At 33.4% G+C, this 288,358-nt stretch overlaps 1 long non-coding RNA gene across 1 annotated transcript; it reads right to left on the reverse strand.

Moving 5' to 3' along the window:
• Positions 1-5,171: 5,171 nt before the first annotated feature.
• LOC146997090 (uncharacterized) lies at positions 5,172-152,559 on the reverse strand. The gene is made up of 2 exons (XR_015040994.1): positions 152,451-152,559; positions 5,172-5,597 (listed from the first exon to the last, which is right to left on the reverse strand). It is a non-coding gene; the product is annotated as an uncharacterized LOC146997090 (long non-coding RNA).
• Between the last annotated feature and the right edge of the window lie 135,799 nt (positions 152,560-288,358).

A 288,358-nucleotide genomic window follows, 5' to 3' on the forward strand; every position in this document is an offset into this window, starting at 1 on the left:
TGACTTAATTCACTGTTCTACTGAGTTTCAAATGTAAGCAAATGGCGGTTCGCTAGGCTTAACTGGCCACTTAAACTTTTAAATTGTTGATAATTCTACAAGTATTGCATGTCGATTAACTAAAGGCATAAAACATTAACCGGAACATAAAAAACACACAAATCAATAATTTTTAAAGCAAAAAAGCACAATTTACCAACATATAAGAATAGAAAAAAACTGAGCTCACTCAGCCGAGTAACATCAAAAGTATATGTATATGTTATATATAATAATTTGTTTACTAAATAATATTGATTATATTATCTCCTAAGATTAATTATAGTAGAATTATCTGAAAAGAGTGAATCCATCAATACTTCTTTTACTTCGTATACAAGGTATAGTAAAAACTCATTATCATTTCTTTGACTCCTGCTTTTTTGTTAATAAAATTGTTTAAATAAGTTTGTTCTTCATAGTGTACTATTAATACATTTGTCTTTGATCAACGAACCTTACATGCAATAATTACGACAGATTGTATATTTTTATTCATAAAGGTAAGTTAAGCTATAAAAACAATTTTACGTGCTATCCTCAGAGATATAATTAAATTGTATATAATTATTAATATTGGAATGATCTTCGAATTGTTTTATTTTTCTCTTGAAATGTAGATCACTTCATGAGCTTTTAGTAACGAATTCTTCCTACAAGGGAGCCTATATATATTTCGAAAGGCTGCATTTATTTTAAAGAACTATTCACCTGAGAAAAAAAATTCTTAGAACAAGAAAATTTTTATTGACTGGAAGAAAACAAAGCTGTCTTTGCAAAGGCAAGATTCTGTTTCAAAGCATATTTTCCGCCTTGTATCTCTTTATCTTTTACGCTGTTTGTATCGCTTGTCGATAAAATCCAGACTGTCATTTGTTTCAGCTGTACAGTTAGTTGGTTACCGTGCTGACCTCAGGATATTTGCAGAAGTCGGTTGTATTGATTTATTGGACTATGTCAGCTGGAGGCGAAAGGAAACAAGTAAAAAGAATTCCGTTAAACTGTTCTTTCTGAAGAATTTATGCTTCATTCCCTGCAGTATTTCAACAAAAAGAGACTTTTCTTACACAATCGATTCCGATTAATAGGGATACCGTTGATTTGCGATAGTTGCTTATTCGGAGCAAACCTTAAATAATAAATTCCAGTCTAAATTGCTCAGGATTATTCGTACGGGATATATATAACAAAATGCAAGATTCTTGATGATGCAAATGTTGATGAACATTTAACATATTTCAAAGAAACTCAAAACAAACATATTTTAAAGTAAGTCAATATTTGGCTTCACATGGTAATTTTAAAAAGTATTTAAAGCGATTTAGAATTGCTTCAAGTGCTTTGTGCAGCTGCAGTAGCGGCGAAGAAGATGCTAAGCACAATCTTCTTGAATGCTTACATCATGTCCAACAGAGGAGGGCATTTCAGGCAACTTTGAGGCACTTGTCTGTATCTTGGCCATCAATTTTTTCCGATTTTTTCATTTCTTTTTTTTTTTTTAAATATTATTATTATTTATAACTTTTTCTCCATCTGCAGTGCTATTGTACATTTGTTTATGTATTTTGTTACTTTAATAAGCCCCGTAGTATACTTTATGGAACAGGAGCCATTGAAATTAGATATAACTAAAAAATAAATAAGTAAATTCTAAAAAATAAAGCAAGAATAAATTTGATAATCGTGCAAATAAAATAAAAAGCAGTCACTGCATATTTAAATATTTATTTTTATATTAATTGGTATTTGAGATCTCAAACATGTTGCGACACTAACTGTGCCTATTCAAAACCATAAATTTTACATTTTTTATTATTATTGCGCTAAGAAGAAAGCAGCAGAGCAAATTGCCTTAGTAAGCAAGAGAAGCTGGAAGACAGTACGATGCGTTAGAGATGATGTCTTAATACAGAGTAGAATAGTTTCGATTTCAGCACCATTTTGATTGGCTAATTAGGTGAAAGAGTAATACCTATCTAAAATTATTATTTGTTGTTTTGAGTTTCACTTCTCAGAACTATTTACGTCTCAGCGTGATATAAAATCATATGATACAGATGTTAATTTTGACATGGTGCTACTAGAGAGATTTGTTATTAGCAGTTACTAGTTTTTGAATAGATGTGGAAAATATACAAATTAAAATGAAGAGTTAAGGGGTTATCGCAAATTTAAGTTAGAATTTTAATTTAAGTATTTTTTATCTTACATATATGTATGCACATATAAATGATCATATCCATATGTGCACATATAAATGAATATATAAAGTAAAAAAGCAGTTCAAAACCTAATCCAGTAGAGCGATGAAAGAAGCACTAAGTAGTGGTAATAATTCAAGGTAAATTAAAATAAATAATGTCTTTGAAATCCATCCCATATTCATTTCGGAATAAGCTATACTGGGAAAAAAAGGCACCGTAACAAACTGCACGAGAGAGAGGGACAAATGTCAAAACCAGGAAGGGAAAGCGGAATTTACATCTTTCACTGTTTTGTCATCAGGGGGATTGGTGCAAAGAAAGAAGTAAATAAATTATCTTATCTTTGAAACAGCAAAGATACAAATTAAAGTTTAATGCTTAAAATAATTTCAGAAAATCAATCAAAGTAATCTGTGTCTTTATCAATCCAGCCCCTACAGGCCGTAATAAAAATGCAAAAAATTATAAATTCAAAACCATAAACAAGCTTAATTATTTTGAGGAGACCGAATCAAAAAAAAAAAAAAAAAGTGAATACAAGCAATCCAATGCATGAAAAAAATTAACAACATATAAAAAATTTGAAACCATACAGGCCGGAGAAAATAAAAAAAAAATTAAACAATAGCATCAAAACAATAAAGAAGCAAAAAAAAACTTAAAAATAATAATTAATAATTATTTTCACAAAAAGCTTAATAATTATTTCATAGTTGAATAATAATTTTCACTTTAAGTGGACCGAGGTTAAAAAACAAAAGACGCAAAACATAAGCTATCCAACATATCAACAAATAATAACAAATGATAATTTGATTTAAATATACAAAATATGAATAAAGTAAAAAATAATTAGTTCTTAAAATCTGCCATATTAGAGCAACAAAATTTTTGAAATTAAAAAATACCCATTCGGCTTACCCATTAGCAAAATACTGATGCTAAATCTAAGATATGCTAAGTAATGAATTTAAATAAATTGCGAATTCTAAACTGGTTAATAATAACAATAATTACAAAAAAAAAAAAAAAAAAAAAAAATTCTGAAAGCGTTCAGATTTTATATTACTCCCGAACGGGAGTGTTTTTCATTTACAGACACATACGTTTTTGGAGTATTTGAGCTAACGCCACTTTGGGCTAAAAATATTTAAAAATTAATATATAATTTTTAATAATATTAATAAATATTTAAAAACAGTATATATTTAAAATTTCCGATAGGCAGTCTCGCACGCAGAAGATTAAAAAGTTTTATTCGGTGCGATGTTGCCACTGCTTGCTTTGAAACTGATGAGTTTTTCTAATCAAAAATTCGTTCGAGTTTTACAAAATATAAAATAGACAATAAAACAAATTCTTAATTCCAGATTAGGACTCCAGGTGTCCATGTTCGGGTGAGGATTATGGATTATGTTATTCAAAATTTGATGGCTCTAGGTACCGTTGTTTTTTCCCAATGCCAGAAACACAGATACATTTATGCAGATTCTTCATTATTTAGTTTCTTTAAACATAACACTGGATGATAGTATTTGGTGGCAAAAATTTGAAAAGTGATACATCGCATTTAAATGATTCAACGCAAAATGCCATTTCTAGACTAATAGCCCTTCTGGGCTAACGGCCCTTTTACCAAAATAAATAATTCAGCGTCAAAAAAATTGTGGTATTTAGTGTAAAAATGTTTTCGATTAAGATAAAAAATCGTGACGAACAAATAAATAAATTAGAAGAAGCTAAACATACGTGAGGAAGTTAAGACAGTGTCTGGTAAACTACGAGCAAATTTGTGAGCAAACTTAGAGAATGCAGATCAGGAAATTAGGAAATACCTGGTAGAGATATTTTGGATATTTGGAAGCTGGAGATCTGAAAAATGAGGAATGCCTTCTCCGAAACTCGAAACATCGACTTCTCGAATACGCGCCGAGCGTGCTGACCACTAACACCACGAAGGCATGCTAAGGAAGGTGGGAGAAATACCTCATTTTAAAGGGCGACTGGGGATTAGGAGACCCAATTGCCAAATCCTGATAGTGGAGAATCATCATCCACCAACCTTTTAATTTGGGGCCACTGTAGAGTTATTAGGGTTTTTTTTTTTTTTTTTTTTTTTTTTTTTTTTTTTTTAAGCAGAAGTCGTGAAAAATGAGCAATACCTTTGCAAGGACTCGAATCACGGACATCTCGGATACGCGCCGAGCGTGCTGACCACTTCACCACGAAGGCATGCGAAGAAGGCGGGAGAAATACCTCATAACGTTGTAAATTATAGGTAACTTAAAAGAGAAAAAAGGCAGAGCAGTGGATAGGTAAATTTAAAAAGTTCTGGTTTGTGGTTATTGTTGATAAAATTATATTCCTTGACAAACAGGGACAGATTACAGATAGCAGTCGAATAGTTGGTTCCCATAAGAATTAAATAGTGTTAATTTCCAGAAAATGTTTTTTGATGTTTAATAAAATTGTGAAAAATTGTACAATCGCATAACGCTTATAATGCAGATTTTTACATAATGCTTCAGCCGATAATGATTTCAAATTTAGAAACCGAAATATAATTATTCAGTGTGACAAAATCTTAAACTAATGATTCTAAACCAAACTTTCTTTTCGGACGCGTCACATTTGCTCTCTGCTTCTCTGGTCAGCTAAATAGGTCTTATCGTCATAGATCGCTGTTTTTCTTTCGGCAGCGTCTTAAAAATGTCATAGTAAGAAAAGATATGCTTACTGCGCAATTTATTAGTGATGCATCAAGAATGTTCATCTACAAGAAGTAAAAGAATTTTTCTACTGATGGTTATATTTTTAAGCAACTCATTCTTGTTTTAAAAATTATTATTATTATTGTTATTATGTATGGTTTCGACATCTACTTTTAATTCAAGTTCAGTCAAAGAATTAATATTTTCTTAGATAGTAAAGCATTTTAATGGAAGAAAATACATACACACTACAAACATTAACGCGTTTAAGTCGTTTAAGCGCGTTTAAAACACACAGTGGACGCCTTATACCTTTAGATTGAACAAATTCTAAACCGTCGTTGTCAGTTTAAAAAAGACATTCTTTAAAAATAAACAGTCATGGTGTTTATTGGCAGATGATTAGTTAAAAATAATTCTTCTGCGCCAAAAGGTTCAGTTTCTTTTTTTTTTAATCTGGCATTTCTTAACGTCTTTATTATTTATTGTTGCCGTTATTACCATCATCGTCTTCATCCATTTAAGACTTCGTCATCAATATGGATTCGTCATCAAGTTCATCATCCTTACAGAAATCTAACTGAAGATGACCATTCATCCAACAAGAACACGGGGCGTCCTTGTTGGCTTCTTCGTCATATACCTGAAAATAAAAAAAGAAAGGGCAGAATATATATAATCAATATTATTTAGTAAATATATATATATATATATACTTTGGCACTTAATGAAAGGGGAATATGTCTGTTGCAGGCTTGCAGACTATGACCTTTATACAGTCAGCTGTCGTCGAAGCAGCGTTAGGTCAAGGATCTCAACCAGGAGACAGTCCCCCCTCCCCGTGGGGAGCCACGGGGAAGAAAAATTTAATAGTTTCAGAGAAAGAATGCGGTTGCCCTCTTGTATACCTCTTAATCATTTAATTTTATTTTACGAATATAAAAACACTTCTTTAATTCAAGTTTTGGCATTTATCAATAATTTCTGCACTTTTCTTTTTAAAATTTAGAAAGCTCATTAAAATAATTTAAATTTAAATACTAAATGTGCATGTATTTTTCGAGTTTTGGAAAAGTCGGGGGGTCATGATCGTCTAGCAATGGTGAAAGCGCAGCATGGGGCAAAAAAAGGTTGAGAATCGCTTGATTAGATCTTTCATGATTTCCAGTCTTCAGAATAATAATGTCATAATTGATTTTCGACTTCGCTACTTTAACACAGCAGGATACGGAAAACTTCGGTCGTAATTTTTGTGCTCAGCCAAATTGAATCCTTTCAGTTGTTATTAAATCATCAACTTTGTGCGATTAAAGCTTCTTCATCTTTCGGTTGAACTGTGGCTGATTTTCTTCCTGTAATATCTTGTACTTTTCCTCTGCTTTTATGGCACTGCATTCTAAAAATACAAACAATAATTTTCGCTTTGGCAAGTCAGCATCTACAATAACTGAAGACAAAGCTTTGATTCTTTCTTTGATAGCATTAAGTAAATCTCTTAGATAACGGATTCTAACACACTTTTCTCTCTCCCCCTTTTTTTTAAATCACCAAGCGCCTCCTGTGAAAAATTCTTTTTAACTATGGAACCTTCCCTATCATCGAAGATTTTTCTGATTTCTTTTCTTTACGTTCATATTTACCGAGCGTTTTTCCTTTTACTTGTACTTACATTCTTTTGTAAATTTCATTTTAACTGGTTCGGTGTCTTTTTCACAGATGAGGAAGAAATATTCTTCTTCAAACACGGAACTCTGTGTAAGTTCATCATTTTTATCCTCTCGCAATTCAAAGTATCAACAGGCGGCATGTTAATTCGGATTGCTGTCAAAAGGCTTAGTTTGTTTCTTACGTTTATTATCTATTACGCTTCCTTAAACATGCATTCTAAGTTCCATTATATTAGAGATATATAGCGTATTACTCATATCAATTCCAATAACTACATAATTGCCTAAATTACTCAAAATATAAACATCAGTGGAGACTGTTCATTCATTAATTATTATCTTGCAAGAGAAGGAACTTACAAGAGCAACTTCTTTTCCAATACCCACTAAGTTTACATTATTAGAATTAGAGAGGGAGATTCAGTTTCAGCATAAGATTTACAACTTATCATACTGACATCACTTCCTCTGTTCAATAATACCTTTATTCATTTTTGCAATATTTTAATATTCTTAAGAATTTTCTGTGGATACCTTGGGGAATTGTAAATAAGAGTTCTGTTTACTTCTTTCTGAAAGCATTTACATTTGCTTTATGGCCGAGACATTGGCCTTTATAATATCATTTTATTTTACAGTCAGCCGGTTTATGACCATGTTCATTGCAATTAAAACTCTTGATATTATGATTCTTTACTGATTGAGTAGAGCAGCTTGATTGAATCTTACTTCTAGTTGAAGCTCTGATGAGATTAATTCTATCAAATATTTTCATTTTTATTTACCGTATATTCCGGAATATAACGCGTACCGGTGTATAACTAGCATGCATAATTTCAAACTACATTTATTAATTTTTAGCTATAGTTACCGAATAACAATCACTCTTTTTAGTCCAAAGGGGCTTTGTCCCTGAAGACTATTGTTTTCATTTTGCGATTTTGCTTTGAATCACTACAAACGGCGAATCACTTTTCAAACTGTTGCCACCAAATGTTAGAGTCCTGCATTATATTTGAAGAAATTAAATAATGAAAAAAAATCTGCATAAATGTATGTATATTTCTTGCATTCTGATAAAACAACCGAACATAGAAACATCGAATATTGAATGACGTAATCCAATTACGAATATGGGCATGTGGAAGACCAAATTTGAATGCCAGAATTTGTTTTATTATCCATTTCATATTTTGTAAAACTTTAACGAATTTTTGAGTGACAAACTCAACGATTTAAAAGAGAGCCATGGCAACACTCTAAGGGGGAGGGGAACCTTTTTATGTTCAGCGCGCGGAACTGTGTATCGGAAATTCTAAAGATAGGCTCATTTTAAAATTATTTTGCGACATTGCTGTTGAACTGAATTTTATGGTGTAAGTGCAAAGAACATGATATTTAATAAATAAAAGTAACACACAAAACGTTAAAAAAATGCCACTTTGGACGTAATTTAAAATCTGAAACCTTTCAGTTTTTTTTTTTTTTTATTTTATTTTTTTTTAAATGAAGACATCTGAAAGATACATGTGCTATACTCTTATCTTTTGTAGCCATTCTTTTGAAGATTTTCCCGAGGCGTTGTTCCAACAATGGTATACTGAACTGACAACAATAAGTTGTCACCTAATTACGTGTACCGCCAACATTGGATTATAGCACAACACGGACTGTTGCCCTCTTGAGAACTCTCCATATTTGGCAGGAAACGGGTCCTCCATTCGGAGTTCCCCTTAAGAGAGGAGATTTGAGTGTCACACTTGCCCCCCCCACACACACACACACAAACCAAGGCAGAAAAAAATGTTTGTATTTAAAAACTCCCTCAAAACCCAGTGCTACCGCGCGGGCACGCGGTAGCACTGGTTCTCCATTCCCGGTTTCTAGGTTTAGCAGTAGTGGGAACACGCACGTTTGGAGATCTGACTGGTGGTTAGAAATGCTAGCTGCCAGTACTACACGGAATTCCCGAAGCCCATCACTAGGTCTAACATAGGGCTTTTACACCTCACCCTTTGGGCCACCTAGAAAGGAATCCGGGGGCAGTTTCCTGCGAACACCCACAGGTCACGGGGAACCGCCAAGTTGAATGATTTTATACCCTCTTGGCCAAGAATGCCTAGGTACAGATACTAGCCAGCAGTTTCACAGAGTTCTCTGTGTCGATCCTTTGGAGGGTCTGACAAGAGATAAGGGGAACAATACGTGTGGGAGGGGAATGCTTGATGAAGTAAATAATTCAGCAAAGAGAGTGGATTGCATTCAATACAAGTGTGAATAAGAATGTTATTCTAGGGTTTTCACAAAAGGGGGATAGAATTTCGAGTGAGAATGAATTCGGGAAATTAGGAGATGTCTTTTGAAGCCGTTATTTTGCAGTTAGAATCGGAGGCTTTAGTAAATTGTATTTAATTTAGTCGAAATACAGTTGATATAGTGTTCCTTTTAATAGTTAATATGACTCCTTCGAAACGAAACAACACAGTACTGGTTTCAAATGCAGTCATTCAATTTGTGAAAGAAAATGGAAATCGTGCTTCAGCAAGGATGTTTGGAAAGATGGAACGGATGACCATTTTTTATTTATGGATCAGGGTAACAGTGATGGTAAAGATGAAACAGAATTCGATGATGAGCTTGAAGACGTAACGGAGGACGAAAATGACGAACATTTTATGTTATCTAATAATGAAAATTTTCAAATTCATAAGGTATGTCACTTATTTTAAATAAACACGATTTAGGTACATGTAAAAAATCTAATTTCTGTATGTTGTTTTTTTCCTTATTTTTATTCTATCATTTTTATATCCCGCATATAACGCTCACTTGTAAATTTCAAACATATTTTTTGTATTAAAAGTGAGCGTTATATTCTGGAATATCCGATACTTCTTTTTTCAAATAGCTTTTACTTTTGTAATGAACTGCTTAATAGTCATCTATTTTGTTTATAAGCTCATCTATTTTTTTTTAAATTTTGGGTAGCGTCTACGAAGTGTTCATATATCTCATTCGTAAATTTTCGTTTTACATCTACAGTATCTAAAAGTTGTTTTGTGCTGTCTAAAGAGCTTTTACTTCTAGACCTTGTAGGGTTATTATTATTTTAATTAACCATTTATTATGATTTAGACATTTACAACAACTTTTTTTTCCATTTCCTTACCAGAAATATATATGAATTAGATGGTGTTTAAGTTGGAGGCTTTGGATTGTAAAACAGAGCGTGTTTCTACTTCTCGAGGCCCCATTACTAGGTTTATCCAGCTCTGATAAGATTGCAATTCTTCAGCTTTGCGTTATTGCTGCCGAGATTTAATGGTTACGCCGGTGAAATGTTCTGAACCAAATCAGAGTTTGAAATCATTTGTGTAGTCTTTGAGTACTAGGCTTAGTTTTAATTTGAAGTTGACTGTTAGGCGCACGCCGGAATCCAGGGAAATGAAGCAGCAGACGCTCTTGCCAAGAAGGCTGCCCAAAATGAGGAAACGGAGCAGATTCAGGTGCCCCTGCCCCGGTCATGCCTAAAGAGGCAAATAGAGGAGTCCGCCATTGGAAACTGGCAGAATGAATGGGACCAAATCCCGCAAGGCCGCAGAGCATATGAGTTCCTGCCCAAGGTAGAGGTGGACCGGCTCATCTCATCGCCCTACCTCACGCGATATATAACAGGTCACGGCCCCTTTCCGACGTACTTTGCAGAAAGGGGTCTAGCAACAACTGATATGTGTGTTTGTGGCAACGTGGGCTCACCAGACCATTATGTCACGGAGTGCCCCTTAACAGCAGAATGGCACATAAAATTCCCAACTACCAATGTTCTGCCTTTCAAACGCCTTCTCATAAAACATCGAGGCACGCGGCAAAAGCTTAAATGCATAATGGCCAAACTAGAAAAAATGGGCATAGACCTCTGCAGGCCGGAATAGGGCACCTGCAATAAACATAAAAGCATCTTACAACTGTGAAGACTCAAGATGGTTGCAGGGCCAGGGTAATACCCGAGTAGTCATAGAAAGCCGTCCGGGTGCCCTGTCCTGCTGTCACCTGTCACCTGTTATTTTAAGTCTTCTCAGCCCCTTTTCTTTCCCTTTTCATTACATGCCACGGACCATTTCCCAATATTTCTATCAAAGGGGAATATCAACAACTGATCATTGTGTCTGTAATGAAGTAGGTACACCTGATCATTACGTTACATCTTGCCCTCTCACGGAAGAATGGCACATGAGGCTTCCTGATACTGACATTGCTTATAAACGCTTCTTCATTAAGTAGCCGGTCTATCTCAAGAAGCTCAAAAGCATTATGAACAAACTTGAAGCACTAGGACTAGAATTATGCAGCCCACAATAACAGACTTAAATTTCGCAGATTCAAAGCATCAATGCACACTGGTTTCCAGTGGCCTCTGCAAGAAGCCCATCTTGAGTCAATACGCAGAGTAACATTAGGCTGTGAACACGAAAAACAAATGTAAATATGATTTAATATTATCCAAATGTAAATAGTTCAAGTATGTATATTTGTAATGAGCATATTAATGCATGGGTGCAATATTGTAAGCATGTGCATTTTATAAATAGAATATTGTGCAGCGTATAGTGAATAATGTATTGCACAACACACTGTGTATAGTACCTTGGTAAAATGTGTAAGTGCTCGTAGCATGCAGAGCTATGCTTTGAGCCGAAAGAAGCATAATAATTATAACTGTAGTACTACAACTTAATGTATTCAAGAGCACAGAATGTAAATATTATAGTAGTAATTATTATAGTAATGATATGTATGTAAATATTTTTGCATTCTGTAAATTTTAGTGCATTGAGTTATTTATATATAGCAATGTGTTAACGTGCATATTATGAAATGTATAGTGCATGGTAAATACGGTATTTAATGTATCTAGCACATGTAATTTTTTAACTGCAATTAATTTAATCTATAATTTTTTTCCCTCAATGTGTATTTCTAACAGTGTTTTTTATAAGCTTTTTGTATTAAGAATTATGTTGTATATAACAAAGAGTTACTACCACTGCCTATATTATTTAATCAAGAGTAATGTTCAATGTAATATGTAGCCACTACACACAGTGCATTAAGTGTAGAAATGAGTTTTGTAAGGTGTCCTAAATATAGTGCAGTGTTAAATGTAATATGTATTATAAAAATTTTAGTGTATTGAGTGTTTTATATATAGCAGTATGTTAAGGTGCAATGTAACCAGTAGAATGTTTAATTACAAAGTTATTTTTGGTATGTTTTAAGAATACAGCAAAATATATGCCACAGTTAACAACTTTTAACATGTTATTTAATCAAAAGTAATATGGGCTGTACTGTGTTCTTAAATCTGTATTTTGTATATTATAAGTACAGCACAAAGTAAACAAAGATGATTTCTGTGTGAAAAATGTGTAATCTGTTTGTAATGTGCAATTTTGCTCTGTATTTAAGAGCTTTTAATTTATTTATCTGTTGTATCAAGTTATTTATTTAAGTCTGCCTTATATAACGAAGTTATGTACTATATAATCCAGTTATGTCTTATTTAAGCAATTGCATTGTTCAGAATCTATGTTGAATTGTCAAGAATAATGTTCAGCGCAATATGTTGCAAAGAATATATAGTGTATTAAGTGTATCATTGAGTTGTAAATGTGCCTTAAGTACAGTGCAATGATCAACGCAATGCATATTATGAAATGTATATTGTAACGAGTATATGTAGCAATGTGTTAGCATGCGATGTAGCCAGGAAATGTTTAATTTCGCACTCAGAAAAATCTATATTTTGCCCTTGTATTGTTTTCGGAGTGTAGCTTCAGATAGTTGCGGGATCCGGACGATACCCGACTAGTCTATGTAAGCCGTCCGGGTGTCCGGACCTGCTCTCACCTGTCACCTGTTATTTTAAGTTGCTTTGCCAGAAGTAATGGTTTATACCGTGATGCGCAAGAAGTGCATTTATATTTAAGTTCTGCTTTAATAAAAAGTTTGCTTTAAACCTTTTCGAGACTCTGTTGTTATTTCAGGCACAGCGATAATTCGTTACAAGTCTGTTAGAAGATTGACATTAGTTCATGCTACTAAAGAAAGCCAACTCTTTAATTGTTTATCCATTCTTTAAAAAAGATGTTCAGTTCAAAAGCGAAACATATTATGTAAATATGATTGAACAAACAATAACATGAGTTAAATTTTGTTTTCTCAGACTTCCTGCCACATAAATTTTTGAAACATTGCAAAAAGTTTTTGAGGTAATGCTTCTCCCAAATAAGAGCTTTTGAATGGAGAAGGATATTTAAGGGAGGCAGAGAATGCATTGAATATGAGTCATATTTTCACTGACCACCCAATTCAACTACCGAGTAGCATATCATAAAAATCAGTCAACTGCCGTTAGCTATCATCATTTAATAATTAGGAATATTATCGAGAAGGTTCCTATGTAATTTAGACCTTCCAAGCAATATTGGAAAATTATTTAAACTTGTAAGAGCTAGTTCACTTCTTGAGTAGTTGCAAAAACTTTGAAATTTTTTCGAAAATTACACAGGAGGAGATTCTTTCACAAGAATAATTACTTAGGAGATTCTTTCTCCTGAAGATTTCTTCCTAATAGAAATTATCACTGGTGATAAAACATTATCTTTGCTTTAAATACAGAAACAGCTCACCTGACAAGTGAAACCCACTCAAACGCAAACAGGACTGAAAATATTTACATCACAGTCACAAATCAAGATAAAAAAAGAAAGAAAAAATCAAAAAAGCTTTGAGATTTTACATTACGCCAAATGGACTTTTTTTTAATGTTTTGTGCTTTACTTTTATTTATTAAATATTATGTTGTTCGCACTTAAACCATAAAATTCAATTCAACAGATATATCGCAAAATAATTTTTAAATGAGCATAGCTTTAGAATTTCCGATATACAGTCTCGCGCGATGGAGATAAAAATGCTTTTTTTCTTTTTTTCGTACAGTGTTGCCATTGCTCGTTTTGAAATCGTAGAGTGTCTTAATAAAAAATTCGTTAAAGTTTTAAAAATATGAAATAGATAATAAAAATAAATTCCAAATATCCAAGTTCGGGCTTCCAGATGCCCAAATTCTAGTGCAGGACAAATTATTGAAAATTTTATGTCTCTAGGTCCCTTTGTTTTTTCGCAGCCCGAAAGCTATCATACATACATTCATACATATTATTAATTGTTTAATAGCTTTAAATATAATGTAGGGCTGTAACATTTGGTGGCAACAATTTGAAAAGCGAATCGACATTCATAGTGAACCAACGGAAAATGTTAAAACGAAATTAACAGCCCTTCTGGGCTAACGGCCTTTGAGCTAATCGACTAACTTTTTCCTTTGTTGTGATGTTAACAAAAAATATCGTGATATTTTGCTGAATTTGCGCGAGGCGTTCATAGAAAATTATCTGAATTTTCAGGCGAAAATTCATGAATTTTCCCTCCTCGGTAAAGTATCAACTCATAATGCTTCTGTTGCTTATGAATTTTTTGGCCAAAGAGCCAAGAAGTGCGGCTATCAATGAGTGATTCTTTTCATAGTTTGAAATTTAAAATTACCGTTGTTTGGTCACGAGGTTTGAGTCTATTAATGTAATAAATAAAAGGAAAAATCACTACTTCTCTTTTTTTTTTTTTTTTTTTTTTTTTTTTTTTTTTTTTTTTCCCAGGAAAACGACTTTAAAATGTACTGGAGAAAAACATTGATGTAAGTGCATTGCAGTCGGAGGGGATTAGTTTGAAAACGATGTAATAAATATTGATCAACAAATTGAAATCTTGTGTTTTATAAAAGCATTTCTGATACCTTTTGACTATAGCAACATCTAAACAAGAAAAACTGCGATACACATATAAAGTTTAAGATACAAAATGTTTTCTCGATGAACTTCTTATTTTCATTGAGGAAAAACAATGCGTACTTAAATATAAATAATTCCTTAAAAAAGAATAAGGTCTGAAATTTTCTTACACTCGTTAGACAGCTCAGGATATTGCGATATTCAGTTCCTGTTTCCGAAGAATGAACAGCATCGGATCAATAAGAAAGCGTATAAAACTGGCGGTCAGGAGGTGATGAAAGAGAAGGTGCCACTCTTGTAGGTAAAACTAAAGTTGTTTCAATGTCCTTGCACACATGCGAATTTTAAAAGGTTACCTTTCACCGAAACCTTTTAAGGGGATTGAATGAAATGTCAGTCGTAATCGGACACATGCCCCGAAGGAGAAAGGTGTAGAACGCTTATCATTTCTGACTTGTTATCTACCCTCTGTCGGGTGGAGGAACTTCCCAAGCAACCAATGGCGAACTAAAGTAACCGACCCTCTCTATAAGCAAGATAAATAGGAACCCCATTCATCATTCTGTTGAAGGGAAGAGAGCTTCTCACTTGTCTTCTACGACTGATGTATTCTATTTTGGAGGTCTTTTTTTCTTAAAAATTTCTGTTTGGGATGTTTCGAATTCCGCAATGAGCACTCCATGAGGTAATTTCATAGAGCAAACTTTCACCGCACAAAGTAGTTTTATCAAATTTATTTCTTGTTCTTTGTAAAGCAAAATAAGTCAGATACAAAATATTTAGCAATTCTAAAATTCGCTGAGTTTTTGAAAATACTGTTCATTTTCGTTTTCTGCTTAAAATGTGCAAATAATAAATAATAATAAAAAAAAACTGATCGGGCAGGATATCTTCTCCAAGCCGGATTACCTGTCCCTCTCTCTTTTTTTTTTTTTTTTTTTTTTTCCCAGTTTTGTTGGATCAAGGGCCAAGGCTTTTGGTTACGGAGTACCTTTGCAAAAAATTGCAATTACTTCCATATCGTCGTTAATAAAATTTGAAACAAATAAGAGAAAGCAATAATAAATAAGAGTGTTTGAAATAAATAAGAGCAGTTTCGTTGCCGGGGGGGGGAGATTTTATTTGAAACGTTAGCATTTTCTGTGGTATTTTTCATACATAAAATTATCTGACTAAAAGTTATACTTAGGTTTTACATAAAAAGATTTTTAAAGATGTCTTTCCAGAATTTTCGGTTATTATTTGGATAACGACAAAGCACGCAAAAATTACTTGCATAAGGGGGGAAAGGGTCCAGTTGTGCTTTTTAAAGGTCTTGAATCGTATTTACATAACATATGGAAAAAATTTCATGAAACTTCACTGAACAGTGGTAGTTTGAACAGAATTTAAATATCGGCAACAATCCCGTTCGCCGATATTTAAATCCTGGTCAAACTACCCCTGTTCAGTGATTATACTGCTCGACAGCTGGTGACCAAGAATTCCTATTCCTTTACATTACACTGCAATTCACTACTACGCATTTATCATCCAAGCAACTTGGTAAATGTTACGACGCAGCGAACTATAAAATACCTCTAAAGCAGCTTGGAAAATAGACAGTATGTGTAATGTTGACATACGATGGGACAAAATATCTGTAATTAATATTTCAAATTACAGCCAATCAGCAAAATAAGTGATTTAAAAGATGTAAATGGACTTCAGGTTAGTTTAAATCTTTACTTTATATTTTCAGTCTGCTTAACTGATATAATTGAAAGCACAGTTTCTGAAACTTTTTCTAGCTCACCACCATTTTTTCGAAATCGTTTTCGCTCAGCGCCCTCCTCCGTTAAATTTTCAAATCCACATAAATTTGCAATCGCTGTTTGATGCTCTTTGAATGTAATCTGTGTGCACTAATTGAGTGCATATAGAAACTTTTAGGTTATTTTCTGTAATTATACTGGGTGTCTTCCTGTTTCCGCCGTTGTCAAAAACGTTCCTGTTTCCGCGATTTCATCAGTCTTCATTAATCACTTCCCAAAGGCGTTACATAGGGGGGGGGGCTGACTGGACATTAGCCTCTCCCGAAATGTAGGAAAGCAAAAGATTTTTAGATTAAAAAAAAAAAAAAAAAAAAAAAAAAAAAAAAAAAAAAAAATTAAAAGAAATAACCTAAAATTATTTACGCATTAATTAAAAGTTGTCGCGCAGTTTGGAAACAGAGTTAAAATAACTAAATATTTCTCAATTATTAATAATTTATTTCCTAAAGCGTATTGATTAATTGATTATATTATCTCCTAAGTTTAATTAAAGTAGAATTATTTTAAAAGTGTGCATCCATACTGGTAAGTTATATTTTGAAAGATGTTTTGAAGTAATTTGAAAGCAAAATGTTAATAATGTTTTAACGGGGACTGGAGTTAAATCATCACGAAGAATAATATTACAATTGTAAAAGTAAAAATTAAAACATGTAATTATTGTCATTGATCGGAAATTAGTTGACTTTTCAAGGGGAACAAACCAACTCCCGTTCAATGATCAATAATTGATAGAAATACGTAAATATGAAAGTGTTTCGTCTTTACTCGAGTTATAAATTAAAGCCAAACCGGCAATTCTAGTCAGGCCAAATATTTCCGCGAATAGTTGTTACTCAAAGAACTGATTCTCATGAAGCATTTTAGTCAATTCAATTTGGAGTAAAAATCAATTACTGTAGAGAAATCTTGTAAAACTCGAGTAATCGTCCCCGACACTATCATCTTTATGTATTTGAGTACTATATTATTTGTAGAAATTAAACATTGGAAATTGTCATTATGAAATCAAAATCAAAGTAAAGTTGAAATAAACATGGAAGATTATAAAAAAGATAAATAATGCAAACTTTGCAAAAACAAATCAAAGAGAACATAAAAATAATATAAAAATAATATAAAAATAAAATAGAAAATAATATAAATAAGATCAGTGAATGTACATGAAGATATAAAGGCCAGAAAGGTATTAAGTAACTTACATTCTTTCTAGTGGGGGAGTTGGCAGTGTGTTCTCTTCGTGTCTGACTCAGAAGTGTAGGGTGTCCGAAAATTCTTAGCGCAGTAGGGGCTTTGAATTATATCAGTCGGCAAGACTTGGGTGAAGAAATTTATGGTAGTGGGTGGGACTTGGAATTCTTGAGGGATGTATTTTATGGAGTTCTTATCTGAGAGAGACCGTCTGTTAAGATTTTTTTAAAAATACTAGTGAATGGAAATTAATTAATTTCTGGCTAATTGCCGTGTCGCAATGATTAAGACTTTAAGAAAGGAAAAAGGCATTTTCGCTATCCAAGAGCTAGTAGACAGTCTAAAGGCAGGAAATAGGCCCATTTTTTTAGTAACAGTATAGTAACAGTATATGTCTGAAGACAATTAGCTTTTTACAATATATACAATTGAGTAATTACACTATATACAAATCTTTCAACTGACAGTCATCCAACTTATACCGCCTTCTCAGGTTTAGGAATAAATTATCATATCCCTATCATTTAAATGATTTAGAGTGAGTATTTAACGCCTGCTCTTTTAAGGCAATGGTTGATAAATTGAAAGGGAATTAGATTATTTTTGAGAATTTTGATAAGGATCAAAATTTCGCGTTGTAAATCTATTGTATCTGTGCATATAGTTTTAATTCGTTGTATTTGATTAATTATAGTATTGTTAATTACTTTTTTGGATATGTTGGAGTTCCAATTTATTAATTTGTTTCTCAAGTTTTACATCTTTACGCATTCGTTTGCCAAATAAGTTTAACTTATTATCAACAATAGCAGAAGTATTGTTATTCTGTTTGAGTAAATACGTAAATATAGCACATTTTTTCTTCTTTGTTTCGACCGTCTCACCTTATATGAAGCATGATGCTATCAGAATTGCGGAAGCCTGTTGTTTCGTTCAATTGCATTTACATATGTATTTCTTCCACTCCAACTCAGCCATCCGTGGCCACAGGATTACACGCTACCGTATTCCTTTCTAGCAACAGAGGAGCAAATAAGGTGATAAATATCATCATGGTCTACTTGATACGACATCAGTCTCGGGAACAAAAGTCGGTTTCTATGTGTCAAAGGATACAAGGATAAATTACGGCCAATAGATTATTCAGATTTGCTTCGGAGGATGCAGTTGCGATTGCAAATTTCATCCACCAATGGTCATAAATTCTTGGAATCTTGGCCGATTCAAAGACTGAGCGCCGCCTGAGATAACCACTGACCTGACTTTGTTGTAAAAGTCTTACAGTGTTAATAGTCATCCAGGCAGAAGGGATTATTTCTTCCGTATAAAAATATAAATATAAATATTACATGGGCATACAAGGCCTGTGTATAAGCATAGATATGTTAATTACAAACATTGTCTTGTACAAGTTATATGTGATAGTTAGATAAAATCATGACAGTTATGTGCACATTTAAACATTATCTGAACTCATATTTGCAATACTTTTACTCAGATAATCAAGTTTACTCAGATAAGTTAACTTGAAATTCATTGATACATCCCCTCCGTAACGACTGTAAGATTATGCGACAACTTTAAGAATTGCGACAGCCATGTGGCGAAAGATCGCTGTGCCGTGAAGGGAACAACAATGAGTGAAGAAACAGAGCAGACCTTTCATAAAAATTCAGTTAAAAACACGGACACTGGATGACCCGACTGAGAAGACTCCATGACCTGACTGCATCCCTGCGTCAGTCATATGCACTGCTGGTTGATCTGCTCTTCAACTTCTGGAAAGTCCTATCACAACCCTATTATCCCGATCACTCAATTACTGGAACGAACGAAGAGACAAGAAATATTTGTATGATTTTGGGGATTTTTTTAATTTTTAACTTATGTGTATATTTGTGTGATAAACCATCATTGCAATATCAAACTCTACTGCGGTGGCCAACCTTTATGTTATCTTTCAACTGACATCAATGACATTCAATGTGAGCCGCATGCTCAAAGTTAGTGAAACAGGTTTCAAATGAAAAGGAATTTCTGATTCTAAATAACCATTCAGTGACAGTTTGCTAAAAAGAGCAGAGATTGTATTAAATTTATGAAACTTGCATAATCAAGAAATGCTAGCGACTGTTTGTAATGAAAGATTAACAGGAACTGAGTAATATTTTTATCTTATTATAATGTATTTTTGAAGTGTAATTGGAAGCACACTCGACGAGTATTTCGGTAGGTCGGCATTCAAATCCGAGGGCTTTACGGATTTCTTTAACTTCCTAACATAAAAAAGTGCTAATGACTCTACAATATTTTCATAAATAAATTAAATAAAAAAAAGTCAAATTTCAGTTTGAAAAACCACTTGTGGAATCCTGACTGTTAACTCTCGGATCTTCAATTTAAGATCTTCAATTTAATTCCAACTGAATTGATGACATATATTTGTTACCTAATAATTTCTTCAATCAATGTTTTTAAATTTAAAAATTTAAATTATTTGTTTTATATAATCCGAAGCGTATAACAAATAGGAAGCGGAAGTAATAATTTCGTCAGCTGATTATAGCTTTAAAGATTATTTATTTTATGTAGTGAAAAATATAGTTCAGAACATTAAGATCAAATTTTCATGTTGAGTCGGCAAAGCAGATTCATTGAAATCGTCATTGTTCAGAATAGAAGACCCTTTGACATATTTGATTTCAAAGACATTTAAAAACTGATGGCTGAATACATTTTGTCACAGAGATTCTAAATGGTAAACGATGTAACATAGTTGCTATTAGAACTTGTATCAGAAGTATAAAAAATGTATTTCTGAAGTTTCTTTTCCTACTTTTCCCTCCTCTTCTTTTTTCTTCATTATTTCCTCTTTTTTTTTTTTTTTTTTTTGGTTTAATCAAAGTAGTATGTCAGTGGTGTCTTACTTCTGTCTTTAGCAAGCTTCAAATTGCTTCCCAGCACGCAAATCTCGACCGCGATGTTTAATCTTGGAATTGGAAACTGACGATATCCGTCTTATAATCGACTTTTCGCAGTTTGTATTATTTTTATTTTCATCGATTACATTATCATCATCGATTAGGTGACATACTATCTACTTTGATTACATTATCATCATCGATTGAAACAGACTTCGCGAGCAGTCGCTGAGAATGAATGAAACCAATAATCTTAATTTTCATTAAAGCACTATAAAAGCTGCTGCATTTGTCTGCTTACGTTTGGAACAGAGAGGAGGTGCCCATGAAATATGCAAATATTTCAGGAATTGTGAAATACGAATTATAAGAGTATATTAGAAAAACTGTTTAAATATTCACTAATGACACATTTATTTAAATGTTTACTAACCGATAGATCTTATAATCCACAAGTCGTCGAGTGGCTATAGCCATAAAATACTGATAGTTGTTTATTAATTAACAATCAGTGAAATTTCACATTATAATAATTTATAACTGTGCGAAACATGGTACCGTCTACAGTCTAAGTAGAGTATAGATTATTCTTATTTAACTGAAACTACTGATTTTACTTTCCAGTGAAACAACATTTCGTAACTTAATATTATTCTGTTTTTAAAAATTTGTTTAGCTATGTTCTTCTCTAGAAAAAAAAAAAAAAAAAAAAAAAAAAAAAAAATATTTTTGATGGTAGTTCTTGTACAATTTATGTCGTCATAAAATTCTATGTATGAAATTTTCTAAGTTTTTCCTGAGAAAGTCCGTTTTCCCCAATGAATACTGATGCTACTTAAAGTTTAATTCTCAAAGTTTAGCAACCGCAAAAGAACCGCAAATTGTTATTAGAAAGAAAGAAAGAAAAAAAAAAAAAAATTCATTCGTATTCTGCTTTGGAGATAACCCAAGTGTAATATGATATTTTCTGATGCTGATAATTTCTGGGAAAAAAAAAAAAAAAAAAAAAGAGCGGCGTTTTTTTAACGTTTTGTGTCTTACTTGTATTTATTAAATACTTATTCTTCGCACTTAAACCACATAAAATTCAATTCAACAACAATATCACAAAATATTTAAAAATAACATATCTTTAGAATTTCCGATAGACAGTCGCACGGAAATTTTTTTTTCCCCTTTTTTTGGCTCTACTCTTATATGCGCCCTAAGATTGCCAAATGCTGCGATATGTGTTCTGCACAGGTTTTTAGCGCGATTACGTGTTCTGCTCTGAGATGGTTTTGGGGACGATGTTGGTTTCTATGGTAACCCTTTTTAAGTGGAAACTTGGATTTGCTGGTTGGTTCGTGTGGTAATTAAGGGATTTATGACGTGTTGGCAAAATTTTAGTCGCATGCCTGGTACAACTATTTTTTCGGGTGGCTGGAAATTCCACAAGTATTTAGGAGAAGAAGGTTTTGAGCATTTATTTGTGAAACATAATATCAATTTTGTGGATAGTGAGTCTGGCTGTCATATAAATACGATAGAGATTACGTGGCGGCGTGTTAAAGCGACGTTGCCGACTTATAATCGGAAATGCAATTTTGTGTTTTATTTGGTGGTTTATATATTTTTCCATCGTTGTTCTGAAATGGGAGAAGATGCTTTTTACAAATTTGTAGTGAAATTGTTTTGGTGATGTTTGAAAGTGGTATTTACGCTGTTCGAAGAAGCATTTATTTATGGTAACTGCATTTTGTTTTATTCTTGTTCTTATTTAGTAGAATGTTATGTTCGTTGTTTTTTTAGTATGAATTTCTGTCGTTGTTGCTGTTTTTTTTAATTGTTTGAAATTTAGTTTAGTTATTTTAGTTTATTTTGTTGATTAGTGCGCAATGTCTAGATTGTGCAATTCGTACATGTTTTTAAAATTTAAACAGAACGCTGTGTACACGGTATTCTTGAAATTTATTGCTGTTATGTTAATTTATTAAAGCGAGGTGTGCGTAGTTCGTAGATTCCTTCGCTACCTAGATTGTGTAATTCGTAGATGTTTTTTAAGTTTAAACAGAAAGCTGTGTACATGATATTCTTTGAAATTTATTGTTGTTGTGTTAATTTATTTAAGCTAGGTGTGTGTAGTTCATAGATTCCTTATTGATTGTGCAATTCTGTGATTTTTTTTTAAAGTTAAAACATATCACTGCGTACATGGATTCTTGTCGAATATTTTTGATTAGAAACTTTACTTTTTGCTATCTAAATTTTTTGTTTTTGTTTCAGATTTTTAGCGTAAATTGTGTGTTCAAAACGTGGTTTTCGCACGTGCCAAAATCGCGTTTTTACAGACATTTTAGGCTAAAAGTTCGAAATGTAGACAAAAAATTTAGGTAGTAATATCCCGCCAAAAATGTTTGGCAAGAAATTTGTCGCCGCATTTGGCGACCTGAGGGCGCATATAAGAGTAGTTCCTTTTTTTTTTTTTTTTCTCCGTACAGCATTGTCAGTGCTCGCTTCGAAATCGTTCAGTTTATTTATTAAAAATTCGTTTAAGTTTTACAAAATATGAAATAGACAGTAAAGCAAATTCGAAATTCCAAATCCGATAACTCAGTCCAATTCCAAATGCAAATTTTACAGTGCGAAAAACATACATACATTCATGCAATCTCTTCATTATTTAATTTCTTTAAATATAAAGCAGAACGATAATAGTTGGTGGCAACAATTTGAACAGTGTAAGCCGTTTATAGTGAAACGTCACAAAATGTTGTTTTGAGAATAATAGCCCTTCTGGGCTACTGATATCTGAAAGTTTTTAGATTTTATATGAACGCCCAAAGAGGCGTTTTTTTCATGGGACATTCAAAACGGGATTTGAAAAGTGATACAAACATTCAAAGTCTTTCAACGCAAAATACCGTTAGACATTGTAACGTCTTTTCGTCGCTAAGCTGCCAACATAAACCATGCTTAAATATCCGTGCTTAAAATATCCGTGCTTAAAGATGCACTCGATGTTAACGTTAATGGAACGCTTTAAATTTGTTAGTTCATTAATAAAAAATTCGTTAAAGTTTTACAAAATATGAAATACATAATAAAACATATTACAAACTCCAAATTTTTGCTTCCAGATGCCCACATTCGAGGGGAGGTTTACGTTATTCAAAATTTGATGTCTCTAGGTACCGTTATTTTCTAACAATGCGAGAAATAGACATACATACATACATTCATCCATAAATGCACGGCTCTAATATTTAGAGGCAACAATTTGAAAAGTGATTCAGACTTTTATAGTGAACCAATGCAAAATGCCGATAGGAAATTAACAGCCCTTTGGACTATTTATTACAGCCGAGATTGCCCCTTCGGGATAAAAAACGATCATAGTTTTGTAAAAAGAAATTGTTTGTCTTAAGATACTATGGCACTTATTTTAATACTGAAATAAACTCTTTATATGCTCAAAATATTTGTATTATGATTTTATCTTTTTCAGATGGGGCATTTCTTTCCTACACTATCAAGGGTTTATCGCACGAATTTCATTGGTCGGGGAGTTAAAAAGTAGTTCTTGTGGCAACATGTAAATGTAACAAAGAAGTGTAACCTTTACAGTTAACTTTATTTACTTTGAAACATAAAAGATAGAATGTCAGCTATAAATTAAGACAAAGCTTTATTTAATTGCATAATGAGGGTACGACGGACTAATAAGGAAGTCATATCTATCTGGTTACGTTCTGATACATCGTAACACGGGCATTCGCTTTATAGAAGGATCATAAATGAGGCTAATTTTTAAAATCCGATTCAACTATTAAATTTACATGATTCTAATTGGAAGTTGAACCTCCACCATTTCGTTTTGCATAGTTTCACTTTGAATCATACTTTGAATATTCTTTGGTCGATAATAAATAAGGCAGTAACTTACCACGTCCTTATTTATAATCTACTTTACTTAATTACGCCTTGGTGTTAACTTATGACAGTTACTACTGTTGTAACTTAATAGCCGCGAATTTTTGATAAATTTCCGGTTGTAATCTGCGAATTTCGGTTCTTTTCCTATTATAACCTATTTTTACGTTTAAATAATTTCCTATTTTTACGTTTAAATAATTTTTTATGTTATTTCCTTTCGAGATTACGCTAAAATATCCTGAAAAGGGATCCTAATCAAAACTCCAAAACAAAATTGCGACTAATTTTATAATTTTTTCTGGAATACAGGTGTCTCCTAACGTAGTTCTCCATTTCATCTTAACGTCGAGAAATAATTTCGATGCTGAAGAATCATTTTTTAAAAACGTACTACTCAACGAAGAAAATTTCTCTATTTTTATCTATAAAATTTCTGGTTAAGAAGAAGAATGATTCTGGAGTAAAATTTATGCATCTGGTTTTCTCTTAGGAAGAAAAAATTCTGTATGTATAACTCTTGGCAATGTATAAAAATGACATCTAATTAAATGATAATAATAGAGGGTTTTGGTATTTGACTGGTTTATGAATGTAAAATGTCAGTTAAAAGATGTACAATAAAATGTTTGTTTAACTTCGTATTAATTGTGTGGATATTGTCTTATTGCTGTTAGATATCTACTCCTCCAAAATTTTATTACATAAAGCATCTACTTTGAAGTTTTTTGTCAAATGTTAGTGTAAATACCACGCCGCGAAAATTTTGCGTTTTTTTTTTTTTTTTTTTTTTTGTCTGTTACTTTTTCGAAATTTTGTCAGATACCAAAAAAATATTTTGTCAGTTATCCCTTGACCGCTCGACGAATTTTCCGTTTCCTTCCCGAGATAAAATTATTGCCTTAATGAAAAATGTTATAGAAAATGTAGCATAATGTTTACATTTTGCAGGTGGTAAGGCTGAAACATTTTTGTCTTCTAAAATCTAATACATTTTCCTCATAAACTAACAAATAAAAATTAACCGATGAAAAACTTATGTCCCCCCCCAAAAAAAAAACCCACCGGAAAGGTTTTAGATTTTAAATTACGTCCAAAGGTTTTTTTTTTTTTTTTTTTTTTTTTAGTCCAAAGGGATTTGAATCCCGAAGGACTATTAGTTTCGTTTTGGCATTTTGCGTCGGACTCATAAATGTCGGTTCACTTTTCAAACTGTTGCCACAAAATGTTAGAGTCCTGCATTATATTTGAAGAAATTAAATAATGAAAAATCTGCATAAATGTATGTATATTTCTCGTATTGTGATAAAACAACGGTACATAGAGTCATCGAATTTTGAATAACGTAATCCTCCAACGAATATGAGCATGTGGAAGACCAAATTTGAAATTTGAAATTTGTTTTATGATCGATTTCCTATTTTTTAAAACTTTGACAAATTTTTGATTAACAAACTCAAGGATTTCAAAGCGAGCAATGGCAACGTTGTGCAGAAAAAACATTTTTATCTCCAGCGCGTGAGTCTCTGTATCGGAAAAAGATATGCTCGTTTTAAAACTATTTTGCGATATTGCTGTTGCACTGGATCTTATGGTTTATGTGCGAGGAACATGATATTTAATAAAGAAAGGTAACACACAAAATGTTAAAAAACGCCCCTTTGGACGTAATTTAAAATCTGAAACATTTCAGATTTTTTTTTTTTTTTAGCATTTTGTGTGTTACCTTAATTTATTAAATATCGTATTCTTCGCACCCAAACCATAAAATTCAGTTCAAGAGCAATATCGCAAAATAATTTTAAATCGAGCATATCTTCAGAATTTCCGATACACAGTCTCACGCGCTGGAGATTTTTTTTTTTTCCCTGTACAACGTTGCCATTACACGCTTTGAAATCCTTGAGTTTGTTAATCAGAAATTCGTTAAAGTTTTACAAAATATGAAATCGATAATAAAACAAATTTCAAATTTGGGCTTCCAAATGCCCATATTCGTAGAAGGATTACGTCATTCAAAATTCGATGTTTCTATGTAACACGCATCGTTAAATAATGCGTGTAAAGCAGATGGTCATTGCCAAAACTTTTTCAATTCTATTGATTACATTTTGTATTGAAAGAACAAAAATAAAGAAGTAATGCATACACATATAAAGTTATGCTATCTTAAATAAAAAATTTCGTTAAAGGTTATTTGGAGAAATTTTCTTTCTTTTTTATCATATCTGATAGCAACAGATGGAATTTTTAATATCCTGAACTACTTTCATCCTCCATGGATTAGGATCGCTGTTCAAGAATTTTTCCTCAAAAATTTCAGCAATTCTAAATATTTAATCCATTTTTTCGAAAGTAAATTTCCACGAGAATTTTTTCGTCATTATCATCGATTTGAGCATCTTTAAACTCAAGTCAAATTTCAAACTTCTTTTCTCAAGGTTAATTCAATCATCATCATCAGGTTCTGAACAATACCTTTTTTTTTTCAATTTCGTTTAATCTTAAATCGTGTCACTGATAACACGGATTACTTCAAGTTCTTTAATGTTATTTATACGAAAGAAAAAGTAAAATCGTTTGTCAATCGTTCAAGTTACTAGAAGTTACTCCATGTCTTCTTGATATTCTCAGGGCAGGTTTTTGATACTGAAATTCTAGAAATCTGTCATAAACTGTCTTGTTAGTTGCTTATGAAAAAAAATTTTTTATGGGTAAATATGCTTCAAAAAGCTCGATGATTCTCAATCATTTAAATGGTATTAAGTGGTAAAGTTGCAGAGACACTAGGATTTTTTTGAAGTAGAAGATGAGAAAAATGGGCAATGTTTTCGCCGGGACTCGAACCACGGACTTCTCGAATACGCCTCAAGCGTGCTGACCACCACAACGAAACATGCTAAGAAGGCCTTATATACCTTATATACTCCCCCTTTTAAAGAAAGAATTACCTTATATACTCCCCCTTTTAAAGGGCGACTGGAGTTTAGGGAACCCAGTCGCCAAATCCTGGCGGTGGAGAATCACCATCCACCACCTTCTTTAGTTCGGGCGCCACTGTAGAGACATTAGATTTTTTCGAAGCAGCAGATGTGAAAAATGAGCAATGCCCTCCCCGGGGCTCGAACCACGGACCTCTCGAATACGCGCCGAGTGTGTTGACCACTACACCACGAAGGCATGCTAAGAAGGCTGAAGAAATACCTTATAAAATTGATCATTTAGGGGGTTAAGAAAGAGATACTAGGTATTAAATTAAAAACGTTTATATTTTGTAGCCAATAAATGTAATTTTGGTTACATGTGCAGTGGCCCTCACAGCCACAATAATTCCAACTTGGAGCACAATAATCTGAATTTTGATATGAAATTATAAAAATATTCGCAGTAATCGAAATATTTTTGTGTTTTCATTTTTATAATGGTTGACATACAAATACCTATGAAACTCATTATTGTTACATATCATCTCTGAAAATTTCTTCAAAGATTTCAGGAAATGCACCATCATTGGGTATAGTTCTTTTTAAAAAGTGGAAAAACAAACATGGAAGTTTTTAGGTTGCATATTCAAAAACAAATGCGAGAAATTATCTCCAACTACATTCACCGAATAACTAAATCGTGAAATACCGAAATCCCATCTTGCGTTCGATTTTCCGATAATAGAGCTACTCGCTGCAATGGTTGCTTCCGTGGCTTTTCCCAAATGTATCGTAGAAAGGATTCATTTCCCATTCGGAAGGTTTCCTCAGAAGAAGCAAATATCCCTCCTGGGCTTTGTCACAACTAATTAGCTTAACACAAAAGAGGGAGAAAGTGCTGATTTTTTCCAGTATTTAGAAACGTAAAGAAATTGTATTTTACAGCATAGCAGTAGGATTATTGTAAAATATAATTTGTTTATGTTCCTCAAATACTAGAAAACACCACACAGAGGATTTTACACAGGCTTGTATTTTAGACTATAGCAGCATAGCAAAATGATTAAGGTATAGCAGTATAACAGTTTGATTTACAATACAGCAGATATTTTAGACTGTAAATCAAAAACAATTTAGTAAGAATTTAACAGAAAGAAATTATATCTTACAGTATAGCAGTACGATTACTGTAAAATATAATTCTTTTATATTTCTCAAACAGTAGAAACCTGTATTTTTGCACTACGCAGATACTTTAACGAAGACTTATATTTTATAGTATAGCAGCACAGCAAAATGATTACAATATAGCAATATGCCAGTTTGATTTACAATGTAGAAAATATGTTGTACTATAAATCAAAATTAATTTATGAGGTTATTTCAGTCAGTCTCTTTTATTCATTCCTCCTTTACACTATTGGCTGAGATATATTATATAACAGTAAAAAAAAAAAAAAAAAAAAAAAAAAAAAAAAATACCAGTTAGACATCGTTAAAGTAATTATATATTTGAAGTAGTGAAGTAATTAGACATTTAATTTTAATTACGGTTTTAATCCTACTTTGTGTATTTCTCCTCCAATCCGATAGTTAGATACGAAATCGGAGACCTCACTTAGTACCAAAGAGAACAGGGTTGATTTATGTAAATGAATTAGTATTAAAAGATTTGCGTTAATAAATTTTAAAAATAAATCTCGTGTGGTCACCACATGACTTTCTTGTACAGCCTAATAAATTAAATATATTTTTGGCTGCATTTCCTTTCAACATATTTCCTAGAATTTCATTAGAAATATATTTCTCATTCAATTAATTCAGTTCTCACTTCGCAGCAAAGCAAAAATACATAAAAACTCAAAACTCCTCATTAAAAATTGTAAAATACAGAAAAACATAAAACACCACATAGAGTTAAAAAGAAGAAAAAAAATTTTTTTTTTTTTTTTTTTTTTTTTTTTCTCAATTAAAAGTGGAGTTGCTAAGAAAAAACAAGCAATTCGGCCACCTGGCAAGAAGGCAAACTTTCCGGTACAGAAAACTGAATTTTTTGCTTTTGATCCCACTCGGCAAAAAGACGTTGAAGATGCAGAAACTGAATTCACATTTTATCGAGTTTCAAATGTAATAAAATGGCGGTTCTTTAGGCTCAACTCGCTATTTAAACTTTTAAATTGTTGATAATTCTACAACTACTGCATGCAGATTAACTAAAAGCATAAAAACCTTAACCGGAACATAAAAACAACATAATTCAGTCACTTTTAAAGCCAAAAAAAAAAAAAATGCAGATTAACAACGTAAGATTAAAAAACTAAGCTCACCGAGCCAGGTAACAGAGTGGGAATATATGTAATACAATTTTTTAAAATCTAATATAATCATGCCTCATTTTCGAGCATTTCAAATTTTGGTCTTTTTAAAATTAGTTCTAGATTTCTTACTTTATGTCTTTATATAAATATACATATACGATTGGTGTAGCTGACTGTAATGAAAAAGGGAGGTTTACAACAACATGTTATAGCAGTCCCATACAAAATTTCAACGTTCTACGGCTAATCGTTCTTGAATTATGCGAGGTACATACATACGTACGTACAGACGTCAAGAAAAAATGTCTTGTGAATCCATTTTAAATCCATTTTACAATCCGTTTTAACAAAAACAGTCCGTTATTCTGTCCTTACTCACCGATGTCACTCAAAAACATCGTTCAAATGGTTTCAAGAGCGATCAAAATGGATATTTTCGATGAAATATGACACCCGAAGTTTTTCGCGATTGCAATACTTCTTTTACTTCGTACAAGGAAGTAAAAAAAAAAAGGCATGTAAAAAGAATTCTATTTGTAAAAAAGTGTAAAACTTTCTGATTATACTTGCAGCGACTTCTGTTATAATCCCATGCGTAATAACAAGAATGAAACCAAGGAAGCCACATCAGCAAAAGCAACGTTGCGTAACTTTATACCTTGTTAGTCCATATTGTGTGTTTGTGAGTTTCTTTCCTTTTTTTCCTCCCGCTTTTCAGAGTAATGTGTAAAATGCAGTCTACAACTAGCAGTTTAAAATTTTTCACATAATCTCCCAACTCATAACAGCCGTGATAACTCAGCACAAGCAAGAAGCATATACTTTTTCAGCTTAAGGTTTACATTTTCATTGGCTGTAGAAGAATCTAGCATGTTCTGTGAATTTCATCATTATAAATGTACAGTCAACTCTCATTTTACTGGGGTAATACTGAAGACGATGACTATGGTTAATTCAAAATCATTGTTAATCCTAGATCAGTAAAAAAAAAAAAAAAAAAAAAAAAAAAGTAAAGCAGAATATTTAGCAGAAAACTAACATTAACAAGTTGCAAGTTACAGTTTAATATTGTTGCGTGCGTACGGGTTCGTTACGAAATGAATGCACAAGTCCGATGAAAAATGAACAAAAATTTATTATTATCACAACAAAAATGCTTAAATTTTCTCAAATTATCATGCAGTATTACAATATCTCACAGTAGTTATCTTTTAACTACTCAAATGTCCAATAGAACGTAATTCAAAACAGCTAAAGAACGCTAATCCGCGAATTCGCTACAATCAACAAGAGCAGTTTTCTAAATAACAACAAACTAAGCAACTACTACAAACTGAGATGTTTTCCTCCTTTTATAAGATTTTAAAATCACGCGCTAGAATTTTCCAGTACTTTCTCGAAATCAAAAAGAGATATTTATTTATTTAACGCACGCGCTCTTGTATTTTTAATTTTCTGGCTTAGCTTTCTTCTTTTAATATTCGTCACGCGCTGCACTGCGCGGGAAATAAAACCATTTAATTTATAATTGAACTAACATTAGCTTTTTAAATACCAAATTCGTAACACTGCCCCCTTCCCAAGGACTGCACGTCCCGGGCAGTACATCCCTGGACAGGAAGCTAAACTTACAACTGTGGCATAAATGAATTAATAAGCATTACATTACAATAATAAACATGAACAATAAATGCAATAACTAACTTAAACAAATCAGATGCTATCAAATACTAAATACAAAACAAATGCTAAATACAAATCAAATACTAAATACAAATCAAATCAAATACACATTTATAAACAAAAAGGACCATGGTCTGATACTATTTACAATGATTTACATTACGTACTATGGCCATAGTAATGTGCTAACCTGTCGTAATGAACGACTCTAGGTTTAGAGTTCGAAGACTTACGAATCCGAACCACGACGTCATTCAGCCTGTTTAGGACTGTGTACGGGCCATCTCAAGGTGACTGTAATTTCGGACAAAGTCCCTTCCGTCGAGTCGGATTCCACAACCACACCTTGTCTCCTTCGTGGAATTGATGTTCAGTAGCTCTTGTGTCGTATCGGGTCTTCATCTTCTCCGTCGCCAAGTTGACTCGCTCTCGTGCAAAGTTGTGCATCACTTCAAACCGGGCCTGGAGATCTTGAATATATACCTCAGACGATGAAGGAGCATCCGGAGGACGGCCAAACAATAGATCACAAGGCAGACGAAGATCACGACCGAAGAGCATCTGTGATGGAGAATAGCCGGTAGTCTCGTGGACAGCACTGCGGTAAGCCAGTAAAAAGAGTGGTAATTTCTTGTCCCAGTCCTGTTGGTTTCTGGAAACCACTAATGAGAGGTTATTAAGGATGGTTCGATTGAACCTCTCTACCATGCCGTCCGACTGGGGATGCAATGGCGTCGTTTGAGTTTTGTCAACGCCGAGTAGTTTGCATAGTTCTTTGATTACTGCCGAGGCAAAATTCCTTCCCTGATCGGAATGTAACTGAAGAGGCATGGGGTTCGTTATGAAATGAATGCACAAGTCCGATGAAAAATGAACAAAAATTTATTATTATCACAACAAAAATGCTTAAATTTTCTCAAATTATCATGCAGTATTACAATATCTCACAGTAGTTATCTTTTAACTACTCAAATGTCCAATAGAACGTAATTCAAAACAGCTAAAGAACGCTAATCCGCGAATTCGCTACAATCAATAAGAGCAGTTTTCTAAATAACAACAAACTAAGCAACTACTACAAACTGAGATGTTTTCCTCCTTTTATAAGATTTTAAAATCACGCGCTAGAATTTTCCAGTACTTTCTCGAAATCAAAAAGAGATATTTATTAATTTAACGCACGCGCTCTTGTATTTTTAATTTTCCGGCTTAGCTTTCTTTTAATATTCGTCACGCGCTGCACTGCGCGGGAAATAAAACCATTTAATTTATAATTGAACTAACATTAGCTTTTTAAATACCAAATTCATAACAATATGGATCATTTTCTCCACATTGATTTTTTAAGTAGCTTAATCTAGATAATAAATTTATTTATTTAATTAAAATAAATTAATATTCAAAAGAAAGAGGACACGTTGTAAATAACGGAAGAATAAGCGCTGTCTGGAAATGAAGAAATTAAGTTAGAAATGGCATTAAAAAATAACATTTACAAAAGAACTTGAACAACTTCATTGAATCAATTTTATTCGATTTCGTTGACTCGCTTAGGAAAATCGGTCAGAAATTTTCGTTTGTTGAGAGAATTTTCTTTTCTAAAAATCGATGATAAAATTTTGCAAATGGTCATATTGTAGTTCAGACTCTATTACACTTCCTGTATTCTGTTTTGCTTTCCTTTAATATGTATATTGTAACTGAGAAGGCACTGAACACGATAAAGATAGGACCGGATTAATCCATGATTTGTAAATTTGGAGTTGATAACTGTAAATATGAAACAAGACATAAATCAAGACTATACCTAAAATACGAGATAAATTTGAATTAATATTCGATCCCAGGTAAATAAAATAATGTACACATAAAAGAGTATTCTCTTAGTGCCTATAGATTTCATTTAAAGGATATCTAAAACATCACTGTTCAAAGGGAAGACATTTACAAATCTGAAAGGATTCTTTAATTTTTTTTTTTTTTTTTTTTTTTTTTTAAATCTGGAAGTCTTCAGATTTTATATTACGCCCAAAGGGGCGTTCATTTAACGTTTTGCGTGCTACTTTTATTTATTAAGTATCATGTTCTTCGCACTTAAAACATAAAATTCAATTCAACAGTAATACCACAAAATAATTTAAAAAGAGAGTATTTTTAGATTTTCCGATGCACAGTCTCGTGTGCTGGAGATAAAAATGTCCTTCACCTCCCCTGCAGCGTTGCCATTGCTGGCTTTGAAATCGTTGAGTTTTTTAATCAGAAATTCGATAAAATTTTACAAAATATGAAAAAGATAATAAAAAAATTCCAAATTCCAAAATTGGGCTGCCCGTATTCGAGTGGAGGACTACGCTATTCATAATATGATGTCTCTAGGTACCATCGTTTTGTCACAATGCGGGAAACACGCATACATTCGTGTAGATTCTTCATTATTTAATTTCTTTAAATATAATTTTTGGTGGCAACAATTTGAAAAGTGAAACGCCGTTTATAGTGAACCAACGCAAAATGCTGAACCGAAATTAATAGCCCTTCTGGGCAGATTGTCCCTTTGGGCTAAAAAAAAAAAGCTCAACGATCGGGGCTAGGGATCCGTTAATACTGTGCAGTAGTTCCCGTTTATTTGAGTAAAATGCACGTGGGCGAAACAGCATATATTCTGGATCATATATCAGGAAAAAATGCTTTTTCTCAAAAGCCTATTTTGAGCTGCCCACCAGCGGCCGAGCGGTAAAGACGCTGAACACTGGTAGTTCGGTCCGAGGTTTGAATCCCGCGAACGGGCTGGCTGCATGGGTGTTTTCGTGGTTTTCCCTGTGTGTAACGTGTATACGAGCCAGTTTCCCTTAGAAAGTCCTCCGCGAAGGCACTCCTCCCTTTAGGCAGATAGCCCTCGTGTGCTTTGCCATAATAGAATAATCTCAATCCCTATTTTGAGCTACAATCAGCAACGGAATACTTCATACATAATCTAGGTAATATATTATGATAGAGGATTAGAGGGTTAATTGCCTAATCTGTCGTGAGAGACCTGAAGGAAACTTACTCGAATTCCATTTAAATGTAAAGAAATCCACAGAACATCAATGCTCGCCCATTCGGTCAATGAAATTATTATTATTATTATTTATGTTTTCCTTCCTTAAGGCACTCCACGGAAGGGAGGAATGCCTTCGTGGAGGACTTTTTAAGGGAAACTGGCTCGTCTTAACACGTCGTGCATGAGGAAAACCACGATTCGCCCCAGCCATTTCGCGGGATTCGTACCCCGGACCGAATTACCAGTGTTCAGGGACTTTACCGCTCGGCCGCTGGTAGGCCGGTCGATGAGATTTTTTATTTTAGCTTATTACATGCTCCGCCCTTAGGCACTACACGGAAAGGGAGGGATGCTCCTTGGAGGTCTTTTTTTTAAGGGAAACTGGCTCGTATCCACGTTACATATTGGGAAAACCACGAAAACGCCCACGCAGCCAGCCCGGTCCATGAGACTGGAGTAAAAAAAAATTTAAGTTGCCAATACTGCATATAACTTCTCCCAATGACCGAACATTTGTCTTTGAGAAAAGTGAATACAATGTAGAAAACATCTGAACCAGCAGATGCTTTCTGTGGGGGATAATGGAGAAAAATTAGTTACGAAAAAATTAGAACATTTCGATAGAAGAATTCAGTATTTTTGGAAAATGAAACTCGAAAACAGGATCAAACGTACACCAGAAAGTATAAAATTTGCAAGATAAGAGTAACTGCGGGCCACTTAAGCCATTCTAGCATCCTGTTTTTTTTTTTTTTTTTTTTTTTTTTTTTCCCCTTAAAAAGTACACGGCCTAAATGGTAGACTGAATTAGATTACTTATATAAATATCTTTTGAATATTTACCTTATTAATTCATTTTAAATATTTCCGAAGTTTCCAGCTTATTTTGTTCTACTTGAGTAATATTTCTTTTTTTTTTTTTTTTAATAGGATTCATGTGTATCATAAATTGTAATTCTTTCTAACTTTGTTGGAGAAATTTGCTCAGTACCTTAGTAGTGTGTTTGAAGTTAAATTGCTTATTCAGCTCATTTACAGCTAAAACTACTAATAATAAGCAGCAAGAATTGGCGTAAAGTAAAGAAATTTGTCGGACTTATTTTGAAGGTTAAGTAAATTTTTTCTTCTCTGTTGGGCTGCAAAAGAAGAAAAAAAAAAAATTTACAGTGAGTCAAGAAATAAATGAAACAGTTCTGTATCTCCCGTTTTAACTGGTCAACTTTTAAATTCCATTTTTCATGTGTTGAAAGGGCGACGTAGGATGCGTATTAGATTAATGTACAAAGCATTACATGTGTATTTTGACACAAAGCTCGAACGTTCTCTGAAATAACATGCTGAGTTTTCTTCACATACTTCGCTTCTATGTTTACAATTACGCATACATACCAAATTTTGCAAAAACTGTACTGAATCAGAGATATTCACATTTAAATCTTGATTTTTAATATTCAACCTAGTGTCAAAAATAAATAAATAAAATAAAATAAATATCTTGGAGAATTTCTAGTTTATATTAACCCTCACGCTGTTCTTTTTCTTTTTTCTTTTTAGTCCAAAGGGGATTCGTCCCTGAAGGACTATTGTTTTCGTTTTGCGATTTTGCGTTGAAAACTTTTAAAAGGCTGTATCACTTTTCAAATCGTTGCCACCAAATACTATCGCCCTGTATTATATTTGAAGAAATTAAATAATGAAGAATCTGTATAAATGTATGTATGTTTCTCCAATTGTGGTAAACAACGGTACCTAGAGCCATCCAGTTTTGAATGACGTGTAATCCTACTGCGAATATATGCATCTGAAAGCCCAAATTTGAAATTTGGAATTTGTTTTATTATAGATTTCATATTTTGTAACACTTAAACGAATTTTTGATTAACAAACTCAACAATTTAAAAGCGAGCAATGGCATCACTCCCGGCCGGGGGGGGGAACTTTTTATCTCCAGGGCGCGGAGCTGTGTTATTGGAAATTCTAAAGATAGGCTCATTTTAAAATTATTTTGCGACATTGCTGTTGAACTGAATTTTATGGTTTAAGTGCAAATAACATGATAGTTAATAAATAAAGGTAACACACAAAACTTTAAAAAAACGCCCCTTTGGAGGTAATTTAAAATCTGAAACCTTTCAGATGTTTTTAATTAATAATGTTGGTCAAATCTTATGATTTACATTTCTCTTCATTTGCTACTGGTTTCAAGTTTTTTGTCTTTTTTATTCTCTGCCTATAACTTTAAAATTTTCTTTCTAACTGAAATGAAATGTTAAAGCTACGATTTGTTAATATTCACAATGCTGATTTGGTGATGAAGATTGATAAATATTGAAAGATGATCACATTCTCAAATTTTGTGCTTATTTTAAATGTTTCTGCAAAAGGAACTTTTATTTACTTCCGGCTAAGCAATTCAGCTTTTGCAAACTTTATGCAGTAGTTTCCTTTAATCTAATCTAATTCGTTTAATTAATTAAATGCTTTTTTTAAAATTTCTTCAATGAATAAAAAAAAATTCGGAAATTTTCGGTTATTAATTCTGCGTTTTAAATAAATTTTTTAGAAGTTAAAAAAAATGGTTGACATTTTTAACTGCATATTTTAAGATATTAGAAATATATTTAAAGAATATTCCAGAAAAGAAGTTTTCTCTAAGCTTTCATTCATCTGCGGGTAAAATGTTCGGCGCTCGCTGCGACTTTAAAAATGTACTTTCAGTAATTTGTAAGGCTTTAACTTTCTTCCATATTACAAGATAGCTTTTGGAAATACTCAAATTATATTAAAAAAAATCTTATTATTTAAAATTTTATGAATTTTTTTATTTTTTATTATTTACTTATTAGTCCAAAGGGGCTTTGTCCCTGAAGGACTATTGTTTTCGTTTTGAGATTTTACGTTGAATCACTATAAATGTCCGTTTTACTTTTCAAACTGTTGCCACCAGATGTTAGAGTCCTGCATTATATTTGACGAAATTAAATAATGAAAAAAAATCTGCATAAATGTATGTATATTTCTTGCATTCTGATAAAACAACCGTACATAGAGCAATCGAATATTGAATGACGTAATCCTCCTACGAATATGGGCATGTAGAAGACCAAATTTGAAATTTGGAATTTGTTTTATTATCGATTTCATATTTTGTAAAACGTTAACGAAGTTTTGAGTAACAAACTCAACGATTTAAAAGCGAGCAATAGCAACGCTCTACGGGAGGAAAAAAAACCTTTTTATCTCCAGGATGTAATGTATATCCGAAAGTTCTAAAGATATGCTCATTTTAAAATTATTTTGCGACATTGCTATTGAACTGAATTTTATGGTTTAAGTGCAAAGGGCATGATATTTAATAAATAAAGGTAACACATAAAGTGTTAAAAAATGCCCCTGTGGACGTAATTTAAAATCTGAAACCTTTCAGATTTTTTTTTTTTTTTGTACAATTTATTACTATTTTTATTTTTATTTATTTATTTATTTATTTATTTTTTTTTTTTTAAATCATATCTATGTTTGCAGGTTCCTACCAGGATGCAAATTAGTTGACGTATATAAGAACAGAGCCGCCTAATTGGTATAGTGGTTAACGTCGCTGATTGGCGTGCCGAAGGGCCCAGGATCGAATTCCGGAGAAAGCATGGTTGTTAGTAAATGTTATAGTATAAGCAAAGAATGTCTATGTACAATACATATTCTTTGGTATAAGTGCAGCATGGCGGCACTCTAATGCGGCTAGCCGAAAGTCTTCTCGTGCGGTTTGGTGGAAAGGGAGAGGGGTGGGAGACCCTCGGACCCTTCTTCCCGGTGTGCTGTCCATCAAAAGTGTGGATAAATCGTACTGTCACGTGAATGGTGCTCAAGGCTGTAGCCAAAGGCAGGTGTATTGTTAGCGTTCCTTGCCACGAGGAATTTAGTGGGCTTGGGCTGACTTTGTCAGACAAATGAGTTTAAGCAACAACAACAATATATAAGAAGTTAACAGAAAGTTTTTGGCAGGGACTGCTGACCTTCTCTGAACTATTATTCACCAAGCTTTATGATTTTACCTGAATCGGCTCTCATCTTTGCCAGCAATATTTACTCTCACAATTATGGGGCTCGAGCGAAAGTTTGCTTGCAGAACCTTTGAATTTATACTTTAATTACTTAAGCGTGACCTTGACTTTCATGTTTTGTTAAATTCCGCAATATGCGATTCCGTAGTTACACAAGCTGAAGTTCAAATAAAGCGCTTTAAATTGTAGACTTACTATACGAAATCACTAAGCCTACTAGAATTTGACTTAGAATTGTTTCAAATGTTTAACTGAAATCTGCGTTCTAAGATCAAAGAGCAATTCTTTTTAACCTTATGATTTTGATATTTTATTGCACTCTGTTTATTATGAATAGTTTATTTACTAATTGCACTTTTTAACACATTCTGTTTTAGGGAAAAACTTCAATATATCTAAATAATGTGCGATAATAATCAGTTAATACAAATTTGTATTAGCTCATGTTATTTTTATTAGCTATTCCGGAAGTTAGACCAGAAAAGCTGTTACTCTTAAAACGGGATTTTGCTTTGAATCACTATAAAAGTGGGAATCGCTTTTCAAACTATTGCCACCAAATATTATCGTCCTGTATTATATTTAAGAAAATTAAATAATGAAGAATTTGCATGAATGTAGGCATGTTTTTCGCATTATGAAGAAACAACGGTACCTAGAGCCGAAATGTGTATGTGTATGTAAATGAAAAAAATGCAATCTGAAAGCTTTTTTTTTTTTTTTTTTTTTCTTTAACGCCAATCTTTGAATCTTAACCTTCTTAGTTTATTTCTTTATTTTAATTTTGTACTCTTTCATTCTTTTCCCGTGTGTAAGAATTTTACGTAAATTATCATTTACATGTTTTCAGTAAGAATGATGCATTACTCTAGGTATTATTATTTGATCCATTTTTTCCTACATAATTAAAGCATTAATACATGCTACATAATTAAATTATTCGATTCACGGAAAAAATATTTCGAAAGGGCCTTTCACTTAGTCAAATTATTAATTTTGTCTTTACAAAGACCTTCCCAATCAAAAATCCACACAAGCCAAGACCTAATTCATCGACGTAACCTCTTTTCGCAAACCATGGCTTTGAAGGTCTCTCTCTTGATCTGTCAGAAAGACTACGAAATGGAGAAATAGCGTTTGGAAATAGGGTCGGCGCTGTCAACTCAACGACACACTCGAATCAGATAATTAAAACTTCCTCAGTCTCAACCGAGCGGTTATTAAAGCAGCAATAGCAGAATAGGAAAAAGAACCTAAAACCTCTTCCTATCTCCGGCCAATTACAGGGGATTAGTTCTGCGGGGCGAATCTCTAATTAAATGCGCCCATTTCTCCCGCCCAGGACTGCAAATTTATTCCCGGGGTTGGTTATGCGAGTCAAAGTTGCAAAGCGAGAGGGGCTGAGGAAAATGGGAGAAGCTCTTTTTCTCCCAGCGGTTGGTGGTTGGAATGACATTCGGCGGCTTGATAAGAGAAAGCTGTTTCAGCGGAGAGAGTACTCACTTTCCTCCTGAAGAAAAGAAAAACTCTTGAGTTAGCTTATAAGCTGTTGAGGGGTCATTCGTATATTATGTATTAATCGCTAAAAGAAAGAATTGCTTGTGATATCAGTATCTCTGTCAACATTACTTTAATATGATTTGGTATGATCTCATTTGAATAAGCAATGTCCTTGTGAGCAAGTGTATTTTCTGCGCATCATTGGGTGGTTTTTTTTTTTTTTTTTTTTTTAAAATTCTGTAACTACTGTGTCCGAGGTTTATTAAACTCATTTGTTAGTAAAATTAACTGCTTATTACATTCAAATTTCCAGCCTCGGAAACAAACATGTATTAATCAATAGAGAAACTATCATTAACTGAACTCATCTTAGCCGCTTAGAAAAGCCTACCTAAGGTATTTGTGCTGTACTTTATTCATTTAACTTAATGAAGAATGTGGTTTATTTACGGTTTTGGTATGCAGTTCTACAAGGATTTCAATAAGCTAGTTCCTGTCAGTGTATTTCGATACCCCGCCGCGCCCGGTTATTGTGTCTGCAAAGCCTTTTGTTCGAACTGGAACTAAAAGGGGCAGAATTTCATTCTTTTAAGATTAACAAAGCACTGTAATTGAGTTACTATTTCTTCTCGAATGACAATTCATAAGCGCTAGGCCTAGAACCACTGATACTTTTTTTAAAAAAATTTTCCACTTTCAAAATCTTTCCTTTGGGGTAAATACACTATATTCATTCACAGTGAGTTTTTCAGAAAATTTCATAAGAGTTTTTCTAGCACTATCGAACATTATCGTGCACACATATCTAGCACTACCGTACGTGTGAAAGTTAAGTGATTACAGTAGGCTGAAGAACGTACAGAGGAAACATTGGCCATGCTTGTAACCCCCTGATGTAAGAAATTAGATTAACAGTCGAAGCGCAATCTTTCTTTTGTCTAGAAACATGAGTTTCCGAATCGAACAAATCATTGGAAGAAGTATTTTTTAATTTGCTGTTGATCTCGTTTGCCTGATATCAGAGCAAGCCCCCGAAATTCATCATGGCAAGAAGGCAAGGTTGCTCCTGTCGTTGGCAACAGCCGTGGGCATCATACAAGTGACAGCATGACTTTGCTCAGTTCCACCCCCAATTTTGAAGGAGAGCACTTCGAAGGGAACGGGTTTGAGATTCTTCCACCTCTCTTCCCGTACCGCCAATCGCTCGAGAGGGCTTTCGACTCGCTTTATATTTAGAGTGCTCCCATGCCGCACAGACACTATATACTCATAAATATCTATCCTTTTTCCGGGATTCGAATCCGGGCCTTTCAGTACGGTAGTCAGAGTCACTAACCACTGTGCCGGTCGGGCGGCAAAAACGTTTTGTTGCCTCTTTAAACACACTTTAAAACTATTGTAGACTTTTTTAGCTCTGTGCATTGGATTCTCTCTAATATAACGGAATGCAAGACATTTTAAATCTAGAAGCGGATTGTGAACAATCTGTCTGCTTTTTCAAACGGGGTCGGGTGATGCTATTTAATTCCACAATCATCGTAACTTGTACAAGCCGAAAGGACCTAAGAGGAAGGATTTAAGCTTGGAAAAAAAAAAAAAAAAAAGGACATACCGTATTTATGCGAATCTAATGCGCCATCGAATCTAATGCGCATCCCCATTTTAAAATTTTAAATAATAAAAAAATTGTTTGTCGGCGAATGTAATGCGCATCAATGGTATGAGGAATTTATTGAATCTTATTTTATACAACAATGGATTTGTATATAAACTATCAATCAATGGTATGATAATTTTATTTAAATTTAGATACCATATTTTATACAACAATGGATTTATACATAAAGTAACAGAACATAGAATTAACCTATTAGTGGGCTATTGTTATGTGAAACAATCATTGTTAATTACCACTACCGTATATACGGTACATATCGTAAAGTATGAACATGAAATAAATGGTAACATTTCTATCTAGCTAACAGTTTCTACAATCAGTGATTAATAGTAAACGTCTTTATTCACTATTTTGATGATAACTTTTTTAGTCCCCTTCTCCGTAATGGTGTAGTTACGAGGCATATCAAACCAAATTGGCGTCTCGTCAGCGTTGCCAATTTGCCCCATTGAAAAATTCTTTTCCTTCCGAAGTGTGATGACATACCGCTAAAATGTTAGTAGTTTTTCCTCAAAATCTGCAGGAAGTTTTTGGCATATTGTTGTACGGCGTCTTAGAAATAAGCCCATCCGCTTCATAAACCGATCCACCCATCGACGGCTAGCTTTAAACTCTCGTTTCGGTATTCCAAGAACTTCAGCCTCCTCTTTTGCTTTATTTCTTATAGTGTCGCTAGTCACAGGTTGTCCATTCTTCCTCCTTTCACGTACAAATTCCAAAACTTTTTCTTCAATTTTAGGGTGTCTTCCTTTGCGAGGGCCAGTGAATTTCTTTCTACTAGTTTTAGTTGCAAACAGTGCCAATTTCTGTTGCCGCCACAAGCGAACATTGCTCTCAGCTACGTTGAACTCTTTCCCAGCCTTTCTATTGCCATTTCTTTCAGGATAAAGAATTACTTTACGTTTGAAAGTAGCGTCATATGACATTCTTCTCTGCTTGCCCTCCATTTCGTGACTACGTACTCTGCAGTATGCAATAATGTGTCAACGATAAATGTAACGGTAAATGTAGTCGAGAAATACAGTAATCCATTGTTACGATTTAAATTCGGTTGACGTCATCAGCGAACTGCTGACGTCATCGGCGAACTTTGCACTCGAATCTAATGCGCCATCGAATCTAATGCGCACCCCAATTTTGAGTACTACATTTGGCCAAAAACGATGCGCATTAGATTCGCGTAAATACGGTACTTTTAAAGGATCGTGATGCTCTTCGTAAGTGTAGCTACGGAGAAGCTACATTTAAACTGGTAATTCACCCAAAAGCATTGTGAAAATTATCTAAATTAAGAGCTACAGTTAATGAATCGATAAAAAGTTTCAAATGCCTTAAGAAAACGCACAAAGGATTAAAATCGAAAGACATTGAAACTGCTCTTCTAGAGTGGTTTCAAGTTATGATGGCAAATAAAATAAAATAACCTCTCTAGTTTGGGGTTTTTTGACAGCAAGTGCTAGGAAAGAATTTTATTCAACTAATCAATTACAAACTGAAAATAGAGAAATAACATTCTCGAGAAACAAGACGCATATAACCACGCAGCTGATACTTGGATAAAAGACGGTTCACTTGGAATGCTAAAGAAATACAAATCATTCGAAATTTACTGATCTTATATACTGAGCATTCCCACAACACACATTCATATTTTAAACGAAAGATCCTCAGCTTTATAGAAAGTGAAGGAAGGAGTTAATGTGTTATTAACGTGCAAAATACCTGCTACATTTGCTTAAACCACGCCGGAGTCCTGCTCCGGTTTCTTCAGATAAATGCTGGAGCGCTGACAGTCCTTAAATTGAGAGGGCGCGGGTACTTCTTTTATGTAACTGAACCACAATTTCAATAGAAAATTCTTTGGATTTCGGAAAATTTATATTAACAGTAAGTCTGCTTTGAAAATTGTTCCTAAATCTACAATGTATGGCTGTCTGAAACAAGCACACCGATGATAGTTGAGATGGCAGAATAGCCCCCCCCCCTGCGCATGTCAGTTGCTTAGGTAGTGCAATGAATTTTTCTTTTCCTGTCCGCAGGGTCGTGGCCAGAAAGTATTTGGACTTTCTCTTAGATTTTTCACCTACAAATCTCCTTTAAATTATCGCTTGTTTCGTCCAAAAATTCCTTCCCCCATTGCCGGAAACCCATTGCTCGGTCCCCATCGACCTCCCTCCCCTGATTTTCTCTCCTTCCGGATACCCCGTTTCCCACATCATTTCTAACTGCACGTGATTCTTAGTTCGGACTGCTCCATGTTTTTCTGTAGGTTAAGATGTTCCGTCCTTGAATTTTTCTTATTTTTTTGCGCAAAAGAAAAAAACTAATAGCCTAATTTTTCTTACTTTTTGCGCAAAAGTAAAAACTAATAAACTAATTTTTCTTCTTCTATTATTTTTATTTTATTTTATTTATTTTTTCTGATTTATTGCATAGTATTCATCTAGTAAAAAGATTTTTTTTTCTACTACATAACAATATAGCGTGAATAACAATATTTCACATTGTATTATTACGCATTTATTGTATGATTACTACTGCACTCAATACACACGTGCAATATTCTAAGATTTTAAGTTATTTGATAACTACCTACCTATTTAAAGCATTTGTATGACTTTACGAAATAAATTACAACTCGACGATGCGAGTTTAATTTACTCATTATATTATAACGGTGAATACTTTTAAAATGTCAAAAACTTAACTTTCTGTTGAGGTAAAAAAATTAAATAGATTCTACAATTTAAGCGATATTCTTAAAGACAACACTTTGAACTTGTGTATTTGAGGAAATCTTCCATGATACAGCTGAACAGTTTTCCCGTTCTGGATAATTGCAGATACAGCTTAATAGTTCCAGTTTTAAGGCAATTTTAAGTTTATATTGCTACAACGGTATTCAACACATGACTTACGAATTATGATTTGAGTTTATTATACAAATATATATTTATTATATTGGTTCTTAATGTTAGCTTGAAAAGAAAATATTTTCCCGTGACTTCGGACTAATAAATAAAAAATCTGAAGGCTTTCAAATTTTATATTACGCCCAAAGGATCATTTTTTAAGGTTTTCTGTGTTACCTTTATTTATTAAATATCATGTTCTTCGCACTTAAACCATAAAATTCAATTCATCAGCAGTATTACAAAAAATTTATAAAGAGCATTATCTTTATTTTTTTCGCATAGTGTTGCCATTGCTCGCTTTGAGATCGTTGAGTTTGTTAATCAAAAATTCGTTAAAGTTTTACAAAATATGAAATCTCTACATATAATAAAAGAAAGTGTCTGTGCGCCTTTCCTTCGTGCTCCTCGTAAGCTAATAGACCCAGGGCTACGAAATTTGGTACGTAGGTGCATCTAGACAAGAGCCAGTGCATCTCAAAGCGATTTTTTCATAATTTCGAATCAGATTTTTTTTTAAATTTAATCTTTTCGATTTTATTGCATCATTTTGAATAGCATCATTTTATACAAATGGGGTTTGGGCAACAGTTTTTCATTCAATGCTTTGTATACTGGACGGTTGAAAATCTGAGATAAAATGCTGCTTTTTTACTTCCTTGTACAAAGTAAAAAGGAAGTATTGTAATCGCGAAAAGTTTCAGGCAGCATATTTCAACGAAAATATCCATTTTGACCGCTATGGAATGCAATTTTTAACGATGTCTTTGCGTAATATCTGTACGTAAGGACAGAGTAAAAGACTCTTTTCTTCCAAAAAAATGATAAAACTGCTTTAAATGAATTCTGAAGAGAATTTCTCGTGGCGTCTACATGAACGTATGTATGTACGTGCGTACGTACGTATCTCGCATAACTCAAAAACGAGCTGTCTCAGAACGTTGAAATTTTGTATATAAGACTGCTATAAAATGTAGATGTGCACCTCGTATTTTCGTTGCAATCGGCAGCACCAAACGTATGTAAATATATTTATATATATATCCACTCTGTTACCCGGCTTAGTGATCTCAGTTTCTTTACTCTTATATGTTTGTATATTGTACATTTTTCGCTTTAAAAATGATTGAATTATGTTGTTTTTATCTTCCGGTTAAGCTTTTTATGCCTTTAGTAAATCTGTGTGCAATATTTTTAGAATTTTCAACAATTTTAAAGTTGTTTAAGTGCCGCTAAGCCTTTTTTTATGGCTTCCATTGATTGCTTACATTTGAAACAGCAGACTAGTGGATTTGTTGCCAATCTAAAGAAACTTAGCTTCGCAACAGCAAAGATAACGCCTTCATTTATTATTGCCAATTAAATAATGCTTAATCCTTTTTAGAATTTTTTCGAGGAAATAAGTGTTTAAGATTTACTTCGTAATTTTTAATACAGATATTTTGAGTTTTTATGTATTTTTGCCTTGTCGCTAAGTGATAATTGAATTAATTGAATGAGAAATACTCAATCGTCTGTAAAAAACTGTTCCTTTTTTTGTTTTGTTTGCTTAATTTCTTTTATACATCATTCTAGCTTTATTATAGTATTTGAATAGAACATGTGGCAACGATTAGATAATTCTTTAAATGATATCAATTTTGTGCATTCTGAGTTATAATATGAACGAAATATAATACTGTTAAGTGAACCTAGCACCAGAGTGTCGCTATGGTAAACAAATAGAGTGAATTTTAAAGAATGCATTTATTCTATTGTGGTTTATGCTCTGCCGGCGAAGTAGATTTAATTCAATCCAAGAAGTTTAAATGAAATGCAAGAAAAAATGCGTATAATTTAATATTCCGCACAAGGAAGTCATGTGGTGTATACATCAGATTTTTTCTTTTGATTTTTGGACGCGCAACACGCACATCGCAATATTCTTATTCTTACGCGCATGTGTCTCCAAGAATTTCCGTCTTTTTTTCCCTCTTTCTCTTTATTAGCTAATAGCAAAGAGGTTTGTATATTTTCAATTATGGCATCCACAAAGCACAATTTTGATTGGTTATTGCTTTCTGATGATAGTTTCATTTTTTCAGAAATGTGGTTTTGGCGACAGTTTTTCACTCATCGCTTTGGATACTAGACTGCTAACTGTTTTCTCTCGAGAATAAGAGATTTATTGCTTACTTCATTGCAAATTTTTTGTATGATGTTTTAATTATATTTAATTTTAATTGTATAAAAAGTTTTGCATGATATTTTTAGGAAACAAAGTTCTTAACTTCCTTTATACCAAGGATGTCAAACTCGCGGCCCGCAGGCCGCATGCGACCCACGATAAATATTTTTGCGGCCCGGCCAATATATGGGCAAATAATAATATATAATAACAAATTAACATATCGACGAAGAAAAAAATGAAATGTTTACTGCTAAGTAATTAACGATAATTTATTCAGTGTTGTTAGATTACTCACAGCGAGCTGACACACACACTACTTAAATTACAAATGCGTGTGAGTAGCTTGCGTTCAGCTACCTTCGGCTTTTGGGAAACACGTGCACTCAGAACTTGTACGCAACCCCCGATAGCCGAATGTGGCCGAACTCATGGTCTCAGTTTTCCAATCATCGTTTTGTACGATATATTGGTGCATGCACGTGCATGCACTTTGCTTTATTATTAACGATTACTTAATTCATATTGTTACGGATTTCATAGTTATTTATTTAGTTAGTTTTTTTATTTAGAATTGTAATTAGATTTGCTTCATGTTGCCTTAGCAACGCAGACGATTTTTGAAAAGACAGCTGCGTTGGAAGGTTAAAAATAGAACAGCGCGTGCATTTAATACCTAATAAATAAATATCTCGTAATTGCTGTTGCCTTCCTCAAAAATCCAGATATTTATAGATGTTTCCAGTATATTCGAGAAATTAATTATAAAGCTTATAAAAGCCGAGAACAAACAACTCATCTCAGTAGTAGCTGTAGTTCTAGCGAACTGTTTGTTTACTTAATGCTGTGATTGATTTGTAGCGATTTCGCTGTGAGATAGAATTAGTTTCTCTGTTTTGAATTGATTTTTGCTAAACGTTTGACATTTTGTGATATTGTTAGAATATTTTTGAAGAAATATTTCAGCATTTTGATTTATCTCTTGTGGAAAGAATAAATTTTTGTTAACTTTTTAAGGTTAACCGTGTTTATTCCAGCCCTTTGTATTCAGTATGTCTATATCAAAACCAAGTGGTAGTAAAATTAAACGAAAAATCGCTGACGAACATAGAATATTTCAAGTAAAATGGGAATTAGAATATTTTTGCTGTGAAATAAAAGATAAAATAATCTGCTTGATATGTAATAATACTATTAATGTACCAAAGTTATATAATATTAAACGGCATTACGAACAACACAAATCAAAATATAACAATTACGAAGGATTAATGAGAGAAGAAAAGTTGAAAGAGCTCAAGTTAGGAGTTAAAAAGCAACAGTCCATGTTTAGTAAAGTATTGCAAGAAAGTGAAGCGGCGGTACATGCAAGCTACGTCTTGTCCGAGTTGATAGCTAAACATTCGAAGCCTTTTACTGACGGTGATTTCATTAAGGAATCCCTAATGAAAGCTGGAGAAATTGTTTGTCCTGGAAATGTGAAGGCTTTTCAATCAATTTCATTGTCTCGAAATACAGTTGCGGAAAGAGTTACTGATTTAGCCGCGAATTTAAATGATCAGATCAAAGCAAAATCATCTAGTTTCGAAAGTTTCTCCATTGCCTGTGACTAGAGCACGGACATTAGTGGCAAAGCTCAATTAGCACTGTTTCTTCGTTCTTGTGACAAGAATTTTAACATGTTTGAGGAATTACTGGAACTAATACCGATGCCTGGTACTACCACAGGAGAAGATATATTTACTCGTGTTTTTGAACTTCTGCAGAAATACAATCTACCTTTGGCAAAATTAAATTCTGTAGCTACAGATGGCGCTCCATCAATGACCGGGAAAAACAAGGGCTTCGTAGCATTACTAAGAAAAAAACTTAGTGAAATTCACGGTTCAAACATTCATCATATGCATTGTATTATACATCAAGAAGTTCTATGCACGAAAGTAATAAATATGGAGAATGTTTTGTCATATATAAAAAAAGTTATAAATTTTATAAGATCTCGAGGTTTAAATCAGCGTCAATTCACTGCTTTCTTAAGTGAGTTAGATAGTGAATATTCGGGTTTGTCCTACTATATTGAGGTACGTTGCTTATCTTGCTCCAAGATTCTCAAACAATTCTGGGATTTGAAAGAAGAAATATGTCAGTTTTTAAAAACGAAAAACCAAGACGTAAGTTTGTTTTACGATCCAACCTGGATACAAGATTTATCTTTCTTGGTTGATATATATATATATATATGTTTCATACTGATGATATCGAAGCTCATAAATTAAATAAGCTACTTCGAAAGAAAAATTCAAAATGTCTAAGTGTTTGCTAATTTATATTAAATTTTAATATTTGGTTTTCATTAAGAAAATGTTTTATTGGTTAATTATATTTATGTCACGCATGCCTTTGGTCCTCTTTTTCAGCCTTTTGGGGGTCACATGATTTTTAAACTTTGCCATAAACTGCATTTTTTCTGAATGTTAGAAAATACATATTTTAAAAATACGATTAAACAAATATGTTATCGCACAGTTAAATAATTTAATACAGGGGCGTTTTTTTCTTCAGCATTTTGTGTGTTACCTTTATTTATTAAATATCATGTTCTTCACACTTAAACCATAAAATTCAGTTTAAGAGTAATAATTTTAAATTAAGCATATTTTTAGAATTTCCGATACGCAGTCTCGCGCGCTGCAGATATTTTTTCCCCCATACAGTGTTGCCATTGCTCGCTTTGAAATCGTTGAGTCTGTTAATAAAAATTCTTTAATGTTTGACAAAATATGGAATCGATAATAAAAGAAAATTCCAAATTCCAAATTATGGCTTTCAGATGTCCGTATTCGCAGTAGGATTACGTCGTTCAAAATTGGATGACTCTAGATACCGTTGTTTTATCACAATGCGAGAAACATACATACATTTATGGAGATTTTTCATTATTCAATTTCTTCAAATATTATACAAGGCGATAATGGTGGCAACAGTTTGAAAAGTGCAAAGGACATTCAGAGATATTCGTTGCAAATTGAAAACAATAGTCCCTCAGGGACAAAGCCCCAATGAACTAATAATTAAATTTTAATAGGAAAAGATTAATCTTTTTTAAATCATTTTTAATCCAGTATTTCGAAGCTAAATTAGTATATGTTAGACATTATTATATTTTTGTTTTTTAAAAAACCGTAAAAGTACCTTGGAAAAACGTAAGATATTTGATAATAATTAACGAAATAAACACTAAAAAATGGCGCTCATTCTAAAAGAAGTTGCTCTGCTACAAAATAACAATTAGGTATCCGTCAATTAATACCATTATACGGTTGATGAGCAACCTAAATATATAACAATGTTTTGAAACAGTACCGGAAAGTCGGTTCAGAGATTTCCTTAATTGTATTTCCTCTCTAATGAGTTTGAATGCCATTCAATCAGTCAGTATCTCGAAATCTAAAATAATCATTAGGACCGTAGCAAATAGATGCAGTTTTTAATCTTTTTTTGTATTTAAAAAAACCTAGGGACAAGACACATGTGAGGAAATACAGTTCATCACGTCTTATACTTTTTAAGCCTAAAGGGCAGAATCCTTGTGAAAGTTTGTTCATTGTTAATAACGGTGAATAAAGTTAAAAATGAACAGCAATAAATAATAAGCAATTAAAATTAGTACAATAGTAATAAATTAAATCATGATAAATCAATAACAAAATTAATAAAATAATTCTGAAAGCTTTCAGATTTTATATTACGCCCCAAAGGGGCATTTTTTCAACGTTTTGTGGGTTACCTTTATTTATTAAATATCATGTTTTTTGCATTTAAACCACCTAAAATTCAATTCAACAGCAACATCACAAAATATTTTAAAACAGCATATCTTTAGAATTTCCAACAGAAATTAAATAAGTCTCTGTCTAAATTAATCAGTCTCACGTGCTGGAGATAAAAATGTTTTTTTTCCGTACAGTCTTGCCATTTCTCGCTTTGAAATCTTTGAGTTTGTCAATCAAAAATTCCCTAACGTTTTAAAAAATGTGAAATAGATAATAAATCCAATTCGAAACTCAAAATTCGGGCTTCGATGTGCCCATGTTCGGGCGGAGGATTGCGTTATTCAAAATTTGATGGCTGTAGGTCCGTCGTCATTTCACAATGCGAGAAACATGCCTATATTCATACGCATTGTCCTTTATTCAATTTCTTTTAAAACAACACAAGACGGTGATATTTGGTGGCAACAGTTTGAAAAGTGATTCAGCCTTTTACAGTGATTTAATGTAAAATCCAGTTTATAATTATGAATATATGTTTTACCCATAAAGATTTAGAAAACGTAAAAAATAGCGATTAATTAGATATCAACAAATTCACACACAATTTTATTTCAGTACCAAAAAATTCCCAGATGATAGAGTTATAATATAATGGCGTTTGAAATGGAAACTTCGCTGATGTAATGTCTGATTACAGAAAATATATTTGGATTCTGTATGCGTTGTCATTGCATAAATTTACTCATAAATTTTAAACAATTCTTGACTGAGCGAGTCATCTATACCTGCTTCGAAAACCGGAACAGTTTCATGATGATATCTTTTACACAAGGTGCATAAAGGCACTGGCACGTCCAAAGATTCTGGCACTTTCGCGAAGTCTTCTTGTAGAAAACTGAGTGTTAAATTTATTTTTATTTTATTTTATTATTTATAATTATTTTCAGTATAACTTCACGTTTATCGTTTGTAACTTTGGGATTCAGAATCTGGCAACTAAAAAGTGCATTCTAATGCTTTTTGAGTTTAATGAGAGAGTTGTTTTCATATTCGCAGTTTGTTTTATAATATAAACGTTGCAATTATTAATATTACAAAGAATAAAAAAGAGTTCTGCGTTAAAACTTTGTACGCTCTTTTAATTTTTAGTTCTAGGAATATCGATTTATAGCTCAGTTTTGATATCGGTATCCGACACTCCTATTATTTTAGTAGAAAGTCGGCAAGCTGCCTATTGTTCGAAAAGCCGAAGAACTTCTAAAGGCTACTTGGCATAAAGATGCTTGCATCTTAACAATAATTGAAGTGAGAACAATAAAAGTGAGAACAATAATTTGCAATAAAGTGCAAGAATTTTTATGCCGGGACACACCTGTGCAAGTAGATTTTCAATTTCTTTTGCTAATCAGACAAGAGAGATAACATCCAAACTAAAATTAATTTAACTTTAGTCATATATAAGAAAGAACATTACAAATAACTGAATTTTTATTTATTTATTTATTTATTTTTTAATTTTTATTACATTTGACTGAAACTGTTTAAATTAAAAAGTTTTCTTTTTCATTAAATTTTATTTTATAAGAAATGAAAAATAATGAAAAATTTGCATGGATCTATGTATGTTTCTCCCATTGTGAAAAAACAAAGGTACCCAGAGCCATGAAATTTTGAATAATGTATACTCCTCCACCCGAACAGGAACACCCGGAAGCTCGAATTTTGAATTTCGAAATTGTTTTATTGTCTATTTCATATTTTTAAAACTTTAATGACTTTTTTAGTAACAAACTTATTGATTTCAAAGCGAGCAGTGGCAACACTGAACGGAATAAAACGTTGTTATCTCTAGCGCACGAGACTGTCTATGGGAAATTCTGAAGATATGCTGTTTTTAAATATTTTGTAATTTTCCTGTTGAATCGAATTTTATGTGGGGGTAAGCACCAAAAACGTGATGGTTAATAAAGTAAAAACACACAAAACGTTAATAATGAAAAGAAAACAAAATAGTTTTTTAAAGCCCTCTTAGTAAGAAAACCGATATTCATATGATGAAGATAAAAGACTGAAAAAACAGAAAAATATATGCCAACACTTAACGCCGCATCAGGAATTTTTAATGTGTTCTACTATGCTGCTGTTAAAATTTTTGTAATTTTGCTGTTGAATTATATATGGCGTAAGAGCTAAGAAAATGATGCTTGATAAAGTTTAAAAGCGAGAGCGTAAAGAAACCTTAACAAACTCTTTTGGGAGACCGTTAAAATCTGAAACCTTTCAGATTTATGTGCATTTTTTTAATGAGTTCAGCTAATGTCATTTCATAACAATACTTAATATTTTTAATTTGACACTTTATGATTTAAATCCATCTTTATTTAAATCAATCAGATTAAAAAGTAGAATAAAGTATTTATAAGAACTACTTTTATTGCTTTTCAGTCACTTTGTTAGCCATTCAGTATAGCAGAACGTTTAAGTCTGAAAGTTAAATGTTTTACGCTTCACTGAATGGCAACACGCTGGCACGTGGAGATAATAAATATTCTGTTTGTGGCAGTGGCACCACATTGCTTTCAAATAGCCGAATTTGTCGATTAAAATTGAAAGATAAATATCTTTTGCCGAATGACAATAGTCTAGCGCGCTGAATATAAAAAATACTTTTTTTCGTCTTGTGTTGCCACTTCTCGCTATCAAGTCGCGGAATATGTTAAACATAAATACGTTAAATTTACATAAAATATGAAATAGATCAAAAACAAATTCGAAATTCAAAATTCTGGCTTCAAGGTGTCCATATTCGAGTGAAGGATTTTAATGAATAAGTCAGAGTAAAAAATGACACATTCTGCAGATGCTTGATGTAAATGAAATATTTTACTATTAACACGAATTACGGCTGAGTTGAAACGAAATATGAAGTTGTACAGCGAAGTATAAATGTGAAAGAGGTATAAATGAGAAATATATAAACAGTGCTTCAGTGTATGTTAATACAAATAAAGGTTGTCGGGCTGGTTTTATCTAACTGCTTATTTTATATTGCGCATCTTTACTGTCATTCTCCCTTTTCGTTTTCCTGCCAGAATGCTGATTTTTAGTTGGCGCGTATTCAAGTGACGTAGGAAGAGAGGGTATATAAACTGTTCAATTACAGCGTGTTCCGTCTGATGAAAGCCACGTTGCCTAGTTGCCCCACGCCTAGTTGCAGGTTTTTCGATAGGCTTCGTCTTTGCGTTATTATTGCCAATAATGCTTGTCACACAAGTATAGGTTTGAGCTAACTTTCTCATTAATCAGTTCTGCGTAGCGTTTAGCTAAATGAGTTTTAATTTGAATTCATATTTTTGGAGTTACGCCATAAACGCTGGCTGTTTTTGTAAGCGCAAGAACTGCCATGAGTTAAATTACTATATAAGGTATTTCTCTCGCCTTCTTAGCATGCCTTCATAGTGTAGTGGTCTGCACGCTGGGCGCGTATTCCAGAGGTCCGTGGTTTGATTCCCGGCGAGGGCGTTGCTCATTTTTCATCACTCCTGCTTCCGAACTACATAATGTCTCTACAACTGAGTTCTTGATAAGGGGGTCTTTTACATCCTTCTTAAGTTCTGTTTTGTCTTAGCTATGGCGATATTTCGCTTATACCTCTACATAAGACTTTGCCACAAGTTACAGTTAGTTACAGTACAAACCGTATGACTTCGAACCTAATATCAACGCATCGGGCTTCACATGTAATTAATTATATGTCAATCGTACATGCTTAAAGCGTAAAAATAAAGCGTTAGACTCAAGACTAAGGAATGATTCAGTGTGTCAAGACATTTTAGAAAAAGTTTCCGGTAGTGCGAGTCGAGAAGAATAAATTACATTATTATGAGTATTAGCAATATCATAATAGAATTAGAAGAAAATACTTTTTTTTTACTTTATTCCGATTATTATTTTTTACTTTTATGCCATTCTTTAGTTATTATGAAGGAAGAAGAGGAAAATTATGTTCAAGAAGAAGTACTGAACTTCTAGAGACAATAGTTAGTATCAACGAAGTCTGTTAACTCTAAAACTACTGTAACTTTTTTCACACAAAAAATTGCCGGTTACCGGTAGTTCTAGTGTTAGCTTGTAAGTGTTTTTAAATTGAATTAATTTTTGAAAGAAATTATGTGATCTCCTATACCCGACAATCTGCTGGGCGTCCGTAAGTATAGGTATCCAAAAATGTCCGTAAACCTACTGTTAAATATTTATTTGTTTTCTACTTTAAAAGTGTTCGGCATTACTGTTGACATCATCAATTAATTTTATATCTCCTTCCATAATCAAACAAGATAATCTGTTAACGTTTTTTTTTATTATAAATTCTGGAACAAATATCTTTGTATATCTTGTTGCGACGAAGAGATAATAATGAATAAAATTATGAGATAATAATGAAAAATAGCAAATCACGAAACTCTCCAAAAGATGAAAGAATAATGTTTCCCATTAAGATAAAACAGGATTTAAGATAAACACTGTTAGATAACACAAGAATTATCTCATTGGATTTGTTCCATTGCGTGGTTACAAGTGTTGATATAAAAAAAGATGTTATTTTTATAGCTATAAATTCTCTTATCGTTCTCAGAATGCCATTATATTTTAATCGCTTTTATGTCAAAACTCATGATATGGATTGGATTGCAGATTTGAAGTGCCTGTTTCATCTACCAAAAATTATTTATGCTTGAAAGAGAAATTTTTTATTTATTATTTAATAGTGATACTTAACATAAACACTCATTTATCACTATTTCTTTCGTTTCGTTATATATATATATATATTATATACCTTCAGCTTAATACTTATTATACGTAATATAGTTCGACGTCTTTTCAATAACTTTAACCTTCTTTTCAAAATTATTTAAATTTATAGATTTTTCGAGCTCAGAATTGAGAAGAAAAAAATTACTGTTAATTTTGTTTTATTTTTAAAGCAGAGACATTTAAAAATTCAGCGTTTAAATTTAAACACCATCGAATTTCACTTATATTTTCTGCAAAAAAAAGATAAAAAGATGCATCAGAATTACAGATTTTATTTTCATATTCATTTGTTGTACTTTATAACTAGAGTGTAGAATTTCATGTTTAGTTGATGGTGTTTTATTATTTGACAGATTATTTTCATATTCACTTGCTGGATTTTATCACCACCCGATGGCTTTTTTTTTTTTTTTTTTTTTTTTTTTTTTTTTTTTTTTTTTTACACTCAACTGTTGAATTTTATATTGAAATCAAAAGTCCGTGATCAAAGTGTGTTTTATAACCAGACTGTAAGTTTTTATTTTATAGTACTTAGAAGGTTTTTTTTTTTAATTAACTGCAAACAAAAACTTAATTTTAAACAGTATTTCTTTCATAATAATTTATAAATACTTAAACGTAGTCTGTTACTTTAACTCTTTCGCATCGAGAGAGGGCAAAATCTCAATTCCCCAAACATCGAAAACGCCCGTATCTAAGAATTTCTCTTGGAATGCTTTTTCCTCCCTCATGACAAGTTGAATACTACAACGCTAACAATAGCCTTACTTAAGTAAAGCGAGAACTTCTTTCTTCGACGCTTTGACACTGTGTGAAGTTCCCCCTTGGGACGGGATTGCAACTTCGGGCATCAAAAGCTAAACACTGGCAGTAAACAAAGGAAAGGAATGAACAAAGGAAACAAGGAAGTTACTTTTAGTAGCTTCAAAAGAATGATTGACACGTGATTTAACAACACCTGAAAGCAATAAGTAATGCAGTAACGTGATGGGGAAAAGCACTGGGTAGGAAATTATTCAGGCGTTTCGGGCGTCCAGCCGGGGCGTTTGGGGCGACTTCGATGCGAAAGAGTTAAAACAGGCACTTCAAGGCCGTTGCCCCCCTCCCCATTCGCCATCATAACTCGTGTCGTCCTCACCACACGGCGTTTGTTTTCGCCACGTCATCTCATACTGCAGTTCAAGTCAACCTTCATTCATTTGTTTTTCATGACGTGTTAATTTGTGTCATTTTTTGCCTTCGAACATCAGAAGAATTAGTAATGGAAATGAGTGTAATCAGTTATTCAATGAAACATCTCGTTACAACACAAACAGTTTATTTTCAAATCTAATAATTGATAACTGTAGTTTCAACATCTCAAATAACACTCAATATATAAATGGCGCAAGATAAATACTCATTAATTATCTGCTACTCGAAGCCATTTTTCTCCCTTTCTCACAAAAAAAAAAAAAAAAAAAAAAAAAAAAAAAAAAAAATCTGAAATGTTTCAGATTTTAAATTACGTCCAAAGGGGCGTTTTTTAACATTTTGTGTGTTACCTTTCTTTATTAAATATCATGTTCCTCGCAATTAAACCATAAGATCCAGTGCAACAGCAATATCGCAAAATAGTTTTAAAACGAGCATATCTTTAGAATTTCCGATACAGAGACTCACGCGCTGGAGATAAAAATGTTTTTTCTGCACAACGTTGCCATTGCTCGCTTTGAAATCCTTGAGTTTGTTAATCAAAAATTCGTCAAAGTTTTAAAAAATAGGAAATCGATCATAAAACAAATTTCAAATTTCAAATTTGGTCTTCCACATGCTCATATTCGTTGGAGGATTACGTTATTCAAAATTCGATGACTCTATGTACCGTTGTTTTATCACAATACGAGAAATATATATACATTTATGCAGATTTTAATTTCTTCAAATATAATGCAGGACTCTAACATTTTATGGCAACAGTTTGAAAAGTGAACCGACATGTATGAGTCCGACGCAAAATGCCAAAACGAAACTAATAGTCCTTCGGGATTCAAATCCCTTTGGACTAAAAAAAAAACGAACTCAAAAACGAAAATGTAAACATCCTCCACTGCTGCCATATGTAATTTTCTAAATTACATTAAACAAAGATAATATTAGGTAGAGGTTCAATTTGACAATTTGCTTTGCTGTCTTTCTCACTTTCCTTTTTCTGTCAGAATGCAAATTTTTTGTTCGCGTATATTCAAATGAGGGAGAAAGGAGGTAGTATTTGAAAGAAGGTCTTAAAGGGTAGAATTAGAGCATGTCCAGCCTCTGTTTGCTAATTGATTCTGAGAACAATATATCTGTGGCGTTGAGTTGTTCTCGCCATTGATCTTGTCATTTCGACTTTAGGTCAGAGCCAACTTGCGTGTTTTGTGTCCGTGTAGCCTTTCGTTTGACTTGAGTTAACTTAGTCATAATTTAAAATTCATTGCTCTTGATTTCAGCCCACAAATGCTGCTCTTCTGTAATCACAAGCAGTGCTTTCTGTTAAACTTAATTCTGAGTTAAATAAAAGGGTGTTTTACATCCTTTGTATCTTTCTATCGTAATTCCAAAGTCACTTTAGGTCTTAGATTTCTCGTCTATGTTACCAAAGATGATAAAACTCCATAATATAATGCTTGCATACCATCATGTATAATTTCAAGGGAAGACATGCAAATAAAAACTCGTTTTCCAGTAAAGCTCCATTTAAGCAATGAAAGGTTGTTCCAAATTGCGCATGCGTATTGTACGCATGGTCGAGATAACCTGAGAAAAGAATGCTGAGTACACTTGAGTTCTCTCGCCTGCGTTTTACAGTTTAAATCGTTTATTTCGTTAATTTTCTCTCCTCCTCCCCCACTTTAAAGAACAGATCCGGAATCATTTTACTATTAAGTTTCTTGTAAAAACAAGTAATATTTTTAAAAAAATCTGATGTGTACACCACATGATTTCCTTGTACGGAATATTAAATTATACGCATTTTTTCTTGCATTTTATTTAAACTTATTAGATTGAATTAAACCTACTTCGCCGACAGCGCATAAACCACAATAGAATAAATGCATTCTTTAAAATTCACTTTGTTTACCATAGCGACACTCAGGTTTACTTAACAGCATTATATTTCGTTCATATTATAACTCAGAATGCACAAAAGTTATATCATTTAAAGAATTATCTAATCGTTGCCACATGTTCTATTCAAATACTATAATACAGCTAGAACTATGTATAAAAGAAATTAAGCAAACAAAACAAAAAAGAAACAGTTTTTCACAGACGATTGAGTATTTCTCATTTAATTAATTCAGTTTTCACTTCGCGAGAAGGCAAAATTACATAAAAACTCAGAATATCTTTATTAAAAATTACGAAGTAAATCTCAAACGCTTATTTCCTCGAAAACATTCCAGAAAGAATTAAGCATGATTTAATTGGCAATAATAAATGAATGCGTTATCTTTGTTGTTGCGAAGCTAAGTTTGTCTAGATTGGCAGCAAATCCACTAGTCTCCTGTTTCAAATGTAAACATCAATGGCCGCCATTAAAAACAGGCTTAGCGGCAATTAAACAACTTTAAAATTGTTGATAATTCTCAAAATATTGCATACAGATTTACTAAAGGCATAAAAACTTTAACCGGAAGATAAAAACAACATAATTCAATCATTTTTAAAGCAAAAAATGTACAATTTACAAACATATAAGAGTAAAGAAACTGAGATCACTGAGCCGTGGATATATATATATAAATATTTATATACGTTTGGCGCGGCCGATTGCAACCAAAATACGAGGTGCACATCTACATGTTATAGCAGTCCTATATACAAAATTTCAACGTTCTGAGGCTACTTGTTTTTGAGTTATGCGAGATACGTACGTACGTACATACGTTCGTACAGACGCCACGAAAAATTCTCTTCAGAATTAATTTTAAAGCACTTTTATAATTTTTTTGAAGGAAAAGAGTATTTTATTCTGTCCTTACGTACAGATATCACGCAAAAACATCGTTAAATTGTATTCGATAGCGGTCAAAATGGATATTTTCGTTGAAATATGCTGCCTGAAACTTTTCGCGATTACAATACCTCCTTTTTACTTCGTACAAGGAAGTAAAAATAATTAAAAAAAATTTAAAAGTCAATTCCTACTTACGTCAACGAAGGAAAAAAAAGTAATAATAATAATAATAATAATAACAATAATAGTAAAAAGAATAATTTTTAAAATAAAAATAATTAAATAATTAAAATAAAAGAATTAAAAAGAATTTAAAGAAAAATTTTAAAATAAAAAGAACAAATGTAAATTAAAAATTTAAAGGAATTTAATGTGTGAAAAACTGTATTAACATCAAGTGTCATCCACAAGTTTAAAAAAATGCATTTGAACTTAAGTGGATGAATAAAAAGTATTTTATTAACGCTTGAAAATTTGAACAAGGTATAGGAAGAGTGTGAGCTAACAGTAGGAATTTAATAAGATAACTTCCTCAAACAAAGCCGCGATATTTTTCATTAAAAAATTTTTATTGTTGTAAATTGCAGCCGCTTGCATTTTCTTTAAATCCTAAAAATACTGTGCATCCAAAGCCTGCTGCTTAATTTATGTGAATTGATTACTATGAACATGAGTATCGCAGTAAAAACTTACTCACACATGCGAATCATCTCACACGTGGTTTATAACAAACAGAGAACATTCAAATGCTCCATTCCATTGAAGTTTGTAAAAGATTCTTAAATCGAAAATCTCGAATATTTAGATTTTTTGACTTCCCGTAGAAACTTTTATTAAAAGGAACGAAATTGTTGCAATTCCAGGGAACTGGATCGCCAATATCGTAATAAGGTGCACCTAATTGTGGTCTTAATGTAATACCGTTAATTTTCTAGACAGATTTGGTGTATTATAACGCTGTGTTTATCTTTCTTAAGTCTTCAGATAAGTCTGGTTCTTCTGTACTTCATTTGGTTTCGAAAAGATTGTGCGAAAATTTAAAATGCTTGAATTGTTGATTAAATATTTTTTGCTAAATTGCTTTGAGAAAATGTATCACAAGAGATTTAAGCATTTTAATTATTTATATCATTTTTAGAGGTATTAGGAATTTTTTAAAAGAGAGATGAAAAATGTGCAGTGCTCTCGCTGGGACTCGAAACTCGGACCGTTCGAATACGCGTCGAGTATGCTGACCATTACACCACGAAGGCAAGCTAAGAAGGCGGGAGAAATACCTTATACATTTACTTAATTTAATTTATATTTTCTTAACAAATATAAACGCATTTTTGAAAACTGTGTTCTTAATTATATTTTTATTAAACACAAATTTATAAACTTGCTTAAATTTTTTTTTAATACTAAGTTAAGTTTTTGACTCTTTTTTTTTTTTTTTTTCTTTTCCTTCATCTTATTTTTGTATGAAAGATATGAGACATTGGAGATTCCAAGAGATTAGAAAAATTTTCAGCATTCGGAATCGAGAAAGTTTAGAATTCACCTCCCCTCTCATTTATGATTAAGAAAATTACTCATAAATTTTTCTACGTCAGATATTTTTTTAAATGCGATACATCGCTTTGATTCCCTCACAACTTTCTTTGACTATTGCGATACTAATCAGAAAATTTCTTTAAGAAATGAATTTGATTTAAACGCTTAAGGTTCAGAATCAAACAGTATGCCACACGACAGCAGCAGAACTTTTCATTAAAAAAAAAAAACCAACTTAAAGCTTTCAGATTTTATATTACACAAAAAAGGGATTTTTTTAACGTTTCATGTGTTGCCTTTATTTATTAAATATCATGTTCTTCGCAATTATACCAACTAAAATTCAATTTAAGAGCAATATCACAAAAATTTCAAAACAGCGTATCTTTAGAATTTCCGATAGACAGTCTCTCGCGCTGGTGATAATTTCCCTCCCCCCTGAACAGTGTTCCATTACTCGCTTTGAAATCGTCTACTTTGTTAATCAAAAATTCATTAAAGTTTTACAAAATGTGAAATAGTAAAACAAATTTGAAATTCAAACTTCGGGCTTCCAGGCGTCCATGTTCGTGTGGAGGATAACATTATTCAAATTTTGATGGCTCGAGGTACCGTCGTTTTCTCACAATGCGAGAAACATACATTCATGCAGACTCTTCATTATTTAATTTCTTTAAATATAATACAGGGCGATAATATTTGGTGACAAAAATTTGAAAAGTGATTCAGCCTTTAACAGTGATTCAGCGCAAAATCCCGTTCGAGACTGATTTAACGCTCCTTTGGTTTAAAAAGAAATACATGTCAATAAGTTCCGCTTTCGTGTAGCTCTGCTTCGTGTATGGCTGGCTTATTAAGAATGAACTGCGCATTAGGTCAGAAAAAATTAATAAGTATATAACAGTATTTACAACTAATCAGTATTAACAGTATACAACAGCTCAGTTTCATAAAATTTGAAGCAATTAAATTTAAATTTAAATATTATAATTATTGTATATCGAAAAATTTTCCATAGATTTTCAGAGACCGTGTTGATATGAATAATTAATAAATGTAGCAGATTCATGTAATATAATATAAAGTGTAATATAGAAGATAAAAACTGTAGTCAAATTTTGAAATTTCAAAAATTCCTAAATATCTCAGAGGCTGTGTAACGTAAAATATAGCAAATAATGCAAAAATAAATGTTAAAAATGGATATTTAATAATTCACATATATAATTTAGTGAACTTGCACCGTTAGTACAATTTCGCCCAATTTAGCGAACTCGTAACGAAGAATTTTGTGCGAAAAATTTATCGAGTGTATAAAACATTCGCTACTTTTTTTCAAATAGAATTCTCCGTTTAGCATTTTTGATAAATTTTTGTATATTTCGAGCTTTGACCAGCACCAGCCAGCAGTTTCCTGAAGTGAACATTCTTCGGATTTTAGCCCTAACATATAAACCAGACACATGTATCTGGAAAGTTAATGAAGTTTAAGTAAATCATATCAAATTACTTTAGCCTTTTGATTTCAAAATGGGCAGAATGATTACATGTAAAAAACAACTTTCTTTTTTGAAAAATAAATTATCTATCTAGATATCTTACCTAAAAGAAAAATAACCGATTTAAATTCAAAATGACGTAGAAAGCAGACATTTTGCTTGAATACAAACAGAGCAATCGAGAATTTATATTGAATAACTGAGATATTTCAGCATTTCATAAGAATGACGTCATAAATGAGTAAGGTTTAATTTAGATTAAACCGTTATCTAATTATTTGGCTTTTCTGTACTTCTACTTTCGTCGAAATCCACCAGAATGCAAATTAGTTTAAAATATAAACATGCGTCGAGTTTAAAAGTTTATCAGGAAGCGTTTCGCAGCGTTAGTCTGGCCGTTCTCTTCTTTCTATCCCCTTTCTTTTCTTTTCAATATCTGCTATTACATTTAGTTTGCCGTAAAATATCTTTTTGGTGCGATTTCTCCGCAAGCTTTACTTGAGAGGGAGCCAAGGTTTAAGCTAGGGTGTGTTAATTTTGTGTGATACCCTCTATTAAACTTGAAATTGTGTTGCAAACTTCGATTTCTTCCAGGAATCTAGGTGATTTCCGCTCTTGTTAAGTTTTAGTTTGTGAAACCGTCAGGTTAATGACTGTTTTAATTTAAATTCTTACCTTAATTGAGCTATTAATTAGATATCAGATGGCCATCCGACAATACGAGTTTAGTTGGTACGATTAATAATGAAATGTACAAATAGAATGACATATCATACGTTTTTATACATGTACGGACATACTGTAGAGTTCTTGACATAACGGGAAATAAAAATTAAAGGCAGTGGTAAAAACAATTAAGGTCAACTCCATACTTTATCAGAAACATATTTTATATCCGATTATCAAATATGAAATACCTTTTTTTTAACCAAAGTGCCATCAATGAGTAGGACCGCATCAAGACCAAACAAGTAGCCGCATGTCAAAATCTACAGTTAATTTCCCGGATAAAATGGAACAAGAAACGGGTATCGAGGCCATACATTTCACTATATCCTTCATAAATCTGCTTATGTATGATCTACGGATGCATGCACTTTTGGACTTTTAGAAAGCGAATTGTCAAAACGTCAACCTACAATCATCCTTGGACTCTGGAAAACTCTTCAAGAGGAATGGGATAAAATACCTCTTTAGATACTAAAAAAATCTTTATTGTCTTGAAAATTTCGGTATAGAAAGATCGTGAGGATTGAGAGTTATCAAATAAAACATTTAAAACACAAAAAGTATAGGTAAAATATTCCTGCAAATACAATGAAAATCGTCTGAAAAATGTGCGAACAGCTCCTGTAGACCAGCAGGGGAACGTTCGTTAAATTTGTTTACACTTCCATCTAGCGTTCTCTTTTCTGTCATTTTAACCGTATTACTATTTTCGTTGCTATACTGGGGGGGGAGGGGAAGAAGGGGATTTTTATTTAGATCATCCCCTTGAATAGAATATTCTAGTGCATTTTATTTTCCTTTCATATTTTACAGATACAGTGGTACCTCGAGATACAACGACCTCTGGATACAAGAAATTCAATATACGAGCAAAGTCTGAGCGAAAAATTCGTCTCCAAATACGAGCATTGACTCAAGTTACGAGCAAGGAGCCAGGCTGTGGGTATGAGGGTCGCGTTTCCCGATCCGGCTGGACACGAGAAATCTCCTTCTCAGATTATTCAGTATTCTTTTATCTACGTGTTTGTGCGCTTGTGAGTTAATTTTTACATTTGACGTGAAAATAATTATTTTACGATGCCGCCCAAGAAGGTAGTGCTGAAAGAAGAAGGAGGAAGCCATGACGTTGAAATTAAGAAACAAATCATATATAAACAAAATAAATAACTAAAAATCTTAAAGGTTTCAGATTTTAAATTACGAGTACGTCCAAAGGAGAGTGTTTTTTTTTTTTTTTTTTTTTTTTTTTTTTTTTTAACATTTTGTTTGTTACCTGCATTTATTAAATATCACGTTCTTTGCACTTAAACTGTTTGAGTAATACCAGCTACAACTCAACTCTGTTTTAAGTTTTATGTTTTAAAAATAAGTTCTATCGTTTCTGTAAGAATAACTGCTTCTAAATTTTTTGAAAATATCTGCAATTAAAGTGTTTTTTCATATTAAATCCATAGTTATTTTCGAATCCTTTAAAAACACAATTACGGCGACATTTCACAACTTTTTTGAAAGAAGTGGACACTGTTCTGAAAGATGAAGCAGTAAGTAAGATTGATTTGATATCTGTATTTAATATATTTAACGATAAAGCTGACAGATTATTTCAGTTAGATGAAAAAGTTAAAATAAAATGGCTAGAAATTGAAAATTTTAATGAAGATGAATTTTCTAATGATATGGATTTAACGGAAAGCTATCGAAATCAGTGGGTTGCTATGAAAACGAAAGTGGATTTAATGTTATCAACTACTGAAAGAAAGGGCGATATTTCCAGTATAGTAAATGAAACCAAGCGAAATTTCCCTCTTCCCAAGTTAGAATTGAAACGTTTTGATGGTAATATTAAAAACTGTCTAGGATTCTGGGGACACTTTAAAAAGATTCTTGATGATGATAGCATTGATGCAGATGACAAATTTCAGTATCTTTTACAAGCAACTGAAGAAGGTTCATCGGCCAGAGATTTAGTTGCAAGTTTTCCACCATTTGGCGAAAACTATTATCACGCTATTGAATAGCTGAAATCCCGTTTTGCTAAAGATTAACTATTAATTCAAATTTATGTTCCGGAACTTTTAAATCTAGTTTTAAAGTGGCGAAAATTTTACTTTGCGGATTCTTTATGATAAATTGGAGACTCAGCTGCGAGCATTAGAGACTTTAGGGGTAATGTCTGAAAAATATGAAGCAATGTTATATCCTTTAGTAGAATCAGCTCTGCCAGAAGTTCTTATCAAGGAGTGGGAACGCACGCATAACCGTGTAGAAAATAAAGACAAGATGAACATGTTAGGAAATTTCTTAGAATTTCTTCGGGTGCTACTTTGGTAGACGGTTGCACGGATTTTTGGCGATTTACGTTGGCGCAATTGTTGGCGCGATTTCTACAAACGTCAGCCATCTTGAAAAACGCTGTTTTTACGCATAGTAAAGTATTCGAAACTTAAAAAAAAAAAAATAAAATAAATATCGTTAGAAATAATGGATTAATTTTTTTGTTGAAAATGTCGTTTTTTAAGATGGCAGGCAAGTGTAAATAAATACATTTACTATGAGTATAAAATACTAAAGTAAGGTTATTATTACTTTCATATAGCAGAGAATAAAAACACCGCTATAAAAACATTGTGCCAACGTTTAATTAGATTAAAATATTACTGAAATTGAATATTGAAATAAAAAACATCATCCAACATTTAAAAGAATTAGAATATTATTAAATTTAAATACTTTAAAATACGTTATATATAATATAATATATATATATATATATATTATATAGAATAAATACATTTACTACGAGTATAAAATACTAAAGAAAGGTTTAAATTATTACTTTCATATAGCATAGAAATAGAATAAAAATACCACTATAAAAACGTTGTGCCAACGTTTAATTGGATTAAAATATTATATAAATTGAATATCGAATTAAAAACCATCATACCAACGTTTAAAAGAATTAAAATATTACTTAAATTAAATACTTTAAAATAAGTAAATAAGAACGCTTCGTACACTAGAGCTAAAATGACAGCAATTAGTTTATTGTCGGTAAAAAAGGAGGAATGTCTAATAATTTTCTTACCGTTACAGCGGTTATTTCTTCCAACATGACCACAATATCATATACGGCCGTCTCAGAATCGGCTCTTCTAACGGTCTTCATCTGTGATCTACATTTTCGCACTTCATTGAAAAAACAATTAGTGACGTTTCCTCCAAACTTTAAAATAAATTTCCTCTGACCCTTGTAAGAATTTATAAATAAATCTTTGATTAGGAAAGCCAGGCTGGCGAAAATAAGGTCTCAAAGGACAATTTTTTGATTCCGAAACCAAAAATTCTTGGTACTTATCAAAAACAACATTCATCTTTGAAGGAGACATTTTTGAAGGAATTCGAAGGTATGAATTAAATTTTAAAATGGCGCGGTAATGCACAAATTTTCAGCAACCTATCAGGGAGCTGATTACAGCTCATTGATGCACAAATATTCTATAACCAATCAGAGAGCTGATTACATCACGCCTAGAATTAAAATTATTTAAATAATCATACATAATAAAATCATTTTAAAAAAGAAATGCAAAATTAAATTGTATTTTAATATTTAACAGACATAAATAATGTTTAAAACATTAGATTAAATTTATAGATATTAAAACCAATTACTTTTAAAGTAAGGTGACGTCACTGATTACATCATCCACAGCATAAAATTTCATAAAATATGATAAAGAATAAAATTTTTATTTCAAATAAAAATGCAAAATTAAATTTATTTTTAATATTTAGAAGCCATAAATAATATTTAAAACACGGAATTTAAGCATAATAACACGCATTATTTTTTAAATAAAATGTCAACAAAGTATCGGTTACCATAAATAACTTATCCAGCAATGGGTTTACCATAAGTCGTATTACTCGCCAAAAGAAAAATTGCCAAAAACTCGCCAAAATCCGTGCAACCGTCTACCAAAGTAGCACCTTTCTTCGTTTGGAAGTCGAAAGTGAAGAGCGGTTACAACTTGCTCGATCAGAGTTTGCGAATGATCAATTTGAAAAATTTAAAACGAAAGAAAAAATTCCCACTGCAGCTTGTATTGTATCTAATGAAAAGCAAAAAGCTGAGAAAAATGACAAACATTGTTTATTTTGTAATAAGTCGTTTCATAATACCTCAGAATGTTTTAAGGCTGCCGAGATGTCATTGGAGGCGAAAAGGGAAACATTGAAGAAAAGGGGAGCTTGTTTCGTCTGTATGAAATCAGGACACAATTCTAAGATCTGCAAAGCTTATTTAAAGTGTATTATATGCAAGAAAAAACACCATAGGATTATGTGCCCAAATATAAATTAATCAAAACAAGACAAAAAAAAATAATAAAAAAATCTGAAATGTTTCAGATTTTAAATTACGTCCAAAGGGGCGTTTTTTAACATTTTGTGTGTTACCTTTCTTTATTAAATATCATGTTCCTCGCACTTAAACCGTAAGATCCAGTGCAACAGCAATATCGCAAAATAGTTTTAAAACGAGCATATCTTTAGAATTTCCGATACAGAGACTCACGCGCTGGAGATAAAAATGTTTTTTCTGCACAACGTTGCCATTGCTCGCTTTGAAATCCTTGAGTTTGTTAATCAAAAATTCGTCAAAGTTTTAAAAAATAGGAAATCGATCATAAAACAAATTTCAAATTTCAAATTTGGTCTTCCACATGCTCATATTCGTTGGAGGATTACGTTATTCAAAATTCGATGACTCTATGTACCGTTGTTTTATCACAATACGAGAAATATACATACATTTATGCAGATTTTAATTTCTTCAAATATAATGCAGGACTCTAACATTTTATGGCAACAGTTTGAAAAGTGAACCGACATTTATGAGTCCGACGCAAAATGCCAAAACGAAACTAATAGTCCTTCGGGATTCAAATCCCTTTGGACTAACAATCTGAATCGGATGCACAGGTTCTTTTGTCACCAAAAAATTCTTCAACGTTATTGTTAACTGTATTGGTGAAAATCATCAATGGTGACAAGTCCGGAATCGTTCGCGGATTATTTGATACTGGTGCTCAGAGATCTTTCATACGAAAAGATATTGCGGAGAAACTAGGATTGAAATTTGTAGATCAAGAAATGATGAGTCATGGACTTTTTGAGGGCAGTGAAACTAAACGAGAGTCCCACAATGTCTACAATATTACATTACAAAGCTTGTGTTCAAATTTCAAGAACACTATTTCACTTTCGGACGAAAAGAAGATATGTGGTGCAATTTCACGTGTAGAGAGGATCCTGAAATTTATCCAATTTTGAAAAGGAAAAATATACTCTTAAGTGATACAGGAGAATATGTGCCTGAAATAGTTTTATTAATAGGAGCTGATTATCTTGGCGCATTATTAACTGGGAGAATTGAGTCCATTGATAATAATTTGGTAGCTATTAAAACAAAACTTGGACGGACGCTTCAAGGTAAACAAAGAAACTACTCCAAATGTTTGGAGAGTATTGTATATGCTAATAATTTAGATTTGACGGAATTATGGAGCCTAGATGCCATCGGTATAAGATGTCCTGCAGAAGTAAAGTCAAGGCAGGTAACCGTTAAAGAAACGGTAGATTTTTTCCGTAAAACTATGAAAAGAAACGAAGACAAAAGATATGAAGTATGTTTGCCATGGAAAAGTGGACGTCCAGAATTAGAAACAAAGAATTAGCCACTAAACGGTTAATGTCAACTACCAAAAACCAAATTTATTAGAATTGGTACCCAAATTGGCCAAATTTATTAGAATTGGTACCCAAATTGATAATGCAGTTTTGGAAAAGTTACCATTCATTTCCCAAGGTGCTCGAAGGGATGAAAGTGCCTCTACGAATATGCCTCTACGCCTTGCAGCTAATGATTCAGATTCCAGCGAAGATGATGATTTCACCCAAAGTCCCAGATTTTGTTACTAGAGCTGGTCGACGTGTTAAAATTCCCAATAGACTTATTTAATAATTTTTGTTGCAATTTATAGGTAGCCTACAAATTGCAAGGGTGTATACGAGTCAGTTTCCCTTAGAAAGTCCTCCACGAAGGCATCCCTTCCCTTAGGCAGATAGCCCTAGTGTGCTTTGCCATAATTAAATACACCAAACACCAAACACCAAATTGCAAGGTGGGAGGTTGTTTGAGTAATACCAGCTACAACTCAACTCTGTTTTAACTTTTATGTTTTAAAAATAAGTTCTATCGTTTCTGTAAGAGTAACTGCTTCTAAATTTTTTGGAAATATCTGCAATTAAAGTGTTTTTTCATATTAAATCCGTAGTTATTTTCGAATCCATTAAAATTAACCATAAAATTCAGTTCAAGAGCAATATCGCAAAATAGTTTTAAATTGAGCATATTGTTAGAATTTCCGATACAGAGCCTCGCGCGCTGGAGATAAAAATGTTTTTTCTGTACAACGTTGTTATTGCTCGCTTTGAAATCCTTGAGTTTGTTAACCAAAAATTTGTTAAAGTTTTACAAAATATGAAATCGATAATAAAACAAATTCCAAATTGCAAATTTGGGCTTCCACATACCCATATTCGCAGTAGGATTACGTCATTCAAAATTCGATGGCTCTAGGTACCGTTGTTTTATCAAAGTGCGAGAAATATACACACGTTTATGCAGATTTTTCATTATTTAATATCTTCAAATATAATGCAGGACTCTTAACATTTTTTTTGGCAACACTTTAAAAAGTGAAACGGAAATTTGCAGTGAATCAACGCAAAATTGCAAAACGAAAGCAATATTCCTTCAGGGACGAAGCCCGTTTAGACTAATAAGCGTGGTGTAAGAGTGACGGAATTGGCAAAGACTTACGGTTGTTCGACATCGACCCGATCTGCACTATTCTTAAGAAGAAGGGAAAAATTAAGAAACTTGATATAGCCAAAGGAGTTACCGTTACTTCCAAACACCTTCCAAAACGCCTAGAAGATGTTGAGAAGCTGTTGTTAATGTTGGTTAACGAAAAGCAGTTAAAAGACGATTCGGTGTCGAAAGTTATCATTTGCACTAAGGCTAAGTATCTGTACTTGGACTTTCTGCGAAAAACAATAGGTGTGTCGACTGAAGATGAGATGACAATGAGATTTTTGGGAGTGCGGAACGGATTAACTAGATTTCCATTATTTTCAATGGGGAAGTTTGTTTCTATAGATACGAGAAATTCGCTATACGAGCTCAGTGCTGGAACCAATTAAACTCGTATCTCGAGGTTCTACTTTAAAGCTAAAGTATCCGAATTTTGCATTCAGTAAAATAAAGAAATGTAGGTACTTTTCCGTTTTGCCGGTGCAAGCGATAAAGTCGCCAATAATGGTACAACCGATGCCAAACGAATATTCTCGCTGGTAACCTTTTAGGCCTCATTTTCAAAACAAGTCGCAGCTTTTTCTTATCAGATTGATTGTTTCTTTCAATACTGGCATATAATTACATAGAATTTTTATCAGATAGTTCAGTTTTATGCCTAAGGCCATTTTCGGTAATTATGTCAATTAGGATGCAATCACAGCGCTTACCCGAAGCCGAAAATATAGAAAAGGTAAAGTCAAAGATTAAATTCATCAATTCTAATGAGAATGCATTAGCAAAGTAAAGCACTGCAGTTTTACATAACTTCTGAGTAAGCTATTCGTACGAATTGAAATATTGCTTGCATTTAAACTTGTGTTCGAAATTAAGATTTAACTTGAAATTAATGTAGATAATTACTGAGAGCATTAGATTTTTGTAGAATAGTTTGTGTGAGATGAGATCGCTTGGGGTCACGTGATATGAACCGGCGAATCAGGATGTTGAACCATGAAAGCATAGTAAATTCTTAAATTAATGTCTTTTTACAAATTTATTGTCTTTATTTATTGGCTTTTTATAAAATTTTAAGCGATATTAAAATGCTTATGCCTTCAAAATAAAAAATTCTTAGAACTAAAATTTTTTAAATATTTTTTATGTGTATACTGTATGTTGTCGCCAATAAAGTCTGCTTGGCGAGATTTGCGTCGGCGAAACGGAAAAGTACCGAAATGGTAGTATGGTGTACAATATACTTTATTAATGCTTTATTTATTGCTGATAATCTCTTGATGAGCACAATTTATTGATTAACCGTCATTCCGTATGCTACGCGAATATCCGTAGCGTTATTTGTTATCCGCAATCACACCGATTTTCCATTTGAACATGGAACATATCATCCGCGTATACATGGAGCATTTTTGTGCTTTCTTTTCATATTTATAAAAATGAATTCTATGTTTTTATCTGTTAAAAAAATATTTTGCTTTTATTTCGTACGAAATTTAATTGAAAACAAATAGCGGTCAAAAGCCCGATTTAATGATCCCCAAGACATTATTAAAAACTAAAATCGACGAGTTGTTTAAATTACAGGAATAATAAGCATTATTATAAAATACTAAAATTTTTGTTTTTATTCATTAATAATTTTTATTTTAAGCACACAAATACTATTTTTAAAAAGTTCTTTCACGCAGGACTTTTTTTCCGTTGAATTTAAAATTTTTCAGTCCTGATTTACGAACGCATTCGTTAAATTAAGATCTCGTTAAATTTAGGTTTGATTATGTAAAAAAAAATTCGCATTTTAACCAGAAATCGTGTGATCTGAGCAAAAGCAAACCTGTTAGAATATTATTTTTTTTTATTCTAGAAACATGCAGAGGGTTTTGGTAAGTTAGGTATGTTGTTTAAAACGTGAAAAGGATAAAATATTTGAAAAATGTAAGGCAACTTTTTCGAACAGTAAAAGCAAACAGTTAAACAATGTAATGAAGGTAAATAAAACGAATAAGTATTGCAACAAAAGGCATTCCAACATTTGGAATAAAAAACCTTGAACTCGAAATCTAAGTTTTATTTGTTTTCCTTCTTTTTTCGCACAATATTTAATGCCTTACCGTTTTCCATTTTTAGCTTAAGAGATAGTAGCCAGTTTTTGTAAAGAATTTTATTTGAAGCTGGGAGGGAAGTCAGAAAAGGAAAGAAATTTATTTTTATGCATGACTCGTTCTTTGAAAGAAGAGAAAAACCATTATCTTTTCCGGGTATTTTACTTTGTTGCGCTTTATGCTTGTTCTATTGGTAGTCACATTTTTTTCTCCCCCGAAAGGAGAAAAACCAGATGTTCTATAAACTCCTTTATCTCATCTTTTCTTCAAGTCTTATAAAAAGAATGTAGTCAAAATGTTTCTATGCGCAATCATTGTACACGGAAATGCAAAACGCTTCAGGGGTGTGATTTTTTGAATTAATAAATAATAAAAATTATTTCAAGATTTTGAGTATGATGTAAAAAATTTTGGATGCGGTTATAAAGAACATATGTCGTGTAATAGACGTATCAACAATAAACCACCAAAAGGAATTGCCGCACTTTTACATAACTATAACTATATGTTTAACCTAGCTATATGTCTTTAGATACCTTTAGACATAACCAGCTATATGTCTTTAGATACCTTTAGACATAACTAGCTATATGTCTTTAGATACTTTTAGACATAACTAGCTATACGTCTTTAGATACTTTTAGACATAACTAGCTATATGTCTTTAGATACTTTTAGACATAACTAGCTGTACGTCTTTAGATACTTTTAGACATAACTAGCTATATGTCTTTAGATACTTTTAGACATAACTAGCTATATACAACAGACGTATCAACAATAAACCACCAAAAGGAACTGCCTCACTTTTAGACATAACTAGCTATATGTTCGCGCAACTAAGAGGGTAGCTAGATAGTTAGTCTATAGTCACTTGAAGTTTCACATTTATTTTCGCAAATTTTAGGAAACATTTTTCAGCTTTTATTAATGTTTGTTATATCTGGAAATTTCAGATTTTTCTCTTTCACTATCTAATTATAATTGATATGTTGTTTATTATATTTAAATAATATAAATTATACCTGAATTAGAACTTACATCGAAAAATATACTGTAACTAAAAACCAAACCAGGAACATTAAATTATTCCTCAGCATTCCAAGTTACTTTCTAAATACAGTGGGGTCTGGCAAAACAAACTTAACCAGTTCCACTGACGTATGCGAAATGGTGGGTGTTCCTCGCACGTTAATAGGAATAATCTGAATATGTTTCTCAAGCACAATTCAGAACCAATGAAACAAGATTAAATTAAACCAATGATTTAAAAATTCCAATGGATATTAAAATACTCATCAACGTTGGAAATGATTTGGATTTACTAATTTATTAACAACTAGCTGAAATACCCAACATTGTCCAGGCTTTAAGCAAAGCCAATAGGTTTCATTTAAAGGGATGGAAGTACTTTATAACGTTTTCGAAGTATTCTGGACAGTCTGATAGAGAGGGCGTTTAAATTCTGCTCTAAAGTTCTACTCTGTTCTAAAGAGATAATTAACAATCCGCCATCTAACGATACTTGATTTGTTATCAATTATTTCTTTTTTCAGAAAATCATCATCCACTTTGGCCGATTTCTTCACCGTTTTCCAAATATTGAAAAAAAAGCAGACAGAACATAGTAAAAAGTTTTTTAGCATTAAAACTAACACTTTATGAGAACTCTGATATCGTGTGTAGATAGAGAGCGAACTTAAATTTTACTTTAAAGGCACTCTTCTGCAAAATTCTAAATCTTCTCAAGAAGAAACGAACATGCCGCCATCTAGCGGTTTTAGTAAAACCTTCTAGCGGGAACGCAACAACGGCGACGTTAAGCTGAGATGGGTGATATGGCTTTAATATCGAACTATGTTTAAATACTAATATCTGCAAGGTGTGGCGATTAATTTCCAGGACTGCTCTAATAACACCAGAACAGATGATGTCAAAAATGTAACCTTTTAATATGTTTCGAAGTAATCCCCATCTGCCGTAATACACTTCTGTGCTCAGCTGTATAAGTTGTGGAAACAACTTGTAAAATCCTCTTTCGGAAGGCTCTTCAATGTCGACGTCATGTTCTTCTTGATGTCTTCAACATCCACAAAGCGTGTTCCTTTGATCGCAGTTTTGAGTTTCGGCTGTATAAGTTGTGGAAACAACTTCTAAAATCCTCTTTCGGAAGGCTCTTCAATGCCGACGTCATGGTCTTCTTGATGTCTTCAACATCCACAAAGTGTGTTCCTTTGATCGCAGTTTTGAGTCTGGGAATGTTCGGTCATACTCTCTTGACTTGGTCCCCGCAGACTTCCTTTTGGTTTCCAAACTCAAAACTGTGATCAAAGGAACACGCTTTGTGGATGTTGAAGACATCAAGAAGAACGTGACGTCGACATTGAAGAGCCTTCCGAAAGAGGGCTTACAAGTTTTTCCCACAACTTATACAGCCGAGCACAAAAGTGTGTTACGGCCCATGGGGATTACTTCGAAACATATTAAAAGGTTAAGTTTTTCTCATCATCTGTTCTGGTGTTATTACAGCAGGCCTAAAAATTAATAGCCACACCTTGTATCTTGCTTAGCATCTTACCTCTTGCTTACCATGTGGGTCTGCCACTGATAGCGGGAACGCACCTGCGGCAACGTGAACCCCAGATGGGCAGTTGTAAGCAAGATGGGTGTTTCGAGTACACCATTCTAATAAAAACGTCCTGAGGCTCAAACCCATGGGGTAGTTTTCTGAAATCGTATATATACAGTGACCTTCCTCTTGTTTTTAAGGCCAAGTGAGAAAAGTTCAATCAAGATTGGAATAATATTATTATTTGTTTGAATTACAAACACTCACAAACAAAACAAAAAACGGACAACCTTTATTATACAATGGTTTTCAAAAGTTAAGCAGTAAACTGAAAAATCCAGATAAATCGATAAAAAGTGGTTTGACATACTTGAAATTTGGATATGTTTCGAATAAAAGCAAACTGAGTTGAGTAGCATTGTGCAAAAGAGTGGCGCTGCATCGCTTTACATAAATATGATGCAGCTAAAATCAGTTGTTTAGGAGGGAATCGTTATTCAATGAACGACGGTATATTAAGAAGTTTCGAAACGTCCAAAGTGTAAAAATGAGTTCGAGGCGATATTTGCTATTAGAAGAGTTGCGTTATCGAACAACAGTCCGATTAGAAGCATGTCAACGAGAGTCTGACACTGCAAGATGGTTAAATGTCGATCGTTTCGTGGTAAGCTGGTTGTGAAACCATTTTCTAACTACTGTTCAGCCTCTCAAAGACCTTAAGCCAAGAGTCACCACTTCTGCAGATGACCAGTACTTGCGACTTAGGACCTGTCGCAACAGAATTTAACTCATTCTCAGCTTGGATCTGTGCTTATTTATGCTACAGGAAGGACACTATCAGCCATGACAGTGCACAGAAGTCTGGATAAAAAGGTCTGTATGTTAGGGGACAGGCACTGCGCACCCTGCTTATCTCCTGCCACCAGAGGAAGTGTTTGAATTGGGCAAGTAGTCGTGTAAACTGGTCTGAAAAATCAGTGGAGGTCTGTTCACTGTCGAGGCTCGCTTTGCTTTACAGAGTGATTCTCGACGTGTTTACGTAAGGAAAGCAGCAAATACTCGGTATCTTCCATCTAAGAAATGGTAAAGGGATACCTGTTTATGCTTGTTTTCTTTATTTATATGCATGGCGAAATTTTTATATTTTTGTGCTTTAAAAAAAAGAGGCGGGGATTTTTAACTCCGCTTTAAGTATGTGGTTAAAATTAACGTGCGGGATCGAGTTCATTACATGAAATATTTTTCGCCCATGCACGCACTTTATGCAGGATATTCGCTATGCCAAATGCCATCAGCGATGGTTCGAAAGACTTATGGGATAAAATAGATGTAATTTTTTCAGCAGCATAAAAGTGCCTTCCTTTAATAATGATATATCAAACAACATTTCGATTTAAGAAAGCCTTTTTTCTTTCATTCTTTTTATATTAAAATTTCTAAATTTAAGAACCTGTTACAGAACAATAAAACTACATTAGAAAAGAAAAATCTATGTATGTTAAAATGCATTGCATCAAACTCCATTCACTAAACTGAAAAACTTGCGTAATTGGGGTGCCAGTATTATTAGAATTTGACAGATTTATAAACACAAATACCGGCTTAAAAATGCACAATATATGGCTTGATTTAATTTTGTGTAGTTATTTTTATTACTAATATGCATTTGGTGGAATATATATTTTGTATTTTTTATTTCTTATTTTTACTTTATTTTTACTTCATTTACAAAATTTGCGAAATGTTCTAGACTACATCTTTTGCAATCTCGCGGCAAGTTTTGCTCTCCCAACCTCCGATAAAATTTTGTATTTAATTATGAAACTATACACTAAAACTATTTTCAGAAATTTGAGTTGTTACCACTCTAGTTAAACATAATCACAGCTTCAGACTAACCAATGCACTGAAATCACTAGTTTTTATTGGAAAATCGTGGTTTCTACAGCGAAGTTGGGAAAATTTTCTTCCTCCCCCGATTTTTTTTTTTAATGTTGTAAGGTTAATGTTAGTTTACAAAACCACTTATTTTATGATTTATATCATTTAGATCTTTATTGTTATTTCCCCTTTCCGTTTCCCAACCAGAACGCAAATTTCGTTCGAGAGTATTTAAGTTCAGGGTAAGATTTTATAAAGTAAAGTTGAGGTGAGATATATTGTAAAACAGAGCATGTTTCTGCCTCTCGAAGCCACGTTACAAGGTACCTCCAGCTCTGATAAAGTTGTAATCCTTCGGTGTCGCGTTATAGTTGCCGATATTAAAATTTTTACGGCGATGATAAGTTTGAGCCAACTTCGCGTTAAATATATTGTGTAGTCTTCGACTGCTAGACTTAGTTTAAATTCCGAAATTTGGCCGTAAAAGGTGGTTGACCTTGTCAAGCACGAGAAGTGAGGTTTATGTCGAAATTCTGATTTAATAAAAAGGTTGTTTTAAAACCTTTTCGAGACTCTGTAGTTCTATTTGCGATGATTCCTTTAACTTCTGTTAGGAGTTTGATGCTAGTTTATGCTACCAAAGAAGGTCAAACTCAATAATGTAATTATGAATATTTATTTGTAGTTTTTAATTAATTTATAAATAATAACTAATTATTAATGATTATGTTATACATCTAATTCTTTTTATTTCTTTACTGCATTATTTTCTTCTAAGACTTCTCTTTCTTTTCCTTCCCCTCTCCATATACCACACCTTTGGAGCATATAACCTTTTAGGATGTGTGCCAGGAAAATCCACGACCACTTCTCCCTACCTCCCATCACCGCGGAGCAAATTTCAATATATGAAGATGAGTTTTGATAATTCTCAGCCTTATGGAGAATCTAAAATTCGAAATTTTTTGGCCGAATATGCTTTTGAAAGAAATATAGAAAAATGGAGTTCTTTATTTGTAAATATAATTTTCTTATATGTCGACACACTTTTAGCATTTTGCGGGCATGTGAAATTAAAAATAATGTGGATTGAACAAATTTTTCGCAACTGATATCACCATTTCTTCAGGATAAATCTCCTGAAATCAACATTTCTTGACTGTCTCTTCGGCAACAACAACTGCATGGAAGATAAAGAAGATTAACTCTTACTTTCAGTCGATATTCCACGCCTTTTCTTTTTATTTCATTGTACAGATCATGCAAAAAATTTGCATAATATTTTCCATTCAAAGTCCTGTTCTTTCTTTAAAGTGTATCGTGAACGTACATGTACAATCTCAAACAATTAGGGCCATAATCTTTTTCATTGATGGCTGCACTTTAACTTTTCTTGGTGGAGCTGCTTCTCCCGGCTTTTTCAGCTCAATGGTTTCTCTCTTTGATAAGGAATCATCGTATAGAACTATGCTTTCATTTTTTTTTTTTTTCCACATAAAAAAGTTTCCTAATTTGCAATGAAACAACAGAAACGTTTGAGACGATGTTTCTGATTTGTTGACAGATGTCGAAGAACTCATCTTTCAGAGACCTTGTTCATGTCAAAGTACTCATGTATATCTCTCAAAATAATTGTTTTGGAGAGCCCGTAGTAGTGCTGTCTTCATGATTCCTAACCACCTGTCTCTCGACATTTCTTCCTTGACAAGAGTAATGCTTTGTGATGTCAGCTCTTTTAGTGTCCTCCCTTGACAAGGATCATCTTCAATGGATTCTCATCCCATATGGAATTATTCCGCCCATTCTGTCAATGTAGAACCTGAACGAGAGGAGTCACATAAGCACCTTTGAAACATTGTTTATTTCATGAGCATTTAGACCTTCCTCAGCCACAAATTTAGTTGTTATGCGTTATTTAGTCTCCAACAGCTTAAGTAAACTTGCAAAGCATTTTATTTCAATAATTCTTTTAAAAGAACTAGATGATAAAATGATAATTCGGTTACGTTAACGGAACTTCCAGGTTTACTCGTACCCAGGTAGCTTTCAGTTGTATAAGTAGTTTTCAGATAGACGGGCAGTCGTACATAAGTAGTGAATCGCGAGATCAAAAGTTTGTTAAACACTGTCGTAAAATATGTACTTATATATTTATTTCTAAAAAATGAAACAACGAAAAAATGTTAAATTAAAAAAGTTTAGAAATGATATTGGCTTGATTAATTTAATTACGTACCACCGTTTCGGTTTAGAGAGGTTTTACCATATATGCAAGACAAGAATAACAATATTTTATATTATTTAGTCTTGTATCTGAGATAATGTGTATACCGTTGCTGCCTCAGGTAACTAAATACACGAATAAAAACGAAAGGTTGGAGGCTTTAGGGATGTATTTTATGAAAAGATTCTATAATCTGTATAGTCTCTAAATTACATTTTACATCTTTAATAAATTTAATGAATCATAATAGGCACGGCCATACTGCGCTTAGCTAGCCTCATGCGGTCTATATTGCCCCGTATGTTTATTTTTGAATTTTAATCGCATTTTCTGAAAAAAATTTTAATTTGCTTCTTAAAGGCTGGGAAATTTGCATTCTCCCTTGTGCTGAAGAAGCGTAAACTTCAACGCTATACAGCAGGGATGTCAAACTAATAGGTACACTTGGGCCAAACAAAAAAGGTTTAACTTTAGGCGGGCCGGGAAAAAAAAAAAAAAAAAAAAAAAAAAATCAATATTCATAAAAACGTAGATTTATTTCGAATAATACAATAATAAACATATATATATATTTATATAGAAAAGAACAAAAAAAAAATTTAACGTTTACGTCCTGATACTTGACATCTCTTCTCTGCTATTATCTTTCCTATTTCGGGAGAAATTTTGTTTGCAGTGACAACTTTCAACGCTGATCCAAGGTGAGCATCATTAATACGGTTTCTAATAGGAGACTTATTACCTTTCATGACTGAAAATAACTGCTCGCACCGATAAGTGCTACCAAACATGGAAATAATTTCATATGCGAATTTTCGAGTATTTTCAAACCTGGCTGGTAAATATTTGTAAAATTCAGGCATGCCCACTTCAATGAATTTTGCTTTCAAATTTGAGTTGCATTGAATCTCGATCACCTCCATTTGCATATGGCTGGGTACTGAGTCAATACTTATTGAAAAAAAATCGAAGGAAAAAAAAAAAAATTGTTTTTGAGGGAACTAAAATCATTAAACCTCGTTTCAAATTCAGTTGTTAAATTTGCAATTTTTTCTGCGTATTTTTTATACGAACAAGTACCATCTAAACTTGATTTATTCATGCTGCACGTCAGGAAGTGAGTCAAATCTTCATTTAAGTTGTTTTTCCCAAAGAACTAGTTGACATTTGAATGCTTTAATTATGTCAAACATGTTCGTAATGATATGATCTTTTTCTTGTAACGATAACGCAGCTGTCTTTTCAAAAATCGTTGCTAAGGCAACATGAAGCAAATCTAATTACAATTCTAAATAAAAAAACTAACTAAATAAATAACTATGAAATCCGTAACAATATGAATTAAGTAATAATTAATAATAAAGCAAAGTGCATGCAGGTGCATGCATTATTATTATATCGTATAAAACTATGATTGGAAAACTGAGACCATGAGTTCGGCCACATTCGGCTATCGGGGATGCGTACAAGTTTTGAGTGCACGTGTCCCCCAAAAGCCGAAGGTAGCTGAACGCAAGCTACTCACACTCATTTGTAATTTAAGTAGTGTGTGTGTCAGCTCACTGTGAGTAATCTAACAACACTGAATAAATTATCGTTAATTACTTAGCAGTAAACATTTCATTTTTTTCTTCGTCGATATGTTATTTTATTATTATATATTATTATTTGCCGATATATTGGCCGGGCCGCAAAAACATTTGTTGTGGGCCTCATGCGGCCCGCGGGCCGCAAGTTTGACATCCTTGCTATACAGTCTCGCGGATGAAGACAAGAGAGGTGTGTGAAGACTGTGTCTTCCTGCCGTGCTAACCGGGGTTACGCATCGTACCTGGTTATATATGTAGCCAGTAATTGTCATTCTCTCCAGCGTGGTGCGGCGATCTGATGCACGGAATCCTGACATGGAATAGAACTGTCGAAGACTAGAATGGGAATAGGAATCTGGCAGAGTGTTATGGACAGCATTTCATGTATTGCATGTAATTGCAATCAAGTGCCTGCCGACGTACCAGTCAAGTTAATCATCAGTTATCCATCTTCATCATATGTTTCTTTCTTCGCGAGCCATAGGTTGAGATAGCCTATTCATTGGTTTTAGACTACCACGTTTTAGACCACGTTTTAGGCAACCACGTTTTAGACTACGCAACTCTCAGCATCACCCAAAACTAAATCAACATTAACAATTGATAATTATTTTTTTTTAAAATTATGTTACTTGCAAAACAATTATAAAACAACTTCAAACTTCTAATCGCATGTTAGTTGTTAAAATAATAAATAACTCTCTAAAAATCCCATTTTGCAATTTGTTGCTGTGGCTCTGCTAAGTGTGTTATAGATAGCGGCTATCGAAGCAACAGCAGGCGTAAATACATCAACAACGTACTGTGTTATAATGGCATGCATCAAATCGAACCAAACGGAACTACGAATATGTATAGTTAAAACATCCGTTTGAAAAGAAAACAAAACCGGACTTGAAGATCCATTTCACATTCAATGAATCTATTAAATGATTTAAGAAAGACTATGATTCCCGCAAGTCAATCTTCATGTTACTTGTAGGTAAACCGCAAGTCGATCTTCATGTTACTTGTAGGTAAACAAATTATATCTCATTTTCAGAGTTTTTTGCAAAAAGTTTTATAGTTTATACAATTTTTCCGCAATGTACCATCTTGAATTTACTTGTTTTTATTCTTGCGGATTCATGGATATTCTGGAAACGGCAGGGCTGATGCTTTAGCGAAGTTAGCCGCGTAATCTTAATGTTTATTTAAATCTCAGCATTCTTGTTTCTCACTGGAAGTGTATTTACAAGATGGAAGCTATCTATATATGGATCAGGGAATATATTGCGTCACCAAAAATACAATATATGTAAAAGCTTTTCCCCAGATAAAAGATTAGTAAATTTAAAAAAAAAAAGTTAATTTACTCAAATTCTGCCCGGCTATGATAATTTTAAGAGCTACTTAAAGGGTATGCACTTGTTTCAAATGCGATGTATAGCTACGGTATTGTCGATGCAGATATACCAACAATATTCTTCTAGAATGTATTCCTCACGTCTAGCAAAGGAAGCTATTTCAGGCACTTTAAAAAATTATTATTATTGTGGCCACCAATTTAATTTTTTCCAAATATTTGCTGTCTATAGAGATAATTTCTGCTTTTCAGAATTTTGTTCTCAATTTAGTTTTTAAAATACGTTAAATTTTCGTTAATCGGTTTTTAAGTTTTTCAGTTCTTTTTTTAATTCAAGTACTGTTGTTTCTTTCTTTTATATTAATTAATATTGTAGTTTACTTTAGCCAGCCTCGCGGAACACGAGACGGTAGTGTTAACGAAGTTATTTCGGGGGGGGGCGAGGGTACCTCCCTTCCTCGCAGAAAAAAAGAATGTGTGGGGGCTAAGAATAAAGCAAAATCACTGTTTTATTATTATTATTATTTTGATTAGTGTTACAGAGTATTTTTTTAATTTTCGATTTAAAAACTTTTTATTTTATTCTGAACCCTTTAGTTTAGTTTTTCATTTTCAGCTTATTGCTGTTAAAAATCGGTAAATCAGTAACACTTTTGAATTTTTTTTTTAGTCCCAGAAAAATACTTGCTTTTTAGCTGGAATAAGTAGAAGAATGTGCTTCATTCATTTTACAAAAGCTTAAAATTTGTATAGCATACGAGCATACTTTTACGAATTCAGGACAAGACAAAATGAGTTATAGAATCAGAGGACAATAACACAGGAGCAAAATAGTTTTTTTTTTTTTTAAACATAATAAAGGTACGATCAGTTGCAGTTTTTTACTTCCTTGTACGAAGTAAAAAGAAGTATTGTAATCGCGAAAAGTTTCAGGCAGCATATTTCAACGAAAATATCCACTTTGACAGCTTTCGAATGCAATTTAACGATGTTTTTGCGTGATATCTGTACGTAAGGACAGAATAAAAGACTCTTTCCCTCCAAAAAAATTAAAAAACTGCTTTAAAATGAATTCTGAAGAGAATTTTTTGTGGCGTCTGTACGAACGTATGTACGTACGTATCTCGCATAACTCAAAAACGAGTAGCCTCAGAACGTTGAAATTTTGTATATAAGACAACTATAACATGTAGATGTGCGCCTCGTATTTTGGTTGCAATCGGCCGCGCCAAGCGTATATAAATATATTTATAAATATATCCACTCTGTTACCCGGCTCAGTGATCTCAGTTTCTTTACTCTTATATGTTTGTAAATTGTACATTTTTTCCTTTAAAAATGATTGAATTATGTTGTTTTTATCTTCCGATTAAAGTTTTTATGCCTTTCGTAATTCTGGAAGCGATATTTGTACAATTATCAACAATTTAAAAGCTGTTTAAGTGCGGTTAAGTTTTAAATAACATGGCTGAGATGGCGGACATATTTGTTTACATTTGAAACAGCAGAATTGTAGATTTGTTGCCAATCTAGAGAGACTAAGCTTCGCAACACAAAAATAACGCCTTCATTTATTATTGCGAATTAAATCATGCTTAATCCTTTCTGGAATTTTTTCGAGGTAATAAGTGTTTAACATTTACTTAGTAATTTTTAATACAGATATTTTGAGTTTTTATGTTTTTTTGCCTTGTCGCGAAGTGGAAACTGAATTAATTGAATGAGAAATAATCGTCTGTGAAAAACTGTTTCTTTTTCGTTTTGTTTGCTTAATTTCTTTTATACATCGTTCTAGCTATACTATAGTATTTGAATAGAACATGTGGCAACGATTAGATAATTCTTTAAATGATATAAATTTTGTGCATTCTGAGTTATAATATGAACAAAATATAATACTGTTAAGTAAACCTAGCGCCAGAGTGTCGCTATGGTAAACAAAGTGAATTTTAAAGAATGCATTTATTCTATTGTGGTTTATGCGCTGTCGGCGAAGTAGGTTTAATTCAATCTAATAAGTTAAATGAAATGCAAGAAAAAATGCGTATAATTTAATATTCCGTACAAGGAAGTCATGTGGTGTACACATGAGATTTTTTTAACTGCGATAATACCGTAAATGTTCACAATAGATCGAACTGACTATTCTATAAATTAAATTATACATCAGTTTGAGATAGCATTAAAAAGGAGGTAAAGATATAATTTAACAGTAAATATTTTCTTTATGGGAAAATGTTTCCATCTGCTAAGAAATATATAGTTTAATTTGGAATAAAAATTAAAGACCTTACTGCGAGTAAAATGGCAATACTTCTTACATTAAAAAGTTCACCAAGTCCATGCATATTATAAATTAAAGTTCTCACGCTCTGTGGGAAGACTTTTGAGAAATGGCAGTTTTAAAGACCGCATTAATGACAAATACCATGGTGAACAGTGTATAGGACAGACACGGTGTAAAACCGACTCTGCACAAAAGGATTAATGTAAATTTACCACCTTCACAGAGTTATTACAGATAAATCGACATTATGTAGGGTCGACACAAGCACGCCGGATCGATACCGCTTTCTACATGGACACGGTATAGGAACGAAGGACACCGGCATGCAATGGACGTTGTAAAATGAGCCAAGCAATTATAATGTAACCAATAATTGTTATTAGCGATTATATTTTAGTTGCTTTGTCGATTTAGTGCAAGCAGAGAAAGTGCCGGTCCTGTGTTGCGTTCCCGGTGAAGTAACGTGACGCAGTAGGTTAGAAACTGAAACAGTAAAATATAGACTAAAATTAAGACACAGTAAGTTATAGACTAAGATAAATGGCAAGAAATCTCGACATATTAAGTTATAGACTAAGATAAATGGCAAGAAATCTCGACATATTAAGTTATAGACTAAGATAAATGGCAAGAAATCTCGACATATTAAGTAAAGAAATTGACATATTAAGTTAGGGACTAAGATAAGTAAGTCATAGAAATTGACACAGTAAGTTATGGACTACTATAAGTAAGTTGACACAGTAAGTTATACACTAAGAAAAGTAAGTTATATAAATTGACATAGATAAGTTTTAGACTAAGGGTGGCCAAAATTCATGTCCGTAGGAGCCACGTTTTAGAATTCAAGACTATTCAAAAGTCGCAACTAGATAGTGGTACCGTTTTAAAAAGTGTAAAATATTTAAAATATTAATATCATTTTGGAAAAAAGAAACATTTGAAGAAATTTAACAAAGACTTCACAATTTTCAGTTGCTTAGGTTACTGACAAACGTAAATAAATAAAAATTTATTCCCTCGCTTAAGGGATTCGTACAATATGCAAATTTTAAACTTTTATATGTTGAACTGAATATACTCTCATTTTCAGATCCTGCCGTCTTCAGGTAGTAAGCCAAATACTTTTTTCCATGGTGAATTTTTCTCTCTCGTTATAATAGACAATTGATTTAATAGGAGTAAACCAGGAAAAGGACTAGTTTTTGTGGTTTTTACAATAATATAAAAATCTTGTCTTTCATTCGAATAAAGAACAATGCATTCATGTGAAACAACAACTTTTCTTTACTTTCAACTTACACTCACTCCTCTGAAAGAAAAGCTAACAAGTAAGAAGAAACACCGCTGTCTGTAAAGAAATTACAGTTCGAGCATAGATAGGATGATTACAGTACAGCTCCAATTATCCGAACTCCAACTATCCGAATCGCTGATTATCCGAATCACTTTCAGAATTTAAGAAAAAATTTAAGACTAAAAAAGTTAAGAGTGTGGCCACTTGCAACTTCTCATTATGAAGCGGATGCGCGACTTGGCTGCGCCCAAACGGATGAAAACAGTCAAACAGCTTAGTTTGGCCAAGATGTTCAGCAAGCAATGACTTTCAGCACTTACAAGAAGAGTTTACAGATTTTTTTCCAAAAGTCTGCTGGCTTCTAAAATCTGGCTCGTCTCACTTCACTCAGTATCTAACAGGACATGGTCCCTTCATGACTGCATCGCTTCAGACGACGCGAAAACGAGCATTGCTCATGCGGGATGGTAGGAGATCCGGACCACTATCTGTTCGCTTGCAGAGAGACCGCCAAATATCATCTTAGACAACCAGTAGCAAACCACATCCATGCATGGGCCGAAGCTACTTCAAAAAATCGCAATGCATTGAAACGCATATGCGATTGCATAAACATTGCACGCAAAATCTCAGACAGGCTGGAGTAATTCTCAGCCACCATCCTCGTCACCAGCACAGCCCTGTATGCTCTGTACCTGTAGTGAACTAATTTTATCTTAAGTTTGCTTATTCGGCTTTTCTTGTTCCCTGTATATATTTTCATCTGTATATATATATATTTTCATCTGTATATATATATCTCCTTGAACTGTAAACCTTGAATTATGAACCTTGAACTATGTATTTTGCCTTATTTTATGTATTGTTTCCACTGTTTTGCCTTTTTTTTATTTTATGTATTATTTTACTTTCTAGTATTTTACTTCTTATTACTTTTAGTATTTGTAACCACCTATCCATAACTCTGTAAATATGTAACTGAAATTGTTCTTCACGCCCGCAATGTACCCTTCTTCCATCATGCACTATCGTCTTCGTCCAGCATTTGTTTGCACTGCCCCCAGCAGTCGTCATGAGCACAATGTGTATTTATAAGTGTGTTATTTTGTTCAAGTTATTTCCGTCAGCGGGGCTACCTGGCCAATATGCTAACTACCCAGTGGACCGGCTGCCTCGCTGTCGGTGGAAAGAAAGAAAGCACTTACAAGTACTGTGCAGTACGCTATATAACATGTACGTAAAAGTGTTGCCTTTCCATTTTAATTAATTAAAACCCCTCTCTTTTAAAAAAATGGTTTCTTCCCCCATTTTCAACATACCAGTACATACAGTAATTATTTATGTAGTATACGTAGACCCTTTCTTCGAAAAATTCATAGATAAGAAGGTTTCAACGTGGAAAGAAGTAAGTACAACTGTACTAAAAGTAAAAGGTAAAAAATAGCGCAAATTGCGGCTAATTGTAAATGATATTAAAAAGAAAGTGTCATCCTACTCGTTAGCAAGAAAATATGAATTTTTCCAATTAATGCAATATAGAAAATACATGAAATACAGTGGAGCAAAAAATTAATTTATAAACTAAGACATATATCTGAATGTAGTAAAAAAAAAAAAGGCACAGATTACCTAATCTTCCTTATTTGGAGCTTCATAACAGAATTTGTGAAGGGAAAAGTGTTTTGAAGCTTCATAACAGAACTTGTCAAGGGAAAAGTGTTTTGAAACTTCATAACAGAACTTGTCAAGGGAAAAGTGTTTTGAAACTTCATAACAGAACTTGTCAAGGGAAAAGTGTTTTGAAACTTCATATCCGGTCGAATTCAATTATCCGAATTTTTGATTATCAGAATGGGGTCCAGTCCCAATTACTTTGGATAACTGGAGTACTACTGTACTTTGAAATAGCTTCAGATTAGAAAGATTTTTGCATCCTAAATAATAGTTCAATTTTTCCCATACAACTAACATGAGAATTAACATACGGAGGTCAAACTTAGACCTGAATATTCCCTACATATTCATTACATACAAATTGAATTATAGATACTCCTCCCCCCACATACAGTGCAAGTGCACATATTACATACACATACATAGTGTTGATTAATAAGATTTTAAATATAGAAGCAACGCATTATGCCAATGTATTCTTTCTTCCTGTTGTTCCAATATCTATTATCTATTCTAAAATTAGAATCGGCAATAACAGAAGCAGGACGGTTAGCTTCTGACTCCGAGTTCAGACACTGTTTAAATTTTTCACATGCATAATATATCTTTAGGAAAAAAATAATAAATTACTAATGCTTAAAAAAAGCATTCATAGAGCAAGTTCTATTTTAAATAGTAAATATAGTTCATAAAAAGAGCTACTGTTTGTTACAAGGCGAGCCGCAGTTTGTTCAAGCTTGCTACAGCCACAGATTATTAAAAACAAAGCTTCAGATTTATCCGAAATAATACTTTGCAAACATTTCGTTGCCTTTCTAAAGCCCCAAAGGAAAGGAACTTTCTAATATTTCCTTTTTCCAATATTGCTAGATTAAAAAGTTAAAAAAAAGAAATACCCCAAAAAATGCATCCAATTTATTCGAAATTCTGCTCCGAGTATTGAAGAACGGTATGTCTACTAGCGAACGCATTCCGGAAACCGATCGATTCCAACCCTGGGATCCCTGCCCGCATGCATTTACTTAGCCGTCCTCCCCAAGAGCACGCATTCGCTGGAGGGTACAACCGTGGCCTTCGAGATAACATGGCCTGGTTAGCTACGAGTGACGTCACGAAAGGCGTCCGATCCTTCAGTGACTTTCTTTGCTTCAAATTTGAATGCGAGCGTTTCGTTCGATGTTTAGAGTGTTTTGTTTTTAATAATGCATAATAACTAAATTTTCAGAGACTTGAAAACGTATATAAAAGGTCGTATATTCATTTGCAGTTAAGATTAATAACTTAATAAATATTATTTTTTAAGAAATATTCACGAAATTTTCTATGCCATGTTTTAGGTTATCTTGTGCATTTTTTTTACACTGTATTGTAATAATTTGTTAGGATACACTCAAAAAAGAAAGTTTTGAAATAAGTAAATAAAAAGGCTGTTATTTATTAACATAAAAATTAGTTTGAGAAGGAGAGGAATGAAAGGAATGAAAAGATTTAGAAATATAAATAATTCACTAACAAAAGTAAATATAATTTAGCAAATTAAAAGACATAAAAATTAATTTTTCCTTAAAACTATAAATATTTCAGAGCTTACAAACATTATGCAAATGTATTTTTAATTCATTTAAATTACTATCTCATAAAATGAACAGAAAAGCCACAGAAAAAATTTAAATCTCAAAACTTTGAAAATTAAATAAATTACAATTTTGCTGCAACCTTACAGAAAACGAATAATTTTCACATATTTATATGTTATCTATAGCAATAATTATAATAATATTTACATCATTTAATAATATTTACATTATTAGTTAGATGTAGATGCATAATAAATAATATATTTACAAATAAAAGCCATCCATATAATGTTTCACAAAAGCGTAAAATCAATAAATTTGCCAACGAAAAACTCAAAACAACTATACATAGAACAAACCATCATTTCTGTCTAATTATCAAATACTGTACAAGTTGTACTAGTATACTGAAGCAATAATTAATCGCAATTGATAATTTATTTTGAAAAATTATGAAGTATTATCAAATAATAAGGAAACAGCAAAAGGATTAACAAATTTAAAGGTCAAAGATACATTATTGAAAATATATTTGAACTGCATCATATTTAGTACACTATTTTTAAAAAATAAAACAATGTCATTTACATACTCATATTTTTTCATCACGTATTCTTGACTTTTTTAAGTTTCCTTTCATCGATTTTTGTATGCATATTATTTTGAAGAACTTTAGTATGATTGTTTAAACAAATATTTGAAATGGTGCTCATTATTTTTTTTAATCTGCTAGAAAAGAGAATTCCACACATTAAACAAGTTTCATGAACATCAAACATGTTAATGTTTTGTACATATATCTCAGTAAGTTTGACAAGCAAAGAATGCTGTTCAACTTACTGGTTCTTCTTTACTTTCAACTGGAACAACTTCATCTCCTAGATAAACTGCTATATCTATATGAAGCGATGCAAAGATACTTTTCTCAATTTTAGGATATGGATGAAAACTGAGCAATAAAATATAAATACCAGCAACAGATTTATGTAAAATAATATTTGAAGTATCTGAAATATTTAATTTATTTGGTAACATAGAAAAAAAATCCTCAAATGATGCTATTTTGTCCTTTCTCAAAAATTCATTAAAAATATGCTTCTCCATCTTAGCTCTTTTTTCCTCCCTGCTCATCCTCTGAGGGGTTGGACTTTCAGATAAGTATTTTGGACAACCAGAAAAAAATGCATGGGTAAGCATCGTTATTTAATTGCCCTCTACACATCTGAATAAAAGTACCTTCGTTTGTTGGTAAATAATCATAGCGAATAATATCATCTTTTCGAAATGTTTTTCACACACAACGCTGCGAGCACTTAAAATAAAATTTTTCCTTGGAAATTTTTTGATCCATAAATCCCGTTTTACTGTATCTTTTGGAAATTTGAATACTGATACATATTCATTAGTGCCATCGTAATTGGATTTGCATGCTGGAACGCAACATCGTGCAGGCATGATGAAGACAGCTCTACGTAGACGTCGATCGTTATTCTTGTTAACAAATAAGTTAACTAGTAATCTCAATTTAAAAACGAAAATATCCTTAACAACATTACTTAAATTTAGCAATAAAAAACACACGAATAATAAAAATATACAGCACGCAATCAACGTAATAAGAAGTCTTCGCTTGCAGTGTCCACACAATGCAGTGCGAAGGGTGAAAGTTCAGACGTCAAACCACGTGATTCTGCAGCTGACCAGGCCATCTAATCTCGAAGGCCACGGTACAACCTTGGACTGCTACGTAAACGTGAAGGGGTAGGAAAACCTCACTCCCCTCCACCCACTCCCGAATAATTAATGGATCGGGATGGGTGATATTCGTGCCCCGATGTCCGGTCTACGTTGGGAGGATCTCTCCAAACTTGCGCCTCCATTAAAAGGGGATGACTCTGTCTGTAAAAGTGGATGAACGCCGAAGAGGTTACGCCTTGAACAGGTGGCTTTTTTTTTTTTTTTTTTTTTTTTTTTTTAAATTCGAAAATAGTAATATCCGCTTTCCTTCTTCACTCAAACATAAATAACTTTTAAAGTTCTAGAATATAGGTTCTTAACATTTTTTAGGTCGCTACCCTTTTTCTAGATTTCATTTGCTGAAAGGTTCAGCCTCCCCTTTAAAATTCTAACAACGAAGCATTAAATACTCTTCTAAACATGATCTATAGCCAATAGCTGCAAATGCATAAAAGTTTGTAGATATTTATTGCATTGTGTCAAACTATTAATCAAAACTCATTCCTCAATATGGAAACACAAAGGTAACGATTAAAGCTTTCTCAAAGCAATTATAGTACTGAATTTCTGTAAAATATGCACAGATTCCTGTCTCAGTACATCCAGTGATATATACCAGGATGGCTGCGAGACGCATGCGACTCTCAGGTCCCTAAGTTGCGGCTCGCGAGTCCTATGGCGCTCTTTGACTCTTTAAATGCGACTCACTTTCAACAAAAATTGATTTTATTTTTTGAAATACATTTGCATTCTGAAACAGAAATCGTGTAATGACACATTTCTTTATCAGTTAGTAGTTCATTTTCTTAAACAAGTTTATGTGTGTTGTAAGACTTTTACAGTGTAAATCTCAGTTACTGTAGAAAGTCTTAAGAACTAGATAGCGAATAATCGCTTAAGTTCGGGTGACAAGAAACAACAAGATGGAAGGGTAACTAACCCTTTATTATTCCAATAAGATTTAACAAAACTCCCCCTGGGAGTGTACAAACAAAGCCGACACTTAGGCTTGAACTTAAAAGACTAAGAATTAAACTAAAACTAAGATTAACTAAAGAAATATAGCCGAAGCTATCGAGATTCAAATCGAGTTGGCCCCTTAACTTATTTGACTACCAAGCTTAGCAAGGGCCTGAGTACGGCCGAGCGTAATAACAGCTTTGAGAGAGAGAGAGAGTGGCCAAAAGGGCGGTCGCGCGTAAATCAGAAACTCTGATTCTCTCTAACTCTGTAAGTAACTTCGTGGTTTAAATACCGCTTCTCCTCATTAAATATTCAGCAAGATTCCAAAACTACGTTCTGGCTGGAAGTAATAAGTTAAGAATTTGACAGGAAAGGAACTTATAATTTAACTGTTAATAAAATTAACATAATCCTTGCAGTGTAATAATTTAATCGATTTCAAATTATCCATCGTGCCCTAATCATTAGAGTCTAAGCAAAATAGCAAAAATAATTTGGTTTTTGAGCATTATACTATATCGAATATGTTACTAGAGTAGGTAATGGACATCGAAGCAGCACAAAATAAATAAATAAATAAATAAATAAAAAATAAAAAAATAAATAAATGTGAAAGTCATTTAAATTCCCTCCTCCCCCTCAGGTTTCATTTCGCGCGATTTCTCTTCGCAATGCTTCTTGTCCCCCTGTTTCCCACTAACCGCGATAATTTAGTGTTTCGGAAGATTTGCTGTTTTTTTGTAAGGTATTGCTTTTTTTTACTCTTCGAAAGTCGTGGGCAGTTGTTGAGGAAACCTCTTTCAGAGAGGAGAAACATTATCTACACAAGAGCTCTTTCAAATTAGAGATGTATCTTGAGGAGATTTTGGATGAGGTTTGGATGAGGATGAGGTAAAACTTTTCATTCCCATTTGGTTACAAACTTTTCATGTACATCCAAAAGCAAATCAGCTGGTTTTTATGCATTTGTCTACAATATGTCCCAACCACCAGAAATAACATAGTGTAATCAGACTTTTTCCAGCTGAAAGTATCTTTCGTAATGACTTCTTGGTATTCTCGTCAGAGATTCTCATTTACTTCATCTGCCATTACACACGCCAAGGTATGGATGTTTTGAGCTCGGTAGAAGAATGGTCTATTTTAATGGATTTATTACAATTTAAACACTGATACAAAATAATTAAAAGACGATTAGTCAAATTATTCGAGACGAAAATCTTTCACCTTGATCATTCAACTTTCTTCTCAATAAAGTCGTATCAAGTGATAAAGAACCCATCGCGCACAAGCTGTTATTTCTATAAAGCTTTTCACAAAGTATGATGTACTAATGTTGGTGAAATCATTGTAGTTTGAGGTATTTCTTCCCACATTACTCGGCGATATTCTTCTTTTTTAGAATATTGACATATATCTGTTTTTTTCTGTTGATATTTTTTCGTCTTTCTGGTTCAGGCACGTTTAACATCTGACACGTTCTTCACGAAAGCTTAATGGAAGACTGTATTACGATTTACCACCTGTCTTACCATAAACTTCACGCGATACACTGTCAAATTTAATTGGAATTTCGCCACTCAATTTTCAAATTCGATACCTAATTTCCTACAGTCATAGAACCCCAGACACCTGCATATTTCAAACAGTGATCTCTTCAAAATGTCGTACGCTAGAAAAACTCAGCTGGACATTTGCTTTTCTGATTTATGCTGCAATTAACAAATATATGCAACTCTTCCTGCCGTACAGTGTTACTAGGAATTAATATAAAATTTTTTATGCCGAAGAATAATTGTCCAAACTGATTAGAAGAACTGGCGGCTCTCTCAATGTGAAACCCAGCTGATCTAACCACAAACAAGCTTACATCGAAAGAATATGATATAACTTATGAAAAGAGAGAAATAGAAGAGAAAAAAAAATGGAAATATAGAAAACAATTATATTCGTTATGTGCAAAAAGCAAAACTCTTCATTTTTCAACTAATATGTAACATTCGCGACATTTAATTATACTCGACATCCTCCGGAATGGACTCCAGAAGTAACATCGTCATTCAACTTAGAATACAGGCATGTAAAATAGTTTACATTAATTCTTTCATTATATATCGGTGTTGGTGTATGCGATTATGGCACAGCCTCGAGGGTTATCTGCCTAAGGAAAGGGATGCCTTCGTGAAGGACTTTCTAAGAGAAACTGGTTCGTATACACGTTACGCATGGGAAAAGTCACGAAAGCGCCCATGCAACCAGCTCGTTCTCGGGATTCGAACTCGGACAACTAACTAATGTTCAGCGATTTTACCGCTCGGCTCATAATATATCTGAAAAAGTCCATATTTAATAGAAGCTTCATTCAGATACCTATCTAAAACACACTTTCTGTAAGAAAATTTTGGCGGAAATTTTATAGCAAATCTTCCTTAGCTGATCATCCCATTTGTGTTACTCTTCATTTAAACTTAGGTTATACAAAACTTCATTTTCGTTGCCATAATCGAGGTTTTCGTGACGAAATCGATATTGGAGAAAGGAGAATTTCTTTCCGATTGCACTTTCCAGATTGCAGTGTTGACATCTTTTGCTTATTTTTTTTTTTTAATGAACTTGCAGACATTGACACTGATGATATATCACAAGCCTTGTAGAGTAATATTATGCATAATTTTTAATTTGCATCAAAAGAATTTAAAAATAGGTCATATCCTGAATATCTTCGAATTTGAATCCAAATCCTGAAAAGTTTTGTACTTTTTCAATATCAGAACGCTTGAATTCATCAAATAAAAATAAGAATAAGGAAAACAAATTATGTAATATTACCGTTTTTAAATAAAGTAAAATTTAAAATCTGCGTTTAATGGAAAACTAAAATAAAAGAAACGAAAATAAGTAATATTTTTTAAATACACTTAGGTTTAAGATACAATAACACGCTGAACAATTACCAATTTAGAAGTCAAACAACAAAAATCAGCGTTATATTTCCAAATTTTCACAGGACTAGTTTTTGTTATTTGACTTCTAAATTGGTACACTTAGGTTTATTAAAAGCGCGAATTAAATTTAGTAAATGAAATACGTAATTAAACTCTTGAATCTTCACTTTCCTTTTTTCAGTGTAATTTTAATAGACACATTACATTAATATCTCAAATTTCAGTAACCATAACCGAATAGTTCAACAGTTTAATAGCTTGAATCACATTCATGTCGCAGAATTCATATACCGTAAGTTTACATAAACTTCTAAGAGCTATTTGTAATAAGTTATCTACGACCAAAATTATCAAAATGATTTCGAGAATTTTCCAAAAAAGAGAAGCTCACCTATAATAGAGTGAGAATTGTGGCAGAATTTTTTGATGCCCGATTGATATAGTGTGCACGCAAGGATGAGAGTGAATTTAGTGATTCAGACACCACTGAAATCGTAGTAGTTTCATTCGTTATTTAGTGAATCAATAAAACTAATTTTTTCAAAAATTAAGTTAAACACGTTCGATGATTTCTTAGGTTAGGATTCGGAGGACGAGGATGATAATGATAGCAGTAATAACGCTAAGATTCGTATTTAGAAAATTAAAATGTTTTTGAAGTTCCACAGATTCTGAGGATTTGAATGTCTCAACCTAAAAAAATAAATAAATAAATAAAATAAAATGTAACTGATAATCTAATTCACACGTAAATAATTAAATCAATTATCTAATGCTAGGGTTTGATTTAAGTACACATTCTTTTTTAACTGACACTACTCAGAGCCATCTGTAGTTCGATCTACCAGTTGGATTGCTACCAGATTTGGTAGGGGGACAAATGACGACTTAAGGAAAAAGATTCCGTGAAAAAAAATTTGCAGTTATAGGAAAATGTGGCGCTGTTTTAGTTTACACAACTGAAAATTTGCATGAAAGGCGGGTAAGATTTGAAAATGGAAATGCTCGGTCACATGAACGACAGCAGCGTCAGTAATTCAGTTCTCATTTTATCTCAGCTCGCGTTACTTGTGAAGTTGTTTTATCTCATCAATCGAGCGCAATCGCCGCTCTTCGTGATAGATCGTAACAACTTACGTAGAGGCCCTCTATGAATTAATATATTAAAAGGCATGATTCAGAAGTTTGAAGAAACAAGATTACTTATTAGCAGTTGAGTTTGGTGGAAGGCGGAATCCGGTGTTAGGACAGACAGCTACCGATGTCATGACTGCTGTTGTTGAAAACACTCATGGAATCATTGCTGGTAGTAGCAGCGCGCGGAGAATAACGCGAAAATTGGGATTTGAATTTTTCAGTCGTATGGCAGATCTTGAGGAAAGTTCTTCACTTCCGCCTATTCAAGTTAAGTCGCGTACAGGAATTAAAACACGCCGATTATGATAAACGGGCGGTATTTGTTGTGATGTTTACTTGCCAGCGTGGAGGTCGAAGTTGCTTTGTCGTGGGAATTCTGCGGGGAGATGAGGCTTATTTTCACTTAAATGGAGCTGTAAATACTCCTAGCTCTCAATCTGGGCATCCAAACAATTCCATAGAATTCAGAAAATCCCATTGTATTCACCAAAAGTCATTGTTTGATGCGGCTTCGTAACAAATTTCGTCAGCAAACCTTTCTGTCTTGAGAACACTACTCTAACAGGACCACACTCCTGTACGATTGCCACGCAAAATATCATGATATGCTGACTTGCTTTGTCATTCCACAACTTAGCCAGAGACAGTTGTTACATCAGGGAACTTTAATGCAGGATGGAGCACCAATAGACCACCTCACACTGGTCTATCAGTAGAGTGGAAGTTGCGCCATCACTTTACAGAAGAAAGTATTATTAAGTCGCTTTTTCCACTTCTATCTATCACCTAACACAATGTGACGTTTTCTATGGGGTTATTTGAAGTTCAAGATCTATTTTGGCGGGGTCCCGATAGCGGTCACCTTAAAGGACAACATATCACGGGCTGTGCTAAGCATTACCGGTGGTATGTTACTTTCGGCCCTTGTGAAAGTAATGTACAGGATGCAATATGGGATCTATGAGAACATAGTCACATTGTAAGAAGTCTATGCTCTTGCCAAGGAAATGCTATAATTCAATAAAGTGCTATGGTGCACTGAAATATCATCTCTTTAACACTTTGCCCACTTCATTTGCTGCATTAAAGCAGTGTTGAACTGAAACTCTTCATTGCTATTGATTTTCTAGTTCTCAGCTGTGTAGACTAGAACGGCACTATATTTTCCCCTATATTTGGAACTAACTTTTTTTTCACAGAATCTTTTTCCTATGTCGTCATTTAGTCTGCCTACCAAATGTGGTGGCATTCCAGCTAATAGGTCGAGCTACTAATCGCCGGTAGTAGTATCAGTATAAAAACAAACATCCTGTATGATGGTTAGACCAATATTTATTCCTTGATGAGAGTATGCACGTGCGACCTTTTTCAAGAAAGACTTAAAGAACTGATAGTTGGCTCTGAAGTTCGAATTTCCGCGAACGAGCTGGCTGCATGCGCGTTTTCGTGGTTTCCCCTATGTGTAACATGTATACAAGCTAGTTTCCCTTAGAAAGTCCTCTATGGCTTCTTCTTCAACCTTCTCTTAGGCAGATATCCCTCGAGGCTTTGCCGTAATCACACAAATCAAACTAAAACCTTCAGGAAGGCATCCCTCTCCTTCGTTCTCGATATCCCATTTCAAGTATTTTATACTTTTCAAAGGAAAGCGTATAAGTTAAACACAAAAGAAAAATCCCTGGATCTATTTTTTTTTTAAATTAAAGTTTGATTCTTCAGTTGCATGAGCACACACACAACTGAGCTTCACATGCAAAAGCTTTTTACTCTGCTATTCGCAAAGACTTTTATATTTCTTTCTTCCGATTCAACACTTCTAAAATTATTCACAGCTATAAACGTGCAGACAAATATAGGAAGCCAGAAGAAAACGCCTGGCCTTCAGTCTGAAAATAAATTTTCGTTTGCATCATACAATAGTTTTAAATTTGTATATCTCAAATCCAAATTTTTCTGACGATACATGTGGAGGAATAAAAGTCCTCTCTTATATTTATATGCAACCATATTAATTTCACAAAAAAATGAGAAATTCTTGGTAATTTACGTCAAACGTTTTCTTTTTAGGGAAACTTGTTTCATTATTTATAAAACGATATAAGTAAGAAATTGTGACTCTTATAAAATCTAACTGCGGCTCTCGCAATTTTCTGAATCTTGAGATGCCGGTCTTACTGTCCTGAAGTTTGATCATTCCATACCTAAAGGTTACATATATAGTATAGTGTGTAAAGTGGATATCACTATAAGTACGGCAGTTGTGTGAACGGTCGACTGACGTGATTTGATATACTTTTTGAGATGCGTGTCTTGTAAAATCAAGTGAGTAGTTAAATGTCTATTTCAAAAGCGTTTAAGGCAATCAAATTTTCCCAAACGTATTCGTACTGCTGCTTACTCAGTCCTCTCTTTATATCCTTAGGATCAATAATGCCCTCTAAATCTCCTAAGTGTCCATCAGCGGCGATATTGCCCACGTTAGAAAAATATATATCTAGAAAAATATATTTTCTATATATATACATTCAGAGAAAGAATTTTTTGTAATCATTCTATTTCCCAACTTTTTGCTTCAATGTTACGAATATGCGACGGAAACGAATACTAGTCCTGATCCAGATGGCATAGCTAGAACGGAAAAGAATTGATCATGTCGAAGCGTTTCGTGAATTCCTATGACTGTGGGAATGATGTTGCGAAATTTCCAGTTTTAGAACTTCAGTTGAGACAAGACATTTACGGAGCTCTTTATCCGCCCTTCTTGAAAAAAAAGTGAAAGAAAGAAGATGAAGCAAAAATCCTGTACCATGGATATCATATTAGATATTTTTCGCTAGACTGAGTGCCTTTTGCGTATATTACATTTGGATTAAACATATTTAATGAAATTTTGGCTGTGATACAGAACAAGGAAAGTGTATTCATGGGCAGGTGACACATTTCTTTAATTATGGTTTAGCTTATGCAGGTAAATACATATATTTAAACTGGCGCCAGGAAGCAACCTGTAATTCCATAATTCGATATAAGCATACATTCATAACACTGTACCTGGCGATGAAAGAAAGCAGCAGACTGCATGTTAGCTAAACAGTAAAATCCTGGTATATGGTACGTCCTTGGCGCAATTTTTGTTTTTACACCAAATTGACATATTTGAATTCATCTGAAAGTCGCCAAATACCGTGTTTAACGTATACTAAGATCAGACCAGCTAAACCTAAGCAAGTATCAGAATCAAATTACGCAGTTGATGTTAGATTAAGAATGTCGAAGTTACTATATTTCTCAGCAGAGAAGCACAGCTTAACTTAATTACAAATGGTAGTTAAAAGTTTGGTTTGGATGCACTTCAATCCTATCGCATAAAAGATTTCGGTTTAATTTTTACTGTTATGTAAATACGCGTATCAATAGCATCACATTAAGGAACTTAAGACAGGGATTAATTTTGAAATGATGGATTTCAGGGAGCTTTATTATGCATTTTACTATGTGGAGTCATTAGTTTACAACTGGAATCTGAAAAATGTGCATTGCTCTCCCCGGGATTCGAATTCCAGACCTCCCGAATACGCGTCAAGCGTGCTTTCAGTAACGCTACGAAAGTATGAGGAAACGAGGAAGAAAATATCTTATAACTATATTCATTATAGAAAGTAAAAAGTAATTAAACCGAAAAAGAAACTTTTAGGGTATTACAGGTACAGTGAGAAGTGAGCGGGACGCCAAAATTTAACTATTAGTTCTACACATATACTTCCACGGCAGTAAGCAGAGGTAAAGGTGGGCGGTACACCATTAATTGCACAGACGTTGTCTCATCAAACACAGCTCGCCCTAATTTTTATGTAGAACATAGAGGGAGTCTTTATTTTATTCGTATTTTTCTCAGTTTGATAATTTGTTATTTTTAATTAATAAATTTTTAGAATTTAATAGAAATAATTATCTGTAGAGAAAGTTATTATTAAAAATTAAAGTGAATACTAACTTCAGATTTTTGCACTAAATGTAATTTAAAAAATTAGATATAAGTTGAATAGTATTTTTACAAATCTTTCATTTGAAAATTCATCTATTAGCAATATTTGTTTTTAGGATATGAACACTGACGGTTGATCAGAATTCTTTCATTTATATATGTAAATTCATATGCTTATTGAATACATTGTTTCAAAAGAATACAGTAAAGTTAAATTAAATTTAAAAAATTCTCTTGCGCTATTGCTGAAAGGAATGAAATTTGAATTTAACAAACATTCTCTATTCGTAAAAAGCAAATTTAAAGTTAATTAAATTTTAAAGAAATTGAATTACAAATAAATGATTAAAATGAACTATTGTATTTAAACAGAAACTGTAAGTAAAATTTAAATAAAGTGCAAAAATTATAACTCATAAACTAAAGAAAAACAAATTATTAGAACTTGAAAGTTTCATTTGAAAAACATTATCAGAGAAACAAACTAGGTAATTAGCGCTAAAAGCTGCTAAGTACAAACAAAATTGTTTCAAAAGAATAGAGTAAAGTTAAATTAAATTAAAAAAATTCTCTTGCGCCATTGCTGCAAGGAATGAAATTTGAATTTAACACACATTCTCTATTCGTTTGAGATTCATTCTCTATTCTCTATTTCAATTCGTTTTTCTATTCGTAAAAAGCAAATTTTTTAATTTGCTTTTAACGAATAGAAAAACGAATTGAAAAACATTATCAGAAAAACAAATTAGGTAATTGTTAAATTTACTTTTAGGTTTTAGCGCTAATTACCTAGTTTGTTTTCCAGATAATGTTTTTCAAATGAAACTTTCATGTTCTAATAGTTTGGTTTTCTATAGTTTATGAATTATAATTTTTGCACTTAGCTTTATTTAAATTTTACTTACAGTTTCTGTTTAAATACAATACTACATCTTAATCATTTATTTGTAATGTAATTTCTTTAAAAGTTAATTAACTTTAAATTTCCTTTTTAGAACAGAGAATGTTTGTTAAATTTATATATATATATATATATGCGCGTGTGTGTAAGAAAGAAAAAATTATGTAAATTTAAATTACCAATAACCCCTTAACAATAAAATTTAATTTGCTTATTTCCCCTTTCTATTCTAATAACGCAAATAAAAATCCAAATAAATGTAATAATACAAATGAAATACAAATAAATGTAGTAATACAAATAAATGTAGTAATGTAGTATAAATGTACTACAATACAAATAAAATACAAATAAATGTAGTAATGTAGTATATATGTACTACTAATAAAAAATAAATGTAGTAATGTAGTATATATGTACTACTAATAAAAAATAAATGTAGTAATGTTGTATAAATGTAGTACAATACAAATAAATGCATAGTAATCACTGCACTGTGTCATTTCAAGAGCCATCCGTGTCATGGGACTCTTACATAACGTCGGTGATGTAAATGGAACTAAAGCTCAATCAGCCAATAAATAATAAGTTTTTCTGCTTTCTTCTTATTGCAAAGCTATTAAAAATATAACCCTTATAAGGTATTTCTCCCGCCTTCTTTGCGAGTGGTGTAGTAGTTTTGCACGCTGGGCCGGTATTCCAGAGGTCCGTGTTTCGATTCCCGGAGAAGGCGTTGCTCATTTTTCATCTCTCCTGCCTCCAAAAATTACCTAATGTCTCTACAGTGGCGCCCGAACTAAAAGGATGATTCTCTTCACCCAGGATTTGATGACTGGGTCCCCTAAAACCCCCAGTCTCCCTTTAAAAGGACGAGTATATAAGTTATTTCTCCCGCCTTCTTAGCGAGCCTTCGTGGTGGTCTGCACGCTCAGCGCGTAATTGAGAAGTCCGCGGTTCGATTTTCGGCGAAAGCATTGCATATTTTTCAATCGCTCTTGCTTCCAAAAAATACCTAATGTCTCTACAACCTTTTGACTTAGGCACGAATAGTGTGCCAAGTTGCTTGTGGCAGCAACATGTTTTTACTTCCTTGTACGAAGTAAAAAGGAAGTATTGTAATCGCGAAAAGTTTCAGGCAGCATATTTCAACGAAAATATCCATTTTGACCGCTATCGAATGCAATTTAACGATGTTTTTGCGCGATATCTGTAGGTAAGGACAGAATAAAAGACTCTTTTCCTTCAAAAAAATTATAAAACTGCTTTAAAATGAATTCTAAAGAGAATTTTTCATGGCGTCTGTACGAACGTACGTACGTATCTCGCATAACTCAAAAACGAGTAGCCTCAGAAAGTTGAAATTTTGTATATAGGACTGCTAAAACATGCAGATGTGCACCTCGTATTTTGGTTGCAATCGGCCGCGCTAAACGTATATAAATATATTTATATATATATCCACTCTGTTACCCGGCTCAGTGATCTCAGTTTCTTTACTCTTATATGTTTGTAAATTGTACATTTTTTGCTTTAAAAATTATTGAATTATGTTGTTTTTATCTTCCGGTTAAGGATTTTATGCCTTTAATAAATCTGTGTGCAATATTTTTAGAATTATCAGCAATTTTAAAGTTGTTTAATGGCCGCTAAGCCCGTTTTTAATGGCGGCCATTGATGTTTACATTTGAAACAGGAGACTAGTGGATTTGTTGCCAATCTAGAGAAACTTAGCTTCGCAACAACAAAGATAACGCATTCATTTATTATTGCCAATTAAATCATGCTTAATTCTTTCTGGAATTTTTTCGAGGAAATAAGCGTTTGAGATTTACTTCGTAATTTTTAATATAGATATTTTGAGTTTTTATGCATTTTTGCCTTCTCGCGAAGTGAGAACTGAATTAATTAAATGAGAAATACTAAACATCTGTGAAAAACTGTTTCTTTTTTGTTTTGTTTGCTTAATTTATTTTATACATAGTTCTAGCTTTATTATAGTATTTGAATAGAACATGTGGCAAGGATTAGATAATTCTTTAAATGATATACATTTTGTGCATTCTGAGTTATAATATGAATGAAATATAATACTGTTAAGTAAACCTAGCGCCAGAGTGTCGCTATGGTAAACTAAGTGAATTTTAAAGAATGCATTTATTCTATTGTGGTTTATGCGCTGTCGGCGAAGTAGATTTAATTCAATCCAATAAGTTTAAACGAAATGCAAGAAAAAAATGCGTATAATTTAATATTCCGTACAAGTAAGTCATGTGGTGTACACATCAGATTTTTTAAAATAATGATGAAGATTTAATCGGTCTCGGCTGCCCAGTTTGCTCTGCATTATTGATCTACGATCTATGTTATCCTTATTTCTACACTTCCATTAAGTCTGTTTCATTACAATGATATCTGCTTCATTACAATGAATGAAATGCATATTTCTCCATCTACGCCATCAACTATCTCTGCAGCATCATTGCATCTAAGTTTGCTATCACTACAATGATTGTTAGCTTGTTTCATTACAATGAGTCGACAGTCAACCTTCGGAAAATCGCGCTCGGAAAATTCATTGCTTTCAGCAAAACCTTTCCATGCATCAATATGAAATTAATGCTCCATTTTTCAACACAAAATGCATCTACAGTATGGATGTATGGATCTTCAAAGTAATGTGATTAGTCAATAAGTTCTACTCTCAAACCATTCTATTTAACTTTTAACTTTTCGCCGTGTTAAACATTTATTTTTGTGCCTGTATAATATTTTGACCATCTTTTGAAATCTTCGCCGACACAATATGCTCAGTGGCAATATCTAAGAGTGGAAAGGAAAAAAAAAAAAAAAACTCTGTCATCGTTTTACTGCGGTATTAAGGGCTTAAAAATTCGGTCTGAATATTTATATTATATTATTATGATTTCAAGGATCAGGCCAGATGTGTTTCATTTTTAGACATAAAGTAACAGAGATGTCATCGATGGAATAAACTGCGCTTCTTTTCAAGTAATACAAAACCGATGAAAGCGCTATGGGTTTCTAGCTTAGCATGATGCCTTCGATTTAAATTAAAAATTTATAGCTTTGATTTAGCAATTTCGGAAAAAAATATTTATTGTTGTTTAAAACTAAGGTAAAATGTAGAAAGATTTCTTTTTTTACTTCCTTGTACGAAGTAAAAAGGAAGTATTGTAATCGCGAAAAGTTTCAGGCATCATAATGCCTCTACAAAGGCACCGCTTTATTTTGCCTCAATATTGTCGTCTTCTTAAAGAGAAATTTCGTTCAAATTTTTACATAGATAATAATTTGATTATTTTTTTACAGTTATGGCAAAAACCCGTCAGGATAACTAGCTAGTATTTCGTGATACAACATTAAGAAAAACAGGTTTGTGTTTCAATCAAACATTCAGAAAACTGAGATTTGAAGTTATAGAAATTTAAAGTGCTTCTAAAATAAAATTATTTAATTTTCCCATTCAGGTATTTTTTAAGTACATTCAGGTATTTTCAAGTAATGTTTAATTTCTTTGAAATTCTGAAACAGTTTGAATCATTTCCTGACCTTTTATAATTGATTTTCTCCTATACAGAATTATAATAACTATAAACAAATGTAAACTACTGGTAGTTTATACCAGGTGATGAAACGTGCATGTTGCACTCTTCTTTTCCTAAAGTAGTCACCTTTTTCTAATGCGTTTTTTTCATAGAACTTATCACAATTGCACTCACAATTGAAAAATCACAATTGCACTTTGTAAAAATAATCAATTAAATAATGACTCTTAATATGCTTATATATTTAAAAATCGATTAACACTACTAACTATACGCCATTGCAAATTTTGTTCATCTTCAGATTTTAATTGTTAAAATTTCTTATATATATTGTATGATAATGATGTTGTTTTGGGGGAAGATAAAAACCCAATTTATACTTGAGTCATCATCGAGAAGACTATTGCTTAGATGAATCACAAGTGGCTTAATGGCTGAAACATCATTTTAATTTTTCACAGGAATTGTTCAGAAATACATCTTTTTTTATAACTGGTACAACACATGGGATTCTAAACGCACCCCACAATTTCGACATACGTAGTTTATATTTTAGAAAATGAAGAAAGAAGGAGAAGTGAGACACTTGGTTTACTCAGGCAACAGCAAGCGAGGGAAAAAAAACCATCCGTACTCACTTCGGTTCTATTTATAGTCGAATATCATCATATTAAGCCTGAGCAGAGACTGGACTAAAGATGTCGCAGTGCAGAAAGATTGCAGAGAAAGAATGACATAACATGCGGTAGAATGACGCAAAATGGTGAAAACGGTATCTTCGAAACAGGGATATGTTTAATTAAAATGTATGAAGTTGAAGTTCTGTTACCAGTTGATTGCAATTAAGTTTAATAATTTTGTTTCCCATTATATATATATACATATATATTATTTAGTTAAAAACTGAAGTTATTTAAAAACGAAGAAATTGAAATAATACGGTTTAAATTCATTTTTTAACGTCATACATTTGAAATTTTAAAATCTGATATCTCACGTCTACATTGTTATCATAATGCGAAGTTGTGAAGGAGTTTATTTTACTTTTGGAAGCTAGTGTAATTTATAAAAACTAGAGATGTGTATTTCTGAAGAATTTTTACAATCATGTCCACTGATTTTTATCGAAACTAAGTATTATCAGCCGCGACAAATATTCACAGTAAAAGAAATAGGTGTCTATTTACATTGACGTTGAGGCAACGCAAGAATCAATTGTAAATGTTAATTTCGAGAGCAGCGTTCACCAACAAAGATTTCCCAGAGGTACCTGTAGATATAATCCGGAATTTCCCGGACTTTGTTGGGCAGCACTTCTCAACTAGGATCGCCTGATATGTATCTACAGAGGTTGGACAAAAATATGGAAACATCTCGTAAAATGCATGTTTGAACTAAAATGTTTATGTTTGCAAAAACTATTGGTGGCCGCTGATGTGTTTACTCACGCCACCTCTACAGCATCCTCAATACGTTGCAAGTGTCATTCGTTATCGATATAGTGTTCTGTGCAATTGTGAGTGCATCATGTCGGAGCTAAATGAATTCGAACGTGAGCAAATTAAGGATCGTATGGTGAGTTCTTTCATAAAATAAGGCAGCTGAAGTATTTGGTGTTGCAAGAAGCACAGTATCGAAAGTGTTTTTCTGATACTGGAAATCGCAATAAAAAAATCACATCTGCTAAATCATAGCACGAACAAAAATGTGTGTTGAGTGATCATGACAGACGATCATTAATGAGGATCGTAATGAAAAATAAGAGGACTGCAGCCACAAAAGTGATTGCTGAACTGAATGCCGCACTCACAAACTCTGACAGCACCAAAACAATACGAAGGGAGCTCCATGAGCAAGGTCTTTGTGGGTGATCTGCAATTCAAAAGCCACTCATCGGTGATCAAAATAGTTGTAAGTGGTGCCAAAGTCATAAAACCTGGACTGTAGAACAATAGAAGACTATCATCTGTTCTGATGAGTCTTGCTTCACACTGTTCCTGACTTCTGGGCGAGTTTACATCTGGCAGACGTCTTCCCAAGCGTATGATAGACACAGTTTGCTGCCGAGAGTGAAACATGGCGGGAGTTCAGTCATGTTTTGGGCAGCCATATCGTGGTATTCCATGGGACCCATCATTACTGTGCAAGGTCACATTACTAACAAGGATTATGTGACCATTTTGTCTGATGATATCCTTCCCGTGGTACAAATTTTCTTCTATAATGGTATTCCAAGACGACAGAGCTCTTACTCACTCAGCTCACATCATCCAGATTGGCATTCTGAGCATAAGGGTGAAATTTCACATCTACCACCACAGTCACCAGATATCAATATTATCGAGCCTTTGTGGATTATTTTGGATAGAAATCTGAGTGAACGCTATCCACCACCATCATCGTTAACTGAACTTGCCAACGTTTTCAGGAAGAATGGTACAAGACTCCCTTGCAAAGTATACAAGACTTGTATTTATCCATTTCGAGGAGACAGCAAGCTATGAATGCCAACGGTTTTCCCTCACCGTATTAGTCACAGCAATGTTTTTATTTATTTATTTATTTATTTTTTTTTTTTTTGAGGAGTTAAGGTTCTCGCAACCGTGATTATTATTCAAAAGCTGGAATTCAGAAATGGGGCTGCGGGAATTGACAAATTTAGTATAATAACTTAGGGATGAAAACACAGACTTGCGAAAATTTTCAAATTACGAATTAGCCACCAGTATCAGTTAGGTTAATAAGCACAAGAATTCTTGTATTTTGAAAGTTTCTAAATTAATGAAATTAAGAGCACAATATTTCAATATAAGAGAGATAGCACGGCTAAGCGTCCCATTCCAGTACTTTGTGTAATACAGATTTGATATAGTACGTAACTTTTAATACCTTATAAAGTTGAAAGTATGTTGGACTACAATACCTGCTTTTTATCGCCTTTTTAATTAAAAGTTTAAAAAAAAGTATTCTTAAAATTGCATTGAATGACACTTTTTTAGTGTAAAATCATATGTTTGTTTTACTAAATTCGAAACAATAGAACATCGAATGAGATTTTTATGACTATGCATAGATGCTCACGTATAAATGTTTAGGCATTTCGATTATTACATGTTCATTTAAATAAATAAAAAGAATGATTTACATGTTATTATTATGGAATTTCTAAAAATATTTAAGTAAATTTTAATGCGAAAAAAATTTTGATGTGAAATTTAATGTGAAATAAGATATGAGAATGTTTATCTCAGGAATACAGGTTGTTAAACTACTATTAATTTTGAAATAATAGATATAAGGTAATTTTTATCAAGATTTGGGACAGACTATCTACATGTAAAAGCATTACCCTTGGTATATTTAAAACGGAAATATGGAAGTTATTATGAGGTCTTGAATGAAAATTAGGGCTGATGTAGGAACATTCCTCTTATGATTATGAAATTAAAACTTTTTTTAGTATGGCTAACCTTATAATAGAAGGTCATTTTTCTGTCTAGAATATACCTGGAAATCCAGAAGTGTAAAAACAATTCATGAAAATAAAATCTGAAAGGTTTCAGATTTTAAATTACGTCCAAAGGGGCGCTTTTTTAATGTTTTGCGTGTTACCTTTATTTATTAAATATCATGCTCTTTGCACTTAAAAGGAGCCTATCCCGATACACAGTTCCGCGCGCTGGAGATAAAAAAAAGTTTTTTTTTTTTTTTCCGTAGAGTGTTGCCATTGCTCGCTTTGAAATCTTTGAGTTTGTTAATCAAAAACTCGTTAAAGTTTTACAAAATATGAAATCGATAATAAAACAAATTCCAAATTTCAAATTTGGGCTTCCATATTCGCAGTAGGATTACGTCAATCAAAACTGGATGGCTCTAGGTACCGTTGCTTTATCACAATGCTAGAAACATGCATACATTTATGAAGATTCTTCATTATTTAATTTCTTCAAATGTAATACGGTGCTATAGTATTTGGTGGTAGCTATTTAGAAAGTGAAACAGCCTTTTAAAATTTTCAACGCAAAATCGCAAAATGAAAACAATAGTACTTCAGGGAATAAGCCCCTTTGGACTAAAAATAAATCCATGCACTTATTTATTCGTTTAATTATACATACGTATATATTTATATATGTTGTATGATCTTAAATTCACTTAGTGCGAAATCAAGTTATTCTACTACTTGCGCAATAGCTGCAAAGTAAGTTAATAATAATTTATTTACTAAAGAAATATTGATTATATTATCTCCTAACATTAATTTTAGTAGAATTACCTAAAAAGGGTGAATCCATAGTTAGCAAGTTTAATTCCGAAAATTGTTTTAAAGTAACTTGAATGTAAATTGTTAAAAATGTTGATTTAATTCAAATCCTCGTTAAACATTTTTAACAATTTACATTCAAGTTACTTTAAAACAATTTTCGGAATTAAACTTACTAACTATGGATGCACTCTTTTTAGATAATTCTACTAAAATTAATCTTAGTAGATAATACAATCAATATTTCTTTAGTAAATAAATTATATTTTTTTATATATATATATATATAGGATGTAGTAGGAAACATATCTTATAACTTTAAGGGCTCAAAGAACGCTGAAAAGTAATAATTTTCGTAATTACATGGTGGAATGTGAAATATAAATGCGAAACCGCAGAAAGGCTTGTTCAAATGAACAACCACCAGCTGCAATACATATATCACCACAACAACGGTGTAGTGGCTGCCCTACAATTGACTGATGGACTGACCCATCATTTGGCCACCTAGATCTCCGGATCTATTCCAGCTCAAGTTTTTTCCCCGGGTTCATTTGAAAAACTTTGCTTACAAAGTTGCAGAATGACTCTGCTGAAGACTTTGTCGTTCTAATTAGCGTTGCTGCTACTGAAGTATGTAGCATACCAAGTACCTTCCAAAGTACATTGTGATTATTCGTACCATTGTCTGGTAATCTGAGAGAGGGCACTTAGAATAATGTACTGGCATAAAGTTGCCAACACCTTTATGCAAATCAGCTGTTGTTTGAAAAAACAGAAAACATCGTAAGTGTGCTGTAACTTAAAGGTGCCTCATGCTTATGTAAATCAGTTTGTAACTTTAAAAAATATTTTTGATGAAAGTGCTCGGCACCTTTGCTGGGACGTCACTGTATAAGTAGGGTTTTAATTTTCTAGTCTAATATAAAGAAAACTAAAATTTTATTTGCATGATGCTGCCGAGACATAAAAGTGTCGTACCTTTATGGATGTTCTCCTTTTTTTCTTCAAATTAGAAATTGATCTGCATAAGTGTGATGGCACTTTTACGCTGGGACACTGTTATGAAGGTTTCTGTCTTTATTAGTACTGCTACACAATGATTTTGAGTATAGTTGACAGTCTAGATGTAAGTAACAATAGACTCCCAATTAACCTCTCTTTCTTGACTTTAGACTGGTTAAATGAATGGCCAATGAACCTCGAAAAACTTATAGAAAAGCATTTATACTTCCTAAATCATATTTAGAATATATATATTTACATAACTTTTCATATAACTAAAAAAGTAATATTGGATTTTTTTTTTTTTTTTTTTTTTTAATTCTTGTTTTGAAGTCAAAATCATTTACTTTCTAAATCAGATTTAGAATATGTGTATTTACACAAATAACTTTTCATTAAACTAAAAAAGGTAATAGTTGATTTTTTTAAATTCTTGTTTTGAAGCCAAAACCATTATACTTTTTAATAAGTATACCAGTTCATAAATTGTTTTGCTGTTCATTCTATTTCTCCGTTCATTTCAATAGTTAAAGTGTTTCGTACTCTATCTCATTAGTTCTGATTAATAAAAATTGAGAAAGCACCAGTGAAGCTACTTTTATACGTGTGTCATTTATACTTCTTTTACATCTATATGTTTTTCATCTCTCTTCCTGTTTCATGACTATTTATATTAATATTTTTTTTATTTTTCCATCGACAGTTCTTTGCAATGCTCAGATTATTTTTGAAAATCTATCCTTTGGGAACATTCGAAATTCTGCATCTGGATAAGAAGAACGGAAAGGGATTAAAATCCGAGTGGTGAATGAAAACGAATATTATTGTTCTAGTTTTAATATTAAATATTCCGCTGTTTGAATTTTTATTATTTTTAAAATGAAATTTCTTAAATTCTTAAAGATGTAAATAGCATTTTAAACAAACCAAGAGCAGGATGATACAATTAAACTTGTGTAGTAGCAATATAGTATTAACATTAAATTTCTGCAATATTCTAAACTGAAATGTTGATTGTACGTATTTCGTCTCACTCAGGCTTTTCTTTTAGCGGTCTCCTTGTCCTTAAGAGGGCCCACCAGCGGCCGAGCGGTAAAGTCGCTGAACACTGGTAGTTCGGTCCGAGGTTCGAATCCCGCGAACGGGCTGGCTGCATGGGTGTTTTCGTGGTTTTCCCCATGTGTAACGTGTATACGAGCCAGTTTCCCTTAGAAAGTCCTCCACGAAGGCATCCCTCCCCTTAGGCAGATAGCCCTAGTGTGCTTTGCCATAATTAAATACACCACACCACACCACACCTTGTCCTTAAACGGCGATATTTGTCTAAGCAGGGGAGGGAAGAAGAAAAAGAAAGGAAGAAAAATTGCGAAAGAAGCTACCAGAGCCGGGAAAAGGTTAAAGTTAGGGTTGCACTTCCCTCAGAGAACGGCTAAGAAAGATGCCAAATTAGCTACGGAATTTTAGGAATGCATTAAAAAAATCGCGATTGTTAGCTTCCGGTTTTGAAACTTATTGCGAAGCACAGTTTTGAGGCTGCAGATTTAAAGCAAGAAAAAGATCGCTAAGAGAAAGAGCAAGAAAAAGAGCACTTGCGCATTCACGGGCTTTTACTGAATCAGTTAACGAAGCCATATCAAAAACTTAACGATTAAATATTTAAAGTGAGACAAGTCATTATCATGTATTTCATATAATATCGTTATTATTACTTTATAATTATACAAAATTTAAATCTTTATGAGGTATCAAATGATGGGTTGAAATTAATAACGTTCTCTAGGCAAATCAATTTAAAATTTTACATATGTCTTTGTGCAATTTAATATTCCAAGAAAAAGCAAAGATAAACAAAGCCTTGCAATCAAAATTTAAAGATACAAAAATTCCACTCTCAGCTCTGGTACTACTCGAATCCCGACAAATGTGTTGGTTGCATGAATGATTTCATAGTTTCTCCTTATGTGTAACATAAATACGAGTCATTTTCTGTTAGAAAGCATTCTTCTCCTTGGATAAAAGTCCTCGTTTGCTTTCAATATGGAATTAAACAACCAAACATAATAGGAATAATTCCCTTTCTTTACTAAGAAATAACAGAAAATATTCTTAAGAAATGTGAAAATTCAGCTTTAAAGGTAAATTTATCAGGATCGTACGAGGAGAAGTGAACGCGAAAAGCTAATATATCAGGTTGCCATGAATCAATTAATAAAAAAATTCATTCAGAAAAATATTTTGTCATAGTAAAAATTGAAAGAAATCGCATCTTAAATAGAGACATAAAAAAACTGAACTAGATAAATTTCCGATTGCCTGTTTCAAACTGGTAAAAAATTGATCTCATTGCATTTAAGTATTTTGAAAATGAGAAGTTTAGATTTAAAATATCTAAAAAAATATAAATGCTATCTGTTCCTTTAGAAATGTCCAGTTTTTAAAAAGCCATTGTTTCAAAAATTATGGTAGCCAAAGTAAAATCAAATGTTTTAAAAATAATTCATGTATGCAGTTTATTTCAGTCATATCTGAATTAGGAAACTGCATTAAGAATACTTTTCTCGCGTTGCCAGTTAGCATTGTTAGGGTGAAAGAAGTTTCCAAAAGCATCAAATAAAATTAAAAAAAAAAAGAAAAAAAAATGTGCAAAATCTTCTCTTGGTACCCCAAAACTTTTAGATATCGCTACTTAAAACATAAACTAAGTAATGAAGTAGATTTTGAAAAACATTATTGACGTTTTTATTTTATTAAAAGAAAGAAATTTAAAAAAATAATTTTGAAGAAGTTTTATAATTTAAAAAATTAAATTACAGAATGAGCTTGATTATCAGTCCAAAGGGACAATTTGGCCTGAAGGACTATTAATTTCGTTTTGGCGTTTGGCGTTGAAAATTATAAACGGCGAATCATTTTTCAAATTGTTGCCAGCAAATATTATTGCCCTGTATTATATTTAAAGAAATTAAATAATGAAGAATCTGCATGAATGTATGTATGTTTCTCGCAATGTGATAAAACAACGATACCTCGAGCCATCATAATTTGAATAACGTAATCTTCCATAGAATATGAGCGTGTGGAAGCCCTAATTTGAATTTGAAATTTGTTTTATTATCGATTTCAGATTTGTAACACTTCAACGAATTTTTGATTAACAAACTAAACGATTTCAAAGCGAGTAATGGCAACACTGTACGGGGAGAAAAAAAAATTAGTTCGCGAGATTCTGTATCGGAAATTCTAAAGATATGCTCATTTAAAAATTATTTTGCGATATTGCTGTTGAATTGAATTTTATTGTTTGAGTAGAACATGATATTTAATAAATAAAGGTAACACACAAAATGTTTAAAAAAAAAAAAAAAAAAAAAAGAAAGAAAGAAAGAAAAAATCTGAAATTTTTCAGATTTTAAATTACGTCCAAAGGGGCGTTTTTTTAACGTTTTGAGTGTTACCTTTATTTATTAAATATAATGTTCTTTGCACTTAAACCATAAAATTCAGTTCAAAAGCAATATCGCAAAATAATGTTAAATTAAGCATATCTTTAGAATTTCCGATATACACAGTCTCGCGAGCTGGAGATAAAAGTATTTTTTTTTTTTATATATATAACGTTGCCATTTCTCGCTTTTAAAGCATTGAGTTTGTAAATCAAAAATTCGTTAAAGTTTTACAAAATATAAAATCTATAATAAAACAAATTCCAAATTTGGGATTTCAGATGCCCATATTCGCAGTAGGATTTCGTCATTCAAAATTCGATGGCTCTATGTACCATTGTTTTATCACAATGCGAGAAATAGACAATCATTTATGCAGATTTTTCATTATTTAATTTCTTCAAATATAATGCAGAACTCTAACATTTTGTGGCAACAGTTTGAAAAGTGAACCGACGTTTATGAGTCCGACGCAAAATGCCAAAACGAAAGCAATAGTCCTTCGGGACTGAAATCCCTTTGGACTAAAAAAAATAAAAAAAAAAAAAAAAAAAGCCCCTTTGGACGTAATTTAATGTAACTTTTTTTAAATCTAATATTTTTTATATTAACTATAGTACCACTTATATTATTTCGATGTTATTTGCTTTTTATATAAAAAGGATTTTTTAATATTGCCATTTACAAATTCTAAAATTATTATATGCTTTAATTTTCTGAATATATAAAGTTAAAAATATTATTAAGAGTTAGGATATGATTTTTTATAAATACCTTTGCTGAATATAGACACAAAGAGATACAGTAAATTGAATTATATAAATATAATCGAATTAAGGTAAAATGATACGCCGGACAAATATTAATTTATGGTAAAACCATCGAAACTAGTCCTGTGAAAATTTGCAAATATAACATTGATTTTTATTGTTTGACTTCTAAATTAACAATCGAATTAATTGTATCTGGACGCGCGCATAACTCTGTAAAGAGGTAACTCTTTGCCGTTGGCGAAAAAATATCTAGGCACGGCCTCTGAAAGCGATTAAGGTGCAAAAGGGCCCGTATGAGAATAAATGATGCGCAAGACCGATATTTCTAAAAAGTGAGATAAGCGATGCTGTTACTTAACTTTCTTCCTGCACGAAGTAATACATTGTTCGTGAGGAGACACCCCATTTTTCCTAAAATTGTCAAGGAAGTTTAACTGTCGAGATAAAGTTTCAACGAAAATAAACACGTTTAAATAGAAGACTTAAAAGCAAGGTTGTTTAAGAGGGATTCTAAAAAGAAATGAATCCTCAGTTCTCATAAGAATCAATATTAATAAATTGCATTCCTTGAGTCCTTATGGGAAAGCCTCGAGGGCTATCTGCCTAAGGGGAGGAATGCCTTCGTGGAGGATTTTCTAAGGGAAATTGGCTCGTATACACGTTACACATGGGGAAAACCACGAAAAAGTCCTCCACGAAGGTATCCCTCCCCTTAGACAGATGCTATGCCGTAAACCAAATCCTTAATTTTTGTGGCAACATCGAATATCTAAAAGACAGTTTAAGACAATTTAGATTCATTCTGATCTGTTAATTTTGAATATTATTAGAAATATTTTAATCATTTACTGTTTTTTCAGATTAAAATTGAAACAAATCTTCCCCGTAGCTTTAAATATATAATAATATGCAGTTACAACTCAGTATTCCATAGCGTAGCAATACAAGGGTCTTTCAAGGTTGCGCGGCACTGGTAAAGAAAATTTCCTTCCCCGATTAACCTGCGGGGCATTCGCGAAGCCATACCCGACTCCATCGGCGGATGACGTACGGAGGGCCACGTGTAATCGATAGCCGGAAATGAAGCGCAAAGCACCGGTCGATGCCGTAGCCGGTACGGCTTCTCGCCGGGAGAATGGCAACTGCAGTGGGGATTAGGTGACTACGAGCTTCGACAAAAAGTCTTCCCGTTTATGGTACGGTGGCTGACGGCTGAGATTGAACTCATTTCGGGGAGACACTCGCCACCCAAGCCCATCGAAGCTGCGTGCAGCCACCGCCTCTGTTGTGACGCGGTTAAATGGAACACGGAAGTAGGAAATGAAGTTTAAATCAAGTGCTGCGCTCGGAACGGAATGAAGACATTATTCAAATATGTTTCCATTATTAGGTATCATATTCTAAGCATGTGCGTCTTTTCATTTCTATTGCAAAATTCCTGTTTCAAGGCGATATATTTATTCATTTATTTTGAATTCTACTTTTTCTTCTTTCGGGAAAAGGAGCACGAGCTAATTTCTCATAGAAAATTTATTCCTCCATGAAGACATCCATTCCTTTAGGCAGATAGTCCACGAGTGTTACGTTGTAATTAAATAACCTAGTCTAACCTAACCTAAGCTTTTGTGAAATCGGCGAATCATCTGGTAAAAATCTGAAAATAATTTCTGACCCTACATGAGGACCACAGCTGCAGCCGCAATTGAAGTTCGAAAACAGGCATTCTTTTCTTCCAAGGAACATAAATAGATTACATTGATTTGTTATCTTGAATTACAAGTGTTAACTCATTTGATGGGTGTCTAAAAGACGTAGGAACATAACTGAAGTAGAAAAAAAAAATTTTTGAACAAAAGGAGAAAGCTGTTTTTCTCCTGGAGAACGAAAAATTGTGTTCTTTCTGCATGTTTGCATGTGGACCTGACAGCGGAAATTAGCACTTTGAAAGTGGCTAAAAAATCGATGTACAATAAACACTCTTAACACGAACTCGCTTAAGGCGATCAGCTCGGTTAACATGAACAAAATTTTGGTCCCGGTAGTGGTTTATGCGATCTTATAGGAAGTTTTATGTGTAATTTAAGTTTCGGTCAGCACGAATTACGAACAGTTTTTTAGTTCATTGCATAATTAGATTTTGTCATTTAACACGAACTTTCAAAGTTTTTTCCTGTTGTTTCTCTGCTAGAGCTGAGTTCAGAAATGTTCCGTCCATTTAACTGAAAGCCTTTCATGACACTGAGCAGGTACACGGTTTGAACTTAACCAATGTAGAAAGTCTCTTCAGCCTTTAGATCAAGGCACTCCAATTATTGAGAGGTCTTATCTCAAGTGGCTTGTGAGAGCTGCAATTCCCGCTGCTGAGAAGCAGATAGAAACGTCAACTTGGAATGTGCTTGACGTAATAAAAGCTATTGCCGTACCCTGAAAATCTCTATCATGATGACAACCCATACAGAATCGTTTTAGTGCCTTTATGCCTAGAGAGACAAAAAGACGCTAATCCTGTTGACGAGTTAGATGGTGACAACGATATCACTTCACCTGACGAATTTTAATAGTCTACGAGACGTCACGAACACTGATGTTTGATGATGATGAAACCCTGTTTGAAGAGTTTGTTAGTGCCATGGAGGTAGGTAGTACGGAAGCCATGAGTTGAAGTTACCGCACATTTTCGTTCCCGTCTGCGACAGCACTATATACAGAAATTTTTCACTGAAAAATTATCTATTATTATTATTATTATTTACGTGCTCCACCTTAAGGGGACTCATACACCTTAAACCCCTGATGATCTTCGAATATATGACTGTTGCAAGAATTGGGATATTTTATTTATTTTAAAAGCAATTACTTCCAACTTTTTACAGCGGACTACATAATATAGCTGCTTTGGAAACTAGTAACCAGAAATTTTGTGTTGCCACAAATATTTTTGTAATTTAATCCTCTTTGTGACAAAATATTTCGCCATGTTTCCACCTTGCGCGCATGATATTTTAAAAATGGCTAATGGTACGTACTTGAAATTTGATGGAAATCTTTATATGGGCACTGTTTTCAAACTGAACCAACAATCTGATGACTATTTTAATATTGAAAAATTTTATGGACGAAAACATTAAAAATTTTGCTAATAAAATATATTTTATAAACTCAACTCAAAATGAAATAAAAATTTAACGTGAAATTTTTAGAATTTTAGGTTCACAGTAGTTTCCAAATGTTATCAAAACTGTATATTAAATATGGAATTAAATTATAAAACAAAATGTTTTAAACTGTGCGCGCAAGTTGGAAACATTACGAAAAATGTTGTCACAAAGCGGATTAAATTATAAAAATATTTGTGGCAACACAAACTTTCTGATGACTATTTCAGAAAGCAGCTATATTTTGTAGTCAGCTGTAATAAGTTGGTAGTAATTGCTTTTAAAATAAATAAGTTATCCCAATTCTTGCGACAGTCACCTATTCGAACATCTTATGGGTTTAAGGTGTATGAGTCCCCTTAAGACATTACACGAAGAGAGGGATACCTTCGTGGAGGACATTCTAAGGGAAACGTGTTTGTATTCGCACTTTACACATACGGAAAACCACGAAAATGCCAATGCAGCCAACCCGTTCGCCCTAACTCGAAACCCGAACCGAACTACCAGTGTTCAAGGACTTTACCGCTCAGCCTCTGTTGGGCCACGAAAGATTATCTGTGAGCGCATTTTTTCAAGTTACAGTTCAGTAATTAATATATTGCTGTAGTGTTTCCTATGCTCACATGCAACTATGTACTGTAAAAAGTTAATGTGTGCATTTTTTAATATATGAAATCCTGATTTTTCATTTGCTTGAAATTCGTGTTAACGAGGGTTTACTGTATATTACATAAGAATAGAATATCCTATCCGCACCTCAGTAGAAGAGGTAGCTTCGGAACCACAGGCTGAAATTTCGAAAGCTGGAAATTTTAACATCAAAATTAAAATTTGAGTTATTAAAGAAAGAATGAAAATGCATCAGCACAATGCAATTGTTATTTATACTTTTACAAACCAATAGTATGATATATTACAATACTTCATTACAGGGTGAGAAAAACATTACAATAAAGATCTGACACAATATCTTGTAATCTTAAAACAATTTACAGCATATAATATTATACACCATTACAAAAATCCAAAATGAAATTAGTGATACATTTCAGTTTCTTTTGAAAAATCTACCTTCCATAAGTCGGGAAATTACTGAACTTCCTCGATCCGTTTGCTCTAATTTAAACAACATATCTTCGGATAAACTTTTTAAATCAATTTTGATCTTTCAACATTCATATCTGGACTTTCTGCAATCATATTTAACGCATCCGTTGTTGAATATTAACAGCTACATGAACAACTTATTCCTTTCAAATTAAATCTATTTAAATATCCTGGGCATGCACCATGGTGTGTTAAAACTTGATTAAAGAAGAAGAAATCCAAAATGTGGTCTCTTTTCAAAGACTTTTGGGAATGACTTAAAAATTGTTCTTCCGTTCATCTGTCTTGCATCTTCGTCTTGTCATCTTCCGTCCATCTCTCTTGCCAAATTTCCAGTCCCTTTCTCTTGACCATTAAACTCAAATGAGATTTTACATTCAATTAAAACATTCAATAAATGCTAGTTTTGCCATAATTCAATAAATGCAATTTCAACCGCTTTTTCATTTTCAATGATGTTGCCTTGGTGCCCAAGGATCCAATAAAAATTCGTGTTCGTTTCTGAAAGTACCTCTATTATTTGCATAACATTTTTATTCAGAATTTAAAAATTTCTCTATTCATTTTAAAGTGCTTGACTATCGGAGTAAATGCTTGCACTTATTTTATCCATTTTAGTCCATTGTAAGGCTTTTAACAAAGCCATTAATTCAGCCTCATGGACTGAGTATCTATTATCTAAAAAGAAGGACTATCCTTCTAAACATGTACCGTTCTGAAAAGTATAGAATCCTGCACCGCTTATTGTATATTACACCAGTATGAAATCGGAATTAGTCGGTCCCAAAAACATGTAATTTAATAAGCGGAAGAACCTACTATCTCAATACTTACATATTAGCGCACCCACCTTGCAGCAATTTAGAGATTTTTTATAGAAATAAAGTTGATTTGGGTGAATTTTCGGATTTGCAATTTACAGTGGACGTGATCACTTAGAGAATTGTTATGCGCATGGTTACTAGAGTTTGGCGACTTCCACTAAGACGGTTGCGATAATACGTAAGTACCCTGTCTCCTGGAATATGCACTCCAATATACATGTCAAAGCTGGTCTACGCTAAACATAGCCTAATATTTTATAATTAGCAGCGGAGTATAAATTAAGAAAGAATTTAATTAAATTATTTTATTTTTAGGGTACTTCTGTACATACATAATCGATCCTATAGGATTGAATCTGGTGTGGATCAACACTGGCGTAGAATCAGCACCTTGTTTTTGAGGTCTCACGTTGATCATGTGTGCCGGTAGAGAGGCTAACTATCCTAGACAGAGTTGATGTTTTTCTATTCAGTGCGATATTAATCATTATCAAAACCCGACAAAATTTCTATTAAAAAGTCATTTAATGCATTCACGTATTTGTTTTATTATCACATTGTAAAATAACAAGATTTCTTAGTGTGCAAAGTCCACTAGCGGCTTAGCGGTAACGTCAATGAGCACTGGTAGTGCGGTCCAGGCTTCGAACCTCGGAGAACGGGCTGGCTACATCGAAGTTTCGTTGTTGCTCCATGTGTAATGTGTAAACGAGCCAGTTATCTTAGAAAGTCCTCCACGAAGGCATTCCTTTCCTTAGAGAGACAGCCCTTGAGAGCTTTGCCATAATCAAATAGCCAAAAACTTACCAATATTATTTACAATATTTCACTTTAGACGCTATTATTACCTTTATTCGCCTTCTCAACCTTTATAATTTCCTCTATATTCAGGTATTTTATTACAAGTTTTAATATCATTTATAACTGAATGCATGTTTTTAAGCTTTTTGTTATTTTCTAGCATCATATTTAGTTTCGAACGTTAATTATCGTTAATAACAAGCTTGATATATTCTGAATTTTAGAATAAAGTCGCAGCTTTCATACGTAATTTTAAAGTCATAATAACTGCATCACCTTTTAAACATACCGCTCAAATAAAATTTGGAAGAGGAAATAGCTTCATGAACTTTTAAATTATTATCGCGAATGAACCTCTTGTAACACATATTGCATTGAAAAAGTGATTTTTTTTTTTTTTTTTTTTTTTTTAAAGGTATGATACTACATATACCTATTTATATGACTTCGTCGAATGAAAGACTTTTACATTTCACACAATGACAGGCATATTGTTTCCGAATGGATCTTTAGGTGTGGAATCAAGCTCCATTTCAATCTAAACATTTTACCACAGATGGAACATACCTAAGAGAAAACGCGAAACACTCATAAGTATTAGAATAATGTAACAGATATATACTTAAATTAATCTTTCTTATACGCAAGGACTCAAATACCAAAATGAAATTTAAAGGAAAATTGCTAACATATATGCATTTCTTAGGCTGTAATTATAGCTTTCGCTATAAATTTTTAAACGTTAACAATTTTACATTTTCATGTTAAGCCATTTTTCACTAAGAATATACTGATGTTCTAATAACATAAATATTAAATACAAGTTGTTGCGTTCTATGCGTTCGTGGATTTGGAGTAATTGATAATAACACTTGATGAAGAATCAAAACACAATTTATTCCTTAGTATTACACAGGACAGTTCCAAAGATACGTTTACAGTCGTCGAAAAACTACGATAAACAAGCTGAAATTATCAGCAATACAGCCTTCAAGCTGCAACGGTGAAGACAGCTTCGCGGCAAAGCACTAAAGCACAGCTCCCGACTCGGATCGGTCTCTCTGGCTAATCTCTGAAATCAAAACACTACTACTGAACTCATGATACTCTCCTAATCCGCAAACAGGCAGGATATATATAGCTTTTAACCTACCTTTGAGAGCATTCTCGAGCAAACCGCTAACAATGAGTTTTAAAATGTTCTCGCTCCGTCTAAATGGAATTAAATGTCTCCGTCTTTAAAATGTCTATGGCATATCGCCAGTTAGTCGCCAGATGGGCGATTTCGCCCCAAATCAGGCAACTCTGCATTTTCCCTGCTACTTTCTGGCAACCCTAAACTCGATTTGAGGGGAAGCTATCTTACTCCAGCTGAGCATTTCGTAACAATATAATACAACTTAAACATGTTAAAGACATATCTCATAAAGTAAAGTAAAAATCTTCTTAGGTATAAAGGCATCACCAGTGATATCACTGAAATCGTAACCGTTTTGAACATACAAATGGCAGTAAACAGATGACAATCGTATAACTAATTTACAAGACAAAGTAATAATGATACAGGAAGATATGAATTTATACATGCTATACAAAGGATCAAGAAAGCATTCAATTCACCATTCGGATAATATGAATGAAGCAATGCTCTTTGGTTAATCAATGTTATCAATTTACTAATACGTATGAAACATTCTAGAACATTCGCTATCACGGGATGATTTCATCCACCTATACGGTAATCACCTTATCAGATCTATTTCGATAAAATCCTATTTTCCGGATGACATCAGTGACTTTATCAGAATTACTCAGTAGTTACATTAAAGTAATAAACATGTGATTAGTAAAGAAGTGGTCTATAATTCATTAAATAAATAAATGTATACTATTACTCATTAAGTATTCAGAAGAAGTTTAACTCGTATTATAACTTTGTACCCTATTTTCAAATGGAAAAATACTCCAAAATAATCGTATTATCCCATATACACTGACTACCAATAAGTATTTGGACACCTGTGATAGAAAAGAAAAACTAACTTTATTCAAAATCAATAGTTGGTAGAGCCTCCACGAGAGGTAATTACAACGAGGACCCTCCGGGGCATACTTTCCACAAGTCTTTGTATGACAGCTAATGGTATTTTCTTCCACTCGGCTTGGAGAAGACATAGAAGTTCCTTCACCGATTTTGCACGGGTAGTGTACCCCTGAATTCGGGATTGCAACTCGTCCCAGAGGTTCTCGATAGGGTTCAGATCTGGACTCTGGGCAGGCCAGTCCATTCGATGAACTCCATTGGCACCATACCAAGCCTTGGTTAACGTCGAAACATGACAACTGGCATTGTCGTCCTGAAAGTAACAGGGGTCCAACCCGTAAAACCGCCACAACGTATGAAGCACATTGTCATCCAAAATAGTGCAGTAGGCATCGGAGTTGAGCTTACCATGAATGGGGACCAAGGTTTCCAGCCCATACCAGGAGAAACACCCCCAGACCATAATTTCACCTCCGCCGAACTTGACTGTTGGCACAATGCATTCTGGCAGGAGACGTTCTCCAGGTAGACGCCAGACCCAGACCCTGCCATCCGAACGTTAAAGGGTGAACCTTGATTCGTCACTCCAAAGAACCCGTTTCCATTGATTTGCGGTCCAATTTCGATGTGCTTTGCACCACATTAACCGAGCAGCGCAGTTGGACTTTGTGATCAAAGGCTTATGGGCAGCAGCACGACCATGAAAACCAAACAGATGTGCTTCCTTACGGATGGTATTCATTAAAACAATACTCCCGGATGCCTGCTGAAACTCCTCGCGGATGAGGGCCATCGGTTGGGTGCGGTTCTTCCGAATTTCTCTGGACAGCACTCGTCGGTCTCTATCTTCCAGTTTCGTTGGTCTGCCGACTCGGGGCACATTCCGACAATCACCGCTCACCTTCCACTTCTTAATCACATAGGCCACTGTCGATTTTGGGTACTTCAGATCGCTAGATATGTCCCTTAAGGATCGGCCACATTTGTGATACCCGATAATTATACCTTTCTCGAAATCAGAGAGCTCCGAACTGCGAGGCATCTTGCATGCGACTAAAGCCGATGCTGTTTCCTACACGATATACACCGGCGGAGTCCGCAACGTACCTTAGGATTGCAGATATCGTCATTTTCATTAGGTGTCCAAATACTTATTGGTAGTCAGTGAATATACATATTTTTAAAAATTTAAACCTATTTCTGTTACTTGTGTTATGAATAGAATTCTTATTATTCTTCAGAAGTTAAACATAAATATATTTCCGACAGAAAACATCTGATATTTCCATCTTTTTCTTTCTACAGCATTTAAATGACTTCACATGACTTGAGTCATTTAAATGATGTAGAAATCATGAGGAAAATCAATAAGGAAAATATTTGAAGTTTTCCCAAAATTTAGTTCTTTTACTCAATTCTTTAATTTATAAAATAAGAAACATTGAAAGTAATAAAAGAAAAATCATCACTATTTCATAATTTAGGAAGAGATTGTCATTTACAAGAGCAAATGAAAATCTGAACTTCACATATGATTAGTATCGTTTCATACCAACATTACAATGTTCCGTAAATTCTTAGAGCATATTCCATGCTTTTTCAAACAATATATATATTTCATATTATTTATTGAGTACTATGCGACTTTTATTGCAGATGTGTACCGACTGACATTAAAACTTTCAAGAAGAAATAAAATCTTTTTCATCTTTCATGAAAATTTATGAATTACGATACATCATAAAAATTTGAAGACTTCACGTATTGTAAAAGAGCTTTAAAAATATAAAAGTATTTTCAAAATCTTAATTCCCATAGAAAATTTTAGATATTTTCATATAACTCCTTAAGTCATATCCTTTCAGTAGAACTCGAAAACATGTTTACCAACCAGATTTATGACACGATTTTTATGATTACACTTTGTACTTTTTCAGAAAACATCGAATTTTTTATTTTTCAAACGCAATCTATTACATCGACTCAATTAAATTTTCATACTGATATTACTTAGCAATTTTTACCTTGATAAACTACCTGAAATGCCATATTCGAAGTGCCGTACGCATACATAATATGAACTAGAAAAAAATATCACATACAAAACATAGATTAGAATGTTCAACAGTTGCTTAAAAAAACGTTCAATTGTTCAAAAATGAATCATATTTTATATAATCGCATGTATTTTTCAAATATTCAACACATTTCTAAAAATATCTTTTGACTTAATTCAAAATTTTTTTACGGAAAAATAGCAAAAGACAATTAATATTCAAATTTCGTGCAATGTTATAATCTGCGAATCATTTTATCAGAGGGAGAATATCAATTCCTATAGGATAATAAATATGATACTGCAATCCACATCGATCTTCGCGTAAGTGTACCATTTTCGTAAAATTTTCAGTTCTACGCGAAGACTAATCAAGCTTGTTATTAAGTATAATTAAGGCTTAAAATGTTGTTTTCTAGCATCACATTTATTGGCCACGACCACAGTCTGAGCTTTTGATTGGTTATAAGGTGGTCAGCATCTGCTGCTCATACATTTTTTAGGGGGGACGGCGCATAATACTGGGGAAGAGAGAAAAAATTAGATTCCCAGAGAATAAAAATTTCCCAAATATAAGTATAGGAATCGGGAGATAGCATTAAAAATTTCGTTATATGCCCAAAGTATTTTTTTTTTTTTTTTTTTTTTAATTTGACATTTTTCAAAACATGAATATTTTCATCATTTAAAACGCTTTTGCATTTTTGCTGCACTTCACTTAAACTTGTTTACTCGAATTATTCTAACTTAATTTACCGATCCCTCAAGGCTGGCTGAAAATGGCATAAAGAATTTTACTTTAATAGGACTTTTAAGTCCGATAAGGGGAGGTATTGATGTATACATACATATATATATGTTGATTATATTATCTCCGAAGTTTAATTAAAGTAGAATTATCTTAAAAGAGTGAATCCACACTAGTAAGTTATATGTATGTATGTATGTGTATTTGGTACTGCCGATTGCAATAAAAAGGGAGTTACGCAACTGGGTACTATAGCAGTTCCATATACCATATACAAAATTTCAACATTCTACGTCTAACAGCTTTTGAGATATGGGAGATACTTACATACATACGTACGTACAGACGTCACGAAAACGTCCCTTTTGAATCCACTTTAAATCCATTTTACAACCCGTTATGGAAAAAAGTGCCCTTTATTCTGTCCATAAGCATAGAGGTCACGCAAAAAAATCGTCGGAATGGGCTCGAGAACGGCGAAAATGGATATTTCTGTTAACATATGATACCCGATATTTTTCATGATTACAATACTTCTTTTTACTTTGTATAGTGAAGTAAAAAAAAAAAAAAAAATAATAATAATCCATATTATACTTAACAGAAAAGTACTATTTACAATTAAGTGTATTTTTAAGCAATTTTACTTAAAGAATATTACTTTAAAATGGCAATGAAAACAAGACCACTCATCAAAATACAAATTTCTGTTTGTATTTTGATAGGAGTCAACAGGAAATAAAACATTAATGGTTGTATGCTTTTACGACTGAGCAATTTATTTTTAACGAAAGATTAAACAATGTTTATATTTTCTAGGTTATGCAGAATTAAATTATATATGCTGGAATAAAAATAATTCCTAATTCTATGATATCGTTTATTACTGCTGGTATCCTACGCAGTTTTCTTTTCGTTTTGGGTAGACGACTTTATTTTAAGCTGGTGGTTCAAGTTACCAATTTTCGCATAGGTTCTCTCAATAAATAAACTTAATACAAAAAATTTTGAAAGGTTTCAGATTCTGACTGTCTCCCAAAATGATCTGTTAAAGTTTGTTATACTCTCTCTCAGTTCGCAGTTTACTAAGTCTGCTGTTGACCTCCCTCTTGCTAAACCCCTTTCTTTGTATTTTTAGCTTTATTATTAAATATCAGTTTCTTCGCGCGTATGCCAGGTACAATTGAACACCAAAATAACAAAATTTTTAAAAGCAGCATATTTTTAGAATTTCGGAGGGAGCATTAAGTATTGGCATGCATTTTAATATATTTTTTGTCAGTCTTTTTTCAGTTCATCATATAAATATTTAGTTTTCTTAGTTAGGATGGCTTGCAAAACGTTTATTTTTTGTCTTTTTATTATTAATGTTTTATGTGTTAACTATATTAAATATCACGTTCTTTGCATTTACGCCACATAAAATTCAATTGAACCGCAAAATCATAAACTATTTCAAAACAGCACATCATTAGAGCTTCCGATAAACAGTCTCGCCAGCTGGAGATAAAAATGCTTTATTCCGTAGTGTTGCCAATGTTCGCGTTCAAATAACTGAGTTTGTTAATCAAAAATCCATTAAAGTTTTAAAAAATATGAAAAAAATACATAAAATTCAGATTTTATATTACGCCCAAAGGGACTTTTTTAACGTTTTGTGTGTTACCTTTACTTATTAAATATCATGTTTTTTGCACTTAAACCACCTAAAATTCACTTCAACAGCAATGTAACAAAATATTTGAAAACAGCGTATCTTTAGGTTTTTATTTTCCGTATAGTGTTGCCATTGTTCGCTTTGAAATCGTTGAGGTTGATAATTAAAAATTCGCCAAAGTTTTACAAAATATGAAATGGATAATAAAACAAATTTTAAATTCCAAATTTGGGCTTCCAGATGCCCAAACTCGGTTGGAGACGGACTTTATTCAAAATTGGATGGTCCTACGTACCGTTGTTTTATCACAATGCGAAAATCATAGATACATTTATGCAGATTCCTCATTGTTTAATTTTTACTTCCTTGTACGAAGTGAAAAGGAAGTATTGTAATGGCGAAAAGTTTCAGGCAGCATATTTCAACGAAAATATCCCGTTTTGACCTCTTTCAAATGCAATTTAACGATGTATTTCCGTGATATATGTACGTAAGGACAGAATAAAAGACTCTTTTCCTCCAAAAAAATTATAAATCTGCTTTAAAATGAATTCTGAAGAAAATTTTTCGTGGCGTCTGTACGAACGTATGTACGTACGTATCTCGCATAACTCAAAAACGAGTAGCCTCAGAACGTTGAAATTTTGTATATAGGACTGCTATAACATGTAGATGTGCACCTCATATTTTGGTTGCAATCGGTCGCTCCAAACGTATATAAATATATTTATATATATATCCACTCTGTTACCCGGCTCAGTGATTTCAGTTTCTTTACTCTTATATGTTTGTAAATTGTACATTTTTTGCTTTAAAAATGATTGAATTATGTTGTTCTTATCTTCCGGTTAAGGTTTTCATGCCTTAAATCTGTATGCAATATTTTTAGAATTATCAACAATTTTAAAATTGTTTAAGTACCGCTAAGCCTAATAATTTTTTTTGATGGCGGCCATTGCTTGTGTACATTTGAAACAGCAGAGTAGTCGATTTGTTACCAATCTAGAGAAACGTAGCTTCGCAACAACAAAGATAACGTCTTCATTTATTTTTGCGAATTAAATCATGCTTAATCCTTTCTGGAATTTTTTCGAGGAAATAAGTGTTTAAGATTTACTTCGTAATTTATAATACAGATATTTTGAGTTTTTCTGTATTATTCCCTTGTCGCGAAGTGAAAACTGAATTAATTGAATGAGAAACTCTCAATCGTCTGTGAAAAACTGTGTCTTTTTTGTTTTGTTTGCTTCATTTCTTTTATACATCGTTCTAGCTTTATTATAGTATTCGAATAGAACATGTGGCAACGATTAGATAATTTTTTAAATGATATAAATGTTGTGCATTCTGAGTTATAATATGAGCGAAATATAATACTGTTAAGTGAACCTAGCGCCAGAGTGTCGCTATGGGGAACAAATAGCGGGAATTTTAAAGAATGCATTTATTCTATTGTGATTTATGCGCTGTCGGCGAAGTAGATTTAATTCAATCCAATAAGTTTAAACGAAATACAAGAAAAAAATGCGTATAATTTAATATTCCGTACAAGGAAGTCATGTGGTGTACACATCAGATTTTTTTAAATATAATACAGGGCTGTAATATTTGGTGGCAACAATTTGGAAAGTGATACGCCGTTTATAGTGAATCGACGCAAAGTGGCAAAACGAAATTAATAGCCCCTCTGAGCAAATGGCCCTTTTGAACTTAAAAAGAACGTTCTTGCAAAATCTGAAAAATGTTGAATAAAATTTATTTTTTGTATAAACGAGAGAGTCTCAATCATGAACCCTGGCACTAATGAGTTCGATATTATTTTTTTCTTCAATTTCATTTCAGAAAAATTTTATTTTAGTTCCCCGAGATTTTACACTATTGTTTTAAAACATCTTTATTACTTATTTAATGGTTCGAGACTAGAGTGTTCGATTAACACTAGATATGTGGGGCTGGTACGTCCAAGGTGGCCTAAATGATTTAAAAACTAGTTGGTTGTGAAAAGACATGAGCTCATAAAAATTGCATTAAATTCGCACGTGAGTTCAAAGCAGCTAGTTATTCCACACCCTTAGGCCCGCCCTGAAATCAGACTTTGTGAGAACCGGAAGATTGCTTGCCTGAAGCTATTTCATGTCAAGTCTGGAAAGGATTAACTAAAAGTTTAGGCAACCAAAGACAGGTACGCATTAGTCTGGCCATATAAATATTAAAAATTTGAATACATGTATAGTAACGAGCTTTTTCTAATTAAGCAACACAGATGTTTACAGAAGTAAGAATTAAAATTTATATATATATTTGTTTACAATGGAATGCTTGAGTATTAAACTTCATATGTATATAAACACATATTTTTTGCTTTAAATTAAATAGAATTTCAGATATTCTCCTGAACTTTTATTTCATTTTGAGTTAAGTGCTATTTACTTGTAAGATTAATTGTCTTTTACCTAATTACTGTTTGAAAAAAAATTGGAGATCTCTCACTTTTTTGTTAATTGTTTAATTGAATATGGTAAAGCATACGAGGACATTTGTCCAAGGGAAGGATGCTCGTGGAGGACTTTCCAGAGGAAATTGGCTAGTATTTTTTCATGTTAAATATGCCGAAAACCGCAAAAACACCTCATGCAATCAGCCCATTCGCAGGTGGTTTGAACTCGGTCAAATTAAAGTGCAAGGTTATTATGCTACAAGGTTTGCTTTCTTCAGCAAGAAATTTGTCTAAAACCAGATCTCTACAATCTACATACGCGTTTTTTTTTTTTTTTTTTTTTTTCTTTTAAATTCCAAACGGCGTTAGCCCAGACGGGCTATTAATTTCGCTTTGGCATTTGGTTCACTATAAAAATCTGAATCACTTTTCAAATTGCTGCCACCAAATAGTATCGCCCTGTATTATATTTAAAGAAATTAAATAATGAAGAATCTGCATGAATGTATGTATGATTCTCGCATTGCGAAAAAACAACGGTACTTACAGACATCAAATTTTGAATAACGTAGTCCTATAGTTGTTAATGCTCACTTGTCTGACCTATATTCAGCCCAAGCCCACAAAATTCCTCAGGAGAGCAAGTTTACGCCTATCGTTGGAAAGAGCCTTAAGTACCTTAAAGGTGACGGTGCGATTTAACTCAGTTCTGCCCCCCGTTTTGATGGACAGCACCCCGGGGGAGGACGGATCCCCCCACCTCTTTCTTTACCACCAACCTCTCGAGAAGATTTTCGGCTCGCCGCAGATTTAAAGTGCCCTCATGCCGCACGGACAGTATACATTTACAAACATCCATGCCTTCTCTGGGATTCGAGCCCGGCACCTTCGGCACGGTAGTCAGAGACGCTAACCAGTTGGGCGGCCCATAGCCCCTCCACTCGAATATGAACATCTGGAAGCTCAAATTTGGAATTTTTAATTAACAAACTCAAGGATTTCAAAGCGACAATGGCAACACTGTATGGAAAAAGAAAAAAAAATTATCTCCAGTGCTCGAGCCTGTGAATGGGAAATTCATAAGATATGCTCTTTTAAAATTATTTTGGGGTATTGCTGTTGAATTTAATTTTATGGTTTAAGTGCAAAGAACATGATATTTAATAAATAAAGGTAACACAAAAAACGTTAAAAAAATGCGTCCTTAGGCGTAATATAAAAATCAAAAAATTTTCAGGGTTTTTTTTTCTAATTTTTTACGAAAGAATTACTTTATTACATCCCAGCCACTCAATACTCTGAAGAACTGAAGAAAATTAAGAAAAGTATACATAAAGGCAACATCTTCGCAATGGCGCCCTATGACATACAACATTAAAAAGAAAATGTAACTATTGTTTAAAGTCATTTTGGTTAGTTACCTGTGAATTTTTTTTTTTTTTTTTAATGAAGCCCTCTCAGTTAATGATTCTATAAGGTATTTCCTCCACCTTCGTCGTGTAGTGGTTCTGCACATTGGACCGGTATTCCAGAGTTCCGTGGTTTGATTCCCGGCGAAGGCGTTCGCATATTTTTCATCTTTCCTGCTTCAAATTACCTAATGTTTCTACAATTCTTCAGGTGGGGGAAAAATTCTAATTGTATTCTGAATTTGATTTTTCTAACATTACTGTAGGAAGTAGCTGTGCAAAAAGTAATTAAAATAAAAACAAAATTCAGAACGTTCTTCTCTGTCTAAGCTGTGAAGCAGCCTGTAGTAAATAATCTATTAATAAAACAAACAAACAACAACAACAACAACAACAAAAAAAAAAAAAAAAAAAAAAAAAAAAAAAAAACACTATGAAATGAAATTTGGCTTTTTTTTACCGAATTACGCCAGTTAATAATACCTTGGTATACAATAAAAAATTCTTTCTTTTACTTTTCTCGGTTGAAAGAAACTAAAGCAAGGTCGGTTATTTGGCTAATTGATTTTTGACAAAAGAATACTAGGGGTTTGGTTAATTTATTAGTGAGAAACTTGTGGATCTAGTCCATTTGCTAGTAATCGAGCCTGGAGCAAAGTGCCACTATTAACCGATCTTGACCACTTGACCATTGATGGAATATAGGAAACAAATTAAATGTCTCTGAATTTTCTTGTTGATGAGAATCAAAATAGTAGGATCTTCACAAAAACCTAAAGTCTATCAAAATGTATGCTATATGTTCTACTAATTTCACTGAATATGACACTGGTGATCTCTTCAATATTTGTCGACTCAGAGAACACATAAAACTGTACCCTTTTTTTTTTTTTTTTTTTAAACCCATACATTTGCACAAAATGAAATTTAAATGTTTAAAAATATTTGAACACAGATCACCTCTTTAAGACGGTCCATCTCCGAAAATCACCGATATTTCTGCAAACATCGTTTGAACATCACTTCTCTAATACGACAACCTTCACAACAAAAATCAGCTGAAACTGTGAGTGGTCGTCTCGGAGAAAATTCACAATCTGTCAGTGCTATGTACACTTTATGAGGAACACGGGAAAAATTGTCTGAACTGAATTATAATTTTTCTCAGAAAATTATTTTATTCTGCAGATGACCACCCACGGTTACAAGTGATTTTGGTCTTTTGTGAAAGTGGTCGTCTTAGTGAGAGACCATTTCAATATGGATATATATTTACGTTTTCAGAAATACTGGTTTCTTTCAGAGGTGATCATCATGAGAGACTTATTGTATTTTAATTCACATTTATTCATTATAATTTTTATTTCCTGGAACCCTACATCCTTAGAAATTTAAAAAGCAATGATTAGATAGATATCAACGTTTCTTGCACTTTATGTGAAAAATCAGAAGATAAATACTTTGTTTATTTTAGGTAAAAATAACAACATAAATAACACTATGTGTATTTAATATACATGTTGAAATTATTTTTTTGTTCCCTTCCGATGAAGCCAATTTTTCTTTTATTATTTATCGTCTGTCGCCGACTAGGTCACGTGACTGTCGGCAGAGAAAGAATGTAATAACTCATTTAGTTTAGTTTTTGAGTTAGACGCTTGAAATGATCTGTTCTTAGCCGCATAGCGGTAATCAACAATTATAATAATTGTTCTTGATAAACTAATCTTGGCCTTATGATGGGGAAATTTATGTTATATGTAAATTTCGTGTTTTGAGTAATGTAAATAATGTACATAGAATCTTCATTAAATATTTCTGTGTATCAACTGGAACTTTTCATTCTTGAATCTTTACTTGAAAATGGTATATTGACTCTTGATATACTCGTATATTCTTGATTAAATTGATGCTCTCCAAACTCGTGAATAAAATAGAATCGTGAATCGTGATCACAACGTTCAAGTTTACACAATACATATAATACTATATACAGTGGTGGCTAAAATTGTTGGACACTTTTGGAAATTTTTATGTTTTTGAAATTTGTATGCTTATAGAAAACGTTACGTTTCACAAAATGCAAACTTGTATATATCATTTTAAAGAGAATTTATTACTGAATTCAATACAAAACACAAAATTAAATTATTTGCAATACAAAAAAAGGTAAACGATAATAGTTATCGATATACATTAGATAGTGATGATTGCAGTGAGTTATCAGTACTTACTAGGGTACCCTTTATTTTTGATTACAGCTTTACATCGACGTTTCACTGAGCTGACAAGAGTTTTAAGCTCTTGTTTCGTTATTAAATAATAGCAGGAAACAATTATAGCCTCAATTAGTTACCTTTTATTTGATGGGCGCCTCATTCGGACAAGAGTTTTCAAACGGTGCCACAAATTTTCGATAGGATTGAGGTCAGGACTGTTTCCTGGCCACGACACAATTTAATGCTCTTTGTACGAAACCACTTTTTCGATATTTTGGCCGTGTGGCAAGGAACAGAATCCTGCTGAAAAATAAAAGAAGTATTGTTGGGAAAGAGATCTCTAATGGAAGGTAGAAGTTTTGGTTCTAGAATAGTGTCAATGTATTTTCTGGCATTCAGTGTCCCATCGATGACATGAAGGCGACCAGTACCATCTGCTGACATGAATGACCAAATCTTAACACTAATTGGGTTTTTCACAGTTGCTTGAATGCAGTCAGGATGTAGCTCATCTCCTATTCTACGTCTTACATATTTTCGCCCCTCACTACCAAATAATATCTTAGTTTCATCACTCCATATAACTTGTGATCACTGATCATCTGTCCAATTAATGTGTTCCTTTGCCCACTGCAGTCTTTTTTTCCGTTGCTGAAAATTAAGATAAGGCTTTTTTCGTGGAATTCTACCTCTCAGTCCAACATCTGTTAATCTTCTCCTGATTGTTCTTGAACTGACAGAAACACCAGCATCATTCAGATCACTTCTGATGGCCGCTGATGACATTTTTCTATCTTGGAGACATAGTCTTTTTATTCTTCTGTCATCAATAGACGTGGTGCACTTTTTTCGGCCTTTTCCTTCTTTGTTTTTTATTGAATTTGTCTCCTGATATCGCAAACAAAACTGTCGGACTCCAGATGTAGTCGCTGAACCACCCACCTGTCTTGCTATTTCAGCATAGGAAAAACCACTTTCTCGTAACACAATAATATTACATCTCTTTCTAGTTGTCCAATCTACTCTTTTATTTGATGTCATTGTTTCTTGACTAAATATTAAAAATTTTTACAAAAATTCCTACTTGTAATTGCAGTGTATAAGAAACAGGTCCTCCTTCTACAGAACAAAGCAAAATAATGAATTTTTTCAAGTGTAAGCATGATGTCAGCTTCTATTGGCAGTTACTAACAATTGATTGGTTCTCAGAACAAGAACAGTGATTGGCCAGGACATTACAAACCCCTTCATAACTGTGTTTTTTATTTATATTAAAGTACATATAACTTTTTTTATATTGCAAATAATTAAATTTTGTGTTTACTTATTGAAGTCAGTAATAAATTCTCTTTAAAATGATATATACAAGTTTGCATTTTGCGAAACGTAACATTTTCTATAAGCATACAGAGTTCAAAAACATAAAAATTTCCAAAAGTGTCCACAATTTTGGCCACCACTGTATATGTATCGTAACAATAGAAACTATACTATGTGCATAATTTAATTAATTAATTTAAGTTTTCCGTTTTGCTATATACATAGTACTGAAAAATTCTTCTGACTTTTGAATTTTGGATCGTGTTGCTTGGAAAACGAGTAACATATTATCAAGACCACTGATTTAGACATAATGCAGCGATTTTTAAAAGTGTAAGAAATTTATTTATTAATTCCTCTTTTTCTGGCACTTTTGTACTGCTGTTTATATTTAAATCAGAACTTTGACTTAGAAATCCTTGCTCGCAGCGTCATAGATAACTAGTAACTTATTTATACGAATACAACAAGAGCATGGTAAAACCTGTAATAAAATCATCATTAAACAAACAGAAACAAATCCTCTATCGTAATAAATACTTATTTGTCGTAAGGAAACAGCTGGTATTTAATAGATAAAAAAACGCTGCTTTTGCTAACTCGTACCTCTTACCATTCATTGCTGCGAAATAAAACACTGCGGGATAATGAATAATTCATAAAGCATGCGTTAAATTATCATTCGGAAGTAGTCTTTGTCATCCATGAATACACAGTGCGTGATTCAGATTCACATTTTTATCGCTGCTTCTCGGAAAAGGTTTGTTGAAATCGTATATGATGCGCAGTTGCCGCGAGTCGAATACATTTTGATATGCGGTACAGAAATCGTCGTTAAGCTTTTTTTTAAAGCCCCAAAAATGTTCCGTTAAATTTGCTTTAATTTTTAAATAGTAAATCACCGCATAAAATCATACTCATTAGAACAAATGACTTTAATTGCTATTTGCATGATCTGTGAACTAAAATGATAAATATAAGCCAATTACTTCCCAAATAGCATTATGCTATGTTAGGTGATGGACAGCTTATTTTCTGTTTTATTATCCTGATGACTATTGCCTAAACATGAGACAGACTTTTCAATGCACGTTTCTTAAAATACAGTGTACTGGGCATTTAGCTGTTGTACCACATATATCCTAGTCCCTCAAAAATAATGCCTTTGGACATCAAAGTGTTCTTTGAGAAAATGCAGTGATGGCGAAATGGCGAAATGTGTGAATGTGATTGAACGAACTGATGCATGGCATGAAACAGAATTTGATTGGATGATTCAATTATGATATAATACAGCCTTATATCTCATTATAAGTGAAGATGGTTTCGCAAAGAATTTGTAGCTTTAGCTACTCAACTATTGTTCGGCAGAGTGCAAGACTTGTGTATAAGAGTATATCAAATGTTTGAGTTTGGAACTTCGTAAGATGTACGCACAGTGAGTTCATTTTTCCAAGACCACAAGTTAGACTTTTCCAAGAATCATAGAATGAAAACGATGAAAAATCTGATGTGTACACCACATGACTTCCTTGTATTGGAATATTAAATTATACGCATTTTTTCTTGCGTTTCATTTAAACTTATTGGATTGAATTAAATCTACTTCGCCGACAGCGCATAAACCAGAATAGAATAAATGCATTCTTTAAAATTCACTCTTGTATTTGTTCACGATAGCGACACTCTGGCGCTAGATTCACTTAACAGTATTAATAATTATATAAAAGTTAACTTATATATTTCGTTCATATTACAACTCATAATGCACAAAATTTATATCATTTAAAGAATAGAATTATCTAATCGTTGCCACATGTTCTATTCAAATACTATAATAAAGCTAGAATGATGTATAAAAGAAATTAAGCAAACAAAACAAAAAAGAAACAATTTTTCACAGACGATTGAGTATTTCTCATTTAATTAATTCAGTTCTCACTTCGCGAGAAGGCAAAAATACATAAAAACTCAAAATATCTTTATTAAAAATTACGAAGTAAATCTCAAACACTTATTTCCTCGAAAAAATTCCAGAAAGAATAAAGCATGATTTAATTGGCAATAATAAATGAATGCGTTATCTTTGTTGTTGCGAAGCTAAGTTTCTCTAGATTGGCAACAAATCCACTAGTCTCCTGTTTCAAATGTAAACATCAATGGCCGCCATTAAAAAAAGGCTTCGCGGCACTTAGACAACTTTAAAATTGTTGATAATTCTAAAAATATTGCATAAAGATTTACTAAAGGCATAAAAACCTTAACCGGAAGATAAAAACAACATAATACAATCATTTTTAAAGCAAAAAATGTACAATTTACAAACATATAAGAGTAAAGAAACTGAGATTACTGAGCCGGGTATCAAAGTGGATATATATATAAATATATTTATATACGTTTGGTGCTGGCGATTGCAACCAAAATACTAGGTGCACATCTACATGTTATAGCAGTCCTATATACAAAATTTCAACGTCCTGAGGCTACTCGTTTTTGAGTTATGCGAGATACGTATGTAGGTACGTCCGTACGTTCGTACAGACGCCACGAAAAATTCTCTTCAGAATTCGTTTTAAAGCAGTTTTATAATTTTTTTGCAAGAAAAGAGTGTTTTATTCTGTCCTTACGTACAGATATCACGCAAAAACATCGTTAAATTGCATTCGATAGCGGTCAAAATGGATATTTTCGTTGAAATATGTTGCCTGAAACTTTTCGCGATTACAATACTTCCTTTATATTTCGTACAAGGAAGTAAAAAACATTAACATTTATTAAATTAAAAAATATATATCCTATCATAGGAAAAAAATATATAGGGAACTAAAAGTACTACCAGGCAATAGGGAGTGAGAATGCGTTATTATTTGATATTATCAATTTTATTATTAAAATTGAAAAATATTTCGCAAATTTGATAAAAAAGCAAATGAAAAAAATAATTAAAGTGTCCGAAACATACAATAGAATAAACAAATAAAACTATTAGTCTTCCTTTGCTTAAGGTTTCAAGTAGACCTTTTTAAGGGGTATCTGTTTAAAACATTAAATCTAGATAATTACTGAATGTCTAATACACGTTTCATTCGTTCTGTCATTCTGAGATATATACTGCCACTAACTAATTGCCTAAAAATGTGAAATAATCCTTTTTTTTTTTTAAAATCTCAGAATGACATGAAACTACCAAGACGTGTCATCGATGCTTTACCATTGAAATGCAAATATTTAAAAGAAATAAAAAATCTTAACTAAAATGAAAATTTATGCAAAAAACAGCACTCATAAAAAGAGACAGTAACCCAAAATGCTGTACACAAAATATTCGATGCACTTCAGTCGAGACATATTTTTTTTTTTTTTGTTCTTTTTGTATTATTTTTAAATATTTGCATTTCAACAATAAGCATCCGAAGACACGTCAAAGTACTTTCACGTCCTCCTGAGATAAAAAGAAGTAGTACTTAAGATTTTTGAACAACTAGTTAGTAGCAGTATGGATTCTCAGAACGACAGGAAGAACGAAACTTGTATTCGGCACTCATCAATTATCCAGGTTTAATGTTTACCCCTTTAAAAGTTCAGTTTTAAACATTATCTTAAAATATACCCTTCTTCTTTATGAAAATGCTTTTGTAGAGGATTTCTAAAAAACAAATAGGCTTTTTATTTGTCTTTTCATAACAAAACCACATTAGCTGGTACACAGCTATTTGTACTGTAAAAGAAACACCAGACAAAATTACCAGTGTCCAGTATTTTTAGTTATTTGACATTTTTATTAGAAAATGCATTAACCATCGAATGGGACCTATAAATTGTTGAAAATATATTTGAGTTTTATATATATTGGTGTCCGATTGCTTTTTTTTTTTTTTTTTCCTGTAATAATTTTGGAACTGTAAAGTTGGTTTTTTAATAAAGTAAATACTGCTTCATTATCATTAAGCAAAGACTCCTTTTTTTAACCTGGTATCAAGAAAAAACTGAAAGTTTAAGAGTACGTAATGAATTTCTTAATCTCATTTTAATGAACTGCGAGAGAAATGTTCATTAAAATGAGATCAAGAAATTCTCAGTTTCAAAAAGTAAAATTCGCTCTTTAAAAACCGAACTTAATGATTTTGTTATAGATAATTGATTGCATGTTTTTAATAAAATTCCACGTCTCATTAAACAAATTATTTGCTACTAGAGGGGGGAAAAATCAGATAAATTTTTGGTTGGAGAGGTTAAATTAAGCTGCTTTATCAAAGAAGTCCGCTTCCTTTCTTCATATGAGTTTTTGTTCTCGCTCTTTTTTTTCCCTCTTTCTTCCTGTCTCTCGCTATAATGAGTTATGCATTCGTATTTAAGTATCTTGATAATTATGGTAGTTGATAAAAATTAAAAAGAAACATTCCAAGAGAGTTCAATTACCTTATATAGTTACAAGAAAGAAAACATGATTTAAAACAAATTTTCACATTTTAAAATTAAGAAAACTTCAGCCGCATGACTTGAAAAAAATATTCATACGTTTCGAAAGATAACAACACTGATTCCTCAAAATGTAGAAAGTTTGTGTATGAAACTCAAGTCCGAATTTAAACTAGTTTTAAATTTCAAATTGTTGTGCCATCTTGCATATTCTAAATTTACACCTATCATTCATATTGCTTTATAAACTTAATGAAGATTACTCAACATTTTTTTTTCTTATTCTATTTTTACTCACCTAATTTGTGAGTATAAATAGATCCACTTAGGAAGTTCATTATTAGAAAACCCTCCATGAAAGCATCCGTTCCTCTAGACAGGTTGCCGTCAAGTGTTTTGCATTAATGTTTTCTGAGTTTTTTCTGAGTTTGCATTAATGTTTTCTGAGTTTTTTCTAATTGTTTACTTGAATATAGCGAAGCACATGAAGATAATCTTCCTGAAGGATGAATTTTTCGTGAAGGATTTTCTAAGGAAAATTGGTTCGTATTTACACCACAGCTTTGCCTTAATAATTAACCAATCAAGAAATAATATCATTCAGTAATTTAATTAATTCAGTAATAACTTGGCAATGCTGCGATTACATGAATGGCAATTCTGACAAAGTACATTTACCATACAAATAATCTAAATTTACTACTCTATTTTTTGTAATCCTTAACACTTCTAGAGAAGACTCTCTGTCTCTCTCATTTTTTTGCCTATAGTGTGCAAAGATAATCAACCTAACTAGAAAACCCATCCGTGCCTTTTTTATTATTATATTTAAGTATTCGAATAACAAGTACTTTTGACTAATGTGTGCTTTCAGGTTTTCACTTAGAAAGCATAATTTAAGAAGCTGTTTTCTTATATGTGTTTTTTCTTAGAAACGGGAGAAATTTTAAAATTTCGCAATTATTTTCTTATGAAATCTGCAATACAGACAGTTTACGACGACAATGTGGCCTAGCCGGTGAATTTAGTACATATAAATTTAATTAAAAGTGTTTTAACAATGATGAATAGACAGTTGTCAGCTGTTTAACATCTTTAACCTCTGTGCTAGAGAGGATTTAGGTTGCTTCACTTAATTATAACATTAGTATCCTCTAGAGAAATTATGAATCATACATTGCTTTTTAGTTCTTTGTACGAAGGAAGTAATGTAATGGTAATGGTGAAGAATTTCCGGTGCCATATTTCAACGAATATCCATTTTGACCGCTCCCGAATCCATGTGGACGATTTTTTTCTTTTTCCCCCGTGACGTCTGTACGTAAGCACAGATTAAAGGGTTCTTTTTTCCAAAAAAATTGTAAGATGGATTTAAAACGGATTAAAAATAGAATTTTTTGTGACATCTGTACGTACGTACGTACCTATGTGTGTATCTCACATAACTCAAAAACAGTTAGGCGTAGAGCGTTGAAATTTGCTATTACGTATAGTTGTGTACCTCCTTTTTTTATTGCAATCAGCAATACCAAACGTATATATATATATATATAAAAAACTATTTTATTAATATTAACTTTTTTGTTAATTTCCACAATATCTTTTCCTAGGAGATAATTCAAAAACTGCTTAATAAATACATCCAAATGTACTTACTTAGCAGCTTTAGAACAAGCTTTAGGCTTTCTAAGTCATAAATTATTAAGTTCCATTATATGTATATACTACATATATTCAGCTCGTTATCAAGCTTAAAAATCCTTACCCGGCCTGTGCTATTTAAGTATTTTTTAAAAAAATAATTTTCCACAAATAGCGAAATCTGTTTTTAATGCGGTCTTCCGTTTCCTACACTTATGTTTCGGAAAGTTTTACTCGTTATGGAAAAAATAAAATTTTAAGAAGTTTGACCCCCGTACGGCAAAAATTGAGAGAGATATTTAATTTCAAAATTTGCAGTTCTTGATTTCATTTCCAATTTGCCTTGAGGAATCGGTTAGTTAAATTAGAGTAATTCGAGGAAATAAGTTTAAATGAAGTGCAGCAAAAAATGTGTATAATTTAATAGATGTTTTTCGTTAATCTGTAATTTTATTGAGAGATGCACATTCAAAACTGCTTCCTAACAGCACCCCTTTATAAAGTAAATAAAAGTTACCGGCACTTTTATAAAAATCGGTCACTCGTGGCCAAGACAAAAGCTTTCATGGGTGTTCCATAAAACTGCCGCACTCTTATGAAGAAATCTGAACTTAAAGAAAGCAACTTTTATAAGAATATAGGCATTTTTCAGCTAGGGAATCAATATGCCAATTAAGTTTTAGTTTTCTTCTCTGCTCTCTTCTCTAAACAAACGAAAATTCTTCTTACATAGCAATGCCTCTGCTTGCACGTTTTACGAAGGCTGCGTTCTTTCCTTTCAGAACTGATTTTTAAATGGGTGCGGTTACCTTTACACCTGGATAACTGTGTGAAGGCTTCTTTTTTGGAGGACAGATAATGACTTACAAAAGATGTCAACACCTTCATGACGAGGCACAATTGTAAAGGCACTCTGATTATTTACACAAATAAAAGTTGTAAACAAGTTTAGTAGTAAAAATTAGTGTCTGAAAGGTGAATAATAGCCATTATTTCCCAATTTCATCAAATTACACATTTTCAAGTAAATACTCTTACAAAGATGCTGGGTAGAGAATCTTCCTTTAATTGTTTCACTTTGTTTTATTTTATTTATTTATTCCCCCCTTCCCGTTTCTGGTTTTTGATTCGATATCCTAATTTTGGCCCCCACGATAAGACCTTCAAAATACGAAACAGATGTCTATCCTAATTAAGTAGAAAATTGTTTAAGTTAGCAACATAATAATTATTTCCTGTCATTCATCCTCCTTTCATCTGTACTTTATTAGCGTTAGCTTCAAGGAGAAAAAGTAAATGTACTATAGTATAAATTATTAGACAATAGATGACACAGTAGATGCCAGTGGATGAGAAAAGACTTCTCAAGATGGAACATCCAGTTAATATGGAAATAACAAAATTGGAAACTGGTCTATCTAGATTTGAGTATTCCTCGGCCATGCTAGATCGTGAAGTCGTATCAAATATCAAGGTATGATTTTTATTTCAACAAACATGTTACTTTTATGTTAATTTCTTTTTTACTTCCTTGTACGAAGTAAAAAGGAGGTATTGTAATCGCGAAAAGTTTCAGGCAGCATATTTCAACGAAAATATCCATTTTGACCGCTATCGAATGCAATTTAACGATGTTTTTGCGTCATATCTGTACGTAAGGACAGAATAAAATACTCTTTTCCTTCAAAAAAATTATAAAACTGCTTTAAAACTAATTCTGAAGAGAATGTTTCGTGGCGTCTGTACGACGTGCGTACGTACGTATCTCGCATAACTCAAAAACGAGTAGCCTCAGAACGTTGAAATTTTGTATATAGGACTGCTATAACATGTAGATGTGCACCTCGTATTTTGGTTGCAATCGGCCGCACCAAACGTATATAAATATATTTATATATATATATCCACTCTATTACCCGGCTCCGTGATCTCAGTTTCTTTACTCTTATATGTTTGTAAATTGTACATTTTTTGCTTTAAAAATGATTGAATTATGTTGTTTTTATCTTCCGGTTAAGGATTTTATGCCTTTATTAAATCTGTGTGCAATATTTTTAGAATTATCAGCAATTTTAAAGTTGTTTAATTGCCGCTAAGCTTGTTTTTAATGGCGGCCATTGATGTTTACATTTGAAACAGGAGACTAGTGGATTAGTTGCCAATCTTCAGAAATTTAGCTTCGCAACAACAAAGATAACGCATTCATTTATTATTGCCAATTAAATCATGCTTGATTCTTTCTGGAATTTTTTCGAGGAAATAAGTATTGAGTAATTTTTAATATAGATATTTCGAGTTTTTATGTATTTTTGCCTTCTCGCGAAGTGAGAACTGAATTAATTAAATGAGAAGTACTCAATCGTCTGTGAAAAACTTTTTTTTTTTTTTTTTTTTTTTGTTTGCTTAATTTCTTTTATACATAGTTCTAGCTTTATTATAGTATTTGAATAGAACATGTGGCAACGGTTAGATAATTCTTTAAATGATATACATTTTGTGCATTCTGAGTTCTAATATGAATGAAATATAATACTGTTAAGTAAACCTAGTGCCAGAGTGTCGCTATGGTAAACAAAGTGAATTTTAAAGACTGCATTTATTCTATTGTGGTTTATGCGCTGTCGGCGAAGTAGGTTTAATTCAATCCAATAAGTTTAAATGCAATGGAAGAAAAAATGCGTATAATTTAATATTCCGTACAAAGAAGTCATGTGGTGTACACATCAGATTTTTTTTTTTTTTAGTTCTTCCCTCAGCCTTCACTGGAGTGCAAATTAGTTTCAGTTTAAATAGCGAGCGAATATGTAACTTAGAAAAAATACTACGAATCAGTCATAAATTTGTTACCTTAAAATGACGAGAGGGCCTGAAGATAGGTAAATTCTGTAAATTATTCAAATTTACAAATAATTTTGTAAACTGATAAGTACATTTTATATATATTTGTGCAAATCTTTCTAATCCGTTAAAAATTTTAACTCAAAACAAGCACTTAAAAATTACAAGACTCCTACACAAGCATTCGACTCTGTTGTTATAAAAGAAAGAATGAGTATATGAATTGCAAAATGTAAGTGAAAGTGTGAGTTCATCTCCTCGTAGAAAGATGCTGGCAACTACGGCTCCCAGATTTTGAACACGCCTAGTCTAGATCCTGAATATGTTCATTAGGAGGCCAGACTTTTGAATTCCGAATTTATTAGTCCAAAGGAGCAATTTGCCCTGAAGGACTTTTAATTTCGTTTTGGCATTTTGCGTCGAAAACTTTAAAAGGCTGTATCACTTTTCAAATCGTTGCCACCTTATATTATCGCCCTGTATTATATTTAAAGAAATTAAATAATGAAGAATCTGCATAAATGTATGTATATTTCTCGCATTGTGATAAAGCAACGATACCTACCGTTATCAAATTTTGAATAACGTACGTCTCCACCCGAATATGGGCAACTGGATGTCCAATATTGAGATTTGTTTTATTTTCTGTTTTTCATATTTTGCAAAGCATTTATGGGTTTTTTTATTAAGAAACTCAAAGATTTAAAAGCTAGCAATGACAACACTGTACGGGAGGGAGGAATTAACTCCCGCACGCGAGACCTTGTATCGGAAAAATTAAATTTGTGTAACATAGAATATAGACATGTGGAAGCCTTAATTTGATTTGAAATTTGCTTTATTATCGATTTCAGATTTTGTACCACTTTAACGAATTTTCGATTAACAAACTAAACGATTTCAAAGCGAGCAATGGCAACACTGTGTAAAAGAAAAAATATATATATATATGTATGGTTCCTTGCATTGTGATAAAATAACGGTACCTAGAGCCATCAAATTTTGAATAACGTAATCCTCCTAATATTGCAGTTCTCTACAATAAGAAAATATGATTTTGTTCTATAATAGGTATGATGCATATCATAACGAATGAATGATATGTAACGTTGTTAAGTGAACCTAGCGCCAGACTGTGGCTCTGGTAAATAAATACAGTGAATTTTAAAGAGTGCATTTAGTATGTTGTGGTTCATGCGCTATCGGCGAAGTAGATATAATTCCATTCAATAAGTCCAAATGTAGGAAAAATTGCGTATAATTTAATATTCCATGGAAGGAAATCATAAGGCGTACACATCAGCTTTTTTATTTTTATATGTTGGTAAATTGTGCACTTTTTCCTTTAAAAAATCATTGAATTTTGTTGTTCTTATCTTCCGGTTAAGGTTTTTATGCCTTTAGTTAATCTACGTGCAATCGTTGTAGAATTACCAACAATTTAAACGTTGTTTAAAAGCGGCTAAGCCTTTTTTTTTTTTTTTTTTTAACCGTAGCAACCATATTTGTTTACATTTGAAACTTAGCAGAACAGCGAATTAAGCCAGTTTCTGCACCTTCAGTATCTTTTCGCCGAGTGGAATCAAAAGTAAACTTTTGGTTTTGGGCACCGAAAGATCTGTCATCTTTCTCGCTGGCTGAACACCTCGTTTTTCCGCAGAAACTGGAATTTTAATTGTAAAAAAGAATGTTTTCTACTCTTTTAGTTTTATCTGGTGTTTTATATTTTCCTATATTTTGCAGTTTTTAAAGAAGATATTTTGAGGTTTTATGCATTTTTGCCTTGTCGCGAACTGAGAACTGAATTAATTGAATGAGAAATGTATCTCTAATGAAATTTAAAAAAATAAAGAAACTCCAAGTAAATGAAATGCAGGGAAAAATGTATCATTTAATGGGCTGTAGAAGGAAACATGTGTTCACATTAAACATTTTAAAATTGAATTTAAATAATTCATGTTAAACTCTTTTCGTTTAAACTGTTATTTTGAAGCTTAATTCTTTTAATATTAATTTGAGCAGAGTTATTTCAGAAATTAGGTAATTAAAGTTATTATAAATTAGAATAATAAAAATAGATTATTAAAGCTAATTATAAATATACAAATTAGCACAAATGTCTGCGTATTTTTTTAGCTTTTTGATATGCTTCGTCTAAATCTTTAATAAGTTAAAATTATGATTCATTACTTAAAAAATTCATGAATTAATTTTGCAAAATAAATCCTCTGATATCTCAAAAAATCGACGATACTTTTTAAAAGAGATAGAAAGGATGTGCTAATGGATATTTTACCCGTTTTAAAGAGATAGTATTTTCTTCATTAAATTGTGAAAGAAAGATGGAAAAAAATGGACTAAAAGTTCTTTCTTGCCGTCTTAAATGGCTTATTCGCGAAGGGATCTTGCTAAAAGTTATGATGCAAGCTAGTACAGTATCAGTTGAATGTCGAAAGTTGAAACGAAAAAATGGCATTACTGTTCTAGAACCTAGTGCCTAGATATGAGATTCATGACGTTTCTACTTCAAACTGGAGAAATAAGCTCATTTAACATTTCCCCCCCCCTTAAAAAAAAGTTTTTTTTTTTTTTTTTTTTTTTTTTTTTTTTTTTTTTTTTAAGTGCAAAGGGGCTCTGTCCCTGAGGGAATATTGTTTTCGTTTTGGGATTTTGCATCGAATCTGAATGTCCGTTTCACTTTTCAAACTGTTGCCACAAAATACTATCGCCCTGTATTATATTTGAAGAAATTAAATAAGGAAGAATCTGCATAAATGTATGTGTGTTTTTCGTGTTGTGATAAAACAACGGTACCTAGAGCCATCGAATTTTGAATGACGTAATCGTCCTACTAATATGGGCATGTGGAAGCCCAAATTTGAAATTTGGAATTTGTTTTATTATCGATTTCTTATTTTGTAAAACTTTAACGAATTTTTGATTAACAAACTCAACGATTTAAAAACGAGCAATGGCATAAAAAACCATTTTATCTCCAGTGCGCGGAACAGCGTTTCGGAAAATCTAAAGATATGCTCATTTTAAAATTATTTTGCGACATTGCTATTGAACTGAATTTTATGGTTTAAGTGCAAAGAACATGATATATAATAAATAAAGGTAACACACAAAACGGTAAAAAAAGGCCCCTTTGGACGTAATTTAAATTCTGAAACCTTTCAAATTTTCTTTTTTTCGTCGAAAGGGGCTGTGTTCCTGAACGACTATAGTTTTCGTTTTGCGATTTTGCGTTGGTTCACTATAAATGTCCGTTTCGTTTTTCAAACTGTTGCCACCAAATGTTAGAGTCCTGCATTATATTTGAAGAAATTAAATAATGAAAAATCTGCATAAATGTATAAAACAATGGTACGTAGAGCCATCGAATTTTGAATGAAGTAACTGACGTAACTGAAAATACTGCGAATGTGAGCATATGGAAGCCCAAATTTGAAATTTGGAATTTGTTTTATTACCAATTTCTTATTTTGTAAATCTTTAACAAATTTTTGATCAACAAACTCAAGGATTTCAAAATGAGCAATGGCAACATTGTACAGAAAAAAAAACTTTTTTATCTCCAGCGCGTGAGATTGCGTATCGGAAATTCTAAAGATATACTCAATTTAAGACTATTTTGCGATATTGCTCTTGAACTGAATTTTATGGTTTAACTGCGAAGAACATGATATTTAATAAATAAAGGTAACAGACCAAATGTTAAAAAATGCCCCTTTCGACGTAATTTAAAATCTGAAACCTTTCAGATTTTTTTTTTTTTAAATTATTATTATTAAAACCTGAAAATTGCACAGAGTAAATGTCCGAAATACCTTCTGCCGTTAAAAAAAGTTTTTAAACTTGTTGTGTAATGATTTAATGAGTAAAATAGAAGTTTTCCTTATAAATACTTTTTATTCATTTGCGATAATTTACTATTATTGTTTTCAGGCAAGTTATTTTATTTTCAATGAATTATTTCATTATTTAACAATTAATTACGGAGAATGATATATGGATTCGTTTCTTTCTTCCTATCAAATTTTCTTAACCACATTATTTTTGGATATTTCTTTTATATATTTCAGTGTATATTGTAAGTACTGACATCAGTTCAAATACTGAGCGTTAAAATTATTAAAATTATAAAATTCGATAATCGGGAACACAATAATTTTTTCTGTAGCAGTAATTATTAGTCTTTTTTTCTGTTCACCTAGCAACGGAATCAGGCGAATCTTTCTCAGAGATCATTGAAAAAGGATCAAGAAAGAGCTTCACAAGAATATCATAAGATATAGGATAGACTGGACAGAATACTGAATACTGACGAATTTTAGAAGGAATAATCAACAAGGATGCACAGATTATTGGGTTGTCTGAAAAGTCATGACATATTTTTTTACGTTCTTCAAAGATCCTTCATTTATAAAAAGGACGATAAGCACTCAATATATTGACTGTATATAGTACAGTTAATTACCCATTTTGTTCGATAACTTTTTGCTTTCTTTTAATGAACTTCGTAATTCTTCAATCACAAAATAATATAGCTTTATTAGCGAAGAGCTAAAAAAGGTGCTAATTTACGGCCTCATCTTAATTGAATATTACACGAAGAAAGAAATTTTGAAGAGAGCAAAACAAGTGAAAGTCGGAGGGCACAAGATCAAGCGAGTATTATACGCGTGGCAAAACTTTTCATCCGAACTACAGTTATTTTTGTCAAGTGATCAAAATGTGTGGTCTCGACATATAGGGATCAATGTAGTTCCAATACGATTAATAAGTTCTGGAAGTTTCTGTGAAATGGGTTCGTTGAAGCTGTCCGGTTAGCCATATAGCTCACATTCGAAATGATTTGTCAACTTGCTGTTAGGAGCTTAAAATCAAACGCAAGTTTGAACACTGACAAAAAATATTGGAATTTGGAGGAAAAGTGTTGCCAAGCGTTTCATGTTGATGTTTGTATAAATAAAGAACAATATGATATAGCTATATGTTATTGTTCTTTATAAGGTAACTTTTATAAATAAAGGACTTTTGAAGAACATAGAAAAAATGCGCCATGACGATTCAGACAATCCAATGCTAAAAAGGCGCGAAATTGTTAATTTCAGTGAAAAATACTTTTCGTGGCGAACCTTAGTACCACACTCCTAAATAATCTAAAGATAGTTAAAGAATCTGAACATAGGGAGGACAGAGAAATTATTAGTTTACCAGGAGAAAAACAAATCTATAGATTTTAATAACCTAAAGATAGTTTAGTGTTCCGTCCAGCGCTCTGAAATGAATTTAATATTCCAGGTATTTATCTGTATTAACTATTAAATAATACCCTCTTCTGTATATACTTGCTTTGATTTAAAAAAATTCTTGAAAAATTATTAAAAATCGGAACTGTAGCTCAAACATTTTTTGCCAAATTACGTTGAGAAAATGGAGCTCAAGTTTTGAGAGAGTTTTGTGTACTTCTTTTACTACATTTCGTTTGTATGCTCTTAAAATATAAGTATAGTTTTGAAATCTTTATTTTGTAATTTTTCTTAATAAAAATTAGAATTCTGTCTTTAACAGAAAACTTTTTGCACAACAAATAATTTTTTTCTACTTTCTTTTCTCTTTTTACTTCCTTGTACGCAGTAAAAAGGAGGTATTGTAATCGCGAAAAGTTTCAAGCAGTTTCAACGAAAATATCCCATTTTGACCTCTTTCAAATGCAATTTAACGATGTATTTCCGTGATATCTGTACGTAAGGACAGAATAAAACACTCTTTACCTCCAAAAAAATTATAAAATTGCTTTGAATTCTGAAGAGAATTTTTCGTGGCGTCTGTACGAACGTATGTACGTACGTGCGTACGTACGTATCTCGCATAACTCAAAAATTAGTAGCCTCAGAACGTTGAAATTTTGTATATAGGACTGCTATAACATGTAGATGTCCACCTCGTATTTTGGTTGCAATCGGCCGCACCAAACGTATATAAATATATTTACATATATATCCACTCTGTTACCCGGCTCAGTGATCTCAGTTTCTTTACTCTTATATGTTGGTAAATTGTACATTTTTTGCTTTAAAAATGATTGAATTATGTTGTTTTTATCTTCCGGTTAAGGATTTTATGCCTTTAGTAAATCTGTATGCAATATTTTTAGAATTATCAGCAATTTTAAAATTGTTTAAGTGCCGCTAAGCCTGTTTTAATTGCGGCCATTGATGTTTACATTTAAAACAGGAGACTAGTGGATTTGTTGCCAATCTAGATAAACTTAGCTTCGCAACAACAAAGATAACGCCTTCATTTATTATTTAAATCATGCTTAATCCTTTCTGGAATTTTTTCGAGGAAATAAGCATTTAAGATTTACTTCGTAATTTTTATACAGATGTTTTGAGTTTTTATGTATTTTTACCTTGTCGCTAAGTGAAAACTGAATTAATTGAATGAGAAATACTCAATCGTCTGTGAAAAACTGTTTCTTTTTCTTTTGTTTGCTTAATTTCTTTTATACATCGTTCTAGCTTTATTATAGTATTTGAATAGAACATGTGGCAACGATTAGATAATTCTATTCTTTAAATGATATAAATTTTGTGCATTATGAGTTATAATATGAACAAAATATATAAGTTAACTGTTATATAATTATTTGATTATATAACATTTAACTTATTTTCCGTTATATAATTATTATATAAGTTAACTGTTATATAATTATTAATACTGTTAAATGAATCTAAGGCCACAGTGTCGCTATGGTAAACAAATACTAGAGTGAATTTTAAAGAATGCATTTATTCTATTGTGGTTTATGCGCTGTCGGCGAAGTAGATTTAATTCAATCCAATAAGTTTAAATAAAATGCAAGAAAAAATGCGCATAATTTAATATTCCAATACAAGGAAGTCATGTGGTGCACACATTAGTGTTTTTTTATATATAAAGCTATTAATTTTTTTTTCCCTTTCTTTTTTGCCTGAAACAAACAACGGGCTCGTACCTTTTCTACGGCGATTTTATTGATATGCGGTGATTTATAGTAAATTCGCGTACGTTTCAGTTATGAATAATAAATAATTAAAAAAAAGGTTATATTTTTAGGAAAGTAAAAAATCTTTCATTCCAAAACTTAACATCTAAAGAATAAATGGATAGAATAATACAAAGCTAAATCTTTTCTAGAATCGTGAATAAAAGTTTCATTCACGATGCACATTAAAAATTAAGGAAAAATTTTCTTTTTTTTGAATGAAATCTTAAGAAATCAAAATTTTTCAGTTAGTCTTGAATTTTATAGTAGTGTTTCTATACTCCACGTAATGAAATTTTGAGTCTGTCGTTAGACGATGATGGATAGTTACAAGAAAAGTGCATTCAGTTTTGGCCGGTTGGTATACTCTTGATTCTTGACGAGCATCTTTGAAAATAGCTAGAGGGACGAAATTGGTATTGAATAATTCTAAGCATTAGTTTACATATTCATTAATAAGTGATGAAGAGACGTGATGGATAAGATTGTTGTATTGAAGCAAGCGTGAAGGGAGCGAAGATTATGCTAACACTATTAATTATTCTTAAGTTTACTAATAGTAAAATTCGAGTTAAACCCAATTTTATTCTTCTCAACTTCTGACAAAGTATTCGCACAAATCAGAAATCATGCAAATTTAATGGTATGCAGTATATACTTAGGGCCAGCGTCAAAGCTGGTGTAACCGGTGTAGAGGAGCAGCGAGCCAACAGGATTTAAGGACGACAACATTTTAAAATTTTGCTAGGAACCGGACGGCAGAATTTAAGAAACTCAGATTTTGCACTGGGCTGCAAAAAAAGCTTAGCTTCGGCTATGAATATACTTTAAAAACAGGAGGTTAATCTTCATCATGGATCTATTGATGATCTATTGAGATCATAGATCATCATCAAGGATCTATTGAGATCTTCATCATGGTTAATCTTCATTAATCTTTGTCATGGATCTATTGATGGAGTGTTTTGCTACGTCGCCACTGTATCTTAACTTAGTTAATCGCAATGCCTTTCGCTAACGCTTAACGAACTTGGGGCAGGGAACAGGTAGACATGTAAAATATCAATCACATTATGTTTCGGATACGCGAGACTTGACGTTGAAAGGGACAATTCTCAGAATCCGCACAATTCCAGAAAACCCACGTAGCTAGGTTACCATTTTCACTTACTACAAAGACTTGAACGCTAAACACTAATCGATTATCGCTCAGATTAGGATCACGTGAGGCTTCAGAAGCAGAACTTTCGTCTGGTTGGTTGTCTCTACCCGAGACTGAGGTCCAGCAGAGACATTTTCGATGACGTTTGAAAACGTCCCGCTTCAGGCGGGGCTCTTTTTTTCTAGGAATCTTTCCGTTTAAACCAGTGCTACCAGAATTCGTTTCTCAGAAAAGTCCCGTCTAGCAGGATCTGTAGCCATGTGTGATAACCTCTTTAAAAGTGCATGGAGTACCAGGAACTTCAAATAAGACATCAGGTGTGCAGTTTTGAAATTTTAACCTTGTTTGTAAATGATTTAACTTTTAGCTAATGAGTTAAGCAGCCACATGGGCCCACCAGCGGCCGAGGGGTAAAGCTGCTGAACACTGGTAGTTCCATCCGGGGTTCGAATCCCCGCGAACTAGCTGCAGTGGTACTTCCGTAGTTTTTCCCATGTCTATGTATAAACGAGCCAGTTTCCCTTAGAAAGACCCCCATGAAGGCCTCCTTCTAATTAGGCAGATAACTCTAGAGTACTTTGCCGTAATTAAATAAAACAAACCAAGTAACCGCATATTGTAAAATACTTCATTTTCTAAACAAGTCAGCGGTTTTATTTGCGTCAAAAATTACAGTGGCTAAATAAATTTTAACTTGATTTTGATTCCTTTTTATGTTTTATATTAACAATTAAATAATTGTTAAAGATAATAATTCGCCAAACGATTAACACAATTTTGTGTGTGTAACTCTTAGGTTGAACATTCAGTGACCTCACATTACAGAAGTTATAAAGTTAGTAATTTATCTGCAGAGTGTTTTTGTTTTTGGTTTAATTAAAATGCCTATCTAATTTAAATTAGTAATTTCTCTGCAGAGGGTATAATATAGTTTTTGCTTTTGGTTTAGTTAAAATTCCCATCTAATTTTAGTTGGATAAAAAGTTTTATTTTCCTTTTTGCCAGCGTTATGTAAAAATGGAATCACAGTGCTTAATTTTGTTTAATTTATAAACATATTGTCAGTTTTAGGATAGAAAAGGAAAATAATCTCTATTACTGAATAATTATGAATCTGTACAATTATACATGTGTGTATGTATGCATGTTCCTCGCATTGTGAAAAAACGGCGGCTCCTTGAGCCACCATATTTTGAACACGCACCTAAATATGTGCCCCTCAAAACTCGAATTTTGAATTTAGAATTTGTTTATAGTTATCATTATCCATAATTGAACGAGTTTAGTGATTTTTTCATTAAAAACTCAGCTTTTTAAAAGAAACGTGTTTCCACTGCTCTTTTATCGTCCTCACGTCGTTATGTTGCCATTCGTCACAGTGTAAGATATTTCTCCTTCAAATTTAATCAACAAACTCGGCTGCTTAAAAGGAGTGTGTTGCCACTGCCGGAAATAAAATACTTATAATATCTTCCAAACGCCAGTGCTTTGCGATTTGGTAAAGATAAGATATTTTAACTTTCAGATTTAATCTCTTTGTTACTGATTAACAAACTAAGCTATCAAAAAGCAATAAACACAATTCTTAAAAATATTTTTTTAACTTTTTAATCTGATTTATTTAAATAAAAATGTATTTAATTGGCATTGCCTATCTGGTCTGGTCCTAATAATTCCTTCAGAAATTCTTCATTATTCATTAAATTTATTCCTTTCAGTCTGTCCTGTTCTTTGCAATAACATCACTTTAAGCTATTTTTTTAATACTTTATTTCTAGCTGTGATCTGAGCAAAATCTAGCGCTTGTTTTTTTTCTTTGTAATCGCGTTAATAAACTGACAGCAACAATTTTAACTTTATGCACAAGCAAGTCTTCCGGAATAATTTAAGTGAGTTCAAGGAATCAAATAACTTTTTTTTTTTTTGCAGATTAACTTGAAATATATCATTGTGCTCCTATCATTGCAGCTCACAGTAAAAGTGTGAAAAATGACTGTAGTTGTATTTCTTTGACTCTTTTCCAAGTCAAAAATAATATCCGATTAAAAACAATTTTACTATGTCGATAATATTAAGACTAAAACAAATTTCTTGGTTCTATTATAATTTAAAATATTCAAGGTATACTCTGTTCTGTTTGACAACATTTTTAACAGGAAATATTGTGCTATTAATTAAGCACGTGCAAAGATATCTTTATGCTTTGGCTTTTTTTTTTTTAAAATTAAAAGCAGTTTTATGCCGTTTAAAAAGTTTAATATGTTTGAGAGGTTTGAAAATTACCTCAGATGTTAAATACGATTTGCCTTTCATTTTCTGTCAATCGTCAAATTATTTCACCCTAGGTCGTATAGAGCATGTCCTGGGATAAACTTGGAAATTTTATTCTGCGAAAAACAATAAATTCAGAAGTCTTGTATGAGACAAATAATTTTGCCATGCAATTCAAAGCAAGAAATGAGGAACGCGGACTCAAAACGTAATCTTACTTCATGGACATCCCCAGCAGCATCCATTGCTGAAACTTTAGTCTTCATGTCATTTGACAACATTTTCAACTTTTGTTAAACAAAACGCTGAAAAGTGATACGCCTTTTGGCTGCAAATAAATGAATCATTCTCCTTGTAGCTTAGATCTGACAACAACTGACCTTTATCTTATCCAGTATTTTGCAGCTATCTCTCGTCGGGCGACGAATGGACCATGAAGAAACGAAAATTGTGCGCCATTAATTTAATACTCAAATGCCATTTCTAGAAAGGATGTAAAAACTGCGGTTGCCGCAAGACAAATATCTCAGTAATGGTCGGTATCGTGTACAAAAAATAGTTTAAAGAATTTCTGGCAGAATGGTAATAAAGTATTTTTAATATGTTTGCAATTAAACGGATTAATATATGTAATTGAACGGATTTTATTTGTAATTAAACGGAAGATACTTTCTGAGTGCTTCTCATATTCAGTCTATGTTTTGAAAGACTTATGACACCTTATTAAGAGAGGTGAATTATGCAACTAGGAATGGTATGACTAGTAATAGAAAGTGTTCTGATCTACCGGTGCTTCCAATAAACCTGGGCTATTGAAACCTGACTATTTAAAACTGCTGATCGTAACTTCTGCTCATCAGTTTTATGCGTAAATAATTGGCATGAATATAAAATTAAGACGTTTATAAACTTCTTTCCGCTCTATGAATCAAGGGCTACCCTTGACAGGCTGAACTGTAGTAAAACTTAGTGGCCTTCATAACAGGGCCCCGGTGAAGGTGCTCTGACATAAAGCTGCGTTCATTCCTATGAAGACAAATTTCTAACTTGAAAAATTCAACTTTCCTAAAGGTGCTTGCCCCTTATGAAGGTCAAATCTTTCATATGCTTTTAAAGGTAATATGAAGATGATAACCGAAATCCACTGAGAACGTCACTGACGATGTATGGTGAGCTCATTGCATCCAAACAATCAAATAATTCCACTGCTTACAAAGAGTTTAATACACACGGAATGTTTATGATATCTGATTCTGAATTTGGAATATTCGAAATCTAAAATAAATCTAATACTTCAGCACCTCTTTAGATATTCAAAGAATCATCAAACACTGGGGCACTTTAATATCTATTTATTAAGTAGAAATTCTGGGCAGAAATTTTGGGCTATGGGTAACCGAAGTTTGAAAATTTTCAAAACGAGAAATGGGATTGAAATACGATGATAATATTTAAATTTCTTTTATTCTCTATACAAGTTTTTTGAGCTTTTTTTATATACTTACACTCTTGAATCTAAATAAGATTTTTATTTTTACTACCACAAACTAGTTTTAACAGAAATAAGGAATTATATAAAACATTACTTATACTTCATATAGCCTACGGCAGCGTTTCACAAACTGTGGTCCGCAGATTATAAGTGGTCCTCGAAGACCCAGCTGAATTGACAAGCTAAATCCCAGACCTTGACCAAGTATTATTCAGTTTTAACATAAAAAATGTTTGAAATTTAAGCTTTTAATTGATCATAAATTACAGTAATAATCAACTAATAATATTACCATTTCCCATCGTACTTTTCCTCTATGCAGTATCTTAATAAAGCCTTTCCCACTGAAGACATTTGATGGTTTGGTTTGGTTTATTTGATTACGGCAAATCACGGAAGGGCTATCTGCCTAGGGATGCCTTCATGGAGGACTTTAAGGGAAACTGGCTCGTATACAAGTTACATATGGGAAAAACCATGATGAAAACGCTTATGCAACCAGCCCGTTCGCCGGGATTCGAGCGAAAACATTTGACATAGCCTCGAAATCTTCAGGTAAAGTATTCGATTGGAAATGCAGCGTCAACGACAAGATGAAGCCTAAGCTTTTAAAATCTGAAAGCAATATTCCTCTGAGTTACTTATCGTTTTCAGATTTCTTATCTCTCAAACGGTAGTTTAAGTTCATTTCATCCATCCTGAGACAATTCTAAATCACCACCGTCTTCTTCTGCAAATAGATATTTGAAAACATTTTTCGAATTTCCATTTTTGAAGATATATGACTCTAGTTCTGCTTATGTCTTCCGAAAATCCAAGCCTTAGGATATTCAGCTCCGCTTAATCCGTGCAGCTTTAGTTAAACTCATATTACCAAAACTTTCGACAAGAGTGGGACTTAACGAATCTAATTTTTGACGAAAATTCTTTACATATTGATTCAAAATCAACTGTATATATTTTTACATCTTTGGCATAGAATCGTTCTGATGAAAAGTTTCATAGCTGCAATGTATTAAGTCATCCAAATTTGTGCTTAGATTTGAGAGAAACTTTTGAAATTGAAAACATGAGAATCGATTTTAAGGAATCTAATATTATCTTTAAAGTAAAATGGAAAGTGACAGAAAGTAAAATATCTTTGCACCTTGGGAAAAAAGTTTAGAATTTGTAACCTAGTTTATGATTCAATTATTTAAATTACGGCAAAGCACTCGAAAACGATCTACCTAAGGGTAAGGGTGCCTTCGAGGGAAAATTTTTTTAACTAAAACGGCTCGCATTCCCATTACACATGAGGAAATCCAAGAAAACTCCTATGCAGCCAGATGTTCGTTAGGATTTTACCCCGGGTTAAGATTGTCAGACGTGCCGGTTTTGGATAAAAGGTTTCACTCCCCCGAAATAACGTTTCAGTAATATATCCATACATGAAAAGCATTTAATACATTCAGTTACTTCAAAACCATTTCAAACCAAAGTCATCGGATTCTTAGGAAATACTGAAATATACTGAAAATTAATACCTTGCCCGATTAAAGTGTCAAGATAGCTTTGAGAAAGATTAAAATGCTTCACAAGAAGTATATTAACATAAGGGCATTCATTCTATTAAAATGCTTCACAAGAAGTATATTAACATAAGGGCATTCATTCTATTAAAATATGTTGCATCGACAGGACAGGAGGAAGTTGGCAGGACAACAGAATTTCGCCGTTGGTTATACCCACCGTACTAACTGTACAGCTTCGCTTCAATACTGATGGATAACAGCCCAGAGAATGGATCCAAAGTCTTCTACCAACAGCCCACAGAAAGGCTCTCGGCTTGGCACTATTTTAAGTGCCTCCATGCCACAGAAACACTATATATTTACAACAACCATACCTTTTTCTGGATACTGCAGCGAGCATTACTAAATACTATAGTCAGTATCGCATTGACAGGTACAGGCAGAAGTTAGGCCAGCACCATCTGTAATACCACCAGTGACTGAGGTATTGCTGTACCTGGCTAACTGTTAAGTTTCCGCTGGAATTTCGAAAGAGAATACTCTGGGAGGTGGTCCGAGTGTCTCCCAGCCCTCTTTCCCTTCCACCAATCTCTCGAATCTCTCGGTTTGCCGGGTCTTTTGAGAGCCTTTTGCAGCACAGACACTATACGCTTACAAAAATCCCTGCCTTCTCCGGGATTCGAACTCTGGCCCTTCGGTTCTGTCTGTGTCACTAATCACTGTTTCTTTTGGGCGGCAGTGTCCCCTCGACTGATCAGTATTATAGTTTGAGCAAACAGGTTCATTCTCATCATATTCTAAAAAGAGCATAATTATAATAATTCGAGAGTTAAACGGACATCCTCCTTACGGATATAAGCTTTTATTCCCTACGGGCAAAAAAAGCCTTCAAATTTTTAACTCTGGTTCGAAACCCTTCAAACTGTTATTGACTTGAAAGTCCCTCACGAATATTCTAAGAATGATGTGGAATGATATAAAATGAAAGTAAAATATGCATGGAATGCTCCGTGCTGTGTGAGGCTAAAGGATGAAAGCTGCTAACTGCAACTTTTATATTGTGAACTACTTCACTAATTTTATAAAATATTACTATGTAATAATTTTCTTTAATTTTTTTATTAAAATCCATTTTGAGGCTAAAGCGCGATTTATTTTTCACTAATACACTTCCTGACGATGCCTACGGCAGGACTTTCTAAGGGAAACCAGGAAAACTCCGAAAACTTTCCTCTAGCCATCCTGCTCGCCGTGAATTGAACCCGGGGTGTTTAGCAATCTTATCCATTTGCCATTTATAGGCCAGCATTTAAAAATTTCAAAATAAAAAGGCCTAAGTTATACGGACTGACCTTACTCTTATTAAAAAGACTTTGCTGTAAGATCTTGCAGTTTTCGAACCATGCAGAGGACAATAATTTAAATGAAAACAACTACAAAAAGTTTTATAGAAGAGTTTTGGAATTAACTAAAAAATAATATAAATGATTAGAACTTTTTACTAAGAGAATAATTGAAAACATAGAACTCTATTATTCGGAATATAGTATAGCGTTGAATGTGGTGAAAATTAATTTCCTTAACTATTAGCTGAATATTTATTTTTAAATAGTTTCGATATTCACTAAATTTTATTATCTGCATATTACGGTGTTCGCAGCCTGAAAAACGAAACATATTTTTCTTTATTACACTATAATAAAATAATTTTATATAAATATTGACATAAAACATAATAACAGTAAATTAAATAAATAAATAATACAAAAATTACATAATTAATTAATTAATGATATTAATGCTACAAATAAACAACTTCTATCACTCTGAAGCAAAAATGTTTAAAATCAAAATTGAAAATATTTGTTTTTACTTAAAAAAAAAAAAAAAAAAAAAAATCGGGTAAATTTCCCGTACATATCCCGTACACTCGACTGTACGAAAATCACACGACTATTTTTTTTTAGCCTTACGGAGTTTGGAAAAAAAAAAATTAACAAAATAAGTTTATTGTTTTAGAATATCGCAAGAAATGTTCAAGTGAAAATAATTTTGTCGTCTAAAATATATCCTATACTAAATATTATATATCTTTCCTCACAGTAATAAAAAGACATGACAAAAATATGATTAATGATCACTTTTATCAATTATTACAAAGTAATTGTTTCCACTAGTAGTAACTTAATGAGAACTCTAATCATTGTAATTTGTTAATTGGAACGACAGTTAATAAGCTCAATCAATCATTTAAGACGCCGCCTTTGGGGGCTTTGAGTATATTTTTATGAAGAACCAGACTGAACTGAAAAAGAAAAAAAAAAAAGAGTTAAAAACTTTTAATAATTAAGCTGCTTAGTTATAAATTTATTAGCAGCATTATGAAAGTTGAAAGAAAGGTTAAAAAAGATGACATTCCAAAGTTCAAAATAGCTCTTCCTAGGCAAAACGTCTGCTAGATAAGATTGCCAGATACCAGTCCTACAACTTACGATGATTAATTTGCCGACAGCCCTTCAAAGAAACTGCAAAAACTCTCGGCCATTTTCTTTCATCCCCCCACACGACCTCGGCAGTGTAGAGGTACCGCGAGCTATCTCTACCTCTTCCCCTCCTCTCTTTCCTCCACGCATCAAGAGATCGCCAAATAAGCAACGCTATCTTCGGCCCGCACTGAAAGCGGGATTGCAGAATCTCTCCCTTTCCCCCTTCTAGAAAGCGTGCTAGGGGGGAAGGAGAGGTTCCTGCAGAAGTGCTCGAGAGGCTCTTCCCCACAGTCCCCAACTCGCAATGCGTGTCACCCTCCCCAACGTCGAGCATGCATTATTCATCATTAATACCAGGGCGAACCTCACCCTCTTCGCGTCGCCGTGGGTTGCCGGAAAATAATATTGAATTACTGCCAAGAGTTTTCGCCAAAGTTACAAGAAAATCTCGCCAAAGAGACGAAAAAAGTAATTCGAGGTTGCTCGGCGACTGATTGGTTAACAGCTGACGGTACAAGCGTTTGAGTGTTGTTTATTTATTTCCACTTTTTTTTTTTTTTTTTAGCTAGTCTTCCGTCATTTTTTTTGAGCAATCTGGAATGAGTCTGCACGCCAGTTTTAATGACCAATTAATGTATTCTTCCATAGTTTTTTTTTTTTTTTTTCCCCGCGTGCTTACTGGATGGCTTTTCACCTTTCATGGAACAAGAATAACGCCCCATATACCAAGGACGGATTAACCGGGCCCTGCCTAAAAAATTTATTTATTTGTTACGAAATGATGTTATGTTTATTCGGTTACTCAACTGTAACTTAATTTCTTCATTTCCTATGATGTTTATTTTTCGGTTATTTACAGAGTGTTAATTTATTTCGAATACAGATTAAATTACGTAACTAAATTAATTGATTCTTCATATTATACTGCTTAACTACTGTTACTCTTAAAATGCAGGGGCTGCGTAGGTTCTGTTTTCAATTTTTTTACATTATGGGTCCATTTCTTTAAGTGAAGAACAGCTGTTTTTATGCACTTCTTTTCTGCTGCTATGAAGAGAGGGGAAATTTTAGCAAGCTGGCACAGTACAGCATTCAGTGTTGTCCTATATCCTCTGGTGCAATTGAGAACAAATAAGCCTTTGAATTGTTTGCAGCTTTTCACTTTACGGGTAGTAATTGGATTTGCCCAAATTGCTGCTCCAGTATAGACCTATTCTGCCAATGAGAGATGTATAAATCAGATTTTTTCAGCTGAGATGTATTTTTATGTTTATGGTCCATAAAATTCAATTTGTTAACTATAAGGATACCGAGATATTCTACAGATTTTACAATTTTGACCCTTTTGTTTTCCATATGTATTCTGGGAGCATGGAAATTGCCTGCGACTTTTTATGAGATATAATTAATTTTTGCTGCTTGCACAATTAGTTAAAAATGCTTAATGCTCTATTTATATTATTCTCAAGCAAGTATCGAGCTCTCTCGTCCACAAAAAGGTCGCATCGCCGACGAAGGTGATGCATTTGGTGTGAGAAGGCCATTTGCATTGAATAATTTTGTCGAAATCCTGGTTCCAGAAGGCAAGAAGCCTGCGGACAACCTTTTCCTTGCTCCATTTCTATTACTCTGTTATTGGATAACATTACACTTTTTCTGTCTGTTAAGCAGCTTTGAACGGTTTCGTAGATAATTTTCGGCATTTGATGTCCCTGAGTGTGCCTAAGATTTCAGGCCACCAAAAAGAACCAAATCCTTTTTTTAAAACCGAGGCAGAGTAACGCTAAGCACAGAATCGGGGATTTGTTCCTGGAAATTTGCCTTATTACTAAATTTATAGCAGCATGAATGGTATTTCTATCAAGAGTGAATCTAAACTGATTTGACTTTCGCAATTTTCTTTTATAAAGTGACGCCTAAAGCGGTTTGCAGAGGTTCTCTCTAAGACGCTGCCTTGAAATGATAATAGATTGATAGGCTTTTAGTAACTTTGGTTCGATGTATCTTATCTTATATTTTCTTTTTAAAAAGAATAATTGGCTCTGTTTTGAACCTGGAGGGAAATAACTTGGATTGCAGAGATTTATTAACAGCTTTTAGGAGTATCGTTGGAAATTGTATGTGAAGGATCTGGATCAGAGACTTGTTGATCCTTTCGGAGCCTGACACTTTTTTCTTTGATGGCTATTTGCTATTCTATAGATTTCAAAATCGGTGAATGGGGGATCATAGTCTGAATTTGGAGGCTGAAAGTTATTTCTTCTCCCCTTGTGCAGAATTGAATCATCCTCTGGGTATTCGCTGAGGAATATATTATTCATTACCTATACTATTAAAATCTGTGCGCGTCTGTTTGTATGTTTGTGGAATTATCTCCTCCGGAACGGCAGGGAGTTGAGTTTCGAGAGAGATACCCCACCCCCGATTCCAAAAATTCGTGGGAAGCCATTTCGAAAATTCTCATCTTCGTGCGACTTTAATCAACCGAGATGTTAATTAAAAACTCCAAAAACGCTAATTTTCGCACTGATTTTTTTCCGAGTGGCAACAGTCCCGCACGGTGGCGATAAAAATCTGCTTTATTTGGAAATGTTGCCACTGATCGCTTTCAAGTCGTAGAGTTTGTTAATAAAAATTTTTTATGTTTTACGAAATATGAGATAAAAATAGCAGTGCCAAATATTAAATATATGTATAAGGTCATATTCTGAATCTGAAGAAAGCATGCGACTACCTGTGACGTCATTGTACGTCGAACATTTTTCGTTAATGTCAGCATTTTCAATAACTAGCTGTTGTTGGATACCGTTTTGTTTCAGGTTACGATAATTGACACAATATGTTATTGCCACGTTAATTCTTTTATTGATATTATGAAAAAGCTGTTATAGTACATTAAATTTAGAGTATGACGTCATATGTTATGTGAAATGCTTTTGTTTCTTGGTTTGGCAAGAAAAACATTATTTACGAATTCGTTGTTGCTTGGAAAGAATGAAATGATTTCATTCATACTGAAATGTTTTTATGCGTTTTGTTTTCAAATGTACATAGAACTTATAAATTTTGCTTTGGCCACAGCTAGCAACTTTGTGTACAGTACATTAAATTAATACATCATTTTATTTTCAGTTTTCCAGGGCATTTTAATAATTTTGTTTACAAGTATTTATTATTTTCTTTTTAAGTGCAGTTTAAACTTTTGTAGGTATTTAATGTATTTTAGATGAATTATTATTTTAGAACAGTGCTGTTTGTTTTAAATTTATTAAAATATCAAATCGCAAAAGAAGCATTACGGGAGATGCATTAAGAAGGGGAAGGCTGAAGCATAAAGGCTACGGCGAGCTACAAAAAATTAAGAAGAAACCACTAGCAGACTAAGCAGGCAAGCACAACGACAGCAAGAAAATTTCCGTGCTAAAAACATTGAAGAGGAAATGACTAGGAGACTCACTAGGCAAGCACAACGACAAGAAAACAAGAAACTGAAAAAGAAGCCAATAGGAGGAACAGCAGAGAAGCAGAAATTCAAGAAACGTTGCGCGCTGAAGAAACTGAAGCAGAAACGAGTAGGAGGATGAAGAGATAGAAGAAGCTGCAAGTAGAGGAAGAACACAAGACTCAGCATCACCGTCAAATTCGAGTGGAAGAGTTAAAACAGAATGCCACTAAACGACACCTGCAAGACGTTTCACATAACAGGCAAATCCGATCTGAACAAACAATGTCTGTACAAGAAGATAGGCTTCGCATGAGTACAGCACGATATTCACGCAGTACTCTGCACGGTGCAGGAAGATAAGGAATCGAAGTTTACGTTGAGCAACACAATGTTGGTTCGGTGGTAGTTTGCTGCGATCTCTGCATTAGACTCTTTTTTCTAGGAGAAATGTGTGTGATTATGGCAAAGCCTCGAGGGCTATCTGCCCAAGGGGAGGGATGCCTTCGTATTTTTTCTAGGAGAAAGGAACAAGGAAGTTAACGTGCACTGCTGTTGCAATAGGAAAATTGCAGATGCTGAAAGAAGATATCCAGAAGAATTGGGTAATTTAATGAATAGAAATCACCAATTTTCTCAAGATCATTTTGCTAACATACGTACTTATAACTGTCTTCTTAGTTTTGCTTCTTTGGGTGCCAATATGGAAATGCCTACAGGTTCAGGTTGTTTTAGCATTTATGATGCCATATGTCATCGAGCAAATCACCTTCATCCACCTCATCCTGATCAAGAACTGTATGCTCAGCTGTATATTTTAGATTCGGAATAAGCCTTCAGGCAGAGAATGAATATACTTGGAAATGTTGCTTTGAATGCCGAACTGCTGAAGCAACTGGATGTAGTTTTAAGAAATGTGAATCCATATGCAGAAGCCTACAAGATGCTGAAAAATATTTGAAGAAGGAATTCTACTACAGCAAGGTGCTGAAACTGCTGCTGCTATCAATATGTACACCAGGAGCGAAAGTGTTGTTGCAGGTGAGCGCGTTACAATTCTGCGAGAGCAAGGTGCTGAAACTTCTGTTTCTATTAATATGTACATCAAGTGTTGTTGCAAATGAGCACAGAGGACGTTACAACGCTGCAAAAGAAAATGAAGTTGCAGTTGTTTTCAAGAGTGCAGATGGCGTTCCTCCATCAAACAGCGATATAGTAATACATGCAAGAGGTCTTGGTTTCACTTTAGATTTCAGATAACCCAGAACCAGAAATCCATCGAAATGCGGTCGGGAGATCACTATGGTCACAAAACTGCAAAGTTACTGGAAAAGCCTCTATCTCCAAAGGGCTCTTGCAACACTTACCGAACTCAAGTGGCGAAAGGACCGAGAACGAATGTGCTTGCAATGCTGCAGCAGGCAAGCACTTTATCTTCATGTAAAAACGCTAGTGCCACATCGTTAGTATTTTGGTCAGCTCAATGAACGCAATCCCTGAAGTTTATGTTCGAATTTAAGGAAAAATGAGCCTCACATGTCCATAAACTCCGCAGCGGCCACCTGCTGTTTTCATCCCATCTGAAGAAAATGTTCGCAAAGTCGACACAATACTGCTCGTCTCCAGATAGCAATATCTGGACGCGCTGGAATCAATAAAAAACATCCACAGAACAGAGCACAGAAGCATCAAGATTGTGGTTTTCGATATATCCAAACTGCGGGCAATATTTCTCGCAATATGCAATGGACCTGCAATAATCGTATTATGCATTTCTGCAACAACTTCAGCTGGAACACGTGGTCCTCCGGATCACGGTCTGCCACATATGCATCTAGTTTCTTCAAAGTTTTTACCCAATTGCGTATAGTTTTTATGGCATAGCCTCGTCTTATCTTATGGAGCTTGGAGCTCGTCTTATCTTATGATTGCTTCGGCAAAAATTCCCCCCCCCCCCGTTCAGATAAAACCAGCTTTATGAATTCACTTCGTTGTTTCCTTGTAAGTGTCATCTTGTTAGCACGCTCGAACACCTGACTGAAGAAATAAGCTTCCCACACTGCTTACAAGCAATGCTTTGCAGAAAGTATTTTGTGACTGGTGGTTCGTCTGCCGCACTCAAGCAATGGCAGGAAGAGTGGAATTCTATTCCTCAAGGAAGAAGGACCTACGAATTCGCTCACAAAGTCAGCCTTGAGAGACAGATATCTCAGCCACACATCACCAGATTTATAACGGGTCATGGTCCATTCCCCGATTATTTTCTAGAGCGAAGAATAACAAACACCAACATCTGTGTGTGTGGCCAGCCAGGTAGCCCGGACCATTATGTCACCTTCTGCCCACTAACACGAGAGTGGCACATGCCGTTTTACAACACAGATCCAGCCTATAAAAATTCTTCATTCGCCAACCAGCGGTACTTAAAAAACTCAAAAGTATTATGGACAGACTGCAAGCATTAGGCCAGGACTTGTGTGATTCGCTTAACCACAACCCTATCCTTTATGTAAATGTATATTAATGTATAAGTGTATCATTTCTATTACTGTATGTATAGCCACTTAGGATGATACACGATTACGTGTTACCATTATTCTTCATCTATCGTATAATGTATAAGTGCCATTTTCAGTATTTCATTTCCATTAATGTATAAGTCTTTAAGTGTATCATTTGTACTAATATATATGTATAGCCAAGTAAGGTAATACACGAATATGTGTAACCTTTAATTGTCATCGTTCACACTGATACACAATTTTCATTCTCAGTGTATCATTTCTGTCAACGTATAGGTGTGTATGTATCATTTTTATTGATGTGTGTATAGTCCAGTAGAATAATGTATGATTATGTGTTTTCATTTATCGCCATCATTTGTATGTGTTTATGCATATCATTTCTAGTAGTTTATGTATAGTCATATAGGATAACACACGATTACGTGTATTCATTAATTGTCATCTTCTGCATTATTGCGCCAGTTGCGTCAGTGTTTCATTTCTTTTGATGTATAAGTGTTTATTGTTTGCCTATCTCATTAACCCCTTAGACCAATATACATATGTATCCAATGTACCTATACCACCAATGTACCTATGTATGAAACTTTTTATTAATTGTATACTGAAGCATATATATGCACACGCCCTTGATTGGCCACGTCAATACCACATATTCTCCATTAATATATTTCCGATGCAGCCCTTTCAGGAAGTCGCCAGGGTTGGGTTGTTCTAAATAGGTGCGGGTACCGGACGACACCCGATTTGTCATATTAAGCCGTCCGGGTGTCCGGGCCCTGCATTCACCTGTCACCTGTCTATCTCCGTCAATTATAAAAGTGCTTCAATGCACCTCCTCTCTGTGTTGTCATTGGTCTTCTTTGCAAATGTTTTAATGCGGCAATTTTCTTCATACGTGTATCGTTCCAACGCCATTTATGGTTTTTCAATACGTTAATCAGTTTGCGCAAGAAAAAAGTGAATACTGCTATTCAAAAATTTCGCAATTTTTTTCACTGTAAATGTAACCGTGAGAGCTCTATTGTTTTAAATCATTATACTCTCGAGCGCATACCTTTAAATAACAATATAATACTTGAAATTTCATTTAGATTAACTAAGTGGATAAGCCACTATGGGTTCATGCATCAAGGAAATTTTTTTATGACCACTCTGTGTGTGATCAACCTGTTTCCTTTTCTCGGGAGTCGTAAATAAGTAAGTAATAGTTTTCAAATATTATTAATCAAGTACATTTTTTAAAAATTTAATCAATGAATATAGAGACGAATAATATTTAGGAAAAAAAAAAAATCTCACTTTTAATGCAATTAAAGGGCTTAAGTTACTCTAGCAAGTTTATAGTGATACGAACGGTAGTTGTATCAAAGCGTTGGTTCTATGAGCAAACCTGTGGGTAGAGTTTCAAAGCCACCTGCCTGACTGATAAGGGGAAAGACAGCGCGAGAATGAAATTCCAGAGTCTGGTTGTTATTGTGACGTTTGATAAATGACAGAAGTAATTACAGAATTGTATAATTTACATAATCTCAGTACTTTTTTTTATTAAATCTAATATTTTATTTAATTTGAGACATAACTGTCAATTTCTTTCGCATTTATACTCTTTAAACTTTCCTGGGATCTCTCAATTTTAACTTAATTCTTAAATTTTAAAGCACATTTCATGCAATTTAATTTCTTTCACACGTTTAACTTTTGTAATTTCCAACATATTCCGACCTTCATTTAATTTTTTCCAACTTTACTTAATAAAAATTAAGTTTTTATTTATATACAGGGTGTTTCATAGATCATGGGAAAAACTTGGAGGGGTGGTGGAGCGTACTAAAACATGCACTTTTTATAGGAATGTAGGGTCTAAAGTGACGGGTTAAGGCAGGAACGGAAAGAAAACGACACGAGAGGAAGATGTGTTTATGTACAAAATCAACGCAAAGTGCTTCTTTGTAGCAATACAGTATTCACAATAAATATTCAAAATTGCTACCACCAGCAGTAATACATGTTTGATAACGTCGCAGAAGGGATTGACGAACATTTTGAAAAACGACAGGCATTTCGCGCATGCTTGCAACCGCAATGGATAGTCGTGCAAAGAGGTCCTCCAGTGAGTCACAGAAGTCTCGTAAATGATGCTCTTCAGATGGCCCCATAAAAACAAATCCAAGCTGGATAAATTTGGCTAACGGGGTGGCCATCTAAAGGATCCACTACGGCCAATCCATCGGGCCGAAAATGTCCCGTCCAAGTAATTGCGGACCCGCAAGTGGTTATGGGCTGGTGCACCATCATGCTGGAACCACAAGCGATCACGAACGACAGCCGGAACATCCTGCAGCAATTTCGGTAGCACCTATTGCAGAAAAATATGATAACATAAGCCATTTGTACGTGCAGGTAAGAGATATGGGCCTATGAGGTAGTCGTTAACAATACCCGCCCACACATTCACGGAGAAGCGGGTTTGGGATGCATGTGGACGTGTTCCCTGTGGATTATGAGTTGCCCACACGTGCATGTTGTGGCTATTGAAGTCCTGTGAGATAATTGCCTCGTCCATGAATAGCACATCCGATGGCAAATCCTCCTGCGCCGCACACTGCTGCAAGCACCAATGACAGAAATGACATAGAAGAGGGTAATCTGTCTCTTGCAAGGCTTGGACTCTCTGCAAATGGTATGGGTGCAAACATTTTCATGCAATATTCCCCGACGGTGGAATGACTCAGCTGCAGACGACGTACAATAGCTCTTGTACTTGTCTTAGGTGATTCATGCACAACATTCAAGATGGATTTTTCAATGTGAAGTTGTCGTAATCTTCTTCTTTCACTCCTAGTGTCACAGGTGGCTTCAAATGACCCGTTTTCACACAGAGACCGATGCAACTTCTCGAACACTGTGTGCTTCGGCATACGCTTGTTCGGAAACCGTTCCTGGTACTACCGTAGCGCTGCTCTGCCGTTCCCATTAGCAGCACCATACATGAGATGCTTGTCAGCTTTTTCCCTGTGCATAAACTCATCCATCACGCTCGACATCAGAGTTGCGAATGATCCTCTGATGCATCGGATCGTCGTTTGTCCGGCTCACTACCGTTGCACTGCCAGCCAATCACAGCTGTAGTTCCTATTACTGTTAGTGTTCCCTTTTTTCAACAATTATTGTGAATACCGTATTGCTGCAAAGAAGCGCACTTTGCATTGATTTTGTACATAAACACATTTTCCTCTCGTGTCTTTTTTTGCGTTCCTGCCTTAACCCGTCACTTTCAACCCTAGATTCCTATACAAAAAATGCAAGTTTTAGTACGCTTTACCACCCAAGTTTGTCCCATGATCTATGAAACACTCTGTTTATATATATTTAAGTTTATATGTTTCATATAACTTTAGTAATTGTAGTTAATAATCCTAATACTTTAATCTAATTTTAGACGTTATGTATCAACTCTTTTCCTTCATTTTTAACCTATGAATTTATTTAATTTTCCTGACCTTTATAGCCCACCAGCGGCCGAGTGGTAAAGACGCTGAACACTGGTAGTTCGGTCTGAGGTTCGAATCCCGCGAACGGGCTGGCTGCATGGGCGTTTTCGTGGTTTTCCCCATGTGTAACGTGTATACGAGCCAGTTTCCCTTAGAAAGTCCTCCACGAAAGGCATCCCTCCGTTTAGGCAGATAGCCCTCGTGTGCTTTGCCATAATTAAATACACCAACACCAACACCTGACCTTTATATTCACTGTTTCATCCACTCATACCAAAATTTTTCACTTTTCTTCAAATACTTAAATATTTCTTAATTCAGTGCATTTTACTAATACTTTTTACTCATAACGTCCTTTTCACACGTAATTTACATCGATTATTAATGTGTATTAATTAACGTTGCTGTCCTTTCCCTTCGTTAGATAATTGCGGATATCGAATAGTTTGCTTTCATGAACAACTTTCTGTGAAAAACTAGCAATTGTTTACGGCATGCATTTAGGGAAATACTTAAAGAATAACTTTTTGAGGTTCAGATGCGAATGTTCAACGGCTTTATCCAGCTGATCAAAAATGCATCTTTTAAATTTGTATTTTAACTCTACACTTTTATTTTATAGTATTTGAAAACCTTAACTTTTTTCTTAAATAACTTCTCAATTTTAACAAATTTTCTTTTAAATTTAACTTAAACACTATTACCTAAACTTTTTTATTCAAATTTGTCTAAATACTATCCTTATCGACTTAAAAATCTATCTTAAAAGCTTCTTGATTATTCTCCAACTATATTCACTCACACTGCGATATTTAATTATTATTGTTTTAAAATAAAATTTCTATTTAATTATTATTGTTTTAAAATAAAATTTCTATTTAATTATTATTGTTTTAAAATAAAATTTCTATTTAGTTATTATTGTTTTAAAATAAAGTTTCTATTTAATTAATGTTTTAAAATAAAATTTCTATTTAATTATTATTGTTTTAAAATAAAATTTCTATTTAATTATTATTGTTTTAAAATAAAATTTCTTTATTTTTTACAAACATTAGTTTTACATTTTTAGTACTTGAAAACAGAGTGGATTTAAGATAAGAAGCAGCTATCAAACGTTTTCTCAGTTTTAAGTACTTTGTAAAGTCATTAGGTTATTTTGAAGCGGGAGGCATGAAAAATGTGCAGTGCCTTTGCCGGAAATCGAGCCGGGACCTCTTGAATATACGTCGAGTGTGCTTCTAATTACACCACGCAGGGAAGCTAGAAGGAGGGAGAAAATAATTTTTTTCCCATTATTATTTTTTTAAAATCTGAAAAGTTCTCTTAGTTTAACCAGCTATTATGATTTAGATCTTTACTGTAACTTCTGTTATCCGTTTCCCTACCAGAATGCAAATCAGGTTTTGTGAGTGTTTAAGGTGAAAGACAGAGTGATCCTACCTTGCAAGGTCCCGTTTCTAGGTTTCTACTAAATCATCTGAGATTGTATTACTCGGCATTGCGTTACAGCTGCCGCCATTTAAATTGCTACGCCGGTGAGAAGTTTGAGCCAAATTCGAGTTAAATCAATAGTGTAGCCATCGGCTATTAGGCTTAGTTTTAAAACTGGATTGACTGTTACTTGTCGGGCGTTTATGTTAAAGTTTTCATTTAATACGGTTTGTTTTTAAATGTTCTTAAGACTTTGCTGTTCTTAATAATTACTCTTCATAGCTATTATTCGCTCTAAGTCTGTTAGGAGTTTGCACTGAGTTTATGTTACCGAAGAACACCAAGCTCTTTAAACCATTAGGAAATATATGCATTATTTTGACTCTATCTAGAGCAGGGATCTCCAGCTTTTTTTTCATCGACCCCTTTTAAAACAATGGTACATTCCTTAAAAGGGGCACGCCTTATATTTCTACATTAAATTTTTACAAAGTTCTCTATAGTATACAGAATAAAACATAATCATAATACAAATAATTGCATATAAGTAACTTAAAGATAACGATTAGACTAAAAACATGGATAAATGTTTTTTTAAAAAAAGGTTTACTAGATTTATATTTTATTATTTTCTATATTATTATTAGGATTTTTAATTTCTCAAATATAAACAAGTTTTCAGAAACAAAATCAAATATTCTTTGCGCGCAAAACTTCTATAAATGTGATGGTACTTCATCTAATGATGTAATTGTTTTAATATTTTGCGTAAAACTGTTTGACTTAATTCTTAAATCACCTCTTCCAAAAATATTTAAACTATTTCTTGCTTCCAGTTGTAAATTATTGACTCAACTAAAGCCTGCTTCTATTAAGTAAGAAGAAGACAAAGTCAGTAATGCTGATTCGGTAACAACTTTTATATTGATATATTCCTTTCGGATGATTTTTCCATTTAAAAAAACTTAGCTTTTAATTATGAAGATTTTTCAGTTAGACTATTATATGCAAAAAAAAAAAAAAAAAAAAAAAAAGTTATATTCTATTTATGTTTAACTTCCGGTGTTCAAAGCACGCTTTTAATCTGTTTTGATAAATTTATCTAAGGTATAAGACGTCGGCATCTAAAAAAGATAAAAAACAAAACATAAAGGAAGAAAAACCATCATAAAGCTCATTGTTAATAACTTAGTTGAATGTCCCAAGTTTTCATCTTTTTCAACACAGAAAAAAGCCATTCAGGGCATGAGTAATGATCTCTGAATAAAATAAAAAGACAATATATATGTGTGTGTGTGTGTGTGTGTGTGTGTCTAATTCTGAAAGCTTTCAGATTTTACATTACGCCGAAAAGAGCGTTTTTTTTAACATTTTGTGTGTTACCTTTATTTATTAAAGATTATGTTCTTCGAACTTAAACCATAAAATTTAATTCAGCAGCAATATCGCAATAATTTTGAAATGAGCATATCTTTAGAATTTCCGATACACACAGTCTCGCGCGCTGGAGTTTGTTAATCAAATAAATAATAAAGTTTAGAAATAGATAATAAAACAAATTCCAAATCTGGGCTTCCAGACTCTTGTTGAAATGTATGCTATTCAAAATTTGATGGCTCTAGGTACCGCTGTTTAATCACAATGAGAGAAACGTACATACATTTATGCAGATTCTTCATTATTTAATTTCTTTAAAAATAATATAGGGCTCTAATATTTGGTGGCAACAATTTGAAAAGTGTACCGACATTTATAGCGAATCAACGCAAAATGACAAAACGAAATTAATAGTCCTTCTGGGGAAATTGCCCCTTTGGACTAATAATGTAATCGAAAGAAAGAATCTCATAATTTTAGCCAGTGAAAGAAGGAAAAAATTGTAAGTTTGAGAAATAAAAAGTAAGTGTAGAGAAAAACATCGTAGAAAATACAACTGAGTATTATCGAAATAAATTTTCAATTAAATCACGTTCAATTTAAATTTCGTTTTAAAAATACCATTTTGAAATATATTGCAAACTAACCGCAACATGCCACGTACCCATCACGAGTAACATCAGGTTATAAACAGGTGATATCCATACATCCGGGGTATATACCAAGCAATGCGTATACACGGTGTTTCAAAATTACTGTTCAGAAATTTGCATGAAGGTGCGAAATACGATAACAGGCAATAATCCGTTAGAAACATTGGTTTGCGTGTGTTCTCGACGCGCTACACGCCCACAAAGACAGAGAAAAAAGACATAAGACAGATCACAAATAATAGATTCATTAGAGAAAAAGTATTGTTTCAAATGAAACTGTTAAAGCAGGTGTTTGAAATTGAGACTAGCAGACGCGATACACGGCTCTCGACGACTGCGGATCGATTGGCAAATGGAGCAACTTCTTAAACACTCTTGCTACTGAAGACAATTCCCTCTATGACATTGCGGTAAATTCAAAAAACCTTTCAAGCAGATTCCTCCACTTCATGGTTGCAATGGACTTGTTTATTCTGATGAAGATAAAGCCAATACTTTCGCTGACATTGTTGAAAATACCTTTACTCCTTCCCCATATGATAATGATCATATCACCAAAGTCAATAGCACAGTATATTGTTTCCATAATAGACCTGGAACACTTAATTTCACCTTTCTTGCTTCTCCGAGAATTGTTGCGGATTTTATTAACTCTTTAAAAACTAAAGAAGTTGCTGGATGTGATGGCATTTCTTCCAAAGCACTCAAGCATCTTCCAGTTAATGCAATTACGTGTTTAACTAAAATAATTAACTCAATTATCAAGCTCTCTTACTTCCCAAAAGTATGGAAACATGCAGTTGTTATTGTCTTCCCTAAGTCTCATCAAAGTTCTACTTTTCCTCAAAATTATCGGCCTATCAGTTTACTTAGTCAAATTTCTAAAATTGCTGAAAATATTATTCTGTTTTATATTAATCGAATCATGCCTCCTAGGCTCTTATACTCCTGATGAACAATTTGGATTCAGACATCTACACACCACCAATCATCAGCTTCTCCGTTTTATCAATTACATTACTGATGGCTTCAATTGCAAATTTCCTACCGGCGCAATTTTCTTAGATATTGCCAAAGCCTTTGACAGAGTGTGGCACCAAGAACTTATATTCAAACTAATTCAGCTTAATTTTCCGAACCACTTTATTCGACTTATTGCCTCTTACCTCAGAAATCGCACTTTTGCTGTCAAAGTTGGAAACACCCTCTCAACTACTAGAAATATTACTGCAGGTGTACCTCAAGGCTCCGTTCTCTCTCCTTTTCTTTATAATATTTATACTCAAGACATTCCAAAAGAATATGATATTACTATCGCCTTATTTGCCGACGATACCGCTATCCTATCTCAAGCTTCAACCATCAATTCTATACAAATTTTTCTACAAAACTATTTGGAGCTTCTTGAAAACTGGATGACGCTGTGGAGAATTGCCGTTAACACTGACAAAACCAAAGCCATTATTTTCAGAAAAGGACAAACAAACTTCCTGCCGCCTAATCCCATCTTCTTTGACGACGAAATTCAGTGGACGGATCAAGTGAAGTATCTTGGAGTCACACTTGACAAAAAACTCACTTTTCGGCAACATTTCCACGAAACTGTCAGGAAATTCAATATCTTAATAACTACTATGCGTCCTCTCCTCGGCAGACATCAACTGACTATCAACAATAAGCTTATTTTATACAAGTCTATCTTTAGACCTACTTTACTTTACGCCAGTCCGGTATGGGAACACGCCGCTAAAACCCACATAAAAAAGATCCAAGTTATTACAAATAAAACCCTTCGTGAAATTATTAATGCTCCCTGGTTCATTCCAAATTCATATATTCACAGAGATTTTCAAATTGATACTATACAAAATTATATAAAAAACTTGCAACAAATTTTTTACTTTCTGTACTATTACATCCAAACAGCTGTATCAGCTCTTCGCGATTCTCATCTTTTCCTAGAGCAAAACACAAATATCCTTCGGATATTTTAATCCAATATTTTGTTAATTATTTGAAGTACCTACTACCTTACTGATCCAACGTTTTTTCACATTGCTGGTCTATTTTCATTCATTTCATCTTTCTTCGCCGACTGATGGCGGCTAAGTGAAATATCCCTTTCTACCACCTTGATTCTTCATATTTTCCTTTTGTTGTTCCTGACATTCTTTTATCTGAGGTAGAGTAAAAGCGCTCTGTCGCGCGCTGTCACTCTCTTTCCATTCGACACAAGCAAGCAAGAATGTCGGGGAGATTAGGAACAACATGACTTGCAGCGACGATGCGTGCCACTAAGTCCAGGTCCAGTTCCACAAGGGTTTCATAAACAACGCTTTCATGTAGTTTCCAAAAAAGAAATTAATAGGGCACAGGTTTGGGGATCGAGACGGTAGTGGAATGCGTCTAGGTGATGGAAATGGGACAATCCGTCACCCTGTCTTCGAATAGCGATTCAACACTACCGCACGTTCATATAACAAGTAAGGCTATCTTAACTTCATCCTAATCAGACTTCCTTCCGACGTTCAGCGCTCTACTGCGTGTCGGGGTTGAAGCATGCGATCTTACGTTCCTATATAATTATTGCCAGTTATCGTACTCTGGATCTCCATGCACGTTTCGGAACAATAGTTCTGAAACACCCTATATATATGCAATAATTTAGGATGCGATAGAAGACAAATGATTTTAATCATGGCCGATGGTTAAAGTGACGCTGACGTCTAACTGTAATCAGATGCAGAACTTGTGACTATTCGACACGTTTTTGGACGAAACAATTCTTTAAAAGCATATTCTGATTCACATATCATTATGAGCCCAAACTGCATCCGTTTATTCATCAAATGCTTGTTCTTTTCCTACATCTTAGAACAAACATTATGGATAAAATAGAAAGGAAAGCGACTACACCTCATTTTGAAGCAAGCAAAACGGGCAAGTGTAGTGCAAACAAAACGGGCAAGTCTGAGAGATAGTCAAAAAATTATGGTTACCCCTTTTTTTGTCTGGGTATGTCAGTTGAAATTTTAATAGCTGATTGGCTAAAATGTATTTGCATTAGCAGCATTATATAATATCGTATGATATGGATTAATGTAAAATGATACAGTTTAAGTAAATATATTAGTACTTACTATATTTAGGACAGAAAGAGGCAATATCCAAATTAAAATGAAGAATATTTAATTTGGGTATTGCCTCTTTCTGTCTTCCTCTTCTGTCCTAATTTGGATATTGCCTATATTCTGGCTATTGCCAATTAAAATGATGAATTTGCTTTACATATTATCCTGCATATATATGTGCAAACGCGCACATACGGACACCATACAAAAACACTCCCACATATATAAATTCCCTTTCATTTTGTTTAAAAAAGAAAAAAAAAATTCCGGCTCCTCAGGTGCATTCGGTACTCATACATTTTCAGTGTCAGATTACTGCTTAGACCTTTAAATCTACTGTAGGGAAAAACTTTATGATTATGCGATATTATCTAATACAATTAATCTTGGTGTGTTTATTCCTTTTCCTTTTCCATTTTATCAGTTTATAAACGGTCGCGGACACTTAGCCGACAGGACACTTAACCGACACCCGTTAGCCGGCAAGACATTTAGCCGACAGGGACACTTAGCCGACATGTACACTTAGCAGACAGGACATTTAGCCGACAGGACATTTAGCCAACAGGACATTTAACCGACACGGACACTTAGCCGACACGACACTTAACAGACAGGTCATTTAGCCAACACGGACAGTTAGCCGACAAGACACTTAGCCGACAAGGACACTTAGCCGACAGGACATTTAGCCGACACAGAGAGTTAGGCCTAATTTCGAATTTGTTTTAATCCATTTCATATTTTGTAACTTTAACGAAGTTTTTATTAACAAACTCAACGAGTTCAAAACAAGCAATGGCAACCCTGTGCAGAAAATAACATTTTTATCTCCAACGCGGAAATTCTAAAGATATGTCATTTTCAAATATTTTGTGATAATTATTCTTGAATTGAATTTTATGTGGTTTACTTGCAAAGAAAATGATGTTTAATAAATAAAGGTAACAAGCAAAACGTTACAAAAAGGCTCCTTTGGGCAAATTATATTGCTGAGTGCTTCCAGAGTTTATCTTTTTTTCCTCATTACACTCAAAAACGTTTACGCTCCGAATTTTATGAATTGCTAAAATAAATAATCATCTTTTAATGTTAATAATTAATGATCATATAATCAAATAAATGATCGTCTTGTTATGTTATAATAATTTTTAAAACTACTGCTTGAAAATGCTTATAAAATCAAAGAAAATTATCAGATCCTGTTTAATTTTACCTTATTTATTTCAAAGCATCATATGCTATCAGTATTATTTAATTTTACTTTATTTGTACACAAAAATAAGTTCATAAGTTTTGCGTTTAGCATTTCTACCGTTTTACTAAAGTAAAGAAATTTATACAAGAATTACGCTTGAAAAAAATGCGCAAAATGCAATGCAATAAAAATTATTGTTATCCTTGAATTATACTTTTTATGGAAACATATAGTGGTGAGGGTTAGTTTAACAAATATATTTTATTTTGTTATTAAAACAATTTAAAAAAAGTGAATTTTTAAGACAAGCAAAGGTATAAATTATTTGTGACCTCTATAATTTGCAGTTCATGCCACCATTCTTGAGATAAAAATTCTGTAACATTTTATTAACCACGCCTCTTGCTTAAAATACTTACTTAGGTGAATGTTTATAGTCCTAAACTAGGGCATAATGTTTAATTTAGAAGTAAAATACTCTTTAAGGTTTTGTTTTATTCATTTTCGAGAAATTTCAGCGCTTTTTCAATTTGGCCAATGTACACCAAACAGCACGATACATATCAAACAATGCTAAATTAACACAATTAAATTAATAGCACATATGAGATCTTTAAGAATCGAAAAATGAATTTTACTGATAGGTGAAAAAATGACTTATATATTGAACTTGTGGAGTAGTCGAGAAATTTTGTAAGTCATAGTTTAAATAATTTTTGGGTACGTGTCAGTTAAACGTCACTGTCGGCTTAGTAACCTGTTGACTAAATGTCTTGACAGGTAAGTGTTCCGTAGCTCTAAATGTCCTGACAGCTAACTCTCTGTGTCGGCCAAATGTCCTGTCGGCTAACTGCCAGTGTCTGCTAAGTGTCCTGTCGGCTAAGTGTCCTTGTCGGCTAAATGTCCTGTAGGCTAAGTGTCCGTGTCGGCTAACTGTCCGTGTCGGCTAAATGTCCTGTCGGCTAACTGGTGTCGGTTAAGTGTCCCGTCGGCTAAGTGGTTTTCGGCTAAGTGTCACGGACCAGTTTTTCCTACCAGAATGAGTTTTCAATATGACGCTTATGCAAATAAGGTAGAAACGAGTATTTAAGCTGAAGTCTGGGTTACTGCAGCAGGAGTACGTGTTCTGTATTTCCGCCATCGTTATTGCTATTAGTTAAAGCTTGTTATTCTACGGCCGTACTTTTAATGCGTGCCTGCTAACATACGTGTGTGATCCTTAATTAAGGGCCAATTTTGCGAGTGTGAGTCTGTGCAGCTCCGGCTGATTAAATTTATATGGCATTAGTTTAGTTTTATATTTTCTATTTTGAGTTAGAGCGCAAGTGGGGGCTTCTTGTACGCCCAAGAGGGAACATCTATAAATATATTTTGAGTTAGAATAAAAGGATGTTTAACCCTTCTCCTAAGTACAAGAACTCATCGAATAGTCGCCACATAGTTTTTCAGTATTCTAGCATTCAAAGAACTTAGCTAGGATATGACAATATAACCTGAAGACGAGTCAGTTTCTGGTAAAAAGCATCCCATAAGCCAACCCTCTTGCTAGACTGATAGTTTTTGCGTCTCAGCAATTACTCAATACCTACTCTTCTTTAAAGGTAGGCAGCCTAATCAAAAATGTGATACATTGATAAAAATTCAGTTTTAAATTTGTAGAGTCTACTAAGTTATTTTGAAGCAGGAGACACGAAAAATGAACAACGCCATTGCCAGGACACGACCCTGGACCTCTTGAATATGCACCGAGTGTGCTAACCTTACACCACGAAGGCATGCTAGAAGGAGGGAGGAAAATACCTTATAAATTAAATATCGATTCAAATTCGCATATGCCGCCTCAATTGTTATGGTATTATTTCTTTATCCCTGAAATGTGTATAGTAAAATTTTATCTGTTCAGGCTATGCTAAGTAATATCTAGAAAAAGCATAGCCAAAGTTTTGATCGTTAACTACCAGTAGGTTTCTGGATGGTTTTTTGGTGACTCAGGCGAGAATATTTTTACTTTTAAGATAACATTAAAAACCAGTATAATAAATACATGGTTTTATATGTAATAAGTTCAAACGATTATTTGCGAGTCACATTATAATGAAACACATTGTAGCGATAAACTACCTTAAAAGGGAAACTCTTCAGCTGCATCCGAAGTTATGCACAGCTGCATCGGAAAACTATTCATTTAGCTATACCGCAGAAAATTGATCAGAATCGGAAGTAGCTTCTCTCGCCAAATACTGCTTCAACTGCGGAAATTTGAATTTTTGCGCCAACAGAAAGTTACATCGTTGACACTTTCAAAACATTCATTTTAAAATCCATTATCATACTAGAATGTAGAAATTTTTAACGTATGATCCTAAATTATTTCGCAAGATCGTCAAAATGTTTTAAAAAAGGTGGGTAGGTAATAACACTGTTATGCAATAAAATACTGTAACATACGCTTTATTTTTATCTGGAATATTTTATGTAAAAAAATTGTAAGAAAAATTTAAGACACTCTTGGCTTCGAGAACACTTTTGACTTTTGGACGAACGATGGAGAAGCAAGCATTAAAGGGGGATAAAGCCTCCCCTGGGGAGGAGGAGGTAGAAGTCATTTGGACAAAAGAGTATCAGAGGAAAAGTGAGGCAGAAAAGTGAGATCGAATCATTACTCGTCGATAGGCGAAAGAATTTTTGGGAGAAACGTCATTGGGTGGAAAACCATATATACAGATATCTCAACTGCAATCCGTATCCCCGTGAACAAGCTGGCTGTAAGGGGGCTTTCATGTCTTTCCGCACCTGCAATGTGGATACCAGCCAGTTTCCCTTAAAAAGACCTCGACGAAGATATGCGTTCCCATAAGCTGCCTTGCATTAATTAATTTTAAAAAAATCTTATGTGTACACCACATGACTTCCTTGTACGGAATATTAAATTATACTCAGTTTTTCTTGCATTTCATTTAAACGTATTGGATTGAATTAAATCTACTTCGCCGACACCGCATAAACCACAATAGAATAAATGTATTCTTTAAAATTCACTCTATTTGTTTACCATAGCTACACTCTGGCGCTAGGTTCACTAAACAGTATTATATTTCGCTCATATTATAACTCAGAATGCACAAAATTTATATCATTTAAAGAATTATCTAATCGTTGCCACATGTTCTATTCAAATACTATAATAAAGCTAGAACGATGTATAAAAGAAATTAAGAAAACAAAACAAAAAAGAAACAGTTTTTCACAGACGATTGAGTATTTCTCATTCAATTAATTCAGTTTTCACTTCGCTACAAGGCAAAAATACATACAAAGTCAAATTATCTGTATTAAAAATTACTAAGTAAATTTTAAACACTTATTTCCTCGAAAAAATTCCACACAGGATTAAGCATGATTTAATTCGCAATAATAAATGAAGGCGTTATCTTTGTTGTTGCGAAGCTAAGTTTCTCTAGATTGAGAACAAATCCACTATCCTGCTGTTTCAAATGTAAACAAGCAATGGCCGCCGTCAAAAAAATTATTGGGCTTAGCGGCACTTAAACAACTTTAAAATTGTTGATAATTCTAAAAATATTGCAGAGACTTACTAAAGGCATAAAAATCTTAACCGGAAGATAAGAACATAATTCAATAATTTTTAAAGCAAAAAATGTACAATTTACAAACATATGTAACTGAGTAAAGAAAACTGAGATCACGGAGCCGGGTAACAGAGTGGATATATATATAAATATATTTATATACGTTTGCCGATTGCAACCAAAACACGAGGTGCACATCTACATGTTATAGCAGTCCTATATACAAGATTTCAACGTTCTGAGGCTACTCGTTTTTGAGTTATGCGAGATACGTACGTACATACGTTCGTACAGACGCCACGAAAAATTCTCTTCAGAACTCATTTTAAAGCAGTTTTATAATTTTTTTGGAGGAAAAGAGTCTTTTATTCTGTCCTTACGTACAGATATCACACAAAAACGTCGTTAAATTGCATTCGATAGCGGTCAAAATAGACATTTTCGTTGAAATATGCTTCCTGAAACTTTTCGCGATTACAATACTTCCTTTTTACTTCGTACAAGGAAGTAAAAAAGATTGCTTTGAAGCTGTTATTTATATTAATTCAAAGTACAGTGATACTCAAAGTGTAGTTTGCTATTCACCATTGAGTCAAGAGACAATTTTTAGTTGTTCACGAAAAACTTTGAAGCATTCATTTTGTGTCTAATTTTATGTAACTCTTTCTAATCCGGAATTAATTTATACTTGTCAATTAATTATTATTCATATATGCTTGTGTATGCTTATATATAATATTTATGTTTATATGCTTATATGATATGTGCATTTTTATTTATATTTCAGTCTTTCATTACAGCTTATTTTCTTCTAAAACATCTAATCCCCCTCCTCTCAGAGCGATTATATGCACGTGAATTGCAAGGCTTAAAAGACTGGGAATTACAATTCCTTTTTAGCTTTCCGGTACTGCACCAGTACAAAAAACCTTTTCCCGATTTTACATAGTACGATCTGTGTCCACTTGCGAACCAGAAACCAAAGAAAGATTCTCAGTTTCTCCGCCAATCATTCACCGTGCTTTTTCAAGGTCTAGTTCGCGGCAAATCCGACAAACAGGTTCTTCATTATCATTTCGTTCCAACGTTTTTAGTTTCGCTCGATAGCTAACACATTCCATTTATCCTTGCTCGAACCTATCATTTCTTAAAAAAGAATTTAAAATGATAAAAATTACTGTCTTTAATACAGCTAGCTGTTTGAAAGCACAGTATGCAGTAAAATCCAACTGAAGAGGAATAAATTATAGGATTATTTTAATGCATTAGATTCGTGGTTAGAATTTTTAAATCTTGTTTTTTCCTGTTAGATTTATGATTCCCGTTAAATTTATTTGCAGAAAATTCTGGATGAAAAGTTAGACGCTTGAAGTGAAACTCTTAAAATAATTATTTATATGGAAAAAAAAAAAAAACTTTTAAGTATATACAGGGTGTTTATAAAGTCCCGGATCCATTTTGATGTTTAATAACTCATAAAATTATTGACCCTTGTTTATGAACTTCCACATGTGCGAATATCAAGTCGATATTCAATTTCACGCCAGGTACCGGCAAGCATGTCGGCATCCACAGAGGCTATTGCGGTTGTAATTCTGGCTTTTAGGTCATCCATGTTCGACACTCTCCTCCTGTAAACGTTGTCCTTTACAAATACCCAAAGGAAAAAGTCCATAACATTGCAATAGTTGCCAAAAACAAAAGAGTAATTTACTTAACCTTTAATTCGGTAATTTAAACTAGATTTAATCCTTAATTTGTTAAAGTATATATGAATGGAACGTATGGTAAATAATCAATTGTTTTTATTCCTCAGAAGTATAATCAACTAATATATCTTGTAATGTTTCGTGTTTTGTAATCCTTTTTAAAAGAAAATTTGGGTAGTTTACAATCGACATTTACACTCCAAGTAATGAAGCAGCTTACAACCTGACACGTTTTAAAACCTCGAACTGTTTACGTACAAGATAACACAATATAAACCATATACCGTATTTATCTTCTTTTAAAATTGTGCCAAAGTCGTAATTGCTCCAAATTGTCTTTTGGGCATGCGCAATAAGTGAAATTCGTTTAGCATTGATCAACTGAATGTGCGGTTTGCCATTACGCATAGGGGGGATGGAAGTGTATGCACACTTTGAAGGGTTTTCTCAGAAAATATCATGAAATGCTTCATTGCATTATTGTATAATATCAGTCTTTGATTAGAAAAGGGAAGGGGTCATTATAGGCTTAAAAAAAAAAAAAAATTAAAAGAAAGCATTGATTGCACTTATAATAACCATGAAGCGACAGGTCTACTTGACAGACAAAGTGCAATCTTCCAACTGACCAGAAACGAGAGTTTTATATTTGAACAAATCATTATAAGAAACATTTTCTATTTGGTTTGTGTGGGCCTTATAAGAAGCCGAAAATGCCTAATCGAAATAACATTTGGTAAATGTAGCCAAAGAAAAGCAGCAGTTAAATGATAATTTCACAAATAAGCACTGCGCAATTTACTTAAACAAAGAAATAAAACTGATAAAAAAAACTAATAAAAAATGCAGATGTCTCAAGGAAACGCAAAAGGGGAGGAAAAATCCAGAGACGTTAAAGCCGCTCTTCTAGAATGGTTTTGAGGTATGAGACTAAAACATGTTCAATTTCTGTTTTGACCGCAAAAGCCGTAGAATTCGCTAAAATGCTAAGAGACTGTGACTAAGCTGTGATTAGTGATGGGCAACTTCGGTACATTCTTGTACCCGGTACCACAGTAACGGGTACAGACAAGTACCCGGTACAAAATACCCGTTACTCAAGTAACCGTTACTTTGAAAAGTACCGAAAACCGATTTCAAGTACCGAGTACCCAAGTAACGATTTGGAGTACCGAAGTAACGAAATACAGGAGTAACGGTTTGCAGTACCGGAGTACCCTAGTAACGATTTGGAGTACCGAAGTGCCCTAGTAACGATTTGGAGTACCGAAATACGCAGCTAACGATTTTGCGCACTGAAGGAACTCTGCCACGTCACCACGTGTTTGATTTTATCTGTACGGAGTAAGATTTTGAATATCAGAAAACATGTCAACTACGGAAGTGTCTGAGGAGCAGGCCATTCATGGACACAAGGAGCGCATATCACCATTTCGCAAATACAACCAGATACTACTGTCCTCGTACCAAAACCGAAGTGAGCTGAACCCTCATCGATCCTCCAGTAACGAATACCGAAATACCGAGAAGAGACGCATATTTTCGTTACAAAGTAACGAATACCGAAAAGCACCCGTTTCGGTACAGAAGTAACGAATACCGAAAAGTATCCGTTTCGGTACAGAAGTAACGAATACCGAAAAGTATCCGTTTCGGTACAGAAGTAACGAATACCGAAAAGTGCCCGTTTCGGTACAGAAGTAACGAATACCGAAAAGTACCGATTTCGGTACTGAAGTAACGGGTACTTGGATGTACCGATTTTCAGTACCCGTTACAACTAAGTACCCGTTACAAAATACCCGATTCGGTAGTACCGACTCATCACTAGCTGTGATGGATCGCTCACAAAATGAAAGAGAGAAATAACATTGTTTATCGGAAACTACATGGTGAGAAGCAAGGAGTAGATCATCATTCGGCTGAGAAATGGATAAAAGACATTTCACCGGGCTTCTAAAAGAATACAAGCCACAGGAAATTTATAAAACAGATGAAACGGGTCTGTTTTAAAAAGCATTACCAGAACACGCATTAATTTTTAAAAGTGAAACAGCAGCTGATTTTAAGACAATAAAAGAACGAGTTACTGTGTTATTAACGTGCTATATGGATGCAGCAAATAATAAAAATGACATTAGTTACTAAAAAATGTAACAAAAACCTCGATGTTTAAAATGAATCAAGAATTTTCCTTTAACTTACCATAATAGCAAGAACTCACGGTTGGCAAGCTGTATTTTTACTGCTTTCCTTCTGAAATGGGACAGAGAACTGAAAACAAAAAACAACTTTACTGTTAAATAACTGTGTTGCAAAGCCCTGTGCTATCATTCTGAAAATATTAAATTAGTGTTTCTTCCCACAAATATAACTTCCATTACTCAGACTTTAGAGCAAGGCAGGGGTTCCCAACCCTATGCTCGCGAGCACCATGGCACCCGCCGATCGTTTAACGTATGGCCCACCGCTGGGCGATCACAATAAAAAAGTTTACCTGAAAGTTTTCTCATTTTTTATGAAATAGAAATTGCGTCCAACCCAGATACCAGCACAAAGCGAAATGCGACCGATCTCTTTTTTTTTTTTTTTTTTTTTTTATGTTGTATGTATTATTAACTGTAACCAACTATAAATTCACCTTGATAAAGTAAATGGTGCCCGCCTTTCAACATATTCTAGAATATGCTCTTAGCGACAAAAAGCTTGGGGGACTCTTGGATAAGGTATTATAGAAGTTTCCAAATGTCTTTACAGAAAGGGTGTCGTTCAAAAAATATAAACAGAAGTGAATTTTGTAAAAATGCAGCACATCGAAGGAGATAACTAAGACTGTATTTGCTAGACGCTATACATATGTATAGCGTCTAGCAAATATAGTCTTAGTCAACGTATGAGAAGCAGTCTTCCCAAATACAGTTAAAAATTGCTTTAGAAAATGCATTTTTTTATTTAAAAGAAGCCATAGAGGAATTGGAAGCTATTTCTAATATTTTGTCCATCAGTGAGGGAAAGTATGAAGATTTGTTTTTCGAATACATTGCAACTGACGATAAAGCATGCGAAAACACAGACTACGATATTACAAGAAAGTGTTAAATGGGCTTCAGAAATTGAAGGTAACAGTGAAGTTGATTACATGTTAACCATAGTTGGACCGAGAAAAGCACTGCAAACTGCAAGAAGAAATCTAGAACTGAAAGATGGAGATCAGGAAAGCTGCCAACAGTTTTACGAGTTTGGAAATACGATTCAAGGACTGTTGATAAACAACGCGAAACAAATACGGATAGATCAGTTCTTCAAAAAAGTTTAAAATTTCATCAGGTATGCATTTGCAAAAAACTTTTATAAAAAAATAAAAAGTAAATTTCCAAGTTTTGTGAATAGATTAGTTACTAAATAATTTCAAAACTGATATCGTAATTTGCAATATTGGAATCACAGTTTAGTAAACTCAACCGCATAATAAACGCAAATATGTTTGCAACGAATGTGATTTTGATAACCGGCGGGTAATATATACAGTAAGACGCCGCTTAACGCGGGGGATACGTTCCATCAAAGTAGAGCGTAATGCGAAACAGCGCTAAACGAGGCTATCTTTACATGTAAATATTGGGGTTAGGGGAAGATGGCTAGGAAATTGGTTAGGTATTAAATTTAAAAAGTATGTTTTTTTAATAAAAATAAAACCAAACATTTATTTCTTAAAGCCCAAATTAATACCACATTATTATTTCTTGCAAAAATAAAAACAAAATATAAATAACAAAACGAATATTCTTAAAAAAAAACAAATAAAATTCTAAGTCAGTCATATTTAGTTAGCCTTCCGCGTTTTCAGTGTTCTGCCTTTTTGTGACAAAAGCATCTAATGTTGTTTGCCTTTTTCTTTTGCGTTGTTCTCTTAAAAGTTCTTCATAAACGGATAGAGTATCTCTAACACCACGCCTTACTTTTGAGCTCCTGTCAAAATTCGGATCATTTTCAATGAATTGATCCATTATTTCAGTTATGGTAGACAAACTCCTTTTTACACACGCCATCGAAAGTTCTTTTTGCTCTTCTTCTGAATCACTGCTGTCAACATTTTTGTTTTCTTCTTGTTCAGTTAATTCCTTGAGCTCATCATTAGAAAAACTAGCTGCTGCTTCTTGAATTATTTCTTCGACATCTTCCACATTTACCCCTTCAAAATATGTCTGTACAATACCGCACCAAACAAGAAATACAAGTACACTCTTTCGGATATGTATTTGAAACCTATCGCTGCATAATATTTCGGGGAATCCCCGTATGCTGCGAGCGATTTCGTGGAATCCTCGGGTTGAAATAAAAGAGCGCTAAACCGAAACAGCGCTAAACGAAACAGCGTTAAGCGGGGTCTTACTGTATGTGCATTTCTCCCATCTGGTGCGTGGGGCAGAGATTAGGAGGACAGTAGGGAAATGGGGAAAAGGCTCTTTTTCTCACAGATGATAGGGGAAAAATGCGAAAAGACATGTAAACTGAGCTACCAGTGTTCAGAGATTATTATCATGGCAATTATATGAAAATTACTAGATTAATTGCATGTTATTACTCGATTAATTATATGAAAATTAGTCTTCGTCAAGATTCTGCTCAAAACTTAAAGCCATACGTTAGGTATAGCCCTACAAAGCAATTACTTACCAGTGACGAAGTTTCAATTATAATTTAATTTTTTCGGTGACTAGGAAGTAAATATTGTTGCTTGTAATATATCTTTTAGAGGTCGTTTAACTAGCTAACCGATAACAGTCTTTCAGAATGTGCTGAAAAATGTACACTGAAGGAACAAGTCATTGGAGGGCTTAAAAAATTATCACGAAAATTGTGATTTATATGTTTGCATCTGTTTTCATTGAAAATCAGGAACATAAACCACTTGTAGGAATGAAATGTTAATGGAACTGTATAATATAATCTAGAAAAATGCCAAAAGGTGAAAAAATAAATAACACATAAGATACGGAATCATCGAATGTTTGCTTGGGAAAATGGAGGGTAACTTCCGTTGTTTCTGAAAATACAAGCACGGGATCTCTATTTTTTTTAATTATAAACATAAGTTAAAATTTAAAAGTTATTAAATTTCTTGATAAAAGAGTGGAATAAATAGGATAGACAGGCGATAGAAATAATCTTAGTGAAATGTCTTGAGATACCAGTGGAACCGTTTCTAGTCGTGAAAGCACTTTGAAAGGAAATTTCAAAAAACGTAAATTAAAAGAGATCTGACAGCTTTCAGATTTTATATTAAACTCAAAGGGGCGTTTCTTTTTTCTTTTTTATTTACATACACATACACGTTTCGAGAGCATTTGGGCTAACGCTTAGTTGGACTAAAATTATTTAATAACCTTTAGAAATTCTCGGATAAACAACGCTGGAGATAAATATGTTCTATTCCGCATAGTATTACCACTCCTCGCTTTCAAATCGTTGATTCGTTAAAGTTTTACCAAATATGAAATATATAATAAAACAAATTCAAAATTCCAGCTTTCAGATGCCCATATTCGGGTGGAGGTTTAAGTTATTCAAAATTGGATGTCTCTAGGTACTGTTGTTTTTTCACAATGCGAGAAGCATATATAGATTCATGCAGATTCTTCATCATTTAATTTCTTTAAATATAATGGTAAGCCATAATATTTGGCGGCAACTATTTGAAAAGTGATTCAAATGTTGTAGTGACTCGTCACAAAATGCCGTTTGGAGACTAACAGCCTCCTGAGCTAAAGCACCTTTGGACTTTAAGAAAGAAAAAAAAAAGGAGTCAAACCATTTTTTCATCCTACTTTTAGAAAAGTCTTCTCTCTTTAGAAAAGCATTCAGAAAAAATAAATAAATAAATAAATAAATAAAAATAAAAATAAAATAAAATAAAATAGTTTAATAATTTCCTTTAATGAGTTTGGAAAGGGAAATTAAGGGTGCTTTTAATAAGAAATAATTTATACTTGCTCCTATTTTATCAATTTTATTTTGCAAGCCTTTTTCTGATATGAATTTACTTGATACAGTGATGCTTAATGATGAGAAATACATCCGTACAGGAGGAAATTTGTGTTATCTGATATTAGACAATTGCAGGAAAAATTCCTTTCTGAAAAGCATTTTAATCTGAAGAGAAACTGCTCAAATCGGAGATAACATCTTACTTTCCACCAAGCATTCCTCGTGTGCACATAATGATATTTCTAACCGATGAAAGAAACCGTCCCTCCATACATCTTAGCTTAATTCTGATTTATGTGGCAAATACTTTGTCATGGGAGACCAGATATCATCAGAAACGGGTCTGGAACTATGGAGCTGCTTTCTACAACTCAAGCACTAGGAGATGTACATCAGAGGATTATGAAATAAAAGAAGTGAGAAATAAAAAATAATAAGAAAGTATTAAACACAGTGCTAGGTAGATACATTTAAAAATAATTACCTTTGAAGAAACGCAGCAAAATTCTCATCTATTCTACACCGACGAATTTGCCATATTAAATAAATCAACTTTTTTAGTCAAAAGGAGATTTGTCCCAGAAGGACTATTGTTTTCGTTTTGCGATTTTCCATCGGAACTCTATCAACGGCGTATCACTTTTCAAATCGTTGCCACCAAATACTACCGCCCTGTATTATATTTGAAGAAATTAAATAATGAAGAATCTGAATAAATGTATGTGTTTCTCGCATTGTGAAAAAACAACGGTACCTAGAGCCATCGAATTTTGAAGGACGTAATCCTACTGCGAATATGGGCATGTGGAAGCCCAAATTTGAAATTTGTTTTATTATCGATTTCATATTTGTTAAAACTTTAACGAATTTTTGATTAACAAACTCAACGATTTAAAAGCGAAGAATGGCAACACTCTACGGGAGGAAAAAAAACCTTTTTATCTCCAGCGCGCGGAACTGTGTATTGGAAATTCTAAAGATAGGCTCATTTTTAAATTATTTTGCGACATTGCTGTTGAACTGAATTTTATGGTTTAAGTGCAAAGAACATGATATTTAATAAATAAAGTTAACACACAAGACGTTAGAAAAACGCCCCTTTGGACGTAATTTACTTTCAGATTTATTATTATTATTATTATTATTATTATTTTTTTTTGCTTAAATCAGGAAGTGTGGAGGGCATGCAATTATCCAACCTACGTAGTGTCATTGGCAGTGCCGATTTAGCCCGTTCCTAATTCAGTCCTGATAACTTTATTCTTATTTCAGCGTGGGGAATATTCAATAATTTCATGTCCATTTCCGCTTGATCGGTAAATATTCTCTCAATTCGTTTATAATACAATCTAAGTTTTTACATGCCTCTTTCATAAGTAAAATAATGTCACTGTTTCCAATAACATTACACTTTTTTATTGTGATTTATATTGTTAGGATATTACTGCATATAAAAGCAACTTTTAGTTTAAATTTCCTTTTATATTAATTTAATAAAAGCTTGCAATCTCATTTTAGCCGTTCTCAAGATATTTCGGAAAATGAAAGATAAAAGCATAATAAACTTATCAGGACTTGTATTCCTCTTTACTTGCCTTGGAAACATGAACTGTCCTGACTCGGAACAGGGAGCTTACTCAAGCTATGTTCAATAAATTGTGAAGTAGACAATACACACAGGAAGGGTATACGAAACCCTTTATTTTTCTATCTTTACAGCGATTTCCGGAACTTCGGAATACAGAGACCAACCACTTGTGGTCTGAACTTAAGAATATAAAACTACTAACTAAAACTCTAACTAAAACTAACTTTGGATTAATATACAAGTGCCTAACTTTAAGATTGGCCGTTATTTAACAAAATCCGTATGTAGTACAGAGAGCTGCTAAAACTACGATACGTTTAAAATTATCAAGAGGATTAAACCTCTGGCCTTGAAGGCAACCAGCAACCGAGTAAAACTACTATGGCAAGCGGCCTGCTTCTAATAACTCCTTCCTCTCTCTTGATTGGCAAAAAGCCACAACTTAAGTACTTGGCGTTAGCAAGACAAATTTGCATAAATAAGTTAAAGCTTTTAATTCTGGCCGGAAGTAGAAAATAAGAAGTGATAGTAAAGATTTAAAACAAAATAAACGTTAGTAAAACTTAAGGATCTTTACAAACTCGCCCTCTTTTACGTTTATACTAAGGGGAGGAAAACGAGAGCTGAGATCGGAATGATGTCCAAGGGATATTTCCAGTTTGGGTCGAATTGGGAATAAAATGTCATGGCTAAGTTGGAAAAAGGCAGAACTTTTTACATATTTTTTTATTTATATATTTTGAACATGAAGACCATCACTGCAGTGCTATTTTTCATTTCATTGCTTGGTAACAATTTCTTTCTTTTTTTTTCTTTTCATAGAAGGGGGGGATTTGAAAGGTTTCAGATTTTAATTACGTCCAAAGGGGCGTATTTTTAACATTTTGTGCATTACCTTTATTAAATATCATGTTCTTTGCACTTAAACTATAAAATTCAGTTCAACAGCAATGTCGCAAAATAATTTTTAAATGAGCATATCTTTAGAATTTCCGATACACAGTCTCACGGCTGGAGATATATATATATATATATATTTCGCTGTACAACGTTACCATTACTCGTTTTGAAATCCTTGAGTTGTTACTCAAAAATTCGTTAAAGGTTTACAAAATATGAAATCGATAATAAAACGAATTCCAAATTTTAAATTTGGGCTTTCAGATGCCCATATTCGTAGTAGGATTACGTCATTCAAAATTGGATGGCTCTAGGTACCGTTGTTTTATCACAATGCGAGAAACATACATACATTTATGCAGATTCTTCATTATTTAATGTCTTCAAATATAATACAGGGCGATAGTATTTGGTGGCAACAATTTGAAAAGTGATACACCGACACAAAATCGCAAAACGAAAGCAATAGTCCTTCAGGGATAAAGCCCCTTTGGAATTATAAAAAGTTTCTAAGAATAAATCAAAAACAACACTTGTTATAACTCTTTCAAACTTAAACAAATCTGAACCATGCTTTGCGTTTCCAGATGCTATCAATAGACAACAATAACAATAGTTATAAATGTTTAATGTTAGAGGAATTAAAGTTATTTTCTTTGAGGAAAATCTCAAAGACTGGTAATAAATAAATAAACATCTACTCTTCATATAAAACAAGTTAGGCGAAAGAATTTTGCTTATTAAGTGAATGCATTTTTCAAAAACTAAAATTAATACCAAAATCAATATTAGTTGCGCAAATTTTTACGACTGATTTCATTCTGCTATAATTCGACAATTAACCGCTAATTTACATTCTTAAACTAACTAGGCTCAAGAAATGAGAAATCTAATTTTTGTTATATTTAACGGTCAGCAATTAGAAATTGTCCAACAGTTATTCAATTCGTAAAGTATTTATTTTAATTAACCAGTTATTTTATGTTACGAATCTTTACTATCACTATTCCGATTTCATGCCAGAATGCAAATTTTAACTCGCGTGTATTTAAGCGTGTGTTTGAAGTTGTTTTAGTAAGAGCGTGTTCCAACTGCTGAAGGCCATGTTACTAACTGACATTCTATAGCATTCCTGTTCACGGAGTTGCTTTATTCTTACAGGTTGTGCTATCACGCCGATGTAGGTTAGCTCCAACCAACCTGAGCGTTTAAATATCTCTGTGTAGCCTTTGGTTAAATAAGATTTTGGTTTAGCTTTAATTTAAAAGTTCACGCCATAAATGTTGGCTGGTTTGTAAGCACCAACAGCTCCTTCTGTTCAACTTATTTGAGTTCTTAGTAAAAAAAAGGTCTTTTACACTTTAGTACGTTTCTGTTTGCATATCCAAGCATAGCGATAAATCACTTACATCTACATCAGAGTCTTGATTTAGTATATGTTACCGAAACAAGTGAGACTGTACAAATTAAAGAGATAAATATATTAATTTTTAAGGATTTAAGTAAGAAAATGGGTAATTTATACCGGCAAAGCTCGATGGCCTTTCCTATCACGAAGCATACACGATAGAAAAATCCCCCCCCCCGCAAAAAAAATTGATTCATAATTAGATTTTGCATAAGAAAATCATGAAAAATTTCATGTAATCTCGCTTAGCCTCCAGGAATAGAATCGGGATTAGTTTTCAATGTTCCACAGTTTCGGATTTTCGACTGCTGATAGGTCTCGTTAAAGTTTTGATCAGAAAAAGTATATTAGTCAACGAATGCTGATGTTGCAGTTAAATCAAAATGTGGCAAAGCACACGAAGACTATCTTTTAAGAGAGGAACGCATTTGTGGAACACTTTCTCAAGAAACATTGGCTCGTTCTCCTCTCACTAATGGGAAATATTACGAAAAAAACCCCATATAATTGCTCCGTTAGCTCGGGATCGATTGGTTGATTTATCTGTATTTAGCCTTTAATATATTTACTCGGTCGCTCGTGGACAATAAACGTACATAAGTCATGAAAGTATAGTTACAAACAGGCTGTTTCCAGCAATGATGTAGTTAGCCAGTGCGCCGCAAGTAGTGCAATTTTGGGGCGGCAGAATTTTATAGACATTGGGCTGTTGAATTTAAGAATGATAAAGGCCGCACGGATAACAAATCGGATAAATGATCGGAGGACAGTACCCAAATAAATGAAAAAAAGAAATATAAAAAAAACTAAGGTTCTCGAATGATGGGCAGAGTAACATCTGCATAGAAATATTTGTAGAGGCACTAAGTTTATTTATCGGAACAGGAAACCTGATAAAGTGGGATGCCAAAAACCAGGACTCGAACTCTTCTTGCTATTACACCACATAGGCATGCGGCAAGTAAATATCTTACATATAAATGCAGCAAAATGAACTATTTCTGGGCTCATTTCAGTTATTTAATCAAAGGAATAATGAAGATACTTTTCTTTCCGTAATTCGGCTTTTGTTATAGGGAATAAGTAAGCATTTTTTTACATTAAAAAAAAAAAGGATTGTTTGCACATGCGTGTTTCAGTGACAGTATCTCCAAAATATTTTGGGACTGTTACGTTAAGTTACGTAATGTCATAACAACATAATTTTATCACCCCCGTGACTTGACTAATATTACTAGTGCATGTGACATAACCTTCTTAATTTATTTTCCAGACGGCAGCCAGTTCTCAAAATACTCCCATATGACAAACTTTAAATTATCTCACATATTTAATCAATCTGTAATCGCTTAACAAACCGGCGATTTAAAAGCGATAAACGCCTTTTTCGACGAGTACTTCAAATGATCCAATCTCAGCGAATTTTGTAAAAGATTAGAAATTCGAAAGCTGAAAATCTCGTCATTTGAATTTTTCGAATTCTAACCACCACCTCCCATTCAAAAAAAAAAAAAAAAAAAAAAAAAAAGTTTAACATTTTAGCTCAAAACTTTGGAAAGATTAGCTATAATGACATCTAACAGAAGCATTCATTAAAAAATAATGCAATTGTTGCGACTGATCTAGATCACTATTTCATCACTAGGCGGCTCTGAATGCCACCTTTTCAATTTTTTGTATAGAATTTAGCATTCCATGTCTAATATTTACCTGCGTTAAATCTCTGAGATATCATCAACCCTTCTATATTTCCTTTAAATTAAAATGATTCTAAAAAAGGGGGGTAGTTTTATTTTTATTCATTTTTATTATTCAGAATTTATTAAACGGAAAAGGCTATTATTCTCAAAACACGATTTTGAATTGATTCACTTTCCATTCGAGTCTGTTGCTATTCGTCAAAACCCGTCATAATTAACAAAAAATATTCGAACTCCCTTATATTCATATCTTGGGATTTTGTGTTCCCTTTTTATCCATTTCTTTTTCACATATTTTTACAGCAATATGTGTATTTTGTATTGTATTTATGCCAATTTATATTTAAATGATAATTTTTACAAATTCTTGCATCATAACTCTAGTTAAGAGAAGATATTTCTAACACCTTGGTAAAGCTTAATCTTCATCATGCAGCTTATTTTTTAACCTAGTTTCAGGCTGAATTATTTGTAAAATTAATTATTTGAAATTATTTGTTAACAAAGATGGTCGCTAAATCATGCTAATTTCTAACTGTTGTAATTTACAAATGCAACAAGTTCATGTTATAATATAATTCATTTATAATTTTTTAGCAGTATTGAAATTAATAGCAGATATTGATAATGTTATACATTTAGATTACGATGATTTAGATTGGCACTGCCTTCTTCGCTGATGCTTTTATGCTATATTCTTTATATTTCATAATGGCATACAGATAAGTTTAACTCATTCACCAAACATGTAAATCTCGAATTCAGCCCACTTTTGTTCTTATGTGTGCTGTGACTTTTAATTTCTTTAATATATTGTTCAGCTTAATTTCAAAAGGTCTTATGATCAAGCGGAAAAGTCACTAAACATTGGTAGTTCGAGTTTCTAATCCCAGAAATCAGACAGCTCTTTCTTTTTTTTCTACTTATTTACTGTGTAAAAATGTAGCGTAAAAATCTCAGTTCATGAAGCAAAAATATTTTTAAAATTTATTCTTTAAAAATATTGCAAAAATTTTCACCTTTACCTTAGCATATCTTTTTACCCTTTAATAAGAAAAAATAAGGAAATAAATTAACTCGGATTCGATGATTGATACCTTGGTCCAAATTAGCCTTTTCCAAAAACATAGAGTTTATATGATATCAATAAATTAAGGATTATTTCTCCATGTAATTTTCTTAACATGTTTATTGCAGAATTTTCTTTTCACACTGCAGCGCTTAACTGAGTTTTCTATAATCATTCAATTTCTGTAGCTATGGCAACTTTGCATACCTTCTGACAAAGTAGTTATATTTTTAACCACTGTATTTTAATTCCTGTTGACTATCAGTATATTATTCACTTGTTTCACAAGTGCAAATATTTATTTTGTACGCAAATCTACGTAAAATAGCAATAAAACTTCAGTTATGCGGAGCTCCTGATCGATTGCTTGTTTTAGATTGAATGAAAATAAGCTTAATGTTACTGTTAATTAGCTTGTTATTAATTTAATTATATTTTTCTAATTAATTATATGTTCAGATATTTCCAAGTATATTACATAAACTTTTGCATCCCAATTTTTAGTTTTTGGTTTAAAAAATAAGCTTTTATTTATTGAGAGGCCTGATTGATTATATTAATTTGCAGTACTGTTTATCTAATTCTTTTCTTCTAGATAAATTTTAGAAAAATCTTCTTAGCATAATAATTTTAATTTATTTAAAATTTATACGTCAGTGATCCAAACGCATAGTAATGTTGTTATAATAGATTTCATGCTAAGTTTTTTTTTTTTAATTTAACTATTAATTTCTGCAAACATTTACATGATTGCTTTAATTAGCGAAAAATATTTCTAGCACACTTTAACACACTTTGATATGGAATAATTTTTTTCACTCTATTAAATTTTCCAGTCTAGTTCAGACATCTTGTAATTATTATTGATGTAATTTATTAAAAATATAATTTGTATGCTTTATAATTATTTAATTTATGATATTATTATCATAAATGAAAGATGTTTGTAATGCTAATATGTATGTTTACCAATACCTTTTATTTTCTTTGTTAGCTCTCGCATTTATTACTGTTATTCAAGTAATTAGGCTGCTTGTTAGATATTCTTTACTTGTTCTTCTGATTGTTGATGTGTTTCTTTATTTTTATTTTCCTCTTGGCTACAATTGGCTTCGAAAAGTTAAATTGTAACCCTGTAGGCAACGGGGAAAGAAAGTTTGATTCGTGCAGTTGGACTATTATTGACGCGGGGGGACGATTTTCATTCGCGCTGTTGGAGCCCACCCTCGTCAAAATGTAAGATATTTATCATTCATATTTAATCTGTCTGTTACTGATTAAAAACTGAGATATTTAAAGACAAAAGATGCGGTTCTTAAGAATATTATTTTTTTAACTTTTTAATCATATTTAAATAAAAATGTATTTAATTCATGACATATCTAATGGAAAAAATTAAATATTTTTATAGAGTTAGGTTACATATTTTTTCACTTGCCAATATACAAAGGATATATAAAGGTCCCCTGTTAGTCTAAATGTGTAACATCTAGTTCCACATGGGCCATCCCTACATTGATAAATCGTATTAAACTTTAAAATAGACCTTTTGTAAGACGATTAAAATCTGAACCATTTCAGATTATCTTTCTTTTATTAGTCCAAAGGGATTTGAATCCCGAAGGACTATTACTTTCGTTTTGGCATTTTGCTTCGGACGGATAAATGTCGGTTCACTTTTCAAACTGTTGCCATAAAATGTTAGAGTCCTGCATTATATTTGAAGAAATTAAATAGTGAAAATCTGCGTAAATGTATGTATATTTCTCACATTGTCATAAAATAACGGTACATAGAGTCATCGAATTTTGAATAACGTAATCCTCCAACGAATATGAGCATGTGGAAGACCAAATTTGAAATTTGAAATTTGTTTTATGATCGATTTCCTATTTTTTAAAACTTTGACGAATTTTTGATTAACAAACTCAAGGATTTCAAAGCGAGCAATGGCAACGTTGTGCAGAAAAAACATTTTTATCTCCAGCGCGTGAGTCTCTGTATCGGAAATTCTAAAGATATGCTCGTTTTAAAACTATTTTGCGATATTGCTGTTGCACTGGATCTTATGGTTTAAGTGCGAGGAACATGATATTTAATAAAGAAAGGTAACACACAAAATGTTAAAAAACGCCCCTTTGGACGTAATTTAAAATCTGAAACATTTCAGATTTTTTATTTATTTATTTATTTTTTTATTTATTTTTTTAATCTTCTGCGTTTAGTAAGAGCTACTGAGATTGCGAGATTTTTAGTCTATATGGACGTTAGCCAGAAGGGATATCGGTCTCAAAACAGCATTTTGCGTTGAATCACTGCAAACGGCTGAATCAGTCTTCAAATTGTTGCCACCAAATATTATATCACCCTGTATTATATTTAAAGAAACTAAATAATGCAAAATTCTCATGAAATGTATGTATGTTTCTCGCATTGTGAAAAACGACGGTATCTAGAGTCCTCAAATTTTGAATTACGTAATCCTCCACCCTAACATGGTCACCTGAAAGCCCACGTTTTGAATTTGTTTTATTGCGTGTTTCATATTTTGTAAAACTTTAACGAATTTTTGATTAAAAAACGTAACAATTTCAAAGCAAGCAGTGGCAACACTGTAGAGAATAAAACATTTTTATTTCCAGCAACTTTGGGTTAAATAGTTTTAACCCAAAGTGCCGTTAGCCCATGTGCTCTCGAAACGTTAAAAAAAAAAAAAAAAAAAAAAAAAAAAAAAAAAAAAGTTTATTTGTTTATTAATTTTTAAGATCTGCTATTCAAACATGTCGTATTGAGGAAATGAACATAAAATCTGAGAGTTTTAATTACGTACTTAATGGCCAAATTTCAATTGTGTTCTTTCTAATAAGCGTATTAGCATTTCTAAAAATATTTTTATTTGTATTTTTAAATTTATTCTTCATTAAATGTAGTTTAAATTCTTTTAAATTTTCAATATTAAATAAAAGTTTTTTTTTCTCTTCTACTTTTTCTTATTTTACATATTTGAGAGATTTTAAATTCGAAAGCCTTTTAGTTATTAAGATTCGGATTGAAGGAAATTTAGAATTCATACCATTTCCAATTAAAATTTTTATTTTATTTCATCATAATATTTCTAATATATGTAGTTAAAATTTGTTTTCAATTTAAAATTCATATTTCTGGAAATGTTGATAATTTTATAAACATTTGGCATTATTTTAATAAATCAATTATGCTTCGATACCATACGTTACGTGCTTAGAATGCAGAATCATTTCTTTTTTGAAAAAATCTTTGAAATATGTGTGGAAATAATTAGTAATTTTATTTTAGACAAAATAATTTCAATATTTTTATTGAAAATGATGAAAACCCTCAGAAATAAACAATGTTCCTCAGATAAATAAAAATTGAATAGCAATTAAATGCAGAACCGCATTAGATTAAATTCAAACTTATACAGACCCTGCATTTTTAAAGAGATTAATTCTGAACCATCTTCTTCAAGGAATAAAATATTCTGTTTAGTGATTGCGAAAATATTCTACTTCTAGCGACACTGTAGGGATCTAGGGATAGAAAAGAATCGCAAATTATGAAAATTAAGTTTTTGTAACTTCAATAAGAAAGTGGTATGGATGCGACATCATAAACTAAAGCTGATAGACTTTGACGAATGTAAAAGGTAACTCTTTTTGGGGGAGGGGATAATTCTATCAGAAATAAATATGAAATAAAAAAGAAGGAATACAATAATGGCTATTGATGGACAAGTTAATTAATTTTTCTTTTGTTCACATTCTGTCCATGTTCCTTGATGCAAAATTTTAAGGTTGGTTTTCTGATGTAGATCAACCATACTACCAAGAAATGAATTAAATCCTCGAAAATTAAAATTTGAATTAACATTGGTCTTTAATGATTAAACGGCTAATATCATTAATAGAAAAGAAAATAAACTGAAGTTAAATTTAAGGAAAATTTGCTGCTTGAAGACGTTGGCTCTTTCTAAATGCATAATTTGCCATAAAAGCGTTTCATTATTTATAGTTATAAAACAGCTTTGACAGAATTTTGACAGAATTTTATAGATTATATTGTACAGAAAGGATTTTTTTGGAAGCAAGAGAAGTGAAAAATGAGCAACGCCTTCCCCGGGAATCGAACCTTGGAATACGCACCCAGCGTGCAGACCACCACAACACGAAGGCATGCCAAGAAGGCGGGAGAAACACCTTATAAAAACCCCGGTTTTTAACGGACCCAATCGCCAAATCCTGTGTGTGGAGAATCATCATCTACTACCCTTTTAGTTCGGGCGCCAGTGTAGAGACATTAGGTACCTTTTTGGAAGCAGGAAAGATGTAAAAAGAGCAACGCCAGGAATCGAATCACGGACCTCTGGAATACGTGTCCAGCGTGCAGACCGCTACACCACGAAGGCACGCTAGGAAGGCGGGAGAAATACCTTTAATATCAAAAAATTATAAACAAAGAATTAAATAATAAAACGTGTATGTATCTGTACCCTTACACAATCTTTTATAATCAAGAAAGTAAATTAAATTATAAATTTAAAAACTTAAACTTATCAGCAAGCCATAGTTAAACAAAACTTAAAATTATCAGCAAGCCATAGTACAACAAATTTTCCAGTTTGTATGTCGTTCCAAAATTTTACAAGTATCCTATCAAACTTATGTTTACAGCTAATGGTGTACAAAAAAGGAATAGAGATTAATTTTACCAAAATACCTAAAAAAATTTTGAAAAGGAGCACATTAATATAACTTTGCATAATAACTGGATTATTACCAATAATCGAAAGGTTATTAAAACTATTATCAAAAATCAAATCTATAAGGTAAACTGCTATGACTTTGAAAATACCATTTTGTGAGATTACCGCATCAAGTCGTTCGTTCGATACTTAACTTGCCCGGAGATACGCCTGCTCGATGCCACCAGTCCCGGACGGCTGACTTTTTTTATTCACCACTGGACGGTAGAGTATTACTCTAGGATCGGTACTTACTGTTTGGGAGTATGATGTCTTCTGTGAACTTAGTTTGTGTCGATGTCTAGGGATTAATAAATTAGTCCGATTTACAAATAAATTAAATGAAAACATGAATAGTTGTTACAAACTGCAAAATGATTACATGTGTGGAGGGAAAAAGATGAAATAATTTACAGATGAAGACAAGTAACCGTCTTTTACATGCAAATATCTTTCAATCGCGTTATCGTCTTAATGGCGGAATCGTCTGAATTCTGTCACGCGAGAAAAAGAGTTCTTTCACACAGCTTGCCGCGTCATCCGATTATTGTCGACGATGCCATCCTACATTATTTCTCATAAAAATGACCCTAAATATATATGTGGTGCCAGAAGCTGATTAAGTTATTCTAATAGGAGGGGGAAACTAATTTGTTGTCACTTTAAACTTGAAAATGCTTATAATTTGAAAAAAAAAAAAAAAAAAAAAAAGCATTTAGCTATAATTCCTTCATTGCCGTAATTAGAAAGCAATTATAAAAGAATTAATTAATAATTTAAATAATAAAAACTTGATTGAAATATAAAAAATTAATTAACTTTCAAATTGGCAAATGCGATTAATAAATTTTCATGTTGGAAAATACGATCACAAAACATTCTAATTGTTTCATTAGCAGCAGTTACAAAAATCAAAACTTAATGCATTGAATGCAAATTAAATATCAACTCTGCAAACTGCTTCATTTAAAGATGGCTCCAGATGTTAATGTGATGCATTTAATTTTCCAGTAGAATATTTAAACTTAAATTAAAATAGTAAATTTATTCGATATTAAATTAAATCAATTATTAATATAGTTGAGCATCTCAATCACTTAGTACATTAAAAAATGTATGCATGCAATAAAGCATGTATAAATTTTTTTAATGAGGGAGTGGTGCCCTTCGACGAGAAAAGCTGTTAGGATACGAGCCGGTGTAGTACAGCTGGGGGTGGTGACCTCGGGGGCCCAGGAGGTAGCCGTGGTTGTAGTAAATTTTCAATGTCTGCCACTTTGGATTGGGAGCCAAGGGTGGTAGCAAAGGTGAGCTTTTATTCTCTTGGGGAACGATGACTGGCGACCTTGCTTAATATAGGGTCTCTCAGTTGGATCAATTTCGTGCAGTGGCTAATGACAGACCACGTGACAAGTATTGTTATTATTCTCTAATACTCGCCAAGTGTGCTACCATTATACCACGAAGGCACACAGAAAAGAGGGAGAAAATACCTTATAACTCTAGCGAAATACCGGTTCAAATACCGGAGAAGATATGGATTTAAATTGTCTGTCCCTTCACAGGAGGTAAGAGTGGCTGCTTGCTAGGTGCCTCCATAATAAAATAACAACTGCTTCTGGTTTAGGAATGGCCAAAGCCTAAAATAGCTACTGCCCGGCATTAATAAAAATTCTTGCATTTGCGACAGACACCTGCCGTGGACTATTATGGCTTAAGTCTCATATTATTAAGTGTCATTACACCTTGATTTTGAACCAGTACGAAAAGGAGATATTAGAATTGTTTTTTCTCTCAAATGTAAGCTGAATTATGAATTTAATCAGCCATTCTCGTAACAATGAATTAAAATACAAGCACAAAATTCTTTAATTATTGTTCTTATCTAAGAAATAAGAAGAGATTAAAGAAAATTGACTTATAGGACGCGGTGGTGATAGATTGACAAACTTTAAGATGAGATTCAACCTATGAACTTCGTTCGTTCCCACAATTCTGTGAAAGAGTCCAAAGTGAATCCAGAGAACAAAAACATTAAATCTAGCAGACTTAATAAAGAGGATTCCAGGCAGCAAGGAAACTGTTAACTGCTGAGGATGTTCACGAAAAATAATGTAAAATCAAAACTGACTATTTATAGCAGATAATAAAATTTATATGCTCGATAGAAGAAAAAAACTGAAGAGCCAGAGAATGAAAAACTAAAGAAAAGTTAAGATTTGGTTTATTTGATTATAGCAAAGCATTTCTGCCTAACGGGAGGGAAGCCTTCCTGGAGGACATTCTAAGGAAAACTGGCTCGTATACTCGTTACATATGCGGAAAACCACGAAAATGCCTATGCAGTCAATCCGTTCGTCGGGAATCGAACCCCGAACCGAACTACCAGTGTTCAGAGACCGCTCGGCCGCTGGTAGACGGAAAAGGTAAGAAGATATGATACAGTAAAGAATTAAGATTACTGGGGGTGAGGCACATGGTTCTGCAATGGAGCTTTTTTTTCCTCTGTGTCTTACTTGATGAAGAAGAGATGAATAAAATAGATATTTTTCAAGTAACAAGTCAGTTATTTCTTTTATAAGATTATATATTTATTTCCATAACTTAAGAATTTATAGCAAAGCATAATGAAATATGCGTAATTTTAATAACTTATTTTGTAGGAATTTATTTTTGTAGGAATTTATTTATTTGTAGGAATTTTGAGACATACGAGAAAACTCGTCAGTCTACATAATGTTGAGTTTGCCGGTTCTATTCTAGTATTACTTTTTTAAAATAAGATGTCATAAATTAATTTCTTCTATCAAGTAAAATTCATATTTCAGCTCTAAACAGAAACATCTGCTTTGATCACGAAGCAGCATGTCAGAGGTCATACCTCAACAGTGTCTTGAATGTTGTATTAATATGTTGCTTAAGACAATGCCAAATAAAGAAATCCACGGGATTCAAGGCTGGAAGGAATGATAAAGTTTCTTAAGACATTTCTATTTCAAAAAACTTGTTTCTCGGAAATCCTAAAATCAGGTAATTTATCTCTGATGTATATCTCTGATGATTATCATACGAAACAGTTCGAATTACGAATGCCTTTCATAAGCCAAATATATATGCATCTGACTGCAAAACAGACGTTTACTTAATTACATGGCATACATATTCTGAATAGCTAACAAACTGTTGATAATACCATCTTTTGTAAACTTTTATTTTTTTGGTTGTGTGTGTGGAAAGAATTTTATACAAAAACATATACGTTCCCATTTAAGTTATTTGAAATAAAATTAAAAGATTGTAAGGCCTTTCATAATCATCAGCAGTGATATTCTGCACCAGCTGCAACCGATGAGAATCAATCAACTTAGATTTTAAAATTTTCCTGACAGCTGAATTTAAAAAAATTCGCTTTCCATTGTTATTTCAACTGCACATTTTGAAACATGTATACACTGGTGTGCAAAAATTAAGGACGAGACGGTTTTTTCAATATAACTTTGTACAAAAGCTTTCCAAATCAACACATTTAATACCGTAAGATCCCCAATACGTAAGGACATGAGTAATGTTAAGTAACACTTACTAAAAGAGAAATCAGAGGGATAAAAAGAAGCTTTATTGAAAAAGTAGCATGGAGCGCAATGCGACTGAAGGCCGAAACATCCCTGTGATGGGTGTCCAGCAAGAAACATCCGGTCTTTAATAGGGGATATGATCTCCCCTGACTGCTAGGCAGGTTTCACAGCGTCTGCCCATGCTGAGAATGAGGGTGTCAATGAATTGTTGAGGCATTGCTGCCCATTCGTCTTGCAGCGCCAATCGAAGCTCCGGAATCGTTACTGGTGGTAAGATACGAGCTGCTAAGCGTCTGCCTAGAAAATCCCATACATGCTCGATGGGATTGAGATCCGGAGATCGTGCCGGCCAATCCATACGTTCAATATCCTCACCCTCTAAGAGCTGTTCGGCAGCTACTGTGCGATGACATGGTGCATTGTCGTCCATGAAAAAGAACTGTGGACCCATAGCGCCTCTAAAAAGACGCACATATGCAAGAAGAATCTCGTTACAATAACGGGTCCCGTTGACTGAACCTGCGTCGAAGATGTGAAGGTCTGTACGACTACCAAGCATGATGCCTCCCCAAACGAGAACATCGCCACCTCCACACCTGTCCCTTTCAATGATGTTCGAGGGATGATTGCGGCTTCCCCGCTCTCTCCAGATGAGTATGCGATGAGAATCGCTACTCAGACTGAATCTGCTCTCATCTGTAAAGAGTACTCGTCCCCATTCATTGTCTCTCCAATTCTGGTGTTCCCGGCACCACAGAGAACGCCTTCTCCGATGGGCAGGCGTTAGAGGTACACACCGTACAGGGCGTCGTGCAAACAGACCACCACCGTGCAGTCTTCTGGCCACGGTAAAACGCGATATCGGTCGTCCAGTCGCCTGTGTCGTGTGTCTAGGGATTTCTCCCGCTGTCTGCCGCCTGTTTCTTCTGGCCTGTAAGGCAATATACCGGTCATCTGCGGGTGTGGTTCCTCGTGGACGACCACTACTAAACCCCCGGATAGCTGTTCCTGTAGTTTGAAATTGTCTCCAAAGTCGTGAAACGATGCTGTGAGCAATTCCGAACTCTGCAGCCACAGTTGTCACACTGCGGCCTTCCTCCAACTTCCCAATGATTCGACCTCGGGTAAAAGCATCCAGATGTCGTCTAACAGATTGATTATTCGCCATTTCTCGCTGAGGCAGCAACTCGGTGTGATTTTAACTGCTATACGGCGTGCAATCTCTTTGCCAGAAATACTGATCTTACACCGACAACACGCTTTATACTACTCAGACACTCCCCCATTACGTCTACCTGCATATCTGCGTATGTGCTACCGTACATCGCTTACTTAATCTCCTGATTGGTCTTTCTGTCCGCTCTGCCTCTTCGTTCAGCTGATATGATAATTTTTCGACTTCGTCCTTAATTTTTGCACACCAGTGTATATCAATATATATGCATGCATACTTATCCCATACAATGATATTTGGTGGCATATGGTAATTTGCTGTATGTAACGTAATTAACGTTATCGTAATTTTAGGTAACGTAAAATTAAATAAAAAACGTAAAGACATTTTATTCTAAATAGTTATTTTTATTTTTCCTTTCCCTCCTGATTTCAGTTTCCTGCCGGAATTTAAATTTGTTATGACGTAGATGCCAATCTATACGTGTTTCAGAAGTAGTATTTAAGCTGCGTTTCGAGAGCTCGAAAAGAGTAGTAGCGGACTTAGTTCCGTTTATGTTGCGTGTTTGAATTTAGCTCTGTGGTCGGCGTTAGACACCTTTAAGTTATACTGATAATTTCTAGGCTTTCTAGCTGTGTGCAGCCGATTTAGCGTTAGCTAAGCAAAAGTGCCAGTCTTTAGATATCTTAATTTATTAGTGATTTGTTACATTCGTATTTTCTGTTAAATTTACATTAACCACAAGAGGTGGTGATTTGTGAGCACCAACTGCGTGCATCTGTTTTAATTTAGTTTAAATAAAAAGGTTATTTAAAACCTTCTTCTGCAGTATTTATTTTTCAAGACATAGAGAGAATTCGCTACTTCGACATAGAGTCTACAGTATGTGCTACTAAAGAGAACGCAGAAATTCTGTAACGTCATTTTGCTTCCAGTTTCCTTGAGAAAATAACCGCCGAGAGAAAAGCATGTTCCACCGGAAAAATTTAGCTCTCTTATTGTAAAATATGCTCTGCAACTTCATGAGTGTTACAATGATCTTAATCTTATAGCAGAAATACCTGTTTTCATTCATAGGGTATCTTACTGTATGTTTTGGTGGAAATGAACTTGAATATGTTTTGATATCTTTTTTAAATCCTTTCAAAGCAGTGCAGGGAACGTAAATAGTTTACATATATCTGCAGTTTTTACGCATTATTTATAGTTTGTTTTAAGCATGACAAATCTAAATCAATATAAGTTAGATTATTTAATAAATTATTATTTTTCCGAGCAAATTTTTTTTCCTCAAAGTATTTCTGATATGTCGCGCATTTAATACAGTTAAGGCGTTTGAGTACACTATCCTCTATTTAATACAATTTTATTGAAGAATGATAAGTTAGAATAACTACGAAATATTTATTTAACAAATTAGAGAATTTGCTTAACTCATGGTAGAACATAACTAGAATGCAAATCCTTTAACAATCTTTACAAACATTTAAAAGAAGAACTTACAAGAGATTCATTTATAAGTTTTAAATAGCTTTAGGCCTACCTATTAGGCAATATTATAAGGTGTATATTCTATAAAAGAAGGTAACACGCTGAAAAGAATGAAGCACAAGTACAATGCAAGTACACAAATTTTTAAAGACTTCTTTGCATGAGAAACATCAGTAGAAAACTCTCTCGCTAAATATATATCGTTTGGAGCTCGCATGTTTTTCACATTAACGAGTATAATTATGCAAAAGTGACACTAATTTATTCTAACACTTTCAACAATGAAAAAAATCATTTACATTACTATCGCCTTCCGCTTATATGATTCTTGTATGCGATCACGGTTTGATTTTACAACTGTAGGTTTTGTAAATAGAAGCGGAAATAAAATGTTAAACTTTGTATTTCAATTTTTCATTCTTTTCTTTATAAACCATATACGAAGCCATGGAAATTACTGAGAAATTAAGTATAGAAAAAGAACTACAGTTGACTAAATTTTGAATAATAATGCAGTAAATGATATGAATTTTAAACTCTTCTGAAATAAGTTTGATATAAGTACCACGAAATGACCAATCAAAACAAATTATTTTTCCACATTTGAAAGAAAATGCATATTTTAATTCTACATTTCATTCATATACTTATATATTACGTTAATAAGCAGTTTAATAAAATTAATTTGGGTTAATTAAGGTGAAAAAGACAAATTTCTTTTTTCGCTTCTTCTTCTTTTTTAGTCCAAAGGGGCTTTGTCCTTGAAGGACTATTGTTTTCGTTTTGCAATTTTGCGTTGAATCACTATAAATGTCCGATTCACTTTTCAAACTGTTGCCACCAAATGTTAGAGTCTTGCATTATATTTGAAGAAATTAAATAATGAAAAATCTGCATAAATGTATGACTATTTATGGCATTGTGATAAAACAACGGTACATAGAACCATCCAATTTTGAATGACGTAATTCTGCTACGAATATGGGCATGTGGAAGACCAAAATTGAAATTTGGAGTTTGTTTTATCATCGATTTCATATTTTGTAAAATTTTAACGAATTTTTGATTAACAAACTCAACGATATAAAAGCGAGCAATAGCAACACGCTACGGCGGGGGGAAAAAACCTTTTTACCTCCAGCGGGCGCGGAAATGTGTGTCAGAAATTCTAAAGATAGGCTCATTTTAAAATTATTTTGCGACATTGCTACTCAACTGAATTTTATGGTTTAACTGCAAAGAACATGATATTTAATAAATAAAGGTAACACACAAAACGTTAAAAAAACTCCCCTTTGGACGTAATTTAAAATTTGAGGCCTTTCAGATTTATTATTATTATTATTATTATTATTATTATTATTACTATTATTATTATTATTATTATTATTATTATTATTATTTTAGAGCAAAGAAGCAATTTGCCCAGAAGGGCTATTAATTTCGTTTCGGCATTTTGCGTTGATTCACTATAAACAGCGAATCACTTTTTAAATTGTTGCCTCCAAATATTAGAGCCCTGCATTGAAGAAATTAAATAATGAAGAATCCGCGTAAATGTATCTATGTTTCTCGCACTGTGATAAAACAACGGTACCTGGAGATATCAAATTTTGAATAGCGTACGTCTCCACCCGAATATGGGCATCTGGAAGCCCAATATTGGAATTTGTTTTATTTTCTATTTCATATTTTGCAAAGCATTTATGGGTTTTTAATTAAGAAACTGAACGGTTTATAAGCTAGCAATGGCAATACTATACGGGGGGGGAATTAACTCCCGCACGCGAGACTTTGTATCGGAAATTTTAAAGACATGCTCTTTCAAATATTTTTTGATATTGCTATTCAATTGAATTTTTTAGTTTAAGTATGAAGACCATGATATTCAACAAATAAAGGTAATACACAAAACGTTAAAAAAAAAAAAGTCCCTCTGGGCGTAATATAAAATCTGAAAACTCTCAGATTTTTTGGTAGTTTTTTTATTAATTTTTATTTAGTTTTTCAAGTTTATTTCATGTAAAACAGATCCTTGGTTTAAAACTCCTAAGTTTTTATTTTATACAATGCATTTTACACTGAAACAATTAGGAAAAAAGTGCACAAAAAGGTAATTACACTTTTTCAAATTTTCTTTGAAGGTAAAATATTGAATTAAAGGATGCTTTACGAAATATTATACTTGAAATTTAGTTTACGGGAATTATATTGGCATCAGTGATATAACTACATTGAAAAAACGTAGGGAGGAAATCTCCATGACAGATTTTTCCCTTTTCTCCAGGTGAGTAAATCGAGCTTTGCTTGTGATATGTGCTATGCGAAAACAGCATGTATTAAACTAAGAACCTTTTAAAATTTTGAAAATTTTCTTTTGTTTTCGAGGCAGGAATTTCAGATTCTTTAATTCTCCATTAGAAGCGCTACGAATTCTAATCGGAATCGCTTACGTTTTTAATCGGAAACAAATATTTGTTTTCTTTTCACAAAACCCTGCACGTGCAACTCTAGAACCCATCAATGGAGAGTTAAAAAGGCAACCAAAGTCGTACAGTGGAGTCTACAAATTTGCGAAAAAGGCACTGCCTGGGTGAAAAATAAACTAATGCTATTAAATTAGCTGACAGTGGAAGTCATGCAAAATCAAGCGATATCAGGGCACGTTTAAACTCGAATAAAAAGTTTTCTTAACGGAAATGGCGGATCAAATCATAAGCACGTAAATTTAAAAAAAAAAATTATTAATGAAATTATGAAATGTTTCTCAAAAACATAGATGAATATTGCGAAATAATAATATCATATATAATATAAATCATATATATAATGTATAATACAAAATATCATATATAATACAAAGTGTGTTGAAAATAATACAAAAGATAAAGTTAACTTTAATACGGATTTTTCCCATTACTGGTAGTGATGTATTAGTCCTTTAAAAAACCATTTGCTGAAAATGTGGAAGAAATGTTATACATATTTAAGATTGCAGATAAATTTAACTGCTGAACAGACAAAATTAATATTTGGGGCTGAGAAATTAAAATTTATTAAAAACGAAATAGCAGTAACCTTTTAAGATTAACTGCATATAAAACTAAAAGCACTCTATTAAATCATTATGCGGGTGGAAAAAGAAAAACTGCAGTAACGCAAGTTTCGTAACAAGAAAACGAGAAAGAACTTTTAGATATAAAATGAGAAACGATTTATTTGCGAAAAGCAAAACATGTACAGAGGAGGAGGTTGAAGAAGAAGGGGTGGGGGAAGAAATATTCCATTTAGAAACTGCAAATTTCATACGAAATTCTGTAAGATGTAAAAATGTTCCGTGAATTACCTTTTAGCCCTAAAATATGTAAATGATAAGTATCATACCAGAATATCCTATTCGTTTACATGAATGTCGTTATCACATCTTAATCCATTTAAGAGCAAATATGATAGCAACCAATTCGGCTTGAAAAACTGAATTGAAAAGTTCAAATCTAATTTTGCAGTAGTCTATTTCTGCACCAAACAAGTAAACAGAAAATAATCTGTAATCATTTTAATAGAAGGCTTCATCGTCTGATCTTATTTTTCGCTCATATTTGTTGGGATCTCATTATATTGCATATCTTTAGTTACGTGTTATACCTTTCATAAAGAAAAATAGCTTTTTAAATTCATTTAAGCATGTTACATTAATATTCCGTACTACAATTTTTTTACGAGTTAAATTTATGGAAATTTATTTATTTGCTTAATAAATTATAAAAAGCATTCGAGTACTACCTGTTCCTAAACATGTGGTTAACAAGAGGAGTAGTATGGGTATATCACCATGCATTTTGACTTATTCCTGCATTCATTCTAGCCGAAAGCTCTGTTTTTTAAAACAACTAGTAAAAGCGAAGTCTTCCTTAAGTTAAAGTAGAAAGTTTTAAAATTTGAGCAGAAAAAATACACAAACTAAGAAAACGTTTGGAAAAGTTAGCAAAACAGAAAAAGAATGTTATATAGTTTAACTAGAAAGCAGTTGTAAAAAACCGATCTTGTTCAAGCGTACCGAGATAAACGAGGCATACCATAAAATAAGCGAGGCAAAAATTTAAGCACTAGAAAATGAAATCCTCAATGAATGAAATTAATGATGATGTATAAAATTATCATGCTAAAGTTATTCATGGGTGGCAAAAATGAAATTAATGAATTTCTTCAAAAACGTTTAGCGATGTATTAATAAGCGCTTTTAAATGGTTTGCAGGCGAAAAGTTTCTATACTGTATTCAAAAACTGATAATTCTTATATTCTCATGAAAAAATGTTTAATACCTTTGTAATGGAATCATCAGCAAATATATAGTTTAATTCTAAGAGTTTGAGTAAATGATAAAAAAAATGCTCGATTTGTATTGATATTCGTCCTATGTTTTGGACTTTTAAAGGAAAAGGATAAAGTTTTGAAGGTCGCTTTTAGCATTTCATTCTTCGTTTGCATAGTTTTTAACATTCGAATAACAGCTGTCTGGTTTTTTTGAATGTGAGTATGTAAATTAATTTAATTTCTTTACGAATTCGAGGGGTTATGATAGGATTAGTCTTACAAGAAAACTCACATCCTCTCGTACTGTCGACTTTTAATTATTTAGCCATCTGATACGGAATGTAGAAAGCCATGAAAATTATCTTTGTGATAAGCCAGGCAATTACAACATTTTATAGATATAGATGTCTACCCACATAATTCCAAGACTTAATATAACAACGCAATTTGCAGTGTTTTTATTAATGATTGAACTTTTGGTAAATGTAGGACTGACAGTTTTTTAAATTGTACTTCATAACAATCAATGCATAACAGGTTATTAGTTTATATATTTCAGGTAACAGATACACTAGCTGTATTGAACTAAAAATTTGAGACCCCTAATGGCTCAGTATTCGATATTTGTAAATGAATTTATCTTTGGACAGCTCCTTAGATGTGTTTGATGTCTCCTATTATGACATCGCGCAATGTCATGGAAGATGATGGGCACATTTATTACCTACCCTCAACAGCGCGACAGAAGAAAAGTTTCCGAGAATTTTCGCCGGAGAAAAGTTACGAGAGGCACAACTTTAAGCAAAACATTTTCCTCTCGATTGTAAAATGTCCCACGTGCCAGTTACAGGTTATTCAATTGGGAACATTCGCTAAAATATTTAAATTAGTGCTTTTTCTTCTTCCTAAGAGCATATCACGGATCGATATTAGTGTATTTGGAATTAATTTCATATGTACGTGTTTCTCCCAAGCTCTATCTTTATTAGATCATTGCTGTATGTCAGAGTCTATTTATTGATCTATTTTTGTATGTAAGACTTTCGACGGCAAAACATGTTTTGGTTAGGATTTCTCTAATGGCAGGAGAAGGAGAAGCTCGTTTCTCCAAAAGTTTCTCCTATCCATACACGTAAGTTAAACCGGTATGACATTAACTACCTACCCTCAACGATGTATCTAAAGAAACATTTCCACCAATTTTCTCTTACGGCGTATGTGATTGGTTGTCTTATGCGAAAATCATATCTTTCGGAAAAACTTACGAGGGAGACAGCTATAATGGAAATATTTTCATCTCAAATGTCCTGTGTAACTAGCTGGGACATCGGTTCCAACAAAACATGTTTCGGCTCAAGGAGAAGGAGAAGTTGGTTTCTGGAAAAAGTCTCTCCTGGTCTCAATCGTCGTTGGATGTTTTAACTTCATTAGACATCTGCTGCCTCCAACACTCCGAAGAAAGCGGCGACATTTGCTGTTGATGGAACTCATTTCTAATCATGATAATGCGAATGCTTGTACGGATTTCAAGCAACAGGAGCAATCGGATGTACTGGAACATCTACCATACTCATCCGGTATGAATATTTGTGATTATGATTTCTTGGCTAAAATGAAAATATTGCTAGGGATCTGTTATAACAATAGAGAGATCCATGCCGTAGGGTGTCGCTGTTGGGTAACAGAACTGAAAGTGCTGATGGTGCGCGATGCTTTCGATTAACTCGGCAGAAGATGGTAGACACTGTTGGAGAACTTACTGAGGAACGTGAATTTTTGTATCGATTACAATAAGTCTTCTTAGTCCATTGCGTATGAATTGTGTAAGTGCCCCGAAAACCATTAATCTTTTGAATACAGTTATTCGTGAGAATAGAAGCATCACGATCAAAGAACTTAAGTCAGCGTTTTCAATTCGTATTGGTAGCAGCGACCAATTTCATCTCAAATGCAGCTTCATGTTCCTTGGTTTTAACTGTAGAAACTATTGTGAAAAACATCTGGACTGTGGCAAGGTGTATAGCTGGTGGATTTCACGCATGTTGACATAGAAGAACAAAGTGATACGCATGCAAAGCGACAATTCCTTTTTACTGCGATTTTGAAGATGGAAGTCCATAGTGGCCGCAGTGAAAGGTGGGCCCACAACTTTAATGCCAGTTCCAGGCTTAAACCCTATTTAAAAGGCATGCAGTTTCTGAATAACGATGTTTCAACCATCAGTGCCCAGAAATGCATTCACAGCCGACTGAAAAACTTCTATGAAAAGGAGCTGAAAATGTTTCCAGAATGTTGGTAAAAATGTATCGGCTCTAGAGGGAAGTGTACTGAAAAGTGACATGTTTAATTCTTTCATTCGCAGTGAAAGTTTTGGTTTAAAAAAAAAATCAATCCCAGTCACACTTCAACTACCTTGTATTTTTTTACAGTTCACCTAGATTCAGAAATAAGCGAAAACATGATAGCTGATGGCATAAAAAAAGCAGTCTGTAAATTTATCGACTCAAGAAATGCAAAACGATGTGCGTTGAGTAAGGACAAGGAATACAAAATATAATTTACTTCTTTTGAGTGCATCAGTGAACCGAGATTTGGATATTTAGTAGGTCTTTTATGGCCCAAAACAGCTAAAAGAAAAACTTTAAGCTTATTTGCCAGAAAATACTATACAGAAAATTTGTAAAAAGAATGAAGTTATAATAGCATACAAAGCTTACGGTATCGAAAAGAAAGATGAAAACAATTTGCGAAGTTTACCAACAGTAAAATTTATACTTACTAAAAGTTCTAAATTTTCTGATTTTTACTTCCTTGTACGAAGTAAAAAGGAAGTATTGTAATCGCAAAAAGTTTCAGGCAGCATTTTTCAACGAAAATATCCATTTTGACCGCTATCGAATGCAATTTAACGATGTTTTTGCGTGATATCTGTACGTAAGGACAGAATAAAAAACACTTTTCCTCCAAAAAAATTATAAACTGCTTTAAATTGAATTCTGAACGTATGTACGTACGTATCTCGCACAACTCAAAAACGAGTAGCCTCAGAACCTTGAAATTTTGTATATAGGACTGCTATAACATGTAGATGTGCACCTCGTATTTTGGTTGCAATCGGCCGCACCAAACGTATATAAATACATTTATATATATATCCACTCTGTTACCCGGCTCAGTGATCTCCGTTTGTTTACTCTTATATGTTTGTACATTGTACATTTTTTACATTAAAAATGATCGACTTACGTTGTTCTTATCTTCCGGTTAAGGTTTTTATGCCTTTAGTAAATCTGTATACAATATTTTTAAAATTATCAGCAATTTTAAAGTTGTTTAAGTGCCGCTAAGCCTAATAATTTTTTTGATGGCGGCCATTGCTTGTTTACATTTGAAACAACGGACTAGTGGATTTGTTGCCAATCTAGAGAAACTTAGCTTCGCAACAAAAAAATAACGCCTTCATTTATTATTGCGAATTAAATCATGCTTAATCCTTTCTGGAATATTTTCGAGGAAATAAGTGTGTAAGATTTACTTCGTAGTTTTTAATACAGATATTTTTTCATGTATTTTTGCCTTGTCGCAAAGTGAGAACTGAATTAATTGAATGAGAAATACTCAATCACCTGTGAAAAACTGTTTCTTTTTTGTTTCGTTTGCTTAATTTCTTTTATACATCGTTCTAGCTTTATTATAGTATTTGAATAGAACATGTGGCAACGATTAGATAATTCTTTAAATGATATAAATTTTGTGCATTCTGATTTATAATATGAACGAAATATAATACTGTTAAGTGAACCTAGCGCCAGAGTGTCGCTATGGTAATCAAACAGAGTGAATTTTAAAGAATGCATTTATTCTATTGTGGTTTATGCGCTGTCGGCGAAGTAGACTTAATTCAATCCAATAAGTTTAAATAAAATGCAAGAAAAAATGCGTATAATTTAATATTCCGTACGAGGAAGTCATGTGGTGTAAACATCAGATTTTTTTAATTTCGTCTACGAGAATTTTTTATGTATCTAGGAAGAAATGTCACCGAAGCTTAATCTCCGGAATCTGAAGTTTGCTTCTAGAACCCAAAATCCGAAGTTTATTTTTAGATTTGGAATGGAAAGTGCAATAAGCACTTGCGGGAAGGGGGGGGGGATCTGAAAGCTTTCAGATTTTACATTACGCCCAAAGGGACTTTTTTTAAGGTTTTGTATGTTACCTTTATTTATTAAATGTTATGATTTTCATACTTAAACCATAAAATTGAGTTCAACAGCAATAATTTTATAATGAGCCTATCTTTAAAATTTTCGACAGACAGTCTCGCGCGTTGAGAGACAAAAAATTTTTTTTTTTTCCTACGGTGTTGCCATTGCTCGGTGTGAAATCGTTGAGTGTCTTAATAAAAAGTTCGTTAAAGTTTTACAAAATATGAAATAGATCATAAAACAAATTCCAAATTTGGGCTTTCAGATCCCCACATTCGAGTGGAAACGTACGTTTTTCAAAATTCGGTGGCTCTAGGTACCGTTGTCTTATCACAATGCGAGAAACATATATACATTTATGAAGATTCTTCATTATTTAATTTCTTTAAATACAAGGCGATAATATTTGGTGGCAACAATTTGAAAAGTGAGCCCACATTTATAGTGAACCAACGCAAAATGCCAAAACGAAATTATCCTTCTGGGCAAATTGCCCCTTTGGACTTCAAAAAAAAAAGAGGGATAAATAAAAAGGTTTTTTTTCTTCGCCTTCCCCCACTCCGAAAAAATAGACCTGTCTCAATAATGATCTGATAAAGAGATATTTAGAAGGAATATGTAAAATGGGGAGTTAATTCAAATATATATGTTATATGTAACACTTTTCTCGCATATCTAATATACGCCTATCATCTCTGAAAGATACAAATTAACATAAAAAAAGCGTATTATATATGACTGAAAATCATTTTAAAAAATCCTGTCACGAGAAATTTTGAGATTTGTAAGGAAATCTCGAGATTTTTTGCTTTTTCAATTAACGGAGTTTTGGATTTTCGATAAACATTCCTAGAACACTTTGGAATTTAAAATAAATAAAAATAATTTCTCTATATAAAGATGAAAGTATGTTTGTTTGTCCTCTAATAACTCAGTCTCTACTATAGCTATCGTCACAGAACTTTCTACAGTTCTTTTCTAGGTCCTGGAGAAGGTCGACGTCAATTTAAAAAAAAAAAAAAATGATAAACTCAGAGATATTTATTAAAAACTCTGAAAAACAATACTTTTCACCCTCATTTTTCCGAGTGGCAACTGTCTCGCTAGCTGGAGATGAAAATCTGCTTCATTTCGAAAGTTGTTGCCACTGCTCGCTTTCAAATCCTAGAGTTAGTTAATAAAAAAGCTTTAGGATGGAATATAAACAGCATTACTAAACATTAAATACATTATTCCCGATTCCAAAAATTCGTGGGAAGCTATTTCGACTATTCCCATCTTCGTACGACTTTAATCAGCCGAAATACTAATTAAAAACTCTGAAAATGCTAATTTTCGCACTCATTTTTCCGAGTGGCAACAGTGTCGCGCTTTGAAGATAGAAATGCTTTATTTAGAAAAGTGTTGCTACTACTCGCTTTCAAATCGTAGAATTCGTTAACTAAATATTTGTAAATTTTATAAAATTTATACATATAAAGAAGAATGTCTGTTTGTGTGTTTATTTGTTTGTTCGCGTTATTGATTTCTGATCAATTATGATAAATTTTTTGATATATTTAATCGACTTAAATTGAATATAGGTGAAATATTGGATGGAGCTTGAGCTTTTGCGACCATTTGATTAGAAAGACGAAAATCATTAAAATCTGCGTGCCATTGTTGCTGATATAATGAGAAAGAATTATTTTATTTTTCTATTAAAAATTTTTATGTGTATTCCATATCGCATCAGACCGAAAAATGTATGACTATGAGTCGAATTTTTTGCATCATTATTAAAGGATATCATTCTCTCTGCTGTTAGGTGCATTACTCTTGGTCTAGCTTAACTGGCATCGGGTACTTCCGCTAGTAATAAATAAATCGCAAAGTTTTTTTTTTTCATCTTATTGTGCTTATTAAATACAGCTTTTTCAAAGGAAAATAATTCTATTATTTAAAATAAAAAATCAGAATATTTGAAGATTTGGAAACCAAATATTCAGTTGCAATATTCATACTCGATGTTTTGATAGGGTGAGTTTTGACAGAGATTCATGAAATTTGCATCAAATACGATCAGCAACTGCTTTAGAATATCAGGATCTTTATACCATAATGCAAACGAGCGAGATCTGAAGTACATACTGTTACACAGATATGTGAAAAAAGTATTGTTGTTGAAAGGTAATGCGAAATTGTGCAGGCTTATTTAGCATTTCCAAATTATATATCAATCCGTGTTACAGCGCTTGTGCTTCTACAGGACTTTGTGGTAAACATGACATTTAATTTACATATACATAGTGCGTCTACAAAATTATAAGATTAATTTTATCAAAAATCAATAGTTAAAGGAAATAATGTTCTTACTTTTTAGCTTTACAATTCCTGTAAGTATGCTTACATTAGTAGTCTTCAAAGTGTGTTCCGCAGAAACTCGGGATTCAGCAAATCGAAATAAAAATATGTCAAAAAGAAATAACTACATTTAAATGTAGAAATAAACTACATTTAGACGATAGTGTTAAAAATTTTATGATGGAGGCACTTTTTCAATTAAAGAAAACTATAAGAGAATATTTCCCAGAACAGAAAAGTAAGTGTGACTGGATGAAAAAGTTCATTCGAGTTCTAGAATAAATCAGAAGGTTTGCCAATAACGGGAAGGGCACAACTTATCGACATATCAACTGATTCGGCATTTTAAGCATGAGCAACTCCTAAATTTTTGGTTGCAGATTCATGCAAAATACCGAAAATTTTCTCAGCTATAAACACTTTAATGCCATTAGGAACAACGTATTTAAGTGAAAAATCTTTTTCAACGTATATGACAACAAACACAAAATATAGAAACAAATTAAATGCAGAATAGGAAATGCGACTTCAGTTAACACCAACAGACTAGACTTCCACAATTTCTCTAAAAAATACAAGCACACCCCTGTCACTAAGTATAATGAAAGGGTAAGTGACACCTGGCGCACGAATTAATGTTATTAATGAGCAAATAACATTAGTTTTATGTTATAAATTTTTAATGAAAAATACATTACTTTTCTTTAGTCTTTATATAAAGCAGTTACAACATATTGATCTACTGGTTAGATGGGCTTCCCTCCAAAAATACTATAGTTCTAAGCGTGAGTCAACAAAGTTTGAAAACCACTGGTGCTCGGCACTTTTCCTACTCGGTGAATTGATTCCTCCGTATGTCTCATCTCTTGTAATAGTGTTAAAGTCTGTGGCTTCGATTTTTAGATTCTTTTGAATGTTACTAAAATTATGACTTTTGAACTTCACTTTAGGGTACAGAAAGTAGTCTCTCTATATAAGAGGCTAAATCTGATGAATAAAAGAAATGGTGGAGAACTGCGGCATTCTTATTTGCTAAGTATTGTCTGATGAGACTGGAATTTTGAGACAGCACACTGTAGCACAAGAAACAATTTTTTTTTCCTTAGCATTCGGAGAAACAAATAGTGGTTTTTCAGTAATAATTGTTAAACTTTTTCGATGTTATCTCCTCCTTCTGAGACTGCGAAGGACCTCCTCGTTCCTGATCAACCTCTCCATCTTCGTCTCCAATTATCCGTATCAACGGCTTAGTAAAAAAATTTAACTGAAAAACTTTCTTTAGTTTGCTTTTCAGCTGAGTAAACAAATTTAACTGAAAAACTTTCTTTAGTTTGTTTTTCAGCTGAGTAAACAAATTTAACTGAGAAACTTTAGCTTGTTTTTAAGCTGAGTAAACAAATTTAACTGAAAAACTTTCTTTAGTTTGTTTTTCAGCTGAGTAAACAAATTTAACTGAAAAACTTTCTTTAGTTTGTTTTTCAGCTGAGTAAAAATTATTTAACTGAAAAACTTTCCTTAGCTTGTTATTCAGCTGAGTAAAAAAATTTAACAGAAAAACTTTCTTCTTTAGCTTATTGTTCAGCAGAGTTAAATAAATTTAACTGAAAACTTTCTTTGGCTTGTTATTTAGCTAAGTAAAAATGAGCAATAGAAATTTGCTGTGCAACAAAACTCTTTTTTTTTTTTTTTTTTTTTTTTTTTAGCTCATCTTTCGAATTTGTGACAGCAAATGTTTACTCGATCAAAGCAAACGATTAACTGCGCAGAAAATTCTGTCTGTAAATAGATTAAAGTTAAGTTATCTAAAAAATAAGTCGAGATGTCATAGATAAGTTGCCTATTATCGTTTGGCAGGTCTCATGGAATTTGCTTAAAAAGATTATTCCTAAAATTTTGTAGATGCACTGTAGGCGGAAACATCGCGGCAGAAACATCTCGTACGAAAACACGGGTAAAACAACCCAAAGCAAAAACGTCGTCTTACAAAATATTCTAAGGAAAAGAAAGCAAGTTGAGAGAAAAGAAAGCAAGGACGCAATCTACATCGTAAGAAATCTGAAAGCTTTCAGATTTTTACATTACGCCCAGAGGGACGTTTTCTTAAGGTTTTGCGTGTTACGTTTATTTATTAAATATCATGTTCTTCGCACTTAAAACATAAAATTCAGTTCAACAGCAATATCGCAAAATAATTTAAAAATGAGCATATCTTTAGATTTTCCGATACACAGTCTCGCGTCCTGGAGATTAAAAAAAAAAAAAAAAAATATCTTTTTCTTCCCGTACAGTGTTGCCATTCCTCGCTTTGAAATCGTTGAGTTTCTTAATCAAAAATTCTTTAATGTCTGACAAAATATGAAATCGATAATAAAACAAATCCCAAATTAGGGCTTTTAGATGCCCATATTCGCTGGGAGATTACGTTTATTCATAATTTGATGGTTCTAGGTACCGTTGTTTTATCAAAATGCAAGAAACATACGTATATTTAATGCAAATTCTTCATTATTTAATTTCTTTAAATATAATACAGGGCTCTAATACTTGGTGGCAACAGTTTCAAAAGTGAATCAACGCAGAAAGTGAATCGACGCAAAATGCCAAAACGAAATAAATAGCCCTTCTGGGCTAACGCTCTTTGGGCTAATAATATCGCAAAAATGCCTTTTTCAGAGTTTAATAGTTGTAACTATTGTATATTCGTTTAATAATTTGTGAGCATAAAGAGGATTAATTAATATTTTTAGTCCAAAGGGCCAATATGCCCAGGAAGACTATTAATTTCGTTTTGGCGTTTTGCGTCGATTCACTATAAGCGTTGTTTCACTTTTCAAATTGTTGCCACCAAATAGTATCGCCTTGTTAAAGAAATTAAATAATGAAAAATATGCATGAATGTATGTATGTTTCTCGCACTGTGATAAAACAATGGTACCTAGAGTGATCAAAATATGAATAACGTAATCTTCCATAGAATATGGCATGTGGAAGCCCTAATTTGAATTTAAAATTTGTTTTATTATCGATTTCATATTTTGTAACACTTCAACGAATTTTTGATTAACAAACTAAAATATTTTAAAGCGAGAAATGGCAACACTGTTCGGGGGGGAAAAAAAAATTATCTTTACCGCCCGAGACTGTGTATTGGAAATTCTAAAGATATGCTTATTTTAAAATTATTTTGGTACATTGCTGTTGAGCTGAATTTTATGGTTTAAATGCGAAGAACATGATATTTAATAAATAAAGGTAACACAAAATGTTAAAAAAACGTACTTTAATTTAGACATAATTTAAAATCTGAAACCTTTCAGATTTTTTTTCCCCTTATTAAAAGCATCCGCAATTTTCCTTTTCAGACTCATTAAAGGAATTTATTAAGCTATTTTAAAGTTAATTTTTTTCCCTAAATGTTTTTCTAAAAAGAGAAGGCTTTTCTAAAAGTGGGATGAAAAAAATGGTCTGACTCCTTTTTTTTTCCAAGCCGAATTTAAAGCCTGAAACCTTTCAGAATTTTTAGTTTAATTTTGTTTTTATTATTATAATTTTGAGTTAAATAATAATTTTTTTCTGAAAATTAAAAAGGAAACTTAAGCATTCTAAAAGTGAAAATGAGTAGAAAATTAATACGACTTATAGCCGTTAAAATAATTTTCATAATTTGAAAATAAATTAAAGAATTTTAATTGAGATTACCTCAATTAAAATTACTCTTTTCTAGACTATATTTCTAGAATACTTTTTCTAGACTATATTTCTAGAATACTTTTTCTAGACTATATTTCTAGAATACATTTTCTAGACAATATTTTCTATGAAAAATTACCAATAAAATTTTATAAAAGAGATTAACTAATTAATGACTTTTGTTAGTTAACTATATGAATTCAAGTTCTATTAATTGCTATACCTAGCATTATTCTACTCATTTTCAGTTTTTGAATGCTTAAATTTCTTCTCATTTTTTCAACAAAAATTTATTAGTTTAAAAATATGAAGTATAAAATTAAAAATATTTCTCCTTCCTTCTTGCGCTCAATCGTTATGCCTAATTTGCGAATTTTTAAAGATTGAAAACGCATGTCTTCAGTATTATAGAATATTATAGTTGTTGACTTGCAAGTGGTTTATTTTTACCCACGCTATTTTTGACAACGTTGTTTTAAAACTGCGATGTTTTTGAACCGCTTTATTTTTGATGACGGTGTTTTGTACCACAATGTTTTATAATTGCGATGTTTTCTATTTGCTTTCTTTTTTCCACGATGGTTTGTACGACGCCTTGCTTTGTTTTCTCCGCGACATGTCTTTGCCGGCGATGCAGTCGCCGTGATTTGTTTCGGTAGTCATCATAGCGTGTGCATCATAGCGTTCTGATTGGGGATGAAGAGTAGCAGCAGACTATATTATCTGGACAGAGGCAAAAGTGAAAACAACGATGATTTTGCTGTTGAATATTAGATTAAGAATAGCGTAGTCAGACTGTTTCTCAGCCCCGGGATATAATATCATCCATCGAATAATTAATTCCCATCGATTAATTAAGAGTTTGGGTCTAATAATTTAGCAAATGACAGTCTACTTAAAAAACAGAAATTTTGCAATCAACTGATTATAGGTTATTAGAAACCTATTTTATTTATGACACTCGGAAATTTTCAGGTATTTGTCATTTCATCAAATTATTAATTAAAGCTCACCATGTAATACGGAAACAGAACAGGAAAGGATAAAGATTTTTCAAAGTAAATTTTTATAGACCTAACAAACTATACAGTTTCTTATCGTAATAAACGCAACCGCAGAGCCATACCTCGATATCTTTTTCATCTTCTCATTTCATTCTTTCTTCTCTTAACAAGATTTTTTTTATAACACTATGTTATATCCCTTTAGGCTCACCAGCGGCCGAGCGGTAAATTCGCTGAACACTGGTAGTTCCGACCTGGTTTTAGTTTTAGGCGAACGGGCTGGTTGAAAGGGGAGTTTCGTGGTTTTCTCCGTGTGTAACGTCTATGAACCAGTTTCCCTTCGAAAGTCCTCCACGAAGGCGTCCCTTCTTATAGGCAGATAGTCCTCGTGCGCTTTGACATAATTAACTAAACCAAAACAAGCTTAGTCACTTTCTAGAAGCGAATGGAAATTATGTGATACAAATACATATTAAAGGAATCTAATTACGTAAAATAAAGTAAATTTGTTAAATTTACGTTTACAGATTTTTGCTGCTTGTTATGATACTATGTTATGTGAAAACGTAAAATGAGAGCCATCATCGTGACAGAGAAAGAAGTAAAGAATAAAGTAAAGAAAATGAGAGGTGTTGGTCACGTAGTGCAGAGCATGACAATGCTGATGGAACGGGACAGCTTCCGTCCTAATGCGGCCTAATAGGCGCCAATCGGAATTAAGGGCCGCCCCGCCCTTGATCTACGACCTCACAGAGCAAGGGCAGGCAAAGCAGTACCAGTACGGTCCCTGCCGAGCCTTACTCTGTCCTGAGATCCGCTCAGGCCTTCTGTGAAGTCTGTTTTATGCCCCCGTGGTTGAGACTGCCTAGGTACAGATCCTAACCAGTACGTCCCAGGTATTCGCCTGAGTCAATCCCCCGAGGTGTGGGAAAGCAGAGCATGACAGAGGGCAGTACTTTTTAATTATCATAAACAGTATAAATAAAGGCTTGTTATTTTAAATATAATGTTTAAAATGGTGCTTCTTGACGAGTTTCAAAACTATAAAAGTGTTTCTTTTTTCAAACGCATCTCCAAATTTTCATAGTTAGTTTAACGCTTGTCCTGGTTTTGTGCAGTGTTGTGTATTGGAAGAATATGATACCTTGATGTACTGGATATCACATTTGTTGGTCATGTTTTAGAACAGCTTCGTTCTCTTGCAATAGAAAAAATCCACACACAGCCTGAAATAACATACACTCATGTCCATAAATTAAGGATAATTCGGAGTCACGCGGAAATCGAACTCTAAAATAAATATATCACCTGTAAAATCACTACATACATCTTCAAGAATCATATGCAAATTTCAGGAAGTAACCAGATGGCACCGATGGTACCTCACAATGACAAGAGTGTAAGAGACTGATATATAAGGAATACAGGCAAAGAAGTAAAATTGTTCGCAGGCGCTTTATAAGCATTTCAGTGCAATAACCGAATAGTTATGACACAAAGGACGCATTTGGATGATTTTTTACGTGGTAGAATTATAGGCCGTCTGGAATGTGGGCGTACCCAACTGGAGTTACAGCACAGGTCGCCCCAGAGTTACAACGCCAAATGAGGACCGGTATTTGGCAGTTACTGCCAAAAGAAACAGGCGGAGCACAGCCTCAGACCTGTCTCGTCAGCTCTCTTCAGCCACTGGTATGACAATTTCAACGCAAATCGTATACAGACGCTTAGGGAGATTGGTCTATATGCTCGCAGACCTGTCAGATGCGTTCCACTTACTGCAACTCACTGTCGCCTGCGGTTAGCCTGGAGGGTGGACTGGAGTTAGCCTGGAGCATGCACTGTGGACACCGCAACAGTGGGCTTGTGTGATGTTTTCCCACGAGTCCAGGTTTAGCTTGCAGTCTGATTCTCGCTGGACTTTCATATGGAGAGCTCCAGGTACCCGTTACCACCAAGAAAACATCATTGAACGACACCGTTACGGTGGTGCAGGAGTGCTCGTTCGGGGTGGAATTATTCTGGGTTCCAGAACTGACTTGCATGTTCAAATTGGAACCATGACAAGCCAAATCTATCGGGACGTCATTCTGGAACAACATGTACGTTTGTTTCGGGGCGCCATGGGCGCACAATTTGTGTTTATGGATGACAACGCCCGTCCTCACCGTGCAAACATCGTAAGCGAATGCCTTCAATCGGAGGATATCACCCGTATGGACTGGCCAGCATTCTCACCGGACTTGAATCCAGTACAGCACATGTGGGATATGCTTGGCCTACGAGTTGCAGCCCATCAACCTCCTCCTACATGTCTACCGGAACTTCGGAGAGCATTGCTTTTTGAGTTGTGTAATATCCCCTAAGATCATATCGATAATTTGAAACTCAGCATGCCTAGGAGTTGTACGGAATGTGTTGCATCGTCTGGGAGATATACAATGTATTAACAATCATACCAACCATGTAATATTGGTTTTTTTGTAAATAGGTTTTTTTTTTTTTTTTTTTTTTTTTTTTTTTTTTGTAATTTGCTCCAGGGAGAAAAAATCGCTAATCTTTTTAATAATATCAAACATATAACATCTTTTTTTGCTCTTTACCTTTTGTTTAATAAATAAGCTTTACAAATAAATCAAATTTTTTTTGCTTCTAACTCTTCTTTTGCCTGATTTTGCCTTATGCTTAATTTATGGACATGAGTGTATATCAAGGACTGACTGTCTCGATATAATATGATTCTTACAAAGAAGCGTAACTGAATTTGTATACAAGCCAGTTTCTTATTGCTCACTTGCTTTCCAGTGATTGAATCTCGGACTTGGGGGAATGAAAATTAACAATATTCAGCAACGCACTTTTTTATAGCTATATGAAATAGAATAGAATATAGAAGCTATATGAAATATCCTATTCATTATTAGACTGATCACAACATCTATTTATATCAGACGCTATTTATTGAAATTCAAAACAATAACAGCACTTCGAAGTAGTAAGGCATATAATTATTAAACAATGAATGCGCTTGACAGCAAACCTTACCATCAGACCAAAACTTAGCTTTAAAGTAAAAAGAAAACCCCAAAAGAGCGATAAGTAGCCAACACTGGCGTAATGGAGATTCTGCATTTAAAGCCGTTTGCTGAAGCGTTGCTTGATGCCAGCGCCAACAAAACAGCAAAAACGTGTTGTTGGGGGGGTAAGTGGGGGAGGAGATCCGAGTTCAGGAAGACGGTCCCTTTACCAATAGACGAAGAGAACAGGCATTTGGAAAACGCTCTGATAGGGTACTTCAGAGAGCGACGAAAAAAAAGAGCCAAACGAGAAAAGAGAAGGAAAAAGAAGGGAGGATGAGACAGTGAATAATATAGAGGTAAAAGGAAGAGGGGCTCTAAATGTGAGGGGGGAGAGTTGCTAGGGAGCTTAGAATGAGAAGAAGAAAAGCGGCAGGTGAAGGGAGTAGGAAAGACTATTCGAGGAACGAACGAACAAAAGAATGAATAAAAAAAAGGTGGGGAGGGGAGGGTGAGATTAGGACGGGAGGGAGAAGCAAACGATATTTAGGTGCCAGGCAAGGGAATGGGAGAGATAAAAAAAAAGAAAAAAGAAGTGTAGTGGTGTCTTAGTGAATCTACTTGACTTTGCTCTTTTTTCGTAATCAGTGATTTTATTTTTACTTCATTTTATTTTTCTTGCTTGCTAGCTATCTCTCGCTGTCGTATTTACAGAGATGTGGGTCAGGGGTTTTTATTTGGCGAGAAAAGATGACAGGTTTATCTCGCCAAATGGGGGATTTTGTTTCGCGTAAGATTTCCGTGCTGCTGCTTCAATCTGCAGGGTCTTTTTTCCTTGCACTTTTATCTTAACCTTTTTTTTTCCGCGGCTCTTTTTTTATTCGTTTGCGTCTACGCTTGAGTGGGTAAAAATAGTGACCGAAGTGAGGTAGAATAAATGCGTGATAATTTCTAACAGTCTGCAACCTTTTGAATGGTTTATGAATGCAGTTTTGAATGGTTTACGGTTGCAGTCAACAAAATTACTTAGATAATTAATAAATGTCAGCTAAACAGTTTAAATAATTATTGTATAATTTTTAACAAGTCTATTTATTCAACGGTATGTATAACAACTTATACACAAAATGCTAAACGCCGCTTATTTATTTATTTATTTATTTATTTATTTATTTTGCACAATCAATGTCTCACAAAATGATCGGCCACTATAATTTTTATATTTCTTTGAAACTAAAAAACTAAAACTAATAAACTAAATAAATCGGAAAAAATAAAATAGTAAATTTTAAAAAAAAAAAAAAAAAAAAGTTTTAAGCTGAAATGGGGGGGGGGAAAGATGCCACAAAATTAATCGGACATTTTCATAATTTCTATTTAGAATCGCCTGCAATAAATAAAAAAAACCCGAAATTTTATGGAATTAATTTGATAAAGAAGCTAGACAAAAATCTAAAAATCGTTTGCTTTTATAATTCGGATTTTCTTTTTAGAAAATATTCGTTATTTGAATGTTTTCTTGCAATGGCTCGGTTACGATAGGAAGCATCGTTTGAAACCTTCAGATTATTTATTGCCTGTATTATTTATTGCCTGTATTGTATTGCCTGTATTTTGGACTGATAAATTTAAATTGTCTCTTAAAACATTTAAATAAAGAGAATGAATCATTATACCATCAATAAATACCAAATTATCTAGTCCTGATGCTGCCATGCACCCCACACAAGAACACCTCCACCGCCATGCTTAACTGTTCCAACTAAGTTCTTAGAATGAAGTTCCTCATTTTATCTTCTCTATGCAATTATTTCAAAAATGTTAAATTTGCTTTTGTCAGAAAAAAGGACATTATTCCAGTACGTTTTGTGTGTATTTATCATTGATTTTGTGAATGAAAGCCTAAGCTTTCTTTTTTCTCACTAACAAAAAAAAAAAAAAAAAAAAAAAAAAAATTACGGGCAGAACGCCCGTGTAATCCAGCTTCTCTGAGAACTCGTCGAACAGTTTCAGGTGAAATTGAAGTAAAAAACTTTGCATTAAATTCTGCATAAAATTTTACAGTACTGAAACGTGGGATTTTCACAAATTTTCTAATGATAAATCTTCTCATCACGTTTAGTTAACTTTCTTGATCAACCTTTTCTTACCTTGTTTTCAATCCGATTTTCTTCCTTAAAGCGTTTTATCACATACTCCACTTAAAAAACAAACTAAGCATATCAGAATTTTACTGTTTGCACTACCGAATAGAGCAACAAAAATTCTTTTTAGTGAAACTTGTATGAAAATTGTAATATTATTTCTGAATTTTCGATGAATATTTGAAAATCGTTCAGTTTATGATTTTAAAATTTCAGCACCTAGAAAGGTACCGGATGTAAAATTTTTAAATTTTGACAGATTATAAAACAGACTTTTCGCCCCCTTTTAAAACAAGAATGATAAAAAAAATTGAGAGATTTTTCTGTGTTTTCTTAAAAGGTGTGTTGCAGTCTCATACAGACGGGAGAAAAAAGCATTCCTTGCGGAAAAAATGCTTTTGAGTTTGCGATCTTGGCTCACTTAATACCGAGGTTTGCCATCTTGGCACACGTGATGATAAACTGGCAATATTCGTTTTTACTTCCTTGTGCGAAGTAAAGGAAGTATTGTAATTGCGAAGAATTTCGGGTATCATATTTCATCGGAAATATCCATTTTGACCGATACCGAATTCATAGACTACTTTTTTTTTTTTTTTTTTCCTTGACGAATGTACGTACTTACAGAATAAAGGTGGTCCGCAAATAAATAGTCACCAAGTTTGGCGATATCTCACAAAATTAGGGACACAAATTAGTCGCCAAAACCATCACCAGCTTGGCACTATCTCATTTATTTCATTATGCACTATCTCATTTACCTCGGTGTTAAATGCACCCTGTAGCCTTATTTTTCCGGCGACGCTTCGCTCTTTTGAGAACTTTCATGTTACATTATGTAAGAGATAATAAATTATTCTTTTCCGAATAATTTCACTAAAAATTAGTTATATATATACAAAATTCGTAACATTACAAAATTACTTTAATGACTTGTGCAAAATTGGAAATGCAGAATGTAATAAAGTTCTATCAAGATCCTAAACATATAGTTTTAAATACTTGCTTATGACTATTGTTTATAATTCTAAAAATATTGCATACAGATTTACTAATGAACATAATGATAATGATTTAAGTTCATATTTTTCACTTTCCCAGAACCTTTTACACTTTCCTCCCTACCCTTTATATTTCCCCGAATCTTCTTAAATGAAAATAAGTATAAAATTAAAGGGATTATTTTTTAAGTCAACACGGATAAACAATGAAATCAATTCCGCTTTTAAAATAAACAGTGGAGCATTGCGGTGTGCTACGAATTTATGATCCAGACTCTGTTGAAACTGTAACTTTGCATTCTTTTTTTAATGAACGCTTCTATTGATAATGCTATCAATGAAACTAATCTTTCGAATACATTCAAAATCTCTAATTTTAACGTTTTAAGGATTTTTACTTCCTTGTACGAAGTATTGTAATACGGAAATTTTTCGGGTATCATATTTTCAAATGAAATAGCCATTTTGACCATTTCCAAATCCATTTGGAGGATTCTTCTGAATGACTTTTGTACGTACGGACAGAATAGATGACTCTTTTTTCCAAAACGGATTGTAAAATGGACTTTTTACATGACGTCTATACGTACGTATATATATATATGTGTGTGTGTGTGTGTGTTTCTAATTCTTATGTGTGTGCGTGTAAGAAAAATAAAGACTATGTAAAAGATTAAATTAGCAGCGTAAATTAATTTCCCTTCTCTATTCTAAAAATAGCAACTTCTATTTGCACTGCGTTATTTCGAGAAAATTCTATGTCATAGGACTCTTACGTAATTCTGGTGATGTAAATTGAACTAAAACTCAAGCAGCCAATAATAATTTTACAGCAATCTTAACTATCCAATCAAAGTGCTTTGAGAACCAAAACTAACTCAGTTTGACATGGGATCTCATCCTGAACGTTACGCACTTTGCTACATTATGCTTTGCCTCAGCTGGACTGCAGTCCGTCTGCTTCTTCTTTTTTGCTGCAAATCTACCAAAAATGTAAGCCCTTTGGAACAGGCACATCTAATTACGTGCCGACTTGTGTGTAGCCGCAACATGTTGCTGAAAATAAAACTGAAGATTTAATCTGCCTTCGCCTCCAATTTCCTAGTCATTATGGATCAACACTTCTACGCCATCAAAATTCCTGTTCCTGAAGTTGGATGACTATCAATTGAAGGATTTGTACATAGTGTAATTACAAAGCTGTATATAATGTAAAAAGTTAATTGTCTTCAGATTTATGCTGTTACTAAAAAAATGGGCATATTTCACAATCTTTAGTCTGTTAAATAGCTCTTTGACAGTGAAAACTTTTTTCCTTTCTTTATTTCTTAATTTCTTCCTCGTTATGACACGACAATTAGCCGGAAATTAATTAATTACCATTCACTAGTATTTTCAAAAATTTTAACAGACGGTTTCACTCACATAAGAAGTCCGCAACATACGTCCCTCAAGAATTCCTAATCACTCCCACTCCCATAAATTACTTCACACAAGTCTCACCGACTGATATAATTCAAAGCCCCCGCTGCCGATAAAGAATTTCGGAAAAACAACCCTTCTGAGTCAGACGCGAAGAAAGCACTTTGCCCACTTCCCACTATAAAGAACGTAAGTTAATTAATGCTTTTTCTGGCCTTTTATATCTTCATGCACATTCCCTTTTCTTATTATATATATTTTAAATTAAAATTTTTATTTTTAATTTTTTGATTTGTTTTTGCAAAGATTGCATTATATTTCTTATGTTTCCTAATGTTCTAATGTTTATTTCAATTACTTTGAGTTCTATTTCATATTGCAAATATCCAATGTTTAATTTTGACAAATAGTTTTGAATTAAAATGCATAAACACGAGGTTGTCGGGGGACAATTACTCGAGTAATTTATCAATTTTACTGCAGAAATTGCTTCTCACTCAAAATTGAATTAGCGAAAATGCTTAATCAGAATGAGTTCTTTGGTGCTCTGCATTAGTTCTTGATCTCTTCAATTCACGGAAATATTTGGCCTAACTTAAATTGCCAGTTTGGCATCGCCTTATTACTTGAGTAAAGGACGAAACACCTTCGTATTTATTTCTTAATTATTGCTCATTGAGCGGGAGTTGGTTTGTTCCCCTTAAAAAGTCAACTAACTTCCGATCAATAGCAATGATTACTTGCTTTTAATTTAATTACTTGCTTTTAATTTATTTCTTTTTACAATTGAAATTTTGTTATTCATGATTTATTTCATGTCCCCGTTAAACATTTTTAACAATTTATATTGAAGTTACTTTAAAACAATTTTCGGAATTGAACTTACTAACTATGAATTCACTCTTTTAAGATAATTCTACTTTAATTAAACTTAGGAGATAATATAATCAATATTTCTTTAGTAAATAAATTATTATTAACTTACTTTGCAGCAATTGCACAAGTAGTAGAATAACTCGATTTCGCACTAAGTGAATTTAAGATCAAACAACATCACACACACACACACACACACACACATATATATATAACGCATAACTTAAAAACGATTAGTCGTAGAACGTTTAAATTTTGTTTTATTGCAGTTGCCAAAACCAAACGTACATATACGTATGCCAGTCCCTTTACAAGGTTTAAAAGTCCTTACACTGCCTTTATTTTCGCAATTATTTATTTTCGCAATTATTTATTTTCGCAATTATTGGTCGCAGTCATATACTTCCAATTGCAGAAAATGGCGAAAATATTCAATGTTTGGGCAATGTCAAGTTTTAAGAAAGAAATTTAATTTTCGACAAATAACGAGATCGAACTTTTAATGCGGTCTTCCAATTTCTGTACTTGTATTTGGGAAAGGCCTTATGAAAAAACGTTTGACTCCCGTTCGACAAAAGCTGACCGGAATATTTAATTTCTAATTTGCAATTTTTGATATCATTTTTCAACTTGCCTCGAGAGATCAGTTAATTAAATTAGAATAATTCGAAGAAATAAGTTTAAATGAAGCGCAGCAAAAAATGTGTATAATTTTAAGAAGCCGTACAAGAAGTCATATGGTAACCGCGTCCATATTTTTAAATAAAGATATAATTATTATTTTACAACTATATTAGGTTTCTATGCTTTATCTGATATGGCCTGATAGCACTGTTGCATTCAGAAAGGTTTCTCGTATAAATGAACGGTAGTCACCTCTTCAATTTAAGCCACTTATGAATGTTCTCGTTTAAATATGTATATGCAATAAATTTAGATTAAAAAAATATAACAAAAAGCAGGGTTTGGATTGAAAAATTTAAACATACATTCAAACAAATAACATATATTCCAGTTTTCAAGAAAATGTATGCTGGAAAATAACTGATGTCATATCTCAGAGAAATAACAGAGAAAGAAACACCATTGAATTCATCTATTTTTTGAGAAATTTTTCAGTTAAAATTCCTGGTGAAGAAGCAAGGCATTCTCTTAAGATTGTTTATTTTTGAACCGACAAGAGTTAATTATAAATTTTATTGTATTGAAGTACCATTCGTTTGTTCTTTTTTTATTTCCTTCATATTTAGGCTTTTGGGGGGGGAAGAGTTTTCAAACGTACACTTTAATAATTTTTGGTGATTTTGTCTTCGAAATCAAAATTTTAAAATATTTATTTTAATTAGTGCAAAGGCGCGTTAGCCCAAAAGACGTAAATCTCGAAGTGGCATTTTGCGTCGAATCACTAAAAATGTTGAAACACTTTTCTAATTGTTACCACCAAATATTATTGCCTGTATTATATTTAAATAAATTAAATAATGAAGAATCTGCATGAAAGTATGTATGTTTCTCTCATTATGCAGAAACAATGATACTTAGAGCCATCACATTCTGAATAACGTAGTCCTCCACTCGAATATGGGCACCTGGAAGCCCGAATTTTGAATTAGTTTTATTCCCTATTTCACATTTTTCAAAACTTAAAAAAATTTCTGATTAACAAACTTAACGATTTCAAAGCGAGCAGTGACAACACTTTATGGAAAAAGACACTTTTATCTCTAGCACACGAGACTGTATATTGGAAATGCTAAAGATATGCTGTTTTTAAATATTTTTAGCCCAAATGCTCTCAAAACGTATGTGTAATAAATAAATAAAATAAAATAAAATAAATAAAAAAAGAAGACCCCTTTGGGAGCAATGTAAACTTAAAGATTTCAGATTTTGCGGGGGGAGGGGGTATATGCATATTTCTCTTTAAAAACCTTCAAATATTTTTGAGGCAGATTAATACATAAAACTCAAAATGATCACGAACGCGAGACAAACTGATCACGAATAGGACAGATCGCGTTCGTGATCAGATTTAGATAAGCGGAGAAAGCTTTCCAACACCTCCTAAAAATCATTATTCACTGTGGGAATTTCGAATATCGAAAATTTTTGTTACAGAACCTTACAATACACGAACATCACAAATATTTGTCAGAAGGTCAGAAGGATGAAGCGATGAAGAATCAGTGAAGATCTTCAGGAAAAACTTTTCTGAAGGCTCTTCAGAGAACACACGACAAACAGGTGTATGTTTATTAACCAACGACGGTCAGTGGCATTTCCTGGCGCATCCGAAACGTGACGACTGGATCAAAAAACGAAGCAAACAGTTCATTCATTCCGGGAGAAGATCTTCAATCTAACAAATCACGGCTTCCCCCTCCCTCTTTCTAACCCCCGAGCGGAATTGTTCCATCCGCATTTCCCCACCGAGATTCATCCAGCCAGAAAATTTCATCCTCCATCTTCGTCAGACGGGTTTCCCTCCTCCTTTTTCTGTCATTATAGTGAATCTTCCCTCTGCCATCCCCCCGTCCTGTTCCAATCGCCTTTTACTGCAATGGGAGGTTGTGAGGGGGGGGGAATATCCGACCTTGTCATCGGGATTAGTGTAGGGCTCACGCGGGTTCGAAGTAATGGGATGGAAAAGGGCTGTTGAGGGGGTTGTTGGACTGTCGCGTTAATTCGCTATCTCTCATTCGCACGTTTAGAAAGAAGCTGAAGAGCAATCAGTGGGAATTAGAAAGAAACAGCTATGAAAAGTCACTTACAGTAGAGCCTGATATACAAAATTGGAAACCTAGAATCAAACTTCTTACTGAAGCTCTTCCTTGCTTATTTTATTCCTATATTAGATGTCAATGAGACGGTTTGATTTGCGCAAAGCAAATGAGGCATGTGCCATTATAGATTTTATTTTCAGGGAAGCCTCCAGATCTTTTTGCATACTTAAAATACGTAAAAAATTAATAATTTTCTCTCCCCCATGCCCCCCTTTTTCTTAAGCTCAAAAGGGCTATTAGTATCAACACGCGATTTTGAGTTGTTTCACGTTTTAGCGAAGCCTGTTGCCAGTCGTGCGGTAAAATACCGGATACTTAATTACAGATTTAATATATTTTCCATCGATCAACCAACCAACTAAGCTTTTAAAAGCAAATAGATGCAGTTCGTAATAGTGATTTTTTTGTTTTTAAATCGGATTGATTTAAGTAAAAATTGCATTTAATTCATGATATATCTAATTAAAAATATTAAATATTTTTAACCCAAAGGTGCAATTTATCCGGAAGAGCTAGGTACTGTTGTTTTATCACAATGGAGAAATATACATACATTTATGCAGATTTTTCATTATTTGATTTCTTCAAATATAATACAGGACTCTAACATTTGGTGGCAACACTTTGAAAAGTGAAGCGCCGTTTATAGTGATTCAACGCAAAATCGGAAAACGAAAACAATACTCCTTCAGCGACAAAGTCCCTTTGGTAATGATAGTAAATAAAATGCATTTAATTCAAGCTATATCTAATTAAAAACATTAAACATATTTATAAAATTACATTAATTTGTTTTCACTTTTTAAATATGCAGATGATTTATAGCGTTTGTATATTAGTCTGAATACATATCCATTTAAAATCTTGTAAAATGTTCCGCTATTCCATTTGGGCATCACTATAAATAAACCATACTAAAATTTAAAAGAGTCTTTTTGGGCGATCGTTAAAATCTAAACCATTTCAGATTTTTTCCATCTTCATTTTCTTTCTTTCTTTCTTTCTTTTTTTTTTTTTTTTAACTTTATTTTAAATTTCTAAGTTTTTAAAAATATAAATTGCGGGAAATTATAAGCATTACATACATTTCGGCTTCGCTTTATTTTAACAATAACCGTGGGTTTTGTACCCTCCGCTAAGCGAAAAAGCACTACGATTGAGATGAGATTTTTTGTGACCTGTTGTTTTCGCGTGAATAGTTTTTGTTCCATTTACATCAATGCTTTATTACCTATTACATGAAACCTTACTCGAATTTCATCCATATTTCCAATATGTGAGAGTAAATAATTTTCCAACCTTTGTAGGCCAATAAAAGCTTTTTGGAAACATAAATTTGCTGTCGAAATCCTTCGAGCCTTTATGAAACTTTTGTTTTTTCTCGTAGAACTAAATTATTCCGCGCGATAAATCGACTACACAGCCTCAAAGTTCCTTTAAACAACAATTTTGGCTGCCCCGCCTCGTGAACTCAATCATATTACGGGTCCACTTGCCCTTTGGGCACTTCGTGCAGGTTCAACCCTCACTATTACCCTTCCAAGGGAGCAGCGCACCACCTGGATAGCACCAGGCAGCACCGGTCGTCAAGTTGTTCCTGCCAGTCGCATGGGCGAGCCCGTCGCAGTGGGCCGTTACCCAGCAAACCCAGGGGAACTAGCCCTCCGACTACGGTTTCACACCGCTCAGGACATGCCAGTCCCCGAGGCCGGCCAATAAGTGACCTTTCCCAGGGGCTTCAGAACCACCAAGTTCATAAATTTTATCCCCCGTGGCCGAGACTGCCTAGGTACAGATCCTAGCCAGTAGCTTCGCAGATCTCTACGTCGACCCCCGGGGGGGGGAAGTTCCTTTAAAGTTTTCACTTCCATTTGCATTCTTTTTTGCCCAGTTTTAGGTAAATAAACGTACACTGTTTCTTGTTGTAATTAATCCATTCTGGCAATTTCCTAGGACCCAGTTCACAACAGTTTCTTCTAGGATAGGCTGTTTCATTACCCCGTTACGCGAAGCACTTTATTCTTTGGCATGTTAATTACTATGATTTCATTTTTCTTCCACTCACGGGTGGCGTTTTCACTAATGCCAAATGTTCTTGCTGCAGCACGCTTTCCATTTTCTTCCGCAAATTGAATTGTGTTTGTTTTGTTCGGCAGGAGTTTAATTTACTACTAAAAGGAACAGTAGATCAACGTATTTCAACAATAGCAAATGCGATTTACTACAATCTTCGATGTTCACTTTAAAATTACGGTTTCAAATGACTACAGAAAGAGAAAACATCCGACTCCTCCTAATTCTGCGAATTCTTTCGAGTCGGAAGTGCGGTCTTTCCTCAAATTATGTACTCCTTTTTTTTTTCGAAACCCTAGAACAACAGTCTTGTGCACAGCTGCATTGAATACAACCCATGTTCTTTGCAGAATTATTTACTCCCTCAAGCATTTCTCCCACATATATTGCTCCCTTTATCGCTTGTCAATTCAGTGTACCATTGGTCGAAAGCCTGGTGGGAAATATCTTTGAATGAATGACTTCTAAAGATAAGAATATCGTACATCGGTCTGTCAGATATCTTCGTACGCCGAAATATACGGTATTTAATAATGAAGTATGACATCCCTTGCAGTAATCAAGACTCAAATTTACATTACATCATGAGCTTCAGATAGGGTGGTCAGAACAAAAGCAGACATTTGCTGCTCAAATTAACGTTAATTTCAAATGGGGGCTTCGCAAAAGGATACTGTTTGATAATGAGTGTGCAAGACAACGGTCTGGTGTCTGATTTTTGAAGAAAGGTAAAAAACTATAATACAAAATTAAAAACTTTTTTTTCCTAATTTTTATATTTTTGAAGCCTAGAATTTAAAAAAAAATTAAACTGTTATGCATTTTAAATGTTGTAGAATGGTGTGGAGGCTCTAAGAATCGAGGCCAAGAGCATATGCTCGTTTGCTAAGTAACTTAAGCTGTGACTAAGATTTGAAAAACTCTGAATTTGTACATCAAGTCGCATCCTGGTCATGTTTTTTTTTTTTTTACGCTTCTTAAAAGTGGACTTAATCTCTTTCATATGACAGGAAAATTCACATTTAAAATGCGAAAAAATTACGTAAAATCAGATGATCCTGTACCAGGTACATAATATGCACCGCGGAACCGGGATAGTGGTTAGCAACGCTGACTGTACCGAAACGCATGAATGCTTGTAAAACTACAGTGTCCGTGCGGCCTGGGGACCCTAAATATGCGGAGAGCCAAAAGTCTTCTCAAATTGTCAGCCGAATGTCAAAATTGGGGTTGGCTCAGTTCCGCCCCCAATTTTGTCCAAACTGTCATGGTGTTCAAGGCTATTGCCAACGACTTGCAATCTTGCACGCCTTTCCACGAAGAATTTCGTGGGATTGTTCTGATGTTAGTGGCAGACAAATGAGGTAATAACAGCAACAACAACAGCATAACATGTAGCGTATAAATATAATTAAAATAAATAAATAAGATGTTTCACCATCTTTTGGTTGCAACTTTTGCAGTACTATAATTTGGTGAAACTTTAAACCAAATTTTTAACAGTGTAAGAGCACCGTTGACCAGGGAAGTCGATGGCCATCAGTGGCTTCTTGACTCGAGGCCAAATAAGCAGGTCTTCTCAGCACTAAGTGGTAAATACTAGATGCATAGTAACATTGCATAAATTAACATAGCATAAAGCTGCATAACATAGCATAAAGCTCTAAAAATTTCGAAGACATCTTAAAGACAAAACTATGATGAAAAAGTTTAATAAATCTAAATAAAAGCGTATGTTAACGAAAAGGTAGAGATACAAGAAACTAGCCGTTCTTCAGTTCGAAACTGATAGAGCAGCATCTACGTGAAATTGATCAGTTCACATAAAGAGAACAACTTTGCCTGAATCGGACAGAAAGAAAATCTCGATCTCTCACTCCTTCAGATGTTGCATTTGAGCAAATGCACTGGATTAATTTTCTGCAGCTGGCAGGGAAAACTCAAGACAATTAGGCACTTCAGACGCAGAAACTTCAAAGCATAAATTTGAAATTTTTCCTCCTGTCAGAAGTAGATTCCGTTAGTAAATACAATCTGAAGTTCATTTGTTTTCTGCAAATTGTTCATTTGACAGACTAAATTAAGTCAGATTTTAATCATTTTACAAATTATGTCTTAAATAAAAAAAATTTTTTCTAGATATTTTTCAGTTGGAACTGCTACAAATATTTTCTCGAGATATAAGAATTGCGTTCTTTTTATTCTTACGTCAGTGAAGCCTCGATTACGCATCAGTTTTGGGACTGTTGTCGTGATGGGTAAGAGATAAATTGATAAGGAATCGCTTTTTCTGCCGACCACCAGGTCCACCATTAGTGGGTAATGAATGTTGATTTTCAGTGTAGTATACTTTGTACAAAGCTTAAAAACTGCTATTAGAATTGAAAATTGATCCTAACATAGTTCTTTATCTTATTTCCTATAATTTACAATTAAAATATAATATTTAATTAAAGTAGTATCCTCGTATTCGCGCATAATACTTAGTACATAATGTCATAGTTATCTTATCACGGATAATAACGGAATGCTGTATGAAATAGGATATTCGCGTGTGACGTTTGTTAATTACAATTAAATTTAATGGATAACTTTCGCACATAACCAACATTAAATAAAATGAAATATGTTTTATTCGACTAACTTGCATTATATACTATATGCTACATAATGCACTTATTAGTAAGACACTGTAAGGTTGTAGAGACACTAGGCTATTTTTAAAACAGGAAAACGTGAAAAATGAGCAACGCTTTCTTCGGGGATCGAACCACGGACTTTTGGAATACGCGCTAAACCACGAACAATCGCCAAATCCAAGGTGTGGAGAATTATCATCCACCACCTTTTTAGTTCGGGCGCCACTTAGAGATATTATGCTATTTTTGAAAGAGGAAGAACTGAAAAAGGAGCAACGCCTTCGTCGGGAATCGAACCACGGTCTTCTGGAATACGCGCCCAGCGTGCAGACCACTACACCGCGAAGGCCAGCTAAAAAGGCGGGAGAAATACCTTATAAGATTACTGTATTTATTATACTGTATATACTGTATAGTACACTTATTAGTACAAGAAAGCGCGCCCGCGAACGAGCTGGCTGCTTGGACGTTTTCTTGGTTTTCTCCGTATGTAACGTGTATACGAGCCAATTTACTTTAGAAAGGCCTCCACAAAGGCATCCCTCCCCTTTGATCGATAGCCCTCCAGATTTGCCGTTATCACATAAACCAGACCATATACAAGAACGCAAAGTAACTGCAATATACGTGCAAGATGAAATGTGCTTATACACTATATTTATTACCACAAGAAAGGTAAAATAAAATAAGAAGGTAGTGCAATAAGATTATGTTGAATTTTACTACAAAAAAGAGCGCATTTTGCTGTATAATATATTTCGCATTACATTTTTAATTTTTCTGAGTATTATGCAGCTGAGTGTTATAAGTATAAATGCTATACTTGTGCACTAACATCACTTGTCTCAAACTGGTGGGCCGTGATCCGTGTGGTTGCAGTTTTCCATGGTCCGCCTATAATTTACCATAAATTAATTAACTTTATTATAAAAAAAATTTAAAGAAAAGATTTAAGATTTTAATGGTATGGAGTCCAGTTTTACAAAACAAACGAGAGTAAATTTCCAGAAAATCTTCAAATGGAGCTAATTTATTTAGACTATGAAATAAATCTTATTCAAAGATTTGAAGATACAGATTTGAATACATTTTTTTCCGGCTTATTCACATATAAATAAATATCTTAAGTTAGAAAATTTTGCAATAAGAATAATCACTTTGTCTTGGGTGTACATTTATTTATGGGTGAACAGATTGCTTCCATACTTGAAAAGTAAAAAGGCTAAAAAGAAAAACCAGATTGATTAATCAGCATCTACATTTCGTGATGAAGAAAGGCATTGTAATAATTTTGATCCAAGGTTATAAACTTTATGAAAATCGAAACGCCATGACCTGCTGTAGTTGAAAACTGTAGTAAGAAATAAAGAAGTTTATAAATATTTGCAAACAAATACATGTTTTTTTTGGGGGGGGGGAAGGTATGCTTTGAAGAAAAAATTAGTAAATAAGAAAATAAGAATAGGTTACTGTTATTTATTCTCAAGATTTATCTCATTTGGAGAGTTTTCTTAATTTGTTTATTTTTTATTTAGTGGTTCATTCAACATAGTATTAGTATTACTTTCAATAAATTTCAATCTCAAAATTTAACATTCAATTGAATTACAAAGTACAGTCAACAGAAATTTCTTGCCGACAGCATCCTTTAGATTCAGACAAGAAATAAATATAGACTGAAAATTTTTCTATTCTATCTTATTATTACTATTTATGTAACTTTTGATAAATAATGAGTAAATTTAAAATTTAGTTAAACAATTTTTGTTTCATTAAAAAGTTGTTTTCATTCTATTAAAAGAAATTTAAGTGGAGTGATTTGGAGTGATTAACGACAACACTTGATGAAGAATGAAAACACAATTTATTAGCCAGTATTACTCAGGACAGCTTCAAAAAACACCTTTACAGTCGTCGAAAAACTACGACAAACACTCTGAAGCAATCAGCAATACAGGCTTTAGGCTATCAGACTATAACGGTGGAGACAACTTCACGACAAAGCACTAGGGTACAACTCCCGACTCGGTTCGGTTGTTCTCAGAACTCAACGTACTCTCGAGTCTCTTCACACTACAGCTCGCGATGCATTCGCCAGTACACTCGATAGCCTCATGATGCACACTCTTGATGCGCCAACTCGCGATACACAACTACTCCGCTCAGAGGCAGGATTCATATAGCTTTTGGCCTGCTTTCGAGAACATTCTGGGCCAAACCAGTAGGAATTCGTTCTAGAATGTTCTCCATCCGTCTACGTCATATCGCGAATTTTGTCACCAAATATCGCCAAATGGACGATTTCGCGCCAGATCTGGCAACCCTGCCGCCCATTGCCATTTTCTGGCAACCCTAAACCTGCTTTGCGGGGAGCTATCTTAATGCGGCTGGGAATTTCGTAACACTATATTTACTCAGCACTACTTTATGTTTTTTTTTATGTAGCCCAGTCGGTATGGTGGTCAGAGAAGCTGACTGCGATATCGAAGGGCCTGGGTTCGAATCCCGGAGAAGGCATGGTTGTAACTATCCGACCCTTCATAGGAAAGGCAATGGTGGCCCACCTATTAGGTGCCTCCATAATAAAGAGACCACCACATCCGGCCTTGTATAGATTAATAAGACTGGGTTACATTTGTAGTTGTTCACAATCTGCCATTGGAAAAAAAAAAAAAAAAAAAAAAAAAAAAAAAACCTTTATGTTTTTACATGTATAAACATAAAACTATACTCATATATCACAATATTATACTTACATATCACAAATACTGTAATTACAAATACTACAAAGTGTTGTGTTGTGTTTATATAATGTGTTATATTATAAATTGAATGGTTTTATTTCCCGCGCAGTGCAGCGCGTGACGAATATTAAAAGAAGAAAGCTAAGCCGGAAAATTAAAAATACAAGAGCACGTGCATTTAACATTAAATAAATAAATATGTCTTTTTGATTTCGAGAAAGTACCAGAAAATTCTCGCACGCGATTTAAAAATCTTATAAAAGGAGGAAAACCTCTCAGTTCGTAGTAGTTACTTAGTTTGTTGTTGTTTAGAAAACTGCTCTTGTTGACTGTAGCGAATTCGCGGATTAGCTTTCTTTAGCTGTTTTTGAGTTAAGTTCTCTTGAACGTTTGAGTAGTTAAAAGATAACTACTGTGAGATATTGTAATATTGCACGAATATTTTAGGAAATTTAAGCATATTTGTTGTGATAATAATAAATTTTTGTTCATTTTTCATCGGATTTATGCATTCATTTCGTAACGAACCCGTACGCACGCAACAGTACTATACGCTTATTACTGTAGGGACTAACCAATTATGTAACTTCTACTTTCCGCAATCCTCACCACAATTCAAATTAGCTATTAAAGTAAGTCGAGAGTTCTGAATGTTTTAGTGCTAGAGTTTTAACCTGGCTTGCAGTTTACGACTTTTCGCCAACTCTGTTAGATATTATTCCGTCTTTAGCCATTTTCAGAATAGCCGAAATTAAAAACGTATCATTTAAGATATTTGATCCAGGTTAAAAAGACCATTTTCTGTAGACTCCTATGTTAGGTTACTAGAATTTGAATTTCAACCAATTTTTGTTGTTTTAAATACCTCCAAGTGTTGGAGTTTTGTTTGAACGGAGTTCGTTTGTGATATCTTCTGTTTAACTTAAATTTTAATAAAAACGTTATTTTAACTTTTCCAGGACTTCGTCTTTTAATTCAGAATGAAACAATAATTCGTTTTGTCAGTCTAGTAAGATCTGAAGGACATTGATTTAAGCATCTACGTACACAAAATTTGACAATATGTATAAGTATAATACAGTACAAATATAAATATTACATTTAACTCCTAAACTTACACACTACACTAAATTATACACTGTACAACTGAATAAAATAATGTCAAATAAACTACACACTCTGAAGTATGCTCTTTCTTGTGCTTAAGAAAGTAAGGGTAAAAATTGAGCTTCTTTAGGTTACGACATAACATGCTGTTTCAAAGATTAGTAGAAATAAGAATAATTTAGTTTCTTGGTTTTTAATGACAGTTGTAAGTACTAGTAGCGTCTCATCTCAGTAGTCTGTAAGCACCAAGAGTATGTCATTTATATTTTAGGACCCTCATTACGGTAAGTAAAAATTTTAAGAGCACAGAAGCTACAGCAGTTATGAACAAAGTAAAGCAATGAAACCTTCCTTAGCAGCCAGCAATTGGCTATAACAATTTTCGACCATTGCTAATGCAGCCTTGGTTGACACTTATCCGAAACACTTCTGTCATACAGCAAAGGTATTAACTGGAAAACAGCGCTGTTAACGAATAGCCTGGCAACTCAGAAGATACAGTTTCTCCGCATGGATCATATCCATCCATAATAAATTGGTGTGAACAGCGAATAACGCTTGCGTGTTTATGCTCATGCTTGTACATCTCGTGGTATAACACTATTTCTAACGCTATAATACAGCACTAATGAGGGTAGGGAAATTGCTAGAAATCGAGCAGAGACAAACTTAAAGTGGAAAAGAATGAATCCGGAAACAAAGATTATTCAAGTATTCTTTGATCACCAACGAATGCAATTCCCTGTCACAATCGAGCCGGGTGTGATCTCTGAATCCAACACACATACAATTTTGCAACTTCCGTTTCCCGGGTTTAGTTATCTTCTTCTTAAACAAGTATGCACATACGGAGGTAAACATTATTCGGAATGTTTTTACGCCCATTTTGCCGAAATTTAGCTTCTTTTCTCCCTTAGCAAGGCCCACAAGCGGCCGAGCGCTAAAGTCGCTGAACACTGGTAGTTCGGTCCGAGGTTCGAATCCCGCGAACGGGCTGGCTGCATGGGTGTTTTCGTGGTTTTCCCCATGTGTAACGTGTATACGAGAAAGTTTCCCTTAGAAAGTCCTCCACGAAGGCATCCCTCCTCTTAGGCAGGTAGCCCTAGTGTGCTTTGCCATAATTAAATACACCAATCTCCATTAGCAACCAAACCAAGAGATTTTTACTTCACAAAGTGCCAAATATTTTCCTAATTTGATACTGTCAATTTTGGGGGGGGGGGCATAATAATTTTTTTAATTGAATTTAACTTCTATTTTCCGTAATCCTCACCACAATGCAAATTATTTCTGCCTTTTCAGTTAAACATCTATTAGTAATACAAAAATATGAAACAAAAAGTTAAAAGCATTACTATTTTTCTCGAGCTCAAAAACCATTACACGGGAATTCATTTAAAATCTTTCAGCCAGGAAGAGCATCTCTGCATTATTATCATTATGTGACGCTTTATTTTTTACCACACATCTTGTACGAGAACGTTTTAAATCTGAGTTTTTTTTTTTTTTTTAATCTTTTACTACGATGTTTTATACCCCGATATTTAACTGCGATGTTTTCTTCTTCCATTCTTTTCTCCCAGGATATTTTGTACAATTGTTTCCTTTTACACTGTTTTCTCCGCGATGTTTCCTTCCTCGATGTTTTCACTTGTAATCGCGAATGGTTTTCCCCATGTGTAACGTGTATACGAGCCAGTTTCCCTTAGAAAGTCCTTCACGAAGGCATCCCTCCCCTTAGGCAGATAACCTTCGAGGCTTTGACATAATCACACACACACACACTGTAACCGCGAAAATTTGAGAAAATAATCAGGTTCCAAATTCCGTATATTTCGAAAACTTTCGCAGTATAGGATTCATATTAATATTTCGGGAGGGGGAGGCAAATCAGATGTGAAACAATAACAAAAAAATTACATGACACATTTTTTACTGCAAATTTACATCTGTAAATCAACCATATTCCAGGAACGCGTTCAATGTTGTTACAGATCAAGATTAGCATTTAAGTTGAGGTTGCTTTTATATATCATACAGTACAACAGTGATCTTAAACTCAGTTTGCATGGGAACCACATGCGTGACCTAAAAGCAGGTTGCCGTTACATATTTTTTTAACAAAATTTCAAATAAAAAAATCTGAAAGTTTTTACATTTTATATTACGCTCAAAGGGACTTTTTTTTTTACGTTTTGTGTGTTACCTTTATTTATTAAATATTATGTTGTTCTTCGCACTTAAATCATAAAATTTAATTCAACAGCAATATCGAATATTTTTAAGTGAGCATATCTTTAGAATTTCCGATACACAGTCTCGCGCGCTCGAGATAAAATTTTTCTTTTTCGTACCATGTTGCCATTGCTCGCTTTGAAATCATTGAGTTTGTTAATCAAAAATTCGTTAAAGTATTACAAAATATGAAATCGTTAATAAAACAAATTCCAAATTACAGCTTCCAGATGACCATATTCGGTTTAAGATTACGTTATCCAGAATCTGATGGCCGTTGTTTTACCACAATGCTAGAAACATATATATATATATTAATGTAGGATGGCTTCGTCCATTATAATCGGATGACGCGACAAGCTGTGAAAATAAATCTTTTACTTTTCCGATGATAGAATTCAGACGATTCCGCCATTAAGACGATGATGCGATTGAAAAATGTTTGCAGGTAAAAGACGGTTAATTATCTTCATCTATACATAATCTCATCTATTTCTTTCTACACATGTAATCATTTTGTAGTTTGTAGCAACTATTCATGTTTCATTAAATATTCGAGTTATTCATAAGTCGGATTAGTTACTTCAAGCCAGCCACATCGGAAATAAATTTACAGACATCCTATTCCTAGATAGTAAGTACCGATCCTACCTTAATGCAGATTCTTCATTATTTACACTTTTTAAATATAACACAGGGCGATAATATTTGGTGGTAACAATTTGAAAAATGAACTGACATTTGTAGAGAACCAACGCAAAATGCCAAAATGAAATTAATAGTCCTTCTGGGCTAACGCCCTTTGGGCTAATAACTAACTCAATCGTACCTTAATTTCAAACTTCACTTCCTAAATATTTATTACAACGTACAAAACAGCAATAATACTAGCTCAATGTAAAAAAAAAAAAAAAAAAAAAAAAAAAATGAAATTTATCGTACTTACTTTCTATCTGTAACAAATTTCTGTTGGCTACATTTCGTAATTCAAATGTACTAGCACCAAAATATTAAATTTTTAGATTGACATTTATTTCAATTAATTCTAATATGTTGAATTAATCATTCAAAAATATCTAAAGAGTATAGATTTTATGGTCGCTCAGTGTTTGTTAAGGTTATTCAAAACTCTCGCTGAGCTCATAACTATCAGTCTGCTGTTGCACTCACTCCTGTTAACCCATTTCTTTTTGTCTTTTTAGCTTTATAAGCGTCATTTTGTTGGTACTTATGCCACATACAATTCAACAACAAAATTACAAAAATTTTAAAAGGAGCGTATGTTCGTGTGTTTGAATTCCCGATGAAGTGTTAAATGTTGGCATACATTTTTCAATTTTTTTCAGTTTTTTCTCAATTTTTCACATCAATGTACATTTTTTTAATACTTTCTGGATAAAATAACGATTTAATAGTTTTTTAGTAGCCTTGCAAAACCTTTTTTTTTTTTGTCTTTTATTACTAATATGTTGTGTGTAAAATTTATTGATAAAATATCATGTTCTTCGCACTTATGCCACATAAAATTCAGTTGATTAACAAAATCACAAAATATTTAAAAACAGCATATCTTTAGAATTTCCGATGCACATTCTCACACGCTGGAGATAACAATGTTTTAATCGTACAGTGTTGCCACAGCTCGCTTTTGAATTATTGAGTTTGTTAAAATTTTATTAAATTTTACAAAATATGAAATATAAAATTCGAAATTCAAAAGTCAGGTTTCCAAGTGCATATCTACGGGTGGAGGACTACGCTATTCAAAATTTGATAGCCGTAGGTACCATCGTGTTTTCACAGAGCGAAAAACATATAAATTCATGCAGAATCGGGGAAAATCTGTTTCAAGACTAATAAATCATGTTACCCAAAAAGGGCGAATGAACACCTTTTTGCGCTAATTATGTACTTTGAACATAAACTTAACAAATTACTAAAACTTACCAAATTTTCAGAAAAAACTTCCCCAGTAGAATAAAACGTAAGGATAAATAACGACAAACTTATCACTTTCTTTTATGCATCAAATTTTTTATCGACACATGGAAAAAATATATATGTTACCGTGAAAGACCGAGAATGTCGACTTTCACCGGAGAATATCAACATTCACCAAATACGTCGGTGAAAAACCGAATATTTCACTACATTCTTGTATATTCGGACCCTCACCGGTGTATGTCGACAATCACAGATATGCTCTGGTGAAAGTCGAAAAGAGAGTTCATAATAAAGTGACATAATAGTTTAAGTTGTTGCAATAAATAAGATTTGAATCACATAATTTAGTAAGTTTTTTATTACTGTTATTTTATTTTCTCATTTAGAACGTACTGTATAATTAAGCAAGTTTTTAACTTCTATTATTTTCCTTTCTCATTTTGAACGTATTGTGTGTTTTAGGTTCTCATGTTCTTAAGTTCTTATTTCAAGTCTCAAGTGCGTTTATTCGCGACTGAATGACGGAGAAGAAAATATAATATTGTTGTTATATGTTCAACATTCACCATTAGTACATGGTGAATGTCGGCATTGACCGGTGTAAGTCAGAAATAAGAGTATTTGGAAAATATTTCGGAATACACCAAGAGACTATGTGAATGTTGACATTCACCGGTGAAAGTCAACATTCTCCAGATTTCGGTGTTTCACCGTAACATATATACTATATGATTGTATGCAAATAGCAAAACCCTTTTCTATACTTTTTACTACAGCTTGACACTTCATGGCGCTTCGACTGTGGTAACGTTTGTAGCTTTGGAGAAATATTATTGGAACCTATCTACATCATGGATTGTAGATGCTTAATCGATATTTCATGTCATTTCATTATTAATTTTCGACTCCTAAACTACATCAAATTTATTAGTAACACCTCTTACGAAAGCGGTAATCTGTGGTATATTTGTAATGTCCGTTCTCTCATCAACTGCTACTGAGAATGCTACTCATTTCCCATTTATCTTGAAAAACACGTGCTTCTTCTATCACTTTTCTTTTACCTTTTGTTAAAGACATGACTTGTAGTTTAATTCCTAAATTAAAATCAAAATTAAAATTTTATTTATGACTTTAATTCATCAAGATGAATTTTCATATGAAAGCAACACTTAAACGTTTTGCACAGTTTCAAATGATTGCTTTGTCTCCATCTACTTAGGAATATGAATTGCTTAGCTAACTAGCAGGAGACAGGAGACCATCAACAGAGCAACTGCACCATCATTACGACTTTCAGCTTTTGTGCTCTAATGATGGAAACTATCTACCATCCGCTATCAGCAGTATTTATTTGAAATAAATTTTACAAAGTTACAATGGTTGTGACATATACATATGACATACAGAGACATATTATACAGGTCTTGCGGTGCTTACATAAATGGCAATTTTAACAATAAAGCTCATAACATAAATATTTAGAGAATTGTTACTTAAGTTGAAAATTTATGTTTACTGATATTTATATATTAATTTTGAAGAATAACCAAATTATATAATATAAAATGTCATTATACATTTTAAGAGAGTCTAAAAATAAATGAATAGTTTGTAACTGTAGAGATAAGGTAAACAGTCCTTGAGAATATAAGTAGGTCTTGAAATAAAAGAAGAAAAACAGTCCTTGAGTTGTAGTCTTTAAATTAAAAATATTTGAGTAGAAATTCATCGAAGTCAAGATAATTGACATATAAATATGTACAATGATGAATACAATAAGATTAGAGAGGACGTAATATGGGTAATTAGCTTTTCTATAATAAGAATTTCAGAAAAAGCATGAGGACATCATATTACACGAAATTTTGAAGAAGGATGAATCTTCAGTATTCCGAAGTTCCCAAGTGGGAGGGAGTATGCTATGTAAGTACTTACGGTGCTTTGAGATTGTCACAATTTAAAGATAGATAAGTTATAAGTGACTGTAATTTTTTACGAAGTATATTCCTTTCCTTGATTTGTTTGAACCAAAGTGGAGCAGATGTTGAATTATAAGGTTTAAGATGAAATTCTTTAGTAATTTCACAATGAAACAAATAATAGTCTATTGTTCCATCGTGTCCACAAATGCATTGGCTTGAAGAATGTAATCCAAATCTATGCAGATAGAAAGGAAATGGATCATGATCTGTGAGTAGAATTGTGATTGCACGTTCAGTAGATATTAGATTTCTGGAAGGAGTTGGAATAAATAAAAAGGTGCGTCTGCCTGTCGTATCAGAGATCCATTTTTCTTTCCAAAGGGTTTTGAGATTGTCTTCGAGTTGGTTATTCAAATATGATAGAGGATATGGTAGAAAATGTTGAGGAAGTGATGAATTATTTGCTGCATATTTTGCCAATTGGTCTTCCATTTCATTGCCAGTTGTACCTGAGTGAGCTTTTGTCCGTTTAAATTTTGGTCTAAGATTAAGTGTAAACAAAACTAGCAACTAGCAACTAACTAGTAGCTAACTAGCAACTAACTCAAGGAAAATAAAAGTATGAACTCATTAGGGGGGGGATGGGTAGGACACGCTAGACTATAAAATTTCTACCATTTGTTTGGCTGGCCAATAAATTTATCGATTTTACTGACATCTCACTTCATGCTATATCGAAATCCATAATTACTGTATTAAAACAAATACATAACTAAAATGTATTGGCGTGCCGCCTAAAACTGCAATTTGAGGCCACTGCAGTACAGCAAAGCTCATTTTTAAAAAAGAATCGGTTCTCCCATCTTTTTTTTTTAGCAGCCCAAATGGGCATTTCGTTCAGAACGGCTGTTAGTTTCGAAACGGCATTTTGAGTCGAATCACTAAAAGCGCTGAATCACTTTTCAAATTGTTGCCACCAAATATGTCCTGTACTATATTTAAAGAAATTAAACAAAACAAAATATGCATTGAATGTATGTATGTTTCTCGTATTGTGATAAAATAACGGTACCTAGAGCCATCAGATTTTGAATAAAGTAGTGCCAGGGGCAGCTGGAAGTCCGAATTTTGAATTTCGAATTTGTTTTATTATCTATTTCATATTTCGCAAAACTTAAAAATATTTTTTTTTTGATTAAAAAAACTTAACGATTTCAAAGCGAGCGGTGGCTACGTTGTATGGAATAAAACACTTTTATCTCCAGCGCGCGAAATTGTCTATCGAAAATTTTATAAATATGCTGTTTTTAAATATTTTTAGGCCAAAGGTGGTGTATTGAGAATACGGCAAAGCACACTAGGGCTATCTGCCTAAGGGGAGGGATGCCTTCGTGGAGGACTTTTTAAGGGAAACTGGCACGTATACACGTTACACATGGGAAAACCACGAAAACGCCCATGCAGCCAGCCCGTTCGCGGGATTCGAACCTCGGACCGAACTACCAATGTTCAGCGATTTTACCGCTCGGCCGCTGGTGGGCCACGTTTTTTTTTTTTTTTTTTTTTTCCCTCCAAGCAAAGGAACGTTAGCCCAAACGCTCTCGAAACGTGTGCATGTGTATAAATAAAAATAAAAAAACCTCCCGTAGGGCGTAATATAAAACCTAGAACTTCGAGAAGCTATTTTTTTCTCATATTTTAGAAATTCAGGAAAGCCTAGATAATTCAAAATTAAATCTTCTGGTTTATATTTGGAAAAGGATTACTTTGCGAAATCTTTCGGACATTCTGATGCAAAATAGCATAAAAAGCAATCAAATAAGAGTAAATAAAAATTTAAATAGCGGATATATTGAATGTTCACCGAAATATCTCAAACAATCAACTTCGGATTAACTGGCATAGTACCGGGAAGCACGCCCACGATTAACCCAAAACAGCAGTAAATTCAAAGACAATTAAAAATACATAGGATTAATCCATATTATAGCTAACAGATAAGTATAATTAACCTGTACTTTCAAGCAGTTTAATCCGCAGAAAAATTTCATTTCGAAACGTGAATTATATCAGCGTTCAAAACAACGTTTTTTTCGTTGTTAACAATAGTTTTGTATTTCAATTCAGTGTGCACCGAAAGATTAATGGTTGAACACTTGATTACATTTTTCGATTGAGCAATTTACATTAAATGAAAGATTTAACAATATTTTTATATTTTGGATTAAAGAACTGTCTTAAAGAACAATATTTACAAGAGAACTTGAAAAATATAACCCAGTTCAAATACGTATAAAGAAGATATGTTAAAATTTTTGGTTATTACTCTACAGTGTTTACACCTACGTAATAACGTATACTTAAATTATAAACTTGTCGATAAAGACTTCTTGTCGAATTTATTGTCGATAAAAACGAATCATAACTACAGTGACATTGCTAAAAACGTCAATAAAAACTTATTTACTGATAAAAACGAATTCTAACTACTATGTCATTTGCTATTACTACTCCTTCTCCCACACGCTTTTCTTTTCCTTTTCGTAGTTTTATTTGGTGCTGAGGATTTATGATAGTAATTTTCCATTGTTCTGCAGTAACCAAAATCAACTTTTGTTGTTGTTGCCCAAAGGGGCAATTTTCCCTGAAGGGCTATTAATTTCGTTTTGGCACTTTGCGTTGATTCACTATAAACGGCAAATCAGTTTTTAAGTTGTTACCATCAAATACTAGAGTCCTGTATTATATTTAAAGAAATTAAATAATGAAGAATCTGCATAAATGTATGCATTTTTCTCGCATTGTGATAAAACAACAATCCATAGAGCCATCAAATGTGGAAGCCCAAATTTGGAATTTGTTTTATTATGTATTTCAAGCCCACCAGCTGCCGAGCGGTAAAGTCGCTGAACACTGGTAGTTCGGTCCGAGGTTCGAATCCCGCGAACGGGCTGGCTGCATGGGTGTTTTCGTGGTTTTTCCCATGTGTAACGTGTATACGAGCCAGTTTCCTTAGAAAGTCGTCCACGAAGGCATCCCTCCCCTTAGGCAGATAGCCCTCGTGTGCTTTGTCATAATTAAATACACCACACCACACCATTATATATTTCATATTTTGTGAAGCATGAATGAGTTTTTGATTAAGAAACTCAACGCTTTCAAAGCGAGCAATAGCAACACTGTACGGAAAATAAGTAAAAATAATTGGAAAAAAAATCTCAAAGGTTTCAGATTTTAAATCATGTCCAAAGTGCCGTTTTTTTAACGTTTTGTGCGTTACCTTTATTTATTTAATATCATGTTCTTTGCACTTAAACCATAAAATTCAGTTCAACAGCAATGTCGCAAAATAATTTTAAAATGAGCCTATCTTTAGAATTCCCGATACATCGAATTCGCGCTGGAGATAAAAATATTTTATCCCCCCCCGGTAGAATGTTGCCATTGATCGCTTTCAAATCGTTGAGTTTGTTAATCAAAAATTCTGTCAAGTTTTACAAAATATTAAATCGACAATAAAACAAATTCCAAATTTCAAATTTCGTCTTCCACATGCCCGTATTCGTAGGAGGATTACGTCATTCAGAATTCGATGACTCTATGCACTGTTGTTTTATCACAATGCGAGAGATAGACATACATTTATGCAGATTTTTCATTATTTAATTTCTTTATATATAATGCAGGTCTCTAACATTTGGTGGCAACAGTTTGAAAAGTGAAACGGACATTTATAGTGATTCAACGCAAAATCGCAAAACGAAAACTATAGTCCTTCAGGAACAAAGCCCCTTTGGACTAAAAAACGTTTTAATCTTCAGCGCACGAGACTGTGTATCGGAAGTTCTAAAGACATGCTCTCTTAAATATTTTTTGATATTGCTGTGCGAAGAACATGATATTTAATAAATAAAGGTAACACACACACACACACACACACACACAAAAAAAAAACAAAAAAAAAAAAGGTCTCTTAGGGTGTAATATAAAATCTAAAAGGTTTCATATCTTTTTTGAAAAGTGCTCCTTTAATCCCGTGAGTTGGTTCTATTGCCGATTCTTAGGAAATTTCTTGCGGAAATTCACATTGCGGTAAAGTTAACTGAGCAACATATAATTAAACACTTTCTTCTCTATATATAAGTAATGCCACAGTAAGTATATAGTATATAAGTAATGCAAAAAAAAAAAAAAAAAAAAAAAAAAGAAGAAGAAGAAGAAGAAAAAAAAAAGGGGGGATGGGTTTTTTAGAATTACAGAATACAATTATTTCATTATTACACAATAAACAAATAGTCCATAGGTGAAACGTCAAGGGACTTCGCAGGAATACCTGTATCAGTCTTTATTTTTTTTCAAGGAATGTAGTGGTACTTTTCGAAGTATGACTTGTTGCTTTGTATTAACGAAGTTTCATTCTTCGAAAGTCTTTAGGATAAGGCAAAGGAATTCCTCTGTAAATATCAGAAGTAAAATTTTCTCTTGATTGTATGTTCAGTTGAATTTAATTTTTTTTTCACTGTTCTTATTTTAAATTTTCCACTGTAATATAATCCTGCGACAATCATAAACCTTTTATTGAAACTTTCTTTGCATTGACGAAATCAGGTTTGCACACTTTTTTCTCTTTGTTTTTGATCACAAAAAGACTTTTATACAGTTATTTAGGTGAACCCATGTTACATCAAATCTCATAATGCATTTCCGTTTGTCTCCCGCTAGTTTTCATACAGGGTTGTATAAATTGTTCGGCACTGAGCCACATGCTTCGGCAAAAGCTGGTGAGCATTATGTATTTTAACTTTATTAAGTTGTAAATCTTGGTGTATTGTTTTATTTATTGGTGCTACGAATATATTTAAAGACTTTGCAATTGATTTCTGCGATTTTTTTTCTTGTCATCAACGATTAAACTTTAGAAACATTAGAAAATACATTAGAAACAATCGGATACTTTTGTAGCAGGGATACCTTGTAGAAGTAAATGATTGACGATGTTTCCCTTTCCGATTAATAATGCTGCTTATTTTGCCCTTGGAAATGTTAATACCTTGCATTTCACAACGTTTTTGAAATATGGAATGGAAATTCTTCTCTTCGGAAAGCGTAAAAACGGTTCCTTCAGTCCACAGGTTGTTTGCGTGCGGCATTTTGAAAGAAGAATAAATTTAAAAGTAGCAGACTATAATTAAGACACAATAACACGCCGAATAAATACTAATTCAGAAGTCAAACAACAAAATCAGCGTTATATTTACAAAATTTTCACAAGACTAGTTTCGATGGTTTCACCGAACCACCATCTTCAGCTGCAAAACCGCAAATGAACAAGATAGGAAATAATGATTAGATAAGATAAGAAAGCCTGGACAAGAATAAGCAAGTGGCGCCATCTGTTGGTGAAACCAGAACTAAAACATAATTTCTTTAAAGGCCGAAGGCAAATTTGGATTGGAATTAGGATCGTTAACTAGAACAGAAAGATTTTTATGAATGTGAAATGCCTCTAGAAAATCCAGTTCTCCAATGGAAGATGTTTTTTGAATAATTTTGGCAGCAGAAAAACTGAAAGTGTGGTTTTCGGACCAACAATGTTGAGCAACAGAAGACTTCTGTGTTTCCTTTTTTCTAACATATGCCTCATGTTCCTTGACGCGAAATTTTAAGGCTCTCTTAGTTTGGCCAATGTAAATTAAACCACACTGGCAATGAATCCTATAAATACCCCAGGAATTCATATCCGGAATAGGGTCCTTGAGTATGGAACTCGGAATTTTATTGATAGGAGAATAAACAACCCGAAAGTTAAATTTCTGCAAAATATGTGCAACTTTATAGCTAATTGATGGAAAGAAGGAAATGACAACAGAATTTTTATAATCTCCTAAAACAAGAGTGTGCCTTTTAGTGTGTTGAGATGAGAATTTTTTAACTGCTTGATTAATAATGTTGGGTGGAAAGCCCCTGTCAATAGCTATTGCTTTTAAATACTTTAGTTCTTCTTCAAGGGCTAGTTTGGAGGAACAAACTTGAAGAGCACGGAAAACATAGGAATAAAATGAAGCTAACTTTTGTTTAGTCGGATGACATGATTTAAAGTGTGGTGGAAGGCAAACCGATGAAGGTTTACGGTAAACCGTAGTACTGAAGTTGGATGTGTTACGCGTAACCAGAATGTCGAGAAACGGAAGAGAATTGCAAGTCTCAAGTTCAAAAGTGAACTGAATAGCAGGATCAATAGAATTCATTGTTGAAAGAACTTTTTTTAAATCATCTTTATTACCTTCAAACAGAGTAAAAGTATCGTCTACGTAGCGGAACCATGCCGGGAAGTTTAAAGTTTCAAACAATTTTGATTCATAATAATGCATGTAGATATCGGCCAGGATGGGACTGAGGGGGCTTCCCATGGCTAATCCCTCAGATTGCTTGTAATATTTATTTTGGAAAACAAAATGTGTTTGTTTCAAACAGAGTTGAGTGAGAGAAATTAGCTCATCAATTTCGATGCAAGAGAAATGAAATTCGCGAAGTCTGGTTTCTAGACATCTTAATGCACCCTCCACTGGGACATTGGTGAATAATGATTTTACATCAAAAGAAACCATGAGTAAATTACTAGGAGAAATGTTTTTAACTTTTTTTACAAACTCTATTGAATTTTTTATGGTGTAAATGTTATTGTCTAATAGAGTTGAAAATCTAGAAACTAAATATTTAGCTAATGGATACGAGGCAGTACCTAAATTTGATACAATAGGGCGGAAAGGAATACCACTTTTATGAATTTTGGGAAGAGCATATAATCTGGCACAATTCGCAACAGATGGGATAAGTGAATGTTTTAAGTTGCCTGAAATGATTTGCGAAGATTTGATCGCAGTTTTTATTTTTGACAAGTCCGAAGGTGAAGGATCTTTAGGAATCGGATTATATGGTCCTTCGTTTAAGAGTTTAGTGACACCATCGATGTAAGTGTTCCTATCCATGACGACTATCTGGCCACCTTTGTCGGCCTTTGAAATAATAATATCCGGGTTAGAATGAATTTCACGCAATGTAGCTCTTTCTCTCGCAGTTAGCTTTGGTTTCAAAGGTTTATTATTGAATTTCACATTATGAGCGATAAGATGCCTAATCATTATTTCATATCTTGTTCATTTGCGGTTTTGCAGCTGAAGATGGTGGTTCGGTAAAACCATCGAAACTAGTCCTGTGAAAATTTTGTAAATATAAAGCAGATTTTTGTTGTTTGACTTCTGAATTAGCAGACTATAGTTCTCATTTTAAATAATAAGCCGTTGCCAAAATTTTATCCTAAAACAATTGCTTTTTTTTAAAATTCTTTATCTTTTTTCTAAAAATGTGTAAATATATCTGTATATTTAAATTTACAACTGAAGCAATATCATAAGTATTTTAAAAATACCAACGGACAGATAGTTTCAAAATAATACTCTTCTTTGGCTATGTACTTCTGTAGGTTGTCGCAGAATGTCCAGAAAGCACTGAATGAACCATCTTCCGAAAACTACCTGTAACTCATCCTACGCTGATGCTGCTTTTATTTCTTCTTTTAGTATATACTGGCGTCTTTGTACATTTCGTTTCATCACTGGATATGTAAGATGTTAAAATATCTTAATACCAGTTGAAATATCTTAAGACTTGAAGATTATGACCATAAGGGATCATTAGGTTTTGTGGCCAATAATGGAAAAAGAGTAATATTGTCCAAGTTACCAGGTCTTTTAAGCAGACAGAGGTTAGATGTATTTTGTATTTTTTTATTCCTTTTTTTAGGATTACGACAAAACACTCGAACGCTTGGAAAGGATGTACCTTCGTGGAAGAATTTAAAAAAAATATTCATATTCACTTTACACTTGGAGAAAGCTATGAAAACTCTTACACAGCCAGCGCATTTGCCGGGATTGTTAGTCAAGTCGAGCTACCAGTGTTCAGCAGTTTTACTGTTCAACTTCTGGGGGACTTGGGGGGGGTAGATGGATAAATAGTAAAGAAACGAAGAATGTATTTCAGACGACATAACTTTAAATATAAGCTTGTGTTGTTACAGGAAGCCACCTTCCCGATATTTAGGCCATTACAATCGAATTCGATTAAGTTTATGCATACCTGTTGGTTTGAAAATGTTGGGAAAATAATTCTTACATTCTTTGAACAATAATATCAAGACTCTTAACATAATATTAGAGCAAATATAAGCTTCTCCCAGTAACAAACGTTATAGATGTTGAAAATAGCCTTTTTGCGCAGCTATCAGCTGCAAAACAGATCGACAAATGGAGGAAATGGTTTCCACGGGAAGGGAAACACAGGCAATATCACACTTTTCGTGTGATTAAAGCCCATGGCTTTTCGTTGGGATTTTTGAAAAGCTGTTATACAGGCTCCACATGTCTTTCATTCCCTATTATTCTTTTCCTATCGCATCCTGTAAAGTCGCTGAACACTGATAGTTCGGTCCGAGGTTCGAATCCCGCGAACGGGCTGGCTGTCTGGGTGTTTTTGTGGTTTTCCCCATGTGTAACGTGTATACGAGCCAGTTTCCCTTAGAAACTCCTCCACGAAGGCATCCCTTCCTTTAGGCAGATAACCTTCGAGGCTTTGCCGTAATTAAATAACCTAACCAACCTATCGCATCCTCCTTTTTTTCATTCACACACAATTCCTTTCTGCTCAAAATTGTTGCATAAACTTACTGTCATTATGGTGGCAGAATACAAAATTTTGTCCTTCGTTTTCTTTGTGCCCACCCGCGGCCGAGCGGTAAAATTGCTGAACACTGGTTGTTCGGTCCGAAGTTCGAATCCCGCGAACGGGCTGGCTGCATGGGCGTTTTCGTGGTTTTCCCCATGTGTAACTTGTATACGAGCCAGTTTTTCTTAGAAAGTCCTCCACGAAGGCATCCCTTAGGCAGATAGTCCTAGTGTGCTTTGCCGTATTCTCATTGCATCATTTTCTTTGCTCCTCGCACACATTCTCAATTTTTCAATGCAACTTTAAAATACACTTTTGTTGCTCGAAAACGAATATGGTCATCTGTACCATTTGTATAACGAGTGCCAGCTGGGGAATTAAAAATAAGAGAATGCTTGCACATATTTACATAGGGCCGGTCTCTAACCATAGGCGACTATCTATGTCGGTGATAATTTTCTTTAGGGGAACAATTTTTTAAAGGCGCTAAACTAAGTTCTTGCCACAAGCGACAACTAAATAAAGGTGTATTTTGCTTTAAATTTCCAATATGGTTAAATTTTATGAAGCGCCAACTGTACTGATCGCCTAGGACACCGAAAATGTAGAACCGGGCTTGTATTTAAGCACACACAGTGTAGATATTGCAATTTTGAAAACAAAATGCCCAGTAAAGTCATCAGCACTGTTTGTTACTCGCGTTAAGAGGGTGCACAATGGTTGGAGACGTTTCATAGTATTTCCACGAGCGATTGTTAAAAAAGTAATTTATTGTGGGGAAATATAATAAATCGTGAAAAATTTTCATGATTAAAAAAAAAAATCTGGAAAAAGAAGGATACTGGGGGCGGAGAGGAAAAAAAAAAAAAAAAAAACCGATGAATACATTTTCTGACTACCTTTAAATTTATTTATTTCCTTCTCGGGCTTTTTACCTTGCACAATTTGACTTTCAATTAAAATTTAAACCTTAAACCTCTTCAATCACATTGGCGGAAGTAGTAGTAAGAATGCAATATTAACAAATCTTTTTTCGCAGTTACCTTACATTATTATTTATTCAACATTCAGTCGTTAGCATAGTTTACAACAACGTGTTATAAGAATATCATATTACAAGTGAGTATTTTGTTTAATACATTTACCATTTTCAATATTCCCGATCATTCACATATTTTTCGCCCAAATGGGCGCTAGCCAAGAAATCTCGAAACAGCATTTTGCCTCGAATAACTTTAAATGTCCGAATCATTTTTGAAATCGTTGCCACCAAATATTATCGCCATGTGTAATATTTAAAGAAACTACATAATGAAGAATCTACCTGAATGTATGCATGTTTCTTTCATTGCGAAAAACAACGGTTAGAGTTGTCAAATTCTGAATAACATAGTCTTCCACCCAAACAAGGTACCTGGACGCCCGAATTTGGAATTTGTTTTATTGTCTTTTTCATATTTCGGAAAACATTAAAAATTTTTTCACTAAACAGATTCAAAGCGAGCAAGAGCAACACTGTAAGAAAATAAAACATTTTTATCTCCAGCGCACGAGACTAACCATCGGAAATTCTTAAGAAATGCTGTTTTTAAATATTTTTAGCACAATGTGGCGTTAGCCGAAATGCTCTTGAAACGTGTATGTGTTTGTAAATGGAGGGGGGAAAAAAAAAAACCCGCGTTTGGTCGTAATGTATTTTATTTTTTTTTTTAATTAAAGTTTTATTTCATACACTTCTTTTATTCGAGTGTTACTTCGAGCACTGAAAATTGCACACAGCGGTATTCATGCCACAAAAAATCCTGCTGTTGAATTATTTTCTTGAATCAATTAATTTAAATCTATACGGAATTGAACTGAATTTTGACATCTATTCTCCAAAAATATAAATTCAAAATGCTTATTATGAAAAATCTTTTTATCATCTACATATTTATGCAATAAGTAAATTTCCCCCATTTCCAATAAGCCCTGACAACTGCCGCTTCTAATCATGCCGTAAACATATGTGGCGCCATCTAGTAACGCAAAATATCAATATCACAGACATTTTTTCCCCTTGTTTGGTTGGGAAATCCGTAATCAAAAGGTCATTTCACGTACAGATGTCATGGCTCAGGCAAAGAAATGTCGTAACGCGCGTTGAAATACGAGCGTTGCTGCCAGACAAGGAAAGGATCCAGTAAATGTTTTATAAAGGGTTTCGACATACTGTTGGACTAAATTTATATTTCTTTCATTCATTGGTTGCTTAGTGTGTGGGGGGGGGAATTGCCAAAAAATAAATAAAGTGTTTTAGTCAGTAGGAGGCAATATTTTTCATTGTAAAAGCGTAAAACAGTTGCCATTTTGATATGCAATACCTGTATTTTAAACCAAGAATATTTCAACGATGCTCTGTGGGTTGTTTCAGAGATTTTTCAGTATGTTTAAAAAATTAGTATTTTTGGCTTTTTGATCATTTTGTAATACTTTTATTAATTTTTTATTCAATAAATCGGAAGAGATTCAATGCTAAATTAAGGAGTATGTCTAAAAGTAACATGGGCATTTTGTAGAAAATTCGATACTGGTATATGTTATACTATATGGCTTTAAGTTTGTTCATTAATTACAGTATTGCTACAAATATTCGTAATTATAAATTAGATATGTAATAAATGTGTTTTAAATTAAATTAGTTGTATGTAACACTAAAAAATAATGATTTAAATTATTAAGAAGAACTTTTATGGCTTATAAACCGCTCACGTTTTAAAGAATACATTTATAATTTGAAAAATAAATTAAAGATCTATGTCGAGTAGAACAGCAACTAAAATTTGACTCAAACTGAACACGCCACAGTGAAATATAATATTAGCAAAGCAAAAACCTTGTACTTGGCGTAGATTTAGTCAAGAACTCAATCGATTTCGAGTGGAAAGAGGTACAGATCCCTCTTCATCAGGAGCAAAGGTTGTTGCTTTTTTAATTTTATGAAACTTGACTGTTTGCCAGGCCACATGGAAAATAAGATATTATATCTCGAGCAAGGTCGCAAGAATAGTAAATATCTTAGCCTAAAAATTTTGAAAAGATCGTTAAAACAGTTTGTAATGCGAGTAAAAAGAAAAGATACCAGAAAATACTTTTAGAGCATTTAAACTATAGAGATTGTTACGCAATCATATATTAATAGCTTTGAAAGCTAAGTTAAGAGCTTATGCTCTGCCGCTCTCTTGGCAGTGCTCTGAAAATTGATTCAGATACTTTGTAAATTAGAAGATCTTATTTTCGTTGGAATGCAAACATTTGCCAGGTCGAAGGGGTGATAAATGACCTGGTAGCCAAACTTAAGGTAATTGCCGAAGTTCAGGACTTAACTTTCGCTTCTACAGATGTTTTTAACGTCAGTATCCGCCATGCACAAAGAAGTGTAAGAAATTATTATTATTTTAAGTTTAAAAAAAAAATTTTTTACAGTATCTGTAATTTACTACAGAAATGAGAGATACGATATTCTTTTTTTAATAAATTAAGTTGTTTGAAAATAAAACAATAATCGCGGAACTTCACATCACAATTTTATAAAGACCCCTCCTCCCTCTTACGAGTCAAACTGCTAGCCTAGATCTAATTTATTTTGCACTTTTCTGCTCAACATAAGCAATGAGATGATTCTTTTGAAAAAAAATCTGATGTGTACACCACATGACTTCCTTGTACGGAATATTAAATTATACGCATTTTTTCTTGCATTTCATTTAAACTTATTGGATTCAATTAAATCTACTTCGCCGATAGCGCATAAACCACAATAGAATAAATGCATTCTTTAAAATTCTCTCTAGTATTTGTTTACCAGTGCGACACTCTGACGCTAGATTCACTTAATAGTATACACTACACAATTATACAACAGTTAACTTACATAATAATTATATAACGGAAACTAAGTTAACTGTTATATAATCCAATAATTATATAACAGTTAACTTATATATTTCGTTCATATTATAACTCATAATGCACAAAATTTATATCATTTAAAGAATAGAATTATCCAATCGTTGCCACATGTTCTATTCAAATACTATGATAAAGCTAAAACGATGTATGAAAGAAATTAAGCAAACAAAACAAAAAAGAAACAGTTTTTCACAGACGATTGAGTATTTCTCATTTGATTAATTCAGTTCTTACTTCGCGAGAAGGCAAAAATACATAAAATCTCAAAATATCTATATTAAAAATTACATCTGAAACACTTATTTCCTCGAAAAAATTCCAGAAAGAATTAAGCATGATTTAATTGGCAATAATAAATGAATGCGTTATCTTTGTTGTTGCGAAGCTAAGTTTCTCTAGATTGGCAACAAATCCACTAGTCTCCTGTTTCAAATGTAAACATCAATGGCCGCCATTAAAAAGAGGCTTAGCGGCAATTAAACAACTTTAAAATTGTTGATAATTCTAAAAAAATTGCGTACAGATTTACTAAAGGCATAAAAATCTTAAGCGGAAGATAAAAACAACATAGTACAATCATTTTTAAAGCAAAAAATGTACAATTTACAAACATATAAGAGTAAAGAAACTGAGATCACTGAGCCGGGTAACAGAGTGGATATATACTTAAATATTTTTATATACGTTTGGTGCGGCCGATCGCAACCAAAATACGAGGTGCACATCTACAAGTTATAGCAGTCCTATATACAAAATTTCAACGTTTGAAGGCTACTCGTTTTTGAGTTATGCGAGATACGTACGTACGTACATACGTTCGTACAGACGCCATGAAAAATTCTCTCCAGAATTAATTTTAAAGCAATTTTATAATTTTTTTGAAGGAAAAGAGTATTTTATTCTGTCCTTACGTACAGATATCACGCAAAAACATCGTTAAATTGCATTCGATAGCGGTAAAAATGGATATTTTCGTTGAAATATGCTGCCTGAAACTTTTCGCGATTACAATACAGTAAGACCCCGCTTAACGCGGGGGATACGTTCCATCGAAGTAGAGCGTAATGCGAAACAGCGCTAAGCGAGGCTATCTTAACATGTAAATAATGGGGTTAGGGGAAGACGGATAAAAAATGGTTAGGCATTAAATTTAATAATGTTTTTTTAATAAAAATAAAATCAAACATTTATTTCTTACAAAAATAAAAACAGTATAAACGCATATACTTTTAAAAACAAATAAAATTCTTAGTCAGATCATTCAGTCTATTCTGGGTTTCCAATTTTCTGCCTTTTTGTCAAGAAGGCATTATGATAGATTAGCTTAATGGCATATTGCGTTCAATTTCGTCGTCAATCCATATAGACAGTCGTTTTCCCATTTCCTCTATAATGTTATTTTTAGAACGGGTAATTCTAGTTGCAGAGCTTGACGTAGTTGCAGTTCCCGATGACAGTATTTTTTCTTTATTCTTAAGAATTGTCCTTATTGTTGAAGTTGCCAAAATCAATGCAGCACTAATTTGAGATTGACGTTCACCAGAATCTAATCTTCTAATCACTTGCATTTGAGTTTCCGCAGTGAAATGCTTTTTCTGGTTGCTTTCTTTTCTTGTTTTTTATTATCACCCATGATAAAAACTAAAGATCATAATATTTGTCACTGTATTAATCGTTATAGTATTATACAAACTTACAATAATGTCAACAAATGTTGTTTCAAATGATAAAAAGCAAGAAACACAACTACACTGTTTCGGATATGTTATTTGGAAACCTAGCGCTGCGCACAATTTCGGAGAATCCCCGCGTTCAAATAAAAGAGCGCTAAACCGAAACAGCGCTAAACGAAACAGCGTTAAGCGGGGTCTTACTGTACTTCCTTTTTACTTCGTACAAGGAACTAAAAAAGGACGCGAATGGGCAACATAATACTGGGACACTGTTCAAGTCGCCAGGAAAAAAAATTACTCAAAAACAGCATTGCCAATGAGTTCTATAATATTACAAGCACAATTTTTAATTCATTTACCGCCAGCTGTAAACAGACTATTTTTATGAGGAAGTTCTCCGAGATTCTGAAAAGAATAATGACACTTTTCCAAAACAACCCCCGCCTGTTCCAAGCAATTTTAATTTTCTGTGGAGGTGAAAACATTAATGAACGTGATTATCGGTGATGCCTGATACTCATATTTAATTATGCTCCGAGAAAAATTGATCACGTAGTTGCCGCACGTGATCAATTTTTGCTTGATCGCTAGTGGTTTCATCGTATTTTAGAACTTTCCTTATCGAAAAGTGCTTTACAATGAAGATAACTTCTCTAATTAAGTATGCTTAAAAGAGTTACGATACTTTTAATTGACTATATTTACGATACAGATAAAGAGTCTTTTCTTTTCATATATTGCGAATTAAAGTAATCTCTGCAGATATGGCAGTCATTTTCCGCACTCTTGCACACCATGGGCTGCATAGTATATTTTATTGGGATACATTCATATATGAAGGCAATTTAACTTCTGATCGGCATTAATTTCGAAGAAATACTTTATAGATAGTATCTGACACAGTTCTTTAAGTTCAAATACTTACCGGAAGAGTATTTTTACTTGGAAGAGGAGACATATTAAAGGCTCTCGAAATGCATGCAGCATTTCTTTCAAATTAATGACAATCTGCCATCGAATATTGCCGTGTATAAAAACTCTATCGATCAAACTGTATCAAACTATTTTATTCATGTCTGTCATCTGTATTTTATCCCTTAATTCAAAACTATTGAATTCAGTATATTTTATTACACTGAATAGCATTACATGCAACTGTTTATGAGAATATGTTTCACGGTATTCTTATGTTGTATTCGAAGTATGTATTGCCATTCTGTTCTACAAGCACAAATATTTGCCTTAAAATAACAAGCAAAACATCTATAGCTTTTACAGATACATTTCCTGGATACACATATTTACAGATACTTACGATAAGAATGTTCTACATCCAAAACTGTTTGAAAATTTTAGCAGAAAATTTTCCGTCTATTTTTTGAAGCGGATTGTTCACAAATTTCTGCTCTTTCTTCAATTTTTTTATCTATCATAAATAACCGTTTTTAATGTTGTCACAGGAATATTCAGTTTCTTTGCTAACTCAACTTTCGTCAAGCCAGTATTCTCACCAAATTTTTTTAAGATTTAAAGTTTATCTTTTAACGAGAATGCCTTTTGCTTTGGTGACATTTTGTATCGGTCAATTCTGCTTCTCTTAGCTTACTTAAAACAGCGTTCTGTTCAGAAGAAAAAAACGTATAGGTAAACGTAACGTATAACGTATACGTAAACGTATAAACGTAGAGGTCAAAGAATTTGCAGATATCCAATACTTAAGCGTACACATTTTGTTAATTTTGCGCACGATTGTATTTTACTATTATATGAACAGGAATAAATCTAGACAGAGATGTAATGAAGTATAAATGTAATAGACATATAAATGAGAAATATATAAATAGTGCTATCAGTTACCTACCCCGCGAACATTGTCAAATATTGTAACGCCATTGTCTAAATTTTCAACTATCGTAAAATATTGCATATGTCGTTTCGTTTATATTTATTCGTTTGACATATAATATTTTGCTAAAACTCGACTTCTTTCACCAAAGCCTTTAGGATAGGTTCGTTATTTGGATTAACGAATCTATCCTAAAGCCTTCTTTGGCATAGTCAATGCGGTGCAACGAGGTGCACTTTCATTCCCCTAAACAAATGCAAATTTTTTGTTTCTGCTGAGATATTAACCAGCAAAAGGTTTCGAAAATTTTTGTTTTCTGTCTTATTATTCTGTTGAAGTTTTTCAGAGTAAAAATTGAAAGAGCCTTGGACGACAATCTTTCCCTGATCTCACAGTTTGGCATGCAAATAACCGGCAGTCGGCCTGTCACTTGAGTCGGGATAGTCTTTAATCTCCGCTCATCTTAAAAGATACAAATTAGTAGCGGGTAATTGGTTGTTATTTCAGAAGTTTTCTCACTATTGGCTTTTTACCCTATTAGTTTACAAATGAGTGTATCATTTCCTCAATGAGTAGTCTTGAATAGTTGCCAAGAGAAGCTTTTCTTTGGGAAAACGCTACACTTTTTAAGAGTTTCAGATCTCTTTATTGGGTTAATGGGATGAGGAGAGGAAATTGTTACAATCTCACGCTTAATTTCGTTCATTACTATAATCTGATTGTAGAGGTTGGCAAAGCACTTAGCATTAAATAGATATAAATAACATATAGTGTAGAATGTGACATATAGGGTAGAATGTAACACATGTAGTTGAAAGATTTTCGTCAACCAATCAGAATATAATAAGGATCATATGCGCCATGCATGTCGCTGATCTAGCCATGAATCACAGCTTTGTACGTTTGTATTTCATTTCAACATGTCCTCCCCCCACCCCCACCCAATATCTTATATCAGTTGGCTTTATACAGGTTAAATATGTTAATTTTTATTCATTATAATCGTTTAATTAGCTTTTGTATTGTATTGTATTGTAGTATTGTATAGTATTGTATGGTATCTTATATAAGTTATCTTTTATGCAGGTAACTGCATCAATTTATTTGCTGCATTAGGATCACTGGTGTCATGACAATTTTAAATGTATTTTTGTGTTACCAACACTGAATGTATTTTGTATTTTCATCACTAGTGTCATGACAATTTTAAATGTATTTTTGTGTCACCAACACTGAATGTATTTTGTATTTTCATTGTATAGTATTGTATAGCATCTACTGTATCGTATTATATTGTGGTATTGTATCTACTGTATCGTATTGTATTGTGGTATTGTATAGTATCTTATATCAGTTGGCTTTTAGTACAGGTTAAATATGTTATTTTTTTTTTATTTTTTTATTGTATTGTATTGTAATATTGTATAGTATTGTATGGTATCTTATATTCGTTAACTTTTATGCAGGCTAAATATGTTATTTTTATTCCTCATAATCGTATAATTAGCCTTATTGCATGTTTTTCCCACAATACCACGTGATCAATTGTATTGTACCGCTATTGCATTCTGTTACATTGTATTCTTTTATTTTTATTTCTTTTGGTATATCCTCTGTGTATTGCTGTAATCATTTACATTCATTATTTCATTATGTTCTCTATTTTTATGTTATATTGTCATTAAGTCTAATTCTACTGTCTATATTTTACTCATTGTATATTATTCAACATCAGACATCAGACTGTACTTTAGCTTATGTATATTCTATATTTGTGTGTATTACACCTTTGTAAAATTTTTGCTTATTGTCAAAACTCACCCTTTTTGGCCCTGCATGCTTTTGTTATTTTATTTAATAAATGTGGGGCCTGGGCGGTTGTTGGGACTGTCTTTCGTGGGCATTTGGTCTGTTGGACTGCCCCCGGGTTGAATTTGGCTCTGGGTTTGGGCGCCCGGCGCGTGGCGTCTTGTGATTCCTCTTTAGGCTCTAGATATAGGTGGACGTGGTGCTATACCGATTAACCTTTTGGTAAAGGGACAGTGCCCACGTCCTCCGTTGCTTATCTCTTATTCTACCAGCTTTTACACTATGGAAACCCCTATGTACAAATTCTGTTACTTTTTTTTTTTGAACTTTTAATTCCATTGTTTTTTTAACTTTTATTCTAACTTTAATTTTTTAATTAATTTATCAGGACTACTTGATCTGCCAATCTTTCGGGAACATGTAGGTGTCCTGAAAAGAACAGTGAGTCTACTGAACACTATGTTCTGTAAATTGTAGAAGGAATAACAAAGATGAGAAGGGTTTAATTACCTTTTATTTTCCACACTTTACAGGTGGCCCGCATTTCAGGATACAAAGATCAACCACTTGTGGTCTGAACGGGAGAAAATAAGAACTACTAGCTAACTAAATTTAAATAAGAGCTAACTTCGAATGCTTTACAGAGATGAATAACACTAAGGTTGGCCTTTCAGATTATTCCGTATGTAGAACGCAAACTGCAGAAAACTACAATACGTCTTAGATATCAAGAGAACGAAACCTCTGGCCCTAAAGGCGGACAGTAACTGACCAAAAGCACCAGTGAAATAAAGTGGCAAGAAGGCTCACTCTCTTCCCTTCTAACTCTGTTCTTGGCGAAAAGCCACAACATACTTAAGCGTTAGCAAGCACAATTTGCATAAACCGATTAACGCATTTATTCTGGCCGGAAGTGGAAAATAAGTGATGACAGTAAAATTTTAAAATAATATAAACGTTAGTGAAACTTAAGATCCTTTTAAATTAACTACCTTTAATTCTTTTTTAATGCTAAATAGCAGGACAATTGCAAATTATTATCTGTAACTACTACAAGTGTCACGCAAATAACAACTTGGGCTTTGCTCACGATCATTCAGAATAAAATTCAGTGATTGCTCACGGAGCACAATTAACACAGTCATAGGTACAGCGTGCTGTAAGGGTTACTTTCATTTTGTGCGAGAGATAGGCCGAATCATGAGGAATTTTGAGCCCACTAAAACATGAGCTGAAGCTTGGACCTCGTGTCCTAGGCAGTAAGTGGGCCCTGCTCTTCGTTTCATTCTACAAATATATGTACTTCTTGTGATTAAGAGTTCAAAACTCAGAAAACAGTTGCGGAACTTGGTAATTTTAGAATAAATTTAAATGATTTATGTGACCGAAACCATTATAACGAGACTAATACATATGGGGAATTAAAATGGGGCGTTAAGGCGTTTGCTAGATTTATATTTAATACATGCTTCTACCACTTTTCGAAGTTAACAGTAAGTGAGAAATAAATATAAATGTAACGCAAAAGCCATGCCCCTCCTTTTTTTTTTTTTTTTTTTTTTTTTTTTTTTTTTGTATTACAGCAGATGTACGAGACGTTGTTAAGCAGCAGGTAAAAGCACTGCTGGAGTAAATTATTACTCCCGGTACAGATTTCTAGTGACATACATTGCTACACAAACGTGGACAGTGGCGTAGCTAGGGTGGGGCAAGAGGGGACATCTGTCCCCGGGCGCAGCATCCAGGGGGCTCCAAATTGATGCTACGAAAATTTTTAATGGTATGTTTTCCATTCTTAGCACACAGAAAGGGGCGCAAATTCTTCAGTTGTCCCCGGGGGCTGAAAACCCTAGCTACGCTACTGAACGTGGAGCTCATCGGTATGCATTTTATCTATAGAGTTGCAAACGGAAACGGAGCAGCTGCTAAAAGGTGGTGCTCGGAAAACTTTCTTCTGTGCTTTCTTTAAGTAACTGCTACATTTTAGCTGCAGATTCATAGATACAATGTATATAGCCGAATTTCGTGCTCCTGTATAGACGCATACTCTCGAAAACCGCATGGGGAATGATGATTTTCGCCAGCAAAATGCTTTTACGTACCGCTCAAGAATGGCCTGTGTCTCATGAAAGAGCTCTTTCAGCAAACTCACATTCTATCACACAATCTGCTTATTTCCGTCCCTCTATCTACACTTACATTTTTTTTCGAGATGTTTTTAAATTATTTTATATATGTGTGTGTTTATCAGATAAAAAAAATGTAATTTTAACTTCAGACGCTTTAATTTTAGTTTGGAAACACTTCTTTGTCAAATTGCATTATGTATCAAAGTAGGTAAAAACACTTCGAAAACTGCCTGAGAACAAAAAGATTAAGAAATTGCATCCTATAAAACCTGCAATCTGTATGTTTTCACAGAAATTAAAAATTATAATTTATTTTTCATTCAGATGATTCTATAGCGGTAGAAGAGCTACAGAGGACTTTATAACGGCAGGTAACATCTGTTTATACTATGGTACGTATAACCATTAACAGAGTTTATTGAAAAATATTATTAAGTAGAACAGATTTTTTTAAAAAAAAATTATTCACTTTGTTATACTGATCACCAGTGTAGTTTTATAACATGGAAACTAAATGAAATACTTTATCGGCTAAAATATTTCATTTTCGGTTGTTTAAATGCATTGTTACAAAATGAACATGGTCTTCTAGGTGTCCAAAACGAAAAGAAATGAGTTTGGTTCAAAATATATACATAAAGAGCGTATTTTGTAATAAGATTTACACTTAAATGTGCTATTTATGAAAAGTTTACTGCCTCTAGAAAAAGTTAAAGACCTTGACGTACAGTTCATGCATTTTTTTTTTTTTTAATTATTATTATTATACATAAGATCACCAGGAAATAGTCATTCATAATTGTTAAATTTTGAGATAACATCGCAGTATCAAATGATATAAAGTCTTCAAAGTGTGTTCCGTGGAACTTAGGAGTTCCGTAAGTCAGAATTTGGAGAGGGAAAAAAAGAAAGTACCATGCAGGCTGCAAAGCTAAACGTCTAATTAATTAATTAAGTAATATTTTTTTAATTCCTATTATTAGTCGAGTAATAATCGATAATAATATAGTTATATTTTCGTTTTTATATAAACCATACGCATCACTGATATATTTTTAATGCTTATTTAACATTTATTTTCTTCCAAGTACAGGGATTTCACAGATAAAAAAGTTTAAAAATCGCTGATATAATGTATAAGTTCTTATGCATAAACATGCAATCGACAATATTTACTCAAGTATATACGCTTTTTCATATTTTGTCGTCTTTAACTGAGGATATATTTAGAATGGATCAAGGACAATTGCATCAACTTAATTTATGATACATTGTGTCACTTTCATCACTAAGCTATTCAATTTGTAAATACTTTATATATTTCAGTGGTTTAGGAAAGGAAGCAAGAATACGTGATGTCAACTACTGGGCGCTTGCATTTTCAAATCTCTCTCAGCCATATCCTGATTTACAGACGCCGGCGTTTGATTGACGGACCCCAATATCCGGGAAACCACCAACCCGTCGTAGAGGGGTAACAGGCGTCACATAATGTAATTGTGTCCTGAGTGATGTCGTTCTGCTTTAATTATTCAAGTCGATTTTCTTTATTACTAAAACTGAATTTTTGGTGATATTCTCATATTCCTCTACCAATTAGAAAATATAATTAACCATGAGATATCAAACTTGGTCCTTACTTATGGTGATTTGAAAACTAGGATATTATGTTAAGCAGTGTCTTCAAATTATACTCTGTGGAGTCCTGGGGTTTCATATAATTCCTTCAGGGGTTTCGCAAATCAGAATCAAAACTCGAAAGATATTTTTGATACTATGCGGATTACAAAACTAGACATCAAAATTAATTAATTAAATAACTGTTTCTGTTTTCAATTGCTATTGCTACCCAAAATAATGAGAAGTAGATCAGTTTTTATGAGTAAATGATTTTCTGGAACTTTTTTGTTATTGGCGATCATGCGCCAAACAATTCTCTAGAGAAAGACATCGATGCCAACATTATCTGCTAACCACAAAAATGCATTAAACCAAATGTATTTTTCTTAAGTCTAAAAACAGTCCTTATTAAGTAAGTATTGTGAGTAAAATATTTTAAAATATATCATTTTATTTATGAAATTTTAAACCTCAGATCCATTGTAGTATATATATATATATCACCATTCTATTTTTGGCTATTTTTAAAAAATACATGCATATAGCTCTAACATCAATTCAAAATTTAAACAGCAAATGCTCTTTTAATACCACATTCGCCCGAATAATACATAACCTCACATAAAGAAAAAAAAAAAAAATGTGTTGTTCATTTCTCTGATAGATTGCGACAAAGCTTTCGAAGGCTATTAGCCTAAGGAAAGGGAGCTATCATGAAGGACTCCGTAAGGGAAACTGTCCCATGCTTACATTACACACGTAGAAATTCAGAAGAATGTCCATACAGCTGGCCTGTTCACCGGGACTTGAAGTAGTCGACCTAACAATATTCAGCGGTCTTACTCTCTCGGCCACAGGTGAGTTCACATACAGGCAGTGGCGGATAGGGCCGGAGGGTGACCAGGCAGATGCCCGGTGGGCCGGAGCGATTTCAGGCCGATCAAGGAAATTGAACGATCGAATCGACACAAATGACTTGGCGGCAAGACAGCCCTGCGACACAAGCAAGACAGCCCTGCGCGTGAGGGAACGTGCGCAGAATTAATACTTTCACTCAAAAGTGTATCTTCGAATGATATACAAAATGCGCAGATAAGACAAATAGCAAAATCTATTCTGTATAAAATATAAACGTTTAGAAAAATTCTGTCTGCTCACGTATATTGGAAAATATTTCAATATACTAAGCCGGTAACGAAATATTTGCAGACGAAAGGATTACATTATATCCTACATATACTAATATGGTTGGGGAGTCTACAAGCTCTTTGCAAGCCATTTCTAGGAACTTTGATTTAATATTTAACGCATTAAAATCGTTTGCAAGGGATTGCAATAATAAACTAGAACGGCAATAATAAACTAGAATGGGTTGTGATATAACTATAGAATTACCTACTAGAAGATCGCGAATGTGAACAAATGGACGACAAAGAATCGTCCGACTATAATTTCAATTGTCATATCAAACAATTCGAAGTTACTGTCTTTAATTTTATAATGGATAACACCATTTCATCGACGAAACGTAGGTTTAAAGGCATAAGGGTATAAGAAGTTGTATTAAGACATATCACTTCTCGATCCCCAAAACTTTTCGAAGCCATTGTCGTCGAATTCTTTCGACTATTTATCTATATTATTAGGGCACTATGCAGGCGTAACAATTGATAATCTTAAGGATGAATATCAGAACCTAGTAATTAAATGGGAAATACTAAAATATTCAATTGAAAATCATTATTTTGAATTGCTCTATCTATTAGTGAGTATTCATTCAAAGCTATATGCAATTTCTGAAAAAATTGCGTCTTGTGTGTATATAAATTACTCTTGAAATGTAATTTATATATAGAGACATGCGCCAACGTCTTTTTTGTTTATAAGTTAATCTATAACGCAAGTTGAATGCGAAAAAGCTTTTTCAAAATTAATAATTATAAAAAGTAGAGTACTATGAAGCAAGCTAATTCGGAGTCATTACTATTGATGAACATAGAGCAAGATATTTGGGCTAGAACAAAAATTGAAAATATAATGGAGGAAATATTTACCCAGGCACCTGGAATTTAAAAATATTTAAATGGCTAATTATGAATCAACCGCTGGTTTGTTTATAGAATTATTTAGTTGCTGTTATCTATTTCTCTCTATAAATATGAATAAAGTGTTACTTTTCTGCAAAGGTATATATTTATTTTATAAATGTATTTTTTATGATGATAATGATAACTTATATATATAATGACATTCCATATGGAGCCTTAGGGCCGACATATTTTTTCCTACCAAGGTCGATTTCTTTGGCCAATCCGCCACTGCATACAGGGCAGACGAAGCCAACTGATACACTTCAAATTTGAATGCTTAGTCATCATGATAACTTGCCAGGATTAATGGGAGATATAGCAGATGAAGCCATTTGAAACAGTTCAGTCGCAACTCAGTATTAGGATGTTCAAAGCATGTTACTGGCATTCGTAGTTATTATGAAATGAAGCTTATGACAGGAGTGTAGTGCCAAATTAAGGTACCAGACTTTCCCTGCAGGGATTCCTCAATGACTATGTGCACCGAAAGTGTATTATAATTGCTATTTAAGATCTCAAACTAGCCACTGCCGATAAAACTGATGATTTTGGCGATGACCTAGGGAGGTATATTTACAGGCGGCTCACAACTTTTGTGCATTTTACTTTCACAATTCGCTATTTCCCACATTTTTAAAAATTCCATTTTCAAAGATTTTTGCGGATACTGAAAAAGTTTGCTCGCGCGTCAACCGTTTTCGGCTCACTCATTCCATCTTTTTCTTCCTCCTTACGCTCGTCAGCAGGAGGCGTTCGCAGTCTACCTCCATGTTCGCAGTCGTGACGAGGTAGGGGTGGGGTAACATACATCGCAGACAACACATTAACTCCTCGATTCTCAGAATCGTAATCACTACTATGTTGTTCCGAGCAAGAGGTTAGAATAGTTTGTCTTGCATTAGGACACGCGTTAACGCGTTGCGTGTTTTAACAATTTATGCTTAAATATTTCGTCCTTATAAACTGATAAATATGAGTGAGAAATGGAGAAACTGAAGTGTTGATACTAATAAAAAGAAATTAAGGACTCATAAATTTATTCGAGACAAAGATGGGAAAAATTAAACTTTCTGAAAACGATAAGTCTTTTGCTTCAATCGAACGTTTGTATGATGCAAACAGATCTAAGACATGTTCTGTTTTGAAATATAAGTGTACAGTCAAAGAATACTCTCAAAATGGTGTAAATATATCTTCAAAGATCGTCTCCATGGAAAGGTTTTTGTCATCATGGATTGATGATCAACGTTAAAATAATGCTTCCCTGAGTTTTTCAATTATTCAAGCTAAGGCTCTTTGTTTGCATGAAGATTGGAAGACTAGTTAAATGCACATTCATACACTGTGTTTCGAGCAAGTAATGGTTGGTTCCACAAGCTTAAAATATGATGCTCTTTATGTAATGTTTAGTGGAGAATCGGCTGAAGTAGATGAAGATGCTGCGAAAGAATTTATTTCCTCATTTCCCAAAATAACTATAGCTGGAGAATAATCTCTTAATCAAAATATTCAATACACACGAGATGGGTCTATTTTGGGGGAAAAAATATTAATCGTACATTTTTACCGAAGGAAGAATAAGTTGTCCTTGGACATAAAACTTCCAAAAAACGACTGACATTTCTTCTTTGTGGAAACTTAGCTGGTGATTTAGAATTAAAGCTAGTGGTAGTTTTCCAAGCGAAAATCTCGTTGAAAGGAAAAGATGAAAAATTGCTTCCAGTCATTTGGAAATGTAATAAAAATTCTGGGTTACTGCGTTAGTATTTAAAGATTGGCTCACTTTTCATTTCGTACCAACATTTAAACAACATTGTAAAAAAAAATAATTCACTATTTAAAGCATTATTAATGTTAGACAGTGTTCCAGGGTACTCAAAATCTCTGCAGAATTTATACCCGGAAATCAATGTTGTGTTCCTTCCTCCCAATACTAGCTACTTCATATAGCCCAAGGATCAAACAGAGATAGTTACGTTTAAACAATATTACATGTGGGCAATAATTAATCAGGCCGTCAAGGCAACCGGCAGGGAAGATGGGCCTACTTTGAGAGATTTTTAGAAAAGCTATAATGTATGGAACGCAATAAATAATAGTAGAGACTCATAAGCTGAAATAAAATAGTCGACAATGAAATCTTACTTGAAAAAAAATTATACCCAAAAATGATGAGTGATTTTATAAATTTTGAAGACAGTTGGACAGTTGAAATAATTAGTCTAATGAATGGACTAAATTTAAACGTCAACAATGAAGATTTAATGAGGTGATTGACTCTCATTTAGTACCTCTGTCAAATGACTATTTAATTGAACAAAAATGAAACTGAGCGCGCTGAAAAGAAGAAGAAGCATAAAAATGTCCAGACTTTGACAATTAAAAATATGAATGAAGTCTTCATGCATCTTGACAAATTTGTGACTATCACGGAAGAATGCGTGATTCCAACAGAGAAATGTATACCTTAAGTATGTAGCGCGAGTAAGAAAGACACAGCATGTTTTAGTATTCTTTATCATGAAAAGAGAAAAGAAAAGGTGCTATTCAACTAACTCTTGACAAGTTTATAAAGAAATATCCGAAAGCACTTAAACACACCTCGCTAACGTCATTATGTATACATACTGATATTTTAAAACACAATTTTTGTTGCATATTTTCTTACACTTCTCTACTTGAGGACAATTCAACATTCGCACACACGTTCAGGAAACAATTATGTGCGAAACTTAAGAGCATCCTGGTCCTGTAGTTTCCAAACACACTTGCAACAATATATTGATATAAAAGAAGACTTCATGCTAATTATAAAAAAATAAGCTTTCAACCTCAAAAAAAGCTTTCAAAAAGAAATATATTTTGATAAATTTCTAGATGGTTTCCTTTATTTTTTCTTAGATCCATACAATATTTATGACCATTCAAAATGTGTCAATCGTCTTCGCAATACTCCATGTAAGATAACTTCGCATTTTGAAGTCGTTTTCCAAAAGAAAGAAAAGCTTGCGTACAAGGTAGGTCTCATCTGTATGAGGTTGATATAAAGGTTTCACTGGAAAAAACATAAAATGGTCGCAATATACCACATCTTGAAGTAAAAATAAATACCTTTCACTAATTTAAACGTTAAGGATTTAAGGATAGTATGTTTTTAAGTATTAGTCTGGTCGCAAAAGGTTGGTGAAGTTTCCTAAAATGCATTTTGAAGACAAAGCTATCATCTTATATATCAATTAGTATAATTAATCTTGCTGTTTTAAGAAAATTCCGAAGACGATTCATTAAAATTAATCCCTGTTATCGGAACACTCATTTTAGTTATGATGAGATGGGAGAGGAATACTTTATTTCTTCGAATGCTATACGGAACGAATTACTCCAAAAAAGAATTCTCATTTTAGTTGTTTGCGAAAATCACTTTTGCGTTGCCAACTAGACTTTTAAGATGCTAAAGAAAACATAAAATGGTGTAGGGGGGAAAAATAAGAAAATAATGTTTGTAAAAGCTGGTATTGATCTGAAATGCCTCATTTCTTTGGGTTCATAAGCAGCGAGCTTTTTTAATATCTAGTAATAATAATAATAATAATAATAATAATATTAATAATAATAATAATAATAATAATAATAATAATAATATTAACAATAATAACAATAATAACAATAATAATAACAATAATAATAATAATAATAATAACAATAACAATAATAATAACAATAATAATAACAATAATAACAATAATAATAACAATAATAATAACAACAACAACAATAATAATAATAATAATAATAATAATAATGATAATGAAGATTTACTGTATAGAATTGGTACCTATTACAGTCTATTTTCCCTTTAAATAAATCGCTCAGAAAATTAAAAGCAATATTAAATTTTGACACGTGAATATTGCTTTAAGAAACTTTTATTCTTCACATCAACTCCTACAACTTAAATAATAGATATGACGAGTTATTTCAACAGTTTTATATAATATTAATGACAACAGCTATGACGAATTATTTCAACAGTTTTATATAAAATTAAAGGGCCTGATATCACGAATTATTTCAACAGTTTTGCGTAATCTTAAGGAGTAAAGGTATCTTCAAAAAATACTTATTTAGTATATTCCAGTAAAAAGAAAGAAATTTTCCATGTTAGCAAAGTTACAAAGAACAACTGTCCTGAATAAACTGAGTTGTTCTACTTTAGAATTATTAATGTAAGCAAGAGAACGGTTTAATGGTTTATAAAATAAACTTTTCCTCAGATGATCACAGTGAATAAGTAACATGTTAATACATCTTTAGGTAAATGAAGTATAAATACAGATGTTATTGATGATGTTATGCTATTATTCTGCAGTCACGATGAAACGATGAGACCATCATGAAGACCGAGGCTAACGCTCTTTCTCGATAAAAAATTAAATATCGATCTTCGCTTTAAGAAATATTAACGATTAAAGCATTACATTTAATGCATTTAACCGTTACATTTAATGCATTAACCATGCATTTAACCTTTGATATTAATGAACAACAGATTATCGCAACTCATTAAGTTTGCTCAGGTCGGAAATGATTCCATTTTGCGTTAATTCACTACAAGCGTTGTTTCACTTTTCAAATTGTTGCCACCAAATATTATCGCCCTGTATTGTATTTAAAGAAATTAAATAATGAAGAACCTGCATAAATGTATGTATGTTTCTCGTATTGTGATAAGCAACGGTACCTAGAGCCATCCAATTTTGAATAATGTAATACTCCTACGAATTTGGAAGCCGAAATTTGGAATTTGTTTTATTATCGATTTCCTATTTTGTAAAATTTTAACGAATTTTTGATTAACAAACTCAAGGATTTCAAAGCGAGCAACGGCAACGTTGTACAGAAAAAACACTTTTATCTCCAGCGCGAGACTGTTTATCGGAAATTCTAAAAATATACTCATTTTAAAATTATTTTGCGATATTCCTCTTGAACTGAATTTTATGCTTTAAGTGCGAAGAACATAGTATTTAATAAATAAAGGTAACACACAAAATGTTTAAAACAGGCTTCGATTTAATCGGAGCACTCTGGTTTCATAGGCCAGTTATGTTTTCCTTATATAAAATTTAAATATCAGTATTCTTGACCAAGTATTCATAAAAATTAAGATAGATTAATAGAGTAACCAAGTAAAGAAATAACTTGATTTCAACAACTATAACCAACGTGAAATAGAAAAAATATTAGCATTTTTTACTGGCGCCGTTTGATTACTGGTTACGAAAAAGCAATTTTGGTAACATCTCGTTTTATTACATTTCCACGCTTAGCTGCAGCTACTAACTCAACAGCGGAGTGACGTTCCCTTTTGAAATCCCTCCTGCTGGCGTGCGAGTGGGAGTGCATAGATCAATATAACGCGTGGGGAATCAGATAAACCTTCGCCATACGTGCTGGCAGCCTAGAGCTCCCCATTGAGTTCGAGAACTCATCAAATCACCCTTTGTGCCTCTTCTCTCTGATTTAAGAACCAAATATTTATCAAGGCTCTCTTTTCGCATACTCGAAAAACTGTCATCTGATACAAAGCCTCCATCGTGAAACTGACTGAGTGTTCAAAGTTGGTATCTTTCAGCGCTCATTTGCGTAAAGCGGAATTATACACTCCTCAATGCGTTTTGTTTCCTTTATTTGGAGGTTGTATTTTGGTAATGAGTCTCATTTTGAAATTAGCGAAACTATCTATTTGAATTCTTTTCAAGAGCAAACAAACCTCAATGATTTTAGAATCAAAGGGTCTTTTATTGCAACAGTATTTCGTTGATAGTCCAAATAACTCGCTACGAATCTTCGCCTTTGTATTTTTTTTTGGGGGGGGGAAACGCCACCGTCAAATACTTTAGAACCAATAACGTATGCTACTCGGTATTTCCGTTATTGAAAGAACATCTTTTGCTATTAATACATACCATCATTCTTCTGTACGTAATGATTTATTCTCATGCGTGAAGGAGCTATTTTTAATAATACGACTCCGTCTTAACTATAATTTTAGTAGCTGTTAGGGATGTGTGCGTAAAATTGCGATGCTGATTTATAAATTTCTATGTTTATTACACAGCAAAAATTAATTCATCTGGCTTAGATAAGAAGTAATTAAAATTATAGCGTCTACTATGCTTAGGTAGCATACACTAAAGTGGTCTTAAAAGACTGTAGAATTATCTTCAAGTCTTATGATACAAACAAAAGTCAGATGAAGGGTGTATAAAACTCTGTTATTCAAACGCGAAGATCTTCACAGAAGGTCCCTTTTGGGCTTACATAAGCCAGCACTTCTAGCTTGACTTGAATAAGTAATGATGACCTAAAATTAAATGTAGTTAGATTAGGCTAACGGCTCACAGGGTAAAGTAATTCGCAGGAAGGCTCTGGTTTGTAGAAAACTGGCGAGACAAGCCTGATGAATAGAAGCACTCAGTGCCCCAGAATCAAATCGCTATTTAATCACGGTAACAAAATGGCCTGAAGAGTACGTTCGAAAATCAGCTTGCGAAACCTTCGGTTAAGTCACCTCTTTCTCCCTTAATTTGGCTCATTTACATTCTGGTATGAAAAGCGTGGGTGAAAAGGAGAGCGACAGAAAAGTACTTTAACTCAAAATTAACTATTAGTCAAAAATAAATAGTTAAATCCTCATAAACGTAAAAATTAAATATACGAAAATGAAACTTACACTGGAGCTAATTCAGGAGGAAAGTTCTGTATGCTTAGAGTCTGATACGGATTACCATAATCCCACGGGTCTTAACTGTATAAAATACTCTGCGGTTGCGATTTCTAAAATAAAGTTATATAAATTATAAAAAAATTGGTTTACAAAGAGTTAAACTTGTTTAAAAAAATTTTGATTAATTTTTTAATATAAAAAAAAACCTCTTGTAAAACTTAAGCGTAAAAATTTCGCTCTACATCTTCCTAAAATGGCTATTGTATACCTGAAAACTTTATTATCTTTTGTGTTTCAAAATTAGAAAATCCACTTGAAAAGGGAACATGTTATTATGTCTACCGATTTTGAGTGTTGTGCACAAAGAGGTAGTATCTGGCATCTTATGTTACATTTAAGAACTATAATTGCAGTAACTTGCACTCATTGTTTTAAAATAAATGAAATATAATCCTTAACTGACAGTATTTAAATATCCGATATGGAAAAGAGTATGCCACGAGAATCAATGCCAATATTGTTGGCCAATATGATTATAGCCAACGAATAGTTAGTCAAATCATTTACTAATTTTTAAGACGTAACAATTGGTGAAGTTAATACATGTTCCACAGAAATTACGAAATTAAGCGAAATTAAAATACGAAGAAGGTTTCTGTGCTAATGCGTCACATCTTAGAAGACAGATTACATTCTAAAACTGAGGTGCTTGAGAATCTGAAACACAGCGCTTCTAATCTAAGTTGCAGCCATTCTCTCACTTAACTTAGATTCTCCTTCGTTATTTGAATATATTTAACTGCATTCCTGGTGGAGGTGACGGAAAAGTAAAAGTGAAGCACGATTTAACGTAAGGTGTTAATTAGAATAAACCTTACAGACTTCCAAAATTTTGTTTCTTTCCGATTTTTTAAGTTATTTTAATATTTCAGCCGTCACATTCTGAAAGTCTTTCTCAATTTTTTCCCCCTAGCATACTGCTTACTAATGTAAAGATCATTAATTAAATTATCTATGATTAGCGAAGTCCCTTGTTCATCCTTCAACAATTATCGGAGACAGGGAGAAGATTAATTATCCAATCCATTACATGAAAATATTTTCCGATGATGATTTCTTAACAATGATCATCAAGAAATCAAGTCACTGTGACTTTGTTATAAAGGCGCAAAAGATCACAGTCGCTTAATTATCTTCATTAAGACGAAATGAGTAATAGATGAAAGAAAGGTCTTATAGAGAAGAAAAATATACATCAGTCTTGTTACTTAATCAAATCTTAATCAAATCTAAATAATCTTCAGTCTTGTTACTTAATTATCTCCACTATGAAATAAATAAGTTGTTAAAGTGATGAAAAAATTAAATTTTAATCTAAGTTATAAGGTATTTTTTTTCTCCTTTCTACATGCCTTCCTAGTGCAACGGTAGCACACTCGGTGCATCCTGGAAAGATCCAGGGTTCGATTGTCGGCAAGGGCATTGCACATTTTTTGCGTCTCCTGCTTCAAAATAACCTAATGACTCTACAACCGGCGCCCGATCTAAAAGTGGTGGTCGACAGTTCCTCATCACCAGAATTTGGCAATCGGGTCTCCTAATCTCTAGTCACCCTTTAAAAGAAGGAATATATAGGCTATTTTCTTCCTCCTTTCGGTATGCCTTCGTGGTGTAACGGTAGCGGTGACCTCACAAAAGCCCACTGGACGAAAGCGCATGCGACGAAAGCCCCCCTCTAAAAAAAATTACAACATTATTGTTATCAATATCCAACGAAATCATTAACCTGAAGGGTAAGCTGCAAAAAAATTAGTTCTACCTTAAAAGAATCTGGTCCCTGAGAAAAATCGTTGCACCAATTCATTTTCTGGGAAACTATTGTTTTTAGTATAGTAATTCGAAGATAAGACCAGGCACCTCATGCTGGGGATCCGCAGGCTCATGCGCACTTTCACACAACTTATAATCTCTCTCTGCAATGTCACATTGAGAAATGAAATAAAAATAAGAGAGATTAAAAATAAAAATCTCTCTTTAAAATAAAAGAAATTTTTGACAATGGTGATTAAGGATTTCTTTCAAACATTTCTTCATAGGGGAGTCTAACTTGATTTCAAATAATAACAATCAAAATCAAACTAAGCCCGGCGCACCAGCGGCCGAGAGGTAAAGACGCTGAACACTGGTAGTTCGGTCCGAGGTTCGAATCCCCCGAACGGGCTGGCTGCATGGGCGTTTTCGTGGTTTTCCCCATGTGTAACGTGTATACGAGCCAGTTTCCCTTAGAAAGTCCTCCACGAAGCCATCCCTCCCCTTAGGCAGATAGCCCTTGTGTGCTTTGCCATAATTAAATAATCCAATCCAAACTAAGTTCAAGAAGTTACTATTTCACATTTTAGTTTAAGAATCAAGAGAGGCTTAAAACATCCTATCAAAGCTGTAAAACACCTCTTTTTCCTGTTCTATGATTAACTACCATATAAGGTCTTTCTCCCGCCTTCTTAGCATGCCTTCGTGGTGTAGAGGTCAGCACGCTCGACGCGTATTTGAGAGACCCTTGGTTCAGGTCCCGGCGAAGGTGTTCCTCATTTTTTAAGTCTCCTGCTTTAAAAAAGAAACTATTGTCTCTACAGTGGCGCCCGAACTAAAAGGCGGTGAATGATTCTTTAACACCAAGATTTGGCGATTAGGTCCCCTGAACCCCGGTCGCTCTTTAAAAGGGGTAGTATGTAAGGTATTTCCCCCGCCTTCTTAGCATGCCTTCCTGCTGTAGTGGTCAGCACGCTCGGCGTGTATTCAAGAGTCCGTGGTTCGAGTCCCGGCGAGAGTATTGCTCACTTTTTAATTTCTGCTTTCAAATAACATAATGTCTCTACAACCATTTTCCGCAGTTTTTTATAATTATGAAGCATATTTAATCTCAGCCATATAACGTTAAAAATAGCATGTGAGGAACTTCACAATTTTTCATTTTCACATACATATACCAGAATTAATTAAATAAATGAATAATAAAGCATATTCTCTGATTTATCATCAAAACATTATAGCTAATCGCGTAATCAGAAAGCTGTTTGTTTGCTACCTAATAAAATAAACAAATAAAGTAGTGATAAAATACACAAACGGACATATTTTTCAGACATTAAAATTCAGAACTGAATATTATAATTACAAATATAAATACATTTTACAGTGATAAAAACCACGTGTCCTTTTAATTATGCGGTCTTTTATCAATATGGGCTTCTATCAGTGTGGACTTGTTTCCTTTCAAGACAAAAAATATAAATAGTTAGATATATGAGATACTTTGGTGTCGTAATTAGTGGCACACTTGGGCAACTATGGGTATTTGTTTCGTGAACAATTATGATGGTGGGGTTTTTTCGTGGGCTTTTTGTCTCGTGCACTTTAGTCCAGTGGCTTTTGTCAGGGAAGCATCAGTAGCACACTCGGCTACCGGTATTCGAAAGGTTCAGAGTTCGAGTCCCGGGGAGGACACTGCAGATTTTTCGTCTCCTGCTTTAAAAAACAAAATGGCTCTGTAAAGTAATTTGTCTTTATATTAGAATTACTTAAAGGAATCCATTTTTAGAGAGGGTTTATTAAAGCATCCTCACACAGCAAAAGAACATAGCATAAGTTCGATAATGATGCCCATTCGTGACTTTACGGATGCCAGATCATGTCACTGAAGCTGCATAATGCCGCAAAACGACATTTTTTCGTGCTATTGGATGTATTAAGAAATGAAAAACATTGCAAGCAATAATTCTGCAAACAGGTTTAATGGATAAAACTTATCCGTTAATAAATTTATACCTAGTTATACTTCATGAAATTTTGCTTCGGAATCGTCAATACCTGGACATGAAATCATTCTACATAAAGTTCGAATGTCCATTTGTTTCATATATTCTACTGTTTTTTATTAATCAATTCCATATTACATGCATTTGCATTATTTTCTCGCTATTATATTTTTTTAGCTTTTTTCTGATGAATTTCACACATGTGTTTAACGATTTGCCAGTCTCATGCCAAGTGATCTTGATTGAATCTTAACTTTTGCCTTTGCACTTCATGCTAATGATCTATGGGCTGGATAATATTATTCAAATTATAGTGAATTGTTTCGTTTTCGTTTTTCAGTAACGGTATTGAAAGCAAACGATATATAAAAACAGATGCTTTGAACTAACTGACGATGACAAAAAGATGGAAAGTAACTACCAAGCCTTTCCGATAATTATTCCAACTCAAAAACTCAATGTATGCTCATCTGCCCAGGTTAGCGTCATCTACGAACACCGTGCATCAACTTTCAAGACAAAAATATAAATAGTTAGAAATATGAGATACTTTGGTGTCGTAATTAGTGGCACACTTGGATACCCCCCTGAAGGAAGTCAAGGGACGATTTCACAGGTTATTTTACTCTATGCTTCTGGCAGAAACTCCCAACATGCTTAGGATACTTAGGATGGATGCTTAGGACGTGGCATACAGTAGGTGCACAACGAATTGTACTACATGCGGCTTCTGCATGTGGGCGTAATTGTTATTAGACAAAGACCATTCTTCTTAAGTATTTAAGCAAGCCGAGGATATAAAATTTCCCACTATTACATTAAACGTGCTTTCAAGACTGCCACCTCTGCATCTGTTAGTTCAGAGCAAGAGTGGAATAATGAGTGTGCTCTGACTCAAAGAGACAACAAATTTTATGGGATAGGACATACTGTATACTGATTATGAGTAAAGTATTCCAGAACACCCTGCTAAGCAAATAAATTTAAGATTTCGACTCACTGTAAGTCGCCGGTTTAAAGCCACCACAATCTGCACTGATGGGTCAAAATGAGAATTTGGCACTGGCAGTGGACAGTGCATACTGCATGGAAGCCAGATAATAATGACATGGGAAAGAAAACTCAGACAGGATAGTTCAATCTTTCAGGTTGAGCTAGTTGCACTTGCCTATACATAAGTTAATTAATACCTCAACATACACTGATGAAAAATGAAATCCAATTACCAAGAAGAAATCAGTTTAGAAGAATGAAATACATGTAAAGCATCTGAGTAACATACTTATTTGATTAATGTTTTAAGATCCCAGGTTAAAGTATGCTCGGAAAAAAGTGATATTTCACATTTGAAACGGTGGTGCATTAATAACGGCTGTAGTCGCCATGATGTTGAATGCAAGCACGAAAATAAGCATATAATTGGTCTTACAAATGCCTTGTGCCATTCTGTTGGATGGAGTTTTGTGCCTCTTGAATTTGGTCAGTCAAATCAAGAAGATCTAAAAGCAAACCGGAATTTAAAAAGCGGCTCTTCGCGATTCACACATCTGACAGGGCATGGCTCATATACGTCCTATCCTCACAGATTTGGCCTAAGAGACAGCGACCAATGTATTTTTGGCAGTACTAGTGATCCAGATCACTATCTGTATGATTACCCCCACACGTTTGAAAGAACCATCTGCAATTAATATGACAGCATGGATCAAGAAAACAATTAAGAATAAATATGCGCTCAGGCGCACTAGAGCTTGCACTAACATTGCTAAGAATATTGCTTTTCTTCGACACCGTGCCGTCAGCAGCCCGCTCTGTAAACATATTTTTGTCTTTTTTTCTTTTTTTTTTCTTTGTTTGTTTTTGTTCTCTTTTTGTTTTGCTTTGTTTTTAATAATCTTTACTAATATGATTAATCAAGCACTCATCATTCAATGCATTTCAAGATTTGTAATGTAGTATTTGTTCAGATTTCATCTTTACATCTTATCCTTATTATGTTTGTATGCATAACATGTACAATAATAGTGAAAAGTTTTCCCCTTAGTCTCAAACACCATGCACTTTCTTTCTATGTTCTGGTTCTTTTTTTCAGTATTCCTTACTTAACGTAGTAATTCCCAGGAGATGCAGCACTAGTCTCTAAATGTAACCAATTCCCGGAGAACATAGAAGTAAGCTCTTTTTTTTTTTTTTTTTTTTTAATTCCATCGATGGGATCCAACACGCTGAAAAGCCCCTAACTCAGTGCGCCAGCTGTTCTGTCAATGGCGAAAAGAAAGAAAGTAACAACGAATGAGGAAGAGCGCAAACTTGCTGGAATTCCATCTTGGAATATTCCCACGTCCACCGTCCCTTATCACTTATCACTTACTTAAGAATAACAGTATAATAGGTGCAGTCACCACTCTGACGTATAAATTTCCTGTCAGGCTGTGCGATATAACAACGAGAGTGCTTCTGCTGCCATTGGAAACTGCTCCTCAGATCACAACTCTTAGTGAAGGTTCATTGTGTCTCCTTTGCAAACAGCTTGGTTCCAAACGTTCACCTAAACTTCTTTTAACCAACATACTGCCATCACTGGCACCAAAACATAAAAGATTCTCATCTGAGAACAAAACGCATCTCCTCTTCACCCCCTAAGGAGCTCTAGCTCGACATTGCCGAAGTCTTAGATAATGGTGGAGTTAGTGACATGGCCGCTACAGAACGTCTGACTCGTAACGTCCCTCAAGTAATCGATTTGTTGCAGTTCGCTGTATCACTCTTGTAGTAATAAAAGCTCCAATGCATGCTGCAGATGCAATATAATGCGCCAGAGATATACGGCGTATACGGCGGTGTTGATTTTGATTGGTAATACCTGTGTTGCCGGATCCCGGCTTTCTTGAGACAGAATCTTTCCGCCACCACTGCTACTAACATGCACGCACAGTGGATCCATTCCTGCTCAGTCTTTCTGGAGTATTGCGAAACAAAAATCCGCCTTCTTGTATGTCTATTACATGGCCTCGTTCACACTCATTAAGCTGTTAATATTGCCTTTCTCGTCTCCTTAAAGCCATTCTTGATTTAAATCTGCTCACAGCGCCCATTCTTGAAGATAAATAAAGCACATGGAGCTTACATTGCGTACTTAAGGCAAACCTTATATGTATGTTCACAATGGCACTACTAGCGTTACAATTACTCGTCTAGCTCGAAATTTGAATAGATGTCATGCTTCAGATGAGCAAACACGCCTCCGTAATTTCTTTTATCTACGCAACTACTTTTTGGTACTGGGATTTTATTTTCATTCAGTTTTATGGCACATGTATTACGGCACGTTTTCTGCTAAATTTCTGAGGACAACATAGCGGCTATTTGAAAAGGACTTCGATTACTAATTTCGTCTCATTAGTTAATGTCTAGAGTAAATTTCGCAAGTCGGATTACCTTACCCTTTGTCTAACTACTGGTTAGACTCTTCCTGCTAAATGCGAGTTTTTACCTGAACAGAACTCAAGCTAATCTTAACTTGCACAAAAGCAAACAAAAAGTTTAATTAATTAATTAAAAATATTCATAAACAGAAATTGCTGTTGCATATCTAAAAGAAATTACAGATTATAACCTACATTAAGTTGAAGATTAATAAATGCATAATAGTATTTGCCATCGTAACTGGTAACTACTTGCCGTATTTTTCATCGAACAAATGCACTTCAATGTTTACGATCTCAATTAGTAGCTATATATAAAGCTAGCCATTTCGTTTGCTTTGGTTGGATTTTTATCTATGCCTCTAATTATTAATATATTAGAATTATTATAATCTCTTGAAATTTCGAATGCAAAACCGCTTAAGTATATTTCCGCGCGCTCTAAATTATGCGAGCCAAAATTCTGTATTACATTCCAATTACGTTTAGTATTTGGAGTTTTGATTTACAAGAACTTCTACTAAATGCGCTTACATTTCGAAAACACAGTTGCGGCTATCCGAATGAGAATTGAGCAAAGTCTGTTCCGCCTTTGGGAACTATTACTCGGTAGCAATACTGTAATGCCATATTTCCTCTAAACTCTCATCGAGGTTAATATTTTGTTCTTTGAGTAATGTCTTGAGTTATCACTCCAGTAATTGGATCGGAAGTAGGGGCTAAATCCCCCAGCCATGGACATCTTTCTGAGGAAATACGTAAACATATTGAGACATACTGAGGCCAGGAAAGATTTGAACATATTGACGAAAAGATCTACCTCCATATCTTCAGCACCAAATGTTCAGTATCGCTTCAGCCATTGCAATGGTATTTTCCGACGCGGTTCAGCGAACTTGACATAAGATTTGGGGCTACATTTGGAAAAGCATTTGCTAACCACTTTCAGATGTCTTCAGATCCTTCTGTAATATTTCAAGTACATGAAATTAAATTTTATTTATTCTAAATTTTAAAAACATGAAATTTGAAGCAGGAATAACATTTTGAATTTGTACTTTAGTTATTTATGTTTTTGTTCAAAAATACGACACTGGATTAGTGTCTTTCAGTCTCACTGGCTAGAGATATAATTTTTCGAAGGCTGGATTTTAAGCAAACACTTGTACAGCCAATCTCTGCTATTGTATGACCATCACTTTGAACATCATATGCAACTCGACTATGAAAATGCTTCGATTGTAGTAGGTATATTCATTTACTTAATTATTTAACTAATAAGCAATTAAATTGTACAATTGGTCTTCTCTGTATAATTCAGTTAATTAAAGTTTGCAAAAAATAAGCGAGAATTCTTTTTTTTTTAATCCAATTTTTACCAGAAAATAAACAGAATCTTGGTTTAAAATGTATAAGTTCATATTTTTCACGACACGTCATAAAACAGAAAACACAGAAAAAAATATACAAAGGTGAAACGCATTTCCTTCTTTAAATAATTTTAGAAGAAAAAAGTGGCAAAATGTTAGGTTGTTTTCATGAAACACTTTACTTAATTTGTATCAGTGATACTTACTTCACTGAAAAGAATTAGTTCAAAACGAGCTTGCGTAACACGTTTTAGTCTCCAGTTTTTGAACTGAAATCTGATGAGGTCGAGTAAACTTTCGAGGTCTGCCATATACACTGACTACCAATAAGTATTTGGACACCTATGCAAATGACGATATCTGCGGTCCTAAGGTACGTCACGGACTCCGTCGATATATATCGTGTAGGAAACAGCATCGGCTTTAGTCGCATGCAAGATGCCTCGCAGTTCGGACCTCTCTGATTTCGAGAAAGGTATAATTATCGGGTATCACAAATGTGGCCGATCCTTAAGGGACATATCTAGTGATCTGAAGTACCCAAAATCGACAGTTGCCTATGTGATTAAGAAGTGGAAGGTGAGCGGTGATTATCGGAATGTGCCCCGAGTCGGCAGACCAACAAAACTGGGAGATAGAGACCGACGAGTGCTGTCCAGAGAAATTCGGAAGAACCGCACCCAACCGATGGCCCTCATCCACGAGGAGTTTCAACAGGTATCCGGGAGTATTGTTTCAATGAATACCATCCGTAAGGAAGCACATCTGCTTGGTTTTCATGGTCTTGCTGCTGCCCATAAGCCTTTGATCACAAAGTCCAACCGCGCAGCTCGGTTAATGTGGTGCAAAGCACATCGAAATTGGACCGTAAATCAGTGGAAACGGGTTCTTTGGAGTGACGAATTAAGGTTCACTTTTTACCATTCGGATGGCAGGGTCTGGGTCTGGCGTCTACCTGGAGAACGTCTCCTGCCAGAATGCATTGTGCCAACAATCAAGTTCGGCGGAAGTGAAATTATGGTCTGGGGGTGTTTCTCCTGGTATGGGCTGGGACCCTTGGTCCCCATTCATGGTAAGCTCAACTCGGATGCCTACTGCACTATTTTGGATGACAATGTGCTTCCTACGTTGTGGCAGTTTTACGGGTTGGACCCCTGTTAATTTCAGAACGACAATGCCAGTTGTCATGTTTCGACGTCAACCAAGGCTTGGTATGGTGCCAATGGAGTTCATGGAATGGACTGGCCTGCCCAGAGTCCCGACCTGAACCCTATCGAGAACCTTTGGGACTAGTTGCACCGCCGAATTCAGGGGTGCACTACCCGTGCAAAATCGGTGAAGGAACTTCTATGTCTTCTCTAAGCCGAGTGGAAGAAAATACCACTAGCTGTCATACAAAGACTTGTGGAAGGTATGCCTCGGAGGGTCCACGCTGTAATTACCTCTCGTGGAGGCTCTACCAACTATTGATTTTGAATAAAGTTAGTTTTTATTTTCTATCACAGGTGTCCAAATACGTATTGGTAGTCAGTGTAACAGTTCGCAACACAATTTGATGCTTACTAAAACAAGGCAGACACGTTAGGCATTTCTCAGTATTTTAATATCTGAATAACTTACACATGTTTAACAATTACCAGAGAGACACATTTTTATGTTTCCGACATCCTTTTCCCATTAATCTTCTATTTTTCAAATTACTGTCTTAAGACATTTATGAGGAATGAATAAAATATGTAAAGACCCCTGTAAAATTCATTTTTACTTACATGTATTTTTCAGTATGTAAAGTTTCGCTCCTTAAATGCATAAAACCGAGGCAAAGTTTCGTCCATGCTCGACTTACCCAAGAAAATCGGAAATAAACAAGGGAAATTTGAATAACTTACGCCCCCAGAGACACCGGTGGAAACACCATGCTGACAGTTTCCACCACTCGAAAGGGTGTAAAATTATTCATTTTTCGAAACAAACCAAGCATTCGCTGCAATTTTCTTATTTCACTGCTTGAGCAGGCAGCGAGTGACAGCATGTTTCAAATTTAATGCAAATATGACTCTTATGAACGTTTGCTTATAGTTACTTTGTATCATTATATATAAATGCTTTAAGTCATTTTCCACTGATGAGTTCTGACTTGGAGTTTCAATAAAGGGAGATTAATTCTTATATTTTTGATTATCTTGTATATTTTCCCTTTTGAATTTTTATTTTTCAAGTTTGTATTATTATGAATTCTTATTTTAATTTTGATTTGTTTAGATATTGTGTTAAACCTCTTATACACGGTTGCAATTATTAATATTTTTGAGGAATTGCCTTGCTCTGACTCCAATTTATTTTTAACTTTAGATGCTTTAAGTTTACATTATATATATATGTGATGTACCAGCCTTTGTCCGGAATAAATAGAATGCTGAAGAATCATAAATGTAGTCGTAGCTTAAATAATCAGACGATAAGTTTAAAAAAAAACAGGATCCATTATTTATTATTCAGGAGAAATAGCAGTTACAAAATTCATATTTCCGGAGTAAATAAAAAAGAATTACTAATAACTTTTTGTATGAAGTTTACTGCATCATTGCATTTAAGAAAAAGCCCCGATATTCCTTTTGCGAGTTTTTTTTATAGCCTCTGGAAAGGCGGAGCTTCCATGAAATGACGTCAGCCTCGTCAGCCAATCCAGTTCGCTTGAAATATTTCCAGAACATTCTAAAACTGTGCGTGTAGAAAAGGCGGGAAAAACAACTTGACTACGGGGCTGTGGATTTAATTCCACGTACTTTCAAATAAGAGAACATCGCCATTAAAAATGAAAAGAGCATACAGTTAGAATTTTAAGATTATTCTTGACTATGGAATTTTATTATTACATATATATATAAAAATGTTAACCCTAAAATGACGGTTCAGTTAAAACAAGAGAGTAAATTAAATAAATTATATTTTTAATAAACAATAAAGGTAATGACAATAGTTGCCTGTATTTAAAAAAAAAAAAAAAAAAAAAACTGTAAATGTTAAAAAAATTAAAAATCCATTATATTCTTTGCATTAAAAAAATTCTGTAAGGTTTCAGATTTTAAATTACGTCCAAAAAGGCGTTTTATTAACCTTTTGTGTTACCTTTATTTATTAAATATCATGTTAAAGGTTTCAGATTTTAAATTACGTCCAAAGGGGCATTTTATTAACCTTTTGTGAGTTACCTTTATTTATTAAATATCATGTTCTACGTACCCAAACCCTAAAATTCAGTTCAACAGCAATATCGCAAAATAATTTTTAAATGAGCATAACTTTAGAATTTCCGATACAGAGTCCCGCGCGCTGGAGATAAAATTTTTTTTTTTCGTACAGTGTTGCCATTGATCGCTTTGAAATCGTTTAGTTTTTTAACCCAAAATTCGTTGAAGTGTTACAAATTACGAAATCGATAATAAAACAAATATCAAATTCAAATTCGGACTTCCACATGCCCATATTCTATGGAAGATTACAAGTTATTCGCCGTTTATAATTTTCAACGCAAAATGCCAGAACGAAATTAATAGTCCTTGAGGGCAAGTTGCCCCTTTGGACTAATAAACATTATTAGGAAAGTCCGACTGTCTTCGATCCCCTTCCATCCCCTTCGTCAGTAACCGTACTGATGGAATCTTTCCCAGTTCATCCACTGCTGCATCTCCCTAGCCCAGGGGTCGGCAATCTGCGGCTCTTTAGTTCCATACTCAAATATTATTTATTTTATTTAAAAAAAAAAAAAAAAAAAAA

This window comes from Stegodyphus dumicola, chromosome 5 (assembly GCF_044657685.1).
Source record: "Stegodyphus dumicola isolate Sdum_Otavi_A_Nest chromosome 5, ASM4465768v1".
NCBI classification, from domain to species: Eukaryota; Metazoa; Arthropoda; class Arachnida; order Araneae; family Eresidae; genus Stegodyphus; species Stegodyphus dumicola.